The 252,405-nt window shown below is 41.4% G+C and overlaps 4 protein-coding genes across 8 annotated transcripts; 2 read left to right on the forward strand and 2 right to left on the reverse strand.

The window, feature by feature from the left end:
• Nucleotides 1–58,793: 58,793 nt before the first annotated feature.
• Nucleotides 58,794–67,228, reverse strand: lrrc8db (leucine rich repeat containing 8 VRAC subunit Db). The gene is made up of 2 exons (XM_084355641.1): nucleotides 66,778–67,228; nucleotides 58,794–63,511 (listed from the first exon to the last, which is right to left on the reverse strand). Exon 2 carries the CDS (start codon nucleotides 63,507–63,509, stop codon nucleotides 60,954–60,956), a length of 2,556 nt encoding a protein of 851 aa, XP_084211767.1. The 5' UTR covers nucleotides 63,510–63,511; nucleotides 66,778–67,228; the 3' UTR covers nucleotides 58,794–60,953.
• Nucleotides 67,229–69,060: 1,832 nt separating this feature from the next.
• Nucleotides 69,061–79,907, reverse strand: lrrc8c (leucine rich repeat containing 8 VRAC subunit C). The gene is made up of 3 exons (XM_084355642.1): nucleotides 79,593–79,907; nucleotides 75,838–75,980; nucleotides 69,061–72,827 (listed from the first exon to the last, which is right to left on the reverse strand). Exons 2-3 carry the CDS (start codon nucleotides 75,973–75,975, stop codon nucleotides 70,581–70,583), a joined length of 2,385 nt encoding a protein of 794 aa, XP_084211768.1. The 5' UTR covers nucleotides 75,976–75,980; nucleotides 79,593–79,907; the 3' UTR covers nucleotides 69,061–70,580.
• Nucleotides 79,908–84,142: 4,235 nt separating this feature from the next.
• On the forward strand, nucleotides 84,143–90,940 carry LOC311258181 (kynurenine--oxoglutarate transaminase 3-like). 3 transcript variants are annotated; one of them, XM_084354308.1, is made up of 14 exons: nucleotides 84,143–84,247; nucleotides 85,580–85,667; nucleotides 85,961–86,022; nucleotides 86,327–86,471; nucleotides 87,171–87,320; nucleotides 87,398–87,484; nucleotides 87,614–87,736; nucleotides 87,848–87,968; nucleotides 89,052–89,128; nucleotides 89,217–89,306; nucleotides 89,406–89,592; nucleotides 90,098–90,177; nucleotides 90,310–90,396; nucleotides 90,503–90,940. In XM_084354308.1, the coding sequence occupies exons 2-14, from the start codon at nucleotides 85,581–85,583 to the stop codon at nucleotides 90,557–90,559; spliced, it is 1,353 nt and encodes a 450-aa protein (XP_084210434.1). In that variant the 5' UTR covers nucleotides 84,143–84,247; nucleotide 85,580; the 3' UTR covers nucleotides 90,560–90,940. The 3 variants fall into 3 exon arrangements, 2 of the variants coding, with proteins under 2 accessions (XP_084210434.1, XP_084210433.1); XM_084354307.1 differs by having other exon boundaries at nucleotides 84,189–84,297; XR_014622698.1 differs by lacking the exons at nucleotides 90,310–90,396; nucleotides 90,503–90,940 and adding an exon at nucleotides 89,838–89,950 and having other exon boundaries at nucleotides 84,188–84,297.
• A 10,261-nt stretch (nucleotides 90,941–101,201) lies between these two features.
• Nucleotides 101,202–229,136, forward strand: LOC311258388 (uncharacterized protein). Of its 3 annotated transcripts, none has more exons than XM_084354634.1 (6): nucleotides 101,202–101,335; nucleotides 123,902–124,074; nucleotides 163,308–163,429; nucleotides 168,342–168,389; nucleotides 220,226–220,431; nucleotides 225,436–229,136. In XM_084354634.1, the coding sequence occupies exons 2-6, from the start codon at nucleotides 123,993–123,995 to the stop codon at nucleotides 225,656–225,658; spliced, it is 681 nt and encodes a 226-aa protein (XP_084210760.1). In that variant the 5' UTR covers nucleotides 101,202–101,335; nucleotides 123,902–123,992; the 3' UTR covers nucleotides 225,659–229,136. The 3 variants fall into 3 exon arrangements, with proteins under 3 accessions (XP_084210760.1, XP_084210759.1, XP_084210761.1); XM_084354633.1 differs by having other exon boundaries at nucleotides 101,202–101,331; XM_084354635.1 differs by lacking the exon at nucleotides 101,202–101,335 and adding an exon at nucleotides 157,902–158,076 and having other exon boundaries at nucleotides 123,990–124,074.
• The last annotated feature ends 23,269 nt before the right edge of the window (nucleotides 229,137–252,405 follow it).

Raw genomic sequence — 252,405 nt, forward strand, 5'->3', positions numbered from 1 at the left:
TTGGATTTTGCTCAGCGTTGCAATTCCTCCCAGCAGCACTCACTCACTCACTTTAACCCAGATGTTGGATCGGAGTATATGAAAGATTTCTGTAAAGTGAAATTAAAAGGTAGACTGCCGGCGTAGGTGAGCTCTTTAAGGATGAGACCTGCCAGGAAGTATCAGTAAGCGTTCCTGGCTCCGACTGTCAGAAAAGGCTGGTAAATGGTGCTCGGGGGGTTACTGTGCATATTAGATTGTGGTCTGAGCGGGAAGTTGGCACCCATTTGTGCGTGCCTTCGCTTAACAGGGTGTGGCAGTCAGCTCTGTGCACTCACCACGCGGTTTACGGGTCAGTCAGCGATGAAATGTAGCATAAAATCGCCTGGATTCTTGGTTGGGAGCTGTTATGACAGCACGTAACCACAAAACAAGCATTCGCTGTCATCGGGCGATGTCGCTTGATAATTATCACTCTTCGTTGTGGTGTTGTGGCGACGTTGCCAACGGTCCACGCCAGCCGTGAGCCAGGAAATAATAATTCTTTATAAAAAAAATGAAATTGATTTCTCTCTGTGTTTACTGTAGCATGACAGAGAGAGGAACAGTAAAGGGCAAGGTTTCGGAAATAGAATCAGCCCTGTCTTTTTCTGCTCGATGCGTGAAAATAGTATTGATTAATGGTCATTGCCCCTCTCTTCCACGCAGAATGATGTAAAGACCCTGTCAGTGACCATCACCTTCTCCTGGAGAATGTGTCCCATCAATCCCACGGCCACGCGGGCAAGCAGTGGCAGGTGGCACATATTTCACCTGCCCAGGCAAAATGGGCCAGTAAGTGGGACAAGGCGGAGAGACAAAAGTGACACATACGAAGGTGACAGCTTTTCACACCTGGGAATAATGGATTTGATAGGCGTCCTGCTTGTTTTGCCGCTGTGGACCGGACAGAGACCAAAAATGTGTGATAATATACACAATTAGCTCATGGTGCAAAAAGACCCGGGGCCCCTCACAAGCCAGGGCACATCTAAACTCTACCTTTCACCGGGGGAAGCGTGACGGCTCGGCTCGGACCACGACGCTGGAAGAATACCGTGTTTTGACACATCAAGGATACAATTATTGGACCCTAAAGCTATGCTTGTCCACACATGCACCCTATCAGTTTAGAGAAGTGGATAGTTGTAGGGGGAGTGCTGCAGATAATTTCCACATCACCACCATCCCCTGCCCCACAGAAGACAATACAAATTATCACCCCTGCAATACACACACATATATATATATAACTGTATATATTTCTGTGATTTCCCTGTCTCGTCTGTTTTATGTCAGCTGATATTACGCATGTGGCAGCCACTTCAAAAGTAAAGCAGTGTTAATATCACTTTGGATGTCCAATTTATTCTGTCATTTATTCCCCTCTCCCATGTGTTTTGTAAAGGAAAAAGATGGCGCTTCAGCGGAGAAGCCTCGCCAATTTACGTGTCATTATCGCTGTCAGTACATGCAGAGCTATTTTTGCGTTTCATCTGACCATGTTGACACGCTCGCCACATTCATGTCCTACAGAGGAGCTGCAGCCTGACAGAATCGAGGATGTGTTGGAGCGTGACGGGACGTTTTTGATCATCTCCGTGAGTATATTATTACTGCGCACTGTTCTTACAGCTCGTCAGCGCGGGACAAAGGTGCGCCGCTCGCTCTCTGTAGGGCATCCCTGAGATACTTGGTGCTTATTAACGGCGCCTCTTAAATGCTTCCCAGCGAACACAGCTTTTGGCCCTGAAAGAGGAAAAGAGACGGGAAGAAATCAATAAAATCATGCCTCTAATAAGGTGAGAGAAGGATTAAATATACATGGTAAACCCCCACATGTGGAAACTAATGGTGTCCTGGAGCCACAGTCGGCGGGATTTACCGAAAAAGTTGAATACGAAATCAAAACATTATCATGATTATCATGTAGTAAGATCTGTAAGAGGCTGACAATGCTGTTATTTTTATAGTAAATACATTTTGAGGAAGTATGGAGAATTTCGAGGGAATGAAGTGATACAGCTGTGTAATTAATTACAACTGCTTAACTGCTAACTGCTGCTGACAGTTATCTTTTTACACGTGCATGATGGTAGCTACTGTTAGCTCAGTTAGCCATGCAGCTAGCCAGACTGCCAGGGGAGTGTTGGCTGCTTGCTTGCACCACTAGCACAGGAGCTTTTGGACCGCTGGCTAGCTGGTTAGCATGCTAATATTGACATCTTTGACATGAAGTCAAAGTTGTTATTTCTTTACATTCTGTTAATAATGTCGGTTGAATGTTTTGAACTAGAATTCTTACATATTGCACCTTTAAAATAAAATATAGCATAACACAACTAATTGCATCATATTACAGTTTTAACCATTTATACTGGCTACATTACAGTGTACAGATGTGACTTTAATTGTATCCATGTGATTTAAATGTCAGTTAATGACTGCATAAGTAATCGTCTAATGTCAAATTAAATGATCAAGAAACCTTTTAATATAAACAAAGAATCAGAAATAGATTTTTTTTGCAGAAAGCTGAGGAGAGACCCATTTCCCTTTAGTAATCAGGGACACATCAGTCCCTTGTCTCCTCCCTCTGTGGGTCCAGCTGCTGGAGGTCTGGGATGTGTTTATGGCAGGTTGGGATTAAGGAGACCAAATCCAACCTGCTGTTTCTCAAGGCCTTATAAAAAGCCGCCTTGGATAATTAAACTGTCGAGACATGGGTCCTTTCTTCCTCTTCCTACGCTCACCGTCCCATCCTGCGGCTTAATTTACTTGGACAGGGGGCAACCCGTTGGGCAGGCTGGGCAGGCTTCCAGCTCGACAGTGAACGCACCGCCAGAACGATGCAGCGGGCTGAAAGAGTTCAGAGGTTGGGGGTGAAAAGGTAGAGCCATCAGGGACGAGCCGGGTCAACTTATTTAAGTCAATATTGCTCACCCCGTTCTGACAGCGAGAGTAACACCTTCCTGATCCACAAGGCCACTGGACAAAAGAAGGCGGCGTCCACGTCTCATCAGCGAGGGATTGTGGGCTTCACCGGCTGGAGAACGGCTGGAGGGGCAGAGGCATGTGTCCGAGGGTCCCTGCAGAGCCGGCATTACAATGAAGGGCTCACTGTTGTTGACCTCGCCCCGGGACACATGTGTCATGAGCATAGCCGTCAATACTAGCATGTCATCACATTTGCACTTCAAATATATATAAGGCACAGTTTGATGGATTCTATCCATCATCAGCGTTTATACACAGTCGAGCCTGATACCAACCTCATTGTATTTATGACACCATTTAATGATGTCCCTCACATGTTCACTCGACTGTTTTTGTTGCTGTCGTTGGACGTTTTAATGGTAATGAAGAAAAAAATCATCTCATTGAAAAAGAAATCAGAAAGAATAAATGCTGCACACCGATATTAGGCGTCGGTTCGTTGAGCTAAACAGCTGGTGGTGCTAATTCTCCGGTCGGGTGCTTTTAAACCACCACAGCAGACGAGGGACGGAGGATGATGTAACTAAACAAGTGCCGGTCAAACCTCAACTAGTGGAAAACATGATGTAAAACTTTTCATGTATAAAGTAAACCACACACAAATATATAGTTTAAAATAAAATGCTTTCACACTGAATACTTCTTATGTTAGGAGGTTTCTAGCGTGTTTCTTGTATTTGTAGAGAGGACAAACATGGAGAGCCGCACAGTGACGTGCAAAACATACGCAAATAGATGAAAACACGGGCGAATTAAAGCAACATTATGTAGAAATTGCCGTTTTTTGTTTTTGATTGTGTTTTCTTATTTGGTTGCATTTTTTTAAATGCTGTTCGCCTGTTGTCAAATTTGGTGGATGTTTTCCTGGATTCGTCTGCATTTTGAATATTTGCGTGTTTTCTTAAAGGGCCAGTGTTCAGTTTGTCCTTTGTAGGCTACTGTAGAGACGTGGTGGTGCAACATGGTGGACTGTGGAAGACGACCTGTAGATGTAAAAGTCTCATTCTAAGGTAACGAAAACATGATTGTTAGTGTCAGAAACTGAAACTATGAATATGAATATTATATTTGCCGATAGATCTCCTTACTTGTACACACTGAACCTTTAAGTTGCCAGGCACTGAGCTCTCAGGACAACCGTAAAGTACACACTGTACTGTACGTTGTGTTTTTCCCATATAGGCTCTGCACACTCTCTCCGCCCTCCCAGCCCTCGCGTGGGGTCAATCGTCCCACCTCTTCCCAAGCTTATAAAATGTCCCCTATCAATATTTCAGCACATCAATTATAACCCTTGGTAAACACATCTTCTCCTGAAAAGTAAATTATCAGTGGACACAGTCACTGGGGATTGGCTGTCTGGGACGCTGTCAGGGTTTTTCTCTCTGGTGTTGGCTCGATCTCACACTCTGTCAATTCCATCTTTGAGATGGGGGGGGGCTGATAAAATCCAGCAAAAGCTCCTGTTGAGGATTTTTTCAAACTAAACAATGCCCTGGGCGTATTGTATCCTCAGGAGGACTGTTGGCCAAAGTAAGATATGCTTCAATTCCCAGAATGCCGAACATTGAACACAACATCAGTCCACGAACACAGCGTCGATTATGAGTCTGAATATCTGTGAATCTATAATATACAGTCATTTATATTTTTGCTTTGTTTCATTGGTTTCTTAACCAGAGTGATATGAGAATATTGGTACCAAACTTTTTGTCTGTACCAGGATACATCCCGTTGGTTAGCTTAGCTTAGCACAAAGACTGGAAACAGGTGGAAAAAGCTAGCCTGACTCTGTCCACAGGAAACAATGGTTCGCCTACCAGCAGCTCCAAGTGTAAAAATAACGAGTTGTGGCTTTACAGGGATTTAATCGTCAACCACTGAAGTAATCAGCAACTATTTTGATGATCAATTCATCAGTTTGACAAGACATTTGGGAATATTTGTGATATTTGGGGACACAACTGACATTATTTCAGTATGCATATGGTCTTAAATAACTACAACTTATTGTTTTTACACTTCTTTTTTTGTACAGCTCTAACAAACGAGATGTAACATAAACAGTGAGCTTTAGAGGTTTTGGTAGGTGGATTTTCTTCCTCTTGAACGGAGCCCAGTCATTGTGCTAAGCTATGCTAACCGGCTGCTGACTGTGGCTTCATATTTATTATACAGACATGAGGAGTGGATCGGATTTCCTCGTCCCTCTGTAAGGAACTTAATAAGCGTTTTCCCCAAATGTCAGCTCTATTTATTCCTTGAAGACCTCAGCAGTGTCTGAAACACAGGATTTGATAGTACAGTATGCTCTGTATATTTGTTATAGCTCAGTTTGTGCTGCTTGTCTGTACAATTATACAAACAGCGAGCAATAACACAGCTGCTACATCGTACTGCTGTAGCTTTCTGCTGCAAACGGCAGCCTGATCATCGGCTGGTGGAAAGACCTGCGGAGCAGAGAGAGCTTCATCACACTGAGACGATGATGTTCATCGGTGTGTGAAGTTTCTTCAGGCAGTCAGAGGCAGAGTTAGCACGCAGAATGATTACCTTTTAATCTCAGGAAGAGCTTAAAAACACAGTTTATCATTTTTATAGCCACCCTGAGGTCTGATGGTGCTTTTAATTTTGTAAATAGTATTGATGTGAAAAAAAATGAAGTTCCATTTTTTAGTTTGAAAATATTTATAACGCGGTCTGAAATAGTGATCATCCAGGAGGTGAGTTTTTATTCCCTCTCGTGCAATATTGTGCTTATGGGATGCTTCACGGGGAAAAAAGCTATAAAAGCAAATTATTACAGACGTTGAACATCAGGAGAATATATTAATATGAACTGTTGGAATAAACGTTACACTGTAAAACTCATGCACGGAGCATGCAGAAATATAAAAACACACTTCAGTGCACACGTGACTTAATCTAAATGTACAGAGACAGCATCATAAACACAGCGTGCTGACTATTTCTAACAGAAGACGGTGTTTTTTAACAACTGAATCCATTTATCAGCAGCGGTGATGTGAAGCCCAGTCACATCATATCGCACATTACTGACTTTGCTTTACGAAACCACCTCAACAGCCACAAGCGAGGCATTGCTCATGTCATCTGCAAATCACAAATCGTAGCTCCTGACGCGAACCGCTGCACAGAAGCCAAGTGCCAAAGGGCTCTGGCCGAGGCCAGCATCAGACTTTAAAGTGATTTGAAAACAGTGAGCAAAGGAGGGGCAGAATTTGCCTCGGAGCCTTACATAGACAGAGCTTCAATCTTCAATGGAATGGAAAAAAAAAAAAAGGGAAAGAAAAAAGATGAGAAAGGGGAAGAAATAGTAGCACGGCCAGCTCATCCATCATTTCTTTAAAAGGTCAGGATTTTGTAGGTGGAATTGGGAAGAACAGCGAATTGCAGATGCACCGAACAGCAGGGTATTTTCCGCTGCCATGACCAGCTAAGGAGAGCTCCTTTAAAACACATCTGCCAGTAAACATTTTGGCCTGACTGTGGGTCATCTCTCCTGTCTCGACCAGAGCCAGCAGAGCATGAAGATGTACCTGCACAAACCCAGAGACGGACTTAGTCACTTCAGACTTTCCTTTTAGCCCCGCCGCCTCGCTCTTAATTGTCACAGTCATAAATCCTGCAGCATATTTTCTCGATTCTGAAGGTTTTTCTCACCTCCGAAAACTAAAAATCTGCATCATCTGAATCGCATTATCCTCGGGCAGCTCCCAGCAATTACTCTGATCCACGCAGATTCAGATTTAAAGGTGCAGTATGTAGTTTTTTCATGAGAGGAGACTGATTTGTTTATGACTTACAAGCTAAATAAACTCTCAGCAACTATTAATAAATAAGATAAAACAATTTCATACTGTTTTACTTGGTTTATATGTGGCGGACCCTGCCACCTTTATAGCTACAAACAGTGTTCTGGGGACCTTATTTTCCTCTGAGAACGGCTTGTTTAGTCAGTTATAGAAAAAATACATATATTTGAGTTTGTAATATGGTAAATATTAAATTTCTGAGTCTGAATTTCTTCACAGTGCCCCTTCAAGCCTTATAACATTAGGAAAAAACAACCATCACAGCGACACGAGTGTAGATTCACAAACCGTGGCACCAAAACACCGCAAATGAGTAAATGAAATGTCATTCTAAATGCTATGTAATTATGTGACTACATGTCTCAAAGGTACATTTTGGAAAAATCAAAGAGGAAATGGGGCAAAGAAATCACAGCGAGGCCCGTCTGAGGTAAAGCCCATCAGCGGCTAAGTGCCTCTTTACCTCCTCCAGCCACAAGAGACGAGGAGAAAAAAAAATGACCTTCTGGCATCACCGACGGGGAGAAACAAACCCAACACACGTCACTCATAAAAAGACATACACTTTCTCAGAATGTAGTGCGCTTACAGAGAAATGCAGTACAGTCGGAGAGCACTTTCTCTTCCACTGTCAGAGTGATGAAAAGGTTGCTCTCCCCGAGAAAATAAAAACGGCGAGAGGGACAGATGTGAGTTCGGTTCTCGGTCTCTCCATCAGCCCTGTAGATGCCGCTCAGACACCCCTGGGACACGCACGCACATCTGGAAAGAATTGTCAATGGGATTGATATAGTACCTAGAGTAATAAAAAATGAATCTCCCTGCCGAGATATAAACACAAATGACCTGAGCCATGATGCATTTGCTTAGATCCGCTTTGATCCCCCCCCTGTATCTATGTCTTCCTCACTCTCCGTCTCATGTGTTTCTCGAGCGGTGTGCACACAGTCTGAGCAAAGTCGAATCCTGCAAACAGTCGCCTGGATTGTACCGACTCAGTGTTTGGAAACACCCGTTTAAATGCGTCTTAATATCAGAATTTAAAACAGCAAACGGTGCGTTATTACTCTCCTATAGAGATATAACAAGCACTAAAGCTGCTGTACAATCTTTTGAACAGCCTGCGCTGGATGGCTAGACAAGTAAAAGAGAAGTGATACATTAAACATGAATTGTTCGAAGGACACAGACGACATAAAAGCATGTGGTGACAGGGTCGCAGGCACTGTGCGCGATGTGAGTGGAGGGGACAGATTTGCAGAGAGTCTTTTAATGTGCGCGCTTGTGCTTAACATTGTTTAGAGCTCAGTGATTTGAGATTACGACCACAGGGGGCGGCCCGAGGGCATTTTTATGATGAGCTTTTGGAAGATGTGGCCAAGAGTAGGCTGAGCTCTTTAAGGTGGCTGTGTCTTTCTTCTGCAGGGGGAAATCTTATTTACTGGTACCTGGATTCGGTACTGGTACCCAACAGTACCCTTTTTCGGTACTTTTTTCTGTATATATTAATAAAAATGTAATTTCTGGAATGAGCACATACCTCCACCAAGTCCCAACAGTCCTCGTTAATTCAATCAAGCCTGATCCAATATCAAGTAAACACATACAAAGATCTAGATCTAGATAGATCTGGATGTTGTTGCTGTTAGAACGATAACAGCAGACAATGAAACTTATAGGTGCAAATTGCTTTCATGTGTTGTTGTTATGGAGGCGTGGCAAAGCTGCCGACTGACACTGGATCTCTGGGAAGCAGTGAAGGCCAGAAATACACCTGCAAACGCTGCTTCCAGAAATCTTCAAGATTTACTTTAAATACTTGCTGATATATTTCCATGTAAATTACCATGAAATTCATGCAATATTGATTTCATACCAAGGTCTCCGACACTTTAAAAACCTCACTAACCATTATAGCATATGTAGCCCGGTCTAAAATACATCATTTCAGACTAATACATGTGTTAAAAAGTAGTTTTTGGTTAATTGCATCGGTTGTTACGATATCGTCAGCCCTATCAGAAAGGTAGAGGGGCGGGATTTCAATGGTGAACCTGTAGATTAATGAGCTAATGAGACGATAACGACTCACAGTCGAGCCACAAGTGTAAAGCTGCAGAGAGTAATTAAGTCCAATACTTTGGTGGATGCGGAGTTAACCGACGAGTAACGGACATTAAGAAGCATGCATGAGGTAAATACTTTTGTGTGACTTTCACTCAGGCGACTGTTCCTGTCCAGTGTGAAACCAGGAGAAGTTACTTAGGTAACGTATATATGTTTGTAATAGAAGTAAAGTAGTGATTTTCACTCGAACCACGATGTTTTCCTAAACCTAACCAAGTAGTTTTAGTGCCTCAACCAAACCAAACTGCGACCGTACATGCAACGGTCCTTTATGTGTGTTGCTGTGATACATCAACGGTCGGGTATTGTTGGGAATGGTGACAAACGACCTATTTATTCGTTTAGGTATGAGGATTTGTTGGTTTGAGCAGGTGTCTTCTCAGGTTCGACGTGTTGCGTTGGCCAGCTTTGTATTTTACACTACAAGTATTGCAGCGTTGCCCCGACTCACTCGGACTTGTTGCAGGGGTCACATAATAACGTTGGTATCCTTGGTCCTCAACCTTACTGCTCATTCAGATAATGATGTTTAATATAATTCAGCACTTCTGACAGATTTATGGTTCAATGCTCCCATCAGTAACCTCCTCCGAGGAGTCGTCAGCGAGGTGTTTAAGTCGTGGACCTTGAAAGTTGTGCTAAGAACTCCGGGTTGGCTCCAGCTTTCACGAACGATTCCTGGGATACGAGTCAGGTTCCACCCCGCCAGCCCGCCTCCAGGGACCTCTTCATTATCTGTCATTAAATGTTTTTAAGTTTGCATAATTGATCTTCTTCAATAAGTCGTCATTGATTTATGGAGGTCTGGGCTGAAGGAGGAACTGGTTAAAAATTCATAACCCTGCTACGCGTCTTCACAATCCATTAGCTGCTCCTGGACCCAGAGTCCTTCCATTGATTGACCTTGTGCCGAGAATCTCATGGACTCTGCATTTTTCCCTCTTTTCTTGCACTGTGGGAAGAGTTATGTTTCAGCTTTTTCCCCAGATAGGTCTTACTTTGATTTTCCCTCCCTCTCTGTATGTTTGCTGTGTCTTCCTCCCTGTCTCACCCTTCCCTGTGTCTCTCCCTCTAAACTGAAGACCTTACTCTGAGACGATGAATAAATAAAGCATGTTCCATAAACAGCTTTCCACTATTATTTAAGCTTCCAGGACCTCGCACTCTGACAGCCTGCTTTCCCTGCCATCAAATTCAAGTGTGTAAATTTTCTAAAAGGCTCTGAATGTTTTATGATGATTTCAGGGAATGATGGAGTAATAGCTGAATAGTGGAGCTATTACTTTTAATATTTATATTGAGTGCTTTGAATCATTAATGTGACAGGATGTAAAATCAGAGCTGCGGGACGTATGTACTTCACAACCACAGCCACTTGGCAAAAAAATATTTGTTTTCCTGAGCAGCCAGTTCAAAACTGTTGTGAGCCATCCACCCGGGCGTGGGGGTGACCTTCTATTCCATTAATTTTAATCTTACCTTGAGAAAAAAAAAGGCGATTCTTGGAAAGCATTGGTTAAAAAAATGGAATACGAAATCGCAGCAAAGCTTTGAGAGCGTTGTGTTTATAATTCAGAGGTCACGTCACCACAGTGTTTGGATTTAATACCCAAACACCAAATACTAATACTAAAACGTACGTAAGTAAGTCGTCGGCGTATGCTTGGAAAAAGAAAAACGTAGATGAAATGTGACATTTGTTTAATTAGGGATGCAAAGTTTTACTTCTGATTATTGTGACCTCTTAAACGAGACCTCTGACCTCATTTTGATTAAAAGAGTGGAAGAACATTATTTTGACTTACTATGAGTATTTACATTTTTCTTTGCCATTCCTAACTTTCTCCTGGTGGCAGTGGGCCATATAATTGTACCATGTTGACCATTTAGCTGCACAATGTTATCTGGTTATAATGTGTATGAAAAACTGAACAAAAGAAAAAAGATGAGACGTTAGAAATGACATGAAATGCTCATACTCACGTAATTATGAGAGAAAGTCAAAAGTTTTGACTTTACGTCATCAAAATTGTGAAATGAATGAAACTGTGATGCAGTACGTTAAATTTTGATTCCGTTTCTCAAGTTAATTAATATAAAATATTACTTCATATCTTGGGAATTGGACTCTAACATTACTAAATATTAATGCTATTACATAATTATAACTTTTTGTCCCCTCTCAGTACTGCACCTACTTTAAGTCATTCCTAACTTTTTTCGCTGTATTTTTTTTCCTTTCCAGTGAAAATGGGCAACCTTGTTGCATTTTTTACTACAAAGGCAAACCATCATAATTTAACTGTTTGTATCTCTCTAGTTTCTGTTTTATGTAACAGTTGCCTTCTTAAATATTTAACCATGAACTCTGTATGTTGTTTTTGTTGGTATTGATGAGTTTCTGTAAAACTGTAACCATGTTGTATCAGTTAACCCTAACCCAACCTGACACACAATCCCAAAGTGACGGTCAAAATCTCATATGTATGATTTTGTAAATCACAGTGGTGCCACCAGAATATTTTAATTGGGGAGGGTAGATTGGGCCACTAAAGATCTTGAAGTGTCACACCAAAACCAAAAGCCATGACATCATTTCAGGAAATCTGTCAGCTGTTGTCAAATATAAACCAGTTAAAGACTATCTGTCGATATGAGTGTTAAGGAATCACATACTGATTTACTTTGGTTATCATGTTGAGTTCGACAACAATCCTGTTTTAATGTATTTTGTATCTGAACATTCATCGGCTACTGTAGGTGATTCATTCTGCTTCGGACGGACACGTCACACCAATGAAATATCTCTATCCAAAGTTTTTATTTTGTGTAACAGCTGCCTCGTGAAGAATCTCTGTATGCACTAACGATTATGTATCATTAGCAGGTATTAGCAGCAGTGAGTACAAACCTGTAAACTCTTGCCGTCATCACTTGACAGTTTTTGTGTGACACATATTTCTATTTACCTCTTTGCATTTAATAAACAGAAAACCACAAAAGAAAAGAGAAATGACAGATTTATTCCTGACACAAGTTATAAGATCTCAGTCGGATGGTATTCGCAGAGGTTATTCTGTCGTGTGGGGTCTTCACAGATACGTAGCCTTGGTTCTGGTGTTGTTTTGTCCCTTTAGCGCAGGGAGCTTCACTCTGTGTATCCAGCGCTGTGCGGAGCTTGGCAGTTAAAGGCCAGTTTATTCTTGCGGGTATCAGGCAGCCTTGTCCTGAGGGAACGGGCTCTTTCATGCACAGTTAGTGCACTTGACTCAGCATGGAGATGCTCTCAGATGGAAAAGCCATGTTTAGAGGACGTCTTATGAGACATTAAAGCACTACTGTTCCATTGTTTTAGCTCTTCCTAAATGTCACTTTCCTCTCCTGAGCCTGCCCTTCACCGTGATGTTGTGGGACACGTCACAGAGAGAGGCCTGTTTTCCTCCCACTGAGGGTCCATTTGAAGGAAGAAGCAGGATGTAAAGTCACCACTGTGGCCATTACTGTCGTCTTCATCTGTTTACTTTCTATGCAACATTTATTGAAAGGAAAACAGGACAAATAAGACAAATTATGGCCTCTTTAGGATACATTTTTGTTTCCTGTCATAGTCATTTCCTGGATTTTGCATGGAATTTCATCTGGAGTTATTATCATTATTATTATTATTAAGTTCTGCGTCCTTCCACTCCATGTTATGGCTGTTTCTGGTCATCAAATGGCTATACAACTTTCTAAAAATAACGTACAGAGTGCCAGAATAGTCCCACGTGTAGTTGTGAAGCCACACTTTCCTTCACTCTCTGAATTTAAAAATACTTTAAGGCAGAATAATACATATATATGAAAATATTACAGCCTGAATGGAGTCAAGAGGTCTTTTTTCCTTTAATAAAATGGAACCCGCTCTGTTAGTGCTGATGTGTTTATCGCCCCGGACTGACAGAGACTTGTCAGTGGGGCCGTTTCATACATTTTCAGACTTAATAGCACCCATCAGCAGCGAAATCTGAGGCAAACTGGAAACGCACGAGTCCATGAAAAGTACGAAATCCAGCTATCAAGGTGTGTTTGAGACGATGGAGTTGAGCTGAACTCAATAACTCTCGCTGCTTCTTTTAGGTTTATGTTTATCCACTTAGAATAACAATTGAAAAACAGACTGTTGCAGACAGTCAGCTGTCGAACCGCTGACCCGATCCAGAGAGAAAATGAAATGAGATTTTACAGCGAGTGTTGAGGTGTGTGGCCCTTCCTTTGCTTGCCGATGCTGTTTCGGCTGAGCGGTAATGACTTGTGTGGATTCAAATGTTGGTGTAATTGAGAAAGAGATGCCGTGACTGGAACAGATGTTTCATATACGCTTCTCCTCGGACTTCTGTGAATGGGATGTGTATCTTTGGTGAGTCTATACTTATGGGAATTTTGGCAGTCCAGTGTTTTTGTGAAGACTTTTTTTGATTGATTTCAGGGCTGTTGGTTAAGGTGAGTCCCAGGGTTACAGTGGTTACTGGTTACAGTTATTGTTAGGCCAAGCCCTGTGGCCATGAATGTAATATATTGTAATGCAGTGTCTTCACATATATAGCAAAAACAATGTACTGTGGAGTGTGTCTGTGTGAAGTGACTCCACTTTGTATTCTGGATACATGAAAAGAGATCAATATCATCCGAGCATCTGTGTTCACAAAATTTAGATTTAACCTTGTCTGAAAACGACCATTTTAAAACTTAATGCAGGCTTTTTATGTTTCAGAAGATATAAGAGCAAAATTAGAGGAAAAAAAATGGTGTTTAAAAAAAAAAAAACACAGAAAAACACTTGAGGGTCGATGTCCTTCACTCTGCCTCAGCTCAATGTGCGGGAGGAGGTGGAAGTGAGCCTGAGCGACTGTGATTTCTCTTTTTTGGGTAAATTTACATTATAAATCACTGTTTTACATCATAGTGAATTATATTTTGACTTAATACTTTATAATATTATATATTATAAATATAATTAATATTATATTATTGAATATATGGTCAGCCACGTACCAGAGTACAACACAGACACAAAAAAAACATAAACTTGAAACTTTAGTTTTAACTTTAGCTTCACTTAAGCTAGCGTTAGCTTTAACTTTAGCTGACGTTACCTGTTACTTAAACTAACTTCAACTTTAACTTAAACTTTAACTTGAGCTAACGTTAACTTTAACTTAAGCTTTAATGTCAGCTTTAACTTTAACTTAAGCTAACATTAGCTTTAACTTCAACTTTAGCTTTAACTTTAGCTTTCTGGATGTAATGTGGGCCTATTTCTGTTTGCAAGCTCTAGACACATCATTTTTTATTACCTTTCCTAATTCACTTAACACCGACGGCTGAAGTTCAGGCAACTCCAGCTGCACTGCCGTACACATGACATGCCTCACTCCCCACACTCATCTGCCGTCAATTTGTTGTTCTACTTAAACTGCAAAAATCTCCCGACTCTCCCTCCTCCTGTCGATGCACAGCTGCCCTGCGTCAGTGTTGCTGCATGTTCCTTCAGCCTCACCACCACCGCAGCATCCACCTGTAGGCTCCGAAGATGTTTTGCTCATCACTCCCCAATATCTCTATGTAAACATATCCGCGGGGAGCGACGAGGTCGGAGACTAGACGCCAAACTCTAACCATGTTTCACTGCTCTAATAAACATTTCAAACGCGAGTTGTCTGACTGAACTGACATTACACAGTCTGTCTTTAGCCTTTAGCCTCATTGCTCGGTATTATTATTCAGCTCTTTCTCGGCATTCAGTCTCATTTACTCCAATCAACATCTTGACAAATATTCTTAAATGCCGGTCTAAGCGGAGTAATATAATCCATGAAGGTCATGTTTGTGTCTGCAATGTTTTAATCAGGTAAAACAGCTAAAAAAATCTTGTTTTGCTTCATTTCCTATCCAATGTGGTTGAATGATGTAAGCATTTGAACAATTAAGCGTCCCCGACACTGTGCCCTGTGTACAGCTGTGTCAGAGGAGGTGCAGAGCCCCATGCTGACATGACAAGCCTGTCTCAGATCCTGTCTGGGCCCGCTCCCTCTCTCCCATGTCTTACCTCTGTCTTCCCGTCTCACCTTCAACGCTGTCACCTCTGACTCAGTGCCATTTCCTGATTTGTGCGTGAAAGCACACAATAAAAAGGACACACTTGCAGAGTTATGGTACACAATATTGTGACACTGACACCCCTTATTTCTCGGTCTAACAAGTCACAGCAGATGCACAAACACGGTGAGATAATGGCTGTAATATTGGTTCAACACATAATCCAAACGTGTTTGATGGAATCAGGGATCATGAATGTTTGGCAAAAGTAATGGTGATCTCAGATTTTTAGCTTCATAGAAATTTGGCCTGATGGTGGTGTTAAAGTCAGAGAGTCACATATATTAAATGGAAATGAGTAGAGCCTGACATATTTATCTGTAAGCCGATATTAGCCGCTAATATTAGCCTATCGCGGATTGGTCCTATCAATTAATGAGCTGTCCAATATATGCTAACATGAAAACATATAAAATATTTTTACAGAGCATTCTTCAGAGAGAGATTTAGAGTCATCAATGTAGTCACAATGGAGTCTTAACTTAATTTTGGACATTAAAGTTTATTGTCAAAACCTGCCTCCATTACATATCTTAATTACAAGTGTTTGATAACCTTATATAATTGCAAAGAATGTTTGTTTATGTATATATTCTGTGTATATAAGAAAAAAATATCTGAATATTCTTTAATATTCTTATTTTGCTTCTTCTTCATACTTCTGCTGTTCAGGTAGCATACGGTGGGTTTATCAGAGGGTTTTGGCGAATAAATAAATAAATAAAAACAACAATAATACCTCTTCCCAGACGGTGACATTTGTAATAATGTTAATAATTGTGTTATTGAATGTGCATATCGTACATTTTAAACATGTGGTATGGGAACATTATTGAAGTATCAGTACTTTTGACAACTTATACCTCAGTAGATGTAAAGAATCACCAAATTAATTAAAAATTGTCCCTTGAAAGCGTAAAATATCCACATCACATTTAACCTGCCAGTATTTGTCTAAATTAAATATCAGCACATGGTACTGACACTCAGTGATCGTCTACCGGCATTACACATTTACACCATGCTCACATGACGGGACTAATTAGTGGTTTTATTTAATTATTGCCATTGTGTTGTGGATGTATACAGACGACTCCCAAGGTCTGCTTAATATTCAGGTGCAGCGCGTTGTCAACATCCTCTGTGAAGCAGTCAGAAAGATTCCTGATCGATCTCCTGAATGTGATACATGCAGGCCCCATTGTGAAGCCACAGTGCACTTACAGATGGATGATTGACAGGCTGTTGTATTTCCTCAGAAGAGTGTGAACCAGTGAACTTGGTTAATAAAACATTAGAAGCGCCTGAGAGGCCCGGCTGAAACGAGGGGCGGGGGAGACGGGGTCACTGGTGTTCAACCACCATCGCGGCCTCAGAGCGAGCGCGGGATCTCCCCATCCTCCAAAGCACATCACAGGGGGTCCATGTGGCCTCATTAAAATCAAGGAGATCACATGTAAGGACCAGAGGAAGAGGGCTAGTCCCAGCTCAAAGCGCCTGGACTCCCAGGGTATTACTCTTTGAGGAAGCGCCACTGGAGAACACAGGGATAAAGCCTCAAACCGTTAAAACAATGGACATTTAACACAGCCTTTGCACTCTCCCTTCTCCTGGACTCATTCAGCTAATGCTTCAAAAGATAGTGGCGCTGCAGCTCCGGAGCTACTCTGACTCGGATTGGAAGTGAGCCTTGTCAAGTTCACCTGATTTGATTTCTCAGACAACCTTGTTGGATGGCGAGATAAAGGCTGGCAGCGAGCTGTGTTATGTGGTGGTCCGAGCCTTCTTTACTTTGGATCCTCTCCATTCTGCGAGACACTGCAGGATCTGTTAGATCCCCACTGTTTCCCACATAAACAATCCTCTTTTTCATCCCATTCATTACCAAGGAGAAAAACACTGATATATGCAGCTAAACTGCATAATTGGGCCTTAGCAGAGCCCCTTTTTTTTATTGAACTATTTATTTTTCATGATATCTCAATAATTTACATGGTTGATTGTGTAAAGAGTGGGGGAAGAGTGAGCTGTTAGGCCCATTTTCTAAGTCATTGCGTTTGTTCAGCTGTCTGCCTCACTGTCGCATGTATTTCATCTTTTCCCTCCTTTATTTATTCTGGTCTTTGGACGCCTTCCTAGTCATGTATTAAAGCTTTGCAGCTTGGCGGCGACAGTGCGGCTGTCAGAGTGGGGGGTGCCGTTGTGCATCATCACCGCCTTTAATGGCTGGCATCAAGTTCTGACAAGGCTACTTAAAGCAATGGGCTTAGCAAAATGAGGGGCCGGGCGGCTGGTGCACCTTGGGATAAATCGCTTATTTTTGTTTTTTAGTCTTATACATTTCCACTGAGCAGGAGCCCCCCCTGTCTTAGGTTATACTTATAGCTGACTTTCCTGCTTAAAGAAGAGGGTCAGAACCTACTATACAAGACAGTATTGTTAGAGAACATTTACCATGTTGAGATGTCATTAAAAAGCTGCTGTCAGACTCAGGGGCCACTCTCTGACCAGGTCTGCGGTGAGAAGAGCACCCGTAATGAGTGGGTGGCACTGGGGGAGGAGGAGGGAGGGGTTGTGTGTGTGTGTGTGCTGGTTTTGTTTATGGATACAGTGTAAGAAAGCTCTTGTTTGGGGGGACATGGGTTCACGGCGAGCAGAGGGTAATTATGCTCCATCCGGTGGCTTCGGGATGCTTCACAAAACCTGACACAGGAGGGCAGGCGTGCCAGGCGGAGGGGAGGGGAGGGGGTGAGAGCACAGGAACAAACGATGGTGACAGTGATATTACGCTGCTTGCAAATACACACACGCGCTCACGCACACATGCATAAACACACACCATCCGTGTAACTGGCATGTGCCCTAGGAAGGCAGGGATGCCAGGGAGGGAGGAAGCAGCAGAGAGTTAATTAGGGCTTGGATACACACTCTTAGGGCTCTCACACCTCACTCACCTCCAGCCTGCTTCCTTCCTGTCATTGTTCCCCGCAGTTCAGCCAAGAAGACACACACACACACACACACACACAACAAGATGGCCCCCAAATAGCTGCTCCCTCTATGACAAGTTTACCTTCAGTACTGTTGGAAGGCGCGTCGGAGAGGACTGTGTGTGTGTGTGTGTGTGTGGCTCCAACACAGTTCAAATAAAAATGGTTAAAACGTACAAGTTGAAGAGCCCCAAACACGGGGACTCCAGCTGTTTATTTACTCATTACCCAATTATCACTCTCGCGGCTCGACGACACGGAGCAGTGAAACTTTCCTGCGAGAACAATAAGTGCGGATCATGCGACATGTCGAGCGCACACTTTGCCCCGGCTGACAGCAAATGGATGTGACACATAAGGCAAGAGGTGTGCAGCGTTATGTTAGTAGACAGTGTGACATATTTTGGACCGTAAGCCAACAGGGGGATGCATTAACCGAAGAATTGTGAGTCTATATGTGCGAGTGTGCAGAGTTATAGAGCTGCTCTCTGCAGCCTTACAGGTAATTGGCTGGCGAGTGTACACTTATAAAGTTATTGGTCGCTGTAATCTTTCTCCGTCATCCATTCCCAAAGCAAATACAGTGCACTCCAGATGTAACGTTCAAACTGCAATCTAAAATTTAAGATAATATGCCAAATTAAGTAGGTATATACACTCTACACCTCTGCAATGCCAAAGTAAATACTGTCATTGAAAACTCAAGGGTAACAGGGTAATTAATCTGTCATCTTTAAACACAGGGTTGCATAAAGTATTTTCTAAATACTGTACATAAACAAGGTATACACTGAGGAAAGTGCATTTTTCAAATTAGCATCTAGGTGAATGAAAACAGCAGCAACAACGTGGTGATGATAATATGGTGGGCATCTTCATATTAATCAGGCAAACGCTGTATTTGACTGCAGGTGAGCACCAAGCATCAATGACGTAAACGTAGAGTCCACCTCTCCTCGTCCTGCGTTCTGTTGGCTCAGAACACAAGCAGCAGTTTCTGATTACCCATTGTGAGTCGTGTTTGGTCAGTGTCATTTCCCTGCGACCGGACATTAGCCAGGAACAGCCTTAAATCCAAGCTAGCATAACTCCCATCCTGGGTCTCTCCCCTCTCCGGCTGGTCAGGTTGGACGGTCGTAAAGATGCCACGGGAAGCGTTTGTTTCAAAAGAGTGACATCATACCGTCACAACAGTTACTTTTGAAGACACCCATTTAAATGTAGCTTATACAGAGTTAAGTAGCCTCATATTAGCTTTGGCTGTCCTTTAGAAAATAGCGATACGCACAAACTCTTAGTTGTCGTAGTAGTTGTATCGAGGCTACTACTAATTTTTTGTTGTGGGCTTTGTCCTCCTTTAGGGTTATCCATTGAGTGTATAAGGCCAGTGTGGACAATACTGCAGATCAGTGAACAGAACTGCTTTATAGCAATGTAAGATTGTCATATTGTTTTTGCATCAATTAGATGAACACTTCAGTTTGTTGTTAATGAAATTTACTGGATACGCCAAAAGACAACTTCAATTATAGTTGTTTTGTCTGCAGTGTGAAGGTGTCTCAACTGAAATTTTAGAAAATGTACCTTATCACAATATATATGGATGTTGTAATATAAAAATACCATTATTTTGTTTTATCCATATGCCCATTTCTATCCACCATCTCCTCAATGTAGTCACACTATAAAGAAATGTCTCCATGGCCAGTTTGGAGAAGGAAATGATAACAATGACCAGTAATACCTTCAATGTGATTATAAGAATCGTGTTAAGATGGACTTTAAGGTTAGACAGAGAGAGGTTTAATGTTGAAACAGTTAACATGCCATCTTGAACTTGGAGTTAGCTCTAAAGCAACATTATGGCACTATTTTACCTTCAAATCACAGCTGCAAAATCATTTTAAAGTTATTTTCTGGAGAAATTGTTTTTCTGGTTTTCCCTCTTTTCAGGTGCGGAGCCAGAATGGGTACCAACCAGAACCGAAGCTGAGGGAGCGGACAACAGAGCCAAGCTCAGCAGCCTCTACAGACATCGTGACAGAAGTGAAGAGACCAAAAGAGGTGTTGATGGATGAAGCTAAGAAAAGCGAGAGACGAGACTAAATCCCAGACTGGCTTTTTTTGTCGTTGGCAACAGCTTCACCAAATAAAAGGCTGCAGACAGCCGGAGAGCTGGACTTGTTGCTGTTGAATAGTAAGTAACATTAGCAGTTCTATGTCTGGTGTTGTTACACTTGCTTGATGTTGTAGTTAACACGTAACGTTACCGCACAGAAACCTGGGATTTGTATTTATGGCAGTTGTGCTGCACTCAGAAACGGTGGGAGCACCCCATGAATTGAGTTGTATTAATAGTCGCTTTGCTAGCAGTTCTTGTCTAATTAGCTCCTTAGATCTCGGGCTGCATCAACATAGATCCAACAGGGGAACAAACAAGCCAAGATGAACAGAGGAGGTGGCCTACGACATTATTTACCACCCATTATTCCCTCCCCAGACAGCTTATCAACCATCCACACCTGGGCTCACCTAGCCCTAGCAAACCCACATGAAGGCCGGTTGGATCAACGACTCACAAGTGGCCCTAACGACTCTGAAACTCAGAGCTCACAGGTGTCCTTAACGACTCTATAAGGACACTCCCTCACAAAATCCTGCAACTCCCCTCCAGTTAGTTAGAACTAAAGAAGCCTCTTGGATGGGAGGTGAAACGTATTCAAGAAACTGAAACACGTCCAGTTGCCTTTGATACAGCACTTAGACTTACCATAACATGGATGAACCTTCATCAAGAAACAAAACCAAGAGTTTATGTAAGTATAGTCAATGAGGAACCCTAAGCTGATCTGTAAAGTGTGACTTATGTTTACAAATGACAATCTGGGTTGTAATTTGACAATTTGTCTTTGTTTCCTCCTCCAAATAAATAAGAACTAACCTGGCATGATTGTTTCAACCTGCAAACTGTTCAGTATAAACAATTTTAAACAATATATTGTTATATTGATAAGAAACATAATACATATTTGCTAATGTAAATAAGTTGTATACCAACAAAATACTTAGTGGACAGGGTTGGTTGAACTTTTACACACAAATATCATCCTGTTCCTCCTCCGGCTCTCCTGTTTAATCGGTGGATTTCTGTGTCGATCTCAGTTTCTCCGAGAAAATACAGCATCTGCTCCGGTGTAGTTTGTTTTCTGCTGCTGTTTGGAAAAGATGGGAGAGTTCCTGTCATCATAACAGCCATCAAACAGATGGCGAGTGGAACCTCACTAACTCAGACCCCGGAGGAATTCCTGTTGAGTGTTCAGATGGCTGGCGTGCGTGTAATACCGGACAATTCAGTGTTCAAATGTGGCGAGCTGAAGTGATTTCATGCGTTGGAGAACATTCCTGCACATTACACTGCACGGTCATTCATCTATACGTAGATGGATGACCGTTATACGTCCCCGAGTGGCAATTAATAAATGTAAACAATTTTGCATTGCCACAGGCTGTAATGTTAGCTGATGGACTGAGTGACAATGACTATATCTTAATGAAACATGGCCTCAGTGCAGTGAATTAGACTGCAACACAAAGGTTTATTTCCTGCAGATATAAAAGCTTATGACGTTGGAGTGTTGATAGTTTCAGCTAATTCACCTCCAAACCCAAGCGCGGTATAATTATTGACAAAATTCAGGTGTTGCCTGTAACACCATTGGCAATCCATCTGCTTTCTGTGAGAATTTCCCTAATTGGAAAGCTCAATATTTAACTCTGTCTGCCCCTCAGTGCAACACAACTCATCAGGCTAAGAATTCAATTAAAAAAGATTCCCGTACAAAACCGAAACGAGACGAAATACGATGCGGAGGAGCTCAAAAAGTGCGAGCGTCTGAGCTGCACGGCTGAGAAAAGAGTGTGTTATTATGTGTTCTGGCGTTGTGCGCTGATTGAGGAACATACAGGCTGGCTCTCTGGCAGATGTACAGAACGTCATGTATAATATATGTGTGCTCTTTCAGCTATGCACAAAAGCCAGATGTTCCTTCTATCAGCGGGTCCCTGCGCCGTAAACATGTTGGAACACGGCGACGAAAACCAAACAACAACAAACAAGTGTTTTCTGTTACCAACAGCAGCCATTTTGGAACAAATAACAAAAGGACTTTTCGGGACTCTCGACAGCGGGAGGCCTAAAACTTGTGCCCTTGTTTTTCATACTTTATACAGTTTTTTCATTGTGTCTGTCTGTCTTTTCTCTCCATATCAGGTTGATGAGGGAGTTTTCTTTTTTTTTTTTTTGTTATAGTGCATGTGTGGTTTCCAGGAGTCTCTTGGAGTGCAGTTTTGGCAGGGTGACAGAGAGCTCTCTCCGGGCTAAACAAACAGCTGTGGCATATGGGTAGGACGTACAGCTCAGCGCCACGTCTGAGCCACACAGCAGAGGGGGGATGAGGGGACTTGTGGGAATGTAAAAAACCTAACCTGCCTCTGTTTAATGGCCTGGTCAGTCACATTCTTGCAAATGCTAGCAGCAGCAGCAGCCCCACTCGGTATTCATTAGGAGCAGAGGCCTGAGCCGTGCCCCGCGATGAAAGCCCGGTGTCAGGCGTGAGCTCTGATGCCACGGCGAGGGAGCGAGGAGGAGGGGGAGGAGGATGAGGATGAGCGGGGGGGGGGATGCTCTGCGAAGACCCACCCCTGGGTATCCATCACACACAGCCATCACTCGGGAGCAGAGTAGACCTGATAAATAAATCAACTTAGAGGCCCAGTGAGGTTTCAGGGCCTATTCCTCTTTATGAGTACAGCGGGGTGAGACATGGAGAGAGGGGGGAGGAAAAAAAAAACTTTGACTTCTTCACGCCTTGGTCCCAGTAGGCATGAGGACCAAAGACACCAACTCTGTGATTCTTTCAAAAATTAAATATATTCACTTATCTGAAAGGCCCAGGCTCAAGATCCTCATCTTTTTCTTTAACATCCAAGATAAAAGTGTGAGGACTTTCCCATTGGCTTTCAATCGGCAGCTCTTTGAAAACTCATACTTAATGATTTGAAGGTCTTTTAGAACTTACTTTGGGACAACAATTTCTGAACTGCCTCTTTTATGTGGAGATGAGTAGAAAAGGCCTGTATGAAAACATCAGGGAGCTTCAAATTACCCTAACTTTAGAAAGAACATTGGGCTTAATTGAACATGACTGACTTTACTCCAGCCGCCCGTCTTTATTTTTAATCCACTCCCGGAAGTTTTATTTGTGCCGTTATTTATTTATTACAGACAAAAGTAAAAGACATGTCTTGGATTTAGTGGAGTTTTCTTGGCAGCAACTTTACAGACGGAGGACATTACGGTTACAGCGCCGAGACGCTTCGCGCCACAATGCCGCCGCGTCGAGGTGAAGGAGCGGAGAGATGTGTCGACAACCCCTTTTCGAACGCAGCGGCTGCGTTTCATCTTCAGAAGTTTTTAAAATTAAATACTTGAGTGGTGGATTTTAAAATTTGTCCCCATCAAAAACACCCTAAGGAACAAAACAAAACAAAGACTGGGTTTGGGGAGGAGGAGGAGGGAGGGAAGGATCAGGAGACGAAAGCACAATTCAAATTCCCTGTGCACTCTGTCTCAGTTAGAAACTTAATGGTTGTGTTTACCTTCTCCCCCTGAATGTTTTCTCTCAAGGCTCTCCTTTAACATACTGTATTTGACTCTAGGAAACATTTCATTCAATCTTATTTTCCTATCACTTCCTCATTCCGTTTGTTCTCGGCTGCTGTTAAGTTTGCTGCAGTTTGGCAAGTGTTACATAGCCTGAATGGGAGATGTGTCTTAAGGCACATTTCTCTCTTGACAGAGGCTGCCGTACGAGAAGGGTGACAGCATCGGCTGGAAAATCTTTTCTTCCTTTGTGGTTCAGATAAGTAAGCATGCACAACACCCTTGTGATTAAAATCTCCTTCTGATATATCTATCAAGATTTCTATTAGGAGACAGACAGGGGGAAAGAGACTGCCAAAACAGAGCGCAGACACGACAAGTATATACATCCTGAGAGTGGGATACCATACACAAAAGAGCGGAGGGTATTTAAAATATTTAAGCCAAACTCTTTGGCGTTTTTTCCCCGTGTTTATTTGTTGATTGCTAGCATCACAATACATTTGCGAGCATGGTACATCTCGTGCGAAAGCGCCGACCGTCAGTCACGGAAGAACAGGGGGGGGGTGAAATTTGACGTATGAGGAGCGATCCCTGCCGCGCACTTTGCTGACAGTGCTGCATTTCGCCCTGTCTGCGGCACTTCACAGGCGGAGAGCAACAATCACCTGTCAGCCCCTAAAGTATCTGGTAATTGTGTTTTTCACCACACAATTATGTACGGTAACCCACAAACAGCAGCCAGCGTTAGTTCTGCTTCCTCACCGTTTCATATTTTCAGCAACGTCTGAGACAAAAGAGTCATTTACATTTCCTTGGGCGAGTGCTCTCTGTCACACACCCCCCATCCTCCCACCTCCCTCGTCTCTCGTGCTCTCTCTCACTAACAAAAGCTTATTTAACCCAAGGTTAGATTACAACAGTGAGGTGATTGCCTGGCCCTCCTCCAGCTCCCCATTATCAAGGGGCCACCACCTAATCTGGAGGAGCAGCTCTTCATTAATGTATTATTAACAAGCCTGTTACAGTGTAATGCAGGAAAAGGCTCTCCACTGGGGATAGTCCTAATGGGGAGGGCAAGAGTGCGTCTAGTGAAGCAGATTACAATGAAAAGGCCAACGAATTGGGCTGAGAGGGAACTGGTGAGACCTGCCCCTCATCATGCTCCACAATGGATCACAAAGAGTCATCCTACCAATTAGCTTAATTGCATATTTGGAATGTTAAAGACAACAGAGTTTAATTGAAAGACACTCGGCAGCCCCCCACAGAGACGGTGCTGTAAACAATCCCGTCCGCACGCATGTGGCGATGCATCAAAGAGGATGAGCGTGAGATCATTGACTGGTTTCATACTGATGAGATCAAAATAGATGTGTAAGTGTCCCGCCTATACATTAACAACATACAAACACAAAGTGCACTTAATGCAATTATGACAATAATAATTTTGTCATACGCTTTATTTAGAGCACACAAACACAGTCAGGTTTGCATCAGTTTTTGGGGACACCCTAACCTTAAACCAAGTCCTCAGCCAATTATTTAATGATTTATGTTAAGGGTCACGTCCCCATAAGGTTGGCAGGTCCCCACAACGTGAGTATAGGTGCGCACACGCAAACATACACTGTGTGTTTTAAAATGATAAAACACAAATGTATATATTTGTGACACGTTTGTTAATTACTTTAAGGTTTGGGATTTAGTGGCATCTAGTGGTGAGGCTGCATATTGCAACCAACTGAATACCCCTCTGCCCTTTGAAAGCATGAAAGAGAACTACACAGTGGCATTTAAAAATGAAAAATAAGTTCCTGAAAGGCCCTCTCTCTGCTCAGTCACAGAAAAAAACAAAAACTTACTCCATTCAGGAGGTGTGCCTTCTCCTTAGGGCCGGGACAAGAGTAGGCCACAATGCTAATTGTTGCTAACTGTAGCTGCTAGTTAGCCATGCATCATTTTTGGTAGTGTTTACACTGCAAGGACAGGAGCTTTGGACGCCATGAGGAGGAGATTTCGAGAAATTAGCACCAGAACCAAAGTCCGAAGCAGCCTCCCAGTGAACAAAGCCAGACCTGAAACAAACACTGCCTCAGAGACTGACAGAGGCCAGTACTATATTGTAAGTATTCATCATCTATCACACGTCATCTATTTTTGTTGATGTGTCCAGAACTATTTGTTTTTGTGAAGTTTGTGTTTTTTTTAGTCCTGTATTTTGAACAAGGAGACTTACGTGACACTGTGTTGAAATAAATCCTCGCCGGTTCAGAATCATTACTGCTTTAACTGTGAGCATTGTCACTAACAGGCGGCTTGTTTAGTCCGTGCCCCAGTATATTTAAATTATTAATGTCATAAACATCAACTAATGGTTTGACCTAATGACCACTAGTCGACGAGGAACATCCGTAGTCGAGGTCAGCCCTAATTAGAAGAACACAAAGACACTATTACATGATTACACCACCTGTCCTCAATGAAGTGTTGACTAAAAGCCTAATTGGGAAGATAATAATAAAAAAAGGCACTTACATGACCTCTTTTCTTACTCAATACTGTCTAATTAAGAATAAGAGATTCAAATAGCACCGAGTCTCCTTCATCTTTGTCGCGTGACGTCTACCGAAAACCTCGCTAACCGCAGCTCCAGATTCCTCCCGCCTATACGCACATGTTCCTCCCTCCGCTCTTCACACTCCCTCTCTCCTGTCTAATTGACTTCATGCCTGTTCATGAAAAAGATCCCGGTTTCCACCTGCTCTGCCTCTATTCACGGCGTAACACCAAATTCTCCTGTGCTCTCACTCTATTAACAGAGATCATACCCAAGTTCAGCTCCCCGCTATTATTGCAGGAGATGCTAAAATCTCATTTTCAACTCAATTTAACCCGGCCTACCTCGAGGGGGAGTGGAGAAGTCCTCTCTCTGACTTAATTATGAACATGCAGTAGTGCAAGTCAAGAAAAACCCTCTCGTCTTAACAATCTGATTATCGCTCGGCAGTGAGGAAACAACAATCGTACTTCTCAGGACATAAATTACTCAAATGAAGACGTGTTTCTGTGGTTTAAAGGTGCAATACGTAGTTTTGGGAAAGTGTATCATTTTTTTTACGTCTAAACAAACTAAATGAACAAACTCTTTGTTTTCGCGACGGAATAAATTCAGTGACGTCAAAAGGAGCACCGTGTAGTTTTGGGAGAAGAAATTCAAACGCTGAATTTTAATATTTACAATATTAATGAGGTAATAATACAAACTCGGAAGTATTTATTCTTTCCATAACTGAATAAACAAGCTGTTCTCAGAGGAAAATAACATGTTTTCGGTGTTAGTAATTGGTGCTATTGTCATAAACAGAATTCCTTTTTTAACTCACCATTAAAGGTTTTCCCTCATTTGATTCAATCTTTTCTCTACGAGGTGCTCCAATTATAGTTAATAATTCAGTGATCTTTATGCAGTTAGTTCAAGTGACCTAGATAGCAGGTTTTTTTTTTTTTTTTTAATGAACTCCTCTCTTGTTTTCATCTTGCACTTGCTCCCATGGAGAGACCCCATTACCTGGCTCCACTGTGCCACAGCCAGCCTTCACCCTGACTCCACAAAAATGTAAACTCCCCCCCCCCCCAAATAAATTGACTCTGGAGGTACTGGTGTCGGCGCCTATCACACGAGATTGTCAGATAATGTCATTCGGCGCTGTTGCTGCTCGGTACAGATGTGGCGTAGCAGCAGAAGTGCGTTGGCTACGGCGCTCTCAGAGAGAATTCGGCGAGGCTCTTTTGACTCCATCAGCCATATGGATATTCATGCGCTTTAGCAGACGACAGACTTAATTCTGCATGCGGCATCGCGAGACAGAGGGCTCCTTCTAACAAGAGTAAGAGGTGACGTTTATGTGGCATCCTTGAGGAGGCTGTCTGTGGCTGTTGCTTTGAGCTCCCCTCGAGCAGATACACAGATCCTTAGCAGAAACAGTCTGGCTCAGTGTTTAATGGTACACCAATACCAGGTTCAGTGTGATACCGAGGCTCCTGTCTGCGCTCCTTCCTCCCAGCTATTGAGCACTGTTACCGGGCCATCTGTGACTAAGTGCTGTGCAGTTACCCCAGTTTTGGAGCATTACCCCCCAGCACATCTATGATCTTAATGAACCCACAAGCTTTTTACTGTCAATCAATAATTGAAAAGCCACTGAAGGAGCTTTTTCCACAGCTATTTGAAGGGGCACGAGGATGACTGAGTTTACCCAGCAAGTGGAAATGCACGTCGTAAAGCTCTGGCGGACTGAATACAGCTGCTGCTAAGGTGGTCGTGGGGGGGATGCAGACGCAAGTTTACCCATGTATTATTCTGTCGGCTTTTTCGGGCATCTGTATTGAGCCTAATCCATTAAATCTGTTTGGAGCAGCACATGACATACAAACACAGTAAATACATGGTCTCAGCCGTTTCCATCCGATCCTCATTTTCACCTCATTCGCACCTATAGGGATGCATCTGAGTACTATTAACAACAGGTCATAGCCCAGCGTTGCTCTCGACTAGCGGTAACACCTTCAAGCAACTGTCAAGTCGGGCATGATGCCTATTAAGGTCTCACAGTGATTGAGGCTAACTGTGAATCCAGTCAGCGAATGCATTGCACAGGCAAACAAGCAAATGATGGAAACGTCCAATTTCTCAACACATGTGCAGCTGCAAGTACAGAGAACACAACCACATAGAGAAAAAGTAGTGCTAATAGAGAAACCACAAACAAATACAGAAACACAGAAAGTTGAGTAGAAGAAGCTGAACAGACTCAGACAGGCTTTACATGAGCTTTACATGATACCAGCTATGTTAACCTGTAAGCATGTTATGTGTATAAAGCAGGATTTGGTTGTATTAGCTAGTCATGAATGGACGTAAAGTCCTTCCTGAGTCGTACTAATTACTACCTAGTTTCAAACTAGTGATTTAGCCAGGAAAGACTGTAGCAAGGTATAAGTCGGATGACGCATTTACAGCATGGTCCAATCTGAAACAGTTAACGATGTGAACAGGAAGTCAAGCCTAGTCGCTTCAATCTGCATCCCATTAACCATTTTGGGTGCATGTGTTATGCTAATTCTTCCCATTTAATTCTTAGACAGACAGACCAGATGCTTTCAAATACCACCCATAAAAAATGAGACAAGGAGCGTTCAAGAAACCAAAAGTCAACATTGACATGTGTGAACATACGTCCGTAAATTAACAGACATCACAACAACAAGATCACCTTTTCCTAAACCTAACCAAGTAGTTTTGCGTCTTACTCCTAACCAAACTGCAACTCTAATGTATTTATTTTTGTCACCATGACAACAAAAGGTCACCTGACTATGGATCTGCCCTCCACAAAGGATAAAGAGAAGAATTATACCGGATCACCTGGACGCAAAATTGGACTTCTGCGTATGCACGGGCCGCCAAGTGGTGTTACATGAAATGAAAAGACCAATGTTTGAAACATAGCGTCTTCGTAGCATCACGTTGGAAAAGTAGCATGAATTAGCGTGTCCACCCAGGTGTCATGTTTGCATCACAGCCAATCGGAGCTGGAGCAAATAAACCAGGCTTGCTCACCGATAATCTTACTCCAAATACCCCCCTAACATCCCTCACCAGGGCCCGGGGCATCTGACAGGGGAATGGGGGAAGAACCGGCTTCCCCCAGTATTCACTCATTGCAGAGTGGGACTTGAATGCCGATTGTATCCTTCGATTGTTGGGTTTCTTGTCCAGTGTGAAAGGGGTACTGGCTGCCGTACACAACCTGATAAACCAAGCGAAATGATGCTGTACCTGCAGCTCTTAATAAATGCTGCAGAGAGTTAATATGAGTTTCATCCACCTATTCGTTACTGACATGACGGTGTGAATTCAACAGCAGCCTGGCCTGTGTTTGTGAAACTCCCACCATCAGTTGGCAGTAACAGTGTTCATGGGTTGCTTTTAGCTGGGAGGTTAAGCAGCTGAGAGCAGAGTTTTTCTTCCACTAGTATTCCCCCCAGGCGGCAGGGGAATACTGGAGGAAGTATGTCCCTTGGTTCTCTTAGCCCTCTTTATCCTGAGACTTCCACAGAATAGACCTTAAACCACTTTAGCTCTGCTTTATGGTATCATCATTGAGTCACTTGTGACATGTAGATGCACAGGGTGCTAGAGATCTACAGACTCATCCATTATTTATGAATTGTGTCGCAAGGATATAAATGCTGCTATCTCATTGTGGGGTACTTGGCCTTTCGAACCCCGCTCGCAGACTGCGCCATCTATTCACCGACAGTGATGCTGAGCTTTTCATTCCACGGCTGCTCATGTGGAGGCTATTGCATCTGCCAGGGGAGCTGGTCTAAACCGGACCCGAGCCATTTGTTATGTGCATTTTCCCACTTTTGCGTTATTTTATGAAGATTTGAAGAGTGTAAGCAAACAACTTTCAGATCTGCCCGAGGCCGGCCCTGAGAAGTGTGAAAAGCCACGTCCTGCATTCTCCTGGGAACCGCAAATCCTTCTCCACACAAACCTCCCCCTTAATTAGTTGGACTGTGCGTAATGGGAAAACATTAGTATTGTTATGAGGGAGAAGGGAGTTTGACTGACAAGGTCCTGCTCTTAACTTGTGTTGAATTAAAAGAGGATAGCTATCGAAGGTTCAGTATATTGAAATGGCCATTTGCATATTTGCGGCTATATTAAAAGGGATTAGCTCCAGCCAGTGAAGCACAACAAACAGAAGGAGGAGGACAGCGTGGTTTAATATCACAAATGACACCCAGGGAGTTACCCCCTAGCTCCGAGCCTGATTACAGCTTCTTAATTAGGACGGCTTCTCAACTCTCACACATCTCCTTCCCCTGCTCGGCTCTGCCGCGTTCGGCAGGAGTTTAGTCCCAGATTCAATATTTACCCTGCACTCCTCTACTTGTACCGGGAGTTTTTACCGGGGATAGAGGGGTGAGTCGGGGGTAATATTAATCATGAAATCTGCTCATCGCATGCAGGTGCAAACCAATTAGCGGGCTGGCATTTAAAGAACTTTAATATTTCGTCATGGATGAAATCAGATATCAATTATGTTTAAATACCTTTCGCACCCGTTTCCTGAGTGTTGCATTATTAGCAGCTGTGCGTCAGCAGGTTGGAGATTTGAGCTTCCTCTGTTGACACCTCACGTTTTCACATGTGTGCAGTGGCTCAAAAAAACGAAGTTGTTACATGCTGTAGTTTATTACATGAACATAGATGCATTTTAGGTTGTCTCCTACATATCACATCTGGATCAAGATTTGCCAAAGCAGATGTAATTTTTTTTTATTCATACATTTTTATCTGGTTCAATAATGATTTTTAACTCTAGATAACTTTTAAATAATTACACTCTCTTAGTGTATGACTGTGTCAGATGTAAAACCCATGTAAAGATTTTAAATGGCAGCTGTTGACACAAGTCAATACACATGCAGCGTCTATTGAATGACCCAAATGACTATTGATCGTTGTTTACATTTCACAGATTGGCATGACAGCAAATGTGTAACAGTAGCAGATAATCTGGTAACACTTTATAAGAGTCATCATTAATAAACTGTAAATGTTGTTAATTAAACATTAGTTAATAGTTGTTTCACTGTAAACAAACAGCTAAATGTTTTATAAAGGTTATAGCAGTTATAAAGGTTTATAAACAGAAATTGCATCTTTATAATAATGTTTATAGATGAAATTGCTTGATAAATTGTATATAATGCATTTCATTGTTAACAGTGAAATAACTATTAAATAATGTTTAATTAACAATAAACGTAACAGTTACTGATGATGGTTAATGAACAAAACAAATATAGCTTTCACTCAAACTGATTTATCTCACAGCTATAATTTTGATTTTACATTTTGTAAAATATAAATCATTGTTATAGATGACATTACAGATAGATAGATAGATAGATAGATAATGTGTGTGTATATATATATAGATAAATATATACATTTTGCGAATTATGAGAGTTTATACAAGCATTACACTGATGGATATACATGTCAGGTCAGATAATACAGGGTCAGTGGTTACTTGTGCGGTCGCATACACAAACCATTGTTGCCAGTATTGCAGGAATTCATATCAGCCCATAAATTTCGTAAAAAATATATTCTCTCCAGTCCTTGAACAGTTGTAATTGTTGTATTTCTAAAGGATCTGAAACTTCTTCCACATTGATTATAAGGTGGTAGAAATGCAGCGGCAGTCGTGAAATGTTTCCAGACAAGGATACAACTCATGGCTAACAAAGAACTTTGTCTTCTATCCCAAACTCTGCGAAACAAAAAAGTTTCCTCTCCAGTTTATATATCCACAAGAACTCCAATATTAACTACAGTTTATTAGAAATGTTCAGGCCTTTAGTCATCCTATAATAAGCAATAAAACATAAAATGGATTTTATCTTTCACTATCGTTCACCGGTAGCTACACGCAAAGCTAATTGTTAAATACTTTATGTGCATAGGAGCTCCAAACAAACCTTTCTGGACAGTGTTGCATCAAACATTAATATTAAACATTGTGTCATCCTCACTTTCTGTCCAGGTTCAGCTTTATGAAATCACATAGGGGCTGCTGACCTGCAAAGATGCAACTTGAACCACTTTTTTTCAACTGCCAGAGGCTTCGGGGGGTCAAAGGTCAACTGTCACAGAAGCCACAGAGGATCCTCCTGGGTGAAGATCCTTGAGACTCTTCCCTTAAACCAAGACACCATGGCCAGGTTTCACAGGTCTGCCCTGCAGCTGCCCCGGGGCTTGAATACATCTGTGTGTTTATTGGACGGTGTGGTACCACGAGCCACAAAACCCCGACCATTTCCCCAGTCAACGCTACACTTGATGTTAATGTTTAAGTGGGCTTACTGGTTCTCCACCACATTGTATAGTGAAGGGTTCAGGTTCACACTATTGCTGAGGCAGACGGACAGTCAAACTTTATTGCAGGAGGTCGTATCTTTTTATTTTGAGCACCACAGTTGGTGTTACGTCAGGATGATGTAGATAAAGCAACCTCTGTCGGGCCTTATACAGTAACAGTAGGCCACACATCCAGAGATAGATGAGATTTTCCTCATTTGCATGTCATCAGTGTTGGTAAAGCGTGTAGTCAGCACTGATTGGGAATCCACTCAGCCTGAACTAAACTGTGTTTGCTCTATCCACAGTGGAAGAAGAAAAAAAAAAATCATATTAGCAAAAATAAATGTTGGTGGGTTGTTAGAGAGTCTGATTATGTGTGTCTCAGGCAAATTGGCGGTAATGAGTCAAGAGACTGCACTCGTTCACATACATTAAAACAGCGATCATTAGGAAATTAGGGCCCAGATTAATCCTGTTAATGACACACTGGTGCTCATGGGAAAAAAAGACGGCCCCAGATGTCGGGATGCGGCGGCGTGATGAAGCATCAACTGCGTGCGACGGCTCCCGCTCTCTCTCCTCCCTCCCTCCCTCCCTCCCTGCCTGCCTGACGGTAACGCGGGGCCGCTCCTGCACAGCGCCGCCACTTGAAATGCAAACGAGGGGGGCCTGCTGCCGACTGCTAATGAGAGCAGATCCCAGTGATAAGGAGCCGGGGAGAGAGAGAGAGAGAGAGAGAGGGAGAAGGAGAACCAAAGAGGGGGGAGAAGGGAAAGTGAATAAATTAAAAAAAAGGAGCGATCTGAACTGAGGATAAGACGCAGCAGCAGGAACTCTGATGTCCCCAATTAGGAGGGATGTCACCCCCTGTCTGGGCCGTAGTAATAAAGCCCTCACTCTGTATTCGGAATCACATGGCTCCAACACTGTTAACATTCTAATATCTTGGGCGTGCGTGGTAACATTAATTACTTGGCCATTTGGATGGCTCCTGAATCTCCTTAATGTTTGCCTCCAAATGGAAATCTGAGCTCAGGCTTAGGAGTGTTACATTAGAAAATAATAAGTAATATTTACCCAAGCAGCAAGCAGTCACGGGCGCTCCGCAACTAGTTCAATTTCTCCTATTGACTGTTTGGATATACTGCTCTCCTATACAAAGACAATTATTCAGTGAATTTTAACAAGAATGTGATCCCTGTGAATCGGTAGTCTTTTTCCCCCCTCTGGTTTTTTTTTTTTTTTGGACCCTCTCTCACGTAAAGCCCCGCTGTTTGACAAAAGGGCCACGCCACATTTAGATTTAATTACAGGTGTTTGAAATCTATGCAAATCTCCCCCAATCTATTCCTATCAGGCGAGCCCGGTAATTGAAGGGGAATCTTCCCAAACAACTCCTGCGACCATTAAAATTCATGGTCACCTTGAAAGGCGTGTCTGCGGCTGAGATTTCCCATCAGTCGGCGCCGAGAAACAAACACTCTTCCTTCTTTAGTTGCTACAACATATATATATATATATATATATATATATATATATATATATGGCAGCAGATAAGGAATTGTTGGAGGAATGAACATTCTTCAGACTGTGACTCCAAATGGTCAACTTTCATCTGGCGGAAGCCGTGTCTACTGTATTGTTTTCAAAGTGTAGTGAACCCAAAAGGAAAAAGGGTAAAGCCATTTTGGTGTGTGTATACAGCAGAAATGTGTTCTTTGGGGTGGCAATATGAGAGGAGCCCTTGGATAAAGGAGAAAAAGATTACAATTTTCCCCCCATGTTGAGGTGGCAGAGCTGCCAGCGAGAGGCTGAGAAGAGCAGCGAATGTAATGGTTGTATTACTGCACTCGGCGATGCATTATTAATGCAAACGTGATCAAGGCAGGTGGACAAGCCCAGGAGAGATAGCGCTGCTTAATGAACAGCCCCCTCTCTCTCAGCAGAACAAGGCCTGGCAGCTGTTAGTGTTGCACTGTGAGGTGTGAGCCGCTGTACCTTTGTGGTTAAGGTAGCCCCCTATTTAATTAAGAAATAATCTGCAGCCGCTCCTAATTGACTCTGTTCATAGAGCGGTGCATGTGTCAGCGCCGTGGACATGGCCGCCCGCATTTTAAATGGGGAACGTGAACGGGTGTTTTGTGCCATTTTTCATTTGTTGTTGGGGGTTTTTGTTTTTTTTCCAACAACTGAAGCAGATTATTATCTGAATCTGTAGTAAAAAAAAGCACAGACCTCCTCACGATGAAAGCATTTCACGTTAACCTTTCACCACATAACATGAAGTCGAGGGGATTTTTCTTTGGATGAACTGGATGGGCCCATGCAACAGCGTCAGTGTAAGGCCGTAACAGAGGTGTGATGCCACATCTGCATCCACTGGACTACATTTAAATCTACTAAAAAAACACAAATTAAAAATTGCTCTCATCTAAAAACATGATGTGCACCTGCATACAGGTCTCAATTTCCTGTGTATATCACCATAAGACTACCACCTTTCTGAGATACAGACCTCGCAACACAATAGTGAATGACTGTAAAAGTATGCTGAAAAAACAAGAGACTAGCCACGAATCCTGCTCAGGTGCCATGTGCAGAAACATCTCCACGTATGGAGGACGTATAATTATTTAGATGGCGTTAAATTCACAAGCAGTAAACACGGCTCGTAGGAATGTTGCTGATGTGTGCTGTGAGGATTGCTTTTACAGAGGATAACATCAATTTGACTTCAAATTTTCATTTTAATTTTTGGGGGGCGCACACATGGGCCTGTCAAGGCATTGGCTTCATGTTTTCAGGTCACATACTGCCCCCTAGTGTGAGCGTGAGGTATTACGGGTGTAAATCAGTGCCTGGCAGCCTGCTCCTGTGGGAGAGTCTGCAGTGCTTAGAGATGCTTCGTAGCAAGAATACAACGCATAAATTTAGGAAAATGCATGATTATCCAAAATTGTTTTTTGGTAGTGTGTGTGTGTGTGTGTTTTCTGAACAATGCCACAAAAGGAGAGCATTTTTGGATTCAAACTAGCCTCCCTGATTGGGGATAATTTGTTTTCCTGTTTGCTCTCACGGCACTTAAAGAACAATATGTAGTTTTGGGTCGGAAAAATAATCAGAGGACAAAAATCTTCACTGATTTTCCTTTTTTTATGCCCAAACAAATAAACAAACTCTTTTCATTTTCCTGACTGAATAAACTGAATAAACCCACTGACCTTAAAGGACAATACTTTGTTTACATGTGGCTGACCCTGCCACCTTTCTAGCTTCAAACAGTGTTCTGGGGACCTTATTTTCCTCTGAGAACAGCTTGTTTATTCAGTTGTGGAAAAGATAAATATTTCTGAGTTACCTTATTATATTGTCATAATATTATTACTCCTTCAAAACTACATACTGCTCCTTTAAACTCAACAAAAGATGGACTGTGTCTTCATCGAGGTGAGTTAAGAGTTATGGCCACATTAGGGTTATATGTTACAGGATAACTCTGTTTGCAATCATGTACGCATTGAAAAACATTTGTGTGCGTACAGTGGTGCGATGTATTCCTTCATACTCAACCCCCCAAGGTAATACCAGCTCCGAGCAGGTGAATCCACCCGCCCCTTGCCTGGGACCCCACGCTGCTTTGCAGGGGACCGCAGTCTGCAAAGGGGCCTTACAGGAGCCAAAGGCGCTGGGGCGTATCCGCAGCCAATGAGCACTTTAATAAGCAACCTTGTTTACAGCCGGCTCTCAACGCTGCAGCGGTGATGCACAGAGTCACAATTTGTACATTAAGACACAAACAGACGGAGCTCATATGGGCCGACACATACACACCCTCATTGATTTAGCCATGTTCAGCTCTTCAGACAGGTAGGACTGGGGTTAATGGAATACTTATGGATGTAGTGTGTCTGAGGCTGAGGGAGAGATTGGGGTGGAGGTGGGATTTGGGGTTGCGGTTCCGCCCGCCGCCTCGGCGAAGCCCTCGCTAACCGACAGAGCGCATCCCTTCATCAGGCTGGATTAAGAGCATGTCAGGCTAGATGGAGCAGATAGCCCGGGTTTATATATCACACAGGACGGACACACGGCGGCAACATGCACACATACATCCTGCCCTTTTACAGAGGATTTTGTGGCGGAACAGTTATTTATGACTCCAGATATGGACAGACGCATGGGGAAATTATTCCAGGATTATATAGATGATGCTTGAAAGCCATCAGTGTTATGAATTTGAATGAGATGGTAATGTTTTTTGGATGTGATGGGGCATTATTTTATAGAGGAGGAGGGATAGAGCAGTAATATGTTACACCTGTTAGCTCTGACATGCAGGATTTGGACTCTGGAGTGATTTGAATTGTTGGAATCGGCGGGCGTTAACTTATGTAGAAAATGCAACGCGTGCTCTCCTGCTCTGGAACAGGCGCAGGAAACAACGTGAATCCTTTACGTTCCTCGATTCGTAAATGAACGCTCTCGGTATTTAGACCTTGTTTAAATTTGATCAGCATGAACTCATCCCAAACCAAGGTAAATCTTACCGAGGCGCTCTGTAATACCAATGCGAGCCAAGGGTACAATTGTATCTCAGAACGACGTGTCATTATATTTCAGCCGAGCAAAAAATAAACATTTGGATACGGTGAAGCCAAGAATTGATTGTGGCTTTGGGGAGGGTAACATTGTAGCCCATGTAGCTTTGCCTCAGGCTGAAGCTTACCAGTGCTTTTATACATAGTTTATTCCTACCTGTTCTCTCTCCATGTCTTGGACCTGTATGATAGTATCTGCTTCAATTCCCCAGTCTGAGCAATCTGTTTGAATCCACAAGGTTGTGAATAAAACAAACCTGCTCTCCTGCTCAGCTTAGTGTATAATGCAGGACCTCGCCATTGGTCATGAATTGACAAAGTCCACATAGAGCTATATCCCACACCCTTACCTGCTGGAAATAGCCATACATGTATACCTACTATCCAGCAATGAGGTGGGAGGAATTGCATGACGGCATCCAGAGATCTCGTGCAGGAAACAACCTTCGGTGAAGAGGAGCAGAAAATGGGACGTTACGGTCGGAGGGAGCGGGCGGCCCGGGTTCAAGGGTGCAGGGTGGACACTGGACAGGAGTGCATGGCGAGGCGCGCTAACAAAGCCACAGCCACCAGCCTGGTCTCAGGGAAGCACTAAGCCTGAATATTTCATGGCTCCTCCAAGCACAAAAAGACTACAAAACTGACCCGGCTCATTTGGAGCCCTGCGCTCGCTGAAGGTCAGGACCTGAAAACAGAGAGGCGGGGGCACACATCAAACATACATCTAATGCTTAATAATATCATATTTTTGTTTTGCTCTATCGGTGCGATTATAAGCTGAGAACGTCTAGTGCATGTATTACTTTTGAAACATCACTGGAGATCTCCAGAGCCGTCGGTTCATTAGATTGATGTATTTCTCTTCGAAGTTGCAAACGCACAAAGTTGCTCTTTATTATAGAAAGCCTCGACGAGGTGGGTGTAAAAATGCTGCATTCGCTCGCTTCTCCTAACAACACAAAAGAGAAAACAATGGGGTGGTTTATACCCTGCAGACCCTAAAGGGAGGCGTTTAGCTCCTTGTGACTTTGTGTGCAAAGCAACCCAAACTCCCCGCGCTGGCGCATGGCAGAGAACAACAGCAAGAACTCAAGGGCTGTCTCTGACAAAAGGGAGCAGGATAGCGGTGTCTGAAACCCTCGTGTACCTCTTCTCCTATTCCCTCCCTAATCAATATCAAAAGCAACAAAAACGCAGGCGCGAGGAAGACACACAAAAAAACACACGCAAAAGCAAACAAATGCCTGTTCAGTGGGGGGAGAGAATTAGAGCGCGGCGCCATCTCCTCATCTTACCTGTCATTATCTGCTTTAGCGCTTAATGAGTGCTCCTCTACACTTGGTCACATCACATTTGTTTTATACAAGTCCCTTTGAACAGCTGAGAGATATTGAGCCTCCTTTGATCATGAAATCCGTCTGAATTTCAAATCAGATATGAACCCCCCCCCCCCCTCAACACCAGCACCACCACCACCCTGATATCTCGAGCTAGGTCGTCTCCACATTTTCAGTCACTATTTTGTTTGTTTATACATCAACCGAGGAGAAAAGGAAAAAAAAAGAGGGTAAAATGAAGAAAGAAAGAAAAGAAATCAGATGAAGAAGAAGGATTGAAGATGTGGGAGCCTCGCATGGAGGAGTGGTGTGTGGGTTGTATAAATTTTGTTCATTAATGTTTATGAATTTAACACAGAGAAATAATAAAAAGAATAAAAGAGAAACACTGCCACAAGATGCAGTGGCGTGCCTGCTCCTCTCCTCTTTCTTTTTTTTTTCTCAATATATTTTATTTTTTTTGAAGGCAGCCGTCTTCTAATGATGACCCTTGGCATGCTGTGGCACCTGGGACCTCCCCTAGCATGAGGGAGGCTGATGAAAATTAGCCCATTCACATTTCAAACAGAATTTGGCCTGGCCCCTGATCACAGTGCCGGGGCTCCCCTCACGGTCCTGCAGAGAGAACACGCACCACCAGAAAGGATCTCCACCCGGCCAGAGCCTCTCCCCTGGCGATCATTGCGGGAACACATGGTGACATGACTGTGGGACGCGAGGGGTCTGGATGTACTCCGGCTGTTATTCCCTGTTAAAAGATTTAAGCCATTGGGGTATGATAGGTCCCTTTGATGTTTGCTAAGCATAGAGCTAGGGAACAAGGGAGAAAGAGAAGGAGCAAAGGGGGGAGAGGTGGGGCGAGGTATGGTGGTGATGGTAGCGGTGAATGCGGGGCAGAGGCGTGTTACTAGAAGGCAATCATCTTTGTGGAGCCACACCAGAGGAGGGAGGAGATGCGTTGAACCTCTGTTTCGATGCAGCCACGCCAACAAAGGGAAGATAAAAGACAGAGGTTGAAGCCGAGGCCAAGGCCCGCTGTGAAGCCAAGATTACTGCCAGCACTAAGTTTGCGCACTTCTACCCACTCCAGCAACTTTCACCGCTCCTAATTGCCCCAATTTGGCGGGAAAAAGAGCGGCAGGCATCGCAGTCAGTCAGATTATGTTTCCTACTATAGGAGTAGGTATCAATCTCAGGTCTATACGTTAATAAATGATGGTAGCTCCATTTTGATGTTTGTATCAGTTATGGAGATGTTGTACTCACCAAAGTTATAGCAGAGATCTCAGAACAAAGCTAAAAATCAACACTAAATTTTTGAATAATACGTCCAACAGGGCAAGAGGCGAGCAGTCGGACGGATCATACAGGTTGTAAACAAACTCCCAGGTGAGTAAAACTCTGTTTTGGAGAAGAAAACTCAGATTTACATTATAATTATGACCCAAATATACCAAAAAAAAAAAAAAAAAGTTGGTATGCATGATTTAGCAATTGACATTATGGGGCTGCTCTGTTTTAGTTTTATATACTATAATGTGCTCCATAAAACATACAACTGATCTAATCTAATGTAATGTTGCTGCCTTCTGAGATCTCAGCAATTATTTTGGTAACTGCAATGTTAACATGACCAATAAAAACAGGTGGCCAGAGCTATGAAAGTTAAATGTTTTGACCCCAAACTCATGGTTGTTTGCCTCCATGCTCCAGTCAAGCTGCTGCATTGTTTCCTGAATATTATGATGTCACAGTGACAAGTTGACCTTTGACCTTTTGGACATAACATCTCAAAACTGAATTGTTTTTATCCTGTCAGATATTTATGTAAAATTGTATCATAATGATCATATGAACTGTTGAGTGAAGACCAAAAACATGTTTTGTGAGGTCACAGTGACCTTGCTCTTTGACCTTTGACCCCCAAAATCTAGTCAGTTTATCCCCTCAAGGGATTCTTGAGATCTTGCATTCACAAGAATGGGATGGACAGACGGATGGACAACCTGAAATCCTAATGCCTTAGGCCACCATTATCACTTGCGGGGGAAAAATAAAGAAAAAGTATTAAAGTTTTAATCAACTGCAGATTTCCTTTGAGTCAGAATGTGTTCAGCCCAATTTAGCGTTGAGACTAGAAGGGGTAAACAGCGGTTTAAAATCATGTGTACCAACACTATTATATCTTCTTTATACAGTGTATTGAGTTTGATTTACCTATACATGAATATAAATGAAAATATAGCAATTTATTTGTTTTGAAGAAAGCTAGCTAGCTGTTTCCTCTGACTCCAGTCTTTAAGCTAAGCTAGGCTAACCACATCCTGGCTTAAGCTTGGCACATAAAGCACATACATGATATCAACTTTAGTGTTTTTAAAAAAAAATTTCATTCATTTTTAAGTAACACATTGTTAAAAACAAGCTACCGTTCGTTGTGTGAATCAGAATACGCTTTGTTCCATATTTTGTAGCAGTCCCCTGACAAAATGAAACGGAACAATTAGCCAAGTTTCTGCAGTTTTTTGAGGGCATGGATTTAAGATACACATCACATAAGTTATCAGAGGATCAAGCCAAGCGCTAATAAGTGTGACTTAAATACAATAATTGATCAGTATTGTAAAATAATGTTCAAAAAAAAAAAAAAAAAACTGTGGTGATACCTACAATGATTCATTAAGCACTTGGTGTTAGCTTGTTCTCCAGTAATTAAAAATCTGTTTTTCTTTTCTTCAAAACGTTCATAAACTGACTTATACGTCGGAGGAAGTAAGGTCATGTTCCTTGAGCTTCATCAACCGCCGTGCAAATGTGACAAGAAACGAATCAAAGCTGAAATGTTTATCCTTTCATCTGCACCATATACTTTAATAGCGAATCAATTATCTGAGTTCAAAAATGAATGGTAGTATCAGAACTTTTACTCTCTAATGAATGAGCCTCACACACAGTCCTCAGCTTGTGTGTGCCTGTTTGTGTGTCTGTGTGTGTGTGTGTGTGTGTGTGGGTGTGTTGTATCCCCCTTCATGGTACAGGGAGACAGATGGAAGACAGTCTCAGCAAAGGGAATACTAAAGATCTGAAAGCGTTTTAGAAACAATTAAAATCTTTGATGGTTTAATCTGTTCACATCAAAAGCAACAATCCTACTGTTTGATTTTCCTTTGATGACACAGTATAAAACCGATCGAGCCAACTGTTAGCAAACACTGATGTAAACCTCAGACTGAAGAGCTCTATACAATCATGAGACAAAAATAACTGTGTTGAACATCTGACATTTTTTATTTTTTTTTCACAGCTCCGGTTGTTTATTGGGGTAAATTAAACGGTCGTCGATATCGATGACCGAGTGTTTATTTACCCTAATCGTCCGTTAAATGATCGGCTCCGAGGGAATCGGCAAAGAATTTCCAATCTGTACCACATCAGAGGACAAAAGTCTTATCAAACTGCCTAAGAAGCATTATTCTGACCTATTTCGTTGCCGTCTTTGTGCATGTTCATTAGACGGTTAATCACAGGAGGGAGTACTTCATAGGCGAGGGGATTAGTCGAGTCAGGGAGGCTTTTTGACATTCTGACAGTGCTCCGCCGGGGTCACTCCTCCTCACTTTCCCCTTCTGAAAAACCAGCTCTCACAGTCTTGTCGTTCCCCGGGGAGCAAATTCATTTACTTATCTTCAAATTAACGACAATTCAAAGGAAGATCTTGCGCTGCTTCCGATGTGTTGATTGTCTAAAAATGCATGGCGGTTTCATTGTCGTCCTGCTGCTGTCAAATTGTATTTACTGTCTCACAGTGAAACCAGTAAAAAGTGTTTTCACAGCTGTTGTGATGAGAGTTTACTTCCCGTAAAACATATCTTTTCCTTTGTCTAATTTACACATGCTTTAGTGAAAGTCAGTTCACATTCCTGCCTGCTTCCATGCGATGACACCAGACTACTGAGACTTGAACTCGGTCGTTGCGTGCGGGATGTTTACATTTGTCTAAAAGCAGTGTAAATTGAATTCTGCTGTATGTTCCCAACAGCGAGTACAAGTGTAAAGTGGCGTGTACAGAGTTGTACATACCACTCCTCTGGGGCCCCAACCCTCCCTCATTGTTCCATCAAGGCTCAGGATGATGGCTCTGAGAGCGGGAGGAAAATAATCAATAACTCACATGGCATCCTGCATCCAGGACGATTCCGCTGTAAATTAACTTGACAATGGGGATGAAAAAGGAGAGAAAGCTCCTCTGGATATCTGTTTGTCTGCTCGCTTCCTCAGATGCGGCGGGGGAAAGAAGTACCAAACGGGGAGCAATTGAATGCAAAGTGCTCGTTTTCTCGCTGACTTTTCTGCAAGCGCAGCCTACACCCCGACCCCTTGAGGCGAGACCAGCAGAAACCCGCATCAGATCAGAAGGTGACATATCAAAAACCGTGTCACAAAAAAAGGCAGTAATGGTTGCCAAAGATGTGGCAGCAGTTCTAGTTTTCTACTGGGCTCTTTCTATTGCTCCCCTGTCTATTGGGGGCTGTATGGTATCAGAGGGAAACGCACTCTCAGGCCTGCCATGTAGAAGCGGGATTTGATCTTGATGGCTTTGTGACAGTTTGGGATGAGGGATAGCGGTTAGTGCTGAACAAGAGACTCGGAGCTGATCAATGGGACGTCTCAGACAGGCCTATGTGCAGAGAAGTTATGGGATGGTACCTCAGTGCTGTGCAAAAGCTCCCCTTTCCACTTTCTCACTTGTTAATAACCACACATCTCTTTTTTTGTTTTGTCTCCGAAAGCAACATACATGCAGCATTGGAGGCTGACCTGCCGCCCACGCACAGTGTTTACTTCAAGAAGTGATTAATTAGAAAAGAACAAGCAAATGTAACTGCTTTGGTGAAGGGTGAAAATAGGGCTGAATGATTCATCTGTTGCCATTTTAAAAGGTGCAATATGTAAGAGTTTTAGTGTAAAACATACAAAAATAATCACCAGAGTGTGAAAAAACAAGACTGTTGACGTTATGTCAAAGACGTCTATTTAGGCTATTGTATCGCAGAGATATCTACCGATTTTAGCATGCTAACCAGTTAGCCCCGGCCCGCCCTGTCTTGTAATACTATTCCAAGCTTCTAGTCCAGATCGCTAGCTGCACAGTTAACTAGCTAACTGCAGCTAGCAGCAGTTAGCAGTTACTATGGTGATATGCTTTTTGAGAGGTGGCCAGTTCTTACATATTGCACATTTAATCACATCATTACACTAACTAAATAATTAAATACAGTTGCTTAATTTCACTAAATACAAGGACAAATGTCACGAGGGAGAATCCATCAGCTCTAGCTAGCTTACATTCATGCTCGCATGAGCTAGCCAAACTACAAAATTAACGTCTCCGTATGATAGTGTACGCTTACAAGGTTTGTTCTGTCATCATGTTATTTTCAGATAGACTGTCAGCACTTCCCAAGTAATTAAGCGTATTACTGGCAAATGGCTATAGTCTAAACCATATATTTTTATCAGAATCACTCAGCCCAGGTGACAAAACCAGCACCAAGTGACATTTTTGTCTTCTTTTTAAGAGACAGAAGAGATTCTTTGAATTGTAATGGGGTTACTTTCAACATTAAGGTCACAGACTTGCTTTAAGTCTAAAAGAAGAGGGTGTCAAATCAAAGAGCAGCAGACAGGGCCACTAGATGAATGAATGGATGAACGAAGGCACCCAACTACTGCACCATGATGGCAGGTCCCAGAGGTGCACGGTCACCAAAAGAGGAAACACGTTAAGGATCAAATGCCAGCAACCACATGAAATCAAAGGCGAAGACATACAGCGAGGCACCTCTTACCATTTAGAGGCAGCTGTAGAGGAAGTGCAGGTTTCATTATGGATGTAATGGAGAGCCGGCCAAGGTCAGAAAGCAATCATCATTCTGACACCTCGCCCAGCAGGCAGCGCTGCTCCTCGGAGCACCGGCAGTGCTACAAGAGCTGTCTTACACATAACAACAACAGGCGATAGAGGCCAAAGGCAATGTCACAGGCCACCCCTCCATCGATAACAGTGCAAAGGACCTGTAAGAGAGCTTTCTCATAGCAGAAAATAGGGCCTGTCAGCGCGCAAAATTCTGGGGCTTCATGTCAGAGTGTGTAGTCCAGCAAGTGATCTTGGGTGTGGATATGTGTTGACTTGACATATGTCTAACTGGCTGGAGAAGCAGTGAGTCGAGAATAACCGTCTCCTCTATTGGAGCAAACCGGAGCACAGCATATGGCCGGGTCCGTGGTGGCGTAAAGTAAAGACAGGCGGCAGAGGAGCGCGAGGCTCGTCCCGGGCGTGAGCTGCCATCCCCGTAGAGGAGCCCCCGTAATTAGCAAGGCTAATGAAGAATAGGGCTGAGACTAATGTCCCCGCTGACCTCTGAGCCCTCTTGGCAGGGTGAGAGGGTGGCCTTCAACAGAGCAGAACATGATACCATGCTATATCCATTAACCCTGACCCAGCGCTCCCCTCAAGCTTACATCTGGTGCAGGACTGGACCGGTACCAAATCTCAGTGGGCAGCAAGACTGAATACCTGGGTCCACAGGTAATGAATTGTCTGATAGGCCCTATTATCTCTCATTTACTCCAGTGTGCTAAGTGTAAATTCAACCTTTAGGAGACAGCGTGTTATTACCAGGGTTGTGCTTCTCATAACGCCGCCATTGACTTAAAAATACGATTCAAAAGTGCATCTGAAGCGTCCTCAAGAGTCCTCGTTTAAAGTCTGCACACTGTAGATATTCCATCATTATAAAAACTGTTGTTGACTGTTTTGCACAGCATGGTTCCTCACACTGTGATTACATAGCGGAGGAAGACACCTGTCACATGGAGCTGTTACTAGCTGTTACGAGCTGTCAAGGCTTCCTACAGATTGGTTGCTGCTCATATGAATGCGCAGATGACAAACCTAATCTTGAAGTGTAAAATTTTTGTTTGTGTGCACCCGAAATCTCTATTTCAGAAACAAAACGTTCCAGCCTAAAGGAAGCAAAGGAATTACAGAGTCTGGAAAGTGATTTGGAAATCACTTTGCAGATATTTGGAGCTGAACGGTGAATCATTTTCAGCTGGAGTTGGGGAGTTTTTTGGTGAAGGTGTTTTGTTGCTGCGAGGTGCTGGAGATGAGAGACAGGGAGTCCAAAATGTCGATCGTCCCGCGGTATATATCAGCATTAAATTAGTCGTGACGACACGTTTGAAAGTTAACAAAGCAGCGTGACTGTCACCAGTCATCATTATATACAGCTGCCGCACTGATGTGTGTCAAGCTTTACATGTGAAAGAAGAAAAACACACATCAAACAGTGCAAAATAATGGACATCTCGTAGAAAGTAGCATATAGCACGGATGGTCATTATCACAATTCATCTAACAGTCTGTCAAATTATCGAGAACTATTGTAATGTTCCGGTTACCTCATGAAAGGGCTTCTTTAGCCACGCTACCAGTGTTTGTCGGTCAGTCAGGTGTTTGGTCGTTTCATAACTTTGGTCCAGGTTGAAATAACAGGTGTTTTAGTGCTAATTAGCAAATGTTATCATGCATGCTAACACGCTTAACCAAGATGGTGGACTATTTAAAAACCTTATACCTTGTAAACATCAGCATGTTAGCATTGTCATTGTGAGCATGTTAGCATGTTGATGTTAGCATTTAGCTCAAAGCAAGGCGTTGTACCTATGAACAACCTTATCATGCTGCTAGCATGGCAGTAGTCTTGTCACCTTACACATCAAAGGTCCAGAAATGAAATATTCATAATTATGTTTTCCTCAGTGTGTGTCTCATTTTGACCTGGACGTCAGCTGAAACAAAGGTATAGGTGGAAATCTGCTGACATCAAGGTCCGTGTTTTCCCCGCACAAATGCTCTGCAGCGTGTATTTAAGTTAATAAGAACCCATACAATCGTTTTTTTATAAATTTCCACGCAAATTTTTCAGATTAAAAGCCGTGTTTGTGTTTAGAAAAGGCTTTAACACTCTGCAGATTATTTAAGTAATTTAGTGTTTACCACGATAAATTGTCAGATAAAAGCGTATATTCCCTTGATATTGTACAATAAAGTATCTGAAGCTGTTTCACACACTGTATATCACATCTACCCTTCAGGGTCTTCCACACAATGGGATTGTAATATTCACAGGATAACCAAATTGAAACAGGAATATATTTGGCGCCGCATGTGAGAAAAGAATAAAAGAAAAAAAAAACAGACTAGCTTTGTATGTGTGTCTGTTTGATTAGCCCAAGTTGAGGAAAAGGACAGATAAATATTGTATAAATGAATTTATTGTGTAATGTGAGCAATCAAATTAATTAAGGGGTCCACAGCTGTTGGAGGCGAATAAGGCCATGAATTTTTCAGTGCTACCACTTCTCCCTAAGATTTTACAATAAATATTTCTGGAGGTCTTGGATGAATTTTTCATGGCTGAGTGGGGGAGATGAAAGGCGAATGAGGGATCCAGGGGACGGGAGCTCTCTGCTGCTGACACACCACAGAGAGGTGCATCGGCTCCAATCTTTATCAATGAAACCCAACCGGCACTATTGCTTTAATTACCCTGCTTTGTCAAGCATTCCACTATCAATAAAGGAAGGCTGGGCCGTGTGGTCGGCTACAGCAGGAGGAGGAGGAGGAGGAGGAGGAGGAGGAGAGGGGGTGATATCATGAGTTCCACTTGTTTTCATGCCCTCCCACTTTAAGAGAGGAAATGATGTAACCGTGATTGAACGGAGGCCGAGTCTAGACCACCTTGTCGTGCCACTGCAATACGACTGCAACCTGCATTGTGTTTCCAGGGAGCTCAGAGATTTCTTACCGGTCGTTTAAAACCCCAGAGGTGTGATGATGTCAGATACAGCAGCAGCAGCACCTTTAATTCAAGGCCGCATCATTTATTCATCTATGATATCCTTGTAAGAGACAAATCAATAAAGCATCAAACTGCAATATCCATACTACTATATACCATATATATATATGATAAAATTGTTATAAATGTCATTGATTTACATCCTATATCCAAGCATGAGGCCTAGACTGCAGGGATACATCAGAATTGTGCACAACTTATATGTTTCCCTCTGATTTGGTATTCAGGGAGGATCCTGAGGTAACTAATTCAGGAGAGACATCTGGTTGGTGGGCAATGCATCAGCAATATTCCACCTGGAATTGCATCCATAAACAGCATCCCTTCTTTTCACCCAGTGCTCAGATACAGGGAACAGAGAGCAAGAGGTGGTGCTGGTGGAGGTTATATGTAGTTATGTGCAGGATCTGCTGGTTTTAACACCACTTACACCAGGTTCTAAATGACTGTTAAGATCTGAAACATCTGTGTATGATAGTAATGGGAAGTCTGGTTAGGTGGGAAGAGCAATCAGGTGTAACAACATCCTGTCATGGAAAACCAGAAACTCACGGTTCATGGTTTTTGTTGAAATCTCAGTCCTGCGTTATATTTTCGACCACTTGGGGGCAGCAGAAACAAGCTGTACGCACACAGCATTGACATGTTATCGTCTTATAAAGTTGAATTGGCTAATGTGATAGCAAAGTAGCCCATGAAGCATTCATGGTTGTGTTTCAGGCAAACCGAGGAACATAAGTCCAATATTTATGTCCTTTTTACAACCCTAATTCCCAAAAAGTGGAGACACTGTGGTTTAAAATGTATAATGATTGTATTTACATAAAGGTTCAAGGTGACTTGATTAGTCATTTTACAATCCAGGCTGCAAAGCTAAATTTAGTTTAAAGGTGCAAATATGCAAGACGTTGAGTTAAAACATTCAAAAATATAAAACTAAAACATTTTCAGCAGAACGTGAAACAGATTTGACGTTATGTTGTAGACATATTATGTTGCAGAGAGTCAGCTAATACGACGGCTAGCTGGCGACCGCTACGGCCGATATCTCTTAAACTTGGCAACTCACACCAAGACTACCTGGATGGATAAATAGTACTACAGGTAGGAGGAAAAACATGTGTTTTTGCTTTTGGCGTGAACTGGCCCTTTAACTATAGTCTCTGCTTGTCATAACCGAGATCATTCCTACGTCATACATGTTGAAAAAGACTTAGTCATTGCATGTAATCCAGGGTTTTGCAATCCTTCCTGTCACATACTGTGAATTACAGTTCAATGTCAACATGCTAGTCTGTGTTCCAGCAGCCATGTTGTTTAGAGATCTATTAATAGAGAGGGAGGCAGGCTTCCTCTTGCAGACGGCTCCGCTCTGCACTTCGGGGGGACCGATTGTTTAATTCTGTTATATTCTCACCAATCAATGCGTTCACTTCAAAGCGATGGGAAAACGCTTGCATCCAAAGTAGATTGATCAGTTCTAATACAAGTCATTAACATACAAGTTGTTAACAAGTGAGGCCTCTGTACTGTATCTCTGAATCAAGAGAGTCATCGATAAAGCCAATTTGAGACTTTTAACGTCTTAAAACCTCGAGTACACACTCCTCCGCTCCAGAAACGGGATCAAGCGCCGCTAAACCGTTTTCTTTCATTCTTTGTCTCTCGCTGTTTTCCTCTCCGTCCGTCTCTCTCTCTGTCCCTCCGTTCACTCACTCCACCTGAGCCACTTAGCTTGAAGCCTGTACGCCGGCATGAGACCACTGGTATACTTTACTGATGATAAATTTATAAGCCAAACTGAGGGGAAAGTATTAAACAACCTTGTGAATAGAGGGTTTCGCTTTAACCCAGGCGGCGTATCCTTTTCATCAACAAAAATAACCCTTCACAGGCAGTAAAAGCATGCTTAGCGAGTAAAAGGGCCATTTTAGCAGACGGGGGCTAACAGTGGGAGGGGTGAAAACAGAAACAATCCAGCGTCTGATAGCTTCACGACTCTCCCTCCCTCTCCTCCCTGCCATCCCCATCCCCAACCCCTGGCCACACCACCACCAACACATCCCGCCCCCTTAAAAAAAAGCTAAATCAAGGCTTTGAAAAACATACAGTGTCTTTAATAATTCAAGCATCGGTGGGTTTGAATAGCCTCTTTAGCGTAAGAAATATACAGTCTCCTGATATAAGATCAGTCCCCGAGGGGGCTCGCTCAACATCTTTACTGCAGTGTGCCCTTTCTTAACTGCAGCATGGGCTGCTGCTTAAGATGCAACTACCTGCCTGATTATGTTACATAGAAGAATGGAGCGCGCACGGCACTGCGGCGGCAGTTTTTTTAAGAATATATACTCTAAAAGGGAGAAGAGGGGAGCGCCGTGAACTTGTGTAACGCCCCGTGAATGCGTGGATCAAGTGCAAAGTTTTGCAGTGAAGCAATTATTGCAGTTGACTAGCATCTTTACTGGGGTTGTGGACTAACACAGGATTGTAAATATTTAACTATCTTTGCACCCAATGCACATTCATATTTCATCAGGTTTCTCGCAGTTTATTCTCAAAGCAAAGTGTTGGACTGCATAATTATTTCAGTTTAGCATTTTTTTTTTTTTCCTTCCAACCTATTACTTTCATAAATACATGAATTTGAGTTATAGCTCCTCAGAGGGCTAATTTAAGAAAAGCATGCATTAATTAATATAACCTAGATGGAAAGGGAAGAAATCCCTAAGTAAGTAAGCTGTTGGCAGATATCAAGGATGATTTTCGCCTTCAAAGGAAATGGGGATGGATTTGAGAGGATGCGGCGGTTTAATCAATACTGTTGACTCTTGAGGTTGGCAGGTGCGGTTGGTGTGTACATCTCGCAGAAGTAGAAGCATTTCCATCAGCGAGGAAGAAAAACCTGGACGCGGCCCGAGCTGGAGATCTAACTTTCCGAGGCCTCCCCTCGCTCGTCGCTCGTGGCGTTTAATAGTTGTTAATTTCCGATTTTTGCCGTAAAAAAAACAAACATGGCAGCCGTGTTGAAACATCCACCCAGACGTTTTCTTTGTCTTCACTTGAACCACGTCAGCGCGCCGAACATTTCAGCATGTGACTTTAAACCTTTTGTTGTACGCTTCCATTTGTGTGTATGTCCATTCTCACATCCGATGTGTGGAATAATGAAATAAATATCGAACTCTTAAATATTTTAGTGCATTCTAGGAGTAAAGTGGAAGTGTTTTTCTGACAGACCTTGCCCCCCCCCACATCCACACACCCCATGCTGCCCTCCTCACTCTCCCTCTCTTCACAAATGCATTGTGTGCACTGGCCGGCCCAATCCATCACTCGGCGTCTGGCGGGAGAAAAAGCACTTTCCCAGGGTGGGTGTTTTTTAGTTCTGCCAGCGCTGCTGTTTCAGTGGGCACCCGTGAGACCTCGCTGATGGACACTCTGGTCATCACTGGCAGGGAGCTTTGGGACTCTCTTCAACCTCCCATCCCCTCCCTTCCTCCCCCCCTGCCTATCTCCAATCTCCACCTCAGCCTGTTCCACTCACCTCATGTTTTCACCAGCACCTTCCTTTTGTCCCAGCAGTGTTGTGCACTCCTTTTTGACAATGATGACTACTGTACCTGCCTGAATTCTCCCTTGCAAAGTGGCTCGGCCTTCAGAGACCAGCCACGCTGCGTTCAAGGTCTCGGGCCGCTCCGGGGTGTTGAGAGACACACAAAAAAAGACGATTTAAGCGTGAAAACTAGGAGATAATGGGAAAAGAAGACGCCGATTTCCAGATTATAATTGAGATATTTTGATCGTATATAACTTTAGGTTGGCCGTTCTGAAGGGATTCTCAATGGTGCGGCCGGGGAGACGCTCGCAGTATTTTTTTCACAGCGGCTTCCCATTCAACCCAGTTTTGCATCACAACCAGGCGAAGCACAGACGAGGAAGAAGAAGAAGAAGAAGAGGGGTTTGGCGCGTTTATGTGCTCAGAACAATTATGTCGAAGTAAATCTATTCAAATTGAAGTCTGCTCCAGTTTTACGCCGACAAACTGAGATTTGATTTCCAAAATGCTCGCTCGTCTCTTCTACACAAAGAAGCCAGCGGGGAGAGGGTGCAATCGCTGGAGAGAAGTGGGCTGGAAGGCAAATCTAGGTGATGCGTATGTTCTTAGAGTGCCCCTGGGTCTTCCATGGGTAGGTAGGATCTGACAAAAGAGATCTGTACAACAAAAAAATCCTCCACTCTGCTTGAGCATGGGATATTAAGCCCAGATAAAGATTCTCTCTTAAACATACTCTCTTCTTCTCTTTTCATCCCTCTTTTATTCCCCTCCCTCCGCAGTGGCAGAAGAAATTACCCATTGTACCATTAGATAAACCCAAACAGCCCTCTCCGTAAGACCTCCAGTTCCTCGTGCAGTCCCAGCTTGGCGTCCCTCGGGTGTTTGTTCAAAAGGAAAACTCTGCGGTGCCTCCGGGGGATGTTTAACTCATTGCAATGGCAAGTATTTAGAGAAAACTCAACAAGTTTGAGGCTGTCAAAGCTCGGATCCAACTGTCAGGCAGAATTATGTCTCGGAGGCGTCTGATGTGAGGTAATGACCAATTGCATCATTTTGACAAACCCACCATCGATGAGAACTAGGGCAGACGGGCGATTGCTTTTGCACAAGTGTTTCATTTGAATTTGAAACACTGCTGCTAAGTGCATTAAATGATGCTGATTAACTAAGATTATAGCTGCGGCAGGGATGTGATTTCTGTTTTGATACGGAGCATAAATTGAGGCAGAGCAAACAGTTTTTTTTCCCTTTTTTTTGGAGTGGCTGATGAATAATTGAAAGTCAGCAGAGGGTACATCAATAAAGTGGTAATGAAGCATATTTGTGTGAAATTCTCCAATCCTGAAACTCTGTCACTCTTCGAGCGAGCCTATAACATCTGGTGTTGTGATGAAGATTACTGTACGTTAATTAGATTTCTATTAAACGGCGGCTTTTCAATCGAACGTCCGCAAATAATACTAAAGGAAAAACAAAAGAACAACAACACCGTTAAAGCTGCGGTATGTAGTTTTGGAGAAGAAGTTTAAACTCAGATTTTCAATATTAACAATATTAATGAGGTTATAATACAAACTAGATATTCATAATTTCTATTCTATCGGAAGTTTAAGGTCTCCAGAACACTGTTTGAAGCTAGAAAGGTGGCAGGGTCCGCCACATATAAACAAAGTAAGTATGAAATGGTGTTGTCCTTTATTTAGTTTGTTTAGACGTACATTTCTTCCCTAAACTACATATTGCACCTTTAATACTACTACTGGAACTGCTGCTAGAGCTAATCATAAATACTTATTATTATTGTTGTTGTTTTTACCACCATGGCGTAGAATTTTTCTGTCATGATATGTAGCTATTTCATCCAAAATAAAATATTTCCTTACCTTTATATACCTATACCTAGCTCTGACCCTCTCGCCTGCAGTTAGGGTTGGTATAGACTTAGACAAATACAGTAGACACCAAAGGTAGCTCTTTAATTCAAAATAAAATATTTCCCGACCTTCATACATCTAACCTTCACCCTGACACTAACCGTCTGGCTTGTAGTTTGGGTTGGCATACAATTACAAAATACAGTAAACGCCAAATGTAGCTAACCCTAACCCCAACCCTGACCCCACCCTGAACCTAACCCCAAACCTTCTGAGTTCAGGTTGGTATGAAAATAGAAAAGACACTAAACTGTAAACACACAAAGCATTTCCAGCCCTCACTGCTGATGTTTCAACAGCAGTCTCTCCAAAACTGAGGCTGTGGTGCCCTCTATCTTTGAGTCAAGGCGGCAAAAAAAACAAACCCATCATCGACCAAATGTAAACTGATCAACTGTTTCATTCATTTGGAGCCATTTGTCTTTAAATGCAGTCATTGCATCTGACAGATGGACATGAATCTATGATGGACGTGAGGGTAAATAAGAGATTCCTCTGCCGACAGAGAGTTATGTATAACCTGATGCTAAAAGTGATGCTGAATAATTCAGTTTGAGATATTTTACAAAAGCAACGCAGCGCTTTGATTTTTTATTTACAACAGTGTCTACAGGTCACTTTCTTTGGAATAAAACTGTTCCTTTGTTCTGCCTTTTTCTAACACTGTTGTGGCATGTTGTGTCCACCTGGAGTACTGTTGACCTTCTGCGAGGCAGCTACCTGGTTAAAGAAGTCCATTTTCAAGGCTGTTCTTGCTCAAATCAAAACTCCATTATAGATTTTACCTCCAGGGGAACCCAGGGCTCACAAGGTCCTTGGCAATTTTACCTGAGGAAGAAGCTAAAAGGATTTGAATCTCCGAGGATGGCTGAGGAGAGGGAGGGTGTGAGGACCAGAGAGAGGGTGGGATACGCACCTCAGGACCCGAGCCCCTAATCTTTCTCTGCCAAGCAGGGAGCAAAGCAGAGCAAAAATGGAGATTCAGATATGGTTCAGTGGCACTGAACCCTAAACATCAGGGCCTGCAGAAAGTGGTGGAGGAGGCAGAGAAACCTTGAAAAAAAACACGGGGTGGAAAAAGAAGAGCTGAGAGATTTTGCTGTGGAGGGGGATTGCCAGGGGAGCTAGTTTCAGCTCCCAGAAACAAGAGCTCACAATACATTTAACATATATGAAAGAACAACAGCTCCCTGCTCACACCATCCTTAACTATTTGTACTAACAAGACAGATGGAGGCCAAAGATGCAGACAGATCACATCAGGACATCTGTCACTTCATGGCAACAGCCTGCTTAATAAGTGACAAGGCTTCCTCACCCGTGGGCACAGGATGGGGGAGGGTGGGGTTAGTGTCTCGGAGCGGCGGCTGTGCGAGGCAGCCCGTCAAAGTCATGTGGTGCCCTTTTTTTAAACAACTTGTCCCAATTACAGCCAATCACATGCGATCTGTGCCCTTGATTATCATCCTGGGCAGTCGACATCAAAGCCGCCGTCGATGGGCGCTGACACGAGGCTGTGCAGTAATTAGTGGACTTCACTGAGGAGAGTTTCATCACCAAATGTTTTCAAAATACTGAACGTCTTAATTTGGAGGAGGCGGGGTGGTGGTGGTGGTGGTGGTGGTGGTGGGGAGGGGCGGGGGGGTTCACGTCGGGAGAGAATGATGCCCTACAGAAATAATTAAAACATAATTACAGCTCATCAGCTGTGCAAGTGCTCACAAAGTGCTGTCGCTGACGATCTGCCGGTTTCCTCGGGGCATCGGCGCAGTAGCAGGCCACATACAGACCCGAAATTCCCAGCGCAGCCGTACTTACTCAAAATAAATGCTTATGTCTTATTAGCAGAAATACCAGGAAGAAAATAAATTGGCCCCAACAGCCCAGAATTCAAATGAATCTCTCTCGCTGTAAGAAATCGCTACTTACAAGCTGCTTATTATCCTCGATAAACACCTGCATTTGTTAAAAATATGTTGTCTGCCAAGGACGAAGCAGGCAGCGCTCATCAAACAGGAAGCAGAGAATACACAGCAGGTCGTTAAAGCAATAACTTGTCTCCTCGGCTGATGTGTCAAACTGTGTGCTCGGTTAAAAAAAACCCAGATGCACAGATTGAGGAGCCAGTCAGGCCTTTTCAAATTGAAATCGTGTTAGCCCTGTCCCCCAGGTTGCAGTATAAGGCCTTGACGGGCCATCGGCTCCGTGATGACCACTTCATACAAACATGGCTGGCAGTGCAGTCCTGCAAAGGGGGGAGAGCGCACGCTAAGTGTTTGTGACGACCGCTAAGGCCATCGCTTGATTCCAAGGAAGTAATGAAGGCTGGACTGTAGGCGCTGTGTTTCCTCCGTCCACCTGAGAGCAGACTTCTAACAACCCCGGTGTCAGGCCGGCTTACAGTCACGAGTCCTCCCTCTCCGCTGCTCATCCGGAGTTGTCACGACATGTGTTTATTCCTCCCAGCCCAGAGCCGAGGAGCCAAATGGCACAATGGTCACAATCGGGTCGTGTTTGATGATGTGTGCCCTCCGTGTGATTCAGTGTGTTTGCTTACATTTGTGAATGTAAGGAAGATCCTCGGCTGAAGGCGCGCGAGGCTGAAACGAAATGCCCACGAGTGATGGAAAACTGAGAACATTATAACACTGTACAAAGACTTTATATAAAAACATCAGCAGGATACAGCTACGTTGAAAAGGTGCTTAAAATTTGAAGTTAACTAGGATTTGAATAATTATAAACTATCGAACGTTTATATGCAGCACAGAAAACACTAGAAACACATTTTTAGAGCTTAGATTAATTAGTTTAAGGTGCAATATGTAGTTTTAGGGAAGAAATATAATCAAAACTGACCTTAAAGGACAACACAGTTTCATACTGTTTCACTTTCAAGCTAGAAAGGTGGCAGGGTCCGCCAAATATATCTATAGTGCTCCAGTGTTCTGGAGACCTTATTTCCCTCTGAGAACAGCTTGTTTATTCAGTTATAGACAAAATAAATATTTCTGAGTTTGTATTATTACCACATTAATATTGTAAATATTAAAATTCTGAGTTTGGATTTCTTCTCCAAAACTACATACTGCTCCTTTAAACTCAGCCAAAGATGGTCTGTGTCTTCATCAAGGTGAGGCCATTAAGGTTAGATGTTACAGGATCACAGGAATAAATTGGACATAAATCTCCAACATGGTGCTCTGTTTGCAATCATGTACACATTGATAAACATTATAGAGTTTGGATTTCTTCTCCAAAACTACATACTGCCCCTTTAAATACATTATAAGTGCTTATCAGTGGAGTTGTCAACAATTATAAGTCTTCTTGTGAAGCGTACGTACATGTAACAGGTGTGTAAACAGTTGACAGCACTATATAATGTAGCCATGTGGTAACAGGCATGAACACATCTCATATTGTGTCTGAGGGTATTTATGAACTGTTATTTACAGGCAGGTTTTTAACTGCTTTTACGTGTGTTCACAAAAAAATATGATTATACATAATTAGAACTGATGTTATCCAGCATTTAACAGCGTATACAGCAGTAACGGGTGAGTCATAGAAGGAGTTACAGTTGCTGACAAATACATTTATGAACATTAAAACACACAGTGTGTAATTTCTGTTGCGGTCTCTTAATCAGAACAATAAAACAAATGATGTCATTTGATGATTTGAGTCATCACTGTTGTCAGAACTTAGAGCGACAGGCAACAAAATGAAACGCACCTTTACTTTGTATGAAATTATAGAGTTCTCTGAGTTTGAATATTCTTGTAAACATTCGGGGTAATAAAAGTGCACAACTCAACAAAATATGCACCAAAGGTCTGGCGGTTTTAGACATCTTAATGCGGAAACGTTACGTATTACGTATATCTTTAAAAAGCCCCTCATATATGCTTGTAGTTACGTTATTGTTTGCTACAAAATGCAAAATGACTCATGTTTAGATAATCGTGTTTTTTAAGGTAACTTGAATTTTTTTTTAAGGTGTGTTGTATCAGACCAAACCTGTGAACCTGCCCAAGATAGTTTCCCTGCCTCTCAGCACACACTGTGCTTTTATGTTCTCAGATAACATGACCGGCTGGCCTTTAGCTTTCATAGGTCTGTGATATAACTTAGCCTCATATTCAATCATATGTCAGAGCAGAACTGAGCACAGTTTGTTTAAAGCAACATTATGTAACTTTTTTACCCAAAATAACAGCTTCAAAATCATGTTGATGGTACATCGAGGTCTTGTGACGCTACGCTATACATGTTTACTTCCACACATAACATTGTTATGACATAATGAGTTTTGTTTGTAGTTAGCACCTACATTACATCTGACAAATTGTAACAGACCTGGGATTTGTATTTACAACAGTAGTGTTGCACTCAGAAAATGTGGGGGGGCGACAAAACCCACAAAATGCCAATTCCTATTTTTTTTTTTATGTAAACAGAGTATGATGAAACCAACACATAATCACCTAATTAATTTAATTATGATAAGAAGAGTAAAGGTTAATTGATTACTAACAATGACCTGAACTGAATGATTGTCTGGTAGGCAGAAACAACAATGTAATTCAGTGACGTTCAACATAACAGCTGCAAAGATTTGTGTTATTACATGTAATGACGATTTCTTTCCACCAGAGAGCAGCACTAACCAAGACATGTGTAAGGTGATGTGCTAAAACAGCATTTACTGATCAGGTCAAGTTTTGGACCAAGTACAATTTAAACTACATATACATTTGTTTTTAGTCTCCTTTATAACGAGTGTACAAACTATTGAAGCATGTGATTACAGCTTTGATATGTAAAATGTTAGTGTTACAGTAAGCGGGTAAGTTCGGAGAAATGTCATGAAATCCATGGAGGGGAAACCCAAATTTGTCACCATAGCAATTCATATGATAGCAAATACTGCATGACGAATACTGAAGCAATACTGTAATCACTGATTTCACTGGAACAGGAAGTGTCTGGCTTCTCTCCAGCTTCAGTCTTTCACTCATTTTTAACAGAGACCATATGCACAATGCCACCAAAACACTCCTCCAAATACATCCTGTAATGTACGACCTTATTATGGTTTCACGTCATCAGGTTATATATTTATGACATAATAAGTTTGGATCTTGTTCGTAGCGTAAGGAAACTACATCAGAATCGCAAACCCACACTGAACTGTATAACTAAGAGTTATGTGTTAGTAACATGAATTTAACTGTCTTACAGTCATTCAACACTTGTGTTTAAAGAAATTATATCATTCAACAGATGAAGAAGGGAAATTTAGGAGCACTGTGTTAAGTCAAGATACTATTCAGGGTTTTTATATGTTGAGCTGTTAAAGGAAACTTGTGATCTTAAAATACAAACTTGAAACACCAATTTTACAAATGTAGCCTAATCTACTGTAAATAAATAACTGTGTGTAGTAAAGTCTTGCGTTAACGAAGCATAGAAAGTCTGACAAATACATCTAATACTATCTTATTATTGTTATTGTCCGCTATCTGAAAAAAAGCATTTCTATGAATGTAGTGTGTATACAATAATGTTTTTTTAGCAGTTACTCATAATAAGTAAGGAGAAAATATTGTGTGCACACTGTTTAAACAGTGACTACATAAACATAAGTTTCCAGTATTTAAAAAAATAAAGGTTCAACTACAATTTTGGTTTACATTCTAGTTATAAAATAGTAGTAGTAGTAATAATAGTGTATCAAGTAATTCCTTTATTTATATAGCACATTTTAAAACCAGATTTACAAAGTGCTGTGCAGAGTGAAGAACAGATAAAACACACAGAGATAATAAATACATACAAAGAACACACAAAATGCATGTTATAATACTGTTTACAAGAAGAAAATGTAACTAAAAAATGAAAGCAAAAGTGCAACTAATGAAAAAAGGTCATTGTGGGTTGGCTGTACACAAGAAAGAAAACACAAAATGAACAAAACTAATGTCTACTGTGAAAAAATAAACAAAGGTATCAAAAATAAAAATGGCATGATTCAAAACATTTCTAGAAGTAGAGAAAAGGATCAGATGTGAACCTGGATCAGTGTGTTCTGTATCACAAGTATATTCAAATACTGCATACTGTTAATAAGAATACAAGGTTACACAGTTCAGTTCAATTTGTTGTGTGCAGAAAATGTGATATTTTGTGGTTTATACTGCCACGGTGGAGTAAAAGAGTCGTTGTTGACCTTGGAAGCAATAGCAGCAGTAATAACCTGAACTCAAGATCCACTTACTAAAGTTTTATGTAGCTTTCAACCACTTTTTGCAGTCTTCCTCATGGATGCTGTCTGTATATCACCGAATTGCCAAAGCTGGCGATTGGACCTTGGGTTGAGATTTTCTGAATAAACCATAGTTTTAAAAAGGGTCAGTTCACCCAATTAACAAAAAATAGGCCATGCAAACTGTTTTAGTTTAAATCGTTCAAGTTTTGAGATATATATATCTGAGGTTTCTGCATGCCATACGCTGTAGTCGCATGGCAGCCGTTTTCCTCTGATGTCATGCTCAGGGTTGGATGCTTGAATGCTGGGATAATGTTATTCTGCTGCGATCCAGGTTGCAAGTCCTATACATGTAGGGAATCTGCCAATTTGTCAGAATCTCACTGCTTACCGGGCCATATTTTTAAGTTAAAACATAGCTATGGTTAGCCTTAAGCCACTTCCTAGTTAACATTACTGTAACATTCAGTGCGTTTCATTTCCAGGTTTAATTTGATATGTGATATGGTTGATATTTAAGAAAAACTTTAACATTAGCTAGGCAGTGGTTGAATGCTAACATAATTGTTGTCTAACGGAAGCTAATCGGATATCAACTATGTTGTTTTACCTTTAGATAGGGACCAATGTCCTTTCAGATTTTTATTAGCCATTGTTTTTTCAGTAGCTGATTATCCAGGACACAGTGAAATTACAATGATTTGTCAGATTCTTTACTTTTATAGGACTTGCAACCTAGAACACAGCAGGACAACATTTGAGCTACCCAAGCTGAAAGCGATGTTAGAGGAAAATGTCCGCCATGTGAATATGGTCTCATATATTTGGATTTTGTTTATGTTGTTTGCAGCATTGAAAGTGCAACAACAACATTATATCTTCCCAGAAGCAATGTGCTGGTCACTCTGGTTAATTAACCAGTTGCTGTAAACAGGTTTTACTAAGAATATTTAATTGATCAAAAGTAGGCGTAATAAAACTTGCAAGGTCTTATCCAGAGTTAATGTGGACACTGTTTCTGGAAAGAAATGTTGCCGTTGATTTTCTTCAAACATAATATTTAACTGATGTGAACACTGCAGATAAAATTGTATTTCCATCCATTTTTATTTGGGTGGACGCAAAAAACCTGACCGGGGTTTTGATAAAACCAAAACTCCCTGCACTACAGGAAAGTGAGATGTTTTTGAGTGAACTGTTCCTTTAAGTCGAGGTCAATCAAGTATATCTAGTTAATGTAAAGAAAACCAAAGGAAATTATAAAGATAAAAAGGTGGATTGTTTCAAAATGATACACGTTTCCATAGATCCAGTTTAGACAGTTTTGCATACAAAAGGTAAAAAATATAAGCAGAGTGATTTAACTGCTACTATGCACCTACGTTAACCAAAAAACAAAATAAAAATATTGACATAAGCCATGATCATTTATAAAGTTAATTTAAAACTTCTCCAGTGGTATCAACCTTGCATGTGCTATGGTGCATTCATTTTATAAGTTGCTAAAACATCATGAAGCATGAATACTGTACTCTGAACTACTGTTTTCTAATGACGTGGTTTTTAAAAAAAAAAAGACTTCTGTACACCTAAGATGAACTGCACGACTTTGTGACTACCGCCCGTCACTTAGACACTTGCACCCGTTTGGAAAAGAAACACTAGATTCCTGATTGATGCTCTCCTTGACCTCCATGGGGAGCGAGTCAAAGAGGTGGTCCTCCACGATCAGGCAGCTCCGGCGCAGGAGGCCGCACTGACCGAGCTGAGCCGGGAGACGATCCAGACAGTTTCCCTTCAGTTCCAGATGTGTCAGTTGCGAGAGTTGGCTGATTTTCTCTGGAATGGTGGAGATACAGTTGTGGCCGAGGCATAAGGTCCGCAGTTTGGTGCACTTGAACAGTTGCTTGGGGACCACCTCGACTTTGTTGCCGGTAATGGCAAAATGTTGGAGGTTCTGCAGAAAGCCGACCTCCAGTGGTATTACCACAATAGAGTTGTGGCTAACGTCCAGGTACCTCAACTTGAGAAGCGTGAATAACGATGAGGGTAGAGACTCGAGCTTGTTGTGTGAGAGATAGAGCGACTCGAGATTCTTGACGTGGCTAATGGACAGTGGAATGGTGATGATCTTATTGTGCCAAAGTTTGAGGCACGTCAGTCTCTTAAGGTGCTGAAAGCTGATGATCTCCTCGATGGTACGAATGTTGTTGGATTTAAGATCCAGTTCTTGAAGGTTGGTCAAACTGAAGATAGCATGGGGGATTCTCTCCAGCTCACAGTTAAGAAGCTCCAGTTCAGCGAGATTCATTATTTTCTTCAAACTATTCAGCACTAAGAGCTTTGTACCATCGTTATGAACAACCAGCTTCACCAGATGCGGAGACAGATCCGTGATGTTTGTTGGGATCTTTGTGAGGTTGCTTTTGAGATGCAGAATCTTTAAGTGCCTGAGGTCTCGCAAAGACTCGAGTCCGATCATTTTGTTGTTTTCAGAGTTCAGGTTACCAACCAAGTACAGTTCCCTTAAATTTTTCAACAAGTATACCCAGCTAGGAATCTCAGCAACATCTGTAAATTTGACATGAAGGCACCGGAGGTGATCACGAAGGAAAATGAAAGCAGTCTGTTCAACTTTGGCGGGACAGTGATAAAAGTGCAGCTCCTGGAGGTTTATCATTTGTGAGATCTTAGCTGTTATCCTGGCCTCTGGGATTAATTCTAGTTTGAGGATTTCCAAATCGGTGAGATCAAACACAGCATCTGGCACTCCGGAGAGCATAAAGAGATGGAGTTCCAACTTTTCTTGAGGGTTGCGCGTCACATGCTGCCGCAACTTCTCAAAGGTCCACTCGTGGTTCAGGCTGATCTCCCGAAGTTTGTTCTCACTCACCTCAGAGAGAAAAACACCAAAACGCTTGGAATACAGCTGGTCGTACTGATCGACCATGTGGAGGAGGAACGCAAAGTCGTTCTTAACATCTGGAATGTCACTAAAGCTGCTCTCCTCTCTGACTTTTTCAAAGGAATACTCCTTAAGCGGTCGTCGAAATAGCCAGAACAGCGTGTATATACAGATTACACCATAAACACATATGATAGCAATATAACTAACAAGGAGTTTCTTCAACATGAACGCCATGTTGTGTGTACAGTGGAACCTGGCGTATCCAGTCAAATGCTTGATTTCGGGCTCACACACATGGTCAAAATCTATGGAGGCAACAAACGTCATCGTGTAGCACAGGATCAAAATGAATTTGACCGTTTTGATGACCGTCTGAAGGGCATACAGCCTGTAAATCAAGTCACTGTCTTCAACGTGGGCGCGGAATTTCCGGACTTTTTCGAACAGGGCTTTCGCCTGCTCGCCATCTTTCTTGTCCAGTATGGTCATGGAGGGAACTTCACTCACAAGCTTTTCTACGGAAAACGTGACCCCAGATTTGGTCAGCATTGGGGCGGACTGGTTTGGACTCCCCTCCTCGCTGCTCATGGACAGATGCTTCAGGAGGGAGGAGGCACCGGCCAATCTCTGCTTGTTCTCCTCCGAATCCTCGCATGCAGTCTCAGACAGTGCTTTGGTAGTCCACGGCGATTCGAAACATTTTCCCAGTATGGAAACGAAATGTTCGATCTTGGAACTTGTCTTTGGGTACTTGAACCAGAAGTTGCTACTGACCATTAATACAATAGTGTGGATAAGGGCGAGGTATGGGAAATATTTGGAATACCATGGAAGGGCAACATGATAACACATCTGGTTGACGAAAACATACTGCTGAAAATCCAGCTTGGTCCTGACACCCGTAGGCTGAGGCTGCCCTAAAGTACTCGACTGTGTGAAGTGAATCGTGGGGGCGATGTGATCCGGAGGCCTTTTAGCCATCAAAGGAGCTGCTTGCTCTCCGATGGCGCTTTCTTTGTTCCATAAACTATCCACGGTCTCCGGTGGTTGGCGTCCTAAGAAGCTCCCAGTCGCTTCCGGAGTTTGTTCCAGGATCGGAAGACAAACCACTTGGTCCTTCGTTAACTGCATCGTTCCAGAAAATATGGCCAACATCAACATGACGATGCCAAGATAATCCATGAAGACATCCCACCATGGTTTCAGGATTCGATAAGTTGGCTGGATGTCATTCAGAGATGCTACTTCTGTGAGGGTGAACATTCCTGAAACAGAGAACATGATGATAATTCTCGTGAGGTTTTATCCGAGTAGATTTTTGCAATCTTTTTTTGGAATTTCACTGACCTATTGAATTTTTTTTCACATAACCTCTCCTAGTATTACCAGGGGACTTCATGTGATTCAGAAATTAACTTCCAACATCTGTGTTGTGTGTGGTGCATTCACACAGGACAAGCAAAATCTGTATTTTACATGAATCTACTCTCGAATATGATGTCAAGGCAATAGCGTGATAGTGTTTCAGAAGCGGAGCATCTGTTCTTCCACAGCCACATTAATAATATAGTTTACAGTTGTTTTGCTCACTTTCTGCATGTGTTACAAGCATAAATACACATTTGCAGCTCATTTAGAACAAGTAAAAGATGCTTAGTGGCTGTACTAGAATTGAACAACCTTTCATTGCTCCCAACCTTCGCTGTCATCACTTATTTCAAACAGCAATGTAGGTGATCTAACAGCACAGCTGTCGACTGCTGTTCAACATATTCTGAACCGTGATCAAATTTCTTACATGTTCAGTTGTCTGACAACAACAAACAGATGTTTAAAACTAAATACAACCTCACACGGGACTAATATTATAACATGACATCTGTGTTAAGTGAAATATGTTTTAAGTTTTGTATATTACGGACACAGCAGATTCACTCAGGATTAAGATCAGAAATGATTTCCGCAATTATTGCAAATTACTAGCGGTCCCCAGGTAATAGTAGTCCCATGTGATTATGGCTCTGTTAACCAAGGAAAGTGCAAGTTACGGCCAAGAAGCTTTCAAATAGTCACAGGCAGCGGTAACTGCCTGCCTTTCTGCAGTAAAGTACAGTTGTATGTTAGCACAAGTATGCGCCTTCATCCCCGTATTCAATCTACAGTATCTCTCATCTGATCCATCGATATTTTTGCTGTGACCAGCAGCGTGTACTGTACAAGTAATCTGAATTAATGAAAATAATGATGTGATATTGCAGGAGAGATATGTTATCTTAGCTTTAGCTCCCTAACAGGAATTAGACAGGTGTACAGGTGTCTTAGAGGGCAACACTTATAGTGTGCCATTACTGCCAGGAATTTGCCCTTGAGTGGGCGACAAAGTGGTAAATATCATAAAATTCTGGAAAGCAGTACATTACTTGAGATCATAGAGTTGTGACTTTCAGTAGGGGTAGACCGACTATCGGCCTGGCTGATTATCAGGGCCCAATATTCAGCATTTTATCGATTATCAGTATCTTTGTTTGCCGATAAAATAACTTGATTTAAAAATGCACTGCTTCGGCTCTGATGCAGCATCCTTTCTCTGTTTGTAGTCACCACCATCTGTCTCACGCAAAGTCCCAACCTGATTGGTTACACATCACAAGTAACAGCCTATCATCGTTGAATAATCTGAATCTGCAGGAAAAAAAAAAGTAGCAGAAAATGGAAATACTCAAGTAAAGTGCCTCGAAATTGTACTGCACAAAGCACAGTAGTTAGTTACATTCCATCACTGGTTATTCTCAACTTTAACACTAAGATTTTTATTTTTAATGCTAATGTATATCAGTTTCAAATATCAGTTATCGGTCTGCTTGATTACTAATAATCAGGATCAGTATCGGCCCTGAAAAAAACATATCGGTCGACTTTTCAGCACAAAAAATTATGAATGAGAATATCTTCATAACCTCAATTTTCTAACACAATAATCTGTTTGTAAACACTTTATACAGGCTGTATTGTGGTGACGGAGCAGAGTTAATGCCGGGTCACATCCAGTGGTTTGTTCGGATACACTCACATGAACAAACCACAGGATGTAAACAGAAACACCAGAGAAGAAGAAAGCATAAAGAGAAGTTAACAGGGCCTTTGAATCCATTGAGACGCTCTCTGTTAGCCTGTGACTGAAGGCTGTGTGTGACGCCATGTTGTGTGTTTATGTATTGGATCACTTTAAACTCCGAGCTTACAATGTTACATTTCTACTTCATTATTAAAAATAATGAATTTCAAATACAACACAAAGGACAGCCTATAAATGACCATCAGAACATTTTTTAAGAAGAAGACATTTAATGTATATTTACTGTATCTGGTCACTTGTATATCACATAGATCAATTATATTTCCTGTCTTTTCTAGTTATCGGGGACGAGTGTGCACTGGTCACAGCCTGATCAATATATTGGTTAGCTGATAGTATTGGTCAATACTGGCTAATTACAGATGTACTGGTGTCAACGTATATGTTCCTCAATATGAACCAATATGCGATAATAATGCAGAAAAAAGATGCCTGGGGTAATTTATGAGTATTAAATTATCAGTGAAGTTTACTGTTTCAGTGCACTGATGTCATTCTAGACAATAAAGTTTATTATTACACTGCTTTTGTAACATATCTCTGTCTTTCATTACCACATTGAAGGGATCACAAAACAAAATCAGATTTTCTTTTCGGATTAATTTCCTAATCCCATTGACATTGGCCCTAAAACTGGAGGATTACATTGGTTATGCCCGACAATTTTTAGGCCACATTTCCCTGGCACATGTGAAGGAGGCCTGGATAGAGAACAGCCTTGTCAGACAGTTATGGATTTAGAGCGGTCGCTGCCCTTGAACTAGGACACACAGCAGAGTTGTCTGTAGTCTTTGAGGCAGTGCATACCATGGGCAACACAAAATCTGCTGACCTTAATGTAGTGTGAATTATTCATAACAGCCCCTTTACCTTTAAGTGCAGTGTGCATACAAACTAACTGTTACAGCCTCCCTCCTCACAGTTTACAATCATGAAGCCTGGCAGCACTGGACCCACTACCACACTGCTGATAGTGTATGGCATTATTTAAAATACTACTACTAATAATAATAATAATAATAATAACACATGACTGAATGAGATTAAATCCTCGCTGCCTCCCCTGCTTCTGAAATCCATTGTGTGTGTTGAAAAACATGAAGGTCAGTGTGTTTGGAGTGAAGCTGCTGAGCAGGCTGAGACCGGCTACAGCAGCAAGACGCATCCACGGACACGAAACAAGAGGTGGACCTGATGTCCGTGAAGCCTTTAAACGCAGCACTCAAATCTGGGTTCCGTTACAGAACATCATGACACGTTCACGGTCCATTAGTGCGCCACAATCACTTAATAGTCGAACCAAAAAAAACCGCTAATTCCTCACTACACCGTCTAGCTTGCTAACGGTTACATTTGGTAGATGTTGAATACGACTAGAGGTCCACAGATACGCACCTTCAGGAGGGTTCTGGTCCAGTTATGTCGATGGCGGCAGTACCGAACAACGCCTCCCTTTATACGCCATGCTTCGCCGCGATGATGAAGCCGTCCATTCTTCGCATCTGTTCAACCGTGGGCCTGCTGGCCGAGGCTGTAAGCAGCTTAGCCGACTACCCCCCACTCCGCCTCAGATGGTCGGGTCCTCTCTGCCGCTGACTGGCGGCGCGGCAGCACCAGCTGCTGGAGGTGGACTCGGTCTGATGTTCAGTCGCTCATTCGCCGTCGGTTCCTAATGGGTTTCATGATGAGCATCAGTCAGCATCGTTTCTGTTGCAGTGTTCGGGATAAACGTGGAGTAATGGAGCAGGAGGTGCTGTTTATTTCACATCAGGAGCAGATATGATGGATTGACAGAGGAGAGGGAGATGACCCGCTCAAGTTAGGGACCGTCGTAAAAGTGCACAGCGTGAAATTTTTACAGGGCATGTTAACATTTTTCTGTAGACTATAAAAAAGTAAAATAAATAATTAATCTACAGAGCTTGTAAAAAGGTGTAAAAGTATTTATTTTTCCTTAAAAACATTATTATGATTCTAAGCGTCTTATCCATCAGGCTTTGAAGCCAGTTTTTGTGGTGGCTAAACTGCCCCACACTGTCCAAATTTTAATGTAATGTCATTGCTAATATTAGCTAACTAGCAAGCATTAGCAATGTTAAAGTTACCTAGTGTTAGCGATGTTAATGTACATACTGTTAGCAATGTTAATTTGTTAGCTAGTGTTAGTGATGTTAATGTTAGTTACTGTTAGCAATGTTAATGTTAGCCTGTGTTAGTGACATAAATGTTAGCTAGCCAGCGTTAACAACATTAGCCAGTGCAACAAACTGGCAACCACTTGAGGCGGCAGATCATTCGATGTTGTGATGTTAATGCAATGGAGAACCATTTAAGAACCTTTAAGTAAGTGACAGCATGTCAAAATGAAAACTCTCAATAAATAATCTTGTTGTAGATTCATATTTTTTCTATTTTTAAAATAGGCCTACAACTTTTAAGAGTTAAAAAAAGCTCTGTGTTATCAGAGACGTTTGAAACTAATATTTCAAACTTATTAATAATATCTTCTGTATACTTCAAACTGCCTTTTTTTGTGTGTTCTGTATCTTTGCACATTAAAGCTGCTATAGGCAATATTTTTTTCTAATTAAAACAATTGTTAAATAGCTCCATATTCCAACAGTAATCAGTGTCATACAGTGTTTGGACAATGACCCATGTCTCTCCTCCTGCTCATGCAGTAAAAGAGAAAATAATTGTTCTGGTATCCCTGCCCACTTTATCCAATCAGGACAGAGAACTCCATAAAGAGGCGGTCCTGTCTGCTCGTGGACAAGAGAGCAGGATCCTCCTGTTAGCTGCTGTGTTAGTTATTACTGCTCTACATTAATGTGGTGATGTAGAGAGGAGGGAGGGGACTGCTAACTGCAAAACGGACAGGAAGTTAGCTAAAACGACGACAGTGCTTACAGCGGCTTTAAGCACATTCATACAATTACTTATATATCAGTAAACTTTATGTTCCTATATAGTTAGCATTGTTTTAAAGCAACATTATGTAGAAACTTGCATTATGTGCGATCTGGCGGCCCCAGTGTTTTTGAGTACGACACCACTGTGGTAAATACAAAATCCCAGGTGTGTAACAATTCGTCAGACGTAATGTCGGCGCTAACTATAAACTAATCTCATTACGTCATAATGATGTCATGTGTTTAAAACTTGTATGTTGCAGTAAACAAGTATGTAACGCTGTGATTCGACCCTCTCAATGAAGTAACAGTGCAGAAACAAGTGTGGCTGAGACAGACACACCATTCACCCTATTACAAGACACTGTACCATCAAAATGACTATTTAAAGGTAATAAAGTTACATAATGTTGCTTTAATTACATGCCATTTTTTTCGTAAGTCACCTAATTTTACTTTCCTTCCTTGTATACATAAACTCTGTAAATTTGTGTTATACACTCTTCAGGCCAACTTTATTTTTCCATCGGTGCCTCGTGTGTGCATAATAATAGATTAATCTTCTTTGCTTATTAATCCTCACCAGCCAGCAGGTGATATCTTATCCCACAACACAATCTCTTTCAGCTATAGAGAAGCATTATGGATGGAAATGAACTTTTCTCTAAAATTCTAGTCGATTCAAGCATACTGCATCGCTGGTCTGATCGAACAAATTGTTATCTTTTTTGTCAAAAGTGTATTTATTGTGCTGAGTGAACTTTCATAAATTCCAACCTAAGAAATTAATTTACAAGTAAATCTGTTTTTATTGGTTGACATCATAAAAACACTGTTTATAAAAATACATGTTTGTAACAGGCTGCATACTTCTTTTTCATTTCAAGAGAAGAAAAACACTGGCATATGGCATAGTCCCTCAAGTTTAATGCACTTTAAAATGTCATCTGTCTACTATACAGAATTATGATTATGATATATCCTTTGTTTTTTGCATTTTCCCTGCTGCGTTCTATACAAACTAACTTTCTCTTAAGGAAAAAAAAACGCTTCATTACAGCAACATAAAATATATAAAATACAGCATATATAAGGCCTCTGGCCTACATTTCAGTGAGGTCTTCAGTTTAGATTTACATTCAGTACTCAAATGTTTTCTTATGTTGCAGTGACAAGAAATGTGCTTAAAAATAGTTTGACATTTTTGGAAATAGGCGGATTATCTTTTTGCTGAGAGTATGATGAGAAGATTAGTATCACTTTCATGTCTCTGCGCAAAATATAAAGCTACAGCCAGCAGACAGTTAGCTTAGCATAAAGGTAGCACTAAGGTAACAGCTACTGTAGCTTGGCCCTGTCCTATGATGACCAGTGTCCATCAACCAGCACCAGTTATGAGACTACAGAAACAGCACCAGGCAAAAAAAGAAATGTAATGACTGTAACTCCTCATGAAACCAAAGCTTAACTCAGTTTACATTTGTTTTTGTACAGATTAAACAAATAAGCTATAATGCGTTCACTAGAAGCTTACTAGCTAACTTCAGAGGTGCTAATAGGTGTGTTTTATTCATTTATGGACAGAGCCAGGCTAGCTGTTTCCTGCTTTTTGCTAAGCTAAGCTAAGCTTATCATGTGCTGAGTCAATTTTTAATGGAGCAATGCACAAGATATAGCCAGAATTTTAGTTTATAAACATTAAAAAAATAAACTTACATCATCAACTGAGTGTGAAGAAACAACTGTTGACGTTGTCTAAGATGTCTATGTACTGTGTTAGCATGCTAACCAGTTAGCCCCCGTCCGGTCCTTTCTTGTACTACCCCTGTTGCCCACAGTGACTCCTCCAGTCATCCAAGGTTGTGGTGCAGGATTTAGCTCCACAGCTAACTGAGCTACTTGCTAATGGCAGGTTGATGCTACAGACAGCTACAAAGAAAGTATAGTGAGCAGCAGTACTAGTTTTGGAGCTAGCTCTTACAAATTACACCCTAAACATACAGATATAAGATTAATATCAATCATTTCATGTAACTCTCAGCAACAAAGTGAACATATTATGTCAGAAGTTTATAACAGAGCGAGCTCCACTGTTGGAGCCACTCATACGCATGTAACAATATATGAATATGTAATTCTTCCCTCTGTCAAGGAAACTGAAAAAATAGCTCTTAACTTATTTAACAGTAGTATAATACCTAAGTACGGTAACGAGTTCATACAAAACAAATGCTCTGCACTGGTAAACAGAACATACAGCAGGCACTGTGGCTACAGTAAGGCAGTTCACTCGGCCTTCATTTGGTCCCTGACATCTGAAGGCAGAGTTTCAAACAGTGTCTCTTCCACTATAAGGCCACTGCGCTTCAAAGCACGACAGCAACCGAGCTCCTGTGGCAGAAGCTCAAAGTGGTTGCCTTTGAGGTCCAAATACGTCAGCAGAGCAAGGTAGGATATCTTTGGCGAGAGTATGGACAGCGAGTTTCTGCCCAGCTTTAGTGTTTTGAGCTTTTTGCAGAAGAAGAGCTCATCTGGTAGATTTTCGAGTTTGTTACAGGTGACGGAGAAATACTGTAGACTCTGAAGGACTCCGATTTCCGGAGGGATGAATCGGATGTCGTTGTTGGAAAGGTCCAGGTAGCGCAGCTTGTTGCACAAGAACAGGTGCGAAGGCAATATCTCGATCTTGTTGTGGCTGAAGTAGAGGCGCTCTAAGCTGCCGAGCTTCTTGATATGCTCTGGGATGTACATGATACCGTTGTACCAAAGTTTAAGGCAGGTGAGTTTTCGAAGATGCTGGAAGCTGATGATCTCCTCTATCGAGCGAAGGTTGTTCTCCTTCAGGTCAAGCTCTTGCAGATTCGTCAGGCTGAAGATTGCATGCGGGATGCGCTCGAGATCACAACGCACCACCTCGAGCTCGATCAGATTGGACATCTTTTTCAGGTTGTTGAGCATTACTAGCTTAGTGCCATCATTGTGTAAGTACAGCCGCTGCAGATGGCTTGAAACATCCACTATGGACTGGGGTATCTTGGTCAAATTAGTCTTGAGGGACAGAGTTTTCAAACACTTCATCTCCCGCAGTGACTCAAAAACTGTATTTTTGGAGGCATCGGGGCTCAGAGATCCGGTGAGATAGAGCTCCTCTAAGTTGCGAAGGCCGTACATCCAGTTCGGAAGTTCCCTGTTGTCATCGAACTTCACACGAAGCACTTTCAGGTTCTCTTTGAGGAAGGAGGTAGCTGTTGTGTGCAACTTTAAAGAGCATTGGTAAAGTGACAGCTCCTGAAGGTGCTCCAGCTGAGACAGGGAGGCAGGGATGGTGACATTGTTGATGATCTCAAGCTTGAGTGACTCCAGCTCCGTCAACTCAAAGACAGTGTCGGGTAGTCCGGGGAGCATGAACAGCTGAAGCTCGAGTCTGTTGTTGGCGTTAGTCTGGAGTCTCTGACGCAGTTTCTCAGCAGTCCACTCATGGTTGAGGTTGAGCTGTTTCAGTTTGTTCTCACTGACCTCAGAGAGAAAAACGGCGAATCGTTTAGAGTACAGCGGGTCGTACTGATCAATCATGTGTAGCATGAAAGCAAAGTCGTTCTTGACGTCTGGGATGTCATTGATGCCTGTTTCCTGTCGCACGTACTCAAAGGAGTATTCCTTCAGCGAGCGGTAAAACAGCCAGTAAGAGGTGTAGAGGCTTGTTAATCCGTAGACCGCCACCAAACACAGGTAACAGTACGAAAGCTTAGAAAACAGGTGAGCCATGGTGTGATTACACTGAAAGTGTTTGTAGCCCGTCATGTCCTGGATCTCCACTTCGCAGCTCACGCTGTTACGCACTTTATTCACAAGAGAGCTGTTATAGGCAATGATCAGGGCGAATTTAAACACCTTGAACACCGTCTGCCGAACATACATAAGATACAGGATGTCTCCTTCCTCGACGTGCAGACGAAACTTCTTCACCTTTTCGAAAAGAGCTTTAGCTTGTTCACCTTCTTTCTTATCAAGAACACTTGCCGATGGCTTTTCAGCTACAACTATCTTCTCCGGGATCGATCGGAGAGACTGAGTCTTCTCCAAACTTCCCTCTCCAGGAGACACAGTAATGTTGGACCTGGACGTGCCGCTCTTCTTATGGTCCTTTTCTTCGGTATTTTCTCCGGATACCTCCGACAAAGCTCGCGTGGTCCAGGGAGAGTCAAAACACTTGCCGAGCATGGAGATAAAATGCTCTATTTTAGAGCTTGAGCCAGGGAATTTGAACCAGAAGTTGCTGCACACCATGAAGACTAGAGTGTGTATAAGAACCAAATAAGGAAAGTACTTGGCATACCAATGCAGAGCCTTCTCATAACACATCTGATTGATGAAACTGTACTGTTGAAGGTCCAGATCGGTTTTCAGGCCCGTCATCTCTCTTGGCACCACTGAGATGTTGGGCTGCAGGTGTAACAGAGACTTCACTTCCATGTCGCTTGAGTTCTCTGGTGATATTCTCTGAGGAAGGCAGATGATCTTATCTTGCATTACCTAAAACAAAATGTGAAAAAAAGAGAGAAAGATTAGCAAGATTACAGAAAGAACACATTCAAAAGCTTGGAGACAATAATCAATTTTCCCAATGCTATGAGGCGCTTTGACATTCGAACATCGTGCAGTCAGCAGTGAGTTTGAAAGAGAGACTGAAGTAAAAGATATTTCAAGAAGTGACCACCATTAGTACTGTAGCTTCAGTGTCTCTACGCAAGCGTTGCCAGCAGCCTGATCCATACTGCCCATGTTCAACTCTAAACAGAGAAGAGAAAGAAGCAGGATGTCTCACTCCTTACTACTTCCATCATCATCTCCAGAAAAAGAAAGGGATATGTTTAATTTATACTTTTATTTAACGATTAAGACTTTTTAAAACAAGTTTTAACATCTTCTGGATGTAGCCTATGAGGATTATGATCCGCTGCTTTTTATTTTTTCCGGTGTGTTTGTGATTACAAATGTGACACACAAGGATAAAAAACCTGAAAGACAAACTCACCCCCTGGCAATCAGAAAGTAGTCAAATGCCTATTTATGACGGGTTTACCTGCATTTAAAAAAACTGCTTAAAGGCACATGTTCTTTTGGTGTAAACATGGTATAAGAGAAACTTCAGCTAGATTTCTCTTGCAAAAAAGCCATTTTCTTGGCCATGTGTACACAAAACAAGACCAGGTCTCCGGGGAGGGAGAGAATGGCTGTTACAGCACAGCGGTGGTATGAAAGGAGAGAGAGACATATTTATTTATGTCCTATCAACGCACCATCGGCCCTCAGCCATACACCCACACAGTGTTACATCCTCAGTACATGTAAAACAGGTAAGTAAGGTAAAATAAGTAAAGTGTTTGACTGCGCATGTTCAGTCCTTGTGCAATAGGCCTGCAGCTGACACCTGTACAAGCTAGTACATGTACTCACTTAAAGGGCAACTCCACCAGTTTTACACAATAAAGTGTGTTTATAGGTCTTGGGCAGTACTACTGCATACATGACAAGGTAGTATAAAGCCTTTTTGTGGCTCCAGAGAAAGCTGCAGTGATGTCACTCAGTGGCTAAGTTGCATTGTGGGTAATGTAGGCGCCAGGTTTTGAAGAGGAAGAAGAATGAGTGGAATATAATGTTGATATCTCTGGTTATGCTGTATTGACTTTTATCATTTGTTTTAATACTGAGTCCAACATGAGTGCAATGTCAGACCAGCGAACTGCTTTCCAAAAAACTGGTGCCTACATTTCCCACAATGCAACTATATGCAGCTTCCTCTGGAGACACTAAAGGTTTTCACCACAGGCATCTTTTGACCTCTATTTTTATCCTGCTTTTTCTTTTTTATAAATTTACTTAGTACTCAGTACCTGATTTATCTGACTAACCTGTTTACTGGGTGCATGTAAACGTACTGAATACCGGCCCTGAAGTGGACATCAGTAAACAACAAATGCCTTTAGTCTTTCTTGTTTGCTTGCAGTGTAAATGATGAGGAACAGCTGCTTCACTCAGCAATGCTAATAACAGGAAATGGGCACTTCTGAGGGGGAGACATTTTGTCCACTCTGTTCAGCTGCTTGATATCAACTCAGCACATCATAGTGTAACATGATCTGAAACTATAACAGCGAACACATTTTGTGAGGAATGAGTCCAAAATGACATTATTACTACAGTAAGGGCAGTGCAGCGGTGCTGCAGCATCACAGATTAAAATGCACAGTCAGGTTCTGCTGACAGAAGAGCTGATGTGCAGGATTTTACAAACTCAGCTTCCTCTGTGTGTGTTTCTCCCCTCTGACTCTAAATGCAGGGATTATTGTGTGAGACAATGATGTAATTCTACAAAATGGCATGTTGATAATGCTGACTTCTGGAGTAAACTTGGCCGCATAAACAATTATCCATTCGGTTTACTCCCAATTCCATCATGTCCAAACACTGCTACAGTGAGAGGGAAACAATAGCTGCACGCGTCCTGATAAATATCTTGTTAACAGTTTTTCTAAAAGTGTTTTGGTATTATTTCCAGGATTTACATTACAGAGATCTGCAGGGAGCCAAAATATGCTCCCATTCCACATCCAGAGAGAGAAGTAAAGCTCCTGGCTGAAAACAGTTTGGAAATCTTATGTTTACGAAGAGGGGTGTGTGGGTAAATGTTTCCACTGGCACACTCCTGAATGCTTCCTTTGCTGCACACAGCCCAGGTTGTAAAAGGCAGGGAATTAGTGGCTCTGAGTTGGTGCCAAAGCAGCAGGCAGTGCAGTCATGTTGCATCAGGGAGCCTAAAACCTTGCTCTTGCTAAATTAAATTACTCTAGATTTAATGGAAAGAATAGCAGGGCCGGTTCATCATATCTCATAAATGTGTTGCAGTTCAAACTCAAGTTACAATATTGTGCCTTTTCACTTCTTCCACTCATTCACTCTCAAAGAGACGGCTACAGTTGAGAAGTAGAAAAACACGCAGCACACGTCATTACAAAATCCTTATGTAACACATCAAGGCAGACCCTGTTCTCTTAAAGGGTAACGCCACCAACTTTACACATTAAAGTGGATTTACAGGTCTTCGGGAATACTACTACTACTACTAAAGCTGTTTGTGGCTCCGGAGGAAGCTGCATGTAATCTGATAAATTGCCTCCAGCGATGTCTCTCTAAGTTGCACTGTCGGGAATGTAGGCACCAGGTTTTGAAAAGCAGTCGACTGGTCTAGCATTGCACTCCATTATGGACAGTTTAAAAAGAAATGTTCAAAATCAATACAGCAGAACCACAGAGATATCACCTTTTTCAATAATGTCAAGACTACATTACCCACAGTGCAACAAAGTCATCGCTGGAGAAGATAACAAGCCGCTTCTTCTGGAGCCACAGATTTCTTAACTCTACTTTTTTCATTCCACAAATGCAGTAATACTCCTACAAAAACCTTTAAACACACTTGAATGTGTTAAAATTGGTGGAGTTACCCTTTAATTAGATATGATGGTGAAGAATTATGACTGACCTGCAGAGTGCATCCAAACACACCAATCATGAGCATGATGACAGACAGGTAGTCGGTGAACACGTCCCACCACGGCTTCAGGACTCTGAACGCCGGCTGCTGTTCAGAGAACTGCCGGAATTCCATCACAGGAATCATGATGCCTGTTAGAAAAACAAACAGAGGAGGAAATTAACCTACAAGGCCTTCAGTCTATACAATGGAGGGAATGGTTCGGCCATTATAGAGCGCTGAAACAATGATGTTATTCAACTGTCAGTAGGCTAATGTCTATAGGGACTTGGCTCCGGAGGTTTTGCAGGTTTAAGTCCAGCACGAAAGTACAGTGCGGAGTGCAGACGAGCAGGAGAGACGGCTGCTTGGATCATAGACTATGTAGCAGCCTCATCACTCTTGACATCTCTTCACTGATGCATGTCTACGTCAGTGGTTAAGAAAGTATTCGGGTCCTTTCTTGAGTGAGCGGACAAAAGCAGAAAATCTTCACATTTGTTGAGCTGGAACCATGACTACTGTAGCTTCACATGAAACTGACATACTGCTACTACGTGTATATGACCAGACTTTGTAAATTCTTTGTTTTGTATGTAATGATCCTTATTTTTAAAGTAACTAGTAACTAAAGTAGTCAGATAATTGTAGTGTAGTAAAGAATACTTTGACTTTTTCCAACTTTTTTACTGAAATATTACAATATTTCCCTTGATATTGAGTAGAAATACCAAGTAGCATGAAAATAAGACTCAAGTAAAGCAAAATACTTTAAATTTGTACTTGAGGAAATACACTTGGTTACTTCCCATCACTGTTCCACATGTTTTGTGTGTGTTTCATGGGAAAATCACAACAGAGTGTAACAAAATGTCTTCTCCCAAGAGGGATCAATAGAAAGAAGAAGCCCACATGTCTGTAGTTTCACAATGATTGATGTAAATCATTTGGTTTAATTAGAATTAAACCAGATCTCAGCCTTTTCTTCTGGTTTACACACAGCATGGTCCTCAAGCCATCCGTCTCTTTAAACACAATTAAAAATCTGTCTTTGTTAACAGCAGTGTCATGAAAAGCAGTGGTGTATCCCTGATGCTGCTCTCTGCTATTACTCTCTGTGGTCACCTTCTGTAAAGTGCTTACTCCAGCTGCAGGTGTCCTATTTCCAATATGTGTCTGGCAGGAGTTTGTCTGCAGTGTCATTCAGCATGAAAAAGGCCGAGTCAAGCTCTGCTGATTCGTACAGTGAAACACCTCGGTGTGAAACACACTAAGCGTGATTCTCTTAACGATACAATACCGACATGCACTGTGCAGTACGTGTCTGAGCAGGTATAATGAATAATCTACAAGGTGCCAGACCATAAAATACAGTGTTTTTATCATCTGCAGCTGTACAGCGCCAAAGAGACAGTGCTGTCAATAGCTGAATGCTCATCCACACTCAAACGCTGGTTCATTATTAATGAGCTCAGCTGTAAGGTACTGCTCGTATGTTGCTGAAAGCCTCGGGGCTCCTAGACGGGTCATATTTTTGATAGTTCAATTAAGTTTTTCGACATGAAAATGTTTTCTATCGATTCTTCCATCTTAGTGTTGTAACAGCAGCAGGGACGGAGAGCAGCTGTTCAGGGGATGTTTAGACTAAAGTGTTTACTAATGGCTCACTTGGACGGGTCGGTTCAGCCAAAACCACTAGAACTTTTCTCACTTAGCTCTAGTTGTTTGTGGCCGTGCAGATAGTTTGATGTGTCATGGTCTGAGATACCCATCTCGAAGGAATTTTGTTTCTGGTTTTGTAAATGTTTATTGAATTATTGAGTCTGGATGATCTGCAGGCGTCGCTGTGAAGACCTTCACTGGAGCTACTTATTATAAAGGGCACAGTCCCAGTGAGAAGTGTTAAAGGTGAAGTCTGAAAGCATTTTAGTCAAAAACATTAAATGTGTCAGTGCTGACATTATGTCAAAGTCGTCTGTGTACTGTGTGGCAGAGATATCTACGGGCGTTAGCATGCTAACCAGCTAGCCCCTAGCCAGTTTGGATCTCAAGAGGCGAGAGTCCAATACTAGACAACACCAACACCTCCCTGGTGCTCTCACCTCTCAGTCCAACAGAGTCAGCTAATACGACCGCTAGCTGCAGGGTGGACTGAGTTTACCTGCTAACGGCTGCTATGGTTGGCAGCAGTTAGCGGTTACTCTGGTGATATGATGCCCCCTTTTTGTTTGGAGTATGAAAAATGTAAAATGTATTTAAGTAGCCTATAAAAAGTACAAGTACAAGTAAATACCTACATAAACTGTGTACTGTTCAGATAGTCAACACTTCTCTGGTTATTGGAATCTGTGTTATTCAATCCAATTTCCGATATAATGAATTCATTAATTAAAATGCAATCTGCAAAGTAACTAGTAACTAAAGTTATTGAGTGTAGCGGAGTAAACAACATCTGCCTCCAAAATATAGTTGTGTGGAAGTATGAAGTAGAAAGTACTCAAGTAAAGTAATGCTACATTACAGGAGTAACTGTACTTAAATTGGCATTATGTAAGAATTGGCCACCTGTCAGATTCATATCCAAATCAATAGGGGGCAGCATATCACTACAGTAACCGCTAACTGTAGCTGTTGGTTAGCTAGTAAGCTCAGTTAGCTGTGCAGTTAGCGGTCCAGGCTGGGAGCTTGAAGCACTGCGGGAGTGTTGGTATTAACACTGCTACCACCGGAGCTTTGGACCGTGGATGGCTGTGGCTAGCTGGTTAGCATGCTAACTTTATACATAGATTTCTTCACAATTTGTTTATAATTTTCTTTTTTTTTATTATGTTTTCAACTAAAATTCTCACATATCGCACCTTTAATTATTTCCACCACCACCACACCTCCAGTTTGTATCGCAGACTTCCCGTTCAACGTCTCAAACCCAAACAGAGATGACCCCGATGACATCATCAGCAGTGACACGTAGACTGAGCCCCTTTAACGTTACATTTCAGCGACTGATTTCTTAAAACCCGCGCTGATAAAATCAAATTAGTAGCTAGAAACTAGAAGTGGTGACTGAGGAAATGAGTTTACTGTGTTTTGTAATTTAACTGTGCTGCCCTTTAATAACAATAGGACTGATTAATGACAATTTTAAATACATAGCAGAGAGAAAAGGGGGGTGAAGAGGCTTTAGCCCCGGCAGCTGAAGCCTGTAGTTTGTATTAAAACCCTGTCTTTTCCACTGGATGAGTCAGCCACTGAAGCTGACCTGACCAGGCCACATCCTCGTCCCCTTCCTGACAGGAAATTTGTTTGAATCCCAAGATATCCAAAAACAGACATGTTGGGAACACACCCAGCGCTCCGGGCACACAAAACACAAAAAGTCCTGTCTGGTTGAGGGACGTGGAAAAAAACTACCCGCAATGCAGGAAAAAAAAAAAAAAATGTTGGCTGTTATTAATGAGTCGCACTTCTTCTGTGGACTTTATTAAGAAACGGAAGCTGCGGGGGGGAACAAAAGTGGAAATACAGTCAGAAGAAGCTGTGATTCATCCTGTGATCAGCAACCATCAATAAGTCATCCGGTCAGGAGCTTTAGTTAAAACACTGGAGGTGCGTTTAGGGGCGACGTCCCAACGGCTGACTTTGAACGCATCTTTAAGACTCCGCTGTTACTGTTTGTTACGCGGCAGGTAAACTAACGGTGATCTCAGTGTGAACTAGCGGACTGACATGTCTCATATATGAAGTGTCCGGTGTCAGAGACTTACCGTCCTGTAGATGAGGGCTGGACTCGAGGTTCGGACTGCTCGGCTCTTCACGCGATGAGGTCTCGGATCATGATGTGCGCGGCGGGTCCGGGTCTCCCCCTCTCTCTCTCTCTCCAACTGTGTCCGCTACAAAACCTTCCTGGATCCTCGAGCCAGTCAGACCCATGCAGGCATGTAACTGTCAGCCCACAGGGGCGTGGACTTCTGGGGAAATAAAGCCAGGCTGAGACTTTACGTGTTTGAGAAGCACGTTGTTTACGAGACAGCTGAGGAGGAGGAGGGACAGGACTGGACTGGACTCATGACACCAACAGAAAGAGAAACAACAGCTAACATTATCATTTTGGATTGTTAGAATAATAAGTGGTTTTTAATTTGCCTTTATTATGGTTATTAAAATTAGCCTACTTTTACTTCAAGTTTATAGAAGTATATGTCGTACAGTGTTGGAAGAAGTTCTCACATTAAGTCGGCTACGTAAAAACAAGCAAAACTTTTGTTTACATTCAGGGTTTGTCACCGAAACACAATGTGTGGATACATTTTATTTTTTTTAAATATTTGAAATCACAGTTTGTTTACATACATCACAATTACCTCCAGCAAGGAGGTTGTGTTATCGCCTGTGTCCGTGTGTTGGTTTGTGAGCAGGATTACACAAAAACTACTAAACGGATTTCCATGAAACTTGGATGGAGGATGGGTCTCGGCCCAGAATAGAGCTCAGTATCTTTTGGTGCCGGCCTGGATCCCCAACTCGTCAAAAAACGACGCTCTGGGCTGGCGGCAAACCCGTCCTACGATCCTAAAATGTCCGTTTTTGACGAGTTGGGAATGAGACTCGGAAAATCAACTTTTCTTACAAACAGCACCTTTAACAATGCGTGATGGGGTATTTTTCAACCTTTTCATAACATTCTCAGGTGGCTGGTATCTATAAGTGAGCACAATTTGATGCAGATCCTAAAAAATCCAGACCTAGCAGCTTTACATATGTTTGATCTGATATTGGGTTCGGCTTGATTTGTTGTATTCTTCATAATTGTGCTCATGGATGTGCTTCGGTTACCTTTTCATTAAAAACACTGCTCCATGGCGACACTAGCAGTCACAGGGTACCTTTAAAGTGACCACAAGGACAACAACCATGTAAAATAACTCCATTACAAGTAAAGGTTGTTATTCAAAATCACAAGTAGAAGTGCAGATGTATCATCAGCAAACTGCACATTTAAATAATCAAAAGTAAAAGTACTCATTGCCCCCTGGGACTGATGTTGGGGGTGTGTATAGTAAAGCAATACTGAAGAACATGAAGTAGCGATACACAGGATATAATCTTGTAAAGTAGGCTACATGAAGAAGCCCACATGTAGTATTATATCAGAGTGGTACTTCAGTGCAGCTGTCGTACTGATGCCATAAACAAGACTAATGTTTCCCATCCCCTTAATAATGTTATAAGAGTCTGGCTCCTTCACCCTTCACTCTCCCCATCTGTTCCCTCTGCAGGAAGCCTTCAGTTGTTGGGAACACTGTCAGCTTTTACAGCTGTGTGGGCCGATCAGACTATTATGACCTAATAGCTTTTATAAAGATTTTCTTTTGCTGTTGTTAGACAGAAGCAAAGTGCGGCTCCAATGCGTCACAGTGATTCTATCAAATGTGACTTATTGCCATTTAAGGAAATTGTCTTTTACTTTCCATCACAGCATCTATTCAAGTGTAACTAGTACCAATTAGAGGGCTGATATGGCAATATATCAAAATATACATGATTAAGTTAAGTGGATTATTGTATTTTATTACTGAGAGATGTTTCTAATACTTTGTGGCCTTCAGATCAATATGTGTCTCATACCCACTGTGTTGCACCGAACAACTGCCGTCCATGTCACAGAAAACACGTGGACACAGACTTGGACACTTCAACGACATTTTGTGAAAAGCCTCTATTTGGTAAAGTAATTATATATAATTACGTGACAGGAAGAAGTCTGACATCCCTTTTCAACTCATGATAAGTTAAAGTATGCTGTCATTATCTGTTGTTTATGTGAGGGACTGTACAAACATTATTTTTGGTAAAGAAAGGCAATGAAACTGAGGACTGAACCCCCTCTCAACAACATGTCAGGAAAATATAATCGTTAATTATGTGTCCCAACTGAAACCTTAACATCCGAATGAAACTTTTAATGTATACATGAATGAAACCTTAATCCAGAGACAGGGTTGTGTCCTCTGCATATGACAAAGAACAATGTTATGAACCATAGTTATACAAATTTTACTATTTTCTGTATTTCAAAGAAAAATCTGGAATAACTGTCAATTTGGGTCTAGAATTAAAAGATGCTTCTCTGCTCTCCAAAAGTCAGATTGTGCCACTTTCAGCCAAGAAAAAAAAATAAATAGACATACTGCCTCTTTTCTGACCCACTCTCCCTCCCAAATAATTTGTGAACGGTCCCTAATGGTTGCTCCAGACAGGACAAGGAATCTAAATGACAAAACACAAACAAACAAACAAACAAACAAACAGAAAAACCCGAAAGACTTTCCTCAGTTAAATTGTGTAAGCTCACATTGGATTTATATGTAAAATAAGTCATTAGATTCTCCAAAAGACCAACAAACAAAGAAACAAGCAAAATAAAAGCAAAGCACGCAAATACATATACATTTGGCATTGTGTTGTTTAAATTGTCTTTTATCCTATCTGTATATTATTTTTATTTTATTTGTACAAGCACTTTGTAACCTTGTTGAGAGGTTATTATTATTATTATTATTATTATTATTATTATTATTAAAAATAAGACATCCTTTTCTCTGAAATGAAGAAAACATTTCAGTAAGGACTGAAATTATCTGTACTTATTATTTATTCTCTTTTTCTTTATTCTTACTGAATGTAAAGGGCTCCCTGCATTATCCTTATACTTACTGATTGTTTGGGTAATATTCACTTTCACTTTTTTTCTTTTTCATCTCGTATGGGAATCCAGCTAATCCTCATATTCGAAATGCTGGAGTTAGTAATGTTTTACCTTTATAAATAATTAATAATGATCAATTATTTGATCAGTTAAGTGACCAAGAATAATGTGTCTCACCCAAAACTTAGTAGAAAGGTACAAAAGTCCAACCACAGAGAAATTATTCTTTTACAAATTAGCAATATGACTGTTTTTGCATTTTCACTTTCTTATGCGCTCTCCTTTCTTGCAGTAAACACATTGCCAGATTCACTAACTAAGAGTGAATGACCAAATCTAATATGTCACCCATTAACAGGGCTTCAGGGTGAGACTACTTAAGTTGATTCTTGGCCCAAAAATCTGTCTGTTGTGGCTTAACATTTTCTGAAGTCCCACCGGTGCAACGGATATTCAGCAGATCAGTTTCACAAAAATGCATACAGTTCTGTTAGTGCAGTTTCTTGTTGAGCGTGCTGTGATTTAATTTAAGTAAAAATAGGTATTTGCACCTTTTATTCCTGTTTCCAATCATTTACATAATTTTTAAAGACATTAAATTAAAACGTACAGCATTATTGGGTGCACCTAAATTAAGTGTAAAAGGTGAGTCAGGAGCCTTGATTAGCCTAATGTCTTCGGAACGAGCCAGAACTGGCTTACAGCCTCCTGTATATAGCATGTTTATCTTTATTCTAATAGTTTTATTATATTTTCTATTCAAATTGTTATTTTTATTCTTTCAATATCTCTTTATTATTGTCTCTATTGTTTGCGACTTAACTCTTGTGCTGCTTCTTATTTCCCTCTGTACTGCTGTGTTAGTGTCAGTTACATTAACAACTGAGCAAACTGCCAGATCTCCAAATATAATCCTGTACATGCTGTGTTCAACATGCTGTCTGCAATGTCAACAGAGCAACAATGCTTGTTGTCTGTACAGTACAGGGGGTGAGACTGTTCGGCTGGGTTTAACATTATAACTGGATCAGTGGGGTTACAGTAATAAGGAACAGGAATAAAACGGGACTCTGGCTTGCTCTAAAAATACAAAATGTAATTAAATAGGCTGAGTAATCATAAAAAAAATGACTCATCCAACTCATGATTTGATTTGTAGGAGCAGAGGTCTGTGGAAGGTGTGTTCAAGCTCAGGACAATGCTGCCTTCACGGTCGTCATGTAGAAAGTCCCGGACTGTCCCGTTATGTGACTGTTGAGTTGAGAATTTCTCAGCTGTGATGTGATGTGAATAAAGTGGCCCTTGGTGACGTCGTCTAAACATCGAAACAGTCGACAATGTAATGCAGAATAAAATGAAGAGAATAAAATGAAGAGAATAAAATGTGTGTGAAATCCTCCTCATCATGAACAAATGTTAAGCAAACGTTTGAGGAGGAAATAGAAGAAATACATACTAATTCAAAAGATTAATTTGAGAAACAGTTGATGCATCCCTGCTCTATTTCCCCTGATGGTTGCAGGGTTTTGCTACCTGAGTATTTCTATATTTGCTTCGTCAGACCGTCCATTGTCCGTGGCCTACATCTAAGCAATGGCAATTTCCGACGGATTTGAACGCGGCATCACTTTCTCCAGTCCTTAGCCCCGCCCCCTGACCGCTGCGGCTCACTGGGCTCTCCGTGTGTGTGTGAGCGCTTCAGTGTAACTACAAGTAAGTTGTGGTTGCTGACCTGCTGGTGCCTTAACTTCTCTCTGTACATGGTACGTGCTACTTACAGAAGGGCTAAAAGAAGCTGTCATCACTGTGGGTCAATGCGAGAGGAAGCTAACCGGGACAGCCGGCTCATTTAGCAGCCATAACAGTGCTGCTACCGTTGGCTAAAGCTAGCTAACAGTTAGGGTGGTGCTAGCGTTAGCCGGCGGCGTGTGTACGGCTGTAGCTGAGGAAAACACCTGGTGTACTGATAACATGCACGTTTCCTGCGGTACAGCGGAGAGACAAAGAGCTGCTGAAGCAAATAACGTGGTGAAAAGCTCCAGAGAGGGTGTTTTAAATCTGCCAGTAGCGTCAGTGTTCGTGTCACGATAAATGGTCAGGAGCCTTATGTGCAGCACATTGGCGCCACCTACTGGTCATGTTATGCTAGGTTACTGTTGGGTTACTATGGGCACCATTCACTGTTAGTTATTTAGTTTTACCACTGTACGAACATACTTTACTTATTTTTAAACTTATTTTATTGCAAGCATGGTAGAAATATAAGAAATAGTGTTTTTGGATTTTTCAGAGAACATATATATCATTTCCAACCGCCCATCTCACCTGATCCCAGCGAATCCCAACCTGAGACAGTTAAATAATTAATAATAATAATAATAATAATAATAATAAGATTGTGTGTCACCGTATGCCATCTCTCAATGCTTGACACCCACAAATTATCAGGGAGGGATTTTAGTCCATTAAGATACAACATAACAGGGTTTCAGGTGGAGTTAAAGCGATCCTTGGATGTGTGTTTGATGTTTTCAAGAGACTTTACTCATCGTCAGTGATATATTCAGTTTTATTCCAACTCATTAGTCAAAAACAGTTCAGTGAGATCATTGATTGACGTTGACGACATACAGTACATCGATGTATTTTGGTTCAGAACTGTTTTCATTAAAGATTTTTGGGTGAAAATGGTGCAACACAAACACACTCAACAGGGGAAATCACCAAATACTCATATTTGAAATGCTGGAGTTATTAATGTTTTACCTTTACAAATTATTAGTTAATGATCAATTTTTCATTGGGTAAATCTTTGTCATAAGCAATCATTGAAGCCATGAATAATTTGTCTCACCCCAAACTTAGTAGAAAGGTACAAAAATCCAACAGAGGAATTATTCTTTTACAAACTGGTAACACGACAGCCTGACTCAAAAGAGAGACGCAGTGGAAGACGTCACTTACATTAACAACTGAGCAAACTGCCAGTGTGACATACGTAATGTTTTCATTGTATTTGTCATCTCTCTCTCTCTTTCTGTGCAGCATGAACATCGCACGGCGCGTCCTGCATTGCACCAGGTTTGCATGTCACTCAGCGAGCATAAACTGCAGACGGTTTTGTACTTCGCAGGTAAGTCCGCCTCATTAATCTTTAAATGTAGCTTCCATGTGTAAGATGTGGCGGTTGGTGAAAATCTAATTACCAGGACTTTCTGTAAATTAAAGTAATTATGCACCACCGTAGCTGAAACAACTGACCAAATGAACAGCACCATCTGTGAGAGCGTGGTGATGAGTTTACTTCCACCACACAGCTCGTTGGACAAGGAAGTGATCCGTCAGTGTCGCTAAAGATAAAATTGTGAAAGGATACTTAGTAAGCTGTTAATTTAGGTTCAATGTATATTTGGTTTTGTGTTGCAGCACATAATGATGTCACGGCACACTCACTCAAAAAGAATCGAGGGACTGGACAAGAATGTGTGGTAAGTGAAAGAGTGGGACATTCCTCTCTTTGTATTGCACAGCAGGAGAGCAGCTCTGTTCACAGACCCCTGATCAGATTCACATTTTACTCCATTCAGTTGTTATAGTCAAGCAAGGAAAACGGATATTGATTATAGTGCATGTAGCAGGAGAAATAACTCGTCAGTCACAGTTAATATCAAACAATTTGAGTGATACATTTCTGTTTAGTTTGAGGACATTCTGATGCTGTTTATTAAAACGTGTCAAATGTTTTGTGATCTCCGGTCCGACCAGTAACGGTTTATTTCATTGTCTGTCCAGGGTGGCGTTCACGTCACTGGCAGCCGACCCGTCCGTTGTTAACCTGGGCCAAGGCTTCCCGGACATCCCTCCACCTTCTTACATCAAGCAGGCGCTAGCAGAGGCTGCATCAGTGGACAGGATGAACCAGTACACCAGAGGCTTTGTAAGACCCAGAAACTGTGGTACCGCTTACTCGCACTTCACTACTACAGACAAATATTAGTTTTTTTTAAATACTGGTATTTAACATTTATTATATTTCGGGGCAGCTGTGGCTCAGGGGCAGAGCCAGCGTCTTGTTATCGGAAGGTCGCTTGTTTGATTCCCCTGGTCTGCATGTCGAAGTGTCCTTGGGCAAGATACTGAACCCCAAACACCTTGCATGCCAGCCACTGCCATCAGTGTATGAATGTATGAATTACTGGAAGTCGCTTTGGACAAAAGCGTCTGATAAATGTAAATGTTATCTATCAATTGGATTAAAGACAGCGGAAAGTAGACAATCTGCAGGGACATGGGGCCGTATTTAAAGGTAAAACAGCGTATTTGGTAACCCCATAGCTAACGTTAGCATTCAACCACTTCCTAGCTAACATTACCGTTTGATTACACGGTTTCCTACCCTATCATGTCACACTATCAGACTCTCGTTAGCTAGGAAGGGATTGAATGCTAACATTAACAGGTGCAAGTAGGTAACACTAAATTTTCGATTTAGAAGTTCAATTGTGAGTCCCCCTAATACAAAAATACACTATGTATATAAACAGTGCCCACACACTTGGTGGAAATTCACTATTTACTGTATATTATATACAGAATATAAATCCTGTATAACTTGTGTCCTCTGTTAATCTGTAAGGGTCACCCATCCTTGGTGAAGGCCCTCTCTCAGGTGTATGGGGAGGTCTGTGGGCGCCAGATCGACCCCTTCAAAGAAATCCTGGTCACAGTAGGAGGTTATGGTTCCTTATTCAACAGCATGCAGGGACTGGTGGAAGTGGGAGATGAGGTAAGGACCTCTCATACATATATGCATTCATAAACAGTATTGACGGTATATTAACAGTGTGATGCTTCCTTCTCCAGGTCATCATAATCGAACCTTTCTTTGATTGCTATGTGCCTATGGTGCGGATGGCAGGGGCCAAACCTGTGTTGATACCGCTACGCCTTGTGAGTTGAACCGAGAGCTACTGATGATGGTCGTACATAATACATAATACAAGTATTTACTTAACCTACCGCGCGTCTTGAGGATGTTTTCAGGAACCATGACACAAAATGTGTTGTACAATATTTTAGAAGTCTGGAAAGAAGACAATCACAAGCGCCGACTGGTATCTCGACCCAGATGAGCTTTCCAGTAAATTCAACTCCAAGACAAAGGCCATCATCATCAACACCCCCAACAATCCTATTGGGAAGGTCGGTATCCCATCAGTCATCTCTCATTACGTCTGAGGAATGTAAACATTTGCTGACTCCGCATGACAGAAGACACAAGTGCTTTGAGTAGCTCCTGTCCTCTTCCTGCAGGTTTTCACCAGAGACGAGCTGCAGATGATCGCTGACCTCTGCATCAAACACGACACTCTGTGCTTCAGTGATGAGGTGTATGAGTGGCTCACCTACAGGGGACACCAGCATATCAAAATCGGTATGTTTTCAGCTCGACATACTTAAAATGATATTACAGTAAGTATAAAAGCTGCTCCAGTCATGGGAACCTGTATAACAATCAGCAACACCAGAAAGAAACACAACAAAACCAACGTCGTCATGAAGTAGGCGGGGCTGAAGGCTTGTGTAGGTTGTAACCCGCATTTGGATTAATCTACTGGCTTTCTACACCAGTATGTGAAATTAAACTTAATGCTCAAAATATTAGTGTTAATATGGTGTTGATAAAAGTTCATCAGTCAACAGTGCATCCCATTAATACACACATTAAAGGTGCAATATGTAAGAATTTTAGTTAAAAACGTCACTAAAAGAATGTGAAGAAATAAAAGTTTGATCTTATGACATCCACGTAATGAGTTGCAGTTAGCATGCTAACCAGCTAGCAACAGCCTGTCCCGCTCTGACATTTCTGTGCTAGCGGTGTAAACACAAAGCTTCCCCTGGTGCTCCTATCCCCCACACTGCACCTCTAGATGCACGGCTAATCGAGCTAACTAGCTAACAGCAGCTATAGTTAGCAGTTACTCCAGTGATATGCTGCCGTCTGTTTGTTCTGAATATGACTTCGACAGCTGGACAATTCTTACACATTGCACCTTTAATTCAGGGGAAATAATTAATTGTAATTCAAGTAAAGCAGTAGCAAAGCCTGAATGTGTTCAGTGACCAGACTATAAAATGTACAGAAAACACAAAACAATTACTTTCTAGTCAAACATTTATTACTGTGCTACAGACAAGACATAAGACAACAACCAACACAAACTAAACTACACATAGAACAAAGAGGTGTTGGACCAGGTAGATGTGGAGCTTCAGTAACACAATAGATCTGTGTGGAGGAAGACCTAAAACAGCCTGTGCCACCATTCAGTCTGAGAAGGTTAGATGCTAAGTCTTTATAGCAGAAAGAAAATCCGAGGTTGAATCTAGTTCTTCCCAACGTTGCCTTCACTTATTGAACCTGTAAAAATCCACCGTATTCAACCCTGGGAAAGTTTGTATACCAGTAAATTTCAGTTTCCTGAGGTTTTGATGTTATTTTCTTGGTCTGCAGCCACTCTGCCTGGAATGTGGGACAGAACAGTCACTATCGGCAGTGCCGGGAAGACATTCAGTGTTACTGGATGGAAGGTAAGAAATCTGTGGGTTTGTACACAGATTTAATATTCAACAATCGGTTCTTGCACATCATGTGGTTGAAATCCGTCTCTCTCTATAGCTCGGTTGGTCTGTCGGACCTGAGCACTTGATAAAGCATCTTCAGACCGTCATGCAGAACACTCTGTACACCTGTGCGACACCTTTACAGGTAAGTTTGCACTGTTCCCACATCTATGAAATCCATTAAAGAAAGGAAAGGATCATTTAAATTCTGTTTGTAGTCTGAAACCTCTGGCTGTTTGTTCAGGAGGCCGTGGCACAAGGTTTGCTCAGGAACTTTGAGCTGATGGGTCAACCGGAGTGCTACTTCTCCTCACTGGCCGAGGAGCTGGAGGGCAAGAGGAACCGCATGGCCGCCATTGTGAAAGAGGCCGGCATGACTCCCGTCATCCCAGAGGGAGGCTACTTCATGCTCGTCGACGTCACGTCTCTCAGTGAGTTACTGAACTGTTTTGTTTGTTCTTTTTCTTCAGTGTGTTACGTCTTCTTGTGCATATAAAAGCTCTTAAAACGTTAAAAAGCACTTAGTCTGCACCAACAGGAGCTCCTCTCTCCCACAAAAAACAAACACTGCTCCTGAAACACCTCGTCAGTAGTCCCGCCTTTAATTCCATGACTTTGTGACATCACATTACATCACCATGTCACACATTTGCATAATTTATGCCTATATTCACAGTAGAAGTAAAGCTAACTGGAAGCTGTATACATGACGGAGCCGACCGGAGACGCGGTTAGCGTTGCTGGGCTCAGGCCAATCGGAGCAGAACTAAAACTCTAGTTCGAGAGCAGGTGAACATCTTCATACAGTCTGAAACTTCATTAATCTTATATATATATATATATATATTCTTTTTTGCAAATCAACTTGGAACTGGATCAGCAGTGGGACCGTCTGTTGGATAATGAATATGTATCTGTGCTCTATGTTCACTGCAGATCAGGACTTGTCACATGTGGTCGGTGATGAAGATGAAGCCTACGACTACAAGTTTGTGAAATGGATGATGAAAGAAAAGGTAGATTGAGTTTCTTTGGTTTTGCTCCCTACAATGTACAATACATATTTATTCTAATGCAGTTGCGTTCACATTGCACCCATTGTTTTTAATTTTATAATGCTGTCCTCAATAATAAAATAATATGTATAGAAACTGGCAGCCATTCCAGTCACAGCGTTTGTTGGAGATGAATCCAAGAAGGAGTTTGAGAAATATATCCGCCTTTGCTTCATTAAGGTAAACACAAAACCGTCAAAGCAGAGACACAGCACATCTTAAATGATCTAGTGAAGATTATCGTTGGCTCTTTTCTCATAACCTTCGATTGTTTTCCTCTTAACAGCAAGATAGCACTCTCGACGCTGCGGAGGAAATCCTGAAAAACTGGAAAAAGATTTAACGGAATGCAGCGGTCAAACTGTAGCAACGCCATTCGACTGCAACATCGCACACAAACTGCAGAGTGATGAAATGATCGTAGGTGATCGTTAATAGTGAAACGCCTCTCATGGCCTCAATCCTGTTTTAAGTGAGAGAGTCTTAAAATCAGTGTTACTGAACTGAGCTGCTGTGAGATCCTAAGCTGAGATGTCCTTTTTATCCATCATCCCACAGAGGATGTAAATCACCCAGTATTCATTCCTGCTGTCAAACTATACTGATAGATTTAGTATTTTTCAAAATAATATATTTGAGATTTAACGTTTGATATTTCTCCTGGCTGTAACCGTGCCCTGTCTTGAGTTTCTAATAAAGTCCTGGGCAGGACTACTTTGTGAAAGCCGGCTGTGTCGAGGTGTTTCTTTCTCTTCAGTGCCGTTACTGTCCCAGATAGTGTTGAGTCTGTTTGATGACATTATATATAAATGCAATGTTGGATGATATCTGCTACTGAAGTTTAATTTCTCCATTTCTTTTCAAGTCCTATTTTCAATACAGCAAAATGGTCCAGCTAGACAGTTTTGGTAATATTTTGATATTGTGACGCGTGATAAAATAGCTGTAATGCCCCTTTTATACTGGTCAAAAATCCCACTTAAACCTGCTAAGATCAGGCTTTTGTGTGCAGTGGGAATGTGTACACTCTGCAGGTCTGCAGATTAGGGATAAACCAGTATGGAAATTCTTGGCTGGTACCGATATCGATGTTTGAAATAACAATTTGGCCGATAACAGATGGTATTTTTACATGTTTTCAAGGAAACGAAGAAATAAATAACCTGTTTTAAGCCGTCCAGCCCTTCATTACACTATCTTTGAATCAGAACACAAAGTCAATCACACTTTATTATAACCTTTCCCGTTGAAAAGACTCTTCTTGACCCTAACCCTCCTTCAGAAGCCTTTTTATCATGCTGTATAATTTAACAAAGAGAGTTTTCAGTACTGAGCCAAACATAAACACTCTGACTGCAGTCTGCGGGGAGGCAGGGCTGGACGGCATGTGTGCTCATCTTAAAAATGAATGAAACTCAACAGATTAACATCAACCATTGATATCGGTGAATGCCACCATATCTGTCGACAAGCCGATTTCAGTCAACCGTGCATGTATAAGCAGATGTCTGATGTAAGGCCAATAAATCAGAGCATCCCAACTAGTGAGACCAATTGTCAGGGTCTTGTATTTGTATCCACCTGCAGTCCTATGTCCTATATTCATTTCAAACTCTGCCTAGATATTTTTATAAGAGTTCTTCCAACTTGTGTGATCACTTAGTGAAGTCAAAAGGCCCTCAGATTTGTTCTCAGATCCCTGGAGGTAATGTTCCTTGTTATAACTGTTTACACTGATATTAGATGCTCAGCTGAATCGCTTCACACATCAGAAGTCTGGTGTTGGGCCAGAATTACACACAGTACTAAATATATGTTGCCTGTTAAAATGTCCGTGTAGTTATTTATCCTGTTGGAACAAACAAAACACGAGTTAAACACCAGGACTTGTGAACATAAGTGATCTTTTCATAATCCTGATGCTAAATCATCAGTGTCGAGGCTTTTTAATAGTCGTAACCACAGTGTGAGTGAACTACCTGACACAGGCTTATTATTTTTATGATGAATTCCAGCCCATCTAGATTTTAATGTAAAATAACTTTGTAATATGGTTTTTAAACCGTGGACCCTGTCATGATGATCACAGATAGCCTATACAGACTTTTAATAGGCTAACCAGTCACAAAAAATAGAATCATTAAAACAATAATTATATCAGACTGAATATAAGCTGAATAGATTGGTTTGATAACATTTAATTAAATCAGGATCGGACTTTCACAGACTTTCCGTCTCGACTGTCACTTTGCTATTACTGACCCCTGGTGCTGAACACCAGCTCAGGTCCACTTTCCAGGGGAGGTGCAGGTTACCTCAGATGCATCTAGAGTCATGGTTACTGGAACAGTTGAGTGCTTTTCCTACTTTGACTTGTCAAAAATGTCCGCTGTGACAAGAGGCGATTTTGCGAAAAGCTTTTCAAAGTCCATTTTAACCTTTTTCAGAATAGAAAATATAATTTTTTTCACTCCATACTTCACACTGACTCTGACTGGGTTGTGACTACAATGGGAAACGGTAACAGTGTATTCAAACCGGTAAGTATTCTAACAACCACCTGATTAGCTATTACCTGATAAAGTGGCAGCAGAAGTGAAATCTGTTGGGGGGATGGGTGGCGTTCTGACAATGCAACTGACTAAATTAGAAAAACATAGTGTTAATTAGCAGAGGCTGAGGTTTTGTTTACTCATATCATGTTAATTAACCGATCTAGACGTGTGTGTCGTGGGCTCTGCAACATGCACATGGAGAATAAACACATGCAGGAGTTTCAGTGACATTAACGTCCTGCGTATGCATCGTGCTTATGGCTGCCGCACATGCACTGAGGAGTCTCTCACAATGAGATGTACGTGATGTGTTCATGTGTAAACACAAAACAGGGTCAAAGAAAGGCTTGTCAAAGGCTTTCAGGCAAACACAGTAGACATTTTGACACATCACAGTAACAAAAGTAAAGGTGAAAAGTAATAATAAAATGAGTTACGGGTGATTTCCATTCAGCAGCTGTGGTTTCTGTTGTGCCTGCTGGTTCACGGTCGCACTGTCTTGGTTTACCGGGACGCTTGAATAGAACAGAGCCGTCATTAAAGCAGCATTGTGTAGACATTTCTGAAATGTAAAGGGAGAAAGTTAAATTGTGTTGCTTTAATGTAGTTATACCTGTGCTTTTGCTACTTTGACAAGTCAAAAAGTCTGATGTTAAGAAGCTTCTCAGTAAGAAAAGTGTATCAGATGTTTACACACTGTTCCAGATATTGTCCAATCAAAAGACTAATTTCTCTGACTGAACTGAAGAAGTGAAGAGAAGAGGGATGTCTGAAAAAGGCTGTGAATACCAGTCTTTAGCTACACAATAAATATTGAATTCTTATTGCCATGTTATCTATTTATTGAGTATAATCATTTTGTAAGTGTGCCTTTTTAAAATGACTGTATACAGTAGTCCTCAACACACATGTATAACCAGACTGCCTTGAAAGAGGTTTCAGGGGGAAAAACAAGTAGTTGGCTGGCTCTGATGGTTCTGATCGACCATTTTCACAGCAGATTTGCAGATTTTTGCTTGATAAAGCCTGAAATACACACCTGTGATTAATAACATTAATGATGGCTACGCTCTATATAAGGGGCCCAGTAGTGGGCCAGCATGGACGTGACCAGGGGCCTCAAAGTGACTCACCTGAATGGAATGCAGCCATCATTAAAGTAATTAATTCCACCTGTGCTTTTCCTGCTGTAACTTGTCGATATGTCTCCTTTTAAAAAGATCTGTTCATGTGTTTAAAATGGTGAAACTCTGTATCATAAGATCCACACTGCACTGTGAATGATGTGAGTTTGTTTATCCTTTGACCACTTGAGGGAGACAAAGTACATCAGACTGACACAAAACCAGACCAGCATTCAGTATCTGTCCTCACACTTTACAGCAGTGATGCAAAAGAAAAAAACAAACTTCCACTATTCTGATATCTATATAACGTGGCTGCTGCCTCTGCAGGGTTAAAGTATGGAAGCATCAGGCGTGTTCAGCCTCACACTGGACACACTAAAACATGCACTGTCCCAGAAAACACAAAGTTTATATGTCCTAATGTGAGCTGCCTCATAAAAGGCACAACTGGACCAAAAACACTGCTGACAGGCTGTTAATGGTCAGAGTTTAACTGGTGACAAGACGCTGGAAATTCTGTGTAACATTACAAAAACAATTAAAGGGCTATTCCCGCTGCTGATGAATACATGAAACACTTAAATGTACGCGTAGACCTCCGAACGACAAGAGCATAGTTTGTCTTCGTCGACTTCATACATGCCGTTGTGCTGCGTCACTCCTAAACCACATACGTTTGGATTAAAGCTGAAGAAGACGTCTAACCAGTTTAATGTTTTAACTCTCTCACTTAACTCACCACAGAGGAAAGCACTTGAAGTTATGAAGATGCAACCTCATAATTTCTCGATGGCTAACGTACCACAGAACAAGAGATCGAATTACCTGACGAGCTCGCTGTTGACATTCCATAACCATGAGGCTGTCGGTGCAGAGCAGAGAGAGAAGGCCTCAGCTGCAGACATGTATATGTAAAGGAAACAGATCTTTTGTCCACGCAGGCAGGCAGGTGTCATTATTTCCATAGTTGTGCACTAACTCGCATAAACCTGAACATCTAGTTTCCATGAAATCAACAGCATACATACATTTAGAGGTTCACACAGTCATGGACTGTAGACGTTAATGCCGGGGTTAGAGGGGGCAGCAACACCCCTCCTCACTTTCCCGCCCTGTTTTCCCTCACAGAGCAGAGCACCTCCATCCTCACCAACAGCATAATTTCATGCCAAGTAGCCCGAAACGCTGCTATTAAAAGAATTTCATCAGATAACGCTTCCTTTACCGGATTAAGTGCAGACATGCCACTGTTGACTGTAAGGGGCTGGAAATATCGTTAAGTTGGGTGTTTATTACAGAGCGCGCACAAAGACGTGCTTCAGGCGGGGAATGCCATCGTTTGGCCAACGTGCCGCATGTCTCGGCTTCTGAATGTGACCGGAAATATCTGCTAACACCTGTTATAAAACATCTAACAGCTAATGTTTAGAGATGTCTCATCCTGAGCATGTCCCAGTTATAACATGATAGGTATGTGAAAGTGCTTCTCTGATTTCTGAACAGTGTTTAGTGAGACTTAATCCGCTTATCTTTCATGTTGAAGTATCATCTTTTTATTGTCTCAGTCCGACAGTGTAGCTGTTTTCCACCTTTGCTCAGTTTCCTCGTTACACAACGGTGTCGAACATTCACTCAGACACTCTGTGCCGTGCTGAGTGAATTTTTCATGTGTAGGAGTATCCTGCACCATGAATGTGTAATGGTACATGGCTGTAATATAGTGTGAAAACTGCTGCTGGGAACACGACAACTGCAGTCAAAAAAATATCTGAATGGGATTATTATGTCGGCTGTTAGCGGATCCCTGTGGATTAGGTGTCTGTCGGCATAATACCGTCATAATTTATGTTGATTATAATTATTGTGCCAATAATCTAATGTCGTGATCTCGTTATGAAGCAGGATTTAGGTTATTGTTGCTCTTAAAATGAGACCAGATGTTGGTGTTATTGCATGTTACCTCTAGGTGGCCACGTTGGTCATATTCTGGAGTGAAACATCACAGCTGAGCACGGCGCCCTTCCTCCTGCTCTCTCACCAAACTTTTTGCCAAACAGCTTGAAGTTACTGATGTAGATGTGCAGAGGATGTCGTTGGAGTTTGTGTATCAGACACGTGGTCATGTGGGTAAAGTTTTGATTTTGAGAAGGTTGCAGCAGTCTGACAATAAACTAAACATTTGATGGACTGCTCCTTTAACAATTCTTGCTGTAAGAGAGGAGAAGTTGTTCTCTTAGTGCACCAAACAAAAACTATTGTTAAGCTCAGCATTTAGATTATTATTTCATTTTTTTTGCATTAAAACATGTGACAGTAGAATATAACTTACAATAGAAAGTAAAAGTGCCTCGGGGGATCACAGATGGGTCAAAACCAAGTACTAATCATCAAAACAACAATCATAAAAACCATTTATATGCGACTAATTCTGCAGATTTTCACAGCATATGTTGCATCTCCATTGTGACCGAGACATAAATATGTGTGAGAATTTAAGGGGTGTAGCGCTGCAGCCCCCCCCCCCCCCCAAATGATGTCCGCTCTCACACAGGCCATATGGCAGTGTGTGCCCGGCTCTTATTGCCAGCCCCTGCTCTGTGCACACGGGCTAACAGCTTGGTGGACACATAATTAATTTGCTTAGGCGTCTGCCATTTATTTTCCAACCTACATTTTGTTAATTGGACAGAGGAGGTTAAAATCAAATGAGTGTCTCTGGGTATGTTAAGGCTACTAATTGCATGGAATTTACAAGATAGTGGTGGCTTGTGGGAATAGTTGAGGGTGATGCTGGGGAAGAATGTAGTGAAAACATCATATGTGTTTACTAATGACTCCAGCAGGGCTCGCGCTAAAGACGTGCATAGACGAAAACCTAAGTTATCATTATTTAAAAAGAAAAGAAGAAGAAGTGCAAAGGCCACGCTTAATTGCACAACCCTTTATTTCAGACAGACGGGCCTTACATGGGTTGTACTGCTTGTAATGTGTCACTGCTGTTGTCCTGTGTTGTTTACAGCATAACAACACAGGACCCCCCCCCCCCCCCCCCTTCTTTACTCTATTGCGTCATTTTGCCCGCGCTGCTATTTAATTCACCGAGCAATAACTGTCTCTTGCAACCAAAGTTGAATCAGACTTGGAATATGAATTTAATCAAGTTAATTGACTAGTAAATGCAAATGCTATTAGCAGGCGAAGACGCAGCATAAATCTAGATGATGCCTGTTTTTGTGTTTTGTAAACATCAAAAGATGATGATGAAGGTTGTTATCTAAACGATCGCAGAGATAGAAAATGTGTATAAAGAGAAGCCGTTAATTAGAAATCTTGAATATAAAATAGGTCTCTCATTGTGTTACGCTTTCATTTCATACAGTTCCTTCATACTTAGTAATTAAAAATGGCAGTGCACTCAGATAGCAAATAATTAGCTGAGAAAGATTAGAAACATTTAGGAATGTTCCATAAAATGACGATATAGTCGATATATGAGCGGCTTTTTTTCATGTCACTTTTTTTTGGGGGGTTTTTTTTCCACCAAGTCCGCCAACGCGTCCTTTCCGTCTGAGCTGATTTTCGGGGTTGAGGAGCAGAATTATGGGTTTTCTAAGTGCTGAGGCATGGAGACAGTGCGCTGGGGGTTAATGACAATACAAATGATTGCACTCATTCAGGCTTTCAGGGGATGATCGAGCTAGCCAGTGCCTGCAGCAGCTGTGTAGAGCGGCTCGTATGGTGCCCCTCGAGCTGAGCAAAACAGGGCACGTTGTCCACGGCGGCAATCCCTGCTGTTGTTAATCACCTGCCTCCCCCCTCCCACCCACCCACCCACACCCCAAATCTCACCCCCCTCTCTCTGGCTCTCTCCCTCTCTCTCTTTCCCCTGCACTGATTTGCAAGCGCAGATTAATCAGAGCATGGGGGCCTTGATGAAATTTTGCTGTTATTGTTCCCAATTTTAGCAACATCTTTTATTGTCGTCATCATTCATTTACAGGAGGGAGACGGGGGGACTGTGTCAATTATGCAAATGATGTTGCACACTTTTGCAGATTACTTCATTCGGTTGCCATTGTTTGCGAGAATTTAATTATTAAATATTATTATGCTCATGTTTCCTTCAATTTTCTGAAGCTTTGTTTCAATTTGATCTCTCCTCCAGCTGCTCATCCCTCCGCTCGGAGCCAGAATCAAAGCAGTCTGGCGCGCCAAGGCCAAACAAACTCCCCTCAGTTTAATGATTTTGAAGTTCGTACCTTCGCTCTCATCTGCCGGCTCAAAACTCTGATTGGAAAAAAAGGCAGGCCGCATTCAGTGTAATGGCCAGGAATTGAATTCAAGTTTATTCAAAATTGACATTCAATTATGTAGCACCTAATGATATTTTAATCTCTTTTTCTTTAATTCCCAGGAATTGGCTTTTCAAAGGCTTTGTCTGGCAGCAACACAGACGGCCTGAATAAAGAATACAGATTGGTATTAGATCCCAGTGATGATAGGGAAATTAAAGCTTTTATAGTTCACACATTCAGAGGAAAGGCAGTGTTCCCTTATTAGACATTTCAATCCCCGTGTCTTGAAGCCATCGCTGCCATCTTCCCTCTGACATGATAAGTTGGAAATTTTAATATTGCAATACATTTTTAGAAAGCGTTAATCAATTTCTACACAATCGTATTTGATAAAGCTTTAATATTTTAGATCGTGGGGAAACTGTCAGGAGTAGATGGACCGATTGCGCTGATCGCACTGATTGATCCCACTAGTTTTATAATTTTTTCCATGTTCGAGCCATCTAACAAAAATATTTAGGAAGGCAGCACAGACGTATTTGATTGGAAAATGAAGATGATTGCAAATTGGGATGGAAAACAGGAATGGGAATGAGAAACGTCCGCTTGTGGCTGCCGCTTACGTGCTGCATGGGCCAAAGTGGTTTGAACCGACCAGCTGTCCATGCCACATACTGACCGACACTGCCATCCTCAGAGCCATGTGCACCAGATTGGATGGAAAAATAAATCTGCAACTGTTTTGGTAATTGAATTATCGTCCTAATACCATCACATGATAATTGTTTTTATGTGACGGTCAGTTGAATATCTTTCGGCTTTGGTGGTCGGACAAAAAGAGACATTTAAAGGTGTCGCAGTGGCCTTTTGGTGAGTTATTTTCTTTTTTTCTTTTATAGGCCAAGATGAATGAAAATAATTGTTGGTTGCAGCCCAAATGTGCACCAAGACCAGGGTCAGTGTTTGTCAAACAAATAATTATACTTGAGAGTGGTATAAAGAGCCAATTTAGGATTAAAATGTCATTTGCTGAGTGTGAAAATGAAACACATGTATTTCAATAGTGTAAGAGTGACTTTTAAGAAGCTCTCAAGCGATCACATGGCCAATCACACGTGTTCTGTGAGCAGGGATAGCCAATCAGAGACAATACTTTACCCCACATCTGCCATTTCACAAAAAATCTGCAGCATGCTCATATATCATGTGTTAAATATTCAACGAAAACCAAACTGGGCAGTTTTTAAGTTGCACTAATTGAATCGCGTGCAGACAATAAGGATCGGTGTAAAGTTATGGCACACAAAGTTGGTGTCAGCTTAATTCTCGTCAACTGTGCGAAAGCTACCATGTTCAGAATGATGTTAATTGCTTCAGCTTATGTATTATTCATAATGTCAGTGATAGTTTGTGCCGTCACTACGTAACATGTCTCAGAAGGTGTCTGCTCACCTCTGTTACTGTGCTGCAGTCATCGTAGGATCTGCACTCACCAGCTTCACAGATCTCTGGAGCTCTCGTAAACTTAAGAGAATTTTCAAATTAAAAAGAAATGTGATAAATAGTTTTTGACTCTCGAGTTCACGAGAAGAAGTGAAAAAAAAAAAAAAAGTTTTTTCTTTTATCTTCCACTTGAGTCCAACACTTTATTTTCAGTCGTGTTATAAATATTGCAGAATCGCCACTCGTGCCCTTTGGCTTCGCGCCCCGTCTGAGAAATCTTATAGGATTCCTGTGACGCTGTTTATCTCTTGCACATGGCTCTCCTCACCACAGGTCACTGGTGGATTTATACACCAACTGCACCTTTGACTGCACCAATTTAAAGGGATAGGACGGGGTCATGAGACAAGCCTCATGGTCTTGTGAAGGGGAGCGGCTGGTTCGCGAGGGGTTGGTGGGGGGGGGCTGGGCCTGAAAAACATAACCCGAGGAGCACTTTCTCGCTGATTACTCATTGACGTTTTCCTGCCTTGTGGGATACTTCTATTTCTGACAGTTTGCTCCCGCAGTGGGTGTGTTCAGCGGCATGTCCGGCGCCACTCGTCATGTTGGCCATGGCTGTGGCTGGGAGGAACAGCTGTCTGTGTTAACGAGGCCATAGCCGCACAGACCAGCGAGGCGGCGGTGCTCGAGCAGACCAGAGCACCACTCAGGCTCCCATAAGGCCCCGGGATACGTAAACAATGACTTAATGAGAGTGCGTGCCATTACTGTAATTAACACAGCTCACGTCAAAGCACTGTCAGCTCTCAAGAGTTTCAGGAAGGTCTTGCGTTACATTGAAAAGGCTGGCATGCAATGACCAGAGGCCCTCCCTGCAACATTCACAACACACCATATACAGGGCGTAAACACACTCGATAAAAGGGCACACAAAAAGATCGCAGTCCACCATCTGCAATTAAAACTCTGAGCGTTAATGTCGTTATCACAACATTTATCTTTGTGTTGAAGATGTGTTTTTCTTTTCTTTTGTTGTGAGTCACGAGATTTCATTTTTTGTATTTTTCCAGATTTCCTTGTCCACCACTGCTTCTCGTCTTCTGTAGATTATCTTTGTTCTCAGGATTTATCTGACCACATAATACTTTGTTTCAAATCTTCTACTGGCCATTACTGCAGTAATCAGATTTAAAGACGTTATATGAAACATTTCTTCGTTAAGAACTAGTCCTCCATTATATATTTTGTTAAGTTGTGTAGTTGCAGTACGTTGTCCCAAATGTTTCTGACAAAGCTCAAACCCAGAGAAACCTTTGCACAAGGTGACGGTGTGTTTCATTTGGTCGCCTGTGTCACGGTGCTACTGTGGACGCCCTGTTGTTTTTCTGTGTTCGGTTCTCCCTCACCTGCTCCTTCTCCTGTGTGTGTGTGTGTCTGTGGGCGTGGCAGCAGCAGCAGCAGCAGCAGAGTGACACACCTGTTCCAGATCAACTCGTCACCCTCTGGCTTTATCTACCTGGTCTCTCCTGCTGCCATTTTGTATTTTCGTGTTTCCTGTGTTTTTGCCTTTGTGCTGATTCTTTGGCTCCTGCAGAGATCTTCAGCGCCGTTCTGTTCAGCTTCCTGCTGACCTGCTCTCCTGAGTTCTTCCATGCTGGCTCCAGTCAACCCTACTTACCTGCCTGCCTGCCTGCAAGTATAGCCTCCTCCTCAACATTACCTTCCGGAAATCAGTTTGTCAAATAAATACTTTACTTACTGACTTCCTGTCTCCGTGCTCTGCATTTGGGTCCTAGAAAGATAACCTCACCGTAACAGCCTGTTGCTAAAACTGGAAACTAGAAAGAATCTAAACACAACTTGAATAAAACTTTAAAATGTCACCTCATCCGAACATTGCCACAGAATTTCATTGCTTGTGCAAAGTGGCTTTCATTACAGTCTGACCATGTTTGACTCCACCCCCCAGTATCAGATCTGACTCCACCCGTTTCTCAGTTTATTCCATTTGTAAAAACACAAATGTCCAAACCCAATCCAGATAACCAGCTCCGACTCCCCCAAGTTATTAAATTTGCAATGAGAGGCTGATGGCGTAGCTATCCATGTGTCAATAAGTCAGAATCATAAAACACTATCAATTAATGATATAGAAAGGATTTTTACAACAAGCACGTTGGTGCTAACTCCATTTATTAAAGATGGGGATGTTTTCAGCCATGCTAGCAGCATCTACCAGTCTAGAAACTGCAGTTGGCTCATTGATCCACAACTTTGGTCCGGACTGAAACATCCTGACGAGTTTGGTGATGTTCAGGGATCGTGACTTTTCCTCTTGTGCCACCACAAGGTTATCATTTTGTATTTTTTAGCGAAATGCTTCAACAACTATTGGACGGATTGCCATTAAGTTGGTCGACACATACAAAATGTTGTTGATTCTGTGACTGTAGACTCTTTAAATCTGTTGTTTATTCCTTACCGACTGAAATGTGTACTTCTGTTGCCATGTAGTGGGTGAAACTGTCGAGTTGCTTCACGCCCTTTTAAGTGACAGTAACAGTCACGTTGCTGTTGGGTGCAGTCAGAAGATGAAGCTGTTAACTATTAGTTAAACAATGCCCTACCACTGCAAAAGTGTGTCACAGATCTTGAAAGACTATATCCACAGGTAGAGCTCTCCGTGATGTTGTGTTTCAGGAGCTAGAGCGGATCATCGACTCATCACAGTGTTTGATCCCTGTCTCCTCCTGACCACATGGTCTGCTTGAGTAATGAACGCTGAACCTCAAGTTGCTCTCGACGGCAGGCCAGCGCCGTCACTGTTTCTGTGTGAGAAATGGGTAAATGAGAGGCCGGTTATAAAACATGTCTGATAGAATTGAGAAGTGCTGTATAAGTGCAGTCCATTTACCGTTTTACAGATCTCCACTCTCCAGATGCGAGTCAGAAATGAGAGTTTAACAGCGATATGCAAAAATTGGGAATTTCAGTCACCAGCAAAAAAAGCTGCATTGCCAATCGACCTCATCGGTAATTCTTACATATTATATCTTTAAGGACGGTTTAGTTTGATTCCCATCTATCTGTGCCTTTACTAAATATATTGAACACATGGATCAACTCTGGAGACGTGAATTGTGCTGAAAATGTTGTTTGACGCTCTTATTTCCTTGTGACTCCGGGTCACAGATCTTCTCTCTAAAACAGTTCAAGCTACAGTTTTAAAGAGCCTCTTTTCAAGCTTTGAGGGATATTTAATAAATGTGTGTCAGCGTTCCCTTACATTCATCGCAGTATCTGATGATTACCTTCGGTTCCACTGGTTCGGTTTGATGTCTCTGTTGATCTGGGATGACATAGCTAAACTGATAACAGAAGATACCCAGCAGTGTGGATGAATATACATTACGTGAATTGTGTCCTCTCGGTCTTTGCGGCTGCGTTTGTCACTTTGTACTGTTGCTTAGGCTGGCTGCGGACGCCTCATAGTCACTTGGAATAGTGCTTTTTTTGCAGGGAGGCGACGTTATTAACAGTTAATCATGGAGTGAAGTTGTCAGCGGGGGTGGCTGCAGTTTTCATAATGGCCTAATTTCTAGCAATCGCAGACTAATTATCTGCATTTGCAATTGTTATGAATTCTCTTTGTGACTATGCAGGAACTTTTTAATGTAGAGTTTATAGTCCAGGGCTGAGTTGTTTGGTTATGTGTCTGCAAAAACACCACAGGGCACAACGGCGCCGTAAAGCTGTGACATAACTGCCGCATAATTAAGAAAGTAAATTCTTAATAATAGAAGCCCGTTTCATCCCATTGCAGCAATCAGGCATCGCGTAGGGGTGGATGAAATATAAAGTAACTCATGCAGCACCTTGTATGAAAGAAATCAATGCATTTTGACCAAATATTAAAACATTGATTATTTAAATGCCTTTTTATACTTGACCAAAATATTTGACTGCTTAAAATCTGACAAGGCAAAGAGGGCTACAGCAGAACCACAGTGGACAGTGGTCAGCCTATCACACCTCCAAACACATTATAATGTGTAAGGGTACAGATCGACAACAAATCGTCATTGGTCGATAATCATTCTACATTGTTTGATCTCTATAAAGGTCCATCAGAAGATCCGATCAAATGAGGCAAAACATGCAAGCAAGTTTCTTTAAGCACTGCTAAAATGCGACAGTGCAGCAGGACTGGAGACTAACACCCTCCTGATGTCAAGGTGTCCTGAGGCTAGGGACGATAGAAAGCGTGTTAAGGGCCGACAGACTGATATCTAGCGAAAAACAAACTGAACCGAGCATTGGCTACACCAAAACTCGTCATCTAACGCTGTTACTATAGTTACTGTCGCTGGCTGGCTCCCCAGCGCGAGACTAACAAATGTTTGGCGGTACCGCTCCATCTGTCCCCTCAGTCACAGCTTACTAGCAGGACCTTGCAAATATGTTGCAATGATGAAACCAGGAGGAGAGCTAGTTAGCTGTCAGGTGTTAGCATTGACTGCTGTACTTCAGCTTAGTTTGGAGGTAGTAGTACTTTAAGTTTGGCGTTGCAGACATTTTTATCAGTGTACATTTGACTAAACTTCCAAACCAAAGTCACAAAGTACGAAGACTGAGATGCAGATTTTTTTCCCAAATTGTGTCAGTAAATTTTGTGTCCTCTTTATTTTTTCTTTAATCTGTTTTTAAAGAGTTTACAGATTACTTTTCAGTTTTGTTTTAAAACCTGCCTTAACATCTTAATGGTGTCTTTTTACGACTACAGATAATAATAAAGTAAAGAAACAATATATTGATTGAGATTTCAGCGATTCGTAATCGCCCCCAAAAATTCTGAAATTCTGACCCTTATAATTGTATCACGAATCATCTATTGAGCGTGTATACAGATAATAAATTCTGAACATGAGGGTTTAAATACAGCGTTATTGCTCTGTAGGAAAGGACTAGAAATAATAGTAAGTGGACCTCGAGTAAAGATTTACAAAATAAATCTTCTAAATCTTAGTTTTATTCATATGTTTACATGTATCTAAATGTAACCATACACCACAGTGTCATCAGCGTCATTGAAATGTCTTCAAGGACACACGTAGATCGTAACACACACCTTTAGACACTCTACATGCAAAGGAATGAATGTGTGCATGTCAACGACTGATGGCTCAGCACTCAAAGAACTTGTGTATCCTTGAGTCTTGAACACTGATGTTGAATTGCTGAGGCTCCAGCCAGTGTTTGCTTTGGGTTAAGGGGTTGATTGAGCCACGGGCGGGGGGGGGGGACTCATTTATACTCATTGATCTCCCTTTCACCCGGCTCCTGATCGTGCTCTTTCCACTTCACTTTTCTCACTTCTTCAGCGACTGAGACGTGAGTTCGTTGTTTGTGTTTGTCCGGCGTTTTTAGCCTTTGGTTTGATAATTAAAAGGTGACGTTAAAATTTTTCATTTGGTTCCTATTGTACTCCACCAAATATAATTAGCAATTAAGAGAAGGTAAAACGATGATTCAGCGGCTCTGTCAGACCTGTAATGTTTTCATCACTTTTGTTATTGTGTTTGCAACAATGACTTAAATCTGTGAATCCTTTTATTGTGCGACGGGACTACAGTGGACTCGCCTGTACTGTTCACAGCGTCTTTTCTTCTTCCTCTATCTCTCATTTGCTTTATCTCTGTCTCTCTCTCTCTCCCTTTTCTCCCCCCCTCACATTCTTTCCTTCAGAGAAAAGAGGGCTACGCATTAATGAGTCAATGCGGAGCTGTATTATGTTTAATTAGGTAGTTTATATAATGAGGTGTTCATTTCTAATGGAGGGACATGCTGTGAGCAGCACATCTGCAAGAATAACTCAGGCAATCAGCGGCATGAGGACCCATGGAACTGCAAATGAGACTTACTTACTCAGAAATGAATTATGTCTCAGTGCCTTTCCCAAAGCCCATTAATTAAATCCACTGGCATCAAGGTCTTTTTCTTAATTTCATGTACCATTAGCATAATAAACACAATTTGAGTTAGCACAATGTGATCAGTTTAATGGATGCTATTTATTTTACTTTATTATTTAAAGCTCTGGTAATGGGGGGGAGAAACATAAATATATCTCTACGGCTCCCTCTATGAGAAACTCCCATCAGGCCCCGGTGTCGAAACACAGATGCTCGTTTCCGTGGCCCCCGTACGTTTGGAGAGCTGCTGCTGCACCTTATGGGAGTGCAGAGTGGAAAGGTGGTGCATGGCTATAATTTTAGGGGCACTAGACTGTGGTTCGGTGTAAACTCAGGCCAGGTTTCACGTTCATTAAAAACGGGCCTGCAGGCTTGTATGTCACAATCTCCTCACTCATAATGTTTGGAGTTGGTGTATGCCAGCGTATTTTTTTTTTTTCCTTCTGTTAAGTGAGAAGAGAATTAGGATTTGGAGGCATTTATACACGCGGGGTATCTGAGGTGTAAGTGCGATCCGTCGCGGCAGGAATCCGTGCACCTTCATTAAAACAATACGAGGACTTAATGTATGGTCGCGAATTTGTTCTGACCTTAAAGCGATACCCTAGAGGTGAGATATGATTAGCCTTATTGTTGAGGACAGGTACATCATTATCTCAATGTACCTCGACCATTGCCAAGTTCCACAGCCATGCTCCATCCTCTCTGACTCCGGCACAAGACATAATCTCTTCTCAGGAGCAGAAATGCACTTAATCATCTACTCAAGTTTCAGGGGACTGCCCCCGAGTGCTCTCCGTCTCGTAGAACTATGAAAACTGCTCGGCAGAAATCTGCAGCAATGTTTTAAGTTCCCAAATTAATTGCCTAATGGATTAGGAGGTATGGAGTGTCCTACTTTACTGGGATGGAGCAATAATTTAAATTGTGCCAGGTGAGGACAAGGAGAAGTTGTATTTCAGGAGAACGTATTTCTTTTTTTTTTTTCCCTTCCCTTCACACCGAATACGTCTTTTATTGCCCCAAATACTGTGAAGCCTCCTCCCCCAACCTCATTGGCATTCAGGGGTTCATTAGACAGTCGAGTGCCTTGAGAAGAGAATTACAAGCAATAGTTTCTCATTGCTTACATACTGTACATGGCCAGACACAGAAGGTATTCAGACACCGACTCTTGCACAAAAAAAGTGTCACACACACATCGGATGCAGTGTAGCTGTGTGTTACCAAGACAACTTATCGTGTCGAGGACGGCGTTTTAGACGAGGGAAGTCTTAAAAATAGACTCTCCTTTTGGACAATCTAAGTGACCAATAGTCGGCCCGTTACTTCGCCATACGTCATCGTAATGGATATTAAAGTGGAGTGATTGAAGGAGAACAGCTCCATGTGTCAAGTGTTGAGTGAAAAACACATGACACCAAAACCCATTAGTGTCCTCTGGAGAGACAATACCCAGAACTTTCCCTCCTCCTCCTCCTCCTCCTCCTCCTCCTCCTCGTCCTCACTCCAGTCTGAGGGTGCATCTTTCTGACAAAAGACACTCTTTCTGCTACAGATAAAAGGCCCCACGATTAGCCCAGGGGTTGAACTGTGCTCCATTCCAGTTTCACTTTTTTTTTTTTCTTCTTCTTTTTTTTTTTTTTTTTTGGTAAAATGAGAACTTGAAATGATGTCAAAGTCTGGTGTAATGAAAGTGACTGTTTTTCTATAATAGATCTCAGGAAGTCATCCAATTATCTTTTCGCTGAGAGAAAATTTTATTGGAAAAGCTGATGCTCAGAGATGGCTTTTCTTGATGTTTATTGCATGAACTTAGATTGGCAGTTCTTTTAAAAATAAATTCCTCTCGGATTATCATATTGCTACTGGTAATCATTCTGGGTTATTGGAGTCTGTCTGTCTGTCTCTGTGTGTGTGTGTGTGTGTGTGTGATACTTTCCGTCAATGTAAACTATGATGAAAAATATTTGTTGACAGGCTTTTTTTCCTTGACAGCAAAACTTAAACAACATAAAGTTACCACTGAAAACAAAGACACGGATGAAAGACATTACACTTGGTTTAATTATTTAGTCTTTTTTTAAGCACCTGCGTGCATCAGCAAAATCATTATATCCTCCTGAGATCGACGCATCATCTCTTGTCCTTCTGTCTGCCGCTCTTCTTTTCGCTGCTCCTCGGCTCGTCTCCTTTCTGCTTCAAAATTGTACTTAAAGTTATTTGCCTGGACACGTTAGAGTCGTTAAAATCTGAGTTAAGCGAATCTCTGTATTTTCAAACCCAGCTGTCAGAACAGAGTCAGTCACCGGTGAGTGCGCATCATTTTTCTCATTCATACTCGCATACGGAGTCAAATGCATATGTGAATGTAGAGTCTTGACTGTGAGAGAGCGGCACGCTGAAACACGTCAGGCTGAAGTGGACATGAGACAGTGAAGTTCAGTAAAGAGAGGGTTGGACTTTGATTGACTTCATTTTAACTGATGCTGATGCATTAAAATATGTAAAAATTGGCCCCAAAACTCATCCTAAGAATCTACTTGGGACATCCTCAATAATAACGTTTAGTCTTTCTAGGACCCAGTAGGTCAGACTGCAGAATTAACATTAACAATGTGTATTAAAAACATTATTAGTTGATTTTATCAGTCATTCGAAATATTATTCATAAAAATCACTATTATGTTTCAAATTTAAGATTGAGCAACATTTCATGATCTTTTCTCTTCCTTTTCCCCGGTCACAAAGCAGTGAGGTGACAGGTCAAAGAGGCTGGACTTTTTTTTCGATGTACAGTCTGAACACTAGTTGGTGCTTTGCATGTAAAACCTTATCAGACAATGACTAGGGATAGAACTTTTTTTTGTAATTAATTACTTAATTAATTAATTAACAAATTTTAGGTGCCTTATTACATCAAGGTTACACCTACACAAAACAAATTTTTATAGTATTTTTAATTTTTGTTGATTAAAACTAGTATACAACTGACAGTAACAAAACAACTAAAATAAGATCAACTATTTTGCATTTCTGTCCAAAGACAGGGACTAAAACACTGAAAACCAGAATCAGGCACCAAAACGAACTGCTGTTTATAAATCTGTTTGTTTATCCGTCTGCCATAATGAATGATAAAGTAGGCTGACCTTCAGTCTCAGCCTGGTTAAACCACTTTTCCTGGTTTGGCCGTCGCGTTTTTGACACCAACTATTAGGAGTGTTTGACACAAAATGAGGATCGATAGTGGGGATGCGTGCTTATATTACCCTGGGAGTCCTGCTGGTCATTGAGTGGCGCCATGAGCTCATAGCTAATGACTGAAGATCAATGGCCAGAAACTTGACTGTGGTTTGATTCAGTGTTATGTTTACCGTACTGTGGCAGATGCTGCACCACTGACACGCTTCACCCCAGGGAGAAAAAAAACAGGCTCTGGAAATACATTTGCTGATAGTGGTTTTCGCTGCTTATTCAATTTTCAACTACATGACAAATCCCTGATTGTATTAGTAAAACAAGACAGTCTCTCAGCTGTACAAATACAATTCAGAATTCACTTGGCATTATATTTATCATCGCCTCAAAAAGATTTTATTTGTATAAAAAAATTAATACAAGTACTTACACCACAAAGAGAGCTTTTACTTTGATTTTTAACACTGCACTTTTTAAAATGTGATTCGGGCATCTTGTAATTGATTTGAGAGATAGTCAGACATCTTATTTAATCCATATACTGTACATTTTTTTATTACATGGGATCCTGAAGTTGTGGTAAAGTACTGGGGTCCACCAAAAACCACAGAGGCTGTAATCACTGTTGGCAACGTTTATATGTAGATATATATATTTTGAGATATTGTGCGGTGGATAATGGATTTTTTTCCTAAGACATGGGGATAAAAAATACAAAGAAAATAACCCTAACGAAGGGATTGTTTTTTTTTTTTTAAATGTGTATATTCAGTCCCCCATCCCCGCACCGATAATTTGTGTACAGTCCCTAACATAGTGGGGGAAAAGAGCTGAAAAAAGTCAGTGCAAACTCTAACAAACACAATGCAGCTTCTCTTTTTAACTGCTCTCTTACAGTCAATGATGTCTCGGTCGGGAGAAAAATTGAAAATGACTCCCAGTGCCACCATGAGCCGCTGTGGTTTCAGGCTCCGAGCCCACATTCAGACAGGGGCTCATCCAGTCCATTTTTTCAAATATAGACTTATTATTACCTTCCCACAATAAATTGCTCTAGAGGGCTGGGGAAATGCTGCTCTCCGTTTCTGTAACAGTGGCATCTCAGATATCATTAGGAAAGTACTATGCAGGGGGACAGCAGATCAATGGATTCCACCACAGAAGCATTAGTACACTCTGTGTATGATCAGTTTACTGAACAACAACACCGCCTCTGCGTCTCTTACTGGAAACAATTGATGCATTGTTGCAGTGAAATTAATCCCCTGAATTCATAACCCCAATCAGATATTCAATTGGCACTACCCGAAATAATTGTGCGGATGCTTACAAATGAGAAACAAATTCTGCAGCGAGGCAGAGGCAGGACAAAGGCAACACTGGCCATTCAATATCGCACGCCGCGTTGTCGTTTCAATGAAACAGTCTGAGCATTTGACTTTGTCTTGATTTAATCTCGCATTCACTTTGTATACTTCCTAATCCAAAAGGACCAGTTCAAGTCCACAGAGAACAGAAGGGACAGATTGCATGTTGTATATGTGGGGTATATGCCGTGTGTCTGAATCGTGATCATTTCCTGAAGAAATATTGAATTCTCTGCAATCCAAACATGATCGACATGTTGGGCCTCAACAATCCTCTGACGGAAATAACGCTGCACTCAGAATCGACATACTGAAATTCAAGACAATCCAGTGGGTACACATTCATCAGTTAAATAATAAAAATAGTACTAGAAGTTCAACAAAATCCGACTGTACCTGTCAGCACACTGAGAGGTAAAGTTTTAGGTAGGAGTAAAATTCAGATGGTGTCAGATGGTCAGACTTTTATTTGGAATAAAACCATAAAAATATTGTTTCAAGGATCCCTTCAATATATTGTTTTAAAGACATTTTAGAGTTTAAAAAAAGTTGTTGTTCTTGAGTTAACAGTCTATATAATGATGACACTGTCATCTACCTGTAAAACTTCCTCAAACATATCGGTAGCATGTATGTACTGCTGCTGGCCACCGTACTGTACACTGATGCATCTGCAATACCTTAACAAAGACCAATAAATTCCTTATATTGAATATAAACGGAATAATAATTTAAACTAAGGGTGCTCCGATCAGGATTTGTAGGGCCGATCACTGATCACTGGAAGCAGTATCGGCTGACACTGATCAGAAGGACGTTTCTTTACTTTATTGTCATCTATAGTTGTTAGTTGATAACGTCTCAGCGTGAGACGTAACATTACGAGAATTGGTACCGGTACCGGTCCATCCCTCCCCTTAGTCAAAAATGGCTGGCTGGCAGGACCTCGCAAATATATTGTACCGGTTAAACCAACAGGGTACTGAGAATCCATATTGATATATGCAGGGGGATAGCTAGTGAGCTGTTAGCAGCCAGTGAGCAGCAGAGTCCTCTAGAGTGTTGGGAGTTTTAGCTTCGCATAGAGAAACTGTCTTGTGTGTTTATCCGACTGACTCTTCTGATTGGGCTCTACAGAGACCATCGATCAACCTTTATACCACGCATATCGACCGATAATGATCGTTACCCTTAATTTTAACAATAGCAGTATCATCTCTAAACAACTGGAACTGTTTGCTTATTACTCACACTATCAAACAACAACAATAAACTACATTGCAAAAACTAATGCATATTTTCATGATTGTTTAATTTGACAATTGTTATGTGATCAATTCATTATTCGGTCTGCAAATGTCAGAAAACAGATGACATCATCAGTAATGTTGGTTTGACTGACCATCATTCCAAAACCTAAATAAATGTACATCACTATCACATAAGATGAAGAGAAGCTGGGATGAAGAACTGGAAAATTACTTTAACAAATAATCAATTATCATAAAAGTTCCCAATAATTTTCTTTCAATTGATTAATTAAGTAATGGAATGGATAAACATTTAGACTAGAGCTAAATTAATCAATTAAGCTCTTGTCTAAATGTAGATCCTAAAAATATTTCTACATTATGAATTTTGAGGTTAGGTTTACAAAAACAACAACAACATACTGTATGATTAAAAAAACAATATAATTGCAGATACATTTTAGAGACATTGTTTCTTTGTGCTGCAACCCAAACCAAAAACATTTTGTGATCAATGCTCTGTCCAGCACTTTGACTTGTCGTGTGATCCCTCCTTTAACGAGTTGTTTATTTTGTGAGGTGTATTTATGATAAATGTCGTATGAAAACAAGGAAATTGGACCAAAATGAGGTCTCTTTTGTTCTCCAAGCTCCATAATGTGGGTTACCCAGCAAACTCACAAGCCCTCAAAAGTCCAATCTCCTGCAGGGGACAATAAATATTTCAGAGAGGTTGTATCAGTTAAGTGACATGGTCACAATGAGAAAAGCTTGCAGTCTGAATTAAAGATGTACTCTGTACAAATGCTGTGGCCGCATTAGATTAGCCACAACCTGTAATCTGTCACTTAGCTGCAGCATGCCTTGCTGTTTGAACTGATGTAAACTGCTGCTGTCTGGGCACAGAGCTGGGGAGTGTAATGGGGATTCATTGATCCACTGGTCTTTAGCTGATTGAGTTAGATAATTAAAAAGCCTCTTGTATCAGTTCCATTAAGGATTGTTTGTGTTGCTTTTTTTCCTTCTTGCTCTTGTTCTTGAACAGCGAAACTTAGAGCACCGAGAGCCTGCTGGAAAACAAACTGATGTCTTTTCGGCCCATTATTTAGTATATCCTTCTATCACAATATATTATTATAAGATCGCTGATCATTTTGTGAGCTAGATGAAACTAACTAGCAGTTCTAACCCAAACTACATCAAGATGTTTTTACTATGGGATGCAGCATGCAGCCTCTGAAGGAATGAAAAAGTGGCTGTGTAAATCCGAATATTAAGCAGCGAGTGTGATGTGCTTGGATCACACATATTCCTCCGACCAGGATCTGGAGTGACTGTGCTGTCCTGAAGCGTGCAGGCTGAGGTCTGCTTTGTACCTCCTCCAACAGGCCAACTGTCCTCTGCTGTCACTGGAAGCCGCGCCAGGCCTCCTCAGCAATGGCTATGATGTCTGCGGCAATGCTGAAAATAGCCATGCTGAGCTCATTAGCAGATTAGGTGTTGCAATGAATCTGTGTGGTTAGAGCTCGGCGGCCTGATATTGTTCCTCCAGGATGGCAATTACAGCTGATTGACATGTTGGCACATGGGGATAGAGGGGTGGAGCCCGCAGCTCGTGCCTGTGGAGGGGCTCCTCATGAAGGGCAAAATAATCTACTCTGCATCAAATACAGTATCCTAACAACACTATCCATGTCACTGGCATGAAGTGATTGTGACGTAAGTCATGCTGTACTTTGCATGAACAGGAAAAGCACTGATATACTGATGTTGTAGACGCTGTCTGCTGATTTATCATTTTACAACACAGGTTTTTACATTGTAACGAAATGCTACTCGTCATGCCTTTTATGCTACTCACAAAACGAGAAGTATATAATTGGATGAGTAACTAAAATGGCTATATCATCTGGTGGTTTGGGAGCAGATGCTTCTTTATCTTTTGCCAGACAGCATGCAAGGTAGGGTGTGTTTTCCTTTGGGCTGTTGTGGAGTTGTTTGTGATCTTTCTCTACCAGAGCGGAGATATGTGATGACAATGACAGGTCCTCTTTGATTCTGATTCCTTGGAACCTTAAACTGTTCACCATCTCCACCCCAGCTCCACTGATGTAGACAGGGGTGTGTGTTTTTGCCTGCCTTTTCTCTAAAATTAACAATCCCCCCCCCTCGTTTTGTTGACGTTGAGCAGGAGGTTGTGTGTACTACTCTGCAAGATTGTTGATTTCCTTCTGATATAAATTCTCATTTTTGTTTGAAATCCGGGGGGTGGTTAGCGCTGTTGTCCACAAACTAGCAGTCATGGGTGTACAGCGTGAACAGGAGGGGGCTAAGCACACAATCCTGGGTGGGGATCCAGTGTTAAGCACTAGAGTGCAGGAGATTTGACCGCCAATCAAAACTGTCTGGGTGAAGAAGTTCAATATCCTTGCAGAGTTTACTTAAACCTACATCGCTTAGTTTGCCAGTGAGTTTCATTGGGAAGTCTGAATTCAACAAACAGCATTCTGGTGTACCTGCTGGTGTCTTTCAGATATGTGAAGACTGAATGGAGGGTAATGGAGATGGCATCTTTTGTGGATCCGTTGGTTCTAATGGCAAACTGGTGAAGGTCCAGGTTGGCCGGGATGTTGCCTTTGCTATGCTGGGGAACCAGTTTCTCAAAGCACTTCATCAGACTGGGGGTGAATGGCACTGGGTGGAAGTTGTTTAGACTAGACTGTGCAGACTTTTTAGGTACAGGGATGATGGTGGTTGTCTTAAAGCAGTTGGGGGCAGTCTTGTACGACAGTGATATGTTAACAATGTAAAAAATATATATATATATAATAACATCAGGTAGATGATTGGCTAATTTTTTAGTACACAGCCAGGGATGTTATCAGGCCCAGCAGCTTTACTCATATTCGCTCTGCAGGATTTTTCTTACAGCTGTGGTTACTGACAGTGGCCGGTCCTCTGGACACCACAGCTGGCTCTTTGTTAAGAAGATTAAAGCGAGCGTAAAATGTGTTAAACTGGCAACGTGGCCTCACATTTCAGGGGTGCACCTGCGTTGGCAGCATGTGATGGTCTGGATGGCTTGCCACAAATTTTTGGTGTTATTGTAGTTGAGGTCTGTCTTCAGTCTCTCCTGATGTCTCCTTGCCTCCTTGATGACAACAACAATGCTTAAATAATTCATCGTAGCTGACTGTGTTTGAAGCCATCTTCCCAATATGTATAGCATAGCTTAACCAGCTAGCATTAGCTAACTGCATAGTTTTTCTCAGTTCTCTCAGTTACCAGTGGTGGAAAGTAACTAAGCACATTTACTAAAGTACTGTACTTAAGCATTTTCTATTTCATCTACGTCATACTTTACTCCACCATCCCTATATGTTCGACTCAGAGGGAAATAGTGTACTTTTTACTCGCTAGATTTATGACAGCTTAAGTTACTTTGCATTCAGATTGACAATACAAATAAGATCAATAAATAAATTGTATTTATATCAAGAGGCTTCTATTGGTCTCCCGGGGAAGATTCACAGGCTTCCCAGCAGTATGTTAAGTAAAATATGAAAATAGATTCAGATTAGTTTATGTGCTTCAACATGATGAAATGGGCCGTTCTGCATAATAAGTGCTTCCACTGTAAGTATATGACTTTACTTTAAGCATATTTTGATGCTAATACTTGTGCACTTTCACTTAGATAGTATTTTCAATGCAGGTTTTTTGTAAGGAGAGGGCTTAACAATTCTACACTCTGGTAGTACTACTTACAAACCTGTGAAGTATTTGTACAGACGAGGAGGAGAAAGTAAAGAGTGTTTGTCGTCTACCCCTCTCTCACCCCTCTGCCACGGTCTCTTCCTCCCTCTGTCTCTGCTTTTTCCATCTCTCTCTCATCCCTCTCAGATCTCAACCTCTTCTGCCTCTGCTTCTGGGCCTCTGTGCTCTCTCCTCTGTGTGTGTGTATGTGTGTTTGTCTAGCAGTGTGCCAGCTTATCTCTGGGCCCATCTCGCCTGTTGTTTGACATTGTGATTAAAATAATCGAATGGACTAATAAACGTATTTGTGTATCAAAACGAGACGTCTTTTTGCTGTAGTTTAATCTTAAATTGCTCCAGAAAGGCTTAATTTTAACACCCTCGAGTTTGCAGGTCTGTTTTTTGTACCCATGATTTTATTTCCCTTCTTACCTTGACACACAGGACCCAACAGCAAGGATTTACTTGTCGTTTTTTTAAAATCCTCAGCCAGTTTCCCCCCTTTTGATCAAGGATGCCTTGCCCTCTCTGGGCCTTCCCATCATGGCTGCTAATCAAATAAGTGTGCCCTTTTAAATGGATGTCGTCTGTGATTCCAGATGACACCCAAACCTCCTCCATTTGAAAGAGAATCACTGTGAGCAGCCACTGACTGACTGACCCTTGTCTTTTAAATTATACAGTTTGATCTGTGGTTGTTTAAACTGCTGATTAAATATTAAACTTAATTTCATAACATCAATAGGATATCAGTAGTGGCAAGAGAATATTTGATTACTTACAGAATGCCAGCTGGCAAAGAAGCCCTCATATGTTTTATAAAATAAGTTGAATCAGAAAATTTTAGCTTTTTTTATTTATTTTTTAACATGCACGCATTCATGAACTTTGCATGATGTGACTGTTTTAATATTTGGGCTTGAGATATAGGAAAAGCAGGGTGGGGTTCGGTAAAAGGGTGATGATGTTCACTCAAATCTCACAGATGAAACTTCCCCGTCACGCAACAAATCGGTTGCTTGTCGACCTGTCCAACGTGTAATAAATATAATTTCAGACGTTAAAATATCAAATACAAATTCAGGGTTAAAAATTCAAGATAAAGTTTTAGATTATCTCATGAATACCACTGACCTGATGAATGCAGTGACATCTCAAGTGGGCCTGTTTAACATGTGGATATGAACCATTTACCCCTCAAAATACCAAATGTGTCCCTCACCTCAACATTCAACAAATTCAGAAAATGATGTAAAAAACTATTTTGGACATGACCTCGACTACTGCAACCATTCTAGCCCCTCTTGGCTTTTGACGTTTGAGTCCAAATAGTACTCCGGTGTGAACAGAACTGTGAAAAGTAGCAGATTAAAAGGTCACTTTACTGCTGTTATGGTCCAGAGACTGAATCCCAAGGTTGAAATCGAGAACGTGAACGTGTGCTCTAGAAACAAAAACCTAAAAATGTGTCCAAAAATTGGTGGCGGACGAAAACATGAGATTTGAAGAACCTATGAGGCGACTGTAACATTCCTCATAGGAATACATGAAACAATCATATAGACCATAATTTGATCCCATTTTTCTCCCACTGAGATTTAATCGGTGCTTTTTTTAATAACATGATCTTGTTGCTCCCTCTTCTTCTGCCATTGTTTAATGGCACTTCACTGCAGAATTAGCACCACCAAATGTTTCTCTTGATGTTCACGTTTCAAACATATTCCAACAGAAGTGGATGGAAATTCATGTATATTATTTATTTAGCATTTTCTTTTGCCCATTCTCTGGGGCCAGAAGACTATGCTGAGCGTTCTATACGTTCAAAGATTCCTCTTTAAATAGTTGCAATTTGAACCGTTTGGTCCAGCGCTTATTAAAAAGTCAACACGTTATTAGCTTTGTGCCATTCATGTATAGGCTCATTCATTATTCAACCTGTGTTATGGGCACTCATGGTAGGAAGCAGGAGAAACTTCTCTTTCCTCTCTAATTGAGTAGTTTTTGTTGGAATGAAAGGGCAACTATGATGGATTCCTCGCGGGACGTCGAGGAGGCAGTTAAGTCGGCGTACGAGTGGCTACACTTTCTAACAGTTCTGGCTAGACGGGCCTTTAAAGTTGTAAAAGCTAGCAGGATTCTGGTCTGTATTTATTTTTCATAATCATATCTTTTTTATTTTTCTAAAAACCTTTTGTACGTCTGATCAAATATTTTTTTTGTTTTTCCTTTCTGTCTTTTCAAATGACGCTCCATTTGAAGGTCCTTGATTCAAAATTCTGCTTAGATTCAGTTCAGACAGCAGGCATGAATAAATAACTCCCGTTTCCAGATGTAGAAAATTGCTATATGTGGAAAATACCCTGCATGTCAGTCTTAAAGTAATGAGTATTTGAATAACAATAAATAAGACCAACATGCAGACAGACTTCAGATTTATAGTACGACTGACCTAACAGCCCGAGAGATTGATCCCTCAGCGTCTTCTATGTAGAAAATTATTTGCAACATTAAAATAAAATAAAGCATGCAGTAATGTGGGGGGATACCAAGTAATGCCTGTCCATATCACTAACAGTAAATTTTGCTAAGGAAAACCCTGTGCAGCAGCTGAAAAGGCTTCATTCAGGAACGGACTAATGGGCAGCATGATCGTGATCAACAGTAAAAGCACTCTGCGCTGGCTGTGCCATTGTTTCCCTCCTCGTTGGGGAGAGCGGTGGCGGAAGTGCAACCGTCGGTGTGACGCGCCGCTCAAAACTTAAAGTTGAGAATATTTCAGCTTTGACTTTGGTTGCTGCAGCCAATGAGATAACAGCTATTGTATTTTGTGAAGCACTCATTTAATTGCATTTTATTTTGTTTCATTTCTCCATGATTTTCTAGCTTTGCACCTGTATTGTACGGTACTGTGTTTTGTGAAGCACCTTGTTACTCTTGTTTCTGAAGGTGCTATAGAAATAAAGTCTATTATGTTGTTGTTATTATATGTGATGTAGCCAGACGTCATACATGTAAGCATGTAGAGATAGACAAGAGAGTTTTCCTGAAGTTCCTGAATGTCAGCAGTCAGATGGGACGACCAGGTTTGTGAACAGGAACACCGTTTACCAACTTGGCTTAATCCAATGCTAAAATTAGCTTAGCTTCGTTGGGCACTCTTTTGATGTAATGCATTTCCTCTATATTATTAGTTCTGCCGTTTTAGTTTAGTTTTCTCTGAAAGGATTTCCACTAAATTTGGATGGAGGACGGGTCTCAGCTCAGAGTAGACCCATGGTACTGATCCAGATCGGGGACGGCGGCATCGATTTTGTTCCCCTTTCTTTAACATGGCGAGATGAGGTGTTTTTAGACATTGTTGTTAATTTCTCAGGGAATAATGCATTAATGAAAAAATATCAGGTGTATTTAGGTGGCTGCTATCTATGAGTGAGTGAGATCCTAGAGCTGGTGATCTTAAATTAGGGTTCAGCAGTTATGTGTGGTTTTAAAATTCAGAGTGATTCAGAGTGATTCAGGCTATCGAGTGTGATGTTGGATTTTGCTTGATTGATTTACATAATTAAAGACAGAGCAGCAAAACAGCCTCTGTATAGAAGAAAATCTGTGAAACTGGGTCATTGTTAACATTTCTGTTCAAATCACTACATACCTTTGCTCGGAGTAGGCAAATTTATATCCATATAATGTGCAGTTTTGCTCCCCCTCCTAACCCTCCTGCCTCTAACCTATCACAGCACCCTATCATAAGAGTCGTAGATTAAGGCTGACAATGTCACAACACATTTTTCTTTCAAAGGGCATAATTTGACCCCCTGTTGTCGAGGAGTGCAAAGGTTTCCACACTAGCCTTTAATAAAACATTGTCTTCCTCTTATATGGGCTTTCTTACCTTTTAATTATCACAGCCTTGTAAGGAAATGTATAACAAGGTGTACACTAAAGACTCTACAGGGACTGATGGTAACTATGAGTCAAAGAGAACATGAATCTTTTATAAAACATGCCATTGTCTTCACTGTTACTGGACATGACGAGCCGGCGTCACAGCATTGCGAGTAGGTCCGCACTCATGATCCCCCATTGACCCATCAGGGCAGCCTAAAGTATAACACACACCGGCCGCGTCATGGACCTCGGTTGACGTCAAGAACACACACATTTAATCAACATCATCATCATCATACGGATAAAAGAGGCAGCCGGGGTACGGCGACTACAAGCCAGGGCGTGAATGTGAGTCGAGGAACTGGAAAATCGGATAAGCTGACGTGTTTTAAACAGGATGATGTGTCATACAATAATTATTATGAAATCCTGATGTCTAATTGGATTAGAGATGTACGATATATGATTTCAGCATCGACATCGCGGTGTGCATGCGTGATACTCACATCGCAGGTCGTGCAGTGTCACAAAGAAAGCACTTCAAGCACCAGCAGAAAAGAGCAGTGCTGGTGAGAACGGAAAAAAAACGTGAGCGCCACGTCGTGCCCTCCGGTAAAGCAGTTTATTCAGGGCCATGATGAGTCTCATAAGAAGAACCTGATCTGGAGAGAGGGCAGGGAAGAGTCTCGAGCTGCTTTCTCTTTGTGGTCGTGAACGGGATGGGAACTGGACTGTTTTGGGGGAAACTAAAACGAACCATTCCACCAAATTAACTGAAGTCTTTCTGCAAACTCGCACTCACACAAATATTGAATTGAATTGTGGTCGGTTTGTTTTTGCTGTGCTGTTTTTGTCAGACGTACATGTCATTGCTAATTGCTATTTGCGTTATTGTTTTCTGTGGTTATCTTGGAAAAGAAGACGAAAAAACAAAAAAATGTCAGTTTCCAGCCCCTAAATTATATGATGGAACAAAATCAGCACTCAGGAAACCAGAATTGCCACCAAGTATATAAACATATTCTGTTTCACCATGTGTTTTTTATCACGCCAACATCACTTCTGTCTTTATTCACCCTCTAATGCGCATTTTAACCGACAGATGCTGTATGTGTTGAGACTTGGGTGCGACCCCTCGCTGCAGTGAAAACGCGATGAAGTTAAAGTGTTGCATTATGTGTTCGCTACATTATGATAAATACGCTCTCACTTTTAATGTTAAAAGCCAAAAGCTGACGTGTAGAATAGCCCCAATCCACTCGGCGCTATTCCACGTTTCTCCTTTATTTGACTTTTATTGATGTAGATTGCGTACGGCATCTACTCTATAACTACTTAAGTTTGAATATGCCTCGGCCTCGGCCTTTATCATTTGATAAATGTTTTCCCTCCGAGTTCACGTCGAGTCCCCTTTACAAGAAATTCCACGGCTTTTACCAAAAGCCATTGCACCGGGAAGTAATTTAATAATGAATACAACAACAGTTTACACACTGCCTGCCTTTGTACCCATAATATAAACAATGAAACGGCGAGCATCCAGACCTCCTCTAATGGAGTACCAGAGCAAACACATTCATTTAATCACAAGGCTTTCTCTTTTCAAAGCAAACTGGCCAAGCAGCAGAGGATGAGAGGCTAATGACCCATGAGCAATAAGCAAGTGTTACACTGAATGTAGTCTTGGGAAGGAAAAAAAAAAAAAAGCTTTTTACGGAGTAGCGTATCAATATTTTAAAGCGAAGCCTCTATGGCACCCCCCCCCCCCTCTAACTGGATTAGCTGTGTGATGTGTTCTGACAGTATGTTGTTAGTGATACTCCATTTGCTTTGTCTGTCATCTGATTTTCCCCTGGTAATCCACGGAGCACCGTTATATTTCATAATTTGTTTTGCTATCAGGGCTGATTTGTAAATGTGCAAATTCTAATTAGCCATAGCTACTGTTTCTAATTTATTAAATATTAAATGATTCCTGTGGTGTGGAGTCTTTCTTCACATCCCCCCCAGATGAAAGTTTGTGGTATGCAAATTCAATTGCCTTTTAGATGTCAGCAGTTTTTTTAAATGTCCCATTTTGCGAGTGAAGCCATTTCCCCCCCTTGTTGTTTGTTTATCTGTCCCCGGCCCTCCTTAACTTGATATTTATTCATCTGCACTTGTGTTTAGGTTTTCAGCACAAGTTACATACTCTGTCAGACTGCTTTGTTTAACTTCATTAGTGTTGTCTTAATAATCTGCTTTGGTGACTTAACAAGACAGGATGCTTTGCATACTCTGTGAAGTGAACTTTATAGGCTTTGTAGGTTGGGGCTGTTATTCCTGAGCGCCGGTCCTGGTTGTTCTGCAGTCTTCAAACCGGGTCCTGTTTCAAGTGTCATGTTTAACTGTCTATTAGAGACCAGCACGATGCATTTTTACAATTACATTGTTGGAATAGTTCATTATGAAAACAAGGCTTAAAGGGGCACTATGTAGTTTTGGATTTTTTTTTTCCATGAGTGAGTAAACAAGCTCTCAGAGGAATATAAGGTCCCCAGAACACTGTTTAAAGCTAGAAAGGTGGCAGGGTCCGCCACATATAAACAAAGTACAACAGTATGAAATTGTGTTGTACTTTAAGGTCAGCTTGTTTGTTCAGTTTGTTTAGGCAGTGAAGATCTTTTTCTCTGCTGATTAAAAATGTCTTCTGCATTACTACATACAGCTGCTTTAATGTGTCAGCAGTCAACAGACTCAAACTGCCGTTATTTAAGAGTAGCGGTTAAAAACAAATCATATGAAAATGCGAACAAGCTGTTTGCATTTTTGTATTGTTATGCTGTTATGCTTTAACATTAACGTTACAGGAGAAGAGTTTTGTTTTAGCGGCTGCTCGAGGTTGACGTCACTATTAAGATAATCCTTTATTGATCCCCAGAGAAGAAAATATTTTCTGATCATTATGAGACTGTGGCATGTTGCCAGAGAGTGGTTAATTAATGGGAAACACTGAAAGTGTGAAAGAATTGGCGACTTATTAAAGACTTAATGAATTAACTTTAAATGGGGGCACTTTATCAACAGCAGCCAAAAACATTACAAACGTCTCAGTTTAAAATATCTGTATTAATTGCAAACTTACTCATTTAAAAAACTGTATAAATCCCTTTAGAGTGCATTAATGTTTCAAAATGGGAATGCGAAAATGACTTTAAGCTTGCGGTTACCTCAAACTAGCAGTTAGCTAGCGGTGAGAAGTCGCTCTTGGGCGGATTTGGTTTATCAAAGATGCAAACAAAGCAACTCGGTGCATGAAATACGCACAGCAGAAACATCAGGCAGGACGGACCACCATGTTTAACTATACATCTTTAAACGTTACAGTTACGGCTGAAAACGACAAGAGAAATAAACAAGTTTGCCAGTTTCGGTTTCCATCGGGCGACTTGTAAATCGTGACGGAGACTTATTCTTATAGGGACATTTTACAGTTGGATAATCTCTGTCAGTGCTCTCTAGTGGACAAACTATGTGAAGGTGAAATCTTTGCTCAACTGACTTAAATGTAGTTTGGGCTTCAGTGCTACAACTTCTTGTTACAGACAAATACACTGATCGTGATAAATCTGCAGTAGCAGCTAACGTCGGCTTGGGGTGATTTAACTGGTCTAAGGCTAAAGGAAAACATTATAAACAACATAAAGATAAGAGAATAGATAATATTTAATACATTGTTTTGTATATTTTCAGATTCTGCAGGCTAACGTTATTTTCTCCAGCGCCTGTGCACGTGCTTCCGTGCAGTACGCGCGTTAAGATACGTCAGATAAACATCAGCATCAGAAAAGTGGCGTTTCCGAGTCGCGATAAGAGGAAGAAGAGGGCAACGATGACAGAACTGGCAGATTAATTATGCAAATCAAATGTTTAATTTTATTTGTATGCATGTTAAAGGTTATCTTCTTCTTTTTCATTAATTAGAACATCATGATTAATTTCATAGCACTTAGCAGAGATGTCAAAACAAAGGCTTAAAATAAATAAATGTTATTTTTCAATACTTTCTTATGCTTTCAGGAAACAGAGCTCTGGACTGTTGCAAACCGAGACGCTCCGGTCGCCTTTGTCTTCGCCCCCCTTGCTTCCTCCGTGACTCTCGGCCTAACGTGCTCGCTCAGTTTTATGCGATTTGAAATGTTTTTGAATGCCACTTGTGTTTAACTGCCAGACATTTATTGAGCGGCCACTTATCTTCACACTAATTAAGTTTTAAGAAACACATCCATCAAGCTATCGAGGCAGTTAATTTACTATTGCAGAGTGACTCTGAAATCCTCCTCCAGACGATGCACACATTTCTCATCACTCTGCGCCGGGCTCGCACACAAATGGGATTAAAGATTTTTAATAAAGTTATTCTGGAAAAAACCTTTTTCCGACCGTGTAAATACATTACATACGAGATATTGTTCGAATATATAAAATGTATAAGCATTAATATATAATGTGCTGATAAATACACAGTGGATGTTTTTAGTTTGACCCACTAAGCATCTGCTGTACTTCTGATTCAAATAAATCTCTGTGTTGGTTTTTTTTTTACAAAAAAACATGGCGTGGATTTTAAATACACGCACAGTAATTAGCAACCAAGCCAAAAATTTTTACAAGTCATTACCACAATTTCTGCCATTCACAAGTACACATCCCTTTATTTCAGCCTCTCTCGGGCTCTGTTCTGCCTTTCCCCTCTGCATAATGAACCTCCACCCAATTTGTCATGAAATCCCTCATTTGCTGGATACTCAGAAAGGCAGATTATGCTTATTTTTCATTTGGACAGTGGGAGATGGAGCCAGGTGTTTGGCAGCAGCAGAGTGTTCAGGTGTAACTGTGCCGGTGACGGGACATGACGAGCAGCCGCGAGATGAAGGATGAGGCGTGGAGGATTTTGGGAAGAGTGGGCACCCCACGACCTGCTCCCCCAAGAATACCCCCCGGTGATCGAGAGCGGAGGTAAAAACTTTCTTTTGAATCACTTCTTGCTGGAATCAGCAGCTCCTTTTTCTTAATTAGCCGGTGAAAGCCATATTGAAAATACAGCTGTTAATCTGGGAGAACAGAGGAGTGATTGTGCTTTGCTCAACAAGATTAATTCATGCCCTCTTCACACAATGGTGGTCTGATCTATCACACGTCCATTAATTCGGTCTGCTCCGGCCGCAGTGAAATTATTAGTGAACACTGAGCATAAAAGCTCTCGGGTTCAGAGTTTGACTTGATTACAGAGCGTGATTACAAACACATAAAGGGGGCCTCCTCTCACATTGTGATCTTCTCTGCTGTGTCTTAATGAGACTGGATGTGTTGCACAACTGCTGCAGTTAAATGTTGGCTTGGTAAACCATGTTTTGGGGGATTGGGAACTAAAATACAGTTTCATTTTCTATAAAAAGTACAAGTTTATTGCACAGTTATAGCCGTCCAATTAAAGATCGCCTCGTTGAAGTGTAGATGCTGCTGCTGGTGAATGGGCCAATGGGAAACATCAGAAAGAATTAGACCCTCAGTCAAAATTCAGATGATGATTTGTTCACATATTTTCCATTAAATGTCCAAAATAGGTCAGTTTTGACCGCTAGAGGAGAAGCTGAGCAGTGTTTGGATCTGTGGTCAGCCAGCACAGGCACCGGAGAGTGATGTCATGTTCAGCTGGTGGCGGTAATGACACGTGATAGGTGGAAATGCATGAATGAAACAGGAGAGGAAGACCACAGGCTGTTATAAATGATGCAGATCTTCAAACGGAGGCGTTTGACGTGTCCGTTAGGCCTTAAAGGTAAAATATGTAAGATTTCCACGTTAAAATGTCTGAAATCAACCGGGCCTGTGTTATTATGCTTTAAGTTATGTACTTACATTATCCCTTACGTTTCCGACGATGTCATTATTTTCAAGGTAACTTTGCGTTTCAACCGGTTGCCTGTCTGCGGGAAGGACTGATGTCAGTGACGTACAACGTAAGGCTTCAGATGGAAATCACAGCCTTGCCTGCAGGAAGTGGGGAATAAGGGGTCAATCGGCAATTTTTAGCAGGTTGACCCGCGTTTAAAAAACCTTTGCAGACCCGCCAATTTTGGTGGAAAAGCAGCATCAGTGACACCTGTGGTTACTGGTGGTGAGGGCTGCAAACACCTTCATCAGCTACTCAGAAGAGCCATTACTATATCAGTACCCTGAAATATAGGCTGAGAGGGTTAATTATGTCATTTTGTCACATCAGTCACCGACTTTCGTCTCCTGCATCACCTCCGGTACTCTCGCGCCTGGTTTACCTGTGAACCCCTCATGTGCGAAGACACAGTTTGAGTCCTGCGCAGGAAAAAGTGAACTTCTACCAGTGACAATGAAAACTGCTCCGGTGTGTAGAGACGAAGTTACACAATTCAGATACATTGAGAATCTAGTTTGTACTTCTAGCTTGTGTTTATAGCTGCTCCTAATGGCCACACTGTCCACTCTGCTGCCATTATAGCAGACTGGAACAATGGTAGTGTTAACTGAACTGCTGAAGATAATGTCGAATCAGTAATTGAGACATTGTGTGTGTGTGAGGCGTACTTATAATACTTAATAATGCAGGAATCTGGTTCATTATCATTTGCAGTTCATATCCAAAGTTCACTCCTCTCAGTCCAGCGCTCTTCTGGTTGTGTACAGACTGAAAACATCGTGTCATGGTGGATAAGTCCTGAGTGGCTTCTCTCACAGTGGTGGGTGAATCTCTGCTGTATTAATATACAACATTTATTCCCACCGCACTCGCGAGGAGTAAAAAGTTGAACGCTGTTAGATTTTCCTGCCATGTTTGACATCAAAATCCCCGGGTTTGACTTTTTCTAGCGAGTCAATTTTGTGGGGGGGGGGAACTGCAGCCATGCCTGCGAGCCAGCTCATCTCAGCACACGGCCCCTATCGTGTAAGCTCCCTCCGAATTGAAATATCCTCTGCTTGAAATATTGACTTTAATATCTCATTTGAAAAATTCATGTAACCTTTTGATGTTAAATCCATACTCAATTTGGCAGAATGTTATAGGAATATGCAGAAAGGGGATAGGAGGCATTATTATGTTTTTCCTGCAGAGAAATTACATTTTATGGTTGTAACACCAACCTCCCCCGTGTTCTTTTTAGTCCACGAGGGAGAAAAGACGTGGCCATTAAGGCAAAATGAAAAGAGCTATTGATTGGGCTCTTATGCCTTTTCTATTTGCCTCATTTCCTAAATGCATGATAATAAGGGCTCAGCCACTGAAACTAACAATACTCCTTAATGAATCGAACTCGAAAGAATTAACCTAAGTTTGCATAATGATTCACAGATGTTTCCATCAGTGGATGATATGCATTTGGTTTTGTTGTTCTGTGGATTCATGTTCCATTTACCAATTACACACTCGTCTCTTTATAGCATTATAATGCAATCAAGACATTATTTGATGATTTCTGCTTTAAGAAATGGGTTGCTCGTTATCAGAGACGTCTGGGGTGACATTAGTCAAAAAGCTCTGATATTAGAATAATGTTACAGTTGATGTATTGGAGCTAATAATAGTCAAACATGGAATAAGCACAGGGAGAAGAGAAAAACATGCTTTTAGCTTAATGGAGTTTGTCGGTTAATAGAGACGTTGGCATGGGAGCCTCACAAAGAAGGAGAGCGAGTGCCTTCACTAATATAGAAATGTTTTGCTAATTGTTTACCCCAGGTGGTGGAAAAAAAAAGCTTAGGACTCATGTTGTCATGTCATCAGCACATGTCACGCAGACAATTTAAGTGCTGCTGCATTGCTTAATTGAAATTAGCGTAATGATAGATGTTTTTCCACCTCACTTTAATCATTTCATGATTTCACAGTTGCACACAAACTCCTTAGGAGAAGACATTTTGATATAAATATCCCCTCGAGGTTTTGTCCAAATTGGGAGTCATGTTTCTGTGAGCGAGTGCCCTCAGTGTTTGTGCTCCAACCCCTCGCTGTAGTGATGTGCATGAACTTTTTTCTGCCTTAATAATTTCATGTGATTTAAAGACACATTTGATTTATTTTTGTAGTTTTTGCCGTCACACTTTGTTTACTCTTTTTCTTCCCAGTGCATGAGACGGACACATCTTTCTTCCCAACGTCCTGTTAGCACAGACGGTCAACACTGAACTAGGAAACCTGGAAGAGGAAGAGAAGACTTAAAGTCATAAACAAACAAATAAAATCCAGTGCGTCTTCACATTGAGTGCCACTCATCACTTGTCTGTTTATCTGAATGAATTCAGGTTACAGATTTGAAGTAGATGCATTTTTGACTTGACAATCAAAACTCGATTCCAGTATGCCGCAGAGTGGGAATTGGGTTTTCTCTGCAGTCTGGAAAACCACTTACAAGAACTATAACTGCACGGAGTCGGAAAAGAGCGAAAATTCACAAGTACAGATGAATTCGACGGCGTTGGCTGTCTCAACCCAACATGTCTGACAAATAACTGACATTAAATCGCTAGCATTAGCAGCTGTGTAATTCACAAGATGGCAAAAGACCGACCGAGAGAATGTGACCTTTTCTCACTGAATTAGTCGCATTGACCCAAAAATAGGTCTGAAGATTAGCTAATCCTAGCCGGAGAGGGGGAGAGCTAGCTTCCTAGCAAAGTGTGGTATTACCGAAACACAACGCGTCCGTCCCGTTTGGTGTTGAAAATACTCCGACCTGTGGCCAGATGCATACAACTCTGTGTAGCTTCACTTAAAGACAGTAATATGCATTTATTCTTGTCAGATTTAAAGAGCTCCATATAAATCTGGCTCTTTATTTATAAATCTCAATCATTGTGGAAACGGGAACACACAAGCTTCATTTCCACAAAAACTACAGTTATTATTACCTGGACAAGTGACGTGAAAAGGCAAACGCACTCATCTGAAGGCCAGTTTGCAGCTCGGTTTCACGATCTATGATCCCAGCATACACGCTTTTTCCGACTGCAGAGGGCGATGCATATTAACAGGTTTTTAAAAAAACCTTTAAAAAATATTTTGTAAACAATGAAAAGCATTCAGCGTGTTTGTAAAGCCTTAAAGATATACACACAATCCATTTGGTGAGCGAGGCTGAATAAAACAACCCAGATGTTTGTTAACAATGAAACCTCCACAGGCTAACTTTAATTATCTTTCATGAATTAATCCCAGCCTAATTAATTCTATTGTTTTATTTAATGTATTTACCCGGCACCTTATATTCTCCTTTAGAAACGATGAAGTGGCCGCGTTTGTCCTAGTTTATGTCGCTGATAAACAGAAGCGTGTCGAATCGCTGCAAGTCTCCTTATCAGCAGCGTTCGCTCGGTCGCCGATGCTAGGTGAGTTATTTCCTTCTGGGCATATTTATATTACTATATGTGTCCAACCGGCAGATCTAAACATGAAAGCAAAGAAAAAAACAAGGTTATCTCACAGCCTCTCACTCCTTTTTCATCCAGACTGGAGTAACATCGTTAAGTAAGATGTTAATTGTAAGTGTCTTAACTCACACAGAATTGCAGCGTCTCATTCGCTCCGGCTCTTTAGGTTTGCATTACCTCAGGCTATGTATTTGCATAAAGAGCGATTGTGGAGCCGAGTGCACGGGGGTGAGGCCCAGAAAGTTTCTCGAAAATCGGCTTGTGAATTAAAGGCTCTTACTTATTTATAACAAAAAGGGGGAACTTTTGAAACGGCGCTGAGATACTTGACCCTGAGGCCATCGGTCAATACGACGAGTGAACTGAGACCAGCAGCTTTAATCAGATGCTTGGAGGCCACATTCCTTTATCAGCACTGTGGTACACGACTGTTTATGACTCCTTCAACCTTCTTTGTGCCGTGTTTTTGTTTCGTCTGTGTTTTCATGACCTCATCATTGAAGATTTCTTTGTGTTTTCCAGCATGTGGCACTCTCAGCCCTTTTTCTAAGCCAGTGACAAATCCCTGGCTGCAGTCTCACCCCCGGCGTGACAACCCAGGAGGATGTCATTCAACAGTGGACGCAGTGGGTCCTGACCCCTGCGACACGCGATCCGTCCCACATGAAATTTTATCACCGTAACACTTTAGAAAACAACAGTAGTGGGCCGATTATAGAGCTCTGCCTGCTACAGCAGCCTCATAGCAGGACAGCTTACCCTGCTGCTCTCTTTCGCTGTCTCAGCTTAACTCCTTCCTCTATCCGGGGACAGTCACCTGCAGAGGGGCAGATGGTCTCATTTCTCCCACTGGGACTGTCTCTCTCACGTGCAGCAGTGTCGCAGTGCTTTCTCCTCCAGCATCTCTCCTGGAAATAACCACAGCACCGATAACGCTGGCCGGCGAACGCATTTAACAAGCAATTTTTAATGATATTAATCTTTGTCATCTCTACAATTCAAATGAAAGTGGACAAAGATGTTGGGCCAGTGTGTGTGATTGCTGACCTACTTTGGCAAGCTGGTAGAAAGTGGGTTGTTGGTCAAGTCAGCTAATGTTGAAGCGTCCCATCTGTTACTGTACGACCAACAATATAGGTTGCAAAGTGCTGCTTTTACACATCCCCGCTCAGCTTTCTCATCACAAGTGTATCCATCTTATTTTTTTCTTACCAGAAACAAGGCAGCTGAAGAATGCAAACGTTGTTGAAAACCTGCATAATTGCATTGATAAGGAAATATTGATGTTTCATGTGCTAAATAAGCAAATAAAGTAAAGTAGTTGTAGGTAAGGCTGAATATTGGCAACCATAGCAACCATAAATCAAGAGACAAGAGTGGAAGGAGCAAAAAGATGGTGGATAGGCGCCAAACAGTTCAGACATGTAGATTTAAAAAGTACAATGACTGACCAGCTATTCTCATACAAAGAGTAAATATTAGATTAATTCCTCTTACTCTCTACAGGACATGTTTCATCTGTCAGTATTAAAGGCCATATTGATAACATTTTTGTGTAGACAAAATATTTAAATAAATTAATCTAGAGCTTGTAGAAAGGTGCAGAATAAAAGTTTTCCTTGAAAACATTGTAATTGTGAATTAATAATTTTACAGTGTAATCAGGTCCAAAATGATTGTTTTGTTCTGTTTCGTCATCAGTCAACAGTCCTGGTCGTTGCCAGTTTGGAAAAAAAAAAAAATCTAAAAATGGCCGACTTCTAGAGTGTGCGCCTCGCTTACTGTACTGCCCTACGTTAGCTAGCTAGCGTTAGCAACATTGACGTTAGCTAGCGTTGGCATCGTTTTTCATACTCATATTTTTTATTTATTTATAACAATACACTGCCCGCACTGTTTATAATTACACTGTTTATATTTGTACATATTATGTATAAACAATTCTATTTCTGTTTCTGCTCCAACTCTCCTTCTTATCTTTTCATTATATTGTTTATTTTTTTACTCTTATTATTGTGTATTGTTATATTGAACTGTCCTTTGGCTGCTGTGACGCACAAATTTCCCCATTTGCGAGACTAATAAAGGAATTTCTGATTCTGTTGACATTAGCTAGCGTTAGCCGGCGTTAACATTAGCTTGTGTTAGCAACGTTGGATAGGACGAGAAACTGGCGACCGCTTGAGGAGGCGGATGACTCCAAAGACAGCCGTGTTGTGACACGAATGCGGAGGAAGGGGGAAGATGGGACGACACACTTAGTGGCTGAATGTTATCAGTAACACGTTACCACTCTACCAAAATAAAATGCAAACTAGTAATGAGTGTGTTTTTGATGAAGTCCAAAGTTGCTTCCCCGGCATGAACAAATTAACAGTTTTTCTGATTCGACAGTGCAGAGCTAATTACTGCTTCCCTCGTATCCCTGTTTTATTTCCAGTTGATATACGTTCACACTTGTTGTCGCCCTTTCTCCTCTTTATAATCACTTATCACCATTTTTCCACAAATACAAGTCCTCATGCTTGTGTAAGATATTATTTTCCTGCATATACAGTGGCCGATTTGCCTTGCATGTCCCCTCATCTCACACCTCATTAATATTGCATGATCTTGTTACTGTCTTCTACCTCTTCTTTACCCCCTCCAACCCCCACCAAACCTCAACTGGCTGCAGAAAGCTGGAGGGTACATCTGAAAGTCAGCTTGCGTCTCCTGCTCTTAGCAGACTTGCAGACTTGGGATGGGCTCGTATCCATCCGCGGATTATCCTCCACTGTCTCCCCCCAAAAAAAATCATTATAGGGAAGTGTCAGAAGAAATGAGATTAGTTCTCTCTTCTGTCCTCTCCGCGGTGGAAAAATACATTTTTATGTGTGATTTTCACCCAAATAAGCCGGGGGTACAGATGAGTAGGTTCTTGACAGTTATGAATGAGGACCGTACTCCATGAAGGCAATGACAGAGGGAGGAGCATCTGAATGAATCACCATCATCTGTGTTGTGAATCCAACACCCAATCACTTGACCTCTCATTACCGCGGGAGCTTCCCTTTTTTTAAAAAAAAAAATGATTAAAACATTTTTCCAGCGGTTGTAAGTCTGCATTGAATCGGTGTCCATATGCAGAGTCTCTCCCTCATTACAGCGAGGCAGTCAGGGCAGCGGCATCTATATGCTGTGGTAATGAAGACAGCACAGGGGGCAAGGGAAAAGGCTACCGTGAAGTGGGAGAGGAGGAAAAACAGGTGGAGTGCTCAGGAAAGAAGGTCAGAGCTGGAAGTGGAATACTGAAAAGGAGTAATTATTTCAAAATTAATCTGCAGAACTGTTTCACAGGCAAAGCATCCGCAAGATGTGTTTTAAAACAGCCGTTATCGGGCCTGTCGGGTCGGTTTAAGTACACTAACCATTAGCATGCATCTGAATGTGTGTGTGTGTGTGTGTGCTCTGTTTGAATAAGACAGATGCAGACATTGGCCGAGCGAGAACAAATGCACAGACAGTTCATTGACGTAATGAGTGTAACTCAACATGAGACTAATCTGAAAGCTATAATTTGAATTTAGTTGTCAGCAATGACTCCAGTTGGCAGCGGATGGCGTTGTAGCCGTTGATTACTGTGTCTCACCCATGACTTATTTGTTTTTATGCACTTGTACTTCGACCACCAGTGATCACCAGCGAGACTCAGGGTCCGGTATTGTTCACGATATCATACCTAGGGCTTCATACCGGTGTCCAACAGCACACCCTTTGGCTTTTACATATATTTTATGTTTGAGCAGGTGTTTCCTCAGGTTAGACGTTTTGCTTTGTATTTTACTTTACAGATATTACAGCGAGCGTTGTCCTGACTCACTGCAACTTAGAGTGATGTCTCACTTTCTGTCTTTCTCTCTGTAATGTTTCTCTAAGAAGCTCTCAGGTACCAACATTTGGCACAGATGGATTAAACATGAATTTGTTCTCTCTAGTATCGACTTTAATTTGATCGGTACATTTTGTACCCGACTCTGGTGAGACTGCAGCTATGAAGCATCAAAAGATATTCAAAAAGAAACTTTGCAAAAGAAATGATGGGAAAAAGATTTTGCATGAAACTCTAAAATATTAAGGGCAGAAAAAGCAGCATGTGTTGTCGGGCTGAAGCAAACGATTATTTATAGTTATGGATCTTCCTGTTCTTGATTAATCGTTGAGGCGAAGATGAGGTGAAGTCCTCAAATGTCTTCTTGTATTCAGTCAACATGCTGTTAGAGGAAAACCAAAGAATATCATACGTTTTTGCTTGAAAAATTACCGTACATGAGCTGACGTTCATGTCGGGATGTGGTGGGGATGGTCGCGGCGTTGCAGCTCGGCGAGAAGTGGACGAAGCCGGAGACCGGTGTTAGAGACGAGCTTCAAGTGTGAGGCTGTTGGATATTTTCTTCAGGAGACGTTGGGACTTTTTCCAGCGACAAAAGCAGATATTTTAAGCCAACACATGATCTTTTCCGAACCCTATCCAAGTGCATCTTGTGCCTGAACCTAACCAGAACATAATCACAACGTTGTCACTACACTGCCAGCATTTATTCTGACAGTTGGGTCGTGAAGGAACATCCTTCTTTTCCTAATCCTGCCTACAAAACTGGCATTAGTGGATGTCTTTTATAACCCCCATAAAAATAGCTACCAATGGACAGACAGTGTCTAAATTAAACAACAGTGTAAACTCCTGAACTTCTAAAATGATATTAATCTTAAGTTTCCCTCAGAATAAGGCTCAGCGTTACAGATCCATGACTGAACCATTAGAAGGAGACATAATTTAGTGTTTTTGTAAGATGAGTGGACCCAGACTGCACACTCAGGTCATCTGCATGCTGAGGTTTCACTCTGGCAGGAAGAAGGAAAAAGGACCTTTTGTTTCAGTTTTTCAGTTCGACAGAAAAATCCTGTTTGCGTTGGAACAAATGTGAAGCTGCTCCACTAACTGCTGCTAATTGCACACGCAGGTCTGTCTAAACATCTTTAAATAACCAACAGGATGACTGATATGTCAGTTTAGCAATCAAATCTGTTTCAAATAACATTAAAAAAAAATAACACGACTCTGAAAGCAAAACGATTCACATGTGATGGTGAATCTGCTGAAGGACGGCGCGCCAAACAAGGTCTTACCTATTCTGTGAGAATGTGTCTGAACGTGGGGGGAGAACTCGGAGAAACTCTTTGGAGATTACATTTTGTTAATTGCCGTCATCCATCAAGCGTAACATTCATAAATGGAATAGCCATTGGACATTTAAGATAATGCTCAACTATTATGATGGATCATGGTTTCAGAGCTCGCGTTCAATCTGGTTAATGTCCGAGATAATAATTTAGCTTTAATCAGTCTTATTTTATATATTGGAAAATCACACTACCACCTCCTGAGGCAGGACTCTGGTAGTCCACGACTGATTATACAAAAATACATTTAGTTATTTGTTGTAGCGACTGCACGTGTACACATCAGGACGCAGTATTTAACAGTCGTTTAAAAAAAGGAACATTTATATTTAACAGGCTGTCACAGACTGGTGGGTCGAGGTCATTTATTTCTGCAGCAGTAGTTAAAACACTGAATTGTTAGACAATAAATTAAACCACCTTTCTCACATGGGCACATTTAGAAAATACAAAACTGTTCCACCGCAGCCAAAATGCTTCATATGTATTAATGCATCTGTAATAACAATCCTATCCACGAGTGTCCTGGGGAGGTAACAGGGGAAGTGATTATGGGTGATACACCTGCTGCTCGGCAACACTAGCATAAGCAACATAGCATCGTAATGACTGAAGTCCTGCAGCACTTTCAATGCTTTAGGTGAAGTTGCGCCGGGCGGCACCAGCGATGGGCCAAGCTACAGCCGCTGCTAAACTCGATACTCAACTCATGTCTGTGCAGGAAACCTGAGAGAAAGACGTCGTTAAAAGTCTGTGTTCAGCTCTCAGTACTTTTGTAGCTTCTCACTGAATCTCTGTAGCTTCTCTCGTCCTGTTTGTCCTTTCAAACATCTGCTGTGTTTTACCGCTTCATCGTGTTCACCTTCAGCTGTTTCAGGAGTCGTGTTTAGTGACTGCTGCTGAAAACACATAATTTCCTGTCAGGCTGCTTCATAATAAAAGCTTCTAAATGACTAAATAACGGGGGGCTTTTATTGTGAAGACGTTACAGTAAATGATACGTGGTTGTGACTGAGATGTAACAGTAAAATGCCAATAGCGTCAGCAGCATTCACTCAATACAATCTCTAACCTAGATCATTATGAATTAATGACTCTAAGAAGAAGTACAAGCATCCCGCTGCCATGGAAAATGCTGGTTAGGTGCGCTGGAGGTGCAGTTAATGGGGGGCTAGCAATAAGGTGGATAGTAAACCTCAAATAATATAATATTGACATATAGTACATCTTCTCCTTATCAGGGCACAGTGCTGGAAACTATACTGCAATATTTTTAGGCTCCATCTCGATACTTGATATTTATCTTGATATTTTAAAATCTCCTCAAATGAACTTCATTAATTCTTAATGAACTAGGAGATATTTTTGACCAAATGTGGCAGTATTGTAGGGGTTTATGTCGGTTCTTTCACAAAATATCAGCACAATGGGATCAGTGATCATCAGTAATGTGGATGTAATGACTAAGTGGGTAAAGACGAGTATGAGAACAAGTGGAACAGTCCGATGAGTTCAGAAAATGACATCACTTTACTGTAATACAGCCTGTAAACCAGGAAAAGACGACACTTGTGTCATATCAAGATAAAGCGATATCTAGATTCTGAGAAGACATAAAGTCTCATATCTCAATGACGATATAATATCTTTATATAGCCCGGCCCTGCTCCTTATCAAGCATCTCAGTGAACGTGTGCTGAAAGCTTCCACATCCCATTAGTTGCGTATCGGACCACGATTGGCTCCAAACTAATTGTACTGTCTCAAAATTATGAGGATTTTGAGGCAAAACTTCTACTTGAGGGTATTTTTGTGGCTTCTTTACTCAATACCTGAATACTACCTCCAGTTATCTGCTTGTAGGAAAGAAAAACTAACAAAAGGTAAAACAATTAGCTTTATAAATGGCCAATATCCACCTGAGCGTGTGTATTTGTTTCAGATGTTTGATTTAATGTTAAATATCATCGGAGGCGTCAGAGCTCAAACTGTTTCAGTCCTGATCCTCTGATTGATTCAGTCGCGATGCCGCACGTGGTTTCAGCAGTGTGGGTCAATCAGTCGCACACTTCCGGTTCGACTTTCAAAAAGACACACAAGTGTCAGTGTCGATAAATGACAAGCAGGTGGAGCTGTGAGCAAAGTTAATCTCAGAGAGAAAAACTCCACAGTAACATTACATTTCTATCATTACTGTACAGCCTGCTTTCCACACAGTAACATCAAGACCTCGCCTCTCTGTGCACTTACTCCTTATCTGAGCATGACTGGAGGCCGACACTCTCATTTTAATTGATATTACTTCCACTTCTCTGCTTCTTCCTGTGTGTTTTTTGACGCTACTCCTGGTTGGTGATGTAAGTGACAGAGTGGAGAGGACGCCTCTAATCCGGAGGTGGCAAATAATCATAATAATTTGGGCGTTGTGTGTGCGTGCGGTGTGTGTGTTTGTATGTGTGTGTGTGTGTGTGTGTGGGGCGATGGCCTGTATGTACTGCTTGTCATTTTTTCAATTACTCGAGCTGTGGTTAAATGTTCATTTTCAGCAGTCAGCCCGGAGCAAAAAAACTACTGAGCCCCATTAGGTTTTACCCACAGCCTCGCACTCATTAGTTTTCTCCGGTCAGACGAGAGTGAGGGAGAAGCTGCGCCGGCCTCTCTAAAGAGGTCAGGGTGGAGTCTCGCTGCTCCGTGCAGCCACAGTGGAGATTGTTAAGGAGTTTTCCAGCAAGTGTCCTACAATTGTTAAGAAGACTTGGGTGACCTTTTCATAAACGCAAATCAGAGCGCCGCCCTAATTGATCTCTTTCTTTCCTCTTCTCTCGCTCACAAGTGTTCGGAAACTGCTGACCTATAAGAGGAGCTGATAAACATGACGGCGCAAAAAAAAACTGAAGTATTCTGGTCGTGCTGAAATCCAGATTCCAGGAAAAAATGGGAAATGTGCGTTCTCTCCGCTGCTAATAGGCGGCGGGGGGGCTTTTATCTTCCCTCTTAGCATCTAGCATGATGCTTTCAGGAGGAGTGCAGGCATCATTAACCAACGTCCTCTGTTTCCATTGACCTGAGGGATCCTGTCTTGATTTTTTGTGCCGCTACGGCTCTGCCAGCTAAATGGAGGTTACAGGGAGATTGCATCCATTATTGAGGTATTCAATTCAAATGTCACCCGTTTCCACTTGGCACTGTTTTCTCTTCCCCCTAATGTTTGCTCTGGGCATGGGGGGGAGGGAGAGGGTGAGGGGGGAAGGGGTGAGGGACACCAGTTTTTGTGCCTTGTTGTCTCAGCACTTAGACTTTTTTTTTTTCCCTTTTTTTAAGCAGACATTAGCGCCGACAGATTCAAGGTGACACCGTTGTAAGTCTCGCCACTTCACCTTGCACTCTGACACCTGGACGTTCTCGCCTCGCACTCTCCCTGCATGGTTAGTATCCTCCTGAGCACAGGCCTCTAAAACAAGGCTGATTGTAACTATTCATCATCCGGCCTCCGCTTAATTGGAGCAAAAAGTAGATTGTGGGCTGGGAACGAGCCTCTCAGGTGGGTGTGGACAGAATACAGTTCAGATAAGACGCTGAAAAAATACTTCAGGTGCTCACATGGAATAAACCCACTTTGTCTCTAAGTGCAGGTTACTCAATTGGCCACTACAGACTCGACTTTCATTACCCGGTTACCCTCCTGTCAGTGTAATTCAGTCCTATCATCCCTCAACCCAGTTGAAATTAACAGGTAATTTGTAAATGTCACTTTGGGTTAGACACCTCATTTTCTTCCTTTTCCAACAATCCAGCACCCACGAGCTAATTTTTCTTGTCTTCTGAATAAGGTTTTCATTCACAAATAGAGTTATGGTCCACTAAATAAATGAAAGTAATTGATGAGGGGGGGGGAGAAAAATGGGATTTACCGTAACCTATTAGAGTCAATCAATGACATACTACCCAGGATCCCTTTAGTTACCGTAATGCCGCGTGTCTGCCGCGATTCTCGAGACGTCCATTTGAGAAGTGAAATGAGATGTGAGGAGATATTAAATGTACTGTGCTTAATTTCTTTTCACACATCAACAATGGACACACAAACGCTCGCACATATTTCCGAGGCCGGTTCGTGTCAGGGACGAACTCACAGAAAACCTTCACAGATCATTTTATTGGACCAAAATGGATTGAATTCTGATTTTACCATGAATCATTTCAGGGTGTTTGAGGCACTGAGAATTGTTTTTTTCAGTTTTATAGACACTTATTCTGTTTAATCGATTGACTTTAGGAAAGACTACGTCCCTCATGCCAAGGCCTCACAGCCCAGCGCTGTTCATGGGTTCTTTAGAGGCCGAGACGGTTCTGAAGGCTGAGACGGTTCAATATTGGATTTAAAACGTTATTATTGACACATTTAAACTGTAACTTACTAACAGTGATCACACCATAGCTTCCGTTTCACCCCAAGTCGTCTGAAGAGAAGGGATCTCTCATCCCTCTTTTGATCGCCCGGCACGTTTCTTTGTGTTTTTCTGGAGTTTTTTCTTTGTCTTCATTCAGATTGAATTTTCCCCCATTCAGGGCCGACTGGAGGTATAGGCCATATCGAAGCCTGGGATGGATGGATGGATGAATAAATAACTAAATAAATATTAGCTGGTGGTCGCCCTTCCTCTTTTTTGCCCTCGAGGTAACAAATGATGAATGATGATGGACACACACGTTGCAGTCATGTCGTCGCAAACAGTTCCCCTCAGCTCTGCAGAGAGGTTCAACACCCAATGGCAGTCACACACAGTTAGCGACTGGCTGCAAGTCTTTGCTAATTAAGTCCACCGTATCAGTTTATAAGGTCATAATATCTCAGTGTTGTGCTTTGCGATGTGTTTCTGACGTCTTCAAGTGGCAAAAAAATGCAGGTTAGTGCAGGTTTTATGATTCATACCGCAGGTGTCCAGGTCAGGTTTTTACAGACGGCCGATGTAATGATCGACTGGACAAAAGTTGGATGGAGGACGTGTCTCGGCCCAGAACGGACCTCATTAACTTTTTTGGTGCGGATCTGGACAAAGGGACGGATCCAGGAATTTTTTCCCTCACTTTCTTTGACATTACTTCAACAGTAGGGAATTTTTCCTAAGTTTTGTTACTTTCTCAGGGAGTAATTTAAAAACAATCAGCTGTCTTTAGGTGGCTGGTATCTGTGAGTGAACACAGTTTCATCTAGCACATATAAATATGTTTTATTTGATATTGGACAAGACTTGAACTAAATGGGACTGTTTGGCCTTGGCAGAGGTATGCACTCTACTGAATGCCATTCTAGTTTTCCTGTCAAGATCTTTTGCTGAAATTAAAACCTTTTCAAGTGATTCAGTTTCACTTCGCTTTCAGCCACAAACCTCCAGACTTGCTTTCAAACCTATAAAACTAATTAAATTTTTAACCCAAAAAAGAATTGTTCCTTATTTTTAGTCTGCAAATTATAAACTGTTATCTGTTGCTGGCTGAAACATCGTCGCAGAAAAATGCTAAATGGCACATTTGCAGGTTTACTTCACGTGAAGCCTCCACAGAACCATCAGACGCAGATATTCTGCATGTATGCCTGTAAAAATCACATTTTTATCGCACATGCACATCCAGACAGCAGCTTTTCTGATGACACGCCGTACATTTCACCTGTGGTAGGATGTGCAATACCGAACAAAAAACCCCTAAGTACTTCCACCTTGATATCAGTAATGTGCTGATATTTTGGCGATGGCTACTGGTGCGTCAGAAGATATGAAAGGTTTTAAAAATTATCATTAGGGGCGTGAATATGATGACTGGGCGAGCAGGGGGATGCGTGTTTCATTTCACTCAGCTAGAAGAGTCTAATAAGGAAAATTGTTTCATTAACTGTAATGCAGCTTTTAGGACCGGGGAAAAGAAAAACATTTAGACCGCATCACAATAATACGACGGCCAAAATCCCAGATAATATCTACTCTCATCCGAGGATATTACATTATATTGATACATCGGCCAGCTCCAGGTGGCACGGGCATGAAATTTTGTTAGTCACAATAAATCAGTTCAGGCAAAGCATTATTTGCCCCTCATACATAATGTATTAGTTATCAAAGCTCCCAAAAATTTGGAGGTGAATTTGAATAAATAAACATGCAAAGTCCAAATTCACTGTGAACCACTTCAGTCAGTATCTTTTTAAAACAAATGACAGAGCACATATTTTAAGTTTCTCCTGTGTCGTCTCAGAACTGTTACATGGCCGTCGTTCAAAACGGCATTCAGGCTAATTCCCCCAAATCACTCAGTGCATCGGCTAAGTGGAATTCAAGACTGATTTCACCATGTGATACCCGTGTGCCCGCAGCCTAAAAGCCTCCGTGTGATTGATAAATACAAGAATTGAGGAGACGTTTCGACTGGGAAAAGGCCCCCTCTCATTAAAAATATGGTGTCCGTAATGAAGAGGAAATAGAATTAGCACTGAGAGGGATGAAGGGGAGCAAATTGCTGTAAATATTGTAAAGGACTGATCGGCAAACCTCCTCCTCCAGCCACAGCAGAAAGTCATTATGTGGGTTTTGGATATAGGTTCCCCATGACCGCATATTTATTATCTATCTAAATAGAATCACTTACCTCTGATGCTGCCTCTGATAGCCAGTCACCACAAATATCAGTTCCCCCCGGTGCCTCTGCCTGCAATTTTACATAAGGCCAAATGATTATTTGCACGACCAGACAGGATTGCATTTTGTTGTTAACTTGATTCCCGTTTTCCTGCGAGGAATAACCATTTGTGAGGGGGAGATTTTCTCTCCCTTTTAAGAGTGTAAAGTCAACACTGTTTGACATCCTGTGTGCTGGAAAAATGAGGTCAGTGATAGAAAGTCTGGGCACTTTTAAAACAACATCTATTTCTATGACTGTGATGTGGCCACGAGTCTCCTCTATGATCCCGTGTCTTTATTCACTGCACCTTTTTATTTGGCGGTATGGGACATTTTAAGCTAGTACTTCTGTGCAGCCATTGTTCAGGCGGTTAAGAGTTATGGCAATAAATATATGTATTACAGCTGGGGGATGCAGCACAATGCCTATTCATGAAGGCGGCGTATGCAGCGCTCAAAAGCATGTATGCACATAGGTATCGGCCCATTTGTCAAGCTAGGAGAGCTAATTATCTCATACCGTGCGATATTGTTTTCGAGCCATGCATTTCATTGTGCAACATTAAAACATACGTGGCGGAGGCAGCAGAAATGGTTTCCATGAGTATGAATGCATTAGAAAATTTTGGGAGGGGATGTTGTATTAGAACTCCACAGGGATATCAGCATGCTGCACCTCTTTTGGTTTGTCATTCATCTTCCTCCGCGAGGGCGGAGAAAGAACCAGTGGGTAGTGACGCCTTCAGCCAACTTGGCAGGTTAATGAAGGTAATTTGATTTCATACATAATGGCTGCCCATGCCACGCAGGGCTTAATTGCGCTCTGTGTCTGGGCGTCATTTCGTGGTACCAGCCGAGGCCCCGTGCATTTCCTGAAGGTTGTGCGGAGGCAAACAAGTTCCTGATTCAAGCGAGATGGAACAGATAGCTCAGTTTCTCATCTGCTAATAGTTTATCTTATTTCCCAGGCAGCTGTGAGCTCTGCTGTCACAGTGTGACGGCCGCAGCTCGGTTTTAGTGAATCAAGCTAGTTCATTACTACATGGCAAACAAACACCGTAGTGGGCCTTACAGTTCTGGGATGACTCTAAAGGAACACGCTGGCGTTAACTCCGTCTTGTTTGTTTCACCTCGATTTGATATCATCCACGTGGAATCAGTTTTTGTGTGATTTTGCTGCTGGTTGTTAGATATTTCAGTCATCTTCGACGGCTTTTCAGAGATCTTTCACTTGTATCAACAGTGTAGTTTTCTGTTTATGAATCATGTACCAGTTAGATATTCCATCTAAGTACTGTATGTATTGAGATAATGCCACATTTCCATAGTTGAAGGCGGTCCACAAAAACATTCAGAAATGTTTGTACTTGTCTCTACTGTCAGTGCAAATAAGGTATAGTATCACATTTTAGTTTGCAAGACAGTTGGACGCTGACAACAAGGTGAGACGGCATAAACGTGAGGCAAGTAGCCGCGCTGTACTGCAGTTTAAAGCTGTACTGCATGTGGATAGGGAAGCCCAAATTGGCCAATATTAAATAAAAAAATAAAAATAAGAAATATATGAAATAAATAAATATATGGCAAATACTCGGAAGTTAATCATGAAAATGTGAAATAGTGTATTCAACTTTTAAAACCCAGCTCAATGTAAAATGTGATTCACTAGTTTTGATTTAACTCCATCACTTTTTATTTCAGTAATGTCCTTTTTTTAAAGTCTTTTTGTTTTAATTCTTTATAATGATATCAGACCGAAGCAACAGTCAGTCACGTAACTGGCTCGACCCTGTTTGTCTTGGATGATAACAAAACTGTCGTTATGGAATAAAAACTATAGATGAAGGACATTTTGAAAATTGCTAGAATTTGATAAACCTGACGATCATCTCACCATCGTGTGAGTTTTAAAAATGAGTTAAACATATTCTGTCTCTACTTGTGTTTATTATTCATCACATTATGGATAATTTATTCTACAGTGAAAACCTTTTGTTTCCATATATGAAAAGTTTTTTTTTAAAATCTTACATTTAAAAAAGTTATTCCAGTTGTACATATTTTACTAAATGGCTGACGTGGAAGCATTTCATCAGAGCTGTTGACAAAAGACTAGAAAAAATGTTGTTTCTTGGCACCCGGCCTTTATTGGATTATTTAAAAGTGTTTGTTAAATACAATTAACAACAAGAAAACATATAATGGGATGGGCAGTGCACAATGTAATGAAAACCTACATGGGATATATATGTTACATGGCCATGAAGTTATCGATTGTCATCAGTTGATCATCTGAAGATTTTTTTTGTCCGAATCAAATGAAATCACAGATTAACGGTAAGTTGGTTGGAGTCTGAAATACTCCATCCTAAAGTTAATTAGGGACGTTTTCTTACCCTATAATTGGATCCTAATCAGCATTGGGGTTCAAGCTATTTTCCTAAGACCTCTTCATTTGATCTTTATCTACAAAGCCGTTGTAGATATTATAGGCCATATTCCTTTACTCTACACAATCTAAATGGATCTTGTTTCAAAGCCTCAAGGACAGTCTGTGATGAGCTCCACTAGATTGCTCATCCCTGCTTATCTTCATCTACAGAGATGTCTCGTAAACATCATAATGCACAGATCAAAATAATATTGTTGTGTTGCACGAGGTTACAAATAAAACTGGAGTTGTTCATGTTGCAAACGTATTGAAAGACCACAACCAGTGCGTGAGACAAGCAGCTGTAGGTTTCACTGTTTGTCTGTGGAGGAAGTCAGATCTTTATTCTGTTGTTTCATTATCTGAAGCCTTTTCACTGGTGCACAATACTCGAGAACAGCCTTGTTAGTCAGGGGTGATGGGAGCAGCTGCCCATTCAGTGACATCAACTAATGAAGTGAGAAAGTTGTGAAAATGCAGAGCAAAATGGCAACGCAACGGACAGTGTTTGAGTCAACGTGGTCGTGGTAATGACAAACTGCTGGTGACACCATGCCTGACAATTAAAGCTAAAGATGTAGGGTGTCACCTAAAACAGTGGTCCCCAGCCCTTTTTTGTCTGACGTACCCATAAGAAGGGTTCCTCAGTCATTTTCCAAATGTTATCACCTGAATGTTATTTATCGCTTTTGTTCGTGCAGTAGACAAAGTGATCCTGGAGTTATTAATGTAAAGGCTCAGTTTATTTTTTTCTTAGGTTTTGTAAAGTTTGCATTCATACAGCGACCATGTGGGGTGAAATAAGCCGGGTGGTTCAACTATTTTAGTTCTCCATATTGACGTCTTGCACGCTCATGTGTTTTCTGACATTTACTCAACAATATCCCCATGAACCCCCTGTCCCGCTGATATGGGACTACTGATCTGAACGAACTTTTTGACAGCTGAGTCTGATTTTGTTTGCTAAGCTAATGTACGCTAACACACAGACTAACAGAACAAAGCTGCTTCCCGCCTCTGAGCGTGCTACGGATCCTGAGTACGGTGATCAAAATGTGGCTGTGAAGTACAGCTGAGGGATTCTGACAGTTGACCCTTCCTAAGTCCCGCCCATTTTCGCTCTGTGCTCCAATAGCAGTTGAGCAGGCTTGGAAAAAGCTCGGTTAAAAGATGTTGCTGGGCTTGTGTTTATTCGGCTCCCAAAACCAGATGACAAATTTCGTCTAATGCCACAATCTTAAGGGACAAATCATATTGTATAGTCACATTTTATATTATCCAATTTTAGCAAAACACTAGTGAACTAGCTAGCTCATGTATGATGGTTAGCATACATAACTTTAACTTCAGCCAGGTTTTCTTCCTCCATATTTCTGAAGTAATGTTGAAAACATTTGGAAAAGGATAGATTGGTTGGTTGCTGACATATTTCTGAGATGACTTGAATTATTGTTAGTTCAAGGCTCCTCTCTTTTTAGTTGAAACCGGAATGACTTGGCTTCACTGTGCGTCTTTTTCTGCGTTCAACGCTGTAACCAGCGTTGCCATGTTTGTTATTGTCAAGCTTGTCCGTCCTAGCAACAGTAACCAAGGAGGCAATCGGGTTATCGGGCCAGCATTGGCTGTTGGTCAGAATTTGTCTGATAGAAACTTTTGGAGCTAGAAAACCTTTGAAATATCAAAAGAGAATAGAGTTTACCTCTCTGAGAAACCACCAAGCATACAGACACCCGCGTGACCTTACCAGCAGACATTACATTTTTTCCAAGGACATCAATCATGTCAATACTTGTAAGGCATTGTTAATACATTAGTTTCTAACTGAATGAAAAAAAACAATATGTTCTTAGTCTAAGAATAAGGCTGTGGTAGACACTCTGTAATAAGACTAACAGACCTGGAAAGTGTACTGAAATGACTGAAGCACAGACATCATGCAGCACCGGGCTGTTACTGTTACTGTCGGGTATAAATAGTCCCTGAAATGTGCAGCAGGTTTATAATGTAATGTTTGAAAGTGTTTGAAGAGTCCACGCTGGAGAGATTTCCGAGTGTTGTTGTGGTCTAACAACGAGGTGATGCTCGCTGGATCATACAGCGTGTTGGCAGGGGCGGAGTCGGCCCGGCTGTGCGTACGCCAGCATACAGTTAGTTCAGAGCCAAAACAGACCACCGTGTACAGCTGCAGGTCGCCTTTGACCCTCGTCAGCCGGACTCACAATCACCGAAATGTGTTTTGCATTGGCCGGCCTCGTTGTCCTCTTACTGTATAACAATGTTCAGTCAATGCCAGGCGTGAAATGCAAAAGCCACTGGACTCTTTAGAGTGCAGAGTGGATAAACACTCCTACAGATTCTCATAATACCGAGCTAAAAGCCTGCTTCTTCTTCACCCCGCTGCCTACTTTTACTAGTGGCTGTACAATTAGCAGTAACAATCCCTCACATAATGTGTGTGTGTGGTCCAAGTCCAACATCAAGCCTTTTGCTCGCTCCTTCACAGGCCCAGTATTTGGTTCACAGTTTCCATGTAGGTGTTTATCTACGACCTTAATGTAAAATAAGTTTGACTTTTTTACATTAACACAAGAAACCAGTATTAAGAAGGCAGGAGTGGTCTGAACCACAGTGCCTTGACATTTCATAGTAGTCATGGTAGGATGACCGTGTAAGAGAAAAATGGAATAGACTTAAAATAAATAAATGGTGCATAAAGGTAGAATACAGCCTTTTATAATTCATGACAATCTATTTCACAGTACCCATTAAAGCCGGGGTGCAAGCATTTAGCCCAATTAACCTTTTCAGCATCAGCGAATCGCAAAGTGGTCGTGAGTGACAGGCAGAGAATAATAAGAAAATGAATATAATCAAAAATAAATGTTACAGAGGCTGTTGTAATGGGCCGGTGCACTTCTCTGAGGACAGCATTAGCTAACATCGTCATAACGGTGTTATTTCCTGTTTCCCTGGAGCCGAGCCAAGTTCAGCGTGATGGTGCTGAGGGTGTTGAGTGGTTTGAACGTGAATGAACAACATTTCTTTGCTTTTTTAGTTGCAATATCAACAACATGAATGCACAGCCTGACAGAAAAAAAACTGTGCCCTTGAGCGTAATGGTTCTCATCTGCTCGAGACATTTCTTCTCCTTGTTTGAACAACAATCTTTTTTATGCTCCTCGCCAGACTTTTTTTCGTCTTGGACTGTCTGAGGTCGGGATGATCAACCTCAGCCCGGCATTTACCTACGACTAAGCAGGCTGCTGGCCAGTTTTCACATCACGCTAGTAACATGTGCAACATTTGTGTGCTCGGTTCAGTTTGATGTTATCGAGCCTGATGTTAGAGACGGAGCAGATGAAGGGAAAAAGACAGTTCAGCTCAGTGTCTAAGCTTGTGAAACTTGCAAAAAGTTCATTTGTGTTTGTAGACAGAGCACAATTCATATTGTTCATATATTCCACTCTTTCTTTATGAAATGTTTTAATCCTTTGTGCCGGTGCACGGTGACTGAGTGGTCACGTCAGGCCGACTTTCCTTCAAATATAGAAACTTTCCTTTTATAAGGTCAACATTCATGGTCGTTTGGCTTCATAATCTACCATAAAGCCAAAGCCAAAGTCCACTTCTGAAAATGGCTCATTAAGATTTTGATCAATCTTGTGCTCTCGGTGAGACAGACGTAGGAAATGCCATCAGAAAATTGCATTTCCCAATGACATTAGGCGCCCAGTTGACCATCCAATTCCATGTGTTTCTATTGAGATGTTAAGATCTGATATCATTTGGGTCAGAAAACCGGCTTTTTTTCTCTAAGTGAGGCAATTAAATTTCCTTGATGGTCTCTGAGAGCACTTAGCTTAAGAGAATACACTTTTAAATCAAAAAGCTTTCAATCATCTCAAATCATATTTGAGAGAAATCTGCCCCCGAGTGTAGTGTCACATGCAATGCAATTGAGCATGTGACAGACCCGTGCTGAGATTGGCAATGTTGGGAAAAGGTTATTGTGTATGTCTCTGCCGGCTGCGACATGTTGTTTGTCGACTTTACAATTTAACTTCAAAGACAGGACAAGATAAGAGACGCTAACCTTAACTGAGGAGAGGCCTGACAGACTGAGACAGACGATATCAGAAAACATACAGAAGAGAAACAGATATTTATTATACTGGTATCAAACATGGCTGCTGTTATCTCAGACTAACAAAGGCTGATTGGAAATGTTGTAAACACTCATCGAACTTACAAATTAAATGAAATTAGCCTCCAAAATGCCACATCTGTTAGTCATGGAAGCAGATTTAGGCAGAAAAGATTTTATTCTTATGAGCGACTGCACATCTTTGCAAAACATAATAACACGAACGACTTGATGTTTTGAATTTAAGTAGCACTGAAATATTTTACTAAATTATAATTTGTGTAGCAAACAGAAGCTGAATGTTGTTTTTTTTACATGCAAACAGGCTGTTGAGTGAGGACTGACAAATGTTAAGCTAATGCTAACAAACGCAATGCATTTGGCTGAATTTGCTGGAATGGTAAGTTTCCCCAAAATGCAACAAAGAGTTACATCCAGCTCGGAAACTTAGGAGAAAGTCGTAGTGAAACCGAAGTCAACATTAGCTTAACGTTAGCTCGAGCACATATATGGGGTATGTGTGGATGTATATGGGATTGGATTGCAAAAAAAGAGGGTGTGGCTTTGACGACGTTTACAAACCCTTCAGACACCTTTTCTTTCCAAAACTTTGACTTGACCATAATCCTGCTCCCTTGAAGACGGTCACCAGTGTGGACTGGACTGACTACATACAGTTAGTGCAGCAGTAAGTGTGGATGTGTTTACCTACTGACTAATTACTAACTAAACCACATTGTTTCTCCACTGAACATCGGCCTCTATAAAGAGACCAGAGGTAGATTTAGATGTACATAGATGAAATCATGAAAACTTGAAAAGTAATCACAGCTGAAGATGAAGCTGGTTGGAGTCAGTTGAGTTGAGCTTGACTTGATTTTTTTCTCAATTTTTTTTTTTTAGCTACTTGATAATATTGATATCAAACTGTGGCGAGATACAAAACTTTACCAACACCTACCTCACCAGTATTCTTAGATTAGAAAGAGGAGGAGGAGGGAGAAATTAATAAATTAGACCTGAAACTGGCAGAGTGTTATGATTTATTATAAAGTAAATGTTAATTGCGTAATGTAACGGCTATATGATAATGACACCATCAGCGTTTGGATCTAATCAGTTGGCATCACTTCTGTCTTCTGTCTCAGATAAATGAACTCTTTGGAAACAGTTTGGGGGAGGAAAGGTCGTCTGTTTCCACTTTATAACGTTCTTTGGAAATGTAAACATAAATGTAAAGTTTTTTTTACCAACGGATATCCAACCACACACCTCCCACTGTGACGCTGGTGGTGAGTTCAAGATTACTCATCAGAAATGTTTTATAGGAAGAAAAAGAAACAACTGACACAGGAACACAGAATTAGAGCTAACTGAGTAGACGAGGACATTTACATCCATTCCTGACACTTTTACTCAGCCTTTTTTTTTTTAGTTTTTTTTAATCACACTACTGATTGAATGTAATCTAATGGGCCAAAAGTCAGATCCGTTCCAGTCGGGGCTTGATTGCATGTCCTTGGTATATTTGATGTTATTATTAGACTGTATTTTAGAAATTTAAATTAAGTTTCTGAATATTGTTTACTTGAATTTTGACCCTCAATTAACAACTGAAAAATTCAAATAGAGAATTCAGACCACATGAATTAAGAAGGATTTTATTTTCTAATGTAAAGTATTTCAGTGCCATTTAAATCTCAACATCAAGCATTTTGTGGTCAACAAATTCCCCCGTTACGTCACAAGGTGAAACTATTCTGTAATCAGATCCTTCACGTCCTCTAACTACATGTTCACCGGTTTACCATCCTGCTCTATTTTATGACAGCGAGGCTAATTAGGCAAGTTTTATAACCAGGTTTACTTAACTCTGTCATGCAAGGGATAAATTACCATTCTGCACTTCTCACTTAATCATTTTAATTACCACAGGCAATTTATCAGGCTGTCCTCAGGCTATGAATAATTAGAAAGATTATTAGATGAGAGTATAAACTCTATATATCAGAATATAGATTGGAGAATATTTGGTATATTTTGAGGAGACAAGGAAACATGGGAGTTTTTAAGATAATATATGTTACATCCTGTATCATATTGTGGTCGGTAACCCAGTGACGTGTGCTCGATGCCGCCATTTCACAGTTATTCACAGCGTGTCCTCCCTCACAGAGATCATCAACAACGGACAGAAGGCTCGCCGTTCTGCAGGTTTACACATTTTAATGCTCGTGTGCATCGGGAGTGCGTTCGGGAGGGGCTGGCCCTTTGCTGACTTTGTCCTGACATTCATTCCCACACTATATCAGCAGCGGAAAAAAAAAAGGGATGCATCGCACACACACCTCCTCCACATGGATCAAAGAGGGGTGTGCCACGCCGCTGTGGGCTTACTTGAGAGACTACCAACATGAAAATACCACATCCCGGTCCTCTGTGGGGGGCCGGTCTGTAATTGTGTCTTGTCAGACCTCCAAAGTCCCTCTCACAGCTTCGTACCTGACATTTTCCTCCGATGAATTTATTTTTCATTCTTTTGGTATTTTGGCAGCGGTGCCGCTCGTGACCAAATTTAGCTCTTTTTTTTTTTCTCTCTCCCACCACGTGTGCCGAGAGCCGATGATACAAAAGTGTGTGAAAATTGCACTTTGTATGAAAAAGAGGAAAAAGAAAAAAAGAAGTTACCTCCATCAAGAAAAGGTCACATCGAGCAACTGATGAACGAGCCAAATGCACCGGTGTTGTATCACTTTGTGATTCATTGTTTTGTGTTCGCTTCACTGCAAAACATTTTTGAATTAATAGAAATGGCCACAGAACAAAAGAGAAAAAGCCAAATCAGTGATTCAACTGCAGAATCAAGTTATCTGTTGTCTGTGACCAACCAAAACCAAAGAAGGACGTGCGCTGTATCGACATTGATTTTACCCTGAAAGTCACTCCTGCAGACGCTTTAAATGCAGCAAAATGGCATAAAATATGACGCAGCTGTATAATGAAGGGGCCTTCCCCACAACAAAGACCCCGAGCTCTCACCGCCAAAATGCATAATGTGTTTCAATTATTCTGAGAGTCACAGGACATGTACAGTAGAAGGGCCACTGTTTTTGGCTGACGAGAACCACGTCGGGTATCTTAGGGGTGGATTAGATTGGGGATTTTTTTAAATTTTCCAGGCCAAAGACACCTTACCTGAGAGGTGGAGAAAGGGCTGCATACTACATCTATTTTTTAAAGTTCTGTTACATATTAATCTGGGCCTACAACGGCATGTAGGGCAGCCTATTGTGTCATGTATAAACAAGTCAGCGGCGTTGGTAGCATGGCTAATGTCGGGCGAGTAGGCGTCACCACCTGTGATTTCTCCGGTGGTTTCTGAGGTGGAGGCACCGTCAGAGTCTGTTGCTTGATGAGTAACAAAACGATCCATCGTGGCTCACAAGAATGTCCATACAGCTGGTACAGCACGGTGCTGCACAGTGATTTCATATACGCTTAGCTTAGCTTGACTTAGCTTAGCTTAGTCACATGATTGCTCCAGGAATTATGGGTATACTTTAATCAATGTTTTGTCTTTTTTGTTTTCTTTGCTAATCATATGTTGGATTCATGCTAATGTGCATTTTCAGACATATTTCAACTTTTTAAAAAAAATTGAACTTTCAAGATATGGCTCAAATACAATGCAGCTGCAGAATTTGTGCAAAAAAATCACTTAGTGTTACGTCTGAAAAATAGTTCAGCCAAAAGGGAGCATCGTAAATATGTGTAATTAATACAACATGCAGGAATACGTCTTTCATTTGTCTCTAATTCTGAATTAATTATATTAATTTAATATATAATTTCTCCTTGTTTACCTCACAGTCCTGGTAACTACTAACTCTAGCTATATCAGGAGGGTGAAGACAGACTAGGCGACCTCAGTGGCACAAAATGTCGCTGGCTGTTTCTTCTCACCAGCCAGTAATGAGCTCGATCATGAGGCCGTGACAGACGGGTCTCGTGCTCTCCCCTCAGTTCCACCGTCCACCCTGCTGACATGATGACCGACCGAGGAGAGCCTCTGCAGGCTGCTCACCAGCAAACATGGCTGATATATGTATATATCTATACATATACAGCACACTGTATATATATAATAATGAGACTGCTGTCATTATGTTGCATATTATTATGTTTTGACATCGTAAATTGTGGGCGGAGCTGTGCGTGTTGACTACAAAATGAAATCCACTGCACCAAACTACGCTGAACCCCATTCAACACCACAGATGTGACAGCCATCTTGTTTTTCTTTTCTTTTTTTACTTCTACTGGATTTGATGAGCGTTATATCTTACAGTGGGCCTAGAAGCAGCTTTTTACTGTCAGGTAGGGCTGCGAAAGAGTTCTCAGTGGCTGTAGGTGACAATTTTATTTACAAAGCTTTGAATAATAACGCTGTAAGGCCCTTAAAAATTCAAGAAGTGCTTAACGCTAACTTAGGTGACCTTCATCTCTATCTTTACAGCAGAAACTATAGTAGCTAATGTAGATAAACAGAGAAATGTATGTCCCTGACGTTAGCAGATAGTCTCGTACTGTTTGATGCTGCACCTCTGAATTACTGTAGTGCACCTTGAAATCTCCCCATGCTAACACGCTGTATGTTGCTGCAGAGGACTGAAGATTAGCATATGACATGACAGATTACATTAAATCATGTCTGCGCCGTACTTTATGACATTAGCCTCTTAGCCCGGGCATACAGATGCATGCAAATGCTCCCCCAAACCCTCTTATTTAAATCTGCTGCATGACACGGCACCTTTGATATGATTATTAGTCATCTAAGCGACTTGACTTCACCCTCATCAGATAGGAGATGTCAGCGAAGGTGAGGAATGATGGCCACTTTGAACATGAACCCTGACAAGCCGCGGCGAAACGCTGAAAAGCAGACGGCCCGACTGATAATGTTATTTAACAAAAGGATGTATATGTGGCGGAGGTTTTTCTCACTCGCTTGATTTCCAGGTGAAACGCTTAAAAAGACATTAGACCAAAAAAAAAAAACAGTGTCGTCATGTCCTCGAACGTGAAAGAGGAAAGTTGCCGAGGATGCGGTTGTTCTTTTCGTGCTGTCCAACTCATTAGTAACAGAAGTCAGTCTGTCTCAGTCAGAACTGCTGCCCAGATGGCTCTCCAATCTGCCCCGTGTAAAGAGCGAATCATCATAATCACACATAATCTGCTGTTTAACACATGCCTTTTGCTTCAATTTTTTAAAAATTATACACTACAGTAAGTAACTACTGCAAGTGACGCAGAGATCGTACGTTATCTGGACAGAATTCAGCGATCTCGATGTTTCAGCTCTCTTTCCCAATTTACAGTCACATCCAGTGTTTGCATACAGCGCTACCCACAGTGTCGCACTCTTTTGGGAGGCAGGGATTGTAGATACTTCTCTCCAATTATTCCCAGTGTCATCGGAGAAGCCCCCAACACCACTCGAGTGTCTTGTCTGTGCTCTCTGGTCTTTAATCTTAATTATAAAGCTATCATTACAGCATGAACCCTGGGCTGCCAACAGTGGAGCCCTGGGCTCATCTGCTCTGAATCAATCAAACCAAGTTCTGCACTGGAGGACTTTTTTCTCTTTTTTCAATCAGGTCATTTTGATTCTCCCTTATCTCATTTTCATAATTATGCTTGTCCCCTTCTCTAATGGAGTGAAAATTCTCTACCTCCCGAAGCTTTACATGGTCAAGTCTGAATATTTAAACCGCGTTGCAACCTTGAACATCCGACCTTCGCTTCAGAACTTTGTGACAATAACTGTTTTTTATTTTCTGCAGCAGACGTAGCTTCAAGAGGAATACTCCGAAATATCAGATGCGTTCCCCGCCGTGCTTGTTAATGGAGCCTTGTTAATAGTGGCGGATGAGACGAGAACAAAATAACTTGAGCAGTTTATTGTTTATGAGGAGGTGTTAGATATGGAGTTATGTGTCTGCGAAACGCCCTCATTCACACTCAAATTGTCGGCGTCTGCTGTAAATCAAGGCAGTAAAAATTGGATGACAGTGAGAAAGTTGGCAGCAGCCAATGACAAATTCTCCCTATCTTAAACGCAGCTGACACCCTAAAGCTGTGATCAAGTGGAGTGATCAGAGGCTTTCAGTACTCCACTGAGATGTACTGTGTGTGTGTGCGTGTGCGTGTGCGTGTGTGTGTGTGTGTGTGTGTGTGTGTGTGTCAGGAGGTGTGTTGAAGTCAAACTGAAATTTTTTTGTTCAGAAATCAGTACAGATATTTGTTTCCATGGTGTTTGTTTTGACTTTTATTTTAATTTATGTGGTCAAAACTGAAATTTCCAGAAATAAGAGATTTCTGTTTTCCTGCTGGGTTATCGGTCTCCATATTAGTATTCACCAGAGTGAGTGGTGGATCTGTGATACTGACTAACAGTGACAGTAATTTGACTGGATCAGTATCTCTGTGGGCGGACGCTAGAATTGGTTTGTGATGTCACTTCAGTTCCAGTGGCTACACAGGCCCGTCGGTGACGTGAACGCTCCCTACACCAGTCTGTTTGGTGATTTGAATCACGGTGTAACATGCAATCAATCCACCGTCCTGTAAGATGAGCCAGTTAAACATGAACAAAAAGGTACGTCTAGTGAAAGAAGCCTAACCCTAGGAGCTAAGGTATACTAGCTTCCACTTTCTGAGTGCTTTCTGGGTTGAATATGCTAACTAGCTTCCAATTTCCTTATATATAACATATGTATATTTTATATATATATATATATATATATATATATATATATATATATATGTATATAACCCGTCCTTCTACCTTTTTGTTGTTCTGTTCTGTACATGCGACATCTACTGCATGTCCGTCCATCCTGGGAGAGGGATCCCTCCTCTGTGGCTCCTCCTGACGTTTCTTCCATCTTTTTTTTCCTCACTTGAATCGAGGGTCTATGGACACAGGATGTCGTCCACCATACAGATTGTAAAGCCCACTGAGGCAATGTGATTGTGATTTTGGGCTATATAGATAAAAGTGATTTAATTTGATTCCACTTTTTAAGTTGGACCTTGATAGCCAATCTTTTTAGCTTTCACTTTCCTTGTAGGAGCTAAGGTATGCTAGCTACCACTTTCTGAGTTGAATATGCTAACTAGCTTGCTAGCTTCCAATTTCCTTATGTAGAGCAGATAGCAACGGATGGCACGATATACACAATTAAAAAACCACGAGCCACAGCTCTTTTGAAAAATCTACACAGTAGATAAAGTGTTGTTGCATTCTATACTTCCTTATCCAATAATATAGAAAATAAAGATTTCTGTTTGACCAAAAAATTTAAAAAAGTTCTTTATGTTCTGAAAGTAGCTTTTGGTGTGAGACTTATTTACCTACTAACTAGTATATTTTTAGTAATGGTAGACGTTAAGCGCGGGACGTAATCTGTTCTGTTTCAGCCCGATACAATATCCAAAATACGGAGCTTCAGTTTAACTGATCTTGTTAACTTATGAACCTTTAGTCCACGGCGGTGAAACTCCAATGAAATCTGACACAAAGACAATCTGTAAGTCACATCATTCATCATTAAAGACGCTGAAACACATCAAAGAGTGGATGAATTAAGCTTTTTTTTTTCCAGCGCTGCAGGTAACGATACCGCTTCCAACTGCCCGTGACACCTAGTCATCGCACAAAAGGGAGAAAAGAGCCTGACAAGTGAGCGTATGACAGAGGAGATTATGTTGAGTTCAGAGGTCGCACTTCTTTAATGTGCAAACCCTCTAAAATACCTTTTTATTGCCGTCTGGGAGAAAGCAAAAGCCTTCCTTTAATGCGATAGAACAGAGGTCCTCATTGGTTTTAAAATATGCAAAGAAGTACATGCTAACATTAAGCACTGCCTACATTATTTATCCTCCTGAAAAGTGTTTTATCAGCACTAGGCCTGCTTTACTTTTTACTTTTAAATATTCAAATTAGAGCGGAACTAAAATATCTACCGTGCAGGAAAAAAAAAAAGAGCTCTTTTACATTTAATTTCAAAATTAAGCTCACGGTTCCTCATATCTGTGGTCATAATAGTTTGGCTTACTGCAGATTCTGGTTTCTGCAATGGCCAAAAGCTCAACTACCCGCAGCAATCGATAGTTTTTTCTATTTTTTGTGGCCGAAGAACTGATGATTGTTCAACCTCTGCTTGTAGTCCGATGAGAATATTCACTTCTGACTGATTAAATGCTTAAAAAAACACTTTATTGTTAATTTATAATATCAAAACAAACACTTACACGGTTTATACTGAACATATGTGATTTCCAATGATTACTATGTGAAGTGAAGGACTGTTTTTTTCTTGAACGTAGTTCCACTTTGAGTAAAACCACTTCAGATGTCAGTGAGACTTGAGAAACATGGTGTGTGAGAAACGCAGTATATTATTCACAGCAACACCGTGAGGTTATGAACTGAGTTACTTGTGTCCGTTTTTCCGTCTTTCGGCGGTTGATTCTCTCCCTGATGTGGACTTTATTTACATGGCAGGAGGTTTTAGAGGGGAGAGGGAAAAGCTTTTACTGTGGTTTACATTGGCCATGTATCATTGGGCTTACTAAAAACTAAAGAGCTGTTCCTTTGCTTTTTAGCACTCAATCTTTCCCCCCCTCTCCCCTCCCCTCCCCCGCTCTTTATTCCCTAACACCCATCACAAATTTGGTCTGGTATGTGACTGCTAATTTATCCTTTCAATGTATGATATCCTGTCATCTCCTCATTTGTCCCTGAGTGTTTCTAATCTGAGATAATCCCAGTCAAATCCTTTGATTGTGTGTTTGGACCCGATCCATCGCTAAAGAAGCAATTTTAATGGGCTTCATGGCACTTGGTGTAAAGTCATTTATCTAGTGGATTGGATGTGAATGCTTGTTTTAATAAGTGCTCTTCATGAATAGCAGGAGACATGCCATTTAATTAGGCGGAGTGTAGACCTGTCCTCTCCCCACAACTTCTCCAAGATTTTTTTTTTCTTTTTTTGTGCTTGGATCAGAGTGCTTTGTGCAAGAAGTCGTGGGACTCTTCAGATTTTGCATCTGTGTGAGGAAACTGTGTTCTTGTGTGTTTTGAAAGGTTCTTGGCCCATATAAACAATATAAACACTGATAATGAGCAAAACATTTCTTCTTTATGAGTTTTAGAAACTTTTGAAAGTCTACAGTGCTCAATAATGTGTTAACAAGTCACAAAGCAATCTTTAACCACATATAAGTCCGTCCTTTCAGAGCAGATGGAACAGGAGGGCGGGTTTGAGTCAGCTGAACACACCACATGCTGTTTTAATATCAGAGGTCAGATAGATGGGTAATGATGGCAAAGATAGATATACCACCCACCTTCATTAAACCTTTTTAAACGGTATTTCTTTCATTTCACCCAGAAGTAAATAAAAGTAGCTGAAATGACAACCGCTGTTAGCAGATTTCATTAGCTGTAGATACCTAGCGTTAGCAAATGACCTAGTGCTAATGCTGCAAGGTTGAAAACTCTCCATCAGACTTTTCAGTGTTTCAAGCTGACAAAATTAAAAAATGTTGCTAGAAAAGGGTCTTAAATATGTACATGATGATAGATGATGTAGTGCTAAAGGACTGAGGGCCTCAGAACCAGGATGTTTCTTGTATTGCAGGGTAGAGCCAGTTAACCCCAGTTACAGCACTGTGTTATAAATAAAGATATTATTAAAATGTACTTTGTTATTATGTTTTGTTTGGACGCTAACTTTGAGAAAGCATGCTGCAGTTTCTGGAGTGCAGGGCAGGACAATGTTGTTCTGAATATATCGCACCATTGCAGACCGACAACTTGCTTTAATTGCTAAAGAGTCGCTAACAGTCGCAGCCCACATGAGGGCCGATAATCACACAACGAATCCTGGGAGATTTTGCTCCGGTGTTCTGAGTTTATAAAGGTTAGAAAAAGATACAACACTCGAGGTCACTGAGGACCTGATATGGTACGACTTTCTCTGAACTTAGTGTTTTGTTGTAATTATTTTAAATAATTTATCTAATTTTGTCCATCACACTTTGTATTTTTCTGTACTTTGCATCTTTGTTTTTAAAAGTAATATATAAACGAAATACTATTATTGTTATTATCAACAACTTACAACATAACTGACCCAACATATATTGATAATAAGCATTTACCACTGCAGGACCTCACACTGAACCCACCGTGAGTTCAGTTAAAGCTTATCAGAAGCGTTGCAGGAATCGTATCTTACTTTATCCAGTGAATGTTGACTGATATGAAATGTTTCCACATCACCAGCTCAAGCACAGCGAGTGGTGACCTGAAGACGTAGGCTGGTGATGGTAATAAATTAATGCAACAACTGTTTGCTGTGAAACTCGGGCCTACCAGAGAAACAGGGAAATTCCACAATCTGTTAGTCATTTCCCAGCAGTCAGCAGACGTGAAGGTTTGTTGCAACACACTGCTGTTTTCAGCAAAGGAGTCTCCTGCATTATGAAACCTCTGCCAACCTTGTGCTGTCTTTCTCCATGACGTCCCCAAAACATCTACCTTTGTGGCGTATCACCGTCGTCACTTTCTCACTCACAGCATCTATTTTTAGTCTTGACAGCGAGTGCAAGAAACTGCTCTGGAAATGTTTTCTCTTTCTCTTTTTTTTTTTCTTTCTCCATTCGGCTTCCTGTGCTGACGTGCCCCCACTGTGCGCCTCTGATTGGCTGCTCATTTGCACAACTTCCTCAAAACAAATACACAATCAGCTGAACGTGTGTGTGCAGTGGCAGAAAGTGCAGTTATGCAGCAGTAAACGTCTGTTTTGACACCTTGATTTGTCTCTAAATGCTCACGTAGCACCGGCGAGGGACAAACAGAGGAATGTTAACAGGGAGAACAGGAAACTGAAAGTATCTGGAAGCACTCAGACGTGAGAGCAAGAAGACGTCTCTCAGCCACAACAAAGACTGAAGTATGGGCAGTGAGTACCAACCACTGTCTCCGGCAGAGTCATGTAGAAGTGTGCTCATAGGTGAGTATCTTACTTTACATTGAGGAACATGCATCACACTTAATGGTAAAAATCTATATACTGTTATTGTTTATCATCTGATGTCTACTTTCCCTGTGATACAGACGTTACCACACTGAGACCAGGGCCTGTATCTATCGAGCATCTCAGCCCCTCCTCAGTGTTACGTTGAAAGTTAAAATCGGACTAAAACCAACTAAACCTAAAACCTTAACCTAACTCAGAGCAGACCTTGAGGATCATTTATGAGGCTTTCTGCACTTACTTTAAGCAAGTGAGTAGGAAAATTACAGCTAGTTGGGAGTTTTACAACATATAATGGCTGCAAAGAAGAAGTTATGAGGATGTTTTTGTTTTTTTATGTCACGAAAATTCAAGATGCAGTAACCATTTTTTCCCATGTTGGCTCTTAGTTCGAAATCAAGAAGTACTGGTGACTAAATTATTTAACTTATACAGAAATGTGATGGATAGATAGATAACTGTATTTCTCCCCGAAGGGAAATGAGGTTATTGTAGCAGCGGGTACATTCAAATAAAATCAAGATATAAGCGCAAATATAGAAACAATAGAAAACTATATACAATAAAATGCTTAAGTAATGTTGTTTCATTACGTTAGCTGCAAGCTATTAACTCTGTAGCTGTCTGTGGATGGGATGCCATTAGTCTCAAGGACATCGTTTTCTTTTCTTTCTTTTTCCTTTTTGTTGCACAGGTTATTATGTTACCATATCTTTCAGTAAAGCCACTTAGTCCACTCAGCACTGATTTCCTGCTGTGAGATGCTTCATAAATACAGACCACAGGTCCAGGATGAAATACAGTCTGTCTTCATACATATGAATATGTTGAAGGTGCGTCATTCACAGTAAACTGCTGTAACTGTGACGATGATCAGGAAACATTTAATGAATCCATCATCGAGCCATGATCTCTTACCCTTAAAGCTATAAAGAGATGTGCAGTGGATGAAGAGAAACAAGTTAAATAAGGAGTTTTGGCGCATATTCTTACTTTTAGTTTACTCTATAATCATTTTGTCACTTAGATGACAAAAATTAAGAAAAAAGTCTAAGTTGAACTCACATTGGTCAGTGAAACACTAATCCCTCCCTCCATCTAGAGGTGCTCTCGGCCTGTGCTCGGGAGTCACGACGGCCGCGGCGTTAATACACCAGTTCCCCCCCAACCCCCACCCAACCCAACCCAACCCCACCCCCCACTGTAGCCAGATGGCTGTCACACAGGCGGTTCCTCGCCCAGACCATGCTGATTTCCCATCATTCTTTTGTTAATGAGGTCGTTAGCAATGCAACGGACAATTAAATTATCTCAATCTGGCATTTTCCTCGTTTGTTTACTGTACGGTACTGTACATTGTTTTCCACACTGCTCAGTTTGACTGCTCCTGTGTTCCTGTCTTATGATTCATGCAGCAGGGAATTAAAACATCACTGGCAGACCGACACCACTAAAGCCACTTTCAGACAGTCGAGTGTAAACACGGCTCTTGACAGAGTTGCTGTCGGTACCGTCTCCTCTGTGATAGCTGGAGATCAGCATCCTCCACCTGACAAACTTTGTCTCAGTGCATCCTCACCCCAGTATGGAGACAACGCAGCACGGTGCTACCTCTGCTGCACAGTGGAAGTTTTGTTAGCCGTGCAGAGAGGGCGACTTCAGCCAGTTAGTCGAGAGCGCTCACCTTCATGTGAAACGCTGCCGAACAACTGACACCGCTGACAGTTAATTATGGGAGTCACAGATCACGCAGACGTGTCAGCTCGGTTACGATTGACGCGCCGCGTGTTTACATCTCTGTTGTAATGTTGTTTTCTAGTTATTCTCTCGGCAGCGGTGCATCCGTTACTTAGCTGCACAAGTGCCTCGGGGCTCGCCATAATGATCGTAAAAGCAGTACAGATTTGGGGGAATGAAATGTTAAAAAGGACTTGTGGGTATAATTGGTGAACCTGCCATCACAGCAACGTCGGGAATATTTTCGGTCAGGCTGTTGAAACACGCAGACTTTGCCTGTTAGCTAGACTGTCATGCTTTATATGTGTGTCTCTGCACGGCTCCATTATTTTCTGCAAACTTCTCCCGGCACATACAAAAATCATTGTGACAATGAGTGAAAAACCAACTAAAGCTGATACATTGTTAGACAGGAAGCAAACATATGAATGTTGACACACAGTAGTATCACTGGAATGATGATACATTCATTTTTTTCATTTTTTTTAGGCCAGGTGGTTGGTGTCAGGAGCAGGGAGGGTAAAGGAAGTGGCAGCCAGACACTTCACATTTATCTAAAACATGTCTGAATGTTTTTGACTAAACCGAACTGGGGGTGTTGAGGGGAGGAAAAAAAAAAAAAAAGTTTATCTGGCTTTCCTATTTCCCAGCTTGTCTCGGAGATATTAATGCAAGGTGAGATATATGCCTGGTCAGTAATAAAATCTGCTTACACAGAATCTGATGGGTTCCATTAAAAAACCCACCCTTTGATTAAAAGATTTTTCATCTGAAGATAGATTTTCACCTGAAGCAATCTGGTTCAACGAGAGGCCCCAAAAGAGACAGGAGCTTCTGAGGCAGCAGTTTATTACCCGGCAGATGACAGCTAGCTCTCACTGCTGTCTCCCAGTGTTTTTCATGGGATGAAACCAAACAAACCTGGCTCCTAGCTACAGTCCAACAAAGATATTGGTGAAGTTTGCTGGTTAAAAAATCAGATACGCTGGTTGCAGCACAAAAAGGAGCATTAACTGTAAATGGATCTTGTGGCTAAATCCAGCCCCCGGGCTCGGACCGCATGTCTTGGCAGCCGGAGCGTGATATACTCTGCTGCTCACCTTTTTATGTCCACCCCTCTAATTGAAGCGGGACGGATCATTTTACTGCAACGATATTAGGGAACCGTTTCAGCTGTGATGTTCAAAGCAGCTGTTGTTGAGTTGTGAAGGCAGCAAACAATGTGTTGTTGTGAACAATTAGCGACTCCAGATCCTTCATTTCACCCCTGCTGCCAGACACAGTCTTACATCAGGCCGGGCTGTGGCACATTTTGTAAAATCCTGTCTCTATTTTAATGAGCTAATTCAAGAAATGTTGAAAGTTTCTGCTCACACGTGGGTGAAAAAGCTTGAAATGATAGTAGTGGTGTCAGTCATCAAACTGGTGAAAATCAACCCAGTACCCTGCGTCTTACCAGATGCATGCTGGGACACACACGGCCCTGTATAGGGTAAACCTGATATTTGCACATTGTCACATCATTATAGGTCGTTTATCAGTGATGCAAGTTTCATTCTGTGTAATTCTCATTGTGGAAATAGTTTTATCAAATCTGCATTTCAAAATAAAAGATCATCACACTTTTTAATTGGAGTCAATATGAAGATAAAGGGATGAGTATGTGTCACTTAAAGCTGCACTACTTAATATTTTTGTGGTAAACCTGCAGAAACCGACCTGACCCGATTCCACAGTGCTCCACAGGACTTTCCACATCTTTCAGTTTATTGTTTTTGGTGTTAGAGCCCACAGCTTCACTGCTTTGGTTTAGTCACACAGCTCTCATCAACCTCATTTTCCGGCCACAGTGCACAGCTGTTTTTAACAAAATGCTCAGCTAAAAAACCCACTGTACACTTCCTGTTCAGCACCAAATGGCAGACTAGTGACTCGCTGGTGAATCTATCGGAGCATTTAGCTGCTAAAGTGACGCATCGGCCTCAAAAACACAAGCTAATGCTAATGTAATATGGCTTGTTGCTAACATTGTTAAACACTTTATATGGTAAAAAATCTTGAATGATTATATATAATATATTTTCTACTAGTTCGGGTGTAACAAATTGTCCATAAAAAACAAATCAATGAATGTAGCTTTAAAGTTTGTTGGTTGCACTCTGACTTGACTGACGTGTTTTTCAATGCCTCAGTGAGATAATTTATCTGGTTATCTCGAGATTCAAAAGCTTGTTTTCTCGAGAAAATTGTCCCGTTATCTCAGGAAAACCACATTTGCTGTTCTGTGATAATGAAAAAAAAGTCGTGATCTCGAGAAAACTAATGAAAAACGATAGAAATGAAATGTTTGGCCCATGACCGAGCGCTTAAAATTCTCCATCATAATTGTTATTTTGATTAAAATGTATGATTGTTCAATAACTTGTGGTCCAATTGTGTAACAGTATGGACAATGTCGCGTAGCTGTCTTATTTCGTGATATGTAGTTGATTTTTGTGTACTGGTTATCTGTAGTTTGACCTTTTGTAGCTTTTAGCATGTAGATTTCTTAACTGCTCGAACTGACTAACTAAAAATTGTTGTGTCAACTACCGTTATGTTAACCCAGCTAAACTCATACAGTGTAAAATCAATCAAACATACAGTCCATGTTGTAGAAATGCTGATTTAAAAGAAGATTGTAGCCACTTAATCATCCAAACTCTCCATATTGTTGGATTCATAAAACAGATTTATGATTGCTGTATGGATGTTTGTTGGACAGCATTTTCTTTATTGTATTATCTCTTTATTGAGTCGGATTAGACATATTTATGTATTTCCTACATTGCCTCCAGCTTATCAAGAACAATCCAAAATTCCAACGTAAGCCACTGGGCTATTTGGTAAAAGGCCTGGCAATTTAATCTTCACCAGTAAAAACATACGACATGAAGGCGACTGAGGAAATCAGCAGTTACTGGAAAAAAAAAAATCTCTCCCTGACATCTGTGGAAGCCGACTTGTAAAAATCTCCTCTCTCTGAGGCTTTAATTATTGTTTGTTAAGCAGTTTTGTTTTCTTGCCAAAACAAAGACAATAGGCGGGGATTTGTTTTTCCACAGAAACTTATGTGTTTTCTTGATAATTGTATTTCTTTTTGGCACTCTATTCTGCTCTGTTGTGTTTATTGTCTTGTCAGGATTGTCAAAGTGTTACAGTGTAACTTTTGAAACCCCGTGATTCACTTCGCCACGCTCCCATTGGGAATAAAACGAAGGTCTGATGCTGTACAGCGTGTTGAATGCTGTAAAAGGAAATAAATTGCAGTATATGTGGGAGTATTTTTAGAAATACAGTGATTTACACCTATGATGACTTCTTAATTGACAGTTTCCTGACCAGCAGTGAATCTTAACGTGAGTCTGGTCTGCTCCTTTGATGCATTGTGAAACCACTCGTAACCTCTATCTCGTCCTCTTCTTCTACAGAGATGTCAGAGTGCTTTATATGCAGGGATGTTGAACTTCAAGCCAGTGACCCACTGAGGAATTTCTGTGACTGCAAGAATTTACTTGCCCATCACGTGTGTCTGTCCACATGGATCCAGAGGGTAAGAAAGACTTTTCCATGTAGGGACGCTTGATATTTTGAAAAATTTCCAGTCCGACTGTTTTTTCCTCATTAACCATTTGTCAGAATATGACGGGGGAGAAAATGTCTGTGTTGGATTTCTAACAGTGAATAAATGTGTTTGCCGTGTTAGCATTCCTTATTGAGACAAAACGTTGCTGTTTGCCTCAAGGTAATGAGCTACCTTTCAAATAGCAATACCAATTAGTTTTAATGAGGGTTGCTAACAATGATAACACGTCATTGTTATACAGTTGAAACACAGAGGCTGAAACAGTGAGAAGTGCCTCATAATGGACTGGCAGGAATCCAGAAAGCTATCATGCACCTGACACCTGTCACCCACCGCAAAGTATCTCATTAACATCTGTAGCACTCCTCGAACCAGGAGCTATATTGATACGACGGTCACTGATGTGCTGTTTTTTGCACTTTTTACACTCTTCTCAGTTAATGAAATGTAACTTTCTGTAGGTGGCATACATTTTTCTCATCCTGTTCAGCCATGGTGCTTATTGCTGCTCATGCTAATTACTCTTCCTCTATTAATTCCCAGCCAACTGCTGCTGCTGCTGCCAGAATTGGAAAAAAATGTATAATTGCCTCTGTATAAGTATTTTTCCCAAAAAGTAAAAGCTAAAAAGTAAAAGATAAGATGTGTGTTAATGTGGAAATGTACATTTAAATGCAGATTGTTACACCTCAGCTGCAATTTTTCATGTAGTGTTAGTAATAAAACTCTGCCGTGTGCAAGTGACTTGTTGTGACACGTGACATGAAAATGTACTTTAGCAGCTTGTCGGTTTGCATGAGCAGATTAAATATTGATACACTTTTCATTTATACATCATATGATCACTGTTGGACAATGTTAAAAGGCATCATAATAATCACATTATCAATTACCATCAGCACAGAGACCCTGCAGCTCTACTGTCCTTTTTGGTTATCTGCAAAAACCAAAGTGTTAAGTGCTGAAATGAGTTGGTGGAGACCAAAACAGAGCTAAAAGGAGTCGCCAGAAATAGTTCAATAGTCGAGGAATTTGTTTGCTAACATGTTTGCATATCAATTCTACTAAGGCATTACAAAAAAACTAAAAAAACAACAAGCAAGACAAAACAAAACAAAACTTTGATAAATCCACTGCACTTTGAATTTAAAGTTAATTAAACGTTAGTTAACAGTTATTTCAATGTTGTCAAACAATGTAATGCTTTATAAACATTTATTAGGCATTTGCAAAGTTATATAAACATCAGCTGCAACTTTTTGATGACCATCCAACTAATGTTTATAGATTAACTAATGAAGTACACAATGTTTTTTAAACCTTTACAAATTCTTATGAACATCGGTTGCAACTTTACAATAAACAATTGCTTAATAATGGTTTATAGAGCATTTCATTGTTTCTCAACATTGAAAAACTTTTAACTAACGTTTAAATAGTGTAAATTTACCATTTGTTAATGATGGTCTTCATAAAGTTTTACACGAGCCAAATGTTTTTGTCAGTAGTTGGTGGAGACCAAAACAGAGCAAAAAGAAGTGTGAATGTTGTGTCAAGTTACCAGAAATATCACTCTAAAGTCCAGTTTGCTAACACGTTTGCTTATTAACCTCACAAAGGTATGATTGGTCAAACATCTGTGGGGTTCAACTGTCCCAAATCGCAAAACAAAACCAGATTTGATGCAGCTTTCAGCACGTGGTTTAGCTTCTAATATAAAACGGAGAGCTAATTAAAGGGGAAGTCTACCAATTTCACCAGATTAGTTCACCAGTCACGGGGTGAACTACTCAGCCTGTAAAAACAGTTGTGTATAGTCCCATGTCGCTCTGGGGGACCTTTGTCGAGCCTGAGAAAATAACCCCAATGATGTCATCAGAGTAATCGAGCCTTGGACTTTGAGTCTTTTTTTTTTCGTTTCTGTTACAAACTGTGGTCATGAAGTTGGCATTTAGCAGGCAGGGAGGATCTGATGAACTTATGATCTATTGTGTTGCCTTATGGGAAGTATAATATCCAGTCTTTATGGAGATTGATCCATACTTGAGACTTTAAGTCAGGAAATCGAAGAATCTGTTCCACCAATTCTGACCATCATGTTTCAACTCTGTATCTTGCAAGTCACCGAAGCTTCATAAAAAGTTCAAAACTACATTTTTTTGAGAGCCACTTTGACTGGAGAGCCAAAGAGCAGATAAGCTGAAAATTAAATCAATCTGTGTCACTCATGCACTTCTGGACTGCACAACATCTGTACTCATCAGTGTGGTTTTTAACAAATGCCTGCTCCGACTCTTAACGACAACATCTAGATCCGTACCAGAATATACTGCGTCACTCGACTGTACTATTAATATGTGAATTCGCTATTATCACATACCAACCATTGTATATTAATTAAGGATAGAAATGCGCCTCTACTGTGGAATAATTTGCTGTTGCTGCCGTCCGCCCCTGTGAGCTCTGGGTCTCTTTTGATACTCCACAAGTGGTAGACAACATGCTACAGCAGACCTTTCATCTGCACCACCCAGCTGTCAGAGTGAAGAGCCACTTCCATTAAGTGTGTGTCTTCCCACTATACAATTATATACAGACACACAAGCTCAGCCTCGCGGAGCAGGCAACACACACACACACACACACACTGAGCCGCGCTCTCTGCTGAGTGTGTGTGCCGATACTACAAGACTACTTTAGTTTTTTGTGTGTGTGAGAGAAGCAGACAGAAAGAGAGAGAGTGTACGACCTTTTAGAGTGCTCAGGGTAGGGAGGCCCTTTCCCTTTTACGGAACAGAAATCAGCAATTGACCTGTCACTTTTGCTCTGATAGCCATCTCTGGAAAGCAGGTCATGCACATATGTCTAAAGTGCCTCTTAACCGCATTTTATGAAGCCAGAAAATGTAATCCAATAATGATTTGACTTGCAAGAGAGAGAGAGAGAGAGAGAGAGAGAGAGAGAGAGAGAGAGAGAGAGAGAGAGAGAGAGAGAGAGAGAGAGAGGGAGAGCTAGCCAGCTGGGAGTGATAGCATGCACCGTTAGCGCCGCTAAAAGCAGTTTGAACAAAGAAACGGGCAAATTCTACGCCGTTATTTAATTTCAGCCGCGACCGTATCGCGCAGATGTTGTCGCCGAGCGGCGGCGGGCAGACCGAGTTTAAAAAACACAACACAAAAACGGTGCTGGCGTTCATTCCCACAACTGTTGATGCACACTTCAGCGTGTTTTGCAGTAGAGGACTATCTGAATGATTATCATCTGCACTGAGGTGAACCATACGCTATCTTTTTTTAGACTGCCTCATTTGTGCCCCCCCCCCCCTCTCCTTCCCAGGTTCCCAAAGACAAATAGCATGGCACAAAACTAATTAGTAACCAGGAACTAGTTAGGAGATGCCCTTTGAAAAACATGTCCTGAGGCAGGATTTAAATATAGGGACAGAGTCAGTGACTGAGTGTGCCTAGGAGATCCCGGCCTCCAGGCGCTGCAGCACTTTGACCCCTGACCCTCATTATAGGGAGCGCATTCCTGGAGGGGTGAAACCCCTCGCAGCACAAAGTACAAGGGCATGGGAGGACTGTATGGCTCGTACCGCACCAGCTGAGCGTGGCCTGGTGTGTCTCACTGCCCAACCCAACGACGGCTTGAGAATATACAGAGCAAGGGCGCACAGGCTTTTGGAAAGTAATGGCATACAGGCGCTTTTCCAACAGATAACTGTTTTTCAATCTTTATGCATCTGGTTTGCCTCCATTGAAGTTAATGGCAATAATACTCAGTAAAAAATATTGCTCCTTAGAATTTGTAATCCAATCCATTTGAAAATATATATATATATATATATATATATATATACAGTATATATATCGCTCGGGGGAAACAAGAATCAGGAGGATGGCTTTTGAAAATGCTAACAACTTGCTAGCTAAATATAGCATTGATTCATCAGAGAGTTGAAGCATAGACCAGAGTGTGAACAGATGAAAAAAAAAAAACACAACAAGAAGACGAGTTTACAGGCTGACATGCATTAGATATATTTATCAAGTATGCGATTTGAGTGTTTTGTGTGTGCGTGCCCTCGACTGTGAGTGTGCGTGCCCATATTTCCCTTTAATTACGAGTGGTGTGAATAGTGAGTTAAAGCCCCCACCGCCGCCACCCTCCTCCTCCATCCACCCTCCTCCACCCTCTCTCACTCTCTCATGGGTTGATAATTCTCATCACTGCAAAACAGACTTGGTTTACATTCATTAGCCCAACACTCACAGCAATCAGGCCACAGGGCCAGGGGCAACGGTCCTCTTTATAAAATCACATGGCCCTAATAGCAGTGTTCTATAATTATATGCCATTAACATCTATCAAAATGTGCTCCTACATGCCGTGCATGTTTCGCAGCGGATTTGGCAGTTTGGTGTTTGTACAAGTGCTTTCCTTGTTATCCTCATCTTCAGATAGTTAGCAGCCAGCTTGAGCGTTATCGCCGACATGTTATTTTTCTGTTTCTGTGTGCGGTTCTGTCACGTGTAACAGCATCTAGTTATAAACGTCTTACTATAATATAATGTACCGTCTCTGCTTTCTGTTTTGTTTTTCGGTGTGTTATTTTCTGTTGTTGTGAAACTCTTACACGGTCACCGCACCGTACACGGTTTTTTTTTAGCGCCGTAATTAAATTAGCTTTATTATGCATAATACAGCTTTGGGTTAAAGATGCCAATCGCATTTTCCCAAACATAATTAGTTTATTGATCAAAACACAGCAAATGATATGTCACTCCCGCGTGTCATTCTACAGTAAGTCCAGCTTTCAGAACCGTTGTTTTGATCGTTCAGCGTGACTAAATCGCTTTTAAATACTGTTTCCTCACAGGGATGTGGGAGTGAAGACAGGCTGAGATGCATTGTCTGCAAAGGCAAGGTAAGTCTATTGATGTGTGTGTGTTTTGAAGGTGGGTATTATAAACATTCAGTGAGATATCTGATGATGTTTCATTCTTTTAATCTCACTGTGTGAAATGTAGGTAGCGAGCACTTAAACAAACACCATTTAAGTCATTAAACAGTGGCTGCGTCTCACGAAAGCAGATTTAAACAGAGCAGATCCATAATACTAATGAGCAATCAGGTCTTTGTTTTGCTCCGTGATTTAGCCGGTTTGCCAGCAGTTGTGTTGCTTATGAGCTGTAAGCTGTCTTTTATTCCTTATTATTGCAGCAGAACACTCGCGGAGGAAAAAAAAAAAGGAGGGAGAAACATTACAATATTTGGCAAAGGATACAAGCCGTGTAATGACGAAATCTGTATTCATTTCATGAGCAGAAATTAATCATGCTTTCCTGTGGTACATTCCTAATGCAAATTCTCCGTCAACACATTGTGTCCTGTGTTTGTGAGTTTATTCTGTGAAATGGTGGGGCTGATGTGTCATCACAGATGGGGTTACACGCCGGATAAGGTGGCCACATTACTAACCATCTGAGATTAGGAAGTGTGCTGTTGATGTGTTGTATGTATTCATGCATGTGCCGTGGGTCAAAGCATCAGAAGCCGGCTACTGACTGTTTTATTCATTGTTTGCCTCTGCAGCCGGCCGGCTGTGAACTTTGCTGTCTGTTCTTGTGCGTATGTATGGGGAGGCTCCACTCTGTGGGAGAAAATGTCACAGTAACTCTGACGACGACCTTTCGGGATTTTAAAATATTTTAAACATGAAATCATGCACACACACACACAGACAGAAACACACACACACGCACGCTGATGAAAGTTAAATGGAACATTTAGTCTGTGGGGAAGTCTGCACTGATTGTTGTTATTCATCGAGGAATTTGTGTTTCCCCTTTGGGGCCAAAGATTATGCTGCTGAGTGTGATGTTTTTTTCTTTACAGAAAACATGTCTCTATTAGTGAACATGGGCTACAGCTGGAGTGTTTTTAGCAATAGGTTGATGAGTATGTTATCAGGACAAAGATATAATATGGAAGGATTCTGCATTAAAATGTCTATAAACAACTAGATCCTTGTTATATATTGTGTCCGGTTGTGTACTTGGATCATCTCAGATGTTTCCAACAATGTTCAAACCTGAGACAATTTTTCATTCGTCACTACTTCCAGGGATCGGGAAGTCAGCGAACGAGACTAAACTTAAAGTTAATAAAACTTTAAAACATTTGTGCCCGAGTCACATCAGATTTTTTTCTTGCCAACGGTGGTTGTCCAGTTGTGTGTTCACCAGCAACGAGACGTTACTTATGTTAGTTTGACTGCAGGATGATGATGATGATGATGATGATGATGATGATGATGATGATGATGATAATAATAATAATAATAATAATAATAATAATAATAAACAGCTAGATTACTTTACTGTACATTAGTCGTAAGATAGTTTCTGTGATTGAATCCAGGTCAAGCACTCACTCATCTCAGCACTCACCAGAGACTCCAGTTCTCTCTTCTCTGTCCCTCTTCTGCTCTGCTCTTCTCTTCTGGACATGAAGGAAGGTACATTTCTGCTGTCTGATGTCTTTTGTTTTGGTTTAATAGAGTCCCTTGGTGGCAGAAATGACATATTGTGCATTTAAAATCGAACTGAACGAAATATATGAAGGATATTGTGTGTATTTTTCTTTTCTTTCTACAGAGGATCAGACCTCAGGGTGAGTGTTTCCTTTCGCGATGGTCGACTGAAGTTTTAAAGCCATGTTCTGTAGAAACTGTGCCGTTAACTTTACGGTGCGCTTGTGACTGGAGGACGTTATGACCATATGTTGGACAAACGCTGGCACAGACCCACATTGCGTTTGTTATCAATTAGCAATTCTTTAGCAAAATTCAAATTTTGGGAGGACCAAAACTTTCTGTTCTACTTTGCAAAAAGTTAACCTCGCTTCCGCTAGTTAGCCTAGCTTGGCCAGCTAGCTTCCACTTGGAAGGTGCACACTAGTTAGCTACCTCTCATTTACATTAACTGTAACTTTTCATTCATATTACTTCATAACCTGCTGCGTAATTGGCAGCTCTCAAACCCAGTGTTATGTTCATCCTGCATTACAGCACATAAAGGAGAGGGCCTGGCTGTCTCTGATTGACGGGTCCAACCTTGTCCTGTAGTCCTTTACCTTCAGTACCCCCGCTGGTTAACTTGTTGTTTGTCTATTGTAGCCGAACAACATCATTTTCATTCAATCTTGTTTTTTTTAGGGCAAAGAAATGTTAAATTATTTGTATTAAATCGTGTACATCTGACAAAAAGATGACCATTAATGATTCTGCGCTGTAGTTCACTGATTTGCTGTAATAAATGAGCTCCGCATCATGTATATATCAAGAAACATTGTGGAAGCCCAACTCTCAGCCTGTCACCTGACTGTAATAATGTACCTCGCTGTTGTTTAAATAGAAGCCTTTTTTTTTTTTTTTTTCCATGTCCCTGACAGTATTTGGCTGCGGGCAGACACATTTTTTTTTAGGTGTTGCCACCGTCCCTGCTCTACTTTTTACCTAAGAGGGGACATTTCTTGCACTTTCGCAGCATCTCCAACTGACTGTTGCACTCGTACTCGTCCATTGTACTGATGGCATCGGCATCAATTATTAATGGCGAGCAGTAAATGTCTGAGAGACATCCCACTGAGAGACCAAACAGCCATGAACAGGGTTAGTGGCAGGACCGGTGATGGCTGCGAGTGGCAGCTGTGCCATTTAGAGAATGATTGTTGGGAAGCTTCTACTGTATATTGATATGAACTTTGCTGCAGTCAGTTAATGCATCAGTATAATAACATTTTAATGTCTGCAGTGGCATGGCCATTTAATATTTGTCCAGAGAGGGATGTATATGTAGATCAGCGACGACTATAATGATGATAGTGATAATCATTTGCTCCTGCACTGCTATCACTCTGTAATGCATTACTGCAATCACCCTTGGTTAACATTAAGAGGGCTTTAGCCATTAAGACTTTTCACAGAGCAGTGCTCATCACACAGTCTCCGATTCAAAGTGCCATCTTTTTCATTTTCTAGTTTTTTTTTCCTCCCATTTCTTGTTGATGCAGCTTTTTTTTTCTTGCATGTTGTTTTTCCCCTTTTTTTTGCAACGGGGGTCTCAAATGTGGGCCATTTGTATGAGTTATGCTAATTTGTTGGGGCAATGAATGCATTAATTTCATTAGCACATGGCCTCAAAGCAATAATTACCAGAGTAGGTGTGTCACAAGCAATCATGTTAAAATTTGCCAGTTAATTATTAAGATTTTGTTCTGAGGGACCTGGATTTGACATGAGTCGCCGAGGGAGGAAAAAAAAAAAAAAAGGGAAGGGGAGAAAGTTAATGCATTCCAGTGGCCGAGGCTAGGTGCTTGTTGTTGAACACAGTGGGGGTGGCGGTGGCATTGTGGCCCTACTGGCACGATTTTTGTATGTTGACAGCTCACATTCTGGACTAATTACCGCAAATAGCAAGAGGGCTAGCTGGTGCTCGAACAATCCAGGAGGGTGTAATTATAAAGAAAAGGAGGTCCAGAGCCGCCTAATGGCCTCTGCTCCTTTTGATTGGAGTCTGGTGGAGAAGACATTGGTGGGGAGTTTTTCGAAGGAGGAAGAGATTCACAGCTTCCTTCCTTGGCCCTGATTAGCCCCTTGTCCGACAAAGAGCCAGGGTGAGGCGGACGGACTGTGTGTCTAATGATGCACTCTTATTAAAAGAATAGTAATTCTTGGTACCAGGAGGGTTTCCTCACCTAATAACTGTAGGCGCCATGTTGGTATAATAGAGAGCTGTTTTCAGAAAGTTCACGTCCTGTCAGGGAAATTTAATTTCATCAGTGTGGTGCTGCTTCGCTTTAACAGCAGTTGTCTGGTTGTAAATTCACTTTTAATATTTCTTGACAGGACACGAGGCTTTATAACAGTAAATAATGTCAGTCAGGAAAACCAGCGTGCAGCCAATATATGGTAACAGAAGGAAAAGGTTCGCTAATGTGTCTTCAGTCGGTGGGTGGGCAAGTTTTTTATAGACTTAATGGATTTTGACTCCAATCACAGTCAGTAACTTTAATCAACTGAACTCAAATCTGACTTTTTCATCGCTCGAAAATTACAAAGTGTGTCCGAAATGTCTGATTATGTCGGCAAATTACAAGTCGCTTAAAGATACGAGCACAAAGAATTTAGACTCTAATTGAAAACTAAAAACAAAGAAACGGGGTTGGCCGACCTTTTGTAGGTTAGCTTACAGTTACATTTCCATGGCAACCAGTGATAGAGACCAGTAATTCAGACCAGTTTGTACTGGTTGCCGTGGAAATGTAAACTTCATTACAGATACGACAGTAAGCTAGCCTACAAAAGGTCGGCCAGCCCCGCATCTTTGTTTTTAGTTTTCAATTAGAGTCCAAATTCTTTGTTTACAAGGATCGGCTTCAGTAAAGTCGTTTCTTACTGGATTCTGTCATCCTGAATACTGAGAGCTCAATATAATGTGACTGGTTTTTAAATGTAACCATTTAGTGGCACCTGAACGCATCGTTTACTCACTTTAAACTTTAAAATACAGCCGAACACAAAGTGAAATACAAAAAAAGGCCATAATGGCAGAATTTAGGAGAAAAAGTTGGCTTTTTTTGGAGCAATATCCTAAAAACACTCTTTCTTGTTCATTGCATCAGATGATGTCACAAATGGGAGGTTGCCCTGATTCTGCCACAGCAGTTTATGATTACAACATATTATAACTGCCTCACAAGAATGAGCCAAGATGTCACTGAATTGTTTACATATTTATAATTTTCGGGCGAGGGGCGGCTTCTTGTTTGTGTCGTTTCTTTTAGTAAATCCTTTTATTTTGACCGAGACCATCTACATCCCTGAACAGCCGCTTGTAGAGAACTTCTAGCAGTTGACATCATCAGAAAGCATCGGCCAAATGAAAATGTACAGTTGGATTTAGTAAAAATCTTTGAAATGTTCATTACAATATATATTTTTTCAGCATTTTACAGCCAGAAAGCCCACTCTGTGATTTATATCTTGCTTTAACAGTATTTCAAAGACATTTTAACTCAAATAAAATGTTTTTAAAATGCAGCAGGCAATTAAAGTGATCATACTGAAGTCAGTCCAGACAGACGAACACTCTGAACCCAGAGCTTAGTTTATACGCTTCGTTCAATCTCCTGACACGATTCTGCACCGTGTTGGAACCTTTCCCGCCCCGTTGTGTCTCTCAAGTGTCTCCTTAAAGGTGCGAGCGTTTACACTCCCATCCCCCCTCTTTGAGAGAAAAAAAAAAAAAAAAAAAAGTTAATCATCACTTGATTTTATATGGAAAGCAGATTATCCTTTGATTTTGATGAATGCAGCAGCTGCCAGACTCTTCATTTGACTAAAAGCAGGACATTCTGCCGAGGCCTCTCGTATGTCACTAAGCCTCTGTCAGGACGCTGCTGTGACGGGAGATGACACATGAAAGGAATTCCTCCTCATGGCTTTCCCAGGACAATGGGACATGGCCTTGAGGTAGTATCGTCTGTGTGTGTTGTGTGTGTGTGTGTGTGTGTGTGTGTGTGTGCCTCAGTGGTAAACTGCTTTCCTACAACAATGGACACACAACAGCAGAGAGGTGTTTGCTCTCATAGTTATTATTTCCTCACACACACATAAAAAAGATCTTTGTAAAAATGATTCATTTGGTTTTTTGTTCTTTCTTGTTTTGTGTTCTTGGCGGTGTTTGGCTGATATTTGCGACCAGACGCTGTCCACTTCTGTCAACTCCTACTGTTGATGGAGGAGACGGATGACGAGTGAAGCTCATGAAACTGTCTCCTCCTCACTGCTAAGTTGTTTTTCCATATAGTGTTAGTTATAAACCATTAACACACGCTGATAACTGGTCGACTGGCTGATCGCAGTCTGTCCGTGCACAGCGATCGGATGTAAACAAGTAGATTTACTTACTTTTTAAGTGCAATTTCAACATATTTGTACTTAAACATACTACATTTATGAGATTACTTCAGTTACTAGTTACTTTTCAGATTATGTGCCACATCAGAGCTGATGCAGTGCAATTTATTTAACAGTAATCAGCCCTCAATCACCGCTGAAAAACATGCTAAATATTCGATCCAGTCGTCATCCAGGCAGATAACTGGTTGAGCTGTTGTAGACTTACTCAGAATCAGAAATTCCTATATTAGTCCTGCAAATGGGGAAATTTGTGCGTCACAGCAGCCAAAGGACAGTTCAATATAATATAATACACAATAATAATTGTAAAATAAACAATATAATAAAAAGGTAAGAAGAAGATAAGAAGAAGAAGTATCATCAAGAAGTCTATCATATAGGTACTCTGTACAACATTTAACAGAGGATCCATCTAGTTGTTTGTGTTTCACCTTGAAAGTGGTAGCTAGCGAGCGAGGTTAACTAGTTTACATTTGAAAGTGGAAGCTAATTAGTGTAGCTCGTTAAAATTTAGTACTCGTTCACACCAGACGTTTAGTTTTTGTTCACATTATCAAACACCGAGGACGGATGCAGCGTTTTCTATTTTCTTAGCGTAAATGACTTTTCACTTCAGTTCAACCTTGTTTTTCTTCGCCGCTTTTCTCCACAAATTAAAAATGTAGCGTCTGTTTTTTGGTGCCAATTCCCGGCTACATTTTGGCCGAAACTTCAGACTTAAGAGTCGTTCAGTCACCAAACAAACAAAACAAAAACTACAGCATCTGGTGCGGTTGGATAAGGTTGCAAACAAGATTTAATTTACATCATGGCAGGGTCAGTCTACAGCCATTATTCTGAGCAAAGACTTGGACTCTCGGTAATTTCACCCTTTTTATTTAACCTCCGTGCCCTCCTTCTCGTCCCCAAGCACAATTCATTTGAGTTCCTGTTTCGGGAGGGTCCTGAGGCTGATTCAATTAAGTTTCCTTTAATTGGCTTTCAGGCATCCAAACTGAAACTGATGGAGAATTAATAACAGCTCCAGTTGGTCTCTGCACTGTTTGCAATCTTGGAAACATCCTTAAGAAAAAAAAAATAAAAAAATGGAGGCTAGGTCTGCTCCATTTTCCATGTGTCTGTTTTGGTAGTGTGATAATACAGCTGCGAGGAAAACAGTGGTCGCAGTTACTGTGTGGTCCCATGTCTTGGTATGCAGTTCATCTCTTTGTCAACACCCTGGATGTTTGGTGCGAACACCGTACCCACAAAAACACAGCGGAGGCCAAAGAAAACTCTGCTTAGGTGCAGTATATCTCACTATTCCTTCTATTGCTAAAAAGATGCACGTGGTTTCAAAACCCGTCGAATCCATCAGCGCTACGCATTCCCGTTAAACCTTTACAGTACGTTCTCTCAACGTGTGCAAAGCAAACTGAAGTCTTTCAAAGAGCAATTTCTCTCTGTAGGTATGGCTCACTGTGTCCAGAGAAAGAGAAATCATTTGGAAAAATGCATTGCTATTTAGGTGGCGAACAAAAGACGAGTCGTGAAATTGCAGGAAATGATAGCTGCTAAAATTAAGGTTTGAAGTTCACATATCATTAACAGCCATGAAATCAACTTTTCCTCTGACTGTGCTTTTCCCCCCAGAGTCTGCCTTTGTCTTCAAACAGCGCCAAAGCAATCATTGCTCAGACATAATGCACCATAATGACAGTAATTTCAGTATCAAATTTTCAAATGTTAGGCCTTAATTCATTGATGTTAAGTAGCTTAGTTGTAATTCGCATTTTCTACCCTTCTTAGCAGAGTGCTCAAGGAATGAGACGTACAAAGCAGGACAAGAGAGCACGGCGTGCAGGGACATTTGAAAGGCTGTAATCATTTACATACCGTCTGAAATACATCAGGCCTGTGTAGCATAAAGCATTTCGTCTACACCCCTCACAGTGGTGTCGAATGTAGTGATGTTTTTTTACATTCATCACCAACTTCTCATAACTTCTGTTGCATCATAATTACGCTGTCAATCATCATTATCATGTTAAAAGATTATAATTAAAGCTTATTATTTTTTTGTCTTTACTGTCAACAAATCATATACAAACAAAAAAAAACAGAATTTAATTAATTCCACTGTGACGGTTGTAGTCAGGAACAGCTGGACCCAAAAGTGACGCCAAACAGGAAGTGAGCTGAAAGGTGAATTTATTGATCACAAGAGGTTCAGACGGTGAGCTTGAGTGCAGGTGGAGGGCTCCCCGGGTGGTGCAGGTGGAGAATCACAGTCTAGTTGAGGTTGTGAGGGGGTGGCAGAGGTGCAGGAGGCCGGGTGGCGAGTGGTTGAGGAGCTGGTTCTCAGGTATGGTCCGGTCACACTGGAAGAGGAGGAAGGCAGGGTTAAAGCGCTGGCGAGTGAACACGAGAAGGCTTTTTCTAAATACGCAAACTCAAGACATACTGAGAGCGGTCGAACACCGTCGGAGCTGGCGACAATAATCAGACGGAAGTTCAGGTGCTAATTATACTCAATGCGCTGCAGGTGTTTGGACCGGCACGGCTCCGACCGGCCTCGCCAAGAACCTCTGAAACACAGAGCACAAAACACAGACCACAAACAGGCCACCACAAAGTCCACATCATAACATCCACTCCTCTTTAGAGCGCCATTGTTGTCCAGCAATCATAAAAACTAGCCGCACAGTCACATCGCCCTGAACACGCCACCCTCACTCAGATGAATGGCACGACTGGCAATTTTGTCACAATGCGTGATTTGGTCTGAATGAGGCAAATCAGAACCACACTTCTCATACATGAAATTAAACTTCTGAAAGGAAAAGTTATGACCTGTTCCAGCGTGTGCTTAAAATGAATCATCACAGAACGACAAGTCTGCAACAGTTATGATCAAATAATTTTTTTATGCGAAAATAGCCAAAAAAATTCTCAGTTTCCAGCTCGATGGTTAAATTCCAACACTGTGAACTGTTTAAAAACATTTTAAATTGTCATTTGCTGCGATGGGCATCGTTTATCATGCACTGATATTCTATAGACCAAACAAATAATTGCTAAATGCAGAGAATGAAGCAGTAATGATACAATAAGTTAGTTGCAGTCCTAACTGTGAAGTAAACACTAAATCCCAAGAGTCCATCTGCTTCATGACTTCACCGTTTTCCCATGAAAAATCGGCAGCTTCGGTCGCAACAAAAACTGCTGAAAATCTCCCGACTGCAGTTCGACTTGGTCGGGAGATTTTCAGCATTTTTTGATTGCAGCCTTGTGACTTGTCGCCACCTCCCAATGTGAAAGTCAGCTTATAAGCGTATAATGTGAATGTGATATGCTACATTTGGTACAAATGTCAATCTTGGATGCATCTGTGGTTTGCAGACATGTTGACGGCTGACGTTACATCCGGTTTACTGGACTGAAAACACGATTTTGAAAACATGAGCTATTATCACAAACATCTCGGCGCTGCAGTTTGTAGTAAGTGCTCCTCAAACCGAAGTAAATGGAGGAGTTGTTGCGGATTACTTTGGGATGCATCCGGTGCTGTAGTTAGTTTCTGCAGCAGCAGGACGCTGTTTGTGCGATTAGGTCCAAATGAACTACAGTGTGTGTTCATGGTAATGAAGGAACATGTCTCCCACGGCAACAATGCGGCTCATGGACGTGGTTTTAATGGAGCTTTATGGCAAATTCAGTCTGTTTTTTTTTCCTTTTTATGTGACAATAACGAAAAAAATAATAATCCCTGGTGATAATCCTTTAAGACGATACTAATGATTGATCACGTAATTATCGTGATATTGATTTTTGTTCGTATTATTCAACCTCAAAAGAGCCGTTTCTGTTTTTGTTTCCTGCTCATAGTGAGACATAAGACGTGAGATATGAGGCAGTATGGTGGCGGCCTCATTATAATGATTTGTTGGCATTAAAAATGCACATAAAAACCTCCTGATTACTACCTGGACTTGATGCTTGGGCACAGGCCCAAAGCCTCGTACGGCGCTGAACACGACTACAAAGAATCAGTAAGACGTAAGAAAGGAAACTTACACAAACATTTAATGATTTCCATTTCAGCTCCATGTTTTTGCTGCTTCTGACCAGTTCTAACCTTTTTACATATGTAGCTGTTCATTCATCTTCTATACAGCAGGCCCTTTGCTAGTGTGGATCAGTATTTTCATTATAAGGCCCCCTCACAGCCATTATGCGCAGGATCTTTCGGCTCCCAAACTGAGCTGTAAATTTTGAGAGAATCTGACACCCCTGCCCGAGGGTTACAGCAGAATGCTAACGAGGCCACGGCGACATTTCCATCACCATACAGTCAGTTGCACCATACATCAGCCGCTGCGCTGAACATCTCCCAGCGACGCACGGACTCAGTGACAATTTCAGATGTAACACTTTATTAGCATCCCTCCCATATCCGCCGTGTAATGAATGAGGCCATTTAAACAGGATTTACGATATCTTTAAAACTTGATTGCTTAGAATTTGAGAATTATTCATAAGACTAAAGCATCATTTGTCATACGGCGAGTGCTGTTTTGGTGAGAACAAATGGTTTTGTTGTAGTTTTTCAAATGAACTCCTTTTCATCCACTCTTCAAATAAGCCATTTGTATGCATATATGTCCACGCGACGGATGTAATTAAAGGGAACGAGGCTCAGGTGACAACTCACAATCAAGTTTTTCTCCATAATGCATCGCGGCCACCGCCGAGCTAAAGTAACAGATATGGATGCAAATGATTAAGAATGCATGCACGTATCGTATTACACTGCAACTTTCACCGAAACAAAGAGTACAGTGTGTGTTCGTACACAGGCGTGACCGTGAATCCGAGGTGTTACGGCACAATGCACGTCAGATTTCAGTTTGCTTCAAGGTGACCTCCGTTGAACTTCTTCTCTTATTGAACAACACACTTAAGGAATTATATTATCTTCCCCTTGAGTTACATTTCCTTATTTCCACAGTGAGAGAGGAAGAGGCTTCCTCGCCTTGTTACAAAGATTATTGTGCTCACTTCCTGAGGCAGTGTGACCATGCTTTGTGTGCGATGCCCAGATCATCTCTCAATTACACAAGGATCCTGAGGCAGAGGGTGGGGACCCAAGTGAAGGACCAGTTATGTGTACACACACACACACACACACACACACACACACACACACACACACACACACTCGCTGCTATAGCTTGGAGGCATGGCTTACTAAAGCCACAGCCAAGAATGAGGCCTCTCAGGATAGATTTACACACAAATAAAACCAGTCTTATCTTGGCCCACATGTGAACGAGAACTGATTACACGGTCTACATTTCAATGCTCAGATTAAATGGAGTCAATTTCCTATGGCCTATTTAAACCAATTCCAACCTGCAAACACCATGAAACCAAATCTGATGTTGCTGCACGAGGACCTCAAGAAGGTTCAACCGTCCACTGAGACGCTGTTCAGAAACAGTTTGGGAGGTGGAAGATGTTCAGTGTTCCCTGTGTTTTAACACCGGGGCAGCGCAAAGCAGTACCAGGCTTGTGTAACTGCAGCTCGGTCACTTTTCCGTAAGTGGCATCATTATCCAACACGACACAGGCTGCAGTATTAACAAGCTGCAAGTAAAAACAAGTATTGGATTGGATTAAAGCTGCAGCTCAGGATTATTTTCATTATCGATTAAGCTGCTGATTATTTTCACGATTAATCAAAATGACCTTAAACCACAGCCTTCAGGTGAAGGTGCTGACCATGAAAGGCACGTTAAAATCCGGTTAGCTCCATTTTCAACTCATTAAAAAAGAAATACATTTTTAAAAACAGTAAAAAAAAAACAAAAAAAACAAAGATAAACAAACAAACAAAACAACAGAAATAATGAAGCAAAAGAGTCGCACATTGCTCATTTGGTCCAATCAACCGAGGGCATCACTCAGATGAAAAAACAGCCGGTCAGAGAAGATGTTTACGGCGGGAAAAATAATTGCATTATCGAATATTGATGTCATCTGTTTTTTACAAATTGTGCTTTAATAAAAAAAGTGATGGGGACAATAAATGGTCATTTCAAGATATGGTGTAAATGTGAAATATTCATTAGAGGATAAAGGAAACCAGAAATTGTCAATTGTCAACATAGTGGCTGATTAAATTCTCTATAGATCAGCTCCACAGCTAATCAGTTGTTCATCTTTAGTAGACATCTTATGGTTTTAATGAAAAGCTGGAACCAGTCCAGGCGAGAGTGGAGTAACATCATTTAAACAACCTTAAAGTCAGACTATGTAGCTTACGCTGACCCGCATTCACTTTGGCCACAAGTGACAGAGAAAAGGCATAAGCTACATCGGTACCGATGTTATTAAGTCTCATTTTAAAGAATTGAAAGGGTTTAACTACCATCAGTTATTGCATTGTAAATATCAAAGCATTAACACAAGCACTCATCGTGTTGCACGCTGCTTTTTTGGGGGAATAAAGCTGTAAAACTGAGGCAGGATGTTGCAGAAGCATGTGACTGGATGCAGACGGAGAGTTAAAGCACAAAATTACCATAATCTGTAAATTATTGGTATGTTGCAGAGGCCTAGTGGGCAACACTGTAATACTACTGACATGAGGCTGCAGCTACAAATACCCTATGGTGTTTAAATTAGTTTACATTGTGAATCTTTTCAGTGGATTGTTCAATATATTTTGAAGGCCAGAGTCATCGGTTCTACTCTGAACTCACCCACTAATCACCTTAGGTCACTCTGACAGACAGTAAATTAATGAAACACAGATGGGAGAGTATGTACATTGTTTATTAGCTATCTTTATAATTGGGTTTGATTAATTTAGTTGGAAAAATCACAAAGGTTGACTCTTCTTCATTATTATTCAATTTAATTTGAGGACTATTTAATGTTTAAAATAAAAGCCTTGTGAGATTTAATTAACTGAATTGTGTGGAGTTATTCCAAAAACAAAAAAAAAACCTCTTTATTGCACATTAATTTCTTTTTCTAACTAAGTGCGTGTGAGTGTGTGTGTGTGTAAGGGATGCATGAACGCTCGCACATGCGTGGGTGTATTTCTAAATAAAAAAACCCTCACACAGTCATATTGCGATGCCTCAGCAAAGCTCTTGATTAGTTGTGGTTTTATGTTCGGATGGTCCATTTAATTAGGTTATGTACGAGATAAAGGCCAGCCAAAAGTAATCACAAGGATTATTTACTCTTGTTAATTGAGGTTCCATCTTAACACCACAACTAAAGGTTAATGTTCTCTTGGTATATTATTTACCGTCCACGGTCCAGAGGCCGTCTCGCACCGCACACACAAGTGGAGGAGGGGAATGGATAAGGAGGCTCCACAGGTATGGAGGTGGGGGGGGGGAATGGAAAATGATTTGTAGCGTAATATTGACAGTAGTTGAACTTTGGACGTTTAACGGCCCCGCTCTAAGCCTTCTGAAATACTGTACAGCCTTCATTTTAATAATCTTACTCTGGCTCAGGTGTGATGCTCAAGTTTCCCGGAGCTTTAGGTGGGCGCAGTCCATCATCACTCCTAATCTCTCCTTTAACTAACCACAGATAATTCTCCATGCACATGTAAATCACAGAGCGAGCTTTTAAAGTGAATTGAAAGTTAGATTTGAAGTGACATTGTGTGATTAATTCTGCCGCTCTCTAAATGACCCTCCGTTCTGTCTTCATAGGAAAGCTGTTCTAATAGTCTTTCCAATAGTGATTAAAATTACAAAAATGTGAACCTGTAGGTTAATAAAAATGGTAATTTAACTAGTATCTGATTTAATTGACTCTGAAGAAGTACTTAAACGTGTTTGCACTCTGGAAAATCTACATGGCTCAGCGGCAAAGAAATTGGAATATCCAGCTGTCAAGATAATAAATTTGACTATTTCATCACTGTAATCTTCATACAATCTCCCTTTGTGCTGGCGCCTACCGCTTGCCGCTAATGTAATAAATCACCTCCATGTTTGGAAATTGTTTCATGTGTTTTAGAGTAATTGTAATATACTCAAAAGACCCCAAGTGCGGTGATCAGCCGGTGTTCTTAACCTTTTTATAGAATCAAGATTTGGAAAAGTTTAACTCAACTTTTCCACCGACATCAAACTTCTTCTGTTTTACCATAAGAATCGCGACTTCCTCCATCGGTGCAGGGAGAGGTGGGATGAATGGAAGATTTTTACAGTTCGACATGAAGGTTCATTTAAATAACATTGTTACCACGTACCTTAAGTAATCCATGCATTATTACCCGATAGATAAATGTCAAAAAGCACCCTATCTTGCAGTGTAAAAGAAAGTGAGAAAAAAAACTCCTGCACCCGTCCCTTTATCTGGATCTTTACCAAAAGTTACTTGGGTCTATTCTGGGCCGAGACCCATCCTCCATCCAAGTTTTGTGAAAATCAGTCCAGTAGTTTTTGTGTAATCCTGGTCACAAACCAACAAACCAACAAACAGACACGGGTGAAAACACAACCTGCTTGCTGGAGGTAATTAATATCACCAAAGCTTTTTTTTCTTCTGTTTTGTGGTTGTATTTTACAAGTTTGATTGTTGCTTATTTCATCATGAAAAAGATAAATACTTACAACCAAGTTAGTTAGTTAAAGCTTCTCAAATACAGAGAAAAAGGACAAAATAGATTTGAATTAGCCTTTTGTATAGTAGGGAATGTATCACTCCAGTTTAACGTTGCACCATTGAGATAAAGTGTACATGAGCTATTACAATTTCAGCGCTGCTCCTCAGCTTTTAACATTTCGACATGAAAATAATCTTCAAACTGTAGAAAAGTAAGTAATCAGTCGAAAAAAAATGTGTTGAATTTAAACCCACCTTTCAGATAAAGGTGAAGAAAAGGGTTCAAATTTATGGTTGATGCACAACAGAAGGTTTAAACAGTTGGAAGATCAGAAGTCAGATTTGCATTCGGACATATTTCAGGAGGTTGTGCGTTTAATAGGAGGAGGTCCTGATTGTAAAAAATGAAAAAGCTATTGATAAAAATCTGAAAAGCGTCAGCTCATCAGTTTCATTTAATACAGCCAAAATTTGAATCTTCATTTTTTGTTTGTTTCTGTTCGGAGCACATCATGTATTTGTATTTGTTTACATTCCTCGTGTTTTTTCATGTCTGTAAATTTAATCAGAGGAGACACGAAAGACGCATTCATGGTTTTATGTTTGTTTCATGTACTTTCCTAACTCAAGAAAATCTTTCTCCCTATGTGAGTTTGCTTTCTTATGGCAGCTTTACCCAATCATTTTTATATTGCATTTATTATGTGCTACTAACATAACCACTGCTTATTATTGATAAAAAAAATGTAAAAAAATGCAAATGCTCATCTGTACTATTACTGGGAAATATCAAGTAAGATATTGACATTATGTTCATTTATGTTAACAAATCAAAAAATACACTTTGCCCCATTTTCAGAAAAATAAATCAATGGAAAATACGTTTATTCCTCAATATTTTCATGAAATCAAAGTTCATTTTTGATAATATTTATGGTCTGTATTTTCTTTACAATAGCCAATTCATTCACCTACAGTCTGTAATTACCTTTCCATGTAGTAGTTTTATTTGTCAGTAGCGGAGTCCGCCATTTCCATGCTGGCATTTCCAGGCTGCAGATGTTCTGAGTTAATGACACACCCACTGTTTATATTTGTTTGTTAAATGTTACACATATAAAAGCCTCTTGAGTCATAGACAGTTTTTACTTATGGCAGTTTTAGTTTTAGTTTTACTTTAGGCCCCGTTTTTTTTCAGGGTAATAAATAGTTGTGCAGCATAAATACGTCTTTGACATCTGGTAATGTTTCCATTATGATACGCAGAATTGTTCTATAAGTGCTCAGAGAAAGGTAACAGTGTGCTGCATAAACTACAGTGACCATTCACACAATTTCAGTAAGATTATCCAGATAATTCGGTAAAACCTGCTTCCTGGAGCAAACCCCAGTACTAAATACACAGTACACAGTAATGAACTACAGCTTTACAGTGCATGATACAACTTAATTAAGTGATTGAACATGTACAGTCATTTAAAGAAACATGAACAGGTACATACAAGTTGTGCTAATATCCTGACATGGGTTTAACGTATTTTAAATACATTATACAGCACCTATTAACCGGTTGTACACAAGTACAGCATGTTTTAAAACAATTAATTAGCACTACTCCTAAAGATATTTTACTAAATCAGTTATGAATGCTAACAAATACATTAAATGTTCCCATCTCTGTTCACAACTTAATGTGTCCCAGTTTATTAACAGTTTATATGTTGCTTATAAAAGTCTTAACCATCGCGGTTTGGTATCTAAGTGTGTCACAGGCCCGTGATTGCGGATCCCTACCAGGCTTTACAAACCAGATGACTCTTTTCAGGGGTATAATTTCTTTTTTCTTTTTTTTCATTCTTATTTATATGATGCCAAAAATATGCTCCCAGGGCTATCATTTTTCTGTGCCTGTTTGCAAAAACCGGAGAGCTAAGAGGATTTATCTTCTTGACCCATCACACAAAGACAATGAGCTGCAGAATAGCGGTGTCCAACTGGGAGGGCTGAGGGTGGGCACACCCACCCCATCCTCGGGCCTTCTTCTAAAGACAGAATCATGTTACAGGTGAGAGACCCATTACTCTTGTCTGTATCAACTCTCACTGCCTTGCCAAAAAAAAAAGCCAGTGCATGTGTGTTGGTTGCAGGGGATTACTGTATGTCAGTGTTATACCTCTGGCTTGTTTTGACCGGCTCTGGCTTCAGGTTTCTGACAGTACACAGCATTAGATATCTGCAGTGGCAGTAACAGGACAAAGCAGCTTGTCTCTGTCTCCAGTAAATAGCAGCACAGTATCAGCCCTTTGCATGGAGACTTAGTAATAAAATGGTGTTGCAGAACTCTCCACTTTTTTTTTTTTGGGAGCCGTTCGCCCCGAGGCTAGGGCTAATGGTTTACTCACTCCCCGGCAGACCCTCAGGCACCAGGTAGTCTCACATTGTCAAGCTGCTCTCATTAACTCCTATAAGTCCTGGAGAGATAAGCGTTAGACAGTCACATACTGGAGGCCTTACAAGTGGAGGTGCAATAGACTGACAAACACATTTCCAGGCAAAAAGTACACAGTCGAATTATAGGTTTGTTTGCTTTGTTTAGGTCGGAGACACACGCATCGCTTTTTCAAACAGACATTTGTTGATATTTCTCACCTTTTATAATATTTAATAGTTGATCATTTATTAATTTCGTGCTATAAATCTGTGGGAAAAGTACTCAGATCATTTATCAGCTAAATATTCTTAAATTATTTAAGAAATGAAAGTAGTTATATGTAACGGTCTCTTCTAAAGTGCTATAGCATAAATATTATATTATTATCGATGCATTATAGTTGATGCTGAATATAATTGTAACAGCTTTGTAATGATGGGTAGTTGATTCAATAATAATGCAACATGTTTTATAAAGTGGTCATCTGTTTTATTTGTACAATCTAGAGACTATAGACTGAAGTACACACACTTAGTTGTATGCTCTCACTGCACGTTAGTCCAGTTTCCGTTCAAACACTGCATGTTTTAAGAGAAGTGTGTTTCGACCAAATATCTCCTTTGTGACAAGATCTGAAGAAGACCTTTCTTTATATTCATACGTTTTTTGTTTCTTTTTTGTTCTTGTGGGCTGGAGGCTGGAAATGTGAGTGGTAGCTTGAATGTTTTGCCTGCAGTATCAGGTGCTGTGATAGTTGTACGCTGAAGAATTGGTTTCCATTTTTTTTGTCACATTCTTTATTAATATGCCAACTTTCCACCTCAGCCAAGCCATTTTTCATTTCCAAGTTGTGCATGTCGAATCAATGCAGAGAAAATGTGTGTATTTCTAACACTTTTACATTTTTTTTCACTCATATTTCACATATCACAGAACAGATTGCACAAGAATACAATCAAATTTGAGTAATTTTCACATGTGCGACGGCCTTAATGAAGTTTAGCGTGTGTCCTATATATTTTTAACACATACAGCTCTCAATGATGTACACATAGAAGCCTATTTAAATGCACAATGTGTAATTTCTGCCACCGTGCGTCTTTTAATCAAACAAAACAAAAGACATAAGCAGCGTGGGATCATGGGAGTTGTTGTTTTTCATCGTTAAACAGCCACCATCGCTCAGACTCTCTCCCGAGGTCACACCGTTACCTCGAACAGCAAGAGTTTGAACACTTTAGGGAACATTTGGAGAAGCATTAGTGCATAACTCAATGTCTTTTTAAGGCATTTCAATGCAAAAAAGTTACAACAGTTAAATGTAAAATTGTCATCTAATAATGAGTGATTTTTTTTCTTTTTTCAACATTTGCACTCTAATACAGTCATGTCGCGGTGGTGTCATGAGTAATACGCTGGACCTGTTAACGTCCTGGGTACTCTCACAGTCACCTGTTCCACTTTTATCTCCTTTAATCTTGATTAAATATGGCAATCTCTTTGTTTGACAGTGTTTGAGCTGCCGCGCCGTCGCTCAGTAAAATATGCACTCAGGCCTATAGAACTGTAGAGTAAATTATAGACCGCTAAGCCAACGTGTTTTCATAAGATATGTTCTCAGATAGAGGCGGTCACTTCTGTTAATCTACTCATCCATTTATTCAGCTCACAGCTGACTCACATCATATACATTAATTAATTTAAAAGTGCAAAGAGTTTATTCTGTGTGGAAGATGTTTATCTGGCCGACACATCAAAATCCTCTGTTCTGACAATCAGTTATTCAATATTTATTCATATTATGTATGTAATTGTTTGGTTCGTGATGTACCAACTGTTAAAGGACTTACGTCCTTAAGTCCTGACACCTGTTTCAGCTCCTCACTATGAGTCATGGGTTCCTCTTTGAACGCACCATTTTCTGTCAAAGTAAGGACAGTTTGGGTTTTTTTCCCCTCAGTAGTTTGTAGTGGAAGGGCCTTCGCTGGACTGCTTAACCATAGTTTAGGCTGACCAGATCTTCAACAGCTGATAGGACAACAAAACAACGCAGATGGAATCAAGAGAATCATTAAATTGTAGTTAATCATAGACACCAGCCACCTAAATACACCTGATTTTTTTTTCTTTTCTAATCAAGATCCATGTAATATTCCCCGATAGACAAACAAAAATGTCAAAAATGACCCTATCTTGCAATGTAAAAGAAAGAACTCCTGCACCTGTCCCTTTATCCAGATCTTTACCAAAAGTTAATGGGGTCTCTTCTGGGCCGAGGCCCGTCCTCGATCCAAGTTTTGTGAAAATCATTTCAGTAGTTTTTGTGTATTCCCGGTCACAAACCAACAAACAGACACAACCTGCGTGCTGAGGTAATTAAATAACACCAAAGCTTTTTTTTCTGTTTTGTAGTTGGATCATCATGAATATGTTCTAGAGAACCAGTTTTTAGAGACTGAACTTAAAGTTAGTGTTGCACCATTGAGATATAGTGTACATGAGCGGCCTATTCACTGTTACAATTTCAGCACTGCTCCTCATCTTTTAACATTTCAACATGAAAATAATCTTCAAACTGAAGAAAAATAGTTAAGTCAAATAATTTGTCAAATAGTCAAATAAGTCAGTCAAATAATTTGATTTATTTTCACCGTTTGATACAATATGCCCACAAAGTACAGTTTTTATTCCTCGCCACTGTATTAAAGATGTATTAAAGTGAAATTCTGAGTGATTACATTTTTTATCCAACATGAGTTGAATAGTGCTCGGCAAAGATCACAGATTTCATCACCAGAAATTAAATTTCATACAAAATAGCTATTTTTCAACCAAAGACAGGTCCAGAATACAAATCCCTACATGAGTTTTCTTAATGTAAGTGCTGAATAAGAAACAAGTTATATCGTTGCTATAATGCAACCACTTGGATGAAACAATAATCATCATCCGTCCCTCCATGAGGTGCAGCACATCTGTTCAGCTGCTCTGGCTGAGCCCCTCCCACTGCTGTCAACCAGAGGTGTTTTCTGAAAATAGCAGCAAGTTAGAAAAAGGATTTTTAGAGGAAAAAAAACTTTAAAATCTTGTACCTATACAACACATTTTTCCTCTCTTCTCTTCTTCCTTTTTAGCCTGTACTTGTGCTTGTTGAGGTTTGAAAAGATTAGGGGAAAATAGTGCATCATAAACTGGCTGCAGGCCTCGGGGCAACAGTGTCTGCTCTAAAGCTGGATAATCTCATATCAGTGTGGCGTGTTCATTTAGCTTAAAAGATAGGACCGTTTTAGAAGCACCTCCTTAGGTTATTATGAAGCTTTTCATACTCAAGATGATAACTCAGTCTGGCACCTGTGTAATTTACTAATGACACATGATTTTAGCCTGCACTGACTGCGAGCCGGGGAGGAATTACAGCAGCGCTGCAGAGCCTCTGCAGATATGCCAGCCGCTGACACTGAGGCAGAACCTGGTTGGGTTGTGTTTTAACTTCTTTAATTAGGTGTGTTTACTCTGTATTTTATTTGCAGAGATCATGGGAGAGCCTGGGGAAAGGTAGATTTAATTAAGGGACACTGATGAAAGCACACACAGCTCACACAATCTCCAAAGCGTTTCCTCTGATATTTGCTGCAAAATATCCTGATGACAGGTGGTGCCGGGGAGGAGTTGACACGGCTGTGAAATGGGAACGATTTGGATTCGTTCTCACCGTGTGTAGGTGGGAAAAGTGTTATAGGTCTTTCTGTTATATATCACTGAACTCATTTTAACCGCTAAATAAAAAATCCATTTTAAAACACACAGTCTGACTTATGAAGGAGAGAGAGGGGGGGTTTAGGAGTGGAAACACATTGATAAAAAAAAAAAAAAAGATGTGATTGCACATAAAGGAATTTGATGGTCGGTGAGATTGTGGAAATGTACGAGCAGCTTTGCAATTAGCAAGTGCAGGCCTGCCACATTGTCAAATGCCCTCACGCTCTGTCTCTGCGATAATTGTCACAGCCCCTCTCTTTTATTACAATCTGTCATAGAGTCAACCATATTCATTATGAATTCTTATCTGCTTGTGCTTTAACATTTGCCAGATGGCACGTTGGTATCAAACGCTAATAATGATGTAGTAAGGAAATTAAGACTTTATCAAAAGCTACTTAATGCCGGGGAAAAAAGGAGGGAAATCTAAATACATTGATGCATCAGTTGATCCTCGATGATCCCATCTGTGGAAGAAGTGTAAAAAGGTGAATCATCCTATCTCATAGCTACAGAATATGCAAATCGGAGAGCAAAGCTGAAATTAGATTGGGTTTAGCTTAACTAATCTCCTCGGCTCACAATTTAAGTTTGATGTCGAAAGAAATCCAATTTTATACACACACACACACACACACACAGATCTAATCTGGGTTTTTTTTTCTACCCACAGCACTGAAGGAAATATAAAGTCTTTAAGATGTGAGATGTTAGGACGCAGACAGCGACACACAAAAACACGAGGAGCTCTCAGACATTCAATACACCTGCCAATTCCCAACAAAGGGATTTACCTTTGCCACTAGCTGCAGATGCACCGGTCTAATTAATACATGCACAGAATATCTAAAATCTGCTTATAATGGAGCAGAAAACAGAAAACACTAACACATGGTGAAATATCATAGAAGAAAAGAGGAAATGGATTAAATTTGACTCATCGTATTTTAATCAGGGGATGGTCATTAAGATTCCTCATGTATTGTTTTGAGTAACAGAGATTTCAGCGTTTTATTCTCAGGATTTTACGCCATTTAATATGATAAAGACGTAATGAGGAGGAGGGAATAAGCTCTCGTTAGCCGACTGGCTTTTACTCTAGCTCGGTCACAACGATGAGAAGTTTACACACTTTACTCTAAAAATCATATTTCACTGTTTTATAACATAAACAGTCATATCATACCTGCTCCGAGTTGCTCTTTATAAGACGAATAGTATTTTAGATCACTGTTTAGTTCCAGTTACTGCTGTTGCAATGGATAATGCCCTTTGGGTCGCTTTTAATGTGAAACAACAGTTTGAGTGTTTCTTTGCAAATTCGCAATAGCTGCAATCGTTGACATGCAGGCGTCCACGCGTTCATTCATTCAAATGCACACAGCTGCCATTGAACAACAAAGAAGAAGCTGGTCTGTTGCTTTGCTACCAGCCCGGCGGTCCTACTAGTGATTGTCGACTACGTTGATTATTATAAATGACCCCAACCATCTTTTTTCTGCATTATAATCTCTAATGAAACATATAAGCCCTTATCAACATGTCTGTGATAAGCCAATATAGGCTGATAATATTGGCCAACCAATATATCGGTCTGGCTCTGGGATATATGACACGATAAAAACAAGGAAAATTTGAAATAACGGTCTCTCTGTAAGCCTGTTTCAAAGCTTTCATACTTCTGCAGTTCCACCATCACTCTTATCTAAAATGCGAGTAAATCCTGTTGTTAACGTGTCGCTCCTCTTGAGAACCGGGCCTGGAACAGAGGGGAGAATTTCGGCGATGCACAATAAATAGCCGAGAAAATGAGGCTCGTGGGAACAAGAGGTACGGGTCCTAGATTCTCCTCCCTCGGTTGACATCGTGAATAGTTCAGGAGTTATGTTGAAAACTTGTGGAAGATAATGTCTGGTGACAGAGACTTGTTGTCACATTTTTCATCCACTACTATCCAGTCCCATTGCATTCTGATCACACCTCCTCAGGCAGATAACTATTTCCTCAGGATTAATGTCCCAATTTCTGCATCCTCCGACACATCACAGTTAATGACCTTGATTTAAATCACAAGAAGGTATGTAGGAACTCATATTACTCCCAAACAAGAAAATAGATCAGCCTTTAGATTTTGTTTTTGCCTGGCCCTGTGCTGTGCAACTTTTGCCCCGCAGCTATCTGTGAGATAGGCAATCGCCTCTACTACTCTTGCTTTGATTGATTCAGTGCAAGTTTGCCGAGCTGGGGACGCCTCGCTCATGCATATGCTGCTTCTCATTTTGCTGCATTTATTTTAGTTTTGAAGTCAGATTCTGATGCATTTTCTGTCTGAGTGCCGTGGCTTAAACAGTTTGACACAGTGAATAATCATGTAGGTTACGTGGCTTTACAAAAAGTGAAAGGTACGATAAGCCGAGAGGATGAATTAGCGCTACTTTAAAGCTCGCCACGTGTTTTTTTCAAAATTTTTCCAATAATTCCCAGCATCCTCGGCTAAGCTGATGACAAAAATCACAAAAAAAAATGACAAAAGTCAAGTAGAAGCAAAGCAAACTGCTTATATGTCTATAAATGCTTTTTGGGCTCAGACGGTGTGAGTGTGACATTTTACATCACACACACACACCTCCCCCTCAAAATGCATCGACGCACACACACACACACACACACACTCTCTGTCATGATTTGACTCACATGAAATCCACATCTACAAATTGTCCATTGGACGACTCTCTGCAGTTGTTTTAAGCCTAACTGGCGTACACGTACACCGTGTTTTGCTTAAAAATAGTATAACTTACACATTAGAGTAAAAAGGACAAACACAAGTAGTGGGAGTGAGAAGTAGGATTACAATGTAAAGATGCTGTAGGTTACAAATTACTTTACAGCCATTAAATTATTCTGATTACTCCTTGCAATGATCTGACTTGCTCATCGAGGCTGATAAAGCTTTGGTTAATACCTCTGTTAAAAAAACTGGTACCTATCTTGAGTGGCGAGCAGAACATCTAACCTGACTCTCCAGATGGTTTGTTACACGGAGCCATCTGGGACGTCATCTTTAGAAATTGTCTGGTACAAGGCAGGCCCTTTAAAAAAAATACTTGGCAGGTGATTATGACACATTATCTGTCCATCACGGGCTGATTTCAAACAATCAGTTCGACAGTAGGGGAGCGCTCCCGCCAGTAGAGACAGTCGGAAAATCAAACCCTTAACAAAGCCACTGGATGTACTGTCCAGTTCTGATGCAGCTGATGCTATAGCAGCATCTACGCTAACCTCTTTAGGAGCCCCCATCCATTGTTGTTCTCAACCAGTCGTTTCTCTCGCCGGTCGTCACATCTAAAACCACACACGCAGCTGCCAGGATTTCCTCGTAGGACGTCAATTAGTCTGAACTACTGACATGTTCTGCTTCTGAACTGGAAATAAAACAGTTCAAATGAGAATTTATGAGGCTTTTCCTTTGGCACTCGGCCCGCGCTGCCTACAAGCGGACTGCGGTGACATCTTGCGACCGCGGCATCAACATGTGGTGGTCCTCATCTCCTCCTCGAAACAAGCATGTGTTGCAATTGCGAGACTCGCGTCTGTGCAGGAAACCACTGAGGAAGAGGGTTTTTAAAAGTGTTCAGCTCACAGTGCTTTGGTAGCTTCTGGCTGAATCTCTGTAGTTTCTCTCCTGCGTCACTCTTTGCGTTACAGTTCCACCATATTGGCTTTTAGCTCGTGTGAAGTAACTGCTGGTGAAAACTTTTATTTCTGAAGAAATTTCTAGGAAATGAAACGCGTTAATCACTGAATTAGCGGCGCTTTGTGCGCAGCTATTCTTTAGTTTAACTGCCGGGACGAAGAGTATTTACAGCTGCTGCTTTGACCACCAATCAAGACGAGTGCATCATCAGTTAGAGACACATCCTCCAGCGGGTAGACTCGTTGTAATGGAAATGCAAATCCCCGGTGTGCTGGGCATTTGCTGCGTCTCATTTTCATTTGTCTTCGAGGCCCAGTCACGCCAGAGTTTGAAAAACAATATGACAACTTTCTGAACTGACTGAGCTGTTGCACAACTGCCTTTACCATTTAAAACTTGTAGCTGCACTGTACATAACTGAGGGATCCACATTAAAAACATGTCACCAGTTCTCCGTATATCACGTTTTCAGCAATGCAACGAACTGAAGCAGTGATGCTAAAGATAGCACCTTTTAATTTTCAGTCACATCTGTCGGAGACTCATTGAAAATGACATTTCTCTCAGCTCATTTTACAGCCATATGCTGCCTGCGAACTCATCGACAGGTATCCCAGTCGCCATGTATGTGAAATTAGTTTCCATGGCGTTTTTGATGACGCTCACTCGATCACTTGGAAATACAAGCGTCTGCCTTCAAACGTTGACCAGCAGCAGAGGACGAGGAGAGATACTCACTGGTGCTCTTAGAGGTTTTTCTGTTGGACGTTGAAAGTCAAAAATATCTGGAAAAGGTGATAAAAGGATGAGGCCCTCTCCAGGATTTAAGACACTCCGGTTTAAAATCTCCACTCCCAGTTTCCTCCAGATCACAGCGTGTTTATCATGAATACAAAAAAAAAAAGTCAAGTGAACCTGGTTCTGTTCCAGGAAGCAGCAGGTTGCAGTGACGCATGTGTGACGAAGCCGAACGCAGCCAAGAGACAACAGCTTTAATTGAAGCGAGAGCGTTTATGTCCACGAGACAAATGACTGAAAATCATGAGTCACTTGTGGTGCAGACAGGCTTTAGCCCTCCGAATGTGAAGTGACTGTGATACAGTATAACAATCATAGCCTATAGGGGTTTCAGATGTTCTTTATGCACGGATCTTTTTTCCAGAGTGCAACAAAGATACATATATAGATGTTTTCCTCTATTAAGCCCTCGTAGCTGTGAACAAACAGCAACATCTGGATTTGATCTCATGGAGCCCGAGGAGGCTGACTAATCACCAGAGTAACCCAAATAAACTATTGCAGATGTGAGGTAATTGCAGAGACTGGTTCTCCAAATAAGTCCATTTAAATTTGTAGGAGTCGCCCCGTCAATAAGAGAGGTGATAGACGGTTGACCCGTTTCATTTATCTGCTTCTCCTCGACCTACCACAGTCTGTGAAGGGATACGCTACTAGGAACATGTCGGATCGCCCGACTGTATGTTCAAAGATTCAAAGATGTTTATAATTTAATTCAACACACTTTAAAAAAACTGGGTCTAGAATATGTGCTGACACACATGCAGGAGATTTTTTGAAAGGCAAACTCGCACAGACAACAATAGAGCGTGGACTTTTGAATCGCAAGCTGCAAAGTATCCTCATTAATTGTGTAAAATAGGTTTCCTCGCCAAAGAAGTGACAGAAATGGTGTAATGCTGGGCTTCATGGGTAGATATGCTTGCTAATTGGCTCTTTAAAAGAAGGTTAAGGCATTTTAAAAGGCCTCAAATTGGTCTTTTCTCCTTCAGAGCAGGTTTCGAGTGCCAAAAATAATTAGGGCGGTGCTGATTGTTATGGACCCCATATCACACTAAGGCAAAACAGACAGCAGGGAGGATGCCAAGGGAAGCTTTATGAGTCTCATTTGAGGTAAGCTGAACTGACGCTCATTATAAACTGTATGAGTTGTTTGAGAGATAGTCAGCGATACAGATTGCATAACTATCTGGAGCTTTTAAGACGAGACATTTGCAGTTTGTAAAGTCATTATTAGAGGAATTGAATTTCTTGTATGGAAACACTTTTTAGTTTATGCATGATGATGTCTCAAGCTATGAAGAGACCTGAATCTATAATCTGCACGTTGTCATCACCCAAAAAGAAATGACACCATTATAACCTTCCCATTCTGGGCCACATTGGGGTGGAGAACCGAGCTATAAACACAACACGGACATATCAGCCTATAAAGTTGTTACAATGTATGTGTGAGCAAAACACCCAGCAGATGTTCTGATTCATTTAGAGTCTTGTTTCGGGCCACCCAACAAATGTACGTCTCATATTCACTCGTCTTTTAGCTCCATTTTGGTCTCAACCACCTCCTGAGGGAAATATCTGCCTCTTTATTTGGTCTGTTCTCACTAACTAGTCGCTAACTTTGTCTGTGGTTTTGGTGCTGGCTACAAGGTGTGCAGCGGGTCTGTCAGAACTTGTTTTCGCAGTAAATGGTGACCTGCTGTAATGAGTTTTACTAGAGCGCTGACGGTTAAGAACAAAACCAAAACAATGCGCTTCAAGACGCCAAAACGCTCTGTAGAGCTGAGTCAGATTATCATTCTCTGTTGATTCAACGCTACAAACAGACCCTTTAATATTACACAAAGTCATTTATTACATTGTTAATATAAAAATGTTGATTAGCGCAGCTTTAAATCTACCTGTATTTACTTAAGTCAGTCTCAGTCTTATTTTAGAGGGGGGGGCGATGAATGGCCTGATGTTGGGTTCAGGTATAACGACTCGTTGGAATCACATCGATGTAGATGTTGTCAGAAAAGAAAGATATATAAAAATCTACACAAACCTAAAACCAGTTGAATTAGTTGAAGTTGAATTAATTGTATGTATTAGGCTTTTTTGCTGCCTCGAAACTCACCAGCTGGTCACCATGTTTGCCTAGCGTTTGGTGTGCACAGTGAGCTTATCAGAGCCTTTCCTGTCTAAAAGAGCTTCATGCTGCTGATGGAAACGGGTTTGATGTGAGCGGTGACACTGAACCAGAACACTCACACCTTTCATGCTCGTTATCTGACCCACTGTTGATATAAAATATGGACTAGTGCAGCTTTAAAGTCTGGATTTGGTTGAGCACTCTAATATCTTTTACTGAAACAGGACCTTTTAAAACAATTATAAAGACACAAATGTAAAAATGAAAGGATCTTTTGTAAGGGAAATCTATTAATTTAATTTTGAAATTTAAATTTGGTTTTCTTCAACACAAAAATGGCCGACGTGGACCTCATAATTTCCCCCTACATGACAGATTTGTGGGACCTTTTTTAAACTTTAACAGTTGCAAGTGTCATCTCTATTTCTTGGCAGTGACAAAGATCAAGCATTAATCGTTAAATACCCCTCCGAGCACTCATTCCTCTCTTGCAGCTGTTTGGGGACCTCCGCATTGTGAGCCTCCGAAACGCTGACACGGAGACACGGCGAGCAGTCGGATGTCCTGGTAGCCTCATTCTCCCTGCCGGCGGAGCATGTCCCAACTGTTGTCAATTTATCAATGTAGCGTGCACTAGTGGGCACAGTTTGAGCCACCATTAAGGACAGGTGCCTCCATCCATCATGGCCAAGTCACTTATTCCACCTTGTCAGGGGAAACTAAATGGAGCTTCTGAAGAAATGTAAACAAACTCTCAGTGGACAATCAGCGGACCCGTCTCAACACTCTCAACTGAAGGACCGAGTGCAGAGACAGTTCAGTCTCCCAGTCACACCCAGGAGCCTCAAACTAATGCTTCACCATATGTCTTTTAATTTTACAAACATGCTGATCTGCAGCACATGAGCTGTATTTGTTTCTGTTTTTACAGATGTAATTAACTTTTGTCTTGATTACCCAGAAAATCACTCTGCTGACTTCTGGGAAAAACATGTTTTTAAAGCAGGAAATCTGTGCTGGTTTTCAGTTTTGTTCTGTGTTGGTTTGGAGTTTTTCATTTTGTTTTGTTTTTTTTAATCCAAAAAATTTATAAATTATGAAGGAAGGAGGGTGAAAAAAAAATCTATGAAAAATGTCTCATTCTTCCAAGATACAGTGTCATTTATTATTTAATAGTGTGGATTAATAATATAACAATAACAAAATATGGGATGCATGTATTCACTGTACAAGGGAATGCACTAATCTAATTCATGTTTGGAAATGTGTTTAGCTGAAGCTTGTTTAGGAGAGTTTCATCTTGACAATTATAATCTTATGAGGAGTGCTCTTAGCCCCGAGGCTGCACTTCATTCATTTTCATTATACCGCTGCACAATACAGCCAGAGGTGAAGTGAACTGGGTTTTAATTAAAAGACAAAAAAGAAATTAGAAGTTGGGGGATGCGCAAAAGCTGTTAATCAATCCCCACCAATCAGCCGGGCTGATGATGGCACAACAACCGTCAGCAGAACGGAATGAATAGAGAGCCGACAGATTGATAACAGGTTTTGTTTTTTTTTCCCTCACCGATATTAATCAACATTTGCAGTCATGATGAAAGCTTTTGTCTGTTCAAATATCTTTATTTTGTAGGTTATGCCGAGCCAACTTAGCCCCACACACCGCAGGCTGCATACTTCAGTCCCTTGATATGTTTCCTGTTTTTTTTTTTTTTGCATTTTCTTTTTAGATATACAGTTTTGCATTAAAATGTCCAAAAAAACAACAACTAGACCTTTTTTATATACTCTGTCTGTCGAGAGTGAGGATGACCTCGTCTGTGACACATTCCTGCCTGAGAGGCGGTGGTCTAACAATGAAAAAAACAACTCTCACGGTCCCGCCTTACTTAAATCAATTTTCAAAATCAAATTTTATTTATATAGTCCAAAATCACAATCACATCGCCTCAGTGGGCTTTACAATCTGTACAGTGAACAACATCTTCTGTCCTTAGACCCTTGATTCAAGTGAGGAGAACTTACTCCTTACTTCTTCTCATGCCTTTTGTTGTTTTGACTGAGAAACCCCTATTGACAAAAAATTACATACTGCATGTTGTAGGCTAACTAACTAAATCCCATTTCCTTGTTTTACCCCTACCCCTAGTTACAAGAGGTTGAACTCTAGTGGTTGAAATCTCCCCCAATGACGAGGGACATCTCTTCAAGACCCTCGCACGTCATCATCTGACGCTGATGGTCTTCTCCTGTGGTGATTTCTCTTGTGTTACTGTGGCGGTCTCAGTGTTATCACAATGCGATCTGCCCTTTATCTGATGGAGATAAACACTGAACACTGCTCCACTACCTGGCCACTAACGTTAGCAAAGCAGTGCCCCTGTCCTGCCAGTCTGCACTGATGTTAGAGGAGCGGTACCGACTGCAGCAGCTCACGTTACGTTTTTATTGCTGATTTGTGTCGACAGTCCTGAGACTGTGAGCGAGCGAGCCAGTTGGCTACCAAGACGTCTGCAACAGGTCGTAATTGTTTTATGCTTGTTATAAAGAAAAAGGACCATAATGCAGTGAAACAGCTAACCCTCTGTTTGATGTGTGCCTGTAATGAACCTTCTTCACTCATTCCTTCATAACTCCTCAGGATCACTTGCTAAGTGTCACCTGTGACATAACAGGCATTGTTTTCGCTTTAAACGTGGATGTAAGGAAGCTCATACTGATTAAAAATGATTATTATGCTCAGATGTGCTTGGACATGTAACGCGCCAACCGCCAGGATGTACCGAGATAATATTCCCGACAGCCGTCCCGACTGTCATCAATCAGACTTTTGGAAGCGGCGTCTCATCCAACAATAGTAGTCGTTATGTATTAACTCTTGACCAACCCAAAACAGTGCACGAGGAGGGGAAAATCCGCAAAAATGCATCGAGCACACGTCGCTTGGCTCGTTTCCAAACACAAAACATATCTGGAGTGTTACCATTTAATTAAACGGCGCCACACGTACGAGAGGAATTCGGTTTAATGAGAATTATGAGGACGCGGGAAAATTTGTCAAACATCATGGAGAGCACTCGTGTTGATTAGCTCAGAGGCTCTCGTCAGCTCGCCGAAGGCTGTTGCACAACGTCGCACAGGCTGAGAAAATGTATGAAAACCCAAGTCATTTTTCTTGTGTGTATTTTGATGCAAGAACAAAAAAATATTGATCTAATTACTATGCTTTTTTAAGACTTTTCTATGGTTATAAAAAATAATAACAATAACAACAGACTGCAACATGATCCAAATTCACCACGAGCAAAGGAGATGGGAGAGAAAAAGGAAATATCACTATTAATCCAGACATATTTCACCTCATCCTGATGTATTGTTATGAAGTGAATTCAATTCAACATGAAAGTAATTATATCTATTATATTCAGACAAAATGTTGTAAACCTCTGGCCATGCTAATCACATCTTCTTTTATTCCGAGTGAAGACTCTAGTTGGCTGTTTCTTTTCCTTTCACATTTTATATGCTTATTATCTAATTTTCTTTTGAAGGCCTTGATTATTCCCCGGTCTGAAAATGAACAATAATTGCTGCCCCACTGCTTACAAAGTCTGCGGAACAGAGGAATAAAAGAGTAGTCCTTTCAATGGTCAATCAACAAAGAAGTACATTAATCATTATCCTACATTAAAATTCCTTGTTTTGTGCATTGGACATGGTTCTGGAAGAATTAAAATGTCTTTTACCCTCCCAATTATGCATGAGATTTGTATGGTTACGGTGAAACATAATATGAAACAACAAGGATAAAATAGAATTCACAAAGAGGGGAGTGCTTTGATCACATACTGTATGCCTTAAGGAGTCTTGCCTGAGACTCTTTGATGTGAATCAGTGCATGAAAGACAGGTCCAATTGGCCCGAGGTGACCCTCAAAAATTTGCACTCTTTAATCATGTGTTCCATGTCAGGTGTATGAAAAAAATTGTTCCCTCGTGGTTTATAATTTTTATTGCATGAGGCAGATTTCCTGACGAGAAGAGTGTGAAACAATTTGCTGCCGCTCAAATACGGTTTAAGTTATATCGCACGGAAACGCTTCCCCAACGAGCTTGGTGGGAAAAAAAAAAAAAGACATTACAGAGGACGCAGACAGGATGGGAGGAAAAGCCCAAACAGTTGTCGTGTTAATACCTTCATAAACAACGGGATTGCTGCACCTAATTACCATCAGATGGATGGAACTGAAAGGTCAGTCGTAGCCTTTTTTAGCCACGCGCACAGCTCAAGGGATTTCCTTGTTGTCTGTCCATCGACTGGTTTAATATCATATATCTGAACAGTGTGAATGCATTGGATGGGTCTCTATTCTTCCATCTTGTGCTACCAGCAGGTTAAAATCTAGACTTGTCCAACTGTTTTTTATTTCCTGGCAAGATCCAACAAAAACTAATGAATAATTTCCCCATCATCCTTAGTTTTAATGCTAACGTAGCTGAGTGACCGTAGATGTATTAAGAAAGCTGGATACCGCACCACCATTTAGCCTCGCTGCCAATTTCACATACGGTGCTGCAACCCAAAAAAAATACCCTGCTGCCTAAAAAAGTGTGTTCCCCATAATAATAGTGGTCTATTATAAGAGACTTCTGTAAAAAAATGTTGAGAGGACACCTCAAACTGCAAACAAGGCCAATAATTACTCTTTGTGTTATTAAGCCTTTTTCATTAATGTGACTGCATCCAAATGGAAAGTCTGTACGGGCGTGGAAGAGAGACTAATGCTCACAGCTACGTTGGGCTGTACAACGTACTGCTGCTAGCGCTCCGGGCCAGAACCGGCTTCCCTCCCATCAGGGAGCGTCGTCGCCACAGTTGGCCGATTCAGGTTGGGTGCGATTAGAAAACGCAAACATCTTGGCCTGAGCTTCAGACGTTTGTGTCTGATGTTCGTCCATGTTTGGTTTTAGAAATATTATATTCATGATTTAAAGTTGCAAGCAGTGTTGAACAGGCCCTCACATCCTCGTGCACGGTGGGACATGTGTCACTGAACATCGACTGATCGACACGCCTCAATTCTCATGTGTTTTGGACGACTGCAAAAATTAAGAGCGAAAAAGGGGAGAAAACATGAGCACTAACTTCAAAATGGCCAACTTCCTGTTGGGTTTAGGTAACGGCACCAAGAGACTTTTTTGTAGATCTAGTTCTGATAGACTGCCCTGCCCGTGTGCAAGACCTATAAAATCTATATTTTTGCCAAGTTTCATGAGTTTCTGATGTTTATTGGGGCAAAAATGCGATTTAAGAATAATAATAATTCCTTCCATTTCAAGATGATTACTCTATGTTGGGAAGCTTTGATTGCACTGACAGTAAAGTAACTAGTTGTTGTCAACTCGAGTAACGCTATCTTCAGTTCATCTGTCTCGCCTCTGCTCCGAAACTAGCTCGACCTTCAATGACAGCAGAACGCAGTAAAGTTGCTCACACTGAGCACATAAATGAGGCGAATAACAGCCTCACACATGTAAGCAAACTGGTGTCGCAGATGACTAGACAGCTAGCTTGGTTAGCGGGCCTACCTAGTCTACCTTGTCAACAACACGACACTAAAGATTAAATACGCAGTTACATCGTTTATGTACGTTCACCCACTTGAAGCTTGAACTTTTATAAGGAGCAGGAGACGCTATAAGGGAGGATTTTTTTTTTTAAGACCCAAGAAAAGAAATCACCGAGCACTGAGCATACAGGACAGCAACAGTCCAGACAGAGAATAAATGTATCAGAAGTTCATCCTTCCCTCTTATCTTCAGACCATTTTCGAATACTTTTAGCTAGTTTATAATGAAAAAACTTACCTGTGGTGCCTTAATCTTGACACGCCGATGCAAATTGTTATCTGTCCATAAACTAAATTCCACTGCTCGCGCCGTATAGACGTTCCACTGTGATTTAATAGGGTCTTCTTATTTCTATATGGAGATAGAATTGGAAGACAAATAGGATTTAAGGAAACATATTACCTCTTGTCCCTCTCTGAATACAAAGGGCAGACCTCAGTGCTATCACAAAGAAAACAGCTTAGCAGCAGTGCATTTGTTTTCCATTCAGAGAGAGAAGCACTTTGTCTTTCCAATCGTTACCTGTCTGTGAATCAGTTGCTCCATTAAGGACAGCCTAAAGAGGGAGGTGCTGTCTAGGGCTAAATTGCAATTAGTCGGCCTGCGAGTGAGGCTGGCACCAGTTAACTTGGGATATTGGAGTGCAAGGGCCCCGTAATCAGGCTTTGGTCATGTAGAACAATGCATAAAATTAAATTGACATTAATGAATAATTGTGTAATGAAAATGGAGGAGTAGAGTTAATTGCATGTTACAGTGAGTGTAATGCCCAGATAACCTTGTGTCTAATGCTATTCTTAGTCTGACTGCCAAGGCTCTCACCGTGGCTCCTCTCGGCGGGAAGTCATTAAAGCCAGGGAGTAGATAATGCCAGTGTGCCGAAACCCAAAGTAGCTACAATCTTGCAAAGACTTTCTTTCACCGGCTTTTTTTTTCTCCCCTAAGTGGGCTATGCTGAAGTCATTTGTACACAGTCTGAATGAAATTAAAGGTCAGCGGTGCTATGCATCTCTGTCTGGATGGGCTTTTAGAGAGGGGGCCCCACTCACCTGCAGTGGCTGTCACACGGTAGAACGAGCACCTTAAGATGACGGGGACGTTTGCCGCAGATGAAGAGGAGTTTGAGTGACAGCTGCTCTCACTAATTCATAAATGTAACCCGTGTTGAACTAAACCGTCCATTTAAAAATTAATTCCAACAATTTGATGCTTTGTTCAGGATTTCGGTTTGAGTTGCACTTGCATTTTTTAGACTATTTCAAAATGTCACTGCTCAATAGCACACGTATGACTGACATGTAATATGCAGCTGCCTATATAAGTGGTTTCCAACTTGGGGGTTGGGAGGGGAGGTGCAAGATAAATGTAAAGGTTGGCGAGGTGGTTAATGGGATAGAAAAACAGAACAAAAGGGCGATGCTACACAAACTTATTTTACTTTTTAGGAACCCAGACCCATTTTAGGACATTTAAAGTAGGATATTTAAAGACTTTAGGACATTTAAAGATTTTAGGACATTTAAAGCGTGTCAGCCTGGGTTCTTATGGGTTAAGACCTTTGTCTGATTCTCTTTTTTTCTTACTCATGACTTTCTTTATAATTTTACCAGTTCTGGCAACATTTAGAAAGTCTTCTGTTGTCCAATGAAATACTAAATAAGTGTAACCTATCTTTCCGTTGATGGAACAGATCAGCTGTACATGCAGAAATTTGTCTACAGCCAAGAATACAGATTGCTGTTTCCAGTAATACATGAATGATAAATGCGTATTTACTTGGGTTTAAAGTGTTTATACACATTGTTTTTTTTCTTCAACTTACCTTTATAACGTAAATATTGATTGCACAATGCAATCGGGCACAAAATCCAGATGCGGTTCAGGCTGGCTGACACCATTTCTACCTGCTTTTGGCGTCTCTGTTATAGAATAAATAAATGAAGAAACACGTTTTAGCCTGTGTTGTTGGTAGTCGCTTTTTAGGAATGCGGAAACAACCTGGATGTCTGTCGTCCCAGTTCTTCGGTTGTTGCCATAACATTTTTTCCGACTTACTTAACTCTTTTCAGGAAATAAGTAGGAAACAGCTGTCTCATAAAACACAAAAATCACTCTCTGCTCATAATCCATTCACATACGGAGTGATGAAGGAGGATAAATAGACTTTGCTTCACCTTAAGATTGCCCAACTTGTACATAAATAATAATATAATAAACGCAAGTCCACACATCTCTTGTTTGTTTTGAGAGGAAGCGACACAGAGGCCCTGAGGGGATAAAAAAAAATTTCTGAACTCTCAGAACGGGCCCGGCAGCAGCAGCAGCCGCCTCCCATTGGGAAAAATCAGAGAAAAGAACAGCGATGTATCAATTTACTAGCTGCTAATTCACCATTGTCTCAGCTCATTAAGTCGAAACGCATCACTAACATCACATTATCACAGTAACACGCAATAAATAAAGCTACGGAAGCAATATTATAGTCATTTACCTGATCATTTTTTTTGGGTAATCACTGATTTGTTTGCTTATTGCTGTTTGCTGATAATGTACTGAATGACTGACTGCATGTTATCCAATCATTTAATAAGTGGACTCCAAGAGGGATCACAATGATAAAGGATTACTACAGTTTCAAAAGGTTTTCTGCTCCACAGTAATCTTGTGTTAGTTAGTTTGGAGAAAGTATGATCCAAATGATGTTACCTCAAAAAAACAACGTGCAGATACAGAAGTTGAACTTAAATACATGACCTGCCCCTGGAAAGATATTTCCTTTTTTAGCCTTGCTTGGTTTCAATTGATTCATATTTTGCTTTATGACCAAATATCTGCTAAACTAACGGCACTCCCATCAGTCTCAGCTGTACTTTGTGTTTACTGCTAATTAGCAAATGCTAACATGCTAACACGCTAAACTAAGACGATGAATATGGTAAACAGTATAGCCAACCAAACATCAGCAAGCTGTCTTTGTTAGCATGCTCATGGTAGCATTACAGTATTTGTTACAATACAACACAAAGAGCAAAAACTATTATCTTAATAATGTAATCTTAATAATAAATTATAATAATAATACATTTATTATCACAAAAACAACACACATAAAAACATAAAAAAGAGACGGATGTTATACATTAAAAGCAGTTTTAAAGGTGAGTTTTGGTGAGTGATTTGAAGGTTGTGAAGTCTGTACAGTCTCTGATGAGCTCCAGAGGGAGGGGGGAAGCTACTGAGAAGGTTTTGTCACCCCAGGTCCAGTTGCATGGTCCTGTGTGGGAGAGCGAGGAGGTTTGCATCGGAGGAGCAGAGGTTCACGGGACGGGGTGTGGCGGTGGAGCAGGTCGGCGAAGTGGGATTGGATCCGTTGTGGGACAGGAAGCCAGTGGAGGGCGCTGGACGGGTGTGATGTAGTCACGGGTGAGGGTGAGCAGGAGAACAGCAGAGTTCTGGACGTATTGGAGTTTAAGAGTTTGGATGGTGTGCTGTAGAGGATGCTGTTGCTATAATCAATTCTGAACGGGATCTTCTGTAGTCATGATTTTCGATCCGAGCGTTTTGTCCACAGTAAGCCTGCGAGGCAGACTCCTGGACAGAGGGTCTCTAGTGATACTTCCACTAATAGTCACCTTACATCTTACTCATTGTAGTAAGATGTGTAAGGGAAGCTCCAAATCTAGAAACACCTCCACCGTTAAGGTCAAGTCTGTCAGATTTAGGGCGATGTAGTTGCAGAAACGGAATATAATATTCATAATCTTGTTTTCATCAGTGTGAAATCATATGAAAGTAGTTTTAAAGGCCACTGTAGGGGAGAGTGAGGCGGGAGGGGGGGTGTTCAGCTGGTTGCAATCTCTAACCTCCCCACTAGGTGCCACTAAATCCCACGCACTGAACCTTTAAGTACCATCAATAATCATGATGTCAGTGTATTTAGTTTCAGATCTCCATGCTCTTCAGGACGACTATCTACTGTACGCTATGCCCCGGATAGACTTACCCTAGATATGTCAATCTAGCCCCCTTTTTTTTTGTTGTAGTTTTACATTTCACTGGAATGGCTTTTTGCCTCATGTAGGGAGAGATCAGAATTACAGAGATTAGCCTGCATGAACCTTAGCATGATGTAATGCTCTCTATCTTATCACAGGCACTCAGGGTTCAGCATCAGGCCCCTCGTGTCCCATAATGTATGTGTTTGGTTTCATTGTAGACGGCGGTGACGAGGCTAGTGTGTTTGAACAAGTCCTATCTTGTACACTTTTTTTTACAGAAGTAGGCCAATTAATCTACAGCTGCCCCCCCACACAATCCCCCATTCGTGCACACATTCTTCTCTATTATCCCCTCAACCAGGTGTTTCCCAATGTGGAGTCCCTGGAGAGTCTCCAATGAGTTTCTAAACCATTTCCTTCACGAACGATCTTGATGTGGTGTTTTGAGGCATGCTAGAGTCTGAATGTTGTCACCTGTCCAATCCAGCAGAACCAAACACCAGTTTAGCTTTTTAAAGAAACGGCTCTAAACAACGACTCCATGTCGGCACACATCATGCGGCACATTCGGTCTTGTCTTACAGCACGATCAACATTGTAACGCCTTTGCCCAAACAGAAATCCAGCTACTTAAAGAAATGATTCTACTAATTGCCTTTTGCCCCAAGGCAGCTCCACTGATTTATATGAAGTTATTATTACCTTCTCTATAAAAGTGTAAACATTCACTCGTCTTTGTTCTTTATGATCACCGCTACCTGAAATGAGTCTTGGTATGATCTAAGAGTTTTAACAGCCGCTTCCCTCGACCCACTTTGCTACGACTTCAGCAGAATGCAATCAAACCCAAGTTAAAAACAAAATAAACTAAGATATCAATCAAAGACGTCTATTTACTACATATTAGAGGCATTTAAAATCTCAGAAGGCATACAGGCTGATAAGGCATATCCACAGTTTTAGTCACACCTGATATTTACACTGAATACTTAATGTTAGCAACACATACATGTGCTAACATCTGTTATGCCATGCATTTTATAATCTCCACAAGTGGCGAGGTTTTTAGTGGGCCTGGCTCTTAGTAAGGAAGGAAGAGAACATAAGATATGCTGAAGGATAATTGTTTACTGACAATGATGTCAGATATTTCAACGCTGGAAAGACAGCCATGGCATAAAACTGTGCTGTCTATGCAGTAGAAAGATTTTATTATTTTTTTTAATTGGTGCAACATGATCAGAGAAATCAGAGAAAAAGGGCTGTGGTAGTTCTTTAAGCTCAAAGTTAGAAAACCTACAATAACCAGAATGCACCGCGCCGCATTGGCCCGATAAACACTCTCACCTGCTGATGGGTGATGTGCTGGGAGGTGGACGGTGCTTGGTTTTGGCTGGTAACAAACAACATGGTATTATAGCTAAACAGTACACTGAAATATGTCTTTGAATATAGCCGATGAACAGGATCATGGCTCATATTTGGTTCCACAGTTTGATCAGAAACAATGGGCGAGTGCCACTGTGAAATATTAGCCCTTAGGCCCTAGCGCACCTGGCTCTTAAAGGGAATGGGAGACAACACTTTGCGCCCAGATTATCCGCCGTTTAACTCGCTTAAATGGACTTGGACACACACTAAACACACTGGCGCACTCCAGACAATGAGCTTCAGACCGTCTAAATAGGGCCCGATATGTCGCCCACTTTCGGTTCACGATCTTTCTCTGTTGTCGCTAAACAGTATGCTAAGATATGTTTCTGTTAGGTGAGGAATAAGCAATGTTGTAACAAATCTTGGTTTGTAGTTTATCAGCGGTGCCTAGCTTAGACAGTTTGATGAGAATGGTGAGACAACCCTCGCTACATCCGACTGCACTCTTTGTGCACACATACAAAATACAGAACAACAACTTGTAGTCGATACAACAGACCTGACATCCACCAGATGACGCGCTTTGTGTCGTTTGTAAGACGACAAAAAACTGTGGGGCACAAAGTGGGGAGAAGTTTACCATCGTTGCATAAACCACCAACATCCTAGTGAAACAAAGCTAGTTAAAGTTCTGGTTTGAAGCTCTTTGGTATCTACACATGTGCGTTAAATATATTTTCCAACCATAACTCAAATCTTTGTTTAAGACTGGACTGAAATGAACCTGTATTCTGATGTGAGGTGGAGATTCTCCTCGATAATCAACCCGCCGTGTCCGTATACGTGGAGGAGCAGCCGTCGAACTGTCCGAGTTGCTATCAGGCAGCTACTGTACATCAAAGGGGCCCACGAGTGATCTTTAAGATTGACCGCCTGCTGCTGTCCACATTGTTTTTAATGGGTTCCTCACAGCAGGCTTCTTCTGGACTCCCCGGTGCTTCCTGGTCTCTTTTCTATAAGGAAACTGAAGGAATTAAAGGGGATGTCCTTCAAGCTTGGAGGGATATATGTTTGTTAGATCAGGAGCATGCACACGTCGGGTCACAGCGAGGGAAAACAAACTGTATGGTGGCTGATTTTCTATTGACTGTTCCACGTGCTTAAAACCTCTGGACAGTATTGTAATGAAGAGGATATTTCATAATGTATGAGAGCAGTATTAGGAGCTGAGAAAATAAAGCAGTCCTTCCCCAGTCACTTCACTTTTGTGTAATGTGCTGTAGCTGCAGGCTTCACTCTCAATAAGAGCCGCAGCAGTTCTGAACATGCACTTTGATCCAGTCCAACGCATACTTCCCAGCGCCTGAAGCCCATTTTCTAAGATGTCTTAACTTATGCTGATCTACATAAAGAGATAAATCCAAATTGATCAGGTGGTTAAATTGTTGATGTCAACCTACAATATTTATGCATATCAAATGAATTAAAAAGTCGAGGCTTAAAGTCTTCGTAGGCCTTAAAAAAAGAAAAAAACTTTTGCGGCACATTGACGCTCGGGGCTGTGCTGACTTACCTGTCTGAAAGGGAGCAATGAATAATTTGATCACATTTTTCATTTCGCTCGAGTGCTGAACAAACAGGAATCTGTGATTAACAGTTTTAATTAGGATTCTAACTTGACAAATTCTTACAGCCTCGCAACGTGTCTAAGATGAATAAATCACCGGCCCGGGATCATCAAGCTGCCTCCTAAGTGAATGTGCCTCGAGATTACTTTGTGATTCCACAAAGTGTGAGTCAGCCGAGGAAGCCTGACTGTATTTAACTAATCCTCTCCCCCCCGACCACATGTCAGGTGGAGGAAGTTTATGTCCACTCAATGAGCTAACTACCCCCGCTCAGGTGTTGGACCCCGGTGCTTCTTCAGTGTTTCTCCTTTGACTCTTGAAAGCTGGATGTCAAAACTAAATGGAGCCGGTGTTAGTTAGCCTCGCAGCGGGCGAGACGTCTGCACACCTGTGTTATGAGAGCAATGTAAAAATGATGGCAGCGATTAGGGCGTTTTGTTCAGAAGTCAAGCTATGATGCGTACGGTTCATTTACAGGTGATGCTTCCAGCTAGTGAGTGAAAAAGTTATATTAAAATAAACTTTTTTTTTGTTGATGAGGCTTCAACTGGGAGTGTTTGCTTTTTTGTTTATTATCTTTTTTATTTAACTCTCCTACATGAGGTCACTGTGTTTCTTTTGACCTGTGAACTTTTTATTTGCTAAAAGTTGTACAAGCCAAATAGAAGAAATACAAATTTTGATGAAACATGAAGCTGATTTTCTCTTCTTGGTTCATGGCTAGTGCCAAACTATTGCACTGAGTCTTGGAAGCATCAACAGAGTGTTATTTACTTCAGCATAGCAACATGTTTCACACCCCACCCCATCCCCTAAACGCTGTGTTGCTAACGCTGACTCTGCTCGGACTGGCAGCTCTTGGTGAACTCGGCCGGACCAGGACGGAGAAGACAGAGGCCAGTTTGACGACAGGGACTTCAGTACCCAGGTGGTTTCCTTGCAGGGTTTGGTCCCTGGCAACATGGGGCTGAGATAGCAGAGAGGACAGTGTAGAGCTAACTAGCTAACGGCAGTTACATAAGGCAGCAGTTAGCGCTTATTTAAGCAACAAAGCTACCGTTAGCTGTCCACCAGGAAACTCCGTAAATCACCTCTGTACTGCAACCAGCCTCTGTTGTTGTTCTCTGAGGCTGCGTATGGTTCCGGTCCAGGAGTGTTCATTGAGCAAATCTGTTAGCAGTTACTTTGGCTACAAGTAATGCTAAAGCTATCTGTCCAGAGCAGAAACATCCATGGTAGTGTCGTAAAATAAAGAAAGCGTTTATGCCTCCGAGTGCAGGATGAGTCATCAACATTTTTAAGGAGTTTCCAGGAAGTTACAAACTCTAAAATGCCATTAAAATGATCTACAAAACCTTTTTTTGCCACTGTTGGGCCTGATAGTGGTGTATAGATGAGATATAACACTTTAACAGCCCTTTTGAATTCATAGGGACTTTAATAATAATTTATTTTCATTGCATTTCATTAGTTGATGATGCATAAAACATGACATCATCAGCAAACATAGTAAAAATTAGCTTTGTTGAAAACAAGTTGCATAGCATTGATACAAACAGAAAAGCAGTGGCACCAAGTAACGTCCTTGGTGTGTACCATAATGTACCACACTGGATTTAGAAAAAGACAATTAAAGACTTCCAGTTAACTAAAGAAATGTTAAATAACAGACAGCAGGGAGTATCTACTGATCTGTTAAGTCAAAGGCAGCACTAAAAATAAAGCAAGACAGCACCAGCCAGTTAATTACTCTCCGTATCACTCAACCAGGGATTTATCTTTTCCATTAAAGCTCGTAGAGTGAACCTGAACTCAGTATTTTTACTGAAAAATAATGTGTAACTTGATCAAACACAGCTCTTTCCATTAACTTGAGTTGTAGTAATGGGAGAATACTGATGATGACGATGATTAGAAAACGTGTCCCTCAATCTTTTAAAGTTTGCAGTGAAGGTTGGAGGTGTTCAACTAGTTTTAATCTCCAAACACAAAGTGATTACACTCAGAGGTGAATGTGTTGGATGAGACGCTCCATAAAGCATTCCAACTTTTCCTTTAATCGCTAGTCAAGCCTGTTAAATTTATAGCTACAAAAAGTCCTGCACTGTAATTTCTGTAATAGCAGTTTAGTTTGAGTTTTAGATGGAGATACACACCATCTCCCCACCACCACCACCACCACCACCCGACACGCCCTGATGCCAAATTTAAACATCAGTAATGTGCACTGGTGTCTGAAATTCCATTGTGAAATGTTAAATTTAAATCTTGATGATATGCATCATAACTATTGTAATCAGACATCCCAAGCTTCGCCTCCATTATTAATTGTCCAAAGCGTAATGATTTATTGTAGTCCTGCAGAATGATTATTAATTTTCTGGTTGATTATACCTGTGGGCGGCAACAACACCGTTCTGCATATAAGCATCTGCTAAATGAAAAAAGTATTCTTCGCATGGGAAAAAAAAAGGGGGTGTCCTTGGAGAAACAACAGCTCATTTCTGCTTTAATCAAACATATGTAAAAGTGCTGTTGATTAAGGGTACTTTGGCGTTCATTCAGAGGGGAACTATGTAATGAACATTATCTGATGATTTCCTTTGTTCAGACTTGTAAAGGAAAGAAAAACCTTATTGTTCAAGTCCAAGTAAGTTTTCATTTGCACTCCCTGTAACTCGTCAAAGTGCTTCAGTGCTGCACCTGCAACTGCAACACAAAAAAACGCGCATACGCCGGCGTGACACTGGTGGTTTACATTCCAAGGAAACAGTGGAGAGTGACAGGAGTGTGTGTACAATACAAGCCGCTCTCAGCCAGGCAAGTCTGGGTACGCCTGAGCCGCAAACAGCAGGCCAAGTTCAGAAAAAAACTTCCCTTAAAGAAAATCGCTGGGATCTCAACACTTAGAGGAATGCACAGGTGCAGACACTCGGCAGCAGACAATCCCAGCTAACACTTGATCAATCTGACACTTCACGGCGGCTCATGCCAATGACAAGTTTCCTGTGGGATTGTGATCGGGTCTCATGCAACAAAAGAAAGAGGTCCATTGAGCTGTTTTTTTTTTCCCCCTTCCTATCTCCGGTCTTGCTGTTTTGTGGCCAAGTAAATCCCTCCACACTCTCCTGCTCATTTATAGAATCACAGCTGATGGTTGTGTAATAACACTTTTACTCTGATGAGCTTGGCATGGGTATCCAGTGGCATATTAATCTATCCATGTCCAATTAATCAATGCTGGATCACATGCTGCTGCTCTTAACTGCAGGCTTCCACTTACATTTACTGATATCAGCTGACATGTGTTCTAGCAGGGATCACCTTCCTATGGACCGGAGCACATATATGCATATTTTTCCATATTAGCAAATAGCGGAAATAATTATTCATGTTCTGCGTTGGAGACGGACTCGATCGGTCGGGAGAGGATCTCTGCAGAGCTCTATTTGCAGCTTCATTGATCACGAGAGATATCACTGTCCCTCAAACAAAATTCAGGACCTTCATTAACTAAATTAAATTAAATATCCAATTAAATAGCTTCACTCGTAAAATTAAAAAGGGAGGACATGATGTAGTGTTTTAATGACACTCATTAGAGGATGTTGCTTAATCTAAAAACAGCCGCCTTGATCCTAAAGTGTGTGTATTTGTTTGGGAGTAGGAACATCTGACAACACCAGTGCTGAGGACGGGTGGAGACGTTCACCCCCTCCCCCCCTCGTCCTCTCCGGCCACTAAGAAGGAGAGGCAGATTAATTAACGGACCTTTGCAGCCAATGAAGACAGGTGGCAATAATCCTGACAAGAGACAGATCTGAAGCCTCTCATACAAAACCAATTTCAACTGCACTCCATTTTTCAAAAGCTCATCAGGGTGAAGAACGAGAGAGTTGAACCCGTGTGGCTGCAGAATTTGTTTCTCTCTGATTGCCTTGTCAGGATATCTTATCCGATGGCAGATGACCAAAACCCCACCCTTCACAGACAAACTCTCTCCCTTTCTCTCGCTCTCTCGCTGACACACAAACCCTTTCACACAATGCTTTCTCTGTCTTCACACGCTTGCATACACATCATGCACACTGTCGTACGCTTCCCACCACAAGGACGCAAAAGCAGCCGAAATTGACCTTTCGCCAAGTTTTGGTTGGTGTCGAGCTTTTCCCACACGGCAAAGCTGTTTACAATAACTGGAAAGTCTTAATATTGGTAGACAAAAAGATGGCTTCTCATTTTCTACTCGGCGGCCTTCTGATTTTGCTGAAATGACAGCAGTCAATGGATGTTAGCTGCAGCCAGCAAGCTAATTAAGATGACGTTAGCTTCGTGAGTTGTTTACAACAGATGTCTCCTTCAGAAACTTTTTAAAAGGTTTTTCCAAAAAAAACAAAAAACTAATTGAGTGCTGCAGGAACGAGTCCTAGAAACACGCAAGTTAGTTCGCATTTTTTCACTTCAGGGTCCCTCTTGGCAAAGTCAATGGGTTTTTATGAATTGTTTTTTGGTTAGATGCCTGGAATTAAGGTCTGAGATCAATACAAGCTGAAGAGATTTTCACATTTTGTACTATCACATAGAAAACGTACCCCACTTGTGAATTTTTAGGCTTTTTACGTGTCTGCAAAAAGGTGGTTTGCTAACAAGTAGCTTAATGAGGCTGCAGAGGTTGTCAGGGAGCTTAAACATCATCGCACACTCATCGAGGCTACTCACACACGGCTTTACTCACCAATAAGTGTAGTATATTGTAGCAGAAAACCTGGTGTTGGTGACGCTGAAGTCAGCCGAATGTGTCGTAGTTCGTTTCTAGCTACACATGAGGTTTTACTTCTGGCAAAAGTTATAAAAGTGGTGTTAATTTGTGAAGATTAGCATCAACGTTTGTTTGCCACAGACCTTATTTTCTGCAGTAATCCAAAATCCAATGGAAAAATCCCTTTAACTTTCTGACAACCAGGGCGATGCTAACTTCTGGGTTAGCCTCCAAAAATACATCGTCCCTGCAGCACTCTATTAGCCCTCATGATATACTGTAAGTAGCCTATGATGAGGAAAAATTGTAAGATCAGCCACACAAAGGTTAGAAGAGAAAAGGCTTTTAGGACGGGAGAAAAACGAATGTGTTTGGCAAACGTAACACGGTTAATATCTCAGGTTAGACATAATTCCCCAAATCCAGTGAGGAGCAGGACATTCTGGTGTTTATGATCCACTGGTTGTGAACAAGACTTTTATTTTAAGTAATCTGAAGCCCCACAAAGTAATAAGTTAGCTCATGAAATGCTAACTCTTGGCCTTGCACGTAACACATACTGCTGTGGGCAGTAAGCTACGTTTACCTTACATTCGCGGAGTTAAACACAGAGTGTCACTGCTTCAAAATTTGGAGAAATGATTGGACAGCTGCTGTTTGGAAGTGTTAAAGACCATTTAAAGCCAGAGGTTTAGACTTTTTACCTTACTCTGCTGTGATTTTTCCTTATTCACACCGCACTGTTGTTCCCATTCATCAAAAGTGCTCCTCAAAAACTTTTCCACTTGACTCGAACAGTGTGCGATATAAAAAAAGGAAACACAATAAGCTGCAGCGAACTAAATTGTTCCCACAGAGGGCATTGATTCTGACTATTTATCTTGGTTATTGTCTCGGATACAATGAGGTTATTTATCTGAACAGAATGGACCCCACTTGGTTTCCAGCGATACAATCAGCAGCACATTATAATAATGCTACTATCCGTTGGCAATTAGTACATAATAATGTGCTGCACTTGCATTAATATGATTGAGCGTGTCTGCTTTAGGGATATGCATATGTAACATTCCTTCCCTTTTCTTTTTCCACCACTCCCGGCTAATCCTCCTCAGGAGAGAGAGCTCTCAGTGGTCGATGATAGGATCCAACCCCGACTGTCCAAACACGAGCTCCCTCAGGGACATTAATTTCCAAGCGGTCCCTCGAGTGAATCAAAAAGAGAAAGAAAGCTCAGTGAGCATGAAGAGTAGGGGAGTGGAAACCACCAAAACACTCTCAAGGAGAAAGTATAATGGCAAATTAATTTCCCAGAGATTAATGTACAAGGTAAATATTTTAGTGCGGGTACTTATCTTCTAAAAAGTCAGAGGATGGAGACCTTCCTCACTCCCTTCCCCCCCACTGCTCTGCACCGCCAGTGTCTGTTGAAACAGCTTAGATGCATAAGGAGTCTAATGAGAGGAGAGTTTCCAGGCCGCCTGATGGCTCTCATCAATCACCTTTCTCCTTTGGAGGTGTGATGCCGTCCGGGGGAGAGGGAGGGCCACGGAGGGTCGAGTGGGAGGGAAGGCATCAGGCTTTTAATCTCAATAAGTTAATAGACTTTCTGGTTTGGTCTCTGCTAAGTAGAAACTTCATCCCCGTTGTTAGCAAACAAGCAGCATGTTCACACGGGAGGCTGTCTGCAGGAGCCGCTTGGCATTTTCCACATTACGCAGTTAATTTGTGTTCGCAACCGAAATTAGGAGATCTAACTAAAAGTTTGTCGATACGCCGATAACGGCCCGTTAAAGGTTGCTGAGTACCGAGTTCAGGAAAACAGTCGCAGGTCTCTATCGCGGCGGGTCCACACGGGGTGATTCTGGGAAATATGTGGGTGGTAAATATTTTAGCAGCAGTTTCTCGCTTATGGCAGATGTGTGTTATTAGTCACTTAGCTGAAGGCATGTACAGTAACTGTCACTGACTCCTCATCCACACAGGACACAACGCTGTGATTGATCACATCCTCGAGCGTGAAACCTGTGCAGGTGTCACCATGTGATAATATCTGAAGTTGGAGTGAAGCATGTCTAATCACAGCTTAGTAGCCATATAGCTTCATATAGCTGGCCTGTCAAGCTTTAAGGTCTTTCTGGTATATTTCTTCTATCTTTCCAAAAAACTAAAATAGGCCTGCAAAAGCGAAAATATGAAGAATGGATTGTCAATGTGTTGCTCAGGTTTAGCATGCCGTGCCTGCTAGCTTGGGCCTCCTACCATATTTCCAAGGACAGAGACTATTTGGAGATATCTTTGTCTGGCTCTTTATTTTGATTTGTCGGGTCTCCTGAGATGTTGAAGCTTTTTTATCTTTTGAAAGTGAAAAATGTTGCTTCAAAATACAAAAGCTAAAGCATAAATCTAATCTTTGTGTTGAATGTTTATCTCCCGGCTGACTTTTTACCCTGGGACCTGTTAGCTTCAGCTAGCTAGTCTTCTTTGCCTCATAACAACACTTTGTTAGCATATTTACATACATATTGTATAGCATGTTTTCCATGGTTCTCATCGTTAAACAAGTCAGCTGAAAGCATTTAAAATTCAGCCAGACCTTCAATTTCTGCTCCGTTAACAGAGCTTACGTTAAATAGCTAGCTAGTTACTGCTACCTGCTAGCAACTGCTGTAATTCCAGTTAGCGACGGCCACTGCGTTTGTCTTTTTCCATCTAAAATGGGACCTGTTAGCTTTAGCTAGCATTCTTTTTTGCCAACACTTTGTTAGCATCTTTTGTATGTAGCCATCCAAGGCATAATCCAGATTCCCCCCCCCATGTTTCACATCTTAAAATAAGTCGGCTGAAAACATTTAAAAGTCAGCCAGACCTTCATTTTCCGCTCAGCTAACAGAGCTATCGGTAAGTAGTGAGCTAGCAACAGCTATCTGCTAGCAACTGCTGTAATTCCAGTTAGCGACGGCCTCTAGTTAATCTGCTGCTGTCACTGTAAACTGCATTCGTGCTGTCTGAGGATTCAAAGCTCGACGAGCACAGCAACGATAACAAAGAGAATAAAATTAGAAATGACACAGTGATACCAGATCATTCCTTCCTCTCTGCAGTTTGTTCCAGTATTAGTATTACACTGAGACTTTAATGTCATCGTTGGTGTTTGATAATACGAGACAGTCTTCTTAACGGCGGGTCAAACACGACTTTATGAAGATAATATTGTATTTCTGCCTTTTGTCCTCTGCGCTTCACCAGTGTGACGGCTCTGGTTAATTAATTATCTCCGTAGCTGGACACCGTGTTGTGGCTGTACCTCTGGCAGGGGGAGAGGGGCGTAATGTGGAAAATATGCAGAAAATGTATTTGGGTTGACTTGTCCGGCTATTAATAATGATTGTGTTTGGATAAATAGTGCCCTACTTTCAGAATCTGTGGATCTAAATATTCCCAATAGGGCTGCTTCCCCTTCTCGTATTGATTGATTCCTATAGTGTTTAAAGGTCACAGTCATAAAACATCAGGATGTAATTAACACACTGTGATTTTTAAGCAGTGGTTAATGTATTGTGTGCTGACTTTGGAAGTTATAGCTCTCTCAGTCTGGTGTTTGGATTAACCACGTGTTATTTGAATTTAAGGTGCAGAGGAAATGTAGTTTCTGATGAGACGGTGTTCCTCACCAAAGGAACCAGCCAGGCCCGTGATACACATCCTCACGTAGTGCGTCTTTAATCATGGTTTAAATGGACTATTGTGTCTCTTCTGAACCTCCAGCCTCCAAAAATACAAAAAAAAAAACCCTGCTTACATTCCAAGCAGAGTCACGTGGAGACAACACAGATGTGATGGTCCATCTCCTCATGATTAGTTTATTCAGCTTCTTCACAGATAGTTAATTTGGCTGAGGGGGAAACACAATAAACACACTGAGGTGCTTTCAACCTGATTCAAACTGGCTCGGCCTTGATGTGGCTAAAAAGCTGAGGTCCCGCTGATGGATGTGACGCTAACGGCTCAATTTAAAAAGGATCGCCACCAAAATGCTCTCAAACCTTGAGCACTGACCATCGTATTTTGTGTCATTTTTAATAACTCGTGTGATCAACTTCCATTTCTAATAACAATAACATGAAAAAAACCTTCAGTGTGTGGCAGCACATTCAATCTGTTGTTACCTTGGGAGTTGAATCTATTCATAATTCCTCACAGATTGGAAACACGTGTTTCGGTTTATCTGAATATCTCAGCTTTCTTTGGCAAAAGAACGAATGAAGCACTTAGTTTTTTTAGCCTTCTGCACAAGTGGAAACACAGAAGAAGCAAAAGATTCAGCATTAGCTTTTGATTTATATAGAGAGCGATTAATTCGATAATTAATTTGATAGAAATCTAATTTAAAATTTCATCATTTCTGAGTCTTATTAGTTGCCATGTTTCAAATTAATTGAAATAGATTTTTTTTTTTAAATGTAATAACCTGACTGTGAACCTGATCTACAGCTTTCAACAGCCTGCACATTCATTTGAAAACGGCCTTTTTTTACTGTCTCGGGTGGCGACGAGGGACTCAAACCCGTGTGATCCAGTTAGGAAAAGCACATAATGTGACATTAACACATGGGATCTGGCTGTAATGTTTATCTCACAGTCCTTACTGTGCATTTATAAAGAGCCAAAAAGGTGTTTGGGTTTCATTTGGCTGCACCAACTGTTCAGGAAAAAAAATCACCCGATATGAGCGCAAAAACCACAAACCCCCGTAATTTAATCAGACTGACTAACAATCAAAGGAGGCAAAAGTTCAGGATCTGAATGCAATGAAATGCATCAGTTCCTCAGAGCCTCCTGACATAGCTCACTTGTGGAGGAGCAAGCCTCGACAGAAAGCAGCTGAGTAATGAAGATGGATGCGTTCTGTTATCAGGCAGCCACTTACTGAGGGGGTCTGATGTAACCTTAAACATTGAGGATAGCTCAGTTGCACAAAGAATCTAATTAATGAATAGCAGCCATGAAAGAGCGCGAGGCAAAGTGTGCATTTGCAGATGAATTCCAGACACTAATCAAACGCCGTTCGAGTGATTTTTGGTTTGTCTCCAGAGCGAGGCGATGTTTGGCGATGGATTTAAGGGGCAGCGTTTGCGTGCCGGGCTTGATGACTGCATGCGTGCGTCGGTGTTTTTATGTATATGCCTGTCTTGTTTAAGTGTTTTCAAGTGCCGAGCCGGAGATAAACAAAAGAATGCACGTATAGAACAGGTGTGGGGTCGTGTTGTCGGGTTTATTACAACAACAGGATGTTTTCTCTGCAGTGTGGGGTCACGCCGTAAACACTAGGATTACTATAAGTGGGAAACGTGTCTGGTTTTAATGGTTGGTGCTGTAGCTCGGCACATACTGGTTGTTTCAATGGCCGCTACACTAGTATGTGTCAAACGGAGCGGGTCGTCAAATGGAGCGGGTCGTCATACGGCGGTGCACATTATCTTGTGATGTTGTGGTTAAAGGGGGAAAAAAAGTAAAAGATTTCTCGACTCAAATACATTTTTCACTTGTTTAGATCACAAATCTAAGCACAGTGTGCCATGCCTGTATTCCATTAGACAAAGTTGGACATTAATTAGGCTTCTCACAGTTGGTAAAGACTTTAACGAGAACAAGAGTCCAACATATCCCGGTTCCAAACACTTTAAATAGCCGCTCACATCTCGCCTGCTCGGTGATTCAAATAGATCAGGTGTTGTTGTGCTCATTAATGGTTATTTCAGCCAGCTGGAGATGAAGCTGCCCATCAGAACTTGATTAGGAATGGGTTAGTCATCTTCCAACATTAGCTAGCTACCTAGAGCTAAAACTAACGCCAGATAATAAAACCACAAGCCTCGATAATATCAGTCAGTTTGTAGAAATAACAACCCATAACTTCGACACAGAACAACCTCCCTTCATTAGAAACAGGCTAACATCAGCAGGATGTCAAGCTAAAGGCTAAAGGCTAAATGACTAAATAAAAAAATTCCATTCACTCTGATTATCAAGCGTTAGTTTTGACATTTACTTTGGTAATTAATCAAAGTATTAAAGGTCATATTGACAACAAAACAATACTTGTACAGAGTTTGTGGAAAGGTGCAGAATGAAAGTGTCTTTTTCTTAAAAACATTATGATTGTGAATTTTCCAAAATAACTGTTTTGTTAACTCTGCGTAAGAATGCAGAACGTAAGAAAGACAGTTGGTTCCAGCTTCTAACGAGGGTCCTGGTAGTTGCCAGTTTGTAGAAATGGCTGATGTCTACAGTATATACCCAGCATACTGTACTGTCCTAACATTAGCTTGGTAGCGTTAGCTAGGTTAACGTTAGCTAGCATTACCTACGTAACATTACGGAACTAGTGCTAGCGACGCTAGCGAGCAATGTTAGCTGCAACAAACCTGAGGGGGCAGATGACTCGACAGCAGTGGTGTTGTGGCGTGGAAGGGCGGATTAAAGCCACATAAAGTGGCTCAGTGTTATCAACAACACCTTTTCAAAGTGAATTTTTTAGTTGATGATGGCACAAAATATTATATTTTATTATTAAATTTTTTTGAGATCATCGAGATCAAGACCACTTTTACAAGAGAGACCTGGCCGAGGTAGCAGCCGTACAAAATCCCAACATATTAAAATGGAAAACATACATGTTTACAGCATGTTGCACAAAAATCAGCAATAAATCAGAAGAACCAAACACAACAGCCTCTCAAGATGAACACACGACTCCTTCAACACGTGTAATGTATCTAATTCTGGATCTCCTCGCAAGTTATGTCAGTGGATCAACCTGCTGACAACGACTGTCACGCTTTGTAGCTCTAAATCTTTCATTACTTTCATGTGCGTCTAAAACTGAGACTTTCATGAGACTTTCTTTCTTTCTTTCTCTCTTCCTCTGGTCCAGTACCAGCTCCAGAGAAGTTCTCCATGGCGGACGGTGAGCTTCCGGTGGCAGACGTGGCTGGTGCTGATCACTGCGTTAGTTCTGCTGGGCCTGGTGCCGTACGTCGTTCACCGCATGATGACCGCCTTCACCAACCCTCCTCCTCCCGGCACCTTTCAACTGGCTGCAGCCTCTTTCGGTGTGCTGACAGAGATCCTGCTGATCAAGTGAGTGTTTACTCTCACATCTGTGGGTTTTTGTTTTTTTTTAGATTTCCAGCGCCTTCAGTCCAAACTCAAACTCAGTCAGAATATTAATGATTCACATGACGATTACGCTCTCTGCACTCTGGGTCTCAGATGAGTCCTAAAACACAAACATTTCCAAGTAACATTTCATTTTTTATGTGACTTTCAAAACAAGAAGCAGTGCGAGCCCGCGTCATCGACATATTAATCTCTGAAAAACACGGCGCTGTCCGACCCGACAACACCAACGCCACCTCCCCCCCACCACCTCTCTTGTTGTCAGTTAGTCTCTTTTCCCATTTTGATATTGCTAATTGGACCGATGCCTGCGGTACTGTAAACCATTAGTAAATGAACAGTCTGTTTTTATCAACATTGAGCTTGTAAATAATGCATTAGATTCCTGGCATAAACAATATCTACTCTGTGATTAGGAAAAAAGCAACATATGGCAGATACTGTAATCAGATTACAAATACAGGTTATGTAATCTGTAATTGCCCTAAAGCAGTCATTCAATCAGGCTGTAAAAAATACTAGATTACTTAGAAAACAGAGAAATAATTGTATGTTTGAAAGTCAATCAACATTTGTAATGTGACTTTACCGACTGACCTTAATCAACTGAATGATGGGATTTAGACAAACTCCCCCCTGCTTAATTAAATTCACTGTAAAACACAGCAGAAGTGATGTAACCCTCCAGTCGCCCTCGACAGCTTTTCGTGCCAGTAGCGAAATTAAAACTTTGTGTTCTACATCTGTCCCTCCTCCAGTATTTGTCTTAACTAAAATAAGAGAGGCTGTTTGTAATTAACTCAACAAGGCTCGTAACTTTTGTGCGTTTTTTTTTTTTTTTTTTTCCCCATTAACCGCATTTGCGAGGAATGTGGCTAGTGAACTGGTAATTAATAAATGCGGTTGCACTGGTAATGTGCTTCTGCATCATTATGTCGTTGAAGCCCTTATCCACGCTAGTAATGAGCTGTAATTTTATGACAGGAAATCGGTTTGTTTACAACACATTCGGCAGCCTCAGACGGGGCGGCATTCTTGGCAGAATCTGGGGCTGCAGGTATTTGTTCATTGTTTTGAGTTGAAAGAGGTTCAAATGTGTTGTCATGCTAACGCCGTTAAAACTACTAACACTCTGTTAATGTGCACGAATCACTTAAAATAGCTTCACATGTTTATGTTGTTTTGGAGCGTGAATAAATCCAGTGAAACCTCGGATCGTGCCGTATTTTCCATTACAGCCTGTGACAGTGAAGGTATCCCGCCGCACCAAACAGGTTTCTTTGTCATCCGATGCTCGCATTATTACTGGTACAATAGGAAGGTTGGTGGGCGCCCTTATTAGGATCGCTGGGGCCTCACAGACCCGTGCCCCATGGTGCTTGTGCTGCCTGGGACGTGCCAGCCTCCTGCTGCCCCCTGTCAGGGTGCATCTCAGTCACGCTTCACCCCGAGGGGTGGAAGTCCTTGTAAGGAGCAACCCCCTCGTCTCTCACCCGGCGCACACGGGCTCTGCTAGTCGTTGCAATAAAGATAAGCAAGGAGGCAGTTCAGAATGACCTTTTATTGTGTTTCATGTTGTGTTCACTGACACTGACTCTTGATGAAACGGTGACATGAAATTATACTCGTTATTAGCAGGGGGGGGGGAGTCTGAGCCTCTTTGTAACCTATTAAAACAATTAAATAGTCAGATTTGATCATTAAAGGCCAGTTCATGATGCTGATAAAGACCAAAAACAGCTATTAATTGATCCGACTAACAAGTGTCGTCTGTGTAGCCAAAGCTAGATGTATCTTCTTCCTCTGCGCCACAGAGCTCCATTGTTTGTCCATTAAAAACACATCAGTGTTGTCTTAATAATCACATTATGGTGACAACATAATCGCTGCCTGGGTTAATCTCAGATACAATGTCTGACTGAGGGAAACTCTATATTTATGTAGTGTATCAGAGCTGCAGGGAGGTGTTCCTACAAAGAGCTGTGGTTAGGTTTAGGCAACAAAAGCACTTTGGTGAAGGTCGGGGAGCGATCGGACCGCCTGTTGTAGCAAAAAACACATGAAAGATGTCGTCTGTGAACTTTTGTTTTCCATCTTTAAGTCCCAATGAGATCAAAATCTCTTTTATTAAAGCGACACGGCCGTTCAAAACACTGAGACTGAGCACAATGTGTATTCATCGGCCGCTGAAAATAGTCCTTAACAAACACAATATCGCCTTCTGTTTGAGTGATGTTTGCTAAAACTACACTGTCCAGCTGTTATGATATTACTGAGCCTTTTTTTAAAAATGAAACTTAACTTGTGACCCAGTTTTGACTATTGACGTGCTTCAGGACCGATGGGCTTCATTAAGGCCGACTTATAAGTGACGGTGATTAGTATGTTTCTGTAAATTGTCCTGCTGTTATAAAGACATTCAATCATTAGACAGCAGAGAGCGCAGCAGCTTCGGGTTGGAGTGCAACATGAATGTAAAAGGAGACCCGTTGAACTGTGTTGGCGCTCGACAAACTCGTTTCAGATGAAGTCTTGTCGCGCTCCGGCTTTTGAACGTCCAAAATCTGATTTTTTCGGGCCTCCTCCTCGTGCTGCAGGTCCGTTATTGGACACATTCACAAAGTCACATGACGTTTGTCAAGCTTGAAGTGCCTTTCAGAGGCCTGTCACACAATATGCAGCCTCTCCTTCCTTTACTGTCATGGTGCGAGTCGGGGTTGCTGAGACAGTGCCCTGACCATGCAGCTCTGCACTGTGAATTTTTATATGCCATTGCCTGGAGGTTAGAAACTCTCATTATGCCGTGTTAGATTTATTAAAATAGATTATGGAAATGTTAATTAAGTCATTAATTACATTATTTAAGCAGCATTGACAGATAAGGGAGTGTGTGTGCATGTGTGTGTGTGTGTGTGTGAGGGGGTGGGGGGGGTGTCGAGCTCCCTGGGTGGTTTAAAAGGATGTGATTGGTGACAAGGGACACTGTGGAGATGGCGTCTAACCGCTAGCGCTGACATGATACAAAGTGGCCTACACTGCTCTCTCACCTCACGCTACTGTCTACAGCAGTTTGCAGAGCTGCCTGAGGACGGGTAGCTCGCCGCCCTTTTGCAGATATAAGCGTAAACGAGGGTACAAATGTGCCTTTTTCTTGATGCAGCAGCTCACACATACGTTAAGAGAATTTGGGCCTGCAGAGAGCGCAGCGCTTAAAGTTTTTTTGCATCCTGCTTTACATTTTTCGTCTTCTTCCTTTTCATTTGCGCTGACATTTGAGCAAAAAGGCCCCTCAAACCATATTTCCAAAAGCTGCCTCGAAAGGAAAACACAGCAGCGCAATTGTAAGATGAATTACCCCGGAGTTGATACTATGGACTCTCTTATCTGTTGACAGTTTAGTTACCACGAAGCACAAGAAATGTGTTTTCCAATTCTCTGAGAATTGAGCTTTTCTTTGTCCCATCAAACCTATATTAAGGGAAGGGAAAATTGCTCTGATCGCACTTGATAAGAACAAATGATAGATGTTGTAAACAAGCAGAATGCTTCAATTCCGATCTGAGGCATCGATTTGCCTCGGCAGCCAATTACTATGTGGACCGAGGTTATGTGTTCAGTCAATCTGCTGGGAGAGGAGATCCTTTGTGTTGGCTGCCCAGTGAGTTACTTTGTACCAAAACGCTTTCAGAAAGAGTTTTTTAATTAAAATGCATTATTAACTTTTATGCTAAAGTACAGGTGGAAATAATGAGCACCTGTCTTGATTCCTCAGGTCCTGGATCAGTTTGCCAGGCAGCGCTGGAAGGTGATATTAAGTGGCTACTGATTGTAGGAAATTATATGGTGTGAGGCGTTCAGGGCCACCTCGGAGTCGAGCTATCGTGATTAGCTCCTACATCGGTCACATATAGCTCAGTATACAGTAACTAGCTCGTCGCTGTGATAGTTGGTATGCACTGACACACCACTATGCCTGCGCATGCATATTTTTATCCAGTGTGAGAGAAACTGAGAGGACAAAGTTGACAATATCACTTTTATAAAGTTTTTTGACAGACCCTCAGAACAAACTGTATGCACATGTGCCCATAGCATGACTAGGTGAAGGTCTTTGCAACATCTTGGCCGATCATCAGACACTGATATACTGTAACAACCCTGTCCTGAGAATACATTCATCAAATCAGCATATGTGACGTCAAAAGACTGATAAGACCGTCAAATACTGACTGAATTTTCTCTTTTTGGGTGAACTTTTCGCTTTAAAGTTCTTGATATTTTCCAAAACTGACAGTAGATGTGCACATGGTTATGTTTATAGGTGTAGGCATTAAATATCGGCATAGCAAGACATTTTACAGGCAGGTGCCCAACCATCCACATTGACCTGCTCACCTGTCAGGCATCCTGGATTGTTGCCAGTGAATGTACTGCGGTATCTCTGTATCGGGGCAAAGGCAGCGGTGAAGACATCAGTTCTTGGTTTGGACTGCTGGCATATGAAGATGGAGAATGCATCTCCACTTCCTCCTACTCTATGAAAATTAGGCCAGTTATGAGCGCTGCCATATTGCACTGGCGATGTCATTCGGAGCCGGAGTCTAGAGACGTGGTATCGAGGTCCTGCCCGCACACCTACCCGCTCGATGGCGAGCAGGACTCAGCTGTCAATCTCAATCTCAGTCATCAGCGTGAGAAGAACGACCTGAAATGACAACATGAACATCCATGAACATCTCCACTCTCTCACTATTCAGCCGGCGTTTCCCACACACTTTAAAGACTGTTAGTAGGAGAAGTGGATCTTAATAATGAGATTAGGATTATGTTTTTTACATTTACAAGATTATTTGAGATGAGTCAAAGTGTGAATGAAGCTAATTGAAGTTTCACAACAGCAATATGTGGGATGAGTCTCTGAGTTTCCTCTCCTCATGTTTGTACTGCGTTGGTGTTTTTCCTCAGGTGTCTGTGCAGCTACCTCAGCAGTCGTTACCAGCGGGCCGAGCAGATCTCCTTCACAGTCCGGCCCAGAGGCTCCGAAGAGGACCGATCGAGCCCCGGCCACCCGGATCGCTCTGAGGCTGTTTCAGCAGCGGCAGGTCACGCTCCATCTGCGTCCTCACCCAGTCAAGTGGACAAAGGGAAAGTGGACGCGTTGAAGAGCGGATGTCTCGGCCTTTTCTGAACCACTAACAGAGTTTACAGAACACTGGGCGAGAGTAAATCATTTGGGTATTATTCAAGATATCAGTTTATCAGCGTGGCGTTTATGAGCTCTTGCACTTTAAAAACCTATTTTCAAGGTGTCAAATATTCTTGTTTTCCTCTGTCAAAGCCCTCGCACTCTCACACAGTCAGTGGATATGCTGTATTCTCACGAACCGCAAATTGAGTGTAAGGACGAGAGTGCACGGGGCTTCGCATGAGCATGTTCGGGCAAAGAGGGAGAAAGAAAAAAAAAAAAAAAAAAAAGCCTAAGATCATTCTCTTTCCCTAATGATGTCCACACAGAGACAATGGGGCGCCGCTCTGATTAGTGTCACCTGTCCTTGTGCATCTCATCAGCTCCATTATGGCTCCATCTCCCATGCTTCTCCTGCTAATTGAATAGCCTGTGAAGTGGTGACGATGACGGGGGCGAGAGCAGCGTCTGTCCCACTGCTGCTTCACAAATGAGAGCAAAGCTTCCCAGGGAGACGCTGCTGTTGTTCTTAAAACATAAACCATTATCGTACGGATAGAAGGAGTGTTAACAAGTAGCCCTCGTGTTACATTACCATCAGATCGTCGGCGGATTATGTTCGTATAGATAACGGCTTTGAATTAAGCGCCTGCTGTACGTTTCGACGGGGATCAAAGGCAGCAGCACACATTGCTTCAGTGTAAAGAAATGTAGCCGTAAGATATTCGCTAATGACTTTCATGTGTGAGCTCCTACAGTAGCTGCACATGGCGACTACAGCATGTGTAGAGGTACAGTTAAAGCAGCATTTTTGACACAATACTTGCATATCTGTGTGTTAAAAATACTGGAAGGCTACAGCCAGCTGGTTACCTTAGCTTAGCACAAAGACTAGGAAACACGGTAAAGCTAGCCTCAATTGGTCAAAAATTGGGAACAAAATCCACCCGGCAGCACCTGTTTCTCTATTTTTCAGGGGAATCGTATGCTGGACCTTTCCAAAAGTGTCAAACCATTCCTCTAGAGGTGCAATATGTAAGAACGGCGCCACCTGTCGATTTCAAACTCTAAACAAACAGGGGGCAGCGTAATACTACGATAACCGCTAACTGCAGCTGCTTTTTAGCTTGTTAGCTCAGTTAGCAGTGCAGCTAGCAGTCCTATTACCTGACTCAAGTCTGCCCGGACCACCAGGTAGTGTTGGTGTTTATACCACTAGCACAGGCGCTTTGAGACCCGGAGCCCTGTGCCTACATTTGAACCATCTCTGTTGGATCTTTCTATCTCTGCTGAGCGTTTTGGACATATTACTTTGATTCTTACTTGCAGTATATAATAATAGTAATGCTGCTGCGGCAGAGAGGGTTGTTGAGAGTTATACTCACTCTGCAGATCAACCTGTATTTATTCTCAGAAGCTTTAGAGTTTCGGTGTGTAGGATTTTCAAACGGAAAAAAAAGACAAACTAGAAGTAAAAATAAGGGAAAAACTCTTTACGCCCCCTTTAAGTTGGGACCCCTGCAGCTTTTAGCCTCTGCAGCCTGTTCACCTGCATTACCTGACTCTCCAGCCTCCTGCTTATATCAGCAGAAACTCCTCCTACTGCAGGAGACAATTAGCCAATCAATTAGCTAACCATTAGCTTATATCAGTGCTCTATCTATCACCTGATAGAGAACAAGTATAAGTTAATAGTTTGAAACATCAATAAATTTTTTTTGTGACTCTGGCAGTGATGCCAAAACAACTTAACATAACACAACCATTAAAGGTTTCACAGCTTCATGTTCATTAATCACCAAACACCTCAGCCACCTGCCGGCGTGATGGTAGAATCAGAGTGACTGAGTGTTGTGTGATGATGTGTGATGTGTGTTATACTTGGAGGTCATGAGGCATCCCCGTGCTTTTACAAGAAGTTCTGTGTGTAAGACAAAAACTGTCAGAACGGCCTTTTTTCACAGGTAGCATGAGACCAGAAACGAGGAACGATGGTCCGTCAGTAACAGTCAGGTCTTTGCTGACGGGCTAAATGTTTATTACAGTAGATTTGACTGTGTGTGGATGACAGCTATGCAGCACACTTAGTTTGTATTTCCCAACTGAAGCCAAAAAAGGTCACGGTAAGGCACGTGTCCTTACAGACTGAAAGACTACCCTGTCAAACCCTTGGAAAGAGTTTGAGCTAGTCATCTATCTTCCTTTGTTTGGTTCAAGCACATGCTCCTCGGGCGTGGCGCAGTAATAGCAATTTGGAGATCGTATTGATAAGACCAAAGTCAAGATCATTCGTGCCGAGCAGGATTTCACAACAGAGCCTCGTGTATCTGACAGCCAACCTGTTGAAACACTGGAAAGTGTCAGATATCGCGTACAGTCCTGAACTTCTCTAAAAATACAGTATAACCGTACTTTCCTTGATCTCACAAAACCCGATTGAGATTGTGTTTACATTCAGCGTGACTTCAGGATTTGGTCATCTGAATAAGTTAGTATTATAGCGTTTTCATTGCCAGCTAAATAATCGGGTTGCATCCTGTCAGGACAAGAGATAAAGCCTGAAACATGCTGACAGACAGAAAAAAATCTTCCTCCAAAGTATTTTGAGTTGTTTTCAGTGTTTTATATATATATATAATTGTTTTTAACTTGTGTACTGTGTTGCCATATTTGTTCCTACTTGTTTTTGTCAGTTACCTTGTCTCATGCTGCTTTTATACTTCTGCGAGCCAAAGACAGTTTTCCACTCTGGCGGACAATAAAGATGTATTCTGCTCTATTCTGACAGACCGAAAGCAAATGCAGTGTGTCGGTCTGTCGTGCGTCGGTCTGACGATACTTCTTAGTGTCATCACTCGGTTGTTTTTGTCCTTTTTCATGGAATTTGTTGATAGTGATCAAAATAGGAAAGCCTCATCCTTCAGACAGGAAATTAGACCACCACTCATGTAAATTATGATATATGACATTTCCATTATGACATTAATAGCTGAGCTATATCTTAACTTCTTATGTTGGGTTGTATGTTATTAAGCAAGTTCCTTGTGTGTGCAATCATACAATCCTAATTCTCACTCTAGCAGTTGCAAGATATCATGTTTTGCTTCTTGTCTGGGTCAAGCTCTAAAAAACAACTACATTTCCCACAATGCAGCCAGTCACAGCATCTTGTTGTTGGACCCTTGCTCATGTCACTGAGTTTGTACCGCAGGCCTTTCTGTTACTAATTGGGTGCCCGCAAACCACAGCCAAGATGATGCCGATGACATCACCTGATCACCCCGATGACATCATCTGGGTTGTTTTTCTAAAACTTGACGCTGATGACAGGATGCAACTGTTTACAGGAGTTCCCCTTTAATTCATAATGTTCCTGATGCACTGTAAATAAATGTCTCCTCTTTGAATGTAACTCACTTGTGTATGAAATTGTTATTTTGAATAAATGAATGCTTTTGTTGAAAAAACTAATAAAACGTGAGGCGGGCCTCTATCTGACGTGTATCCACTCATTTTCAGGACTATCTGCGTTTAGTCGGATATTTTTCAGATCTGCGAAGAAAAAACCTTGAATTAAAAAAAGAAAGTCTTTTATTTTGATTGGATAAACATTGCCAGCTGTGATGCGGGGCTGTAATGTCGGTGCCTCTCCTGCCAGGCAGGAGCTCTGCCGTTATCTGCATGAGCCCGAGGCACAGCTAATGTAAAAAGATCCTCCTCACTCTGCTCTGCTCTGCTACCAGCGAGCTCTGCGGGCTTATCCCGCTCAGTCCTCCTCCGTTTCACCTCTCGGTCACAGCCAAGTGACTCTCAGCTGTGCACCACCTCGGCTCGGGCCTTTTTCTACGGACAGAAGAAGGAGAAGAAGCGGAGCGGTATCTCACTCGAGCTCTATCTGCTAAATGCCACAACAACAGGACTGCAGAGGCTTCCCAGTGTCCCCATGCCTGTATGGTTCCGGGGGCTTAATGTGTGCGCGTGGAGGCCAGATGGACACTTTCATGAGTGTATGAGTGTGGATTATTCTGCCGGCTACATCTGGGGCTCCACATGGTACAGCAGACTGCGGTAAGAGAGGCAGGTGGGCACGTGGGGAGGGCACCCCTCCAGTGGGCTCTCTTACATCTATACCCACCAACAGGGCATCGCTGCAAATGGCACGCTGAAAGGTTACTCGACGATCCCGCTAGACAAATGCCTCTCTGAATCCCGGTAAACATCCCGTCCTCAACTTCCAGTCTGACGGCAACAGCTTTCCGTCTCCAGGTGTCACATGTACTGTTCTTCTCGTATCCTTTATCTGCAAACGCATGCACACGTTTCGGGGAACGGTGCAGCAGTGTTGCTCAAGGACACTTTGAAATGTGGACGAGACGAGCCGGGGATCGGGCCCCGCCGCTCCTTTATGATTAATGGCCTCCCACCTGAGCTACAGCTGCCCATAATATGAACATGCCACCGCCATCAACACATTATCACATTATGTTCTGATTCATTGTTGTCACTGTTCATCACCGGGTCAAACAAGCAGATCATATGACGGTGTAGCAGGCAGACAATAGACGGTAATGCTGCGCGGCCGTGAGAGCAGATTAGAGCTGAAACCATTAAGTCAGTTTATCGTTTCGTCAATTAACAGAAAATTAATCCAGAGCAATTTAATTATTGATTAATTGTTTTTTTTTTGGCCTCTTGTAAACGAAACCCTCGCCATATAATCATCTTATAGAGTTGTCACAGCGAACATGTTAACAAACGGTTGCCTGTTTACTCATCATGCATACAAACAAACAAACAAACAGAGCAGCATTAGCATTCACCTCGTGTGTGTGTGTCCATCTGACGAATCTAAAGTCCATTAAAGCTAAACTCAGCAGCTATTTACCAGCGCTACACTTCTGCTGCCTGGTGCTGGGCAGGTATCACACTTGGTTTATCAGACTTTTCTTTTTTTTTTAACCTAAAAATAAAGGCCTGCTTTTCCTGGAAACGAGGTTAGTGAGAGCAATAAAACTGAGCCAAAACCGTTTAGTTGGGTGTCATTAACCAAAACAATGAGCTATAAAACACTAAAATGCTCCATAGAGTTGAGAAAAAACGCAGAGTCAAACTTACAAACAAATAAACAACACTGCTCACATTACACATAGTGTAAACAGTGTTTAAACTACCTATTTAAATTAAAAAGGTTTTCAACTTAAACGGGAGCAGCTGCACAGCTAACTGAGCTAACGGCAGCTACTGTGCAATATGTAAGCATTGGCCACTTGTTTAATTCATACTCCAAACAGGGGGCAGCTAACTACTGCCAGCTGTAACTGCAGTTAGCTAGTAAGCTCAGTTAGCCGTGCAGCTAACGGGCCGGGCTGGGAGCTCAGAGTACCAGGGAAGTGTTGGTATTTGCATTGTAGCACAGGAGCTTTGAGCCTGGACAGGCCAGGGCTAGCTGGCTAGCATGCTAAACACTGCAACACAATACATTAATGTCGTAATGTCAAAACTGTTATTCCTCCACATTGTGTCTTTAATGTTTCCAACCAAACTTCAGATTTATTGACCATGAACATACTAGCTGTAGCAAGATGCTAAGTTAGCCTTAGCATTGATTTCATACACATTTAATATGTTGTTTTGAGAGTCGAGGCTGATATCAGTGAGAGATTATTCTGAAACAGTAACGCTGGGTTATATGCTGCATCGTTTCCTGTGAATCCAGCGTTGGAAATGACGGACCCCGCCACTAATGATGAAAACTACTATACAGAGAGGTAAACACTAAATACTGATCGGCTGAACGGACAATAAAAAGTGTCGAAAACGGGGTTTGACTTCATGAAAATCAAAAAATGTAAACCAAGTTTACAAAGTATGAAAGTAAACTTTGCACCGACGCCGCTCACACAACTCAACTTATTAATGCTTCACACTCAAATGAGATTGAACTGGAGCCAATGCCTTTGTGAGATCAGAGCTCATTAGACGAGTCCACCTCATAATGAGTGGCCAGATCCATCAGGAGAGATAAACCTCCCGCTCGGCTCTGACTGAGCTCCAGTTGAACACACTCCTGGCGCTTCGGACCACATGTGAACAAGATATTTTGCTTTGAAGCACCCACACACAGATTTGAATCAGCGTGTCAGAGTGCCAAATGTCCTAGGTCGTGAGTGACGGGGGATCCGCTTTAGAGTCGGCTACCTGTTGAGGAGGATTAAACAAAATACAGATGGTGTTTACATATTGAACAAACAAAGGCGATCTCTGTTCTGACGATGGCAGAAAACGCTTTCATCAAGACGGAGCGGGAAATAGATTCATCGACTCTATACGCTACAGTTTTTATCAAGACGTTTCTCCCCTTCCCACATTTGCTGAGTCCCTGGCTGCAGATAGGAAGTCATGAATGATGTTTTTCCCGCCCTGTGATAGAATCACATATGACCCTGAGATCACCTCTGAAGGACGAAGGCTGCCGAGTGTCCGACACGAGCGCTCTCTGATCCACCGCGGGGTCGACTTGAATAAATTAAACGAATTACCAGCTGCCTTGTGCGAGCTCGCAGGATGCAGGGTGGCATGAGCACGCCATTACAACAATGATAAGGATATCTGCATGGCCTCGTGTTAAAGGAATTACACATAGCATCCAGAGCCTTTAAGAGAGTCTGACAGTTTTGCACACACTGGCAACTTGGGGATGACATGAAAATGTGTGTGGCTGCAGAACGGCTCGGCTGCTGCTGCTGCCCGGCCCGAGTCGTGTCGTCGTGGTCGGGGGGGGTGTGGGGGGGCGGCACTGAGCGGTTGGCTTGCTGAGAAGTCAAACAAAAAAAAAAGAAGAGGAGCGTGGAGTCCTATTGTGATGCAAATGGACACAGTATTGTGCTTAAACAATGCATTAATACGTCCCCCTTTTTTGAGCAGATAACATCACAAGATGCACAATAACCGAAATGATGTCCTCCGAGGGTTATTTAAAGCGATATGACATCAAATCCTGACATTGCAAGAAGTGCTTACTGCCTGTCCGACTGGCTTTTTGTCTCCGGCTTTGATAAAAACAGATGAAGGATAGAAGGCTGCTTTTTGAATCCTAAAGCCTCTACATGGGGAAACGTCCATTTGCATAATATTATGTATATTTTATTCCGCTCCGTTCTAATGTTGTGAATGTAAACTGAAGTTCAAGTCCCGATGCGCGAAAAAAAACACAGTAAAGAAGTGTAGCTTAAACGCAAGACACGTGGCAAGGTGTCCGATAACTTTGTCTTCCACCTGTAATCTGATGCCGGGCGGAGAGGAGGGATCGGCCTCACTTCCCCTCCAGGGTGATTTATGATTGAGGACATGTTAATAAAAATATCAAAACAATCTGAGCTCTGGTGGGGGAGATACCGGTCCGCTACGTACATCATGCTCGACAGGCCTGTGCAGGGAGCGGCCCCCGCTCGGTGATATTATGCTCGTGTGGATGCCCCGCTGCCCTGCTCTTGAATAGAATATGCAGCTGTTGTTTGTTTTTGGGAGGGTCGGTGGGGGTAGCACTCCTCACACAAGGTGACATTTGCGTGGAACATGTGCTCCTCTCAGCCCCGATAGGTGAACCATCTTGAAATGCTCCCAGAGGAGCCAGGGGGGTTGGTTTCCCCTCCATTCAAATCCCATTTAAGTTGAAAGCCTCTTTAATTTGAACATGTGTTATCATATTACAGCCGGCGATATGAAGAAACACCCACGTCAAACAGCAGCGTTCACACTGTGTTAAAGCTGCTGCGACGTGTACGATAATGGACAACATATCACCAGAGTAACCGCTAACTGCTGCCAAATGTAGCTGCCGTTAGCTCAGTTAGCCATGCAGCTAGCACCGGGGAAGTCTTTGTGTTTACAGCACCAGCACATGACCAAAATTCTTACATATTGAACCTTTTATATAAGAATGTAGGTGATTTGAGGAGGTCACCTTTCACTCTGGGAAACTGTGATGAATTAAATGTCTGACATGTTATAAAATGAGCAACAAACCAATAAATTGGAAACAAAGCTAAGAAAGACAAAAAAATGACTAAAAGTAACGCTGGATTACGTTCTGTATTGTTTACTGTGAATCCAGCATAGAAATGGCGGAGTCAGCCACTAACGATGAAAACTACTATATAGAGAGGTAGTTATGAAATGATGCTAGACTGAACAGACAATAAATGATAATAATAATAAGAAGAAGATTAATAAGAATGATGATAACAATAACGCTAATAATAATTCATTTTATTTATATAGGGCTTTTCATGATACTCTCAGACACTTCACAAAATTGAATTAAAAAAAATACATAGAAAATACGATCTTAAACAGGGTCTGCCTTTATGAAAGGGGATTAACTTTAAGTGATTATCACTTGAAGTGATTCAAAGGAGCCCCAGAAAAAAGCCTTTTTTATAATTTGGACATGTATTATCATATTACACCCACTGAATAAACACTCTGCTCTCACTAAAGGACGCGTATCCCAAACTCTCAGGAGAGACACATCCCAAACAGTTCATTAAATGCCCAGAATGACAGGATGAAAAGATACAGCGCTGTGTTCACTTCTCACCCACAGTGGTTTTTTTCTTCTCTTCTCCCCGTCTTTTGATGGAGTTATATGGAGTTTGGGTTTGGACGCACAGTAATTTAGTACGTGTTAAAAGCCGCTAGCCTTTTAATACTTGCTTCAATTCCACTTTAAGTATCAGCGTTCCTGAAATCTCAGTGATTTTCTGTCTCCAACACAAAAACGATCACAAAGTACGCTGTCAGAAAAGAAAATGTTCTGAAACATGGAGTCCACTCCAGACGCACCTCGATCGCTGCCGTCAGGGAGCACACGGTGTGCTGATGTTGTCAAAGTGTTACACCCGTGCAGCGTTACAGCTCTCTCGTGTGCTGCTCAGTGAAAAAGTTTACATTTCGGAGGCTTTTGTCACGTCTTCTATAAGCGAACCACACAAAACGCTTGTTGTCAGGTGCTACGACCTCGCCATGCCGCGGTATACGCTGCTTTCTTCGTTTTTTCTTCACAAACAGCTCTGACGCTTGGAAACAGCCATCTGCAATCCTTACCTTTGTAAGTGGAGACACTCATCTTTTCTCAAAGGTCATCGCAGTATTATGTTTTACCTTGTAATCATAATTTTTTTTCTCCCCTTACGGCCTATCAGCACGTCAAGGCTGTCAGATGTCATCGTCACACAGGAAAGAAAGCTGGAGACATTTTTCTACAGAGGCGGTGTTTAGTTAAGTGAACAGTGAAATTTGGAGATGGGATGAGACTTAACAGGCTTTCAGTGTGACATCAATCCGTCTTCACACAGCTGCAGAACACTGCACGTGTTTGTGGGAAAGGAAAAGTTCAATTTCCACTTTTAAAAGCGTCACTTTTCAAATTGCCCGCGTCCTTTTAAATGGAAGTCAATGGGGAGAAGTTAAAGGATAATTCTGGTGTGTTAAAAACTTTCTCACTTTTGGCTTTCATTCCTATTGGTCATGACAAAAAAATATTCTTATATGAGGAAATGACAACCAACATGTAAATCCTACTTAAATCCAGTTCAGAGTGACGCTGGAACACAACACAAGGCCTGTTGCACTTATGAACTGTGCATTTTTACATTTAATTCATAACATTATTTCATAATACATACGTAAATGAATAGCCTGCAGAAATGCATTTAAAAAAATAATACTCCCAGTGAACACGGCCGGATTGGGACCGAGCATATCGTAGTCTCGGACACCGAGTTTGACAACAGGGGTGAGAGTACAGAGGTGATTTACAGCAGCTTGAACCAGGTCTCAGACTTCACTTGTGAGTTTTATTTTGTTTCTGCCATTGTATTATTTTGATTATAGATTGTTTTGCTCTCTTGATATTTAGCGAGTTTCTTTCATTTATCTATGTCGCTATAAAAGCTAAGAGAGCTTGTGAAATGTACAAAGCGATACTACGAAACAGGACAGGTAGCGGCTAGATGGTTAGCATGCTAACTTCAGTAGATATCTCTGAAACTTAACACTCAAATAACTGTATTTCTTCATATTCTGTTGATCATTTTAAATGATTTAAACAAAAATTATTATTATTATTTTTAAGCTGTTGTCATGTTCCCAGAAGTACAATGTCATTATTCCCAATAGGAATGGTGACCGAGACTACGAAAAACAAGACTCAAATGATTGTTGAAACAGGTTTAGATAGTTGCCTGAACACAACAGTAGGCAGCTGATAATTTACAACCACCAACATGCATTTTTAAAAATGTTCTCAGCAGCCCTGTAGCGTGTTTCACCTTCAGCTACCATCAAAAAACACCTCTTCTCAGTTAGTTTGAGCAGCACTGCCTTTATTGATTTCCCACACAGTCGAATCATTGTCTCCTAACAGAGCAGGAAAACATTCCTTCAAGATAAATTTCACCCAACATGAGCTGTTGCACCCTGACACTGGCAAAGTTAGACTTGTATAAATGTCAAGAGAGATGTGTCCTCCTTTTGTTCGCTGCCGAATTTGCCAGCAGCTCATTTCCTCCAGGAACGCATTAACAAAGCAGTTAATTCTATCATTAATTAAAAGGAATCACAATTCAGTGAACACTTCAAATTAATCTATTGAGATTTGCTCTCACACAACGCTCACATTCCACTTTCTTTGTCTCATCAAAGAAAATTGCAGCTCGAGAGGCATGTTTTTTTTTTTTTTTTTTTCCCCTCCTCGTGTCATTTCCGTCTGGTCCTGTGTAGCTCCGTTAGCAAAGCATGTCACAAGCATTGCCAGGGTTTGACGGTTTGATTCCAGGGGGATTCATCCGTGCACATGAGCGCACACGTAGCATTAGCAAGGTGCTAACGCGTATGAAACAAAAAAAAAACATCTTTCGAGACCTATTACGACGGCGTGAATGCTCTGTAACTGATTTTTAAAGCGTAATTAATGAAACTCGAGCTGCAGCTCACGTGCTCGCGCGGTGCACTGTGGAGCGGTGAGTTCATATGAAATTGATCTAGAAGCCGTTGTTTTCTCTCTTTACATTAAGTAGAAGAATAATGCAGCAAAATGTTTATCTGGCCGTTGGCCCGCGCCGAGCTGTTTATCTCCTCAGTCACTGGAGTTGGGTTATAAATACTCTGGGCTTGGCGTCTCCACAGTACAGAGCCACTTGGAGGGTGATAAGGTGCTAATTAGCAACTGTTAGCAGGAATAAAAAAAAAAGAAAAAACTACATCCACAGAATGAAGCACATCTCGCCGTTGCCACCGAATGTTCCTCCGATGATCCTTTCTCCTCCGCTCGCAGACACCGAGGCTTGAGAGATGTCCCTTATTAACACTGTGTACAAGAAACTCTCCTTTTTTTTTTCTCCCTTCCAGGCAAGCCAGGTCTGACAAATTAAAGCTGTGGAGTCATTAGATTAAGATAAGAACTTATCTTTTACTCTCAGACAGACTTTTATCTATTGTATTTTTCTTCTCTCCCATCTCTTTCATTCCCCCTCCTCTCTATTCCCCCCCCCCCCCCCCCAACATTCACTGTGAGATTGTTAAAGTAATTGGGATGTTATGTGACCAGAAAGGCCAGATAAGTTTTTAACCCTGTCATGGATTAACCTCTCACGTCTGAGGTAGGTCACGAAAGGTGCAGTCGGAGACATGTTAAGACTCATTTAAAGGGAATCCTGATGTATTATTGTCGGCGGACGGCTTGTTTTTTCTGCAGGTACATGTGCCAGGAGGTCTGGAGATGACTTCTGTACGCTGTCAGGGGTTATTAAAGCATAAAGTGTATCTTTTTGGGGTCGCTGGGCAAAGCCCGGTGTGGGTGTCTTCATCTCCGAGTACATCATTTAGAAACGTTTCAACCAGGGTTTCATCACATGCTTCCTGAAAGCTATTTTAGATGACCTTTTAAAGTTAATCACAGTCATGCTCTGTTCGAAAAGAGGATCTGCGTCAAGAAAGGTGAAAAAAGAAAAGAAAAAGAAGGAATCTCTCTCGTAGAAGAGAGCTCTCTGAACAATTAGTCAGATGTGTGTGTATTTGACCCGATCTCCGATGTTTCTGTGTTTCTGTTTCTATTAATTAAAGGGCCATTATGTAGTTTTGGAGATTTAAACTCAGAATATAGATATTTACAATATTAAAGGTGCAATATGTGAGAATTTCTCTTTAAAATATTCAAGAATAATCAACAGAATATGAAATAACAACTATGAAATGATGTTAAAACATGTTTATGTATTGTGTTGCTGAGATACAGTCGAAGTTAGCATGCTAACCAGCTAGCCCCTAGCCACGTTGTAGAGCGATAGCCCGATAGTAGACAACACTTCCCGGGTGCTCAGGAGGCAGCTAATATGACCACTACCCACATGCTAAACTGAGCTGACTAGCTAACAGCAGCAGTTAGCGGCTACACTGATGATCTGCTTGGAGTATGAATTCGACAAGTGGCCAATTCTTACATATTTCACCTTTAATGAGATAATAATACAAACGGAATAAACAAGCTGTTTATCAGAGGAAAATAAGGTCCCTAGAAAGGTGGCAGGGTCCGCCACATATAAACAATTGTGTTGTCCTTTAAGGTCATTTTGTTTATTCAGTTTATTCGGTCATTAAAGTAAAAATAATGTGTTTATTTTGTTTGTTTGGGCATAAAAAAAGATCAATGATTAAAATTTCTTCTGCAAAACTACATACTGCACCTTTAAAAAGAAGAAAAAAGAGGAAGAAGAGTCCCTCTCACAGAAGGATAATGAAGGATAATTAGCAAAGCAGCTCTCTGAACATCACATTAACAATCACCGTCAGATGTGTGTGTGTTTGACCCGATCTCTGATGTTTCTGTGTGTTTTCTGTGTTATTAATATCTGAGGGAAGAATCACAGCCCCGAGCCGTTTGATTAGAAACATTGAGATTTATTATTCCTCAAAGCAAGAACATGTGAAAAACACCTGAAATAAATGAGTTGGACCCTCACGGCAGCGAGCAAGTGCATCTGTATGATCCCACTGTTTATAATCCTTTGTTTTAAAGGTCATCGCACCGCCTCGTTGATATCTAGACGTTTTCTTTGAAGCACTAATTGTGTCTACATTCTTGACCACTTTGTCAGACAAACTCCGCACAAGAAGCCGAGAATTCAGAGGAGTATACGCCGCTTGTTTACTGCGATCAAGATAACAAGGACAAGTTCTGTGAAATAACGAAGGCCGGGGCTGATGCAGAAAACACTATATTTTCCATTTTAATGGTGTTTAAGCGTGGAGGCTGGGGGAGAGATAGCTTGAAAAATGTAACTAAAGGATCGGATTCAGTGGGATCCAAATGGCAAGGGTAGCTGTTGGGCATCATGACGTGCCTTTGATGTGAGCTATAACTAGCTTTAAGCTCGGCTCGGGCGCATCACGGCTGCATCCTGACTGATGTGGGTATTCCACTCAGATGAGGGGGCCACTTTGTCATGCGAGCCAACTGTACCTTTAATTTCAAATTCTCTAATGTCTCAGATCGGGGAGGATATTAAGGCCCGGGTCATTAGTGTATTGTGATGTTTGCCCACAAAACTGTGCGAGCTGGACTGTCATCTCTTGGAATTTTGTCATATTCATCAATGCTCTGCATAATAGGATGAGATGCTATTTACATATTGGATCAAAATTGCCAGAGGAGAGCATTAATTATTGAGAAACTGACAGAATCAAAAGAGCAGCTTTTTTTCCCCCCCTCTTCATAGTTTGTTGTCTGCACAGACTGAAAAGCCACTCTACGCCCAGTAAACACAATTATCTCAATTTTAAAGACATCGCGGGCTGTTTTCGGAGAGAACTCGCCCGACACAAAAGGCCGCGGCGTCTTCTGTCACCAGAGCAAAAAATGAAGGTTTGCCCTTCATGCGGCACTTCCCCCCCCCGATGGGCTGTAACAAGCGTCGGAGAGAGAGAGGACGCGGTGCAGCCTCTGGAGAGCCACCTACTGCACGGACTGCATCGCTGTTTTGTGTGTCAGGCTGCTGGTGTGCTTAGCAGCCGATGAATAATAGAAGGTGCGTCATATCGATCAGCGACACTGAGCGTGAGACTGACTTCATTATTGCAAATAAAGCAGTGTGCTAACGAGGAAGTGGATACAGCACTGCTGATTGTTGAGCGGTTCGTTCCAGGTAGAACAGCTTCTTTACTGCATGTTATCCTGTTAGCAGACGTTTAGTTAAGAGGCTGCTGAACCGTTCCTGTTTCTCCTGTGTGATAAACACAAGACATCCAGAGGAGGTTGCACTGATGAGAAATATTTATGGATTATTTACATGTTTGAATTTAAAATATTAACTTAGCTGTTTACATAAAGTGATCCGATGAGATGTGTGTTCACATGCCCCAAAGCGTATTTTTTTGACATACGCAAATCTGCTGGAAATAAAACAGAAGAAGAAGAAGAAAACGTTATTTTTCCAACTTGAGCTGAGGCTGATATCAGTGATTACATGCTGCATCGTTTCCTGTGAATCCAGCGTGGAAATGGCAGACTCCGCCACCGACGATGAAAACTACTATATAGAAAGGTAGTTACTAAATGATGAGAGACTGAACAGACATGAAACCTTTTATGAGTTTTTGTTTTTTTCCCGTCATTCAATGTTTTATATATATGTTCGTGTGCAGGTAAAAGAAGAAGCTCTTCTCTCCCACAGAAAACACTGCTCCTGAAATGCCTCGTCAGTAGTCCCGCCTTTAAGTACGTGACTTTGTGACATCACACTATATCACACATTTGCTTAATGTTAGCCTAGTTTGGCATGTAAGAATTGATTTAGCACATCTGCTCTGTTGTTGTCGTTAGCAGTGTTGGCTCAGGCGTGTAAAAGCTGACCAATCAGTTCACGGATCAGTTCTGTTTTGCTACCACCGTATTTCTATCACTCATGGAGGCGACGTCTCCTCATGTTGCCCCCCTGTGAGGCGAACACATGCAGAAATGATTTGTATATTTGAATCCGAGAGCAAAAATCTGATTACACATTGTTATCAGGTGCTAATATTGTCCTATTGAACCCTCAATCTGAATTATATATTAATTTGGATCAGGTTGGATCAGGTCAGTCTCTTTCAAATGCATTTTTATTCTGACTGGGCAATTATTCTGATCATTAGTGGAATATTAAGCTCGCATAAACTGTAATTTTACTGCAGTAGTTGTATCACAGTATGAACTTGCAATTTAAATTAATATCAAAAACGTATCCTACCTGAGTCGTTGTAGCGGCGCTGCACACTAAAACTTTTGGATTTTGCTGTAATTATTTAATTTTCATGCACTTACCCTTTGGGGATCATTAATATTTCATCTTGATCTTATCTTCTTAATCATAATCTTAAAATCTGTTTGAATATTCCTCTGATGCAGTAAACTGTGTCTGTTTCATGCTCGGTCTAAAAGTTCCCCTTTACATTTACGAGAATAAAAAGGAGAAATCGAGCCTTTTCCGTGACGTTTTAAGGCGGCTGGCGCTGCAGACATCTGTTTAAACAGAGCCATAATGGTCCGTAATGAAGTTTGTTTTACAACACTGCCCCGGTATATACAGTAAAGCACATGCACAGGCAGTAGGAACAGTACAGACTGGAAAATGCAGACAGATACATTTTACTGCATCTTCCCCCCCGTCCACAGTGTCATCCCCTTAAGCTGCCAAGTGAGTGTAGGGGGGTGAATTCATGAGGGTCTTCTGTAATAGGCTGGCACACACACAGGCACAGCCTGTGGAACCTTACAGGCTGCTGAAGCTGGTCTTGGCATTGCTTTTGGCAGCGATGTGGTTATGTGCTCTCTCGCACTACACATTCTTTCTGAAAAAAGAAAGTTTTAACTAGCTGGTCTTACCGCTCCTTTATAAATGAGGAAGCCCTTGGCGTAAATAGATCTACATGTTCATTTGGTATATTAAGAGAGACACACAGTTAAAGAGTGTTCATTACAATTGTAAATTTCTGCCCTCGGGCCCTTAGCCCAGGCGCTAGATTACATGAGGTCTATGCTCACGGACAGCGCCTGGCATCTGATTGAGGGTCCAGTGCAGCTAATTAATTTCATTAGAAAGTGAAGTCATCTTCTAGCAGGAATTAATATTTGGAGCGTCATGTTGCTAATTTATTTCCAGATTTAATTAGCTCAGAGAAGAAATGTTGCTTGGGCAAGAGGACTTTTTAATTATCAGCTTGGATAAATTTGAAAATGTTGATGCCTAAGGGTTGAGTTAATTAAAACCTGCATTATTTTAACTTTAATTAGCTCCCATCTTTGTTTTTCTTCACCATATGGCCATGTCCTGTAGTCAAATTTAGTTAATTAAGCTAATTAAGCTAATCATTTTAATTACTCAAGACAATGTGATTGGATAGAGGATGACTACAAGTTTATAGCCAAGTACTTGTTTTTCATTAAGTTGAAGGGACAGAGTTATTTCTGATTGCAGTTGGCAAGCATAGCAGAGTAGTTTGAGAATGAGACAGCCTCTGAGATATTAAGGCTGAAGTCTAATTGCATTCCTTGATAATAATAAAAAAAAAATCTTGTCACCAGCACAACTCTTTTTAGCGGAGAAATGCTTTACTACGACGTCTTTAAGCTTTCCTGCTCCTACGCTCTGATGTTGGCCTCCTTGTACTCCATCAGATTAAATAACGTCCACGCTTTGCCCACGTCAGAGGAGATGCTCTGCTCGCCGCAACGTCGTGATGTGCAAGATAAAGTCATTGTTGCTCGGACGGTCAATCGGGGCGAGAAAACACGCGAAACCTTCACGTCTGACTTGTGTCTTCTGACCACAGCAGGCTATGAAATTGAATTGTAATTGGGTGACAGGCCCTGCGTGTGCGGTTGCTGCTGCTGCTGCTGCTGCTGCTGGTGCTGGTGGGATGGGATGTTGCCCTTCCCCTCCGTGACCCCGGAGTGTGGGCCGGCTGGGGCGTGGGTCTGTATGTGAGCCGCTCGCAGCTGTGCCTCAGTCTGGACGCAAGCTGGGCCCATCCAGAAGCCAGGCCTAGCTGACAGATGCAGAGGCTAAACCCAATAATGAAATAATACTGGGAGACATCATGTCCGTGGTTTCCATCATTGTTAAAAGATTTTGGTAGCGTGTACCCCCACTTAGGTAATTTGTTTCCATGTATAATCCTATTGCTCACTATTAAATTAAACCAACTGGTCATTTCAGTTTGGAGCCTATAAATAAACTGGTTGCTGTGTGCATGGGCAGTATGTGGGACGTCTCATCTGATTAGAAGGGAAGCACTTAATAATTCGTACTGAAAAAAGGTGACCTTCAGTGTCAGGTGACCTCAGTGGTCTGCCACACATATGGCCCCGGCAATATTACTAATGTCCGCTCCTAATGTATTTTTACAATCCTGATCCGGGGGCCACTCTCCGCAAATTGTTTCGGACAAATGTTGATGTGTGGTGAGACGGCAAAGCGGACCGCTGCTCGAGCTGTTTACATGGATAACGGACGCAGTGGTCAAGAGAGATGATAGGCCCCTCTCTGCTTTCACCAGAGCGAGGCCGGTTAGTCATCAGCGTTCGTGTGCGTGCTTGTGTGTGTGCTCAGGTTATAGCCAGTGCCGGAGTGAAGGCGCCCCCGGCCTTCTCATAGTTGCACTGTAACTTAGAATGCAATATGAGAGCGCAGTTAGTCACCACGTCCCCGACAGGCATTCGCCCACTTCAGTAATGTTTCTGTCGCCACCTGCGCACTGTAAATGCTCCTGTCTCTCACTGCAGCTGCCCACCTCATCTGCTGCTGGTTAGGTGCTCATCTCACTCCTGGACCTTCAGTTTAAGTCTGTCAATCAATAATTTATTCGTGGAGTTAACATAAAGCAGCATGTGAATCATTTTGAGTTTTGAATAAGCTGACATACCTGAGGTTTGAGGTGTACAGCCAAGAATCTGTTTGTATTTAAATGTCAAATACCATCAGCTGATTGTATATGGTAAAACAAGTGCTAATGTTTAGCCTCTTACCCTCCAGTAGATATTTGTAGCACTTTAAGTTGCTGAGTTTGTCCCTCAGGTGGGCTACAATGGCTGACATATTAGCATTGTTATTATTTCTAGCTATTAGCTTGTAGCTAGGATTGTAAATGTTTCAATGTTTAGTTAAAGGTGCAGCACCTAAGAATTGGTCACCTTGAATTCATACTCCCAACAACTAGGGGCAGCATATCACCAGAACTATATTCATTTTATACATCCATGACTGTAGCTACTGTGAGCTTGTCATTGATTTTTTATTTAAATATAGATTTAATGTTAATGACACATGCTGTGTGGTGCACTCATTTTGCTTGTACGTAAATAACACGATAACATGACTAAGGTGACAAAATAAAAGCTAACGGTGTGTAGCTGTTAGCTTGAATCTAGTGTGGCGTTATAAAGGAAAGTAACACCTTTAGGAGGTAGGTGTCAATAAAGGTTTATACATGTTGCTTCTGTTACAGTACTTTGGGTTGTGGTCATATTTTTGTTTTGACGTCTTATGATTAAGACTATTAACATTTATTGAGTTTAACTAACTTACGTATGATGCCATTGTTAAACCTCATCATTAAGATTAATACATACATACGTATGCACTTATTAACAGTTGACTATGCTTTTTGCAGCTACCGGATCTAAAGCGAGAACAATGCCTGATGAAGACGTGGGAACAGCTGTCAGCAGTCTATAAACTGTTAACAAGTGTCTCATACGGGCTTGAAAAAGTCTCATAATCTGACAATAAACATGTTTATTATGCTATTACTAACACTAATATGGTCTTATTAATGTTATAAGCACTTGAGATTGTAGCATGAAGGAGCACACACACTGTTAGACGTCCAACACTCAGATTAAATGTCAGATTTTGTATAATTTTATCAGTTTATAAACCTGAAATGTGGATAATAATCTAACAGCTGTGCACCACACGATACGATTGATCGGAATGGGACAAATGTTTTTCACAGACAGCCGCTTAGCTAATAAATTGAATGGTCAACTCTGCTTTCACTTCAACCGCTACAACAAAAAAATGCATTACGAACACGTGTTTTCTCTTAAACTCTAGCTTAGTCTCATCATTCTGATCTGATGATCTTAAAAAAACAGATTAGTGTTTGGCCCGGGTTCGGCCCACTGTCCGATATAAGCCCCTCCACGGGCCAAGGAGAGCTCGGTGAGAAGCAGCTTAATAGATTTAGATGAAAGGAGGGAATCATGAGAAGCCTCCACCAGCAGAGAGTGAGAGCATCTGCTCAAAGGCCACCTCCCCACGCCCGGATCACCATCTCCAGAAGAAGTCGGGCAGGCGTGGAGCCTCCATTCTCCGCAGCTCCACACTAATTCCAGTGCCCCCGCCACACGCAGGCTAATTAAGGCCATGCATTTATTTATGACTGAGCTCATTAAACAGCGAAAAAGATGGTCGCCGCTCTGAAAACACATTAGTCCCCGAGGAAACTGCCTGTGAAGTCGCTCCCCTCAGGCTGTTTCAGGTCACAGATTCTGAATCTTTGTGACATATGAAGAAACAGCCAACTGTAATGCCTTTAAAGGGAAAAACATCAGTTCTGAGGCGATGAAGTGATGGTTCAGGACATTCTTCAGGGGATATTTGAAGCTGCTTGAACTGGTCCCATAATTACACGTATAGGTCATTGACCGGGGGGACGAATTGGAAATTTCACTCCCAGGTCGCTGTGCTTTGCATTTTTTTGTCACGGGCTATTTGTGAAGATCTGTTGTTCTTTACATTCATGATGCACTTCCTTTAATACAATATGACAACTGCAGCAGCAAAACAGGAAAATGGCACTTTGGGGCAAAAACAACAATCATTAACGGACATAACTCAACTTAGATGAACACAAAATGCCCACACACATCCCACATCCCACCACCCCCGCCCTCTTTTTTTATATCGCTGTGGTATTTAAGTTAATTGAGGACTTAGGCGGTGCAGAGCTATGAAATCAAAGACAGAGGATATCCTTTAGGTATATTTTCTGTGCTTGGAGTGCTCATGTCTTTTTTTCACTCTCTTTGCCTGTGTGTGTGTGTGTGTGTGAGTGTGTGTGTGTGTGTGTGTGTGCGTGTGTGTAAAGGGCATAGACTGAGAGATCTTACGCAGATCCTACTCCCTTCCTTGTAATTGCAAAGATAATGCCAAATCACACAGTCCTTTGCTGAGACAACTGGCAACTTGATTTAGTGCTCTTTAATGGCTCCAACTTTAAAGACTCAGTTCGTCATTTTCCGCTCGTGCCGCTGAGCTGCTCGTCTGGACTTGAAACAAGCCGAAAAATAATGTGCTGTGCGCTTTGCGAGCATATTCTCCCATCACATCTCATTTGTTATCAACAAAAAAGTCACACGAGCCACAAAAAAAACCCCAAAACACTGAATCCTACTGAGTTGTTGTCTGGCAGCTCTCCAGTTTCAGCTAGCCATCCGAATGTTAATGCTAACACCGACGGGCCGGAGAGCACAGCTGCTGTTACGGTGATTTCCGATGATGTTTAAGCATGAAGTTTCTATTTTTTGGGTGTAAATCTGATTTACCTGAGCAGCTGGAGAAGTTACAGTCGGCAAACCTTATTATCTGACAGGGGAAGTGTGACAGGAGGGCGCCGCGTGAAGTCTCATAAATGTTCTTAGGTGATGTCATTTGGAGATGGCGTTGTTAAGATCGGCTAACAAGCAACAGCAAGCCACATGCTCACTTGTTCTTTGGCTCAGGGCCTGTGTGCTTTGTGCTGCATGGCTGCTGAACGCTGTCATCGCTAATCATAACCGAGAAAAGAAAACACATGACATTATCGTATAAACAACAAACAAGGCTATCGTTGGTACTCACCGCTGTATTTTAGCTGCCATTCTTGGGTGACTAGCTCGCTAATCATTTTATCTAGGCAGGTAGACAGACAGGTAGCCTGCCCAGCCTTTTTAGATGGCCTGAAGATTATGGATTAATTTTAAATTCATCATAGCATTTGATTTATTGATTGCCAAGCATATGTTTGGAGATTTTCTACAAATATAACAAAACAAAACAAAAAAACAGTTTGAGTCAAACATAGAGGCTGTACTGTGTTTAGCTCTGGTGTTTCTCTTGTAGTTGGTTTGTACAACTACACTGTAAAAAACAAAACAAAAGAAGAGCTTTAAAATGTAAAAACATTAAAAACACAAACAAAAAGTTACAGCTGCATTTTGGAAAATTTTCAGAGTACTCAGCACATTGCATGATGGGAAATGTGGGCCGTCCTTGGCTACAATATCTGTGGTCTGTGTGAAAACAATGTTAACTGTGTTTTTACACAGATAACCACATTTTACAGTGAACATTGCGTTTTTATTGTGATTGTGCAACTAAATTTACATTCTTTTAATTAAAAGTTACAGACTTTGACCGTACTTTTACAGTAGAGTTATTTTCAAAGATGATTTTCCTGTATTTTACGCGTATATTGTGAAAAAATCAGAAAATAATCTTTATATATTCACAGTAAAAATCAGTAATTTAAGTAATTTTATATGTTTTTTTGTCTTTTGAGCACAAGTGAATTATCCTGTGTGAATATCTGCATTGTGACGGTATGACAGGACTCTGCTTTGACGAGGGGGTGTAAGTTGCATTTATAGCTTTTGAGAGTTTGTTGATTTCTCAATTACGTTTGAAACATTGGCGGCCTTCATTTATTTATCCGGAGAGTCATTTTACTATGTTTGCACAAGATAATAACTTGTTTGCACAAGATAACAAATATCAGCTTACAGGACTTTATGGACTCTGTACAAACATCTTCAGCCTCTCCTCCTTTATTTCCTCTTATGAAGCAGCATTTGCCATATTTAGTATTCAAACTTTTTGATAAATGGCGACACAGAAAGCTTGAGCAATGCAGTTTTAAGCGATAGCATCATTTCAATTTCCTATTTTAAAAATTAGAAAACACGTGTTTGCGTAAGGAGCACTGGAGTCATCATCATGTTTACGATGCTGCAGGCACGAAGGAGCTGAAAATCAATCCACAGGATACCCGCTCAGCGCTTCAATTTTAGGATGGCTGATAAACAACAGCATTTGGTGACCTTTTGGTGTTCTTATGGGGGATTTAACCCCCTGCTCAGAGCTGCACCATGCTGATGGCTCCAGCAGACAGGAGCATGATGTGTGCGGCTCAAACTCAGATGGGACTTTTTCTGCAGGCATCGCAAGGAAAAAAAAAAAATGATGATATCACGTGACGAGGTCCCTCTGATTCACCGGACAGTGCGAGACCCCCGAGTCTGACAGTGTTTTTTTGGGCTCATCATCCACCGTCACAGACAGTGTGGGGGAGTGAACCGAGTGTGTGTGTGTGTGTGTGTGAGACAGGATAAAAAAAAAAGTGGTGGGTGGGGGGAGCAGAGGCGAACTCTTCACTCTCTGTAGGACTCTGTGTAAGATGCTTTCAACAGCAGGCAAACTGGTTCTGCACTTACTGTGAGAGGAAGCTCTGAGTGTTTAGAGTACTCAGTCCACTTAATGCATTATTATTGTTACTACATTCTTGAGGAGAATGGGGGAAAATGGAACAAGGAATGCTTTTCAAGAGTCAAACCACTAAATGGGGAAGCGATGTGTGTGTGTGTGTGTGTGTGTGTGTGTGTGTGTGTGCAGTGGGGTAAACATAAGTGTTGACAATCTCATTCCTTTTTGTATTTATGCTCATTTTTTTCAATAACGTCGCATAAAAAGCAGTCGGAGCCCCGATGTCATGTTTGTAATATTCTCTGGAGAAATAAACATTTATGTCGATGGCTCCCATTCCTTAAGTGTGTTTATTTTCTCAGATGATGCAGATACTTATTATTATAAACCGATTAAATGTCTTTACCTTATAATAGTCGTTCCTGATGTCATAATATAGACGTTCTGTTTAAGAACTGACATTCGGGACATTTTCTGGGAAGTCTAAGATAAAGTTTCCTATGTGAAAATGTGAAAAGATTCCTTTATTTGTTGCTTTCTTTTCTTGTCTTTTTTTAAGAAACAGTCCTGCATGTTAACAATTTCCACTGAGTAAATGTGGCTTTAAGAAGATAAGAGTCCAGAGGGCAGGAGGTGCTTTGTTTCTCTTGTTGCATTACGAGTGCATTTCCACTGCGAAGGACATCTGAGCGTAAAGTGAGCCTCTTTTCGTCAGGAGGTAAGCCTTTTAACAGTAAAAAGCAAAGCTTTAACGGCGCTCCTTGCACCAGAGTTCACAGCATACATAATGGAGAGGATAGAGTTACCTGCTACTTTGGGCCAAACATGACTGCCAATAATTGCCTTACCAATATTTGCATGTCCCTCTCAGTGTTATTGAACACCCCGCTAAGTAACTGAGCACCACAGTCCAGGCACTATTTTAAGTTGTTTGCTGAGTCCACGGTGGGCTGAAACGAGCATATCATGAACCACATTTCACACCATTATGGTGTTTTAAGGGACCTCGGGTTTCATTGAGAGCTTTGGATCCCGGCCTACTGAATAACACACTCAAGTACCGACGCCCATAGATAGTATAGACCTGACAGATGTGAAACTTTCTGGGAAATGAGAGTAAAATTCATAATTTATTATTTGATATGTGAGAGAGAGGATCAGTCCAGTGGAGTTATTCGAAACCGCTATACTAGTAGTGCGTATTGATTTCGCCAAAATGCAGTAAGTGCTGTAACGTAAACTAATGACAGCAAAATCTGCAATATGCCAAAAATACATGTCGTAATAATTAAAAAAAACTGTTTTGTTTCAGAACAGTCTACTTTGTGTACTTTTCATCGCCCTCTCCTGGTGAAAAGTGATAAATATTACTTTTATGCCACAAGTTTATACCAGAAGGTGTATTTTTCTGCATCGTTTTCTGAGAATTAAAAGTGAAATTAAAATTATTTTTGGTTTGGTTACGCTACGCTACGTTGCGTTATGTTATGTTACGTTATGGCACATCACTTCAGTTAGATCATGTAGGTGGCCTAAGTGAACTACGTTAGTAAGTTAAAATAACTCACCATTGCCTTTAGGTTTAGCATAAACAGCAGTACAGATTTTGTTGACTTCACCTGACCTCCTCCTTTGCTGCCATTATAATCACTACAGCCACTAGAGGTCGCCACCCAACTAGAAACGTAAATATTAGTTACAATACGTTGCTTGCACAGTCGACCTATATTGTCTTTTTTCGTTCATGAGCTGCTATTGCTGAGGGAGAAATGTTTACAATATGACCAGATCAGAACGGGCCTTAACAGGAACATAAATACCATCAGTCAGCAGGTTTTATGAGAAGGCACCCAGTTTGTTTAAAACAAAGATATCAAGGATAACATTATGCTTCCAAAGCCGCTAAAATAACTCACAGGTTGAACAAGCTCCAACTCACGCTGAAGTAACGCAACAAACCGCGGGTGAATCTGGCGCCTTTCTATCATCAGCTGTCTCTCAGGTTAATGTTGAAAATCATTAAAATCCACATTTGTAACTTCCCTTTCTTTAGAGAATAAGTTGACGCTACGCAGCAGCGCTGGTTTGCCTTTTGGTGTGCTACTGTTTACTTACGGTGTCCAACCTGAAACTGGAGATGCCAGAATAAAAGTCGATTCCACAGTTTCATACCGCATTCATCAGTCGTACGTAGCAATACACAGCCAGCCCATTTAAATGACTGAACATGGAAACAGGCTGACTCTGGTAAGTCAGTGAATACCATTATATTGTAATGTTTTGACCACTAATCATTATAATCTGAGGAAAAACTGGCTGCAGACTGGAGTGTGGTGTTGAGACGCTTCACTTGCCCAAGTTTTGTCAAAAACCTGATAAATGGTTTATGAGATACAAATGAACAAAGGAACAGACAAAACCCCTTGGACCTAATCAGTGTAATTACAGAAATGCTGGAACGAAATGGTGAGATGCATAATTTTCACAGGTTTTGGCAAAATGTGATCAAGACCGGCCAAGAAAACAGATGGACGGATGAGCTAATGAAGGAACAAATAAAGAAGTGAAAGTTGAATGATGGTATGGAGGAAGTTCTGTTTGAGAAGGACAGGATTGATGTAGCGTGTATTTATTTTTCGACATGGTAGAAAACATGAGATCACTTGGCCGTCCTGTGAGGCTGCAGCATGGTAATAAGTCATGTTTCTGGTAAATCAGTACAGCTAAGAGAAGTTCAAGTCATTTTTCTGCTTTAAGCCGTTCTGAAGATGTTTCAAAGGCCCTAAAAGTCTGTTTTTTCCCCACATCACAACATTTTCTCTCAATGAGTCTTAATACTTGTTGCACTCTGGTTCCCACGTCTTGAACTCAATGGGTTTTTGGTAAAAAATTTGTTCTACCACATGAAAAAATACATCAATAAAAACCACACGTGGAAAAAAAAGGTGGGTGCTAACATGTGGCTACGAGGCTACAGAGGTTGTCGGGGACATTAAACGTCATCACGCCAAGCACTGAAACTCATCGACCCACTCGTCTGCCTGTACAGCCTCGTTGTGTTCATACTCATAGATTTAACTATTTATAGTGAAGCTTGTATTGTAGGTAGTTTATTGGTGGTGATGTTAAAATCATGTGACCCTGGTGCAGATTGTTTGTAGCCTAACGTTAGCTTTTTATTTCTTGAGATTGCATTGAAACTACTACATCATTTGTGGAAATTATCTTGCTGAACAAAACATGTAAGTTATCATAAACTTGTGTTTGACACAGAACTTATTTTCAGTAATGATCCAAACTCCAGTGGTAAACTTCCCACAAGCTTTTTGTCGAGGGCACCGGGGCGATGCTAACTTCTTGGTTTACATATACATTTAGCAAATCTTTCATACACTGTTGGCGGCGGCTGCCATGCACATCAGGAGCAGTTTGGGGTTCAGTATGTTGCTCAAGGACACTTTGATATGGAGACCAGGGGAATTGAACCAGTGAACTTCCAATAACAAGACACTGGCTCTACCCCTGAGCCACAGCCGCCGCACGCTGATGTGTCATCCCTGCAGAAACACTACGCTGTAAAATCTGACAAAGAGATCTTAATTTTATCAAGGAAACTGATTACCTCGATATAAACAATTAAGTTGTTAAAATGTTTAAGCTCACACAACTTAAAATATAATAGTCTACTCAGTTATAAAGTCAACTTTTAAAGTTTACAGTGTGTAACAACAACAAGGTATTTATTTACAACAGTGCTTTTGATTTTAGTCTTAAATGTTTTGTTGCAGAAAAATACATCAGATTTGAATTTACTGTTGCTTTATTACCTGGGCCTGAAAAAACACTTTCATTTCTGCTGTTTGTTTTTTTTTGTTGAATGACAAACTTTGAAATTCAGCCTGAAACTATGTTCCTCCAGTTGGTTTAAGTTGAGAGAAAACTGAACGGCAACTAGCTTTATAAAATAGCATCTTAACATTTTTTACAAAAGTAACATTCAGCAATCTTTTTGCTTTAAACTATCTTTTTATGTTTTTTGTTTCTGTGTGTGTGTGTGTGTGTGTGTGTGTGTGTTGCTGAAGAGTCTCCAGTATTGATCTTTCTTCCTTCATACTTTGTATTCAAACCTCAAGCCCGACATTATGTTGTCATTTCTTACAAACCTGTCTTACAAATTATACTGCACGCCCT

This window comes from Pagrus pagrus (genome assembly GCF_965226575.1).
Source record: "Pagrus pagrus genome assembly, chromosome: 6".
NCBI classification, from domain to species: Eukaryota; Metazoa; Chordata; class Actinopteri; order Spariformes; family Sparidae; genus Pagrus; species Pagrus pagrus.

What these genes read in the sequence shown, in the direction of transcription:
- lrrc8db (XM_084355641.1), bottom strand. Translation starts at nt 63,509, where the DNA reads ATGTTCACCCTCACAGAAGTAGCATCTCTGAATGACATCCAGCCAACT.
- lrrc8c (XM_084355642.1), bottom strand. Translation starts at nt 75,975, where the DNA reads ATGATTCCTGTGATGGAATTCCGGCAGTTCTCTGAACAGCAGCCGGCG. An exon ending in TGTTTGGATGCACTCTGCAG is followed by an intron (nt 72,828 to 75,837) that starts GTCAGTCATAAT and finishes ATTTTGTTTTAG; the next exon opens with GTAATGCAAGATAAGATCAT.
- LOC311258181 (XM_084354308.1), top strand. Translation starts at nt 85,581, where the DNA reads ATGAACATCGCACGGCGCGTCCTGCATTGCACCAGGTTTGCATGTCAC. An exon ending in CCAACAATCCTATTGGGAAG is followed by an intron (nt 87,737 to 87,847) that starts GTCGGTATCCCA and finishes CTCTTCCTGCAG; the next exon opens with GTTTTCACCAGAGACGAGCT. An exon ending in AATGGATGATGAAAGAAAAG is followed by an intron (nt 90,178 to 90,309) that starts GTAGATTGAGTT and finishes TAATATGTATAG; the next exon opens with AAACTGGCAGCCATTCCAGT.
- LOC311258388 (XM_084354634.1), top strand. Translation starts at nt 123,993, where the DNA reads ATGAGGCGTGGAGGATTTTGGGAAGAGTGGGCACCCCACGACCTGCTC. An exon ending in CCCGGTGATCGAGAGCGGAG is followed by an intron (nt 124,075 to 163,307) that starts GTAAAAACTTTC and finishes CTTCTTCTACAG; the next exon opens with AGATGTCAGAGTGCTTTATA. An exon ending in GCATTGTCTGCAAAGGCAAG is followed by an intron (nt 168,390 to 220,225) that starts GTAAGTCTATTG and finishes CCTCTGGTCCAG; the next exon opens with TACCAGCTCCAGAGAAGTTC.